This window comes from Myodes glareolus, chromosome X (assembly GCF_982192425.1).
Source record: "Myodes glareolus chromosome X, mMyoGla1.1, whole genome shotgun sequence".
Taxonomy (NCBI): domain Eukaryota; kingdom Metazoa; phylum Chordata; class Mammalia; order Rodentia; family Cricetidae; genus Myodes; species Myodes glareolus.
The window spans coordinates 18181191-18469548 of NC_142053.1; the positions used below are offsets into that span (position 1 = coordinate 18181191).

General features: G+C 42.0%; 3 protein-coding genes across 11 annotated transcripts; 1 reads left to right on the forward strand and 2 right to left on the reverse strand.

Annotated features, from left to right (window-relative positions):
* The first annotated feature begins 2623 nt into the window (after positions 1 to 2623).
* Positions 2624 to 122639, forward strand: Arhgef6 (Rac/Cdc42 guanine nucleotide exchange factor 6). Of its 9 annotated transcripts, XM_048457515.3 has the most exons (22): positions 2630 to 2923; positions 4121 to 4204; positions 36054 to 36138; positions 38287 to 38417; positions 40812 to 41013; positions 52773 to 52843; positions 68956 to 69050; positions 73156 to 73251; positions 75122 to 75244; positions 97742 to 97880; positions 100961 to 101020; positions 103034 to 103180; positions 106772 to 106858; positions 107619 to 107697; positions 108654 to 108799; positions 109902 to 110027; positions 111578 to 111598; positions 112750 to 112843; positions 114121 to 114198; positions 116301 to 116400; positions 119090 to 119144; positions 120508 to 122639. In XM_048457515.3, the coding sequence occupies exons 1-22, from the start codon at positions 2759 to 2761 to the stop codon at positions 120646 to 120648; spliced, it is 2325 nt and encodes a 774-aa protein (XP_048313472.1). In that variant the 5' UTR covers positions 2630 to 2758; the 3' UTR covers positions 120649 to 122639. The 9 variants fall into 9 exon arrangements, with proteins under 9 accessions (XP_048313475.1, XP_048313476.1, XP_048313472.1 ...); XM_048457518.3 differs by lacking the exon at positions 109902 to 110027 and having other exon boundaries at positions 2624 to 2923; XM_048457516.3 differs by lacking the exon at positions 111578 to 111598 and having other exon boundaries at positions 2722 to 2923.
* Positions 122640 to 131246: 8607 nt separating this feature from the next.
* Positions 131247 to 157181, reverse strand: Cd40lg (CD40 ligand). The gene is made up of 6 exons (XM_048457677.3): positions 156982 to 157181; positions 144556 to 144870; positions 142440 to 142571; positions 137688 to 137742; positions 135778 to 135840; positions 131247 to 132493 (listed from the first exon to the last, which is right to left on the reverse strand). Exons 2-6 carry the CDS (start codon positions 144709 to 144711, stop codon positions 132117 to 132119), a joined length of 783 nt encoding a protein of 260 aa, XP_048313634.3. The 5' UTR covers positions 144712 to 144870; positions 156982 to 157181; the 3' UTR covers positions 131247 to 132116.
* A 96870-nt stretch (positions 157182 to 254051) lies between these two features.
* Positions 254052 to 273897, reverse strand: Vgll1 (vestigial like family member 1). The gene is made up of 5 exons (XM_048457685.3): positions 273745 to 273897; positions 269964 to 270182; positions 259389 to 259811; positions 257674 to 257724; positions 254052 to 255316 (listed from the first exon to the last, which is right to left on the reverse strand). Exons 2-5 carry the CDS (start codon positions 270175 to 270177, stop codon positions 255273 to 255275), a joined length of 732 nt encoding a protein of 243 aa, XP_048313642.2. The 5' UTR covers positions 270178 to 270182; positions 273745 to 273897; the 3' UTR covers positions 254052 to 255272.
* Positions 273898 to 288358: the final 14461 nt, after the last annotated feature.

Below are 288358 nucleotides of genomic sequence, written 5' to 3' on the forward strand. Positions count from 1 at the left end.
ATGAGTCGGGTTTTGCTCATCATCCTAAAATATAAATAATACCTCAATAATACTGCCAGCTTTTGTTTGCCCATGGAGTAAAATTCGTCTGAGCAATTGTGGTGCTGTCCAAGTGACATACAAACCTGTGTTTAAATGGGTCATGTTGAGGAAGTAGTAAACTTATCAACAAATGGCTTCTGTTTATTTCCATTACATAGATTTGGCCATGGGTCAAATCCAATTAAAATTTTGATGGACTATTTTGATGTTACTTATAAGTACAACAAGCTACAAACACAGAAGTAAAATCTTCATTATAGAACTATGAATAGACCCAACATCATCACTGAATCTCAAAATGTTGGTGATAAGAAGCTACAAAAAGCTAAGTGCCGAGGCAGGCAAGCATAGGGAATGACTGGGAAACACAAGACTCTACCTGGCTTGGGCTATTTGCACCTCCCTTTGCTAGCTGTGCATCTAGCAACATGTTGGCGACCCAGGACCCCTGCCTGCTTTAGGCCGCGGCAGCACATATTCCCACTTTAGCAACACTTTGATACCGCCTGACAATCAGATGCCCTTGAATGTCTTCCATCTTTTGGCTGCTCTCAATCTTGATAATGTGTTTCTTCTGAGCTGTACACTGTTGCTTCACTATGAATAATATTTGCTTGCTACTTTCACGATATCTGGGAGCTTTTATTTCAGTTCTTTGATTGAGAAAGCAAGCACCTGGAAACCCCTGGTCCAGAGTAATGACCACCAGTAGCACTACCATACTGTACAATTCCTCTGTGCGAGGTCCTTGAAGATACGCGCTAATATAAAGGGGCTGGAAGCCAATGGCCAGATGCCTGGGATGCGGAGAACAGGAAGGAAAGAAGCAGTTGGAAAGGCGTAGGCCCACTTTTGAGACTGACAGAAAAACTTCACCTATGTCGGCAGTTCTCAACCTCCCTAAGGCTGCGACCCTTTAATACACTTCCTCACGTTGTGGTGATCCCAACCATAAACTGATTTTCGTTGCTATTCCCTAACTGTAATTTTGTTACTCTTATGAATTGTAATGTAAATATCCGATAAACAATATATCTAAATTGACCCCTGTGAAAAGGTCATTTGACCCCCAGAAGGGTTGTGCCCCACAGACTGAGAACTACCGATCTAGACTGTGTGTGATTATAACCAAATAGCCTGAGAATGCTAAAATTATTAAATTGGCCTGGGGCTATAGCTTAGTTAGTGGAGTGCTTGTCTAGCACCCACAGACTCCTAGGATCAATCCCAAGCACCCCGTAAACTGGGTGGAGTGCCACATGCCTATTACCCCAGCACTTGGGAGATGAAGGAAGAAGGATCCAGAATTCCAAGCCAGCCTCAGCTACAGGGAGTTAGTTATCCCTATCGCTGTCACCATCAAAAAGCAGGAGGAGGGGCGACAAGAAAGGACTGTGAGGCTGAGCAGGAAACTGCTATGCTTAACTGGCTGCCTCCCATATGTAAGGGGAGATCCTGTTGATGAATGCCCCGAACTCTCTGACATAGAGCTACGCACTTAAATTTTGCCAGAAGTTTCTCTATAACATGACTATTTTCCCTGGTGCCAAAAATGTTGGAGAATAACGCGCCCCTCTTGGTCATACTACAGATAAATTTATGGTAAGGCAAAGTTGAATAGTTCTGGATTCATGACTGAGGCTTGCTTTCAAGTCACCGTTTTCAATGGAGAGCGTTTGTTGATGGAGAAAGTGGCTTTTTCAGTCTGTAGTGTAGACAGAGGACAAGCGCTCTTTTGTTCTCAAGTGCTCTGGCTCCAAGCATATTTCGCTGATTTTCTGTGACTGTGTCTGAGTCTGTGCTAAGGGTACTGCAGCTGGACTGTGGAGTGGAACCAGGTCCAGAAAAAGAATTGCTAAAGAATGCAAGTAAACAGGATGGCAGATGTTATCCTTAGCCTATTTCCCTAAACATAGCTTTTTTGGCTACAAAGTAAAATGCCATTCTTCCAGCTTCTGCTTATACGCAGCGATGGCTGACAGCAGGGACAATCTTCATTTGCTTGGCAAGTTGTCACCGTGTGACTTCACGTGTTTTGTAAGGAAGGAATGATCGTGACACACAAAATTTCTGTAAGATTGTCTGAGGATATCCGGCCATTTCTGGGAGGAATTTTCTCAACCCACCTAAGTCCTTGAGCTCTGTTTTACCAGCACTGCTCCCCACGAGGCTCAGAGCTGTCTGACCTAAGAGGCAGTTGGTATCTTCCGCCTGACAGAAGCCAGATTTTTCACTGGAGCTAGATTGTATTGACCGTATTTCCTAGTCTGCCCCATGCACGTCTCATTTCCAGGCTTCTCCGAAGTGCTGGCTCACTCTGGGTTCCACAAGCACTTGCTGACTTTTCTGCCTCCCCAGCATCCTCTTCACTTCCTTTCCTACAGCTTCTCGCCGTAGTGTGTGTTCCTCCCTTAAAAAAAAAAAAAAAAGCCTAAAGAATTTGTTTTGCAGGTTTTGAAAAAAAAAAAAAAACCAGCGATGTTATCCCAGGAGTCTGTCCATTCCTTATCATCCCTTCCCATATCTTTGAGTATGATCTCTGAGGTTTAGAAATCCCACGTTCCACTGTAGTTAAAGAAAAGTTGCCTTAAACCTTTGCCCTGCAAGCACCAGAAGGGAGCTCATAAAAAGGAAGACAGCAGCAGATGCAATCACGGATGTGGCTTAGTCCTCGCAGCTGCCCCGGAGAGCTGTTCAGAGAGTACGAGCCCCAGTCATGAATCCAGAAGAACGCGTTGTGACATGGCTTATATCTTTGGGAGTTTTAGAGTCTCCCAAAAAGACCATCTGTGATCCAGAGGAGTTCCTGAAGTCCTCGCTGAAAAATGGGGTGGTGTTGTGCAAACTCATCAACAGACTCCTGCCTGGTTCGGTGGAGAAGGTAAGGTCATTTTGCAGTGTCTTTGGGACTGCTTACTACCACGGAGCAGCAATAATATCATTCTTGAGATTTTTTTTCTACTGCCCGGTCATGGGAATCCCCTACTTCAATATCTTTCTAAAAGCCAGGCATTCTTTCTTACTGTCCCTGTGCTTTGAAAAGGTCAGAAAATGATATGTTATTCTTCAGGAGTTGGCCCCCAAATGTTACCCTACTAAAAACCTGTTACACCACCGGCAGTCCGGGATGGGCAGACACGCTTATCCTACACAAGTTCGCTGTGTTGTGGAGATGAATGTTAAACTTCCCTGTGCACTTCGGACATGCTTTGAACTTTAGGTACATGAGTCTGTGGAATAATGAAGTAATTGGGAGTAGATCTTTCTGGTGCTTGAGAGTTTGTCTAAAAATTGATGAAGACTTTGTTTCTTTACAACAAGAGCCATTGAAGAACTCTATTCACAGAAGTCAATGCTACATAAAACTCTCAAAACCCAGCAAGAACCCAAGGGTGTTGCATTGAATGCAGTGAGCATTCAAAGTGAAACTAAACTTTGCTCAAGAAAATTTCAAGATTTTTGAGGTTAAAAGCCCATGCTATGACAGTGGAGGACTTCTAAAGTAGGCACTTTTGTGGCCCTGGAGTTCTTAGGATTCCTTTTATCAAGGTCGTTGTGCAATGTGGCTGTAAGTACGGCTTCTTTTGCCTTTTGGAATCATTTCTATTTTTATTGAATGAGTGTTTACTTATAATTTCTTAAACTTGAGAAACGGGGATTAAGCTGGCGATAAGAGGCAGAGTGACATGATAAAATATAATATCAACAAATGATTATGGGGAGTAGAGGGAAGTAATCAGGGTGGCCTTCTTGAATGGAAGCAGGAAGTAAATTTAAATATATATATATATATTTAACACATGATAAATATATCTTGGTCTCTCCGTTTTGCTATCCTCACAACTGACTTGAAGGTATGAGGAAACCTGTTTGAGTAGAAACAGCTTGCAGACATTTGAAACAAAAACCAACCGTTTAGGCGTTTGCATCACTTCCTTCAGTGGCTAATTCTCTTCCTGGACGGAGAGCAGGGCTGTCCTGTGCCTTCAAAAGCCGACCCTATCTAGTTATCTACAAAGGATGATGATCGTTTGTCATGGCTTAGCAATCTCTAAGTAACACTTGACTCTTTCTCTAGTATTGTCTGGAGCCCCAAACTGAAGACGACTGTATCAACAACATCAATGACTTCCTGAAAGGATGTGCAACTCTTCAAGTGGAAGTAAGCTAACCTGCCTTGCCTTTCAATTTTCTGTTTTGTTAATAAAACATGCCTGTAAGAAATATGTGATTAATTTTCACTGCCAGTAGCCACAAAGATAAACAGAGCTAGCCCCTCAGAGAAACCGGAGTTGAGACGAGTGATCCCCAGGGGCGCATTGCTACTGTGTGTCTTTCAGAATCTGACTTTAAACAAAGCAAAAATCATTAACTGGGCTTGGTGGCACACACCTATAGTCTGCAACACTAAGGTGGTGAAGGCAGGAAGACCAGAAGTTCAAGGTCATCTTTGGCTATACATTTAAGTTTGGGGCCAGTCTGGGCTGCATGAAACTCTTTCTCAAAAACAGCAAAAAAAAAGAAAAGAAAGAAAGAAAGAACAAAAGCAAAAAGGAAAGAATAAAAAATGACAAAATGCAAAGATGATGACTTTTGAATGTAGCTTCTCTTCAGGTGAGCAAGCTTTTGTGGGTGTGCTTCCTTATTAATGGGGGGAAACGTGAGTCACTGGCTACAGCAGAGGGTCTCAGCAATGAAAAAAGAGAAAAAGAAATGGCCCAGTGCCAAATGAGCAACCCTGAAAGCATATTTACAAGCAATATTATACTGACTGAGCAGGTTATGTTTAGGAATATATATGTATCTGTGTATACATATATACATGTAGTAACAATTAATCGAAAAAGAGGCCATGAATTTAAAGGAGAGTGGAACAGAAGGATTTGGAGGGAGAAAAAGGAAGAGAGAAAGAGAGAGAGAGAGAGAGAGAGAGAGAGAGAGAGAGAGAGAGAGGGAGAGGGAGGGAGGGAGGGAGGGAGGGAGGGAGGGAGGAAGGAAGGAAGGAAGGAAGGAAGGAAGGATCTTGAGGAGAAAACAAAAAGAATGGTCTTTTTACTCCCATTAACACTTTAGAACAGAGGGAGGCCTTGGAAAACTACAAGAACCTGGCCTTCAAGTCAAAACCGTATTTAAACAGTGCAAGTGATGGAGCTGCAGAGCAGTGGTAGAGGCTTGCTTGCAATGCGCAAGGCCCTGGATTCAATAAAAAGCAATAGAAAAACCCCAAGCCACATTAAACTACATTGCATGAGGAACCCTAATGCGTGCACACACTGTATTACTTCTGTGTGTGCCAAGTTACCGTTTGTGTTCCATGCTGTTTCTGTGGGGCAGGGATGGGATTCTCCTCCTGCATGTGCGCAGGGAGTTGCGCCTTCATGCCCTCTCCTAAGGCTTTGACTGTGAAATAGGCGTAATACTAACTACCTCATGATGTTGTTTCGGGGTCAAGTGAGATATTGCTTAATTATGTAGATTTAAGAAAGCCAATGTCCTAAATGTGTGAGACAATTTGGGTATTATCTTTAGCTCAGGGCCAGGTCAACAGGTAAACAAGCTTTACCTGTGGGCAAGTGGTAGGGGTTTGTACATGTACCCTGGTGCTAGACTTCTTGGGTTTAAATCTCATTTTGTGCTCACCAGTGACATTATGACCTTGGAATCTGTTATTTTACTATGCTTCTGTGCCTTGCCCTCTCCACTGGTACAATAGGAACAACAGTGGCATCTGCCTGTCTATTGTTATTGGTATGAAATTTCAGTGAATTAATACATGTAAAACTCTGGGAAGAGATACTGGGGCATATTATCCTTCCAGTAGCTATTGATTAGCGTTGTTACTATTATTGTTATCTTTACTAGTCCTTGACTCAGTTCAACTTTGTTTCCTTCCTAGTTGGGTGTGGTGGCGCACACTTTTAATCCCAGCACTCAAGAGGCAGAGGTAGATAGATCTCTGTGAGCTCCAGGCCAGCCTGGTCTACAGAGATAAGTTCTAGGCCTGCCCGAGCTACAATGCGAGACCATCTCAAAACAAGTTATTTTTTTCTTGAAGCTAAGCCTAATCTAAAGATACATCTGTGTCATAATATCTTATTCCAATCTTATTTACATGGGTACTGGGGACCCAAACTTCTTCCAGTCTTCTCTACTTCCCAGAGACCCCTCAGCCATCTTGAGGTTCATGGTCCATGTGGATTTAGAGCACGTGGTAATCATTATAGGATGCTATCTACTGTGGAACAGACCATGACATTTCTTGTTTGATTTTTCAAATACAAACATGGTGAAGTTGTCAGTGATTTCTGCACTAAAGCTGCCAGAAGGTGTACTGTGCGCTTCTTTGCAGTTCTAAGAATACTGGGTGATCCAGAGACACCTCCTGTGCTCCACTGTTGGGGGCTTTCTGATAACTAAAGATTATTCCTTTAATCACGAATGCTTTAAAAACAGTCTTTTTTTAAAAAAAATCAGAAAATGTTAATTCCCTTTGGGTAGAAATTTTACTAAAAAGTGTATCACACTGACATGATATGAACATTGTGGTTATCCTATTCCTTCTGTAGTTTCATAGATGTGTATGTGTGTGTGTGTGTGTGTGTCTTTAGTGCATATTGTAATGTATGTACATTGTGTGGTGTACAAGTTAGAACAGCGGTCAAAGTTTGTGTCTTCTATTTCTTTCCAGTTTACCTAAACCATTTAGAAACAGTCTAGGTCTCTTATTGGGACAGTTGATTTTTAGAAAGTTCTCTCTCTCTCTTCTCTCTCTCTCTCTCTCTCTCTCTCTCTCTCTCTCTCTCTCTCTCTCTGAGATAAAATCTCTCATTGGACTGCAGCTTGCTGCTTTGGATAAACTGGCTGGTCAACAGGCCCCTCACCCACCCAGCACCGCATCAGGATGATGGCAGCTGCTTACATGCTCAGCTTTTACATGAGGGCTGGGGACCTGAACGTTGGTCCTCTTGTTTGTGTAGCAAGCACTCTACCCACTGAGCCATCTCCCTAGCCCTATATGTTAGAACCTTCCTTCAGATCCCCTGGAATTGGAGCTGCCACGTGCATGCTGGGAATTGAACCTGGGTCCTCTATTAGAGCAGCCGGGGCTCTTAACTGCTGAGCCATCTCTTCAGCCTGATTGCAGAAGATTTTAAAATTATTTTTTAAAGTTAGCATTCGATGTGACGGGCTTCATTGCAGAGAACTATTTTAAGGGTCGAGTGAAAGATGGGTCTACAGCTCTTAACGTATCATTGCGTCTAAACACTAGTCTTAGGGCCCACTGATACCTTGTGACTCAGTGCTCTTTGTACTCTTACGCACAAAACTGAGCCACGTTGAGTCACTCACAGAGCCCTCAGGGAAGGCACATACAATCACCCCAGAAGGAATGAGACTGAAAGCTGAGCTGGAAGGCAAGGAGCAGCCAAGTATGTGGCCAATCCAGTCCCCAAGCTTCCAGGCAGCTGAAAAACAGACCTGTACAAAAGTATTCACAAAGGTCGGGCGGGGGGGGGGGTGGGGAGAGACAGAGAAGGAGAGAGAGAGAGAGAGAGAGAGAGAGAGAGAGAGAGAGAGAGAGAGAGAGGGAGGGAGGGAGGGAGGGAGGGAGGGAGGGAGGGAGGGAGGGAAGGAGGGAGAGAGAGGAGAGAGGGAGAGAGAGATCTCCATCTCTGGCAATAGTGGGAGGCATAGAGCATGTCTGGCGGAGCTGAGTTAACTTTATAAAGCTCTAAATGTATGAAAAGCAAGAGGACAAGAAGAGGGCTTGACTGTTTCCCAGAGCGCACTATCATTTGCTACCATTTATCTGAAGAAAGGCTGCCAGTTTGAATCAGTCAGTTTGGAAGATTGTAACGCTGAGTCAGGGAGGTGGGGGCTGACTATTGGGGTCACAGGTGTGGGGACCACATTATAGGTTGGTGATCACTGGGCCTCTCCAGATGCCCTCCATCTTCTGTTGACTGTGGATCTAGGAGTTTAGGGACTCTAGTGGTTCATACAGCTAACAATGGAGAAATCCGGGAAACAAAAACTCCCTCCAACTTGCATGCTATCCTTTTAGACTTTTTAAAAAATTTTTTTGATGAAGTCAGATTTGTTTTTTAATTTTTGGGTGTGCATGTATGCGTGCATGTGTGTGTGCGTGTGTGTGTGTGTGTCAGCCACAGTGTGTGTGTGTGTGTGTGTGCGCGTGCACGCGTGCGTGCGTGTGGAGTTCAGAGATCATCTTTCAGCAATTATTTCTTCTGCCTCATTGAGGCAGGATCAGTGTCATTTCTGCTGTCGCGGTGTGTCCTCTGGGCTAGCTCACCTGAGAGCTTCCCAGCAGTTTTCTCTTCTTTGTTTCTCATCTCCCTGTGCTGAAATTACAGATGTGCACCGAGGCATCTGGCTTTTATTTTTTAATTAAAATGTATTTCTTGTGTATGGGTGGTTTCTCTGCATGTATGTCTATGCACCGTTTGCATGCCTAATGCTCATGGATATAGAAGAAAGTGTCAGATCCCTTGGAACTGTAGTTACGGAGGGTTATAAACCACCATGTGGGTGTAGGAATTTGAATCCAGGTCCTCTGCAAGACAGACCACTGCTCTTAACCACTGAGTCATTGGGTTCTGGACATCCAATTCAGATTATCATGCTTCCCCACCAAACATTTTCACCCACTAGCAATCTAGACAACTCTCATCTTTTGTTTTTTAACATTAACTTTTAGAGTCATCTGAGATAAACTTGTACACTCAAAGGTCATAAATAGTTGTGTTTTCCTCTAAGAATGTTATCACAAATGGAGGTTCTTTCCTTCTACTGTGTGAGTTTTAGGGATTGAACTCAGGCTTGGCAGCAAGGGACTTCACCCACGGAACCATTTCACTGGCCCGAAGTTGATTTTTCTGGATGTGGACATGCAGTTTTCTAATTACCTGTTATTGAAAGGACTACTTTTCTTCCCTTTAGCTGATTAATGTGGCTTTGTAATAGCTTTTGAAATCAAAAAGTATGAGTCCTCCAATTTGTTCTTAGTTTCAAAACAATTTCAGAATACTCCAAATGTTGAATGTGCGCATGAGTTTTACATCATCTCCTGCCTGTATTTTCTTTTCTATTTATTTATTCACTCTGTCTGTCTGTCTGTCTATTTATCTATCTATGTATCTATCCATTCATCTATCTACTTATTTATTTTTGAGGCAGACTTTCATTGTAAAGTCCCAGCTGGCCTGGAACTTGCTATTGTAGAGGAGGCTAGCCTTGAACTTGCAACAAATATTTCTTTCTGCCTCTGCCTCCTGACTGTTGGAATTACAGGTGTGTGCCACCATGTCTGTCTCTATTTCTTACAAATAGCCAGCTAAGGCCCTGACAGAGACTGTGTTGAACTTACAGATCACTTTGAGGAAATGTGTTCCTTTAGTAACCAAGTCTTTGAATCTGTGAACATGGTTATCTCTCCATGCACTTACATCTTCTTTCATTTCTATTTTGTTTTTATGGCTTTTAGCATATGTGACTTATACCACTTTGGTTCATTTTTTTTTTTGCCCCAAGTATTTCATACATTTTTTTAAATTCAAAATAAGGTCTCAAGCAACCTAGGCCAACCTTAAATTATGTAGTTATGTAGCTAAGGCTAACTCTGAACTCCTGAACCTTCTGCCACTTCCTCTAAGTATGGGGATACACTTTTAGATACTAATTTAGATACTGGAATTTATTTTAAAAAAAATTAGTTGTGCCATCATGGTGGTATGCACCTTTAATCCCACATTTAGAAGGCAGAGGGAGTTAGAGCCCTGTGAGTTTCAGATCAGTGACTGCTACATAGTGAGACCCTATCTGAAATCCAATTGTGTGTGTGTGTGTGTGTGTGTGTGTGTGTGTGTGCGCGCGCGCGCGTGCACTGACCTGCCTCTCTGTATGTATACCACATGCATATTGGTGTCTGCAGAGCCCCGAAAAGGACATTGGAACCCCTGGAACTAGAGTAGTTATATGTGGTTGTGAGCTACTTGATTTGGATGTTAGGAACTAAACCCAGGTCCTCTGCAAGAGCAGGAAGTGCTCCTAACTTCTGACTCATCTCTCCAGCACACACGCACGCACACACGCACGCGCACACACACACACATCACTTTTTGAGTTTCATTTCTTTTCTTCTCTGCTCTTTTTTGAGACGTGGTCTCACATAGCTCAGGCTGGCCTCAAACCCACAATAGTTGAGAATGAATGACCTTGAACACTGGTCTTTCTGTTCCCCCTCTGTGTACCCCCACACCCCGCTCAGAATTGTCTATTGTCTTCTTAATTGGCTTTGGAATATTTCTTGCTAGTGCATAGAAATACAATTAACTTTCAATGTTTTTTTTTTTAATCTTTCAACTTTTCACATTTTGTTTTCAAGTTCTAATAGTTTCTTGCTGGATTTCGTATGATTTCTGATATACAAGCTTATGTCTTCTATAAATGGTGATATTTGTGCTTCTTTCTTGTCTGTGCTACTTTATCAGGCTATAACCTCTAGTACGTATTGAGTAGAAGTGGTAGAAACAAGTGTCTTGTCTTGCTTTTTATCTTACAGAGGTGTTAGTCTTTCACCAGTAGGTACAATGTTAGCTGTGTATTCTTTTTTTTCAGCTGCGTTATTTCTTATAAATGAACTTTAGTATTGAGGAAATGTCCTTATAATACTAGTTTGTCAAGTTTTTTTTTATTATTATAAAAGATGATGATCCAGACTCTGGATCAGTTGGCCTAGGGAAGTGGTGGTAGGAGGCTCTGAGTTCAGGGTCATCCTCAGCTACATTTATATGCCTCCTATGTGTATGCTATGTTGCGAGCATATTTGTGTATGTGAGTCGAGATTTTCATATGGAGGTCAGAGGAAAACCTTGGATGATGTACCTTGCCTACCCCTTGTTATTTTGAGTCTCTTTAATGTTCAATGCTGCATACTGCAGGCCAACCTTACAAGGAGTTTCTGGGGATTCTTCTGCCTTCACTGCCCGTCTTGCCTTAGGAGCACTAAGATTACAGTCGTGTGCTGTTGTGTCTGACTTTACATAAGTTCTGGCTGTTTGAACCCAGTTCCTCATGCTTGTGTGGCATTTTACCAACTGAGGCACCATTCCTACCCCAGTTTCCTTTGTGCATTTTATGCTTCTGTGGAGCTGCTCATTAATTTAGGCTCTTTACAATAGTGATACATTACATTGATTGATACTCACATATTGAATCAATCTTTCATTCCTGTGATAAATCCCAGTGAGTTATGTTGTGTATGTACATAGAATTTTGTGTGCATTTGTGATTATTCTTGGAGAATCTTTCATCATAGAAATGAATTACTGTGTCAGATTTAATAGATAATGTCAAATTCTCCTACAAAAATGCTCTACCAACTTACATTTCTACCAAAAGCATTGGAAGTGTTTTCTTCCTCATGTCCCTGTCAACGGTGCACATTATTTATCTTAAAGTTTGCCAAAGTGATGGATGAAATAGTATTTCTTTTTTGCTATAATTTGTATCTCACAATCCCAAATGAATTTGGACATATTGCCACTCCTTTATCGTTCATTTCTATTGCTTCTTTGTAAACTAAATCCATCTTTTTTATTTTCTCAAAGGATGGACAAGGCAGAGAGGATGTTCAGTCAAGTCAAAACTATACAGAGCATATGAAAATGATCCTTATTTTTAGGTAAAGTCAGTAATGAAACCAGGAAGTCACTCAACAACGTGAACAGGGGCTGATCATTTTAGAGTGGCCTGATTGGTACTTTTCTGGCTGTACTGCTTGACAATGGCCATGTGAATACTGGTCTGTGGCACCTCTAGCCCGGGGACTTTTCCTTTATTCCCAGTTGATACTTTTCCTCCATCATCTTCTACCATGGTGCCCTGCCTAGGACATTTTCCCATCTCCATTTTGCAGAAATAGACATGTCCTCTGCTTCTGTACCCAACTTACTTTGTTTAAAAAAAAGAAAGAAAGAAAGAAAAAGAAAAAGAAAAAAAAAGCTTTGTTCATGAAGGGTTATTGAATGAATATGTGATTCAAATAGCCCCCCCTCTTTCCTTCTCTCTCTCTCTCCCCTTCTTTCCTTCCTTCCATCCTTCCAATATCAGCTGGTAGCAGTCTGGCTTTTCTCTGCCCCACTCCCTTGTTCCCTCCTGACTTCCTGAGTCACTCCATCTGCCTTGTCACCATAGCAGCATGGGTGCTGTCCCTAAAGTGAGGCTTGTGGGATGGCCCCTTCCCAGGGACTGTTCTGCAGGGAAGCAGTCCTAGAAGTAAGGTAGCTTTACCAACGCTCATGAGTTAAAAGGAAATCTGCCATGTTCTTGCTCTAGGAAAGTAGAAATAGGCCACACCCCTAACTAATGACGCAAAGAACTTCTTCAAGTCCTGGCAGGGTTACTTGTGTGAACTCAGACTTCCTCTCTCTAGGCCTCTCTCACTATGTAGCCCTAGTTGGCCTGGAACTTACTATGAAGACCAGGCTGGCCTTGAACTCACAGAGATCCAACTGACTCTGCCTCCTGAGAGCATTGGGATTAAAGGCATGCACCACCACACCCAGTGAGGAAGCCTGCTTAGAAATTAGAGAATGGGTCATGGTTTGGCCCTTTTCTGTCCGTTTCCACAGGGCAAAGCTTCCACTCAATTTGACTAGTAGGAAGACTAAAAAGGGGTTCGGCACCTTTTCTTCTTTACTAGTTGAGCCAATGTGGCAGTCCTAATAGAGTTCCACTGCTTCGGCTGACCTAATCTGTTACTGGCTATGCTACCTTTCTATACAAACTGAGCTCCAAGATGGACACTGTAGCGCTCATCTCAACTACTCCATAGGCTGAGGCAGGAGGATGTGAGTTCTGGTTCATTCTGGGTTAGAGATGAGGCCCCATCTCTAAACTTAGAAGGAGTTCAGGGGTAGACCACTTGCCTAGCATGTGTTTCTTTGAAAAGTCTGTCTTCAGATTTGGGGGTCTGCTCTGGGAAGAGATGGGTGTGAAGGAGCACTAAGTGCTTCTCTGCTTAAAGGAAAAGGTGGGAGGATGTCTCGGTGGGTCACCATGCAAATCACAAGTCCCAAGTTACATCCCTGGGATGAGGAAGGAAAGTCGTCCACTAACTACGAATGGCTAGTCCTTGACTCCAGCATTCCCAGCCGGGGGGTTTTGGCAATGACCCCAAGCCCCGGTAGCCCTGATCTTGGGAACTGGGTGGCAGCAGCATGCGCAGTGTAGCTGCAGCCCTCACACCGCGGCTTTTGCTCCTTCCCTGGCTACTGGGGTGTTGAGACTGCTGCCACCACAGCCACCACCACTGCTGCTGCTGTTGCTGCTGCTGCTCTGCCCTGCGCCGCTGTCACTTCCAGTTCCTACTTCTGCGATCCAGGTCCGGGTCATCGCTTCCCCGCTGCTGGCCCGGTCTCTCCAGGCTTCTCTCCCTCCCGGGTTCTGGCTCCAGGCAGCAGAACTGGGTCTGGAGAAACCCTGCGGCCAGGCTCCCACAGGCCACCCGCTCCCCTCCTGTGGCCACCCCACAGGGGCACGCCTCCCGCAGCCCGCGATCCGAGCTCTAGAGAGAGAACTTGAGGGCAAGAATCTGACTTCCCTCTTCATTAAAATAAATAAATAAATACATAAATACACAAAATCCTTTCCCTGGGAAGCTCGGAAGCTCGGCAAGGAGTTTGGAGACGGGCGCCCCCTCATCACGCGTCCAGGAGCAAAGTTGCAGGCGCCCCTCCCTGCCGGCCATACCAGCAGGCTCTCCAGTTTCGTCCTGGTGGCAGCCGTGCGGGGCAGGGTCCCAGCTCCATCTGGGGACTGCGCTTCCCGCAGCCTTGGCACAGGCTGGCGGCGCTCGGCGGCCCCGTGACTCGGAAGGGCGAGCCACTTCCAAGGAGGAGGTTGGAGGGAGCGAGCAGCAGGAGGACAAGCGAACCAAGCCAGGTGACTTGCCTGGGGGGCAAGGGGTCAGGGGGAGGGGAATGTTGAGGACTTGGTGCTGGGGGGCTGGGGTAGCCAGAGGAGGAGCCGCCCTTCCTCCAGGATTGACCGCCTAGGTCTGCAGCCCCAGCCGCCGCCGGTCTGTTCTCTGCCAGGGCCTCTCCTTGGTGCACCGAGCCCCTGGGTACCCAGAGCCGGGGCGGAAGCCAGGACACAGGGTAAGGACGCGCCAAACTTAGGGGTGTGTTGTCCAGCTTCGGCCGCAAGGTTTGTAGCAGTCCGGATTCTGTCTTCTCTCCTCCTTTGAACCAGAGCAAAGAGAGAACGGTACTGTTTTTTTGATATTAATTTGATGCTCTCCCTGGCTGGAGCAATCCATGCATTGGGGAATGTTTGACACAGGTCTGTCACAGAAGTGGTTTTCGGATGGACTCTGCCTGGTATTCCAAAGTAGCTGTAGTTGATTGCGAGTTTTCATTTTTCCAGTCATTGAAGGACCCAACAGGTATCCCAGCTATTTCATTTCTTAGTTCTAGAGTAGAGAGCTCTCAAGTTCATCTCTGTCTCAAATATCTGTCTTCTCAATACCTTACATTTTTAGTTTGGCTTTGTTATTGTTTTTGGATGTAGGAGTGACTCACATCATTTTTTCCTTCTTTTCTTAATGTGTAGTGGGAGTAAAAATATACTCGAAGAATATATTTTGCTATGAAACTACATTTTTCGGTAAAAGCTTCCCATGAACCAAAACAGCCATGTAGAACAGGATGAATCTCGGTGTTTAAGTTGTTAAGGTATTGATTTTAAAGGCAAGATTTTGAGGTATAGGCTGCTTTTCTTTCTTATATTTGCCTGGAAAAAAATCCCGTTTGTCCTTGAACTTCCTATCTTAATTTTGACATTGACCATGGTAAGAGGATCTCCGATGACATCATTTGCTCCAGCCACAGTTCAGTGTTCCACCACTGAGAGTACCTCTGTCCAAAAATGTAAGGCCCGGGCCTGCCCTTGGACTTCAGCAGATTTCTCTTAAGCAAAATATTATGCTACATGCCAGGCAATGCTGCAGTCCCTTCTTACATAAGCAAACTCCAGGCCCATGTGGCCCAGGGTATGCTTGGAGCTATTGAAACAAGAGAGGGGCTGTGTTCCATGTGACTTGCTGAAGGACGACTGAAGTTTTGAATACAATAAATGACCAGCTAATAATCTCACCTTGCATTTCTATGGTGCTTAACTTTCTTTCCCTTTTCTTTTTTCTTTTTTGGAATGCTTTCCAGTTATTCGAACTCCAACTCACCATATCCTTATAAAGGGCATTTGTAAACAGACATTGCTTTCGATTATCAAAGAAACAGAAAAGTTTGGCCAAGTCATGCGCTTCTAGCTGCAGACTCAAGAGGCTCACTCTGCTTCTGCTTCCTGTCCAGATTTTGCTGTTTGTTTTCGCTAAAAGGTGACACTTTGTACAAAAGTGTTTCATTTGGAACATTGTCTGGGTGGTCCATGGCCTCTGAACCAATTGTTCATTTGCTAGATCTCACTTTGGCCTCTTTTGCTTGCATAGTCCACTCTGTAATTAGGGGTGAGGGCAGGGTCTGGAATTTGTTTGTACCCCTCTGATCTTCCTCTTTTCTAGTCCTACTCTAGGATAGCAAGGGATGACTAGAGGGAGCAGGGATTGGAACCTAGAAATTTCCAATCCTCATTTGAAAGCATTCATAGAGGATTGTTTTGGTCTCTAGAAACTTCTTCAGGAGGCAAACTGAGAGGGCATGTGTTTGGTTTACTTACAGCAATGCATTTGTCCATCACTGTTGTCAGGGGGTTGTATGCAAAGGAAGAAAAGTAACTGAATGCCATTTCTCCTGCACCTTGGGCTGGCTGCTTCAAGTATATTATCTAATTTAATCCTCACAATAACCCTGAGAGGTAGGTGACATTGCACCCACTACACAGTGGTGGACACTGAGGTTTGGAGAAGAGCCATACATGTGCTTCATCCTGGCGATACAACACAGATACAGAATACTCAGCTAGACCTCGTTTCCTCTGTCACGAGCCATCAGGGAGCCGTTTTCAGATCCTTGGTTTTCAGACATGACCATACATTAGAAGCATCTGGGGGTACATTCAAAACCACAGTGATAGAATCTTATTGCCCAAAGCTTCTGACTTGATTGTCGTGCAACGAGGCCTTTGCATTGGTGTTTTTAAATGTTTAAGTCAGTTTGGTGAGAATTTTAAAAGCTTGAAAACATTCTAGTTGTTTGTGCTGATGAGTTTTCACAAACGACACCCCTATAATCTCCACTTGTCTTAGGGAACTTAGGCTTATTAGAACATTATCAATAGCTTCAAAACTCTTGTGTGCCTTTCCAGGCATGATCGCTCGCCAAGGAGCACCACCACTTGACTCCACAAGGAGAATAGATTGTGCTTTTTTTCTTGTTTGGTAATGAGTTTGAGTGGTAAAGTGTGTTGTTTTCATAAAATGTCTTCCACTAAGCATTATATTTGAACTAGTATGTTGTAGGTACTACTATTTAACTTTTTTTTTGTTAGTTTTTCAAGACAGGGTTTCTCCGTAGTTTGGGGGATCTGTCCTGGAACTAGCTCTTGTAGACCAGGCTGGTCTCGAACTCAGAGATCGGCCTGTCTCTGCCTCCTGAGTGTTGGGATTAAGGCATGTGCCGCCACCACCTAGCTATTTAACTATTGTTTATTGCTGAATAGTAGTAGTCCATTGTATAGATAGCCAAATTTTGTCTATCTTATTCACTCACTGATGGACATTTAAACAGTTTTCAGTTGGTGTGTGTGTTGCGTTGTTTCTGCAATGAACAATTTTTATAGGAATGTTCTTGTGGGTATCCCCTGAAGAACATTTCTTTTGAATTTATGTATAGTAATAGAGTTGCCCGGTCATAGGGTACGTATAGATTTTGTTATAAGAAGTTCCTCCAGAAAGGTGATTGAAGGGACCAAGCTTTTAGAAAATGTGTTTTAAAAACTATGCAAGCAGTTCTGGCATGCGTCTAGGGGTGAGAAGCTCTCCTCTAGTTTCTCCACATTTTACCTATCTAGCCACGTCAAAGCTTTGCTACCTGGCTGAGACCATAAAGAACGAAATATTAAACCAAGTGGAGTCTGTCGTTCCAGCACTTTGGAGGCTGGAGCACAAGGATTGTTGAGTTGGAGGGAAGCCTGGCTACACAGTGAGTTTCGGCCAAGCCTGGACTCCAGAGAGGAAGAGGCAGAGACAGGAGGAGAGGGAACTGCTGAGTTAGGTAATTTATACATATTTCCCCATCATCCCTTACACACTATTTTATACTTTCTACTTTGTTTATTATTGTTGTGATTATTAGCGTGTATGTACACGCACAACTGTCATTGCATATATATGGAGGTTAGAGGGAAATTGTCAGTACTCACTGTGGTTATGTTTTAATATATCTGTTGGCATGTCTTGAAAGTCCTTAAGTCAGAGACCAAAGATTCTTCATCCTTGTAACTGTAGTCCTTGGGATGGAGCAAGGTTCCTAGCAGATCCAAGTCCTTGGAATGTAGCAAGGTTCCTAGCAGATTCTAGTCCTTGGGATGGAGCAATGTTCATTACAGGTGCTCACTAAAATCCACTAACTAAATTATTGTCCCGTGGAATGGCTGAATAGTCAGGGGAGTCCTTGATTCCGAAGGAGGTAATCCATTTCTGCACTGAGACTTACACGCTTTGTTCCTAGGAGATTGCCTCAGTCTCCCACTCAGAGACAAATCACTTTTACTTAGCTAAGCATGTAAGCATTAAGGGTAACCTGGCTGCTCACCCCAAACGGATGAGAAGTGGTGGATGAGGTGAGGCAAGGGAAGGTATGTGGAAGCCCTTGGCAAACTGGGACACAGTGCCTGCATAGCCGTCTGGGGTAAAGGGAAAAAAGGGCCTGCTGCAGGTTAGAGATGATGGAGATGGCAAAAAATGTGTGTGCGTGTGTGTGCGTGTGTGTGTGTATACAAAGCACAGAAAAATGAAATCAATGGTACACCAGCAAAAGGGAGAAAAACTATATAAATCAGACCCCTAAACACCGAAGTTTTCAGTGGGAGGCCAGGCATACTCTATGTGGGACGTGGTGACTAGAATTTACTTCTTGCCCTGTCCTGGTCTGCATTTGTTTCCTGCTTCAGACATTCTTATTCATCCCACTGTCCCCTGTACGAGCAAGTTCGTGTGTGTGTGTGTGTGTGTGTGTGTGTGTGTGTGTGTGTGTGTGTGTGTAAATGGTATAGTAGCACAGTGATTAAGAGTGAAGAGCTTCAGCCTAGCTTTGCACTTAGTCTGACCTGAGTTGGCTACTTAATATGGATATGACAGTCTTTCATGTGGTAGTGGGTATACAGGATCTCTGATGAAGTATATGTTACCCTTGATGTTAGTGACAGACAGCAAGAAACGCAGTTGGCACCAAGTATAGACTCAATGAATGCTAGCTCCTTTTCTCTCTCCCTTCCTTTTTCCTTTCCTTTCCTCTCCTCTCCTCTTCTTTCTCTTCTTTTCTTTCTTTCAAGGGGGTCTCATGTATTGCCCTCAAAGACTCTACATAGCAGTGGATGACCTTGAACTCCCAATCTTCCTGCTGAGTGCTGGGATTATAGGTGCATGCCACCAGGCCTATTTTATGTGGTGCTGAGCATTGAGCCCAGGGCTTTGTGCATTCGAGGAAAGCACTCTACAAAATGAGCTTTACCCCCAGAACTGAAAGCTCATTTCTAATTGGAATTTTGATGTCTTCTAGTAGACTTATTCATAAGTCGTTCTGCATTATGAAAACAGCAGCTCCCTTGGTTATGTTGAAATAATCCTATTTGATAAGTGAGCTGGATGATCCCTTGAAATTGTAACATTTAAACAGATTAGATGTAGAGCGAGCATTAACTGTGGGCTCTCTCAGAGTTCTGTGCTTTTATATTAGCTATGCTGGAAAGTTAGACATGGATGAAATTTGAATGGGAAACAAAAACATCCAGCCATCTTACATCTTACCTCCATGTTCTATTTGGCAGAGACTGCCTGGTTTTGGAAAACCATCTTAAAGAGCAAAGCCAAAGGTGAAAACCTTGCATAGTTTGGAATACTTAACACAGGCCTTTTCCAGAAAGCAAAACAAAGTTGAATGTTTCTGGGCTTTATAGATGAATAGTGATGGCAGGCTTGGCTCTAGTTCCCATGATTCACTGCAAAGAGGAACCTATTCAGTATTGTCAGTGTCTTTCCTACTTGAAGGGTCTTTCCCCCTGCAATTGAAATTCTCATTGAGGACAATCACTGAAGTTTGGGGTAGGATGCAATGTGCTTAAAATAAGTTATAGAACATATTTGCTTTGGGAGATTAGAGGAAGACAGTTCATATTTCATTGACACTGTAGCTCATTGTAACCCATGGAACACAGATTGGAATACTTAACTGGAGTTTCAGACAATACACAGAGCATCGTCCAAGTTTTCAAAATGGCTTGCAGCAGCTCTCCCTCTTTCTCTGCCCTGGTCCTGCAGTTGTTCTGAGCGCATACCCAAGCTGTGAATCTATTAAGCCAGACTTTCGTCTGTCCTGGAAGTCACTATATCGAACAGTCTGGCTCTGAGCTCATGGAAATCCACCTGTCTCTGCCTCTGCCTCTCAAGTGCTTGGGTTAAAGGTCTGTGCCATCATACCTATCCAATTATTTTTTTGCTGATAGAACAATTTGCATATGGTTTCCTTTATAGCAAGGCAAGACTAGAAATGTACTTGAGGATCCAGTTGTAAAGAGGAAACTGGATTCTTTAGTTGTTAACCCCAGTAACTTCTGTAGTCACCATTTTGTGCTCTAAAAATAGAAACAGCTTGGATAGAGTCTTGTTAGAGCAGAGAACTCAGGAAAGCTGTCCATTGTTTTCTAGTCTGTACACCAACTAAGCAAATATAAGGAAAGAATAGTTTCAGTTTCTAGTGTTTGTCTCTATGAAAGGGGTTTAGTTCATGTGTGTTTCTACATGAACGTATTTATTGTGACATTAAAATACCACAAATGTAAAATGTGTAATACCCAACCTAGAGAAAGATGCTCACTTATTGTTTCAGTTAAGTTAAACAATTCAATGAATGATCTTTTGTTTTTGGTGGAGACTATAAAGCAATTCCCCCTTGCACACAGGAAGGAAGTAATAAACCTGTTGAATTGAGCACAGTTGGGGGATCAGAATCAATGGCCTCTATTTTTTTTAAAAAAAATAGAGTATGTAATTTCTAAAACGGGAGCCCATTGTTTCTGAGTTGAGTTGTATGAACCCGCTCTATGAAAAGGAATGCATTTTGTTAGTAAATTGTATCACTGCAATCTTCCCGACTGGAAATGTAAATTCTCTCATTTTAAATCTCACTCACTCTAATTTGCTTTTAATGCTGACTCTAATCCAGGCTGTTTCTGAGGGCAACTGAGTACAATGTGCCTCTTTATTTAAACCATGCAGCCTCGCTCTGCTATCCTCAACTCCAGTTCATTCTAACTTGGTCACGTGCATTGGTGAGGCGCTCCTTAAGATAAGTGGATGAATTTGTGCTGGGTTGGCCACACTGCATAAGGCACATGCCATCGTTGGTGATGCCACTGGATTTAGGAGAAGTCAAAAAATCATACTGCTGTGCTTGCTTTCTTGAGACACGGTTTCACTATGAAGCTCCTGCTGGATTAGAACTTCACATCTGACCCAGGGTAGCATTGTACTTGCAGTGGTCCTCCTGCTTTTCCTTCCCAAGGACAAGAATTACAAGTATGATGCTTCTTCTCTCGGGTGTTTATCCCCTGCAGACAGAGTGTTACCATGTAGTCATGGCTGGCCTCAATTTAGGATCCTCCTGCCTCTGACTCCCCAGTGCTAGGATTACTATTCATTACTCTCTATGTCTCTGTCTTTCTGTGTCTGTCTGTCTCTCTCTCCCTCTGTGTGTGTGTGTGTGTGTGTGTGTGTGTGTGTGTGTGTGTGTGTGTCTGGGAATGTGGGTGCAGGAGTACCCCTGGCACACATTTGGAGGTCAGAGGACAACTCTCAGGAGTCAGCTCTTTCCTTTCACCAGCTGGGTTGAGGGATTGAGCTCAGAAGTCAGCCTTGCACAGCCGCCGTTCCTGCTGTCCTAGGCTGTGCTTCTTGAATTGCAGATGAGAGAAGTCTGAAGCCACACACTGGCCCCTTGAGGCCCTTGCTTACCAGTATTTTAGAACAGGTAATTGTCCCACCCTGGCCAGAGCTGTGTGGTTTGGAGATTTGGAGATAAGGATCTTTCTGTGTGTTTTTATGACAGAGTTTTACATAGTCCAGGCTGGCCTCAAACTTTCTCTCACTACATAGCTGAAGATGACCTTAAACCCTCAGGATCTTCCTGCCCTCGCCTCACAAGTGCTGAGGTTACAGGCTGGCAGCACCGTGCTTGGCTTAGAGACGCGGGTCTCCGAAGATGGCCTTTGGAGTGTACTGACAACTCCCGAGAGTAACTAGTCACACATCATTTCTGTTTGGCTTCTGGCAGAAGATTTACCTTCCTAATTAAGTTCCGCTTAGACAAATAGAGTAAAATCCCAGTTTTATTCATTCTTAGGGACTTGAATATTATTACAGAGATCAGACATGTCAGTTGACGGATTGAATAGGACGAGAGGGAGAAGGAGGAATTAAATCAAGGTGAGACAGAGTGCGGCAGCTTGCAAAGTGGCAACTAAAAGCCTTATTAAGGACTGCTCCCGCCCTAGACACAACAAGAAGACATTCTTCTACGTCTTGGAAGTGTTGACTTTATTTTAAGAGGCAGCTTTAAGGTGTCAAGTTCCCACCATCTTTTATGAGGAGCTGTGTCTGTGAAGCAGGCCTAAATACTAAGAAAATTTTTTTCTTATAATTTGTGTATTCTTCAAAGCGAGATCTCTATAGTGAAGGGAGGTTATCTGCTCAATAACTGCAGAGACATTGGTGAAGGGAGGTTATCTGCTCAGTAACTGTAGAGACATACATGCAAATCCAAAGAACAATGCATTTGACTAACAAAATCAATCGAAAGCCTGCACACGCTCATAAGCCCAACAGTAAGGAGCTGAGGTAGGAGGGCCACAAGTTTGAGACCGCCTTGCACTGCATCCCGCTTTCCAGGTACACCTTAGCCATACAGCAAGACCCCATCTCAGAAATTAAATTCGAGAAAGCTGGAGAGATGGGTAAGATGGGTAAGCTCTTACTCAGTGGGTAAGAGCTCTGGCTGGTCTTCCAGAGGACCCAAGTTTAATTCCCAGCACTCATACGGCAGCTCCCAGCCAGGATGTAACTCCAGTCTAAGGGGATCCAATGCTTCTCCTGGACTCTATGGGCACAAGACATGCACATGACACACAGATATACATACAGCCAGAAACTCACACATATAAAATAAATTAATTAAAAATAAAATCGAACAACTTTTGATGAAATATACTGTAAATAAGCATTTTCTTTTAATTTATTATTTTTGAGATTAAAAAACAATTACAGCATCTTCCCCTTCATTTTCCCCCCTCCAATCCTTGCAAAGCATTAGCCTTGCTCTCTCTCAAGTTCAAGACCTCTTTCTTTACACTCCTAGTTATAAATCCCGCATCTAAGTCTGTGTAACATTATTTATATGTAGAATCATATACATATGATTTTTCATAAGACTATTTTTTCCCTTTTTCAGTATTCTTTATTGCCTACAGCTCTTTATCTAGGTTCTAGGCTCCATTTCTCTGTTTCTTGTTAGCATGCGTACTGGTGTCATCTTGTTCATGTTTTATTAAGGCATTCATGCTGGTGAGATTTTGTAGCTGTAGCTTCTCTGACACTTCTAAGAGACATTGTAACCTAATCTGTTTGCATTCTCAGAAGGCAGGGTGGTACCTGGGAATGCATTATATATATTTAAAATTTTACCTTCAAGGGAAGACAACAGAATGGAAAACTTGATGATACACACATAGAATCCCAGTACTAGGGATGTAATCAGGAGTTCAAAGCCAGCCTCAGATACATGGAACACTAAGCGAGAGAAAGAGAGAGAGAGAGAGAGAGAGAGAGAGAGAGAGAGAGAGAGAGAGAGAAAAGAAATGGAAGTTAGTGTATATGGGGTTGACATCTTTATTTCCTAATTTTTTATGTGTATGTATGTAGTATGCACCTGTGCATGTGGGTACACATATCTGAGGAGGCCAGAAGTCAATATTAGGTGTCTTCCTCAATTATTATTTTTAAATATTTATGTTTATGCATATGGACGTGTATCTGTGAGTGTATGCCATGTGTGTGTCGATGCTCAAGCAGGCAAGAAGGCATCAGAGTCCCTGGAGCTGAAGTTACCCTGGAGCTGATGTGGGTGCTAGGTGTTGAACTCGCGTCTGCTGGAAGAGCAGCAGCAAGTGCTTCTAACCACTGAGCCATCTCTGCAGGCTTCTACCTTTTTCTTCAGACATGAGCTCTCCCTGTACCTGGAACTCATCAATTCTGCTAGACTGTCTAGCCGGTACATCCCAAGGATGTGCCTGTCTCGTACTCTCCAGCTCTGTGGCAATAGAAATGTGCTGGGTTTTTATGCCAGCGCCAGGGATCCAGACTCAGAGCTTCAGGTAAGGAACCTCACCGCCTAAGCCATCTCACCAGTCCATTTACCAGATCTCACATAGTATCCCTTTACTTATCTTACAAGAAAGTAGTAAATTAGCGTATTTGCTATTGTTCTGTTGCTGTGATAAAACACCAAAACCCAGGCAACTTACAGGAGAAAGGGTTTATTTAGGCTCACGGGATAAGAATCTACCATACAGGGAGGCACGACAGCAGGCAGGTGCGGCAGCTGCTGTAGAAAGCTGAGAACGCACATTTTGAACCGCAAGCATGAAACAGAATTAGTAAGCTAGAAATGTTGCCAGTCTTTTCAACTCTGAAAGCTGATCTCCAGTAACATACCTCTTCCAACGAGGCCAGGCATCCTAAATATCCCCAAATAGTTCTATCAACTGGAGATCAAGTGTTCAGATGCCTGAAATCAATAGGGGGTCGTTTCTCCTTCAAACTTCTACAGTTAATTCTTGATATATATTAGGTGCTCAGATGGTATTTATTGACTAGATAGTAGCTTGATCTTAATTTTAATTAGTTTTAAAAATATTTTCTTCTAGATGTCTTGGATATCTAATACTAAGTGTATAGCGAGTGAAATTAGGAAAACAAAGCTAGGTCTCTAACGTATCATTGCTCAGTGTTTTTTATGCCGAGCTAAAGCATCTGTTTCAAAGTAGTCTTATTTTACTTTTGTTTAGTTTTGAGGTACAGACTCATTACATAGCCAAGATTGGCCCTCATCTTGTGTCAATTTTCCTGTCTCAGTTTTCTCCCTCAAGTATTTTTAATTAGAGAAAGAAAGAAAGTTGTGGGAGCTTACATCCTATGATGTCATATGGAAACACTTGGCTTCCCTACCTGCCCACTTCTTATTTCTTATCTTACCCCAAATCTCTTGGTTTCATTGGTGTTTCCTCTTTTTAAAACCAGATTTATTTATTTTTTACTGTGAACATATACATGTACACATGCATGTTTATTTTTTATTGTGTGCCCGTATATATGTATCCATGAGTGAGCGAGCATGCCCATTCACATGTGTGGAGGTGGAATGAGAGAACAACTCTGGAGAATGTGTTCTCTCTCCTCCCCATTCAGTGTCCAGACTGAACTCATATTGTCAGTCTCTCCAGCAGGCACCTTTGCTTCTGACCCATCCTGCTGGCCCCTTCACTGGCCTTTCAAAGTCAGACCGCTACATATGGCTACATATGCTCTGTTCCTACATGTGACCTCCAAAGTGACACAAAGTCTCCCAATCACACTCTTGTAATCAGTGAATTTATTTTACACAGTGACAGGAAATTTATGAGATCTGATTTATCAAGTTTTAATAGGAAAATAAAGTCTTTTGTCCTCTCTTCTTTCTTGGAAAGATGTGCCAAAAGGACAGGTATTTTTGATGTAAGAAATATCTTTGAATTTTATTTTATTCTAAAATATTTACTTCATGTGTATGTTTCCCCTACATGTATGTATGTGCAACATGTGTCTGTCATCCATGAAGGTGAGAAGTATCGAATTCTTTGGAACTGGAGGTATGGATGGTTGAAAGCCACAGTATGGGGGCTAGGAATTGGACCTGAGTCCTCTGCAAGAGCAACAAGTGTTCTTAAACCCATATGGAACCAGTTTTCTGTCCTCTGTTTGGATTTGAGATTAGGAAAGAGCCTGTCTGTGAATGAAAAGAATTTAGCAGGATGTGCCTAGGTGTCTAACTTAGTGGCTCCAGAGTCTAGAGGCCAAATACAATACAAGTTTAGGGAATTCCGCCGAATAATGATGAGTAGTGTTTGGACTAAACCTTGGAACTGAAACATGATGGAGACCTAGGGTTCAGGTCCTAAGTAACCTTTCATAAGGGAGAACAGAGTGGCTCGGTGAAGAAAGGAGAGCCCATGGGGCACACATTGATAGGATGAGGTAGTGAGAAATACTGGACTTGTTAGGGAGGCGCCAGCTTGAGAATAGTCTTGCATGCTACCACCTCAGAATGACAAACATGCTTTTTGTTTTCTTTGTTTTATTTTGCCTGTATGTAAAACACATATATTACACACACACACACACACACACACACACACACACACACACACACACACACGCTAAGAAAGTGTTGGATCAACTCAAACTGGAGTTAGGGACAGTTTGTAAGCTATCAGGAAAGTGTTAAGACCCGAACCCAGGTCCTGTGCGAGAGTGGCAGGTACTTTTAACTACTGAACCATCACCTTTTCAGCTCCTGATTTTTTTTTTTTAGAGACAGGGCCTCACTCTGTAGCTTATGTTGTCCTGGATGTCACTGTGTACCCCAGTAAAATGGATCTTGAGCCTGTGGTGATCTCCCTGCCTTTGTCTTCTGAGTTCTGGGATTATAAGCAGTATCTTCCATGCCTACCATATGAGCTTGATCTTTGAGACAGTTTTAGGTTGGCTTTTGTTGGGTGACTGTTCTTTGAGCTGTAGATGCTAACTGAAACACTATAACTAATGTTTCTGATATCTGAGTTCCTGAATGTCCACCTTCCAGTGTTTGGATTTTTCCAAGGTAAAAAAAAAATGTGTTTTTAATGAAATGTTGTAAAATTCATTAATTAATTAACAAAGTAATTAATTAAATAATGTCTGCTAGGCATTGCTACCTCTGAAAAGGATGTATTTTTTTTAATTACACAGCGACAGAAATATGAAGTGGCAGAAGAATTGCTAAATGTGATCTCTAAATAAAGAGGGACTGGAAATGTAGCTTAGTTGGTAGAGTGCTTACTTAGCATGCAGACAGCCCTGGATTTGGTTCACAATACTGTGTGAACCAGTGTAGTAATGCATACCTGTAATCTCAGCGTGTGTGAGATGAAGGAAGGAGGATCGGAAGTTCATGCCCATCCTTAGCTACACAGTGAGGTCCAGGCCAGCTGGGGCTACAGAAGACTTTGTCTATAAAAGATAGAAGACGATAGCTAATTTTGATGTAACCTCCTTCCCACCCAGATAAACTAGAGTTGGAAGGATTTGGGATGTGTAGTTTATAGTCTAAAAGTTGCAAGTTGCCTCTTTTTTATGGGGAGACATTTTGCCATATTTCATTAACCTCTGCCTATGAACTGAAGCTGGTTTTAGAGCATGGGTATGAATAAGTTAGTCCAGCTTGCATTTGCTGTCCTTTTACTGCTCTATAATACAATAATTAAAATATAGTCCATTTTAGCAAGGCAATGAAAGCCCACAGATCCTTCCTGCTTCCTTTCTCTGTAATACTTAGGTCATAGTGCTTCCGGTGGGATTTAATGGAGTTTCTATGACCTGGGACCATATTTCATACATGATTCAAAAGATCCACAACCAGGGAGTCTGACGTGCCTCTGGTCACTTCCCAGTTACAGGGATTAATTGCTTAGTTTTGCAGATGAGTATTAGCATTTCTTGTTTTAGATAGCTGTTTATTGCAAAGCTGGAAGGTGATTGATCTTGTTTTTGTTGTTTCTGCGTTTTTTGATTTTGTGGTGTTAGATATTGAGCCTTTGGACTTGTGTATGTTGTGCAAGCGCTTGAAACAGCGAGCTACACCCCTAGCCCTCTTTCTGAGTTTATTGGACTTTTGGCAGTGCTTTTCCTTTGGTTGTGATTATCTATTGACAAGAACATCTAAACACTCAGTATGCATTTAAATGTCTATTGAGATTCTACTGTGTGACAGGAACTCTTCTGGACATGGAAGGTATAAAAGTGGAAAAAATTGGGGCGGGAGGTGGAGGGAAAAAAAAAGGAAAAAAAGTGGAAAAAATTGCACTGGTGTCATGTGGCTTAGATTGTACAAGTTGTCTGTCTGCATGTAAGGCTCTCGGAGAGACCATCCTCTCAGTCAACCAGTGAGGGACTAGTCAACGTGGATTTCACACGGGTTGCCAGAGCAGTAGGTCAGTTGGAAAGACTGCACCACCCCATTGGAAAGCCGGGAGTGGTTTTCATACAGACACAAAAAGAGATGGAGATTCTGAACAGCTGGCTTGCTGGTAGATCACGGGGGGCTGTTTCTCAGCATGACACATGTTCCAGAAGAGGCATAAAGGTTGGTACATGGAGGACTTTGTGGAAACTGGCAGTAGCCCGCATCTATTTCTGTGTTCATGAACTTCGTCTCTCAGATTTGTGCAGACCTCATTTTATCCCCTGTACCTAAAATCTTAGGGGATTATTGCTTTGGCTATCTTTTAAGGCTCCAACCCAGTCATTTGAGGCCCCCACGAAAGCAGAGGCTCCAAGCCCAACTCCGTTATTCTCTAGATTGTTACAAGATTAAACACTGGACACTTTGGAGGATATTCTCACTCTTCATATGTTTACCATGGTCCTCGAACCACAGAGTTCTAAAATCTACAGTACCGAAAATGTCTAGGCCCTTTATTCATCCTTTGAAAAGAAGGGGGAAAAGTGTTGTGGATATTAGAAGTTTATTTGGAAGCACATGGCTAGTAACAGTGAAGAACTGGAATATATTACCGGGCGGTGGGGGGGGGGGGGTAAAGATGGCTCAATGGATAGATGTGCTTGTATCGAAACCCAATAACCTCCGCATGGTGTGAGGAAAGAACTAACTCCCGCAGAGTTTCCTCTGACCATCATATACCCTGAAATAAATAAAAAGTAAAATGTAAACAGAAATACATGGTTAAATAAAATATATTCGTAAAATACAAAAAGGGGCTGTTTTCCAAATTCTCACCTGTGAGTTATTGTTGTTAATGCAAACATTTCCCCATAGAAATAAGGCATTGCATGTTGGTTATGTTTCCTGGATGGCCCACAGAAGCTTGTTTAATACTTTATGCAGCTGAACTATAAAAACACACAGAGACTAAGAAGCAGGTGCGATGCTAAGTCTCCAGGAAAATGTGTTCTTTGTTTCGATTTAGAACACCCGGAAGTCAATCCTTTTTCTTAAGCAGGTGGTGGTAGGTGTTGGGGAGCCCACCTCAGGTTCTCACATAAAAACATTCCCGTGAGTGAGGCATTGCCCCCTTCCCTCCTGAAAACTGACAGGAGGAAGGGTAGTGGGGGAGCTACAAGAGTGATTAGCTTCCGCATGGCCTTCAGGTCCTTCCTCTTTCTCGTGGGTTTTCTTTGTTGCAGTGCCTTTGTAAAACCCCATGCCTTCCCACCCCAGATGCCTCGATCAGCTCTTGTCTCTTCTCTTTCCTAAACACTGAGCCCTCTTGTGAAGATTAGTCTCTAGTGTGGAGAGTGGGGGTTTTCCCTGAAGGCGGCACAGGAAAGAGTGTAGTCCAGGGCTGTGCTGCACTGATGCTGGCGAGGTCAACTTGGTGAATCGAGAGTGTGAACAGTGAGGAGTTAGGCTTGGGCCCTCGTTCTTTCCTAAAAGCAGTTTGGGGCTGAGCGTCCTGCCTCCGGATTCTATGAGGTTCAAGTCCTCTAGGAGCCTGTGTTAGCCATATGCAGTGACTGTACAGAGATCCACAGATGCTATGTAGGAGCCTGTGTTACTCATATAAAGTGTACAGAGATCCACAGAGACGAGAGAACATATATGGTTAAACAAAGTGCCTGTAGACACAATCACAAGCCAAATGCCACTGCGCAGTGGCAGAACCATAGAGAAATATGAGTTTGGTTTTTTTAAAAAAAACATCAACTTATAAACTCTATTATGGCAGTTCCCTGACTCCCTTGCTTTATATATTTAACACACATGCTAGGCAAGCAGTCTACCACTGACCGACATCCCATACCTTTTCACTGTTTACTTTGAGGCAGTAGCTTCTAAAGTTGCTTAGGCTGACCTGGAAGTAATTCTGTGACCCAAGCAGGCCTTGAGCTAGTGCTTTCTGTGCCCAAGGCTCCCAAGCATCTAGAATTTATAGGCCTGCTTCACGAGATCCCGTTCACTGTGCATATTTCTGTTCGAAGAGAATGCTCTTGCCATAATATAAGCGTGTGACTTCCTGTCCACTTAGTAATACATCTCAGCAAAAAACGAAGACTTTAGCATTTGAGTTTATGCAGAGGCCTTTGGTGATGTTGGCTAGTGTGAATCCATTGTCTATAGCCTTGAGAACTGAATCAGATTTGAGACCTCAGAGATCTAGTTAAGATGTTGACTTTGACATTCTCTATTCAGAACATGGATCAATAGGCTTGTCATTGGCCTATATTGGTCAAATTCGTCTCATTTTTCAGATGTAAAAGTCACAGGAAGGTGGTGTTGTTTTCCTAAGGTCCTTACCATGGTCTAGCAGTGCCAAAGTTGGTATTGGAGTCTAGGTCTCCAGACTCCCACACCTCTTTCCAACATACCTCATGTTGTTGCAAATATAGGCACAGGTAGGATCTTGTTTCCGAAATTGCTGAATCACTTTTAAGTTTGCTCCACATCAATAGAATCAGTTATTAGGCCGGGTACAAATGCCATTACTGTATTCTACTAGGTGGAATGCTAGCGGGGAATGAGACTAATTTCTGAGCTAAGAGCATTATTTGTTGCTGACTGCTTTTAGCAGGAGCTGGGTGGCATTCTCACGGGTTACAGAGCCAGAAGCAATGCCACCAGTGAAATATGACTAAGCAGCTCAGATTGGCTTTCTCGGTTGTACCATGTAATGACATTTCCTTCAGAGTTCAGGGGTTAGCAAAGGCAGTGTGTTCCGCCGTGAGAATTAGAGAATGTGATTCAAGATGAGCTCAGTTAATTTCAGATTCTGTTTCATAAGACCAAGATGAACAGGAAAGCACTGGGCTGGCCTGAAATATTTGGCATCCTTTCTTTAAACGGGCTAGAAATAGCAGCTGTGCTTCTTTGCGGTTCCATTGGACCACTTGTTTTGCAGTTGATTAGATTGAAACAACAACAACAACAACAACAACAACAACAAAAGAATGATGGAGCCAACTGTGATCAATGTAAACCTGAAAGTAACCTGAAATGGGAGTTGACTGGGTGCTATTGAAGCCACAGGAACGTTAAAGGCATTGTTGATTCTGAAATAGAATGAAGGGCGTGTGGATTCCTTTCTTAATTGGGATGGAGCTGACCTGCTTAACTCAGGTGCTTAATGCATGATAATGAGGAAATCAAGGGAGCCCAGGTGACTTAGTTTATTGCTGGAACCACAAACTGGGACCCCCTCCCCCATTTTACTGGTGCCTTACAAAGTGTGAACTGCTCTTCCCAACTTCTGGCAAATGCAACATGAGTTGTGTTGGAAAATGGAAAGGGAATTAGGCAAGGCCCCTTGGGAGACAGTCTAGGAGGGAGGAGATTTTCATTGCCGCAGTGAGCTGAATTAGTCATTTTTGGGACTCTTACGAACTGTCTGCAGATGTTCAGATGCTACTGGGACTGAAGTAGCAAGGGATTTCTTCCAGTGCCAACCCACGGATGGCTTTTCTGTGTTTTCCTATGTCTCAAGGAAGCCTCAAGGGTATGCGCATGGTTACAATGCCCGTCAGAGCAGCCAGTTGTAAATGTTTTTTATTTGAGGGAAGGTTTCATCTATTTCAGGCTGGTCTCAAGCTTGGTATGTTATTGAAGATGAACGTGGCCTTCTGATTCTCCTGCTTTGACTGCCTAACTATTGAGGTTACAGTAATACCTTAAACACTCCTGAGTCACGGGATGCTAGCAGTCAAATTCAGGACTTTGTTCATACAATCTAGGAAGGCATGTCTCCAAGCAAACTACACCCCCATTTTCTTATGTGTGTATTTTTATCGGTTTCATCACTTTTCTTGTCTGTGACTATACTCTTGATATTAGTTTATTCATTTAAGGAAGTAAGGAAACAATTGTTCACATACTGCAGGCTTGTTGGGGGAAACAAATACAATGAAAATTATTAAATCTTATTCTCTGGCAATATCAAAATGTCATAACCTTATAACAAGGGAAATGATTTCTCATATTCATTCATGGTTCTGGAGGGTAGGAAGCCCAAGATGAAGCTGCTAGTACAGCCAGTAGCTGGTGAATACATGATCACAGTGTCTCATATGGTGGAAATGGCAAAGCAGCTGTTTTGGGGTCCTTTTATTTATTTACTTTTAAACTTATTTTTATTTTCTGTGTGTTTTTGCCTGCATGTATGTCTTTGCACCATGTGTGTGCTTGATACCAGTGGAAGCTAGAAAGCATTATGTTCCCTGGATCTGGAGTTATAGGTGGTTGTGAGCTGCCCCGTGGGTGCTGGGAATTGAACTCTGGTCCTCTGGGAGAGCAGTCAGTGCTCTTAATCACTGAGCCACAGCTTAATGAGGTTACTAATCCCATTCATGAGGAATCTGTGCTTGATCGTGACCTAATAAGTTCCGAGTGTCCCCACTTCCAAACAGTACCACCTCAAAGGTTAAATTTCAGGGCATGAATTTGGGTGACATAAACACTCAAATCATCGCAATATGTATTTACTGTCCAAGCCTCATGGCAGGCAGATGGCAGGGCCCAACAAATCAGTAATCATATTTGTGTGATTAGTGAGGTGTAGAGTAGAGACATAGCTCAGTGAGTAGCCTAGCAGGCATGAAGCCCTGGGCTTCTTACCCAGCACTGTATTGAACTTGCGGTAGTGGTCAGTGCCCGTAAGCCCAGTGCTCTGGAGGTGGAAGCAGGAACATCAGAAGCTGAAAGGTAATCCTTGGCTATAGGGAGTTTGTGGTCTAGCCTAGACTCTATGAGACCTTGTAGAAAATGGGGAGAGGGTTAGTGAGGTAACAGAAAATGCAACAGGGAATTAGAGGAATGCCTTCTAAGGTGCCTCTTTGCCTTACATGTTGAAATTGAGAGTGACTTCAAAAGAATCTATTTGTAAAATCATAGAAATGGTAACTTCTGCACAATTTACACTGGCAGATCCCCAAGATTTCAGAATTCACAACTGGTGTTTAGAAGATGGAAAATAGGTTTTGATGTTATTGTGGATTTCCAGAACGGAAAAATGTTGGAAAACGTGTAACAACTAAATGTCTTGTCTCATTTCATCTGCTGATGTTGGAATGGAGTTTGGTTGGCTGCATGTGAATGTTCAGCGAAGCATCTCTAATGAGGCTTGGTGCCTGTCTTCTCCGTTGCTTACCCACAGTAGAGTTTCTGTTGTTTGTAAACTTGAGTGGCATTCGCCCAGTTGCTGGAGGGCTACCTTGGGATCCTCTAGCAAGAATCCAATTCTCTTTTCCATGTCTGAGTCACAGAAGTGGTAAAATAAATGGACGGTGGGAGTCTTACTGTTCATCTGGCCTTCACACATCTACATGAACTAAGTGGCTTCTTTCTGGACCAAAACAGGGATAAAGAAAGCTTAGCTGTTCAGAATCTTGACCATATACCAGACACTAAAGAGGCTAGCAGGTGTCTTACAGAGTACTACATGGGGATATTATCACAACTTTGTCATGAGTTGACTTGAACTTTGAAAAGTACTTACCTTTCCACAGGTCCCAGGGTTTGCAGATAGAAAGAGGGGTTAGTCTTCCATTTTGTGATATTAGGGAGAGATGGAATAGCACAATCCCGTAATACCAACACTTGGCGGGGGGAGGGGGCTGGAGAATTACTGCACACAGTGAGTTCCAGGCCAGCCAGACCTACGTAGCTCTGTCTCAAAAACAAATCAAAGAAAAAAACCCAACAAAGCAGTGGTGTTCTTCCTATTCCAGCAGCCTATATAGTACCACATTTCTCCTTGTTCTTCTTCTCTGACTTCACCTTAAGGGGCTCTCCGCCACCTTTTTCCAGGTGGGCTTTCCTCGGCAGTATGCTCTAAATGGCTGGCAATGAATGGAAGCGATGTGCTCTCTCCAAATAATGTTTCCTTCTCTATAGGAGATCCAGGCCAAGTTCACGGAAGAGAGATCTAGAGTAGAATTCAATTTGGAGAGGCTGAGGATGTAACTCAATTGGTCAAGTACTTGTCCAACATATGACGGGATGGTGGCACACATTGCTAACCCCAACCCCTGAGAGGTAGAAGCGCTAGGCTCAAAATTTCAAGGTCCTCATTGATGGCCAAGCATGTTCAAGGTCATTCTGTGCTGCATGCAGCCCTATCTTTAAAAAATAATCAGTTTAGAGCCTAGGGATGTATGGTGTAGTGAAGGCTGTCTGTCGGGGTATCTGGACAAATACTCTGAAGCAAGAATCTCTGTGCCTTGTTCTTCTTCTAATCCCCAAAGTTTTCTCAAAAGGGAACTGGGTGCAGCCCAGTAACTTCCTCATTTGAACAGAGACTTTAGTTGATGCCTGTTTTATTTCATGACCCTTTCATATGCTCTGAAACTCAGTCAAGTACCAGGCTATTTTAAGAATCCCAGTGTTGCCATTTGCAAGCAATCAACCTGGGTAAGGAACACAAGGCGGGTAATTTCATCCCAGGGTTTCCTCGCATGTCTCTATTCTCCTAGAATTTCCTTTTGTTTATCGATGGAGAGACTGTCCACTTTTTCTGTATCGGTCTAACAGACATACCCATATGCATACATATCAGCAGTCCCACTGGCAATTAGAGGCTGAAAACAAACAGCCTTAGTTGGACGTGGTGGGTCCCAAAGCAAAAGAAGACATAGGTGTAGGAAAGAGACTTGTGGGAGTGGACAATAGGAGTGTGGGAGGAAGAAGAGAGGGAGAGTGTGATCTCTGGCTGTGCGACATTGTAAAAGGAACACTGTTAACACAAAGGAAACAAGTGACCCTGCCTGGTGACCATTTTGGCATCGATATCATGAACCCTTTCCCACCGGGTCAGTCCTGGGGGAGATGGACTGAGTCTGCAGGTAGGGGTGCTGTTGCCACCGTCGATAGCATTTTGTTCACCTCGGTTTTGGCAAACAAAATAGAACTCCTGTCAGTTTATTCCTGGAAAAGCGCGCTTTAAACATTTGGAATGTAGTACCATTTAACTCTTCGCAAATATAATGGTACCCTTTTATTCAAAGTCTACTTCTTCTTATTTGTTTATTTGTTCTCTGTGTGTGTGAGTTTGCATGCATGCTCCTATGCCCATTCAGCAGAGGACAGTTTAAGAAGTTGACTTTTTACTTTCACATGTAAAAACTGGGGCTCTAACCGAGGTTGTCAGATCTACTATGTAGACTAGGTTGTCCTTGAACTTTTGGTGATCCTCCTGCTTCAACTTGCTGAGTTCTGGGATTACTACTGTGAGTCACCACGCCTGGTTTACATCTATGCTATTGGCTGACTACTTTGGCTTGTTCCTGTGCTTGAAGTTATTAGCCTCAATATATATGTCCGAGATTATAAGATGCCCCAACCCATCTTAATATAGGGAATGTATTTTAAAACCAACATTTTATACTGCATTTCAAACATTAGGGCTTGTGAAATGACTCAGTGGTTAAAGGCATTTGCCTGACAACCAGACCTAACTCACCGTGATGGACAAGGTAGGTGAGAACCGATTTATTCCCAAAAGTTGTCCTCTAACACACGCAAATAAACGAACACAAAAAGACATCAGTAGGTAATTGGCACTTTTAGGAGGAATAGTAACCTATCAGAATGGTGGCAAAAATAGGCAATGTGGATTTATATTTTTAGGCAGGTCTCATTCTAGCCCAGACTGACCTGGAGCTCACTCTGCAGCCCTGGCTGGCCTCAAATTCATGGCAGTCTTCCTGCCTCGGCCTGCCAAGTGTGGTAAGTACAGATTTGACCCATCATGCCCAGCCAAAGTGCCAGAAAGGACTGGAGCCATGGCTGCAAAAGTCACCCGAAGCCGGGAAGAGCTCAAAAGCTCAGGCAGATGGGGAGTCAGATCCTCTCGGTTCACAGATGAGAAGGGCAAGATCGATCAGAGAAGAAAACGGGAAGTGAGGGTGCAGAGCAAGAGGCAGGTCGGGACAGAAGTTCTGCAATGTGGCATTGGGATCCTGGGCAGTTTGGCAGCGTCAGGGAGGAAGGGGAGGAGAGAGAGGGACTTGTGATAGCGCCACTAGTGATGACAGGGAGCAAAAAGGAAAGCAGAAAGCTTCACCTCCTTATCTGTAGACTTCTGGGGCCATTGAAGAGGTGTTGGGCAGGGACTGGAACCTGTGCGCACGTGCTTCCTGTAAGTAGCTGAGGAGCGTCATGTGTTCAGGTCAGGAGCCTGGGGCTGTGTATGTGCTGTGGACTTCCTGGTGGGCACTTCCTCCCTGACTTGTCTTTCATATCCCAGTACTGTCTTGTTCTGACTCACTGATGGCTGCCACATGGCATTAGGCAGCTCAGCCACCGCGCTAGGTTCTCCAGACGGCAGGCAGGCAGAGGTTTGCATTTTGTCTTGGACATACTTTTCCCTCTTGAGAACTTGAGGAAGGGGCCTTTTGACAGTTTCACTTGTTGAGTTGATTGCTTACAGCATCTTACAGTTTCAAATTTCCTTTTTAATAGGTTTTTGAGCCCGATGACCTTTATTCAGGGACCAATTTCTCCAAGGTTCTGAGTACTCTTTTAGCTGTCAACAAAGCAACAGAAGGTAAGGCCTGCTGGTGATTTATGGTCCACGTTTCTAGATGCCAACTTTGGCCACAGTTGTTCATATGGTACAAATTTCTTCCCTTCCCCCAAATAAATCTAAACAAATGTAAAGTACTTCAATTTTTAATAACTTAAATGTTCTTATCACAGAATAACAAGGAAAATACATACCTATCAAGCCTACATATTGCATTCTTATATCCTTAATACAACAATAAGAATCAAAAAGGGACGTCATGCGAAGCTTTTGGATTGCCAATTAAGTATAACAAGACGGAAAACAAAAAGGGAAAGACCAGTTCCAGTTCCTCCTTTAAAAAAAATAAGGTTTACAAAATACAGCCATCACTTCTCTTTCTCCGCCAGAGATATTTTTCTTCTACTTTTCCATGGGTCGTGAAAAAGAGCTATTCAGTAGTTTTGCACTGTGAATGAAACCTCAGATTCCCCATGAATGAAAAGAGTAGCTTATTTACACATTTCTTATCCACTGTATTGGAGGTCATTAAGTATAAGCAGAATAAAGAGGAAGCTGATATAACTATACTAGAAACCCTTTTCTGTGACATCGTGTCTTAACTCTCTTGGTAGCAGCCATCAGGAGTTCAAAGGCTTTGAGCCCTCTCCATGGGTCTGGGCTGCCTCAACAGCTCCAAGTGATCTCATTCAATCTCTGAAACACCTTTGGAGGCCATGGTGATGGTGAAGTCCACATTATAGATGAGGAATGCCAGCCCACAGTTACCCAACTAGAAAACAGATGACTAATCCAGGATTCGAACCCACACATGACTGTCCGGAGCCCTTATGCCAAACGTGAATCCTGCCGCTGAATGGTTTAAGAGCCAAAAGACTGTGTGCCCAGCACTGCCAGGTGCCATAGAGGAAGTAGAAGATATGGCCCTGCCCTTGAGAAAATTACCATCTATTTATGGAGACTCAACTTATCCACGTGAAACAATTAGAGAACACAAGCAGACAATATAATCAAGTGCCAAGTAGGATGGAGCAACTAGGAAGCCATCGAGTAATTATAGTTTTACCCCCAAAGAGCTGTAGATAATAGCAAGATGGAGAAAAATACTTCTGCGAAGTTGTTCTTTTGCTATTTGGAAAAAAAATGTTTTTGAGCTATTGCGAGGCGTATAGCAGAGAGTACAGCTAATTCAAGTAGCTATATTTAACACACATGACAAGTATCCAGTTCTGGGAAGGGAGGGTGGTACAATTCTAACATTATGCCACACAAATTATACGTTCCTTTGCCAAACTCTTCTAGCAAGTTTTACAGTCTCTTCGCTTACCACAGATATTTATAAAAATACAAGGAGGTGAAAGTTAAAACCCACAGCCTCAAGGAAATGACTTGGATACTGAGCCTGTCGCCTAGGGAATGTTTGGGCTTTAGACTTTTGCAGTTTATATCTTTTAAAAATAAGTGGAGAGGAAAAGGAGCCTCATTTGAATTTGTCAAGAAGCCAGCCTCTCCCTTTAATACACACTCAGCATACTGAGAACACCCAGCTCAGCTCTGGCCCGATCGAATTTCACAAAGAATCAAGCAAGAGAAGGCTCCCGTGTTTGGTTTTACAAAGCGATTCTAGTATTAAGATCGCATCTGTCTCAAATTCCCTCTTCTCCCTCATTCTGATTCTGCACCCCACCTCGACACACCAGGGAGACTTTATGTTATGGGTGCCACGCATATTTTCACATGTAAGCAAAGAACCCCTAAGTTATGGGCCAGCAAACAAAGAGAGAAATTTGAAATATTTCAAAAGTAATAAGAGCCACAAACAGCTGTTTGGCACCCGATATAGGTCTGCCTTGGATAACAGGGCATACTGTGACAACTGGTTCAAGAGGGAAGAGTTGTAGGGAAATGGGTTAGGAGAAAATGTGGTTCTGTCGCTGTTTTTCATTATACTGGACAGCAGTGGCCAGTAAGGTTAAGAAGAAAAAAGTTGGCCGTTGAAAGGAAAAAAAAAAAGGGAGGGGGAGCCTGAAACACACAGCCTGTTCAGAATGATAGAAGTCCCAGGGGCTGCTCGGATGGCTTTGACAATGTCCTGGGAAGGAGCTTCTCATGTTGTCGGTGGTTTGCTGCCGTGAGTGGTTCTTTTACCATCTTTTCCTCTTTTCACAGATCAGCTATCAGAAAGACCATGTGGACGGTCCTCTTCTCTTAGTGCTACCGCTACCAACAGTGCCCCACCAAACCCACAGGCAACAGTTCCCAGCACCACTCCAGCGCAGCAAAGTCAGGCAAAGGCAGTGGTAAGTGAAGTCCCCACTCCCTGCCCCCTCTGCTTTAGAATCTGTCACATCAGATCAGCATCCCAGATGTCTTTTCATACGTGGTGAGGTCAATACTCTGTTTGCTGTGTCACTGGACAGACTAGGTATAGAGTGAAAGCCAGTTCAAACTGGAATGCTAGGCCAAAGCAGGTAGGTGGGGTCCCTGCGTCTGGAACTCAGGGTTGAAGCCCAGCTCTGCTGTTTATGAGAATTAAGCTAGTCACTTTACTGGGAATGCTTTGCAAATGTCTGTCGTCATGACTGCTCTTGATGGCACTTCGCTGTTCCTTTCCCTGCCTCATGACCTTATTAGAATATGTTATTACCTGGGACTCACAAGCAAACAATAAGTATCTGTTATTGTTCTGGTCTTGATTGCAATCTTTTTTCTTTGAATTCTTATTGAGCAAGATCCAAGCATAACTGGATCTGGTGGAACAAACCTGCATTCCCAGCACTCTGGAAGCTGAGGCAGGAGCATCACTACTAGTTTGAGGTTAACCTGGCCTACATAGTCCACTCAAGACCAGTGTCTCAAAAGAAGATCCACTTTTAATATCAGCCCATGACAATTCTCTATACTGGATCTCCTAATTGTCTTTGCATTTGGTCTTAGCCACTTTGATTTGGGAGGAAATGCGATTTTCTGTTCTTTCATTCTTGTCCGGCCTACTGTAGGCCACCACAACCTGTTACTTCCAGAGCATCTGAATAGGTGGTTCTTATCCTTCTGGAGATCGCACCTTCCTCCTTCTCCTTTTGACACAGGCTCTCATATAACCCAGCCTGGCATAGAACTTGCTACTCTTGGGAGGTAGAATGACCTTGAACTTCAGGTCCTCTTGCCTCCACTTCCCAAGTGCTAGGATTACCAGTGTGTGCAGTCATACTTGGCCTATACACTTCTGAGGATTGAACCAGGGCTTCCAAATAAGCATGCTACCCCTGGAGTTACAGCCCAGCTGCCCCAACAGATCCTTTAGAGAAGCTGGTGAATGCTATGGCACCATAGTCTTTGTCCCTCTTATATTGCATATAAAAGCTTGTGTGCACAGATTAATATGGGCAAGGAAAACTGCGTTGAACTTATCAGATTCTCATAAGGATCTGTAACTCTCAGAAGTTAAGCCCAGAACTTCTTATTTATGTAATTGTGGGTGTTTTGAGGCAGTCTCATGTAGCTCGGGCTCACCTTGAACTCGATGTGTAGCTGAGGATAACCTTGAACTCCTGATCTTCCTCCCTTCAAATCCTCAGGGCTAGGATCACAGATGTGTGCCTTCCCCTACCCAGCCTAACTGCGACAAGTGATCTTTACTTTTGACTTAAGGCCAGCCTAGTTGAGATTTGTTAACTGAGAGACAGGAGTGGTTTTTATAAGGGTAGTTTAGCAGCTAACGTTGGGACCAAATTTTACGTTGGCGAGAAGCAGGATGGAATAGTATATTAAGTTCGCTGTAGTAGCTGCTGCAACTAAGCAGCCACGTTTAGAAAACTGATGAAAGAAAAGGGAACCAAAAGCTGTGACTCCCTCGAAAATGTTCACTCTGACAAACGCAAGTTTTATTTTAAAATTTTGTATTATTATTATTATTATTATTATTATTATTGCTGTTATTGTTGTGTGTACATGTGCTGTCTGTATATAGTGCAGATACATGTGAGGTCAGGAAACAACATTTGGGAGTCAGTTCCTTTTTCCCTTCCACCAGGGGCTCCTGGGGTGAAACTCGGGTCATCATTCCCCAAGACCTTGCAGATGCTTGCATATCGATTTGAAGGGGTTATTAATCTGTCCTGAGACATACTCAGAGACTTCTAAATTCAAAACAGAGGCTAAGCTAGGCACGATATCACATAGCTGCAATCCCAGCACTTAGGAGGCTGAGAGGCAGGAGGATTGCTGTGAGTCCTGGCCAGGCTACTTAGCAAATTCCAGGCCAGCCTGAGCTAATGTGAGAGACTGTCCTGGGGAAAAAAAAGAACAAAATAAACAAACAAATAAAATAAATAAATGAGATGGGTCCGCGGTTTTACTTTTTTAAAAATGGAAAAAGATATGTTTTACGGGTATAGGTGTTTTGCCTGTATGTATGTCTGTGTGCCACTTACAAAAGTGCCCAAGAAGACCAGAAAAGCACAATGATTTCCCTGGAACTCGAGTAGTCACAGATGGTTGTGAACTGCCATGTGGGTGCTAGGACCTGAACCCAGTTCCTCTGTAAGAGTAGCCAGCATTCTTAACTGCTGAGGCATTTCCCTAGAGCCCTGGGGTTATGGCCTTGGTCACTCCACTTTGCTGACGTCTACATAATTTCTGCGCTGGCCTCAATTAGACGGGCACTTCATCTGGTGTGGCTTTTGTTTCTCTAGGAAATGACGGAAAATGGAAGTCACCAGTTGATAGTAAAGGCGAGATTCAACTTCAGGCAGACGAATGAAGACGAACTGTCAGTCTGTAAAGGCGACATCATTTATGTCACTCGAGTTGAAGAAGGAGGCTGGTGGGAAGGCACGTTAAATGGGAGAACAGGATGGTTCCCTAGTAATTATGTCCGAGAAATTAAACCCAGCGGTGAGTAAAGCTTTTGCCAAGTCTTATGTGCAACACTTGTTCCTTCTTGGTGTTCGTACTGAAAATGTTTTGGTTTAAATTGCTTAACAGGAACAGTTGATACATGTATGTGTGTACATCCAAAATAAGACTAGGACAGAACTGGGAATAGTTACAAATGTCGAAACAAAGTTGTATTTAGACTATGAGAAAACCAAATAAGCAAAGGAATTCAACGTTCAGACCACTGTTGTACTGTAACTACGTGCCTTTCTGTCTACCGATTCTAGCCCAGAGTGCACAGCGCAGAGCCCTTCCTGCTCCTCTGAGAATCACCATGGCAGACAGAATACAATAACAAGAGAAGTTGAGAGCTAACTTCCCTTTTTAGCTCTGCACCCTTTAAGCAGACCAAAGGCTTACTGCCTCGGAGATGTGTGAGCGAGATAACTGCTCGGGCGGAAAGCTGCCTGGCTGACCGCGTTAGGAACAAGATTGTCCTTAGCTTATTGTACACCAGGAATTGCTTTCCCCTTTTCTGAATAATGTACACACAATAGACTTTAATTGCTCTTTAGAAGTTTGTTTTAGAGGCTTTTTTGGGTAACTTGTTTGTCCTTCTTAAATAAGAAGGCAGATTCTTCTTGTGATACTTAGCAGAAATTAGCAGAGTATCATGGAGTACATCTGGACTCCTAACCCTGGGGAAGTGGAGGTGGGTGGATTAAGAGTTTAAGGTCATTTTACCTGTAAAAGGGGTTCTAGGCCAACGTGGGCTACATAATACCCTGTCTCAAATAAACCAAACAGCAACAACATTCCGTAGGACCCTTTGCAGTCAGTTTAGTAAAGGATGTGATAGTGCCGATAAAAGTGCTGTTAGTCCATCTTTTCATTTTTCAAAAATATTTGCCCAGGGGCTCTTTTCAATAGCTTGATCCTCCTTGTATTGTCTCTTCTTCATTTTTCCGTTAAGGCTTCCTAATTGATGGGGCCACTGGGTGGTTCAAAGAGTAGGGGTGCTTCCTGCCAAGCCTGCCATGAGTTCGATCTCCAGGGCACGTGGTAGAAGGAGAGAACCCACAACTCCCAAAGGTTTTTCTCTGACCCCTATATATGCACCACAGTTCATGCCCGCTAGAATAAGTGAATGAATGAATAAATAAATAAATAAATTTTAATTTAAGAAATGATAGTGGAGGGCCAGTGAGATGCGCACTGGGTGAAGGTGCCCGCTGTACAGCAAGGCACTGGTTGCCTGAGTCTGATTCCCTAGGACCTATGGAAGAGTGAAGGAGAGAACCAGCCCCACAAAGCAGTCCTTTGAGCTCGGTATGCATGCCATGGTCGGAGTGCCATCTCCCACACACACATCATGCTCACACGGACACATCGATTTTTACATTGACACATTTAATTAGTAAAAATATACACTCACTCTAATTAAAATAAAACATCTCAGAAGTATAGTATAGATCATGAAAGTTCCTTCTCCCTGCACAGCTGGCCCCAGATAATTATCACTTGGAAGGCTTTCCTTAAAAGTTCTTAAGATGAAATTCAGTTGTTCAACTTTCTGTGTTCTGGGATGGGGGAGGGGAGCTTCTCATTGAATGGAATGTATTTCCTAGAGGACTTATAAATATTTGTTTGTATGGACTTCTCATCAGTTTTTGTTACGTTAGGCATGAACCCCAGCTCCTAATACATGCTGGGCATGGACCCCAGCTCCTAATACATGCTAGGCATGGACCCCAGCTCTTATACATGCTGGGCATGGACCCCAGCTCCTAATACATGCTGGGCATGGACCCCAGCTCCTAATACATGCTGGGCATGAACCCCAGCTCCTAATACATGCTAGGCATGTTCCCCAGCTCCTAATACATGCTGGGCATGTTCCCCAGCTCCTAATGCATGCTGGGCATGGACCCCAGCTCTTATACATGCTGGGCAAGAGATTTATTTACCTCTGATCTAGAGTCCCAGTCCTCAGAATTTTTATTTGCTGGGAATTGAGACTTTTTTAAGCTCTGGAAGTATTTTCACAGGCCCTGCCTGGAATTTCCTTGGTTTTGATTATTTTTACAGCTGACCTTCACTCCCTGCCGTAGCTTTCCTTTGACATAATCCGGTTGTCAGGACCCCTAAACCATTTTCCAGATTTACACCGAATGTTCCCTGGTGCAGTGTCCTCATCTACAAAGCTAAAAGAAACGACTTTGGTTGCCTTGCCTAGAAATTCCAAGCATTGCTTAAAGGGTAGAGAAGTGGACAGCGTGACTCTCACTTTGACGTCTTATAGCAATGTGCTATGGACAACCCTAGGCCTTGCTCTCCCTTCTCTTTGGGTTTTTCTTGGGGTTCTCTGGTTTAAGACTCAGATTAGCAATCTCTGGTCTGATTTTAGCAGTTAGGGGATCCCAAGAAACAGCCTGCTGGTGAGAGTAGGTGTGGCTTCAGAGTCCAGGAAGTTTGTGAGGCCAGGAAGTTCTCGGATCTGATGTATGTGGAACAGCATCTCTCATGAGGTTCATTGTCACCACTTTCTCGTCAGCCCCTCTGCTGTTCTTGTCACTTCTGTAATCTAGCCTTAACTCGGTAATCAGGGCAGTTCATTAACAATGTAACCCAAATCATGGCCCCTCCCAGAAGTATAAAAGCCTAGGTCACCACAGTAGTACTGTCCCAACTTTGTCCCTAGGTGATCTCATTCCACTTTATGCACACTGGTCTCTTGGCCTACCTGGCTGTCCAGCCATTGGCAATGCTCTCCTCAGATTTCTGCACTGCTGCTGGCCTTGTGACCTCCAGGTCTGCTCTCTTGAGCACGTAGTAGCAGCGTCTTCCTGAGTCACCCAGGACAGAGGTGAATTCTTTTCCTGTTGCGTCCACCCATCTCTCTGTCCTGCTTCTCTCTTTGCTCTATTGCTTTCTTCCCCTAATATCCTATATTATTTCTTTACTCATTTACTGCCCATATTTTACCTTTAAAATGTAAATACTACAAAACCAGAGATCCTCCTCTGCTTTATTTATGCTTGTTAAATATTGGTAAAATGTCTGGGTGTGATGGCTCATGCCTATAATTTGGGGAGTGAGACAGGATACTTGCCCATGAGCTCAAGGCCAGCCTGGGCTACAGAGTGAGCCCTGTCTCAAAAAATCAAGACCAAAACAAAATAAAGACATTTATGGGTTAAATATGGTCAAAGTACATGATTTACTTGAAATAAATTGTGCGTTAACAGCCTAATACTATGTACAATGAATATAAACCAAAACACCACAGTTTCAGAAAAAGATCATATTGTAAAATGAATGAATATTGTGAGTTAGGTGATAAAATTACATTCATCTTGTTCACTGAGTACCTGCTATCCACTTGGGGTGTCCCTAACAATAGTGCCCAAAGACTCTGCCCATAGGACCTTCTTAGCTTTATGTGCTTAGCTTACAGTAACAGCATGTGGCAGAACAGGCAGTGCAGACAAAGGTCTAAACAATGGACTACTGGAGCAATGAAGAAACAATTTGGTTAGCAATATTCTAAGTTGAGGACAAGTCCTTGAACAGGGTTCTGAAGATTTGAAGGTGGTTCTGCCTGGTGAGAGGTTAGAGAGAGTGGGGTAGAGAACGCTTGTAGGGAGGTATAGAGTAGCAGGCAGGATGATTTTCCCTGGCCATGAAATACATGGAAAAGGCCAGGTCCTTGAGCTAGAGCTCTATGAAGATGGCTATAGCAATGTCAAGTTGCTTTTTATTTTTCACGGACATATTTAAACATGAATTTGTAAAGGCAATGCACACATGTGGTGGTTTGAAAGAAAATGATCCCCAAAGGGAGTGGCACTGATAGGAAGTGTAGCCTTGTCAAAACAGCTGTGGCCTTGTGGGAGGAAAGGTGTCGCTGTGGGGGGCAGTCTTTGAGGGCTCTTTTGCTCAAGCTTCACCAAGTGTGACAGTCTACTTCTTGTAGAAACCCTAAGGCAATAAGATAAATTTTATTATTACATTTTCATAGACTCCACTTCCCCTCTCCCAGCTCTCCTCTGCCTCTCTTGCTATTTCTTCTCCTCCTGTAAATAATCCCACTTCTTCTTTAATGTTTCTCTCTCTCTCTCTCTCTCTCTCTCTCTATATATATATATATATATATATATATATATATATGTGTGTGTGTGTGTGTGTGTGTGTGTGTGTGTCTACATATATGTAGATTCTATATGTAAAAAAGTATGCAATATTTTCTTTCTCCCCCATAACACCCTTGTTCTCATCTGTCCTGTCTTAGTCACCGTTCTATTGCTGTGAAGAGAAACTATGACCAAGGTAACTCTTCTTTTAAACGGTATTTAATTGGGGGCTTGCTTACACTTTCAGAGGTTTAGTCCATCGTCATCTTGGTGAGGAAGCATGGTGGTATGCAGGCAGGCTCTGAGAGCTACACCCTTATCTGCAGGTAGAGAGAAAGGGAGACTGGGCCTGGCATGAACTTTGGAAACCTCAAAGCCTACCCCCAGTGACACACTTCCTCTAACAAAGTCACACCTATTCCAACAAAGACACATTTTCTAGTCCTTCTAACCCTATCAAAGATTTTCACTCCCTGTTGACCAAGCATTCAATTTTGAGCCTATGGGCAGGCATTCTTATTCACACCACCATATTCTCTTAAGCCTTAGTAGTTGTTCCCTCTCCTTCCAGCTAGCTCTCTACTCTCACGTCCTACATATGCAATCTAGGTTCTGTGTAGTTGGACTTTCTTGGCCCACCAGCCCCCAAACTATGACACATACACTTGTTATTAATTATGGAAGTTTTGCCTTTAGCTTAGGCTTGTTCCCAGTTAGCTCTTATAACCTGCTTCTATTAATCTACATGTTACCATGTGACTTATTTTAAGCCTCTCTTCTGTTTTGTATGTCTGACTTCCTCCATGTCTCACTGGTATCTCTCATCTTCCCTCTTCCTGGAAGTCCCATCTATTCTATCCTGCTTAGCTATTGGCCATTCCACTCCTTAATAAACCAATCAGAAGATACCTTAGGCAGAGACACAGTTTTACAGTATACAAAAAGATAATCCCACAATAATTCTGTATATGACAAAACCTATAATATTTGTCTTTGTAAGCTTAGTTTATTTTGATTAACTTTATAATCTATCCATTTTCTTGAAAATAACTATTTTGTTATACTTTTTCTTTTAAAGCTAGTCACACATAGGTCTGGCTAGCCTTGAATCCACTATGTATGATGCGATGACCCAGAGATTCTGATATTTCTGCCTGCATCTCTTACGTACTGGGACTGCAGGCTTGTGTTGCCATACCTTCTTTATGTGATGCTGGGAATGGAACCCAGAACCTCATATATATTATGCAAGCACTCTACCAACTTATGTCCAAGCCCCAGTTGGATTCTCTTAAATGTGAGGTTGAAGCAGAGGATCATATGTGTTCTGGGAGATGGCTGCATTTCAGAGGAGTGGTGGGTCAGGATTCTGCCTTGTAACTGGCAATGGAGAGAGTGAGAGTGGAGAGACAGAAAAGTGCATGGATGTGGGAGATGTTGCTGAAACAGAACCAAAGAGCATGCGCATGAGGACAAGGGAAGAGACAAGGAATATCCAAATCTAGAGGTTCAACCTGATGATGAACTTCTTAAGGGAATGTGTTATCAATTATCTGGCTGCTCAATAAAGATTTGTTTCCCATGATTAGCTTATTAATTCTTGTCCAGGACACTGGTGGGACAGAAAAGCATAAGTCTGACTCTTAACTCATTGCTTCCAGATTAGTGGGAGAAGATATCATTGCAATATAGTACATTTAGTGATTTAGCTGACTACATGATGTAATGGATACTAGCGAGAAGAGAGGTACATAATATAAGCAGATGGGGCAAAGGGGGAAACTACTCATGTTTGTATATTCTTTTTATTGTTTCCCTTCTTTTCCCTTCCCTTCCCTTCCTTTCCTTTCCCTTCCCTTCCCTTCTCTTCTTTCTTTTCCCTTCCTTTTCTCTTCTCCCTTTCTTCCTCCTCTCTTCATCTCTCTTTTTTGTCTCCTCTCCTTTACCCTCTCCTCTCTATCCCTTCCTTTTACTCTCCCCTCTTTCTCCTCAAGTTCTCTACATAAAGTTGGAAGACCTTGAATTATTGATCCTCCTGTCTCCACATCGCATATACTGCAGTTGCAAGTGCACTTAAAATTTTAGGGACAACACCCTTGGAAGAGAGATTAAAGTAGTTCTTTCGGCACATTGAATAGTTTCTGTTACAGTGGTTGGTATAAAGAGAGTAAATCTGGCTCCTGAATCTCAGTGGTCTTCTGTCTTTGCAATCTCCTCTTCTTCCCATGGCCAATTCTCTTTTTGTTTTACTTCCATAGTGTTATCTAGCTAAGGAGGCCCTTCCCAGAGGCCAAATGAATAAGACCACCCAATCTCAGACATTCAGCTTCCAGAACTGTGAGATAAGGAAACCTACTTTTTACAGGCACTTAGCTATAAATATTTTGATATAGTAACAGATGATGGAGTAATAAAGTGCTGGACTCCATTTAGAGAAAAGATAGAAGAAAGGTATGTGTATGTGTGTGTGTGTGTGTTGGGTGTGCAAAGGTGTTAGTACTGACAATGGTGAAATGTCTGAGGATTATTGAATAGATAGAAAGGTAAATAGAAAAGCTGAAGATGAAACATGAGTGACAATATGACAGTGAATAATAACATTATGAATTACATTGCAGATCAGCAATATTCAGAGTCAGAGAATGTATTAAGGGTGAAGAGGTTATGGAATACTTAATGCAGGACGTCGTGTTTGAGCTACGTACTGAAAAGCAGGGAGCCAGCAGATGGGCATAGAAGGGAGAAAAGGATAAAGTAACTCCTAGTCATTGGTCAGAGGAAACCAGTGAACTTCTGTGGTCAGACAAGCAGAGTGAGCTTTGGACCAGTATCAAAGTTTAGCTTGGTGTAAATGAAGGAAGGCATTAAGTATTTTGTTAGGAAAGTTAAATAAGCAATAAAGTTTTGTTTATTTGAATTCTTTTCTACCTAAACTCTTGCTAGCTCTACCAAATTTACTTAGAATGTCACCAGAGAACATGTTGAATTCCTCATATTCAATGATTGTGAATGGCTGCCTATTTATAAATTTCTTTCTATGAATTCTTTGCTGATATGTAAGCTTAGAAAGCAAGACTAGTCTTCAGAGAGGGTGAAAATGACTTATAGATTGATTCAAAGATGAAATGTGTATTCCATAGACACATTTTAAACCCCAGTGCTGAACAATCTCTTTTATCTTTCTATGAAGTTGAATCAGGAATGGAACTGAAGAACTTGAGAAATCTCTAACTTTCCTCCAATTGGGCCAAAGGTATAGCCATATAGTCACTTGGACAGTCAGTGATTCTGGCAAATTCACACATCTAGCCTGGGAGGTGAGACATTCAACCTAATACTCAGAGTATTTTTGTAATGGCATGTAATGACAATGCAATCCCAGGGACATATAACCCTCCCCCCTGTAGAGGGTTGTGCCAGGGGAGTGCTATGCAGTTTCCATCTCTTGAGACTGTCATTCCCAAGAACACTTAGTGCTAGGGTAAATTTGTCTTCGGGGAGTGGCATATTAAGTTCTAGATTCCACTGTAGGTCTTGAGCAGATATTACTGTGCTCAGAGGCACAGAGGCAGTGCTTTCCCCTGCTCTTTGAGAGAAGTGCAGCACAAAGAACAACCCACAAAATATAATAGATAGGCAAGAAACTGAGTCTCTCTGTCTCTCTCTTACACACAGAGAGAGACAGAGACACAGAGAGGAGAAACAGCAAGCTTTCAGCACGTCCTTCAGGTTAAAGATGTAGTAGGTCTTTGTGAGCATGACAATAAAAACGTCTCACTGAGAGGACAGAACTTCAACATCAGTGACATCCAGAAGCCACAATGGGGTTGGAGAGATGGCTCATGGCTAGAATTAGTCACTGCTACTTCTGAGGACCTGGGTTCAATTTCCAGCACCCGCTTGGAGGCTCACAACTGTCTGTAAACTCTAGTTCCAGGGGCTCCAACACCATCCACTGGCCTTTGAAGGAACCAGACATGTATGTAGTTGGTGTACACATATGCAGGTAAAACACTCCTTCATATAAACTGAAAATAAATAAAAGATGTATGTGTAATCAGAGGTTTCTCTCCCACCCACCAGTTTCTGAATAACCACTCAGAGACTTAATATTATTTATAAATGCTTGGGCAATGGCTCAGGTTTATTACTAGCTAGATCTTACATTTAAATTTACTCATATTTTTAAATCTATACTTTGCCATGTTACCTCATTTTTTTATCTGTCTTGCTTCTTTAGTGGCTGGCTGGCTGGCATCTCCCGGACTCTCCGCTTCCTATATCTCTTCTTGGATTTCCTGCCTGGCTCCATCCTTCCTTGCCATTGGCCAAAGCACTTTGATTTATCAGTAAATGAAAGCAATACATATTCACAGCATGCAGAAAGACCATACCACAGCATTTCCCTGTTTCTGTCTAATCAAAAAGGAAGGTTTTTACTTTAACATAATAAAATTACATAAAACAAAACAGTTATCAAGCAAGAATCAGTAACAATATCCAGTATAATTGTATTTGGCAAAATTAAAGAAAATTGTCAAACTAAATCTTTCAGGCTTGGTGGCAAACAACAAACATCTTTATTCTCTGAGCCATTTCACTTGTCCTAAAAGCTAAGGTTTGTGTACAGATTCTTCATTCACCTTCTCCCAAGACAGTCATTGTGAGTTACACGTATAATCCTAACACTCAGGATGCTGAAGATGGAGGATGATCATGAATTTTCAGTCAACTGGACTGCTGGCAAAACTATCTTCAAAAGAAGCATGGAGTCAGGCAGTGGTGCTGTGAGCCTTTAATCGCAACACTTGGCAGGCAGAGGCAGGTGAATCTCTGTGAGTTCTGGGCTAGTCAGGTCTACAGAGTGAGTTCCAGGGCAGTTAGGGCTGCACAGAGAAACCATGTCTAAAAATAAAAGCAAAACCAAAAACACCCCCCCCCCCAAATCATTGTGGAAGAAAGAAGGGAAAAAGCAAAAGATAGAAATAAGGAAAGATACCTTCTCCTTTTCCATGCAAAAATTTCCATGACAGAAAATATTGAAACAAGCATGGTTTAAAACAAAGATTTTAAACCAATCCTATTTTCTCCAACTGACCCTGTTAAGGAGTCATTAAATTATTCGAGAAGATGATTAGGTGCATGGTTAATTGGATTTGTACTAAGGCAGATTAGGAAACTACTCTTCCTTATATATGAGACCCTGTCTCATAAATAAATAAAAATATTCCCTATTTTCTAGATTCTGGAGTAAAATCTTTTGTTTCATCCGTTTCATCCCCGTTACTGATAAGTTATTTCTTAAAAATTTAATTAAATCTCCCCCCCCCATGTGTGTGCAAACAAAGTAGAGGTGAAAGGACAACTTTGGGAATCGGGAGTCAACTCCCCTCTGCCACTGTGTGGGTCCAGGGCTCAAACTCAGTTTGTCAGCAAGGACCTTTACCTACTGAGTCATCTATGGCCCCTGATATTGGTAGTTTGTTCTCTCTGTCTCACTCTTCCTTTCTTATTAGAGCTTTGATTATTTTATTAATTTTTTGAAAAATATGTAAAACTGTTACTAACTTTTCTCTTTAACAATTTCATGCATTGTTGTCTCTCCCATCCTTACTTTTGCTTACATTTTCAAAGAACTAATTCTTTTTCCGTGGCATTCAGTCATCCCAGTTATCAAGAAATCTCTAAAGCATCTACTCCTTTCATGTCTGAGTCTCCTCCGTTCTCCTTTGCATAGTTAACATTGTGTTTCAATTCCACTATGCATTCCATAGCCCTTCCTGCCCTTGGCTATGTCTTAGAAGGCACTCCATCAGCGGAATGCACTTTTCTTGGTCTTGCTTCTGATTGGTGACAACATCTTGCTGGTGTCTTCCATCCACAGACCAACCAGACCTAACCTTGCTTAGTTTCTGAGATCAAAGGAGATAGAATATGTTCCATGTGTTGTGTCTGTAGACCTTGCTTTTATACTAAAAAGTGATCTTCATTTCTTCATTTTTTTGAGATAGTCTTGTTATGTAGCTCAGTTGACCTTCCACTTCCTAGGTATCCTTAGCGCTTCTAAAATTTATGATAATCCTCCTGCCTCATTCTGTTTAGGACTAGGATTGTAAGTTTGACCCACCACACTAGACTCAAAAATTTTATTTTTATCAAGATTAGTTTAGATAATAATTGAACAAAAAACTTAACTTGTACTCTTTACTGAAGTCCTGCGTCAGCTTCTGCCCAGTGCTATTGACCAAGCCCTTTAAGTAGTTTTGGCTCTGGGAATCCTATTGATTGGGGGCAGCGCCTACTTAGGAAGTTCTGCCTCAGCTTTGATCTTGGTTCTGCCAGTTTCCTCTCTGCATGACCTTAGGCGAAGGACATTACATTCCTGGTTTCATGTTCTCTCTCCTTTGTAAAATAAGATGATCTCCATTAACAGGGTGCTGTAAAGATAGATAAAATGTCTTTAATGCTACTTAGTCCCAAATAAATATTAGGAATATTTTTAATACAATAAAAATTAAAATCAATATTATATGGGAAATATTTATGAAACTGTATTGTAATAGAATTACAAGACTATAGGAAAAGATGTATGTGTACTCACACATACACATTCATAAAAGAATGAAAATACATAATAAATAATTATTACTCAGAATGATGCTTAACTTTGGATAATGGAAAATCACTGTAATTTATTTATGTTTTTATATTTTTAATTTTTAAGGTTGTTCTGTAAAAGAATCATAACTTGAAAAAATATTTTAAAAGAATATTAATGTGTGATGACATACTCTTACTTGGCCATGTGCAGTCCTCCAGGATTCAGAAAGGGTTTGAAGCAGTGTATAATATAGGAAAATAATCAACCCAAAGCAAAATGAAGAAAAGGAGACAATGCATGCTGGAGATACTCTGCAATGATACTGCTCAGCATTTAGCACACCTGTAATCTGCAGCACTTGGGTGAATGAAACAGGAGAATCAGGAGTTCAAGGCTTCCTTGGGATACATGGCAAAACTCTATCTCATAAATAGAAATATGAGTGCTTTTGTGTTTTATTTTAAATAGCATACTGTCCTAGGATAGCCTATGGTTGTGAGTTAATAGGTAAGATTAACTTTGTAGAGGAAAGGAAGCATTTTCTAATACAATATAGCAATATTAAAACAATAAAGAAAACAGAGAAGCATTTTAAACATATTTTCAGCAAGTTGAAGATTATGACTATTTTATTGTTGGCACAGTAGGCACCTCCAAGAAAGGAATGGTTGGTATTATGTTCTTTTCTGGTTGTATGATAATCTGCCGGTTACAAATACACCACAGTTTGCTTTGGTTTCACTTACCCTGTTTTGAATAAATTGAATGAAGACTCTGACTTCCATAGATAAAACCAAACTGAGAGTGATACTCTTGTCCTGGCTCTGCCATTAACTCTTTGGACTGTTCCTCCCTTGGGACTTGAGAAGTCTGAACAAGAAGGTTAAACTTTGACCTTCTGAAGTTTAGTGATGCTTCCACTTACTTAAAAAGGCACATTTCCTTGATCTTTCCACTTGGAATCTTTACAGTCTGTCCTGTGGTATCAAATGTCCACCGTGGCGTTGTGTGGTATTAACACTATCTCAATGTCTTTTCCACAGAGAGACCTCTGTCCCCTAAAGCTGTCAAAGGATTTGACGCTGCTCCACTTACCAAGAATTACTACACTGTGGTGAGTGTTCGGAGGGGAAAATTGCTTTAACTCAACTTGGAGATGTTTCACTTGTCAAACCACTGATAAGTTTGGGGTGACGCAAAAGGAATATGGGATAAATTGCTTTGTAAGCTTCCACGGCCGTTTGCTTTGCAATGCTACTCATATACTTGCAGAAGTCTTACAGGTGCCTGGAGGTTTCACAGCTACTGTATTGGTAAACCAAACAGCTGAGCAGTGCTTCCGGGCAAGGACTATGGACCGTGGTGGAAGAGAATATGGTTAATATGTAGGCACGATTCTGAAGTCCAATGTTATAGCCTAACCGTGTAGTTACAAGAAGGCACGTACCCAGGTTTCTAAGATGAAATGTGTTTTAAGTGACTGTGATCTGTGATTGTACTTGAGAGTCAATCAACCCACAACAGCTGCTGGAGTATTATTAATTCTAGCTTGTGACGAAAGCCTGAAAGGAAGACTGCTTTTTGACACAGATGGACGGATGAAACAGCTCTGACTTGAACACAGCTATGTCAAACTGTATTAGCTATAAATAGGGGATGTGTAATACTCAAAATAAGCTCCTGTTTGAAGAAAGAAATTGCATCACTCTCCTTAATCTATTCTCTGCTTTCCTTCATTTCCTTTCCAGACTTGGCCTAGTCACTAATGAAAAGGTCAAGTCGTCATTACCTCTAAGTTGCCTTGTCTGGTAGCCCTGTGATCTCTCCCACCCTCTACTGAAATACAGCTTCAGTTTTTACCCAGTGTTCTACGTGCATTTGTACTGCATGCTCATTTGATTTTGTGCATGAATATGGAGTTTTTAATCATCTCTATGCAGGTATCTGAGTATCATTGGCTTCCAGTGAAATACAAATGTTTCACACTGGTGATATAAACAGTAGGTGATATGAAAAATCAAGAAGGAACTTCATAGGTGCCCTGGGCAACAATTAGAAAAGAACTTTTTGTTAATGATTTCCTCTTGTTTCTAGTTATAAAGGCATGGTTCAGCAAGGCTAGTCTCCCAGCTCCCTTCAGGCCCCATCAGTTCTTTCAAATGACCGTCTATTGACTTCATTTTTAAGGAAAGGATGGAGGCAAATGGCAGTTGAAATTGTGTTGTGGCTTCTCTCTGTGGACCTGCAGCATCCCAGCATTCCGCTATGCCTTTCACTGTCTTCTGGCTGTAAAAGTTCAAAATGTTGACAGGATAGGTTGAGATAGCTCACTGGTACAGTGTTGTCTAGCGTGCACTGCATGGACTGCAGTTTGCATAATGTATTCACTATTGAAAGCCATATATATTGTGTCTAGCTTTACTTGTTACAAACAATTCTGCAGGCAGTACCTTAGTCATAGAATTTGATAAGAATCTGCATGGTAGATTCCTGGAATTTTTGGGCTCAAAAACTATATATGCTTTTAAATTTCTGATATATCAAATCTCAAATTTAGTAAAGAAAAGAGAAGGTCTTGGGTGTTGACCGAGTGTTCTGTCCAGACCAGTCCTTCAGCCGTTCAGTTCCAAAGAAACACGCCAAGGCCTACATTAATTCTAAACTAATTGGTCTATTAGCTCAGGCTTCTTATTAACTCATAACTTATATTAGCCCATAATTCTTGTCTGTGTTAGACATGTGGCTTGGTACCTTTTATCAGTGAGGCATTCTCACCTTGCTTCCTCTGTGTCTGGCTTCCTCTCTGACAACTGCAGACTGACTCTTTCCTCTTCCCAGAATTCTCCTGTTCTGGTCACCCCGCCTACACTTCCTGCCTGGCTACTGGCCATTTAGTGTTTTATTAAAACAATACAACTGACAAATCTTTACAAAGTACAAGACTATTGTCCCACAACACTTGGGCAACTCATACTGACCCGAAGGGAAAACATGTAGAGCTTTTGTGTTAGTATTACATAAATAATTTTTACTATTTATTTATTTTGTTTGTTTTTTAAATTGTATCTCCTGTGGCTCATGTTAGCCTTAAACTTGCTATATAGTCAAGGATAAACTTGAATGTCTACTCCTCCTGCCTCTGATTTGCATGTGTTAGTACAGTAAGCATGCCCAGTTTGTTTGTTTTTGGGATAGTCTCACCTTGTTGGCCAAGCTGGCCTGAAACTCAGCACATAGCCCAAACTGTACTTAGATGTATAATCTTCTAGCTTGTGCTTTCCAAGTGATAGGATTACAGGAGTATATTACTATGTCTGACTTATTATTGTTTTATTACTGAGTGCAGATAAATTGTATGTATTACAGTTATATATGGTTATAAAGAGATTCTTGTTGGTTAGTTATTTTTTCATCCAAACTAATTTGGAGTTGAGTATTTAGGAAAAAATTGTGGCAATGAATTCACAGTGTGTTATCTGATTATTCTTCTTATCTGTGGATATCTGAGACAAATAAAAAAATACTCCCATTCAGAAAACTAGAAAATCATTATTACACATGAAAAATGTCCCCATTTAATCTCTCATCAACTCTCCCCTCTCAGCACTGTTAATACAATTAATACATATTCTTTACTAGATGTAGTGTCTGAGTTATATTCTATTAAAAATAAATCATATAAATAACAATGAAACAATATAGAAAAAAGTATAAAGAAGAAAATAAATACCACTAATTTAAAATGATCACTACTAATACCTAACTTTTCTGAGGAATGTATATATGTATAGATACACATATTTCCATATATGTATATGGGTGCATATTTTAACATAAAAATAAGATCTATGTATTCTTCATTATTCCCCTTCATGGAAAGTTTTCTATATATGCATTCCAACTGTATTTATCTCTCACTCGAACTTGAAGTCGCTCATACAGCGAGTCCTCACTAATACAAACTCCCTTTACCTTGGTGCTGCATGTTACTCACATTTTCCAGAGAAATGGGAAGGAGAGAGGAGGAAGGAAAAGGTGAAAAGAGAGAGATACTCAAAACACAAGAGAAAGAGTAAGCAAAGGATCTTAGTTTTACTTTGTTTTAGTTTTGTTTTTCTGAGACAGGATATCACTCTGGATATCACCAGATATCACCCTGTCTGGCCTGAAACTTGATCAGGCTGGCCTCCTGAGTGCTGGGGTTACAGGCATGCAGAACTTCACCTGACTTTGTTCTCTAACAAGTGTTTGTTTATTGCCTTTCATTGCCCATTATAAGGTTATGTGGTAACTGAGGAGGGGATAAAACGTAAAGAACAGGAGCAGGGAAGGACTGGATACATCTTAACTGTCAGGCTCGATGTCTGTGGCTTTTGCTTTTGACACCCACGGTCCCATTGGGAGTATGGGACAAACACGGTAGCATCAGCTGAGAATGATGTAGAACTGGAAAGCATCAGAAGAGGGCAATTCAAAATGTGGCCAAGAACCTTTCGCAGCAAAAGCACCTGGGAAGTTTGTTCAAACTATTGGTATGGGGGGGGCACCCAAAGTGACTTGCTGCATAAATCTCTGCTCATGGATATGGGGCTGTAGTGTTTTAATCAACTCTTCTGACCTCTTCTTCATTTTTTCTACTTCAACACAAAGGTGGATTGGGTGAAACTAAAATTTGAGGCTCACTGAGCAAAGGTTAAAGGGAGGAGGCAGGGTTCAAGGCAGGCGATTGAAGAGAGTCAGAACTTAGCTCTACGCAAAGAGGCACTGAAAGGGAATGTAGGCGTGGCAACTGTATGAGGAAGCTTGCCCATGCAACAGGGGCATGCTTGCAACTAGTCAAGAGGGACCCACATTATGGTTCTTCCCCCACTTAACTGTCCCTCAGAAGATGAAACTCTTTATTTCCTGCAATTACTGCAAGTAGGCACACAACGTGAAATGCTATTGGCAAAATACATGGCAAAAGTGACTCAGGGCAGGGTCTTTAGGCTCACAGTTGGAGGATGCGGTCCATCATGGAGGCAGCTCACATCCCATCCAATCAGGAACCGGAGGGAGATGACTGGCGCTGCTCTGTCCTTCTGGAATCGTATCACCTGCATTCAGGGCACGTCTTTCCTCAGCTAAGCCTTTCTGGAAACATCACAGACATGCCCGGAAGAGTGACTCCCAGGTGTTTTTAAACTCAGTCAAATTAACAGCGATGATTAATAATTACGATGGTTAAATGACATGGTTTGCAGAACTGGCATGCACAAAGACAGGCGAGACAATGGCTGTAACATGGGAAACTAAAAACCCAGTGACAGCTCTTGTGACCCTTGCTGTGGCCTTCTGCTGGCTACCTCATTTTTCCTCACTGATCTCTCTACCCACTCCCGCCCTGAATTTTCCCATCCTTTTGGGAGTTTACCACCCCTTTCCAAATTTGTGTGTGTGTGTGTGTGTGTGTGTGCGCGCGTGTGCGTATGTACATGTTTGTGTGTGTTTATGATGTCTGTGTGGGCATATGTGGAGGTCAGAAGGTAATTTTGTGGAGCCGGTTCTCCCCTTCCACTTTCTTCTTTGAGAATGTCATGTGTGCATATACTATGTTGTGGTCTACCTCTCAGTCCCTTCTCTCCAATTCCTCCCTATCTGCCCTCCCAACTTTCGTGTGGTCTTTTATAAACACACCGACTTCACTTACTGCTGCTTAGATTCACATGGACGTAGGGTAATCTACTGGAGCAGGAGTAACCTCTCAGGACCAACAACCCTGAAAAAAAAAAACGGACTCTATTTCTTTCAACACCTGCCTCGAGTGCTGGAATTAAAGAGGCACCCCGCCATGCCCAGCCTCGCCACACTTCTTATTCCACAGGATAAGACTTGGCACAGGTCTGCATGCAGAATCTTCTCCATATTTCTCACTAGTTTTTTTTTTTACCCTCTTTCTTCCTGTCCTATGCCTCCACTAATCTATTCTGCCTGAGAGCTGGAGGTTGCGGAAGTGATGGGATTATGTGCAGCTGGTAAGTCTATGGTGTGGTGAATGAGGTTGCTGGTGTATTGGAAGTCAGTGACTTGGGAGTGTGAGATCAGTCAGTGCTCTTGAGGGTAGGTAGACAGTTTTACTGGCATAAAGTCAGATATGACGTGAATGCAGAAATATAATGTCCCTTTTGCTCTCAAAAGATACTTCCAGCATGCTGTCATTTTTTACAAACACCAGAATTATCACAGACTTCTACAATGTAGTTTTGCTTTGATTTAAGGTTTTCTGAGGTCACTATAGCCTTCCTTCATAGAGCATGCTTCAATTATCAGACATTGTTTAGATATTTAGCTTCTTAAAACAATTTCTTCCTACATTTGTTTTTGTTTTTGTTTTTAAGAGAAGGTCTTGCTGTGTCTCAAGCTAGCCCGAAATTCACCATATAGTCTAGGATGACAATGAACTTGTGACCCTCCCACTTCAGCCTCCCGGGTACAGCAATTGCAGGTACACGCCACCACACCTGGCAATCTCCTCATACTTACACAGCTCTTTCCTCTTGGTTCTAAAGCTGTATTCACCCCAAAGCCTTTCCAGCAAGTGTGGGGCATTTATTTCATGGGAAAATAATAGTCTAGAGTAGAGATACAAGGTTGCCACTTCTTTTTCCATGGCTTCATTCCGTGTGTTCTGTGCTGAAGTCGGGGAAAGGTTAGTTCAGCAAATGGAGGCTCAATGTCCTCATGGAGACGGATCCAGGGAGGCACAGGCAGTGTTTGAACACAACACAGCCTATCTTGGGAAGTTTGAAGGGATTTCATCCTAATCCAATTTACTGCTCTCAAACCGGTTGGTCTGCCAAGCCCCTTGCCTTCTGACTCACCACTGAGGCCTTCTGTTACAAAGCACATAGCCTTCTCTGTCTGCGTCCCTCCTTATCCTTTCTTATTAGGCACCCTGTGCCCCGAGAAAGAACCAGCCTCCATTCATCGGCTGCTCCCTGGAGCGGGAAGACAGCGAGAAAAGCCTGAGTGAGTTTGGGAAAGGCTCTCAAGCATCCCGGGTGAGCAGCACGCCCATTGAAACTGCTGCAAGGGCAGCTCTGTGTCGTGGAGCGCCCATCTCATGTGCTTTGGGAAGAGATACTGTGATGAGAAAATGTATTTTCCCTTTGGGGTGTGTGTGTGTGCACATGTGTGTTCATGTGTATCTGTGCTTGTATATGTGCAGGTGCACATGTATGTGTGTGCATGTGTGTGAATGCCAGGAATCAACCTGGGGTGTTGTTCCTTAGGAACCATGCACCTTGTGGTTTTGGTTTGTTTGTTTGTTTGTTTGTCTTGAGGTAGAGTCTCTTACTATGACCTAGTGATCAGCAGCCATGCTAGGCTAGCTGATCAGTGATCCACAGGGAAGCACCTGCCATTACCTCCCCAGGACTGGGTTACAAACAGGAACCGCCTTCTCTCACTTTGTGTGTAGATTCGGTGAACCAGACTCAGTTCCTCAGGCTTGCATGACAGCCATTTTACTGACTCAGTTCTTTTCCCAGCTTCGACAAAGCGTTTGTCACTTTGGTTTTGTGAGCTCAGCCTCCTGCCACCTCTAGAACTTGCAGTTGTATGAGTTTCCTTTCAGGGGCGCAGAGGAGTATGGCCGGCGGTGGGGCGGTGGTGTGGTGGACTCTTTCCTCCAGCAGGCTCCTCAGCTTTCTTTTTCTTTATTTGACCAGGCATTGGGATTCAGGCTATGTGACAGAGGCAGTCCTTGAAGGGAGGATAAGGCTGTGAGATGGTTCATTATCAGACATGTTCTTTGTGGGAAAAAATGCACAAAAAATGATGATTAGAAGTTTCATTCCTTCTTGAATTTGAGAGGGAACGCATGACGCCACAGTTTGAGTTTTTAGTTCCAAATACAGCTTCTATACACAACCAAATAAACACTTTCAAAAGAACTGCTCTTTTATTTTTGAAATTTTTTTTTATAAATTTTTTATTTTATGTGTATCAGTGTTTTGCCTGTATATATGTATATGCACCACATGTGTGCCTGCAAAGGCTAGAAGAGGGCATCACTCTAGAACTGAAGTTGCAGATAGTTGTGAGCTGCCTTATGAGTGCTGGGAACCAAACCCTGGTCCTCTGTGAGAGCAGCAAGTGCTATTAACCACGACGCAATTTCTCCCAGCCCTCGGGTATATGCTTTTAGTAAAGCAATATTCAGGAGTCTTGCCTCCTCCTCAATAGTTAATGAAATATAATACTCATAAATTCTAGGGCATGCATCTCCATTTGTGTGAATACGAAAGAAACACCAGGGCTGGGCATGAGTATAAATGGTTACCTGGGGAACTTTCGTGCGCACCAGCACAGCTGGGCAGAGAGAGATGATGGGAGACCTTGAGTTTCAAAAATCACACAACATTCCAGGAAGACTTGAACTCACAGGACTCAGAGCAGTTTTTATAAGAGAAGCCTGCGTTTTGACTATTTTAGGGTGTATGTGTGTGTGTGTGTGTGTGTGTGTGTGTGTGTGTGTGTGTGTGTGTTTCCACCTAGGATGTGTGGTGGATGGGCGCATACATGCCATTGTGTGCATGTGGAGGTAAGAGAACAACCTTGTGGAAGATGGAGTCTATTTGTTTTCTTTCCACCTTCACGTGAGTTCTAACTCTCTAGGATTATATGGCAAGTGCTTTCACTTGCTGAGCTGTTTTTTGGCCTTTTAAAACATGTGTTTGTTTTTATTTTGAGACACTGTCTAATGTAGCTGGAGTTCACCCCTGAATTTGGTATATAGCTGAAGCTGTTCTAGAACTCCTGATCCTCCTGCCAACACCCACTCCCCAATTTCTGGGATTAAAGGTGTACATCACGATGCCTCACTTTATTTTCAATTTTTTAAGCCTCTATTTTTACAAAATGGCTGTATTCATTTAGTAGTGTGCAAAGGTTCCCCTTTTTCCCTACATCAATGCCTTTAGCATTTTGTGGATATGGTTCTCAAGCGTGCCAGGCAAGTGTACTCTACCACTGACTTATATCTCCATACCAAACTTTTGTCTTTTCGGCATCAACCAAACTAACAGGTATGAGATGAAAGCCCTTTAATTTGTGTTTTCTTCATGATAGGTGGCACTGAGTATTATATACTTACTGGTGACTTATTGTTTTACTTTTAAAAACTGTATGTTCAGATTTCCTTTTTGCTCATTTTAAAAATATAGGGTGGGGTGGTGGTGGTGGCACACACCTTTAACACCAGCACTCAGGAGTCAGAGGCTCTCAGAGTTCAAGGCCAGCTTGGTCTACAGCAGAGTGAGTTCCAGGACAGCCAGAGCTGTTACACAAAGAAACTCTGTCTCAAAAAAACAAAATATTGATAAAAGTATAGGGTTGCCGACAGGGGTTTCTATTCTGCCCGGTTGCAGCCTTTAAGTTCCAAAGAATCACACAGAGGTCTACATTAATTATAAATTTATTGGCCCAATTAGCACAGACTTCTTATTAACTCTTATAACTTATATTAGCCCATAATTCTTGTCTGTGTTAGCCATGTGACATGGTACCTTCTTTGGCGAGGCAGTCACATATTGCTTGCTCTGTGTCTGGCTTCCTCTGTGTCTGGGTGAGTGACAACTGCAGACTGAAACCTCCCTCTTCCCAGAATTTCTGTTGTCCCGCCTATATTTCCTGCCTGGCTACTGGCCAATCCGCATTTATTTAAAATACAAGTGACAGAGTACAGACCATTGTCCCACAGCATAGGGTGGTTGTCTTGGTTTTGTTTTGGTTTTGGTTTGTTATTGAGTTCTTTACATTCCTTATATATTTTGGATATTAATTCCTAAGTAGGTAATAGTTTGAAACAATTTTCTTTCATTTTGTAGCTTGTGTCTTCATTCTGTTCATTGTTTCTTGTGTGTGTGTTGAATGTGTGTGTATATGCTCATGTGTACATGTATGTGTGTGCATGTGTGGAGACAAAAAGTCAGTATTGTGTGCTTTACTCTTTGGTTTTATTTATTATTTCTTGAGACAGGGTCTCACTATGTAGCTGGCCTGGGATTCAATACACAAAATTCACAGGATATGCCTCCTGGGTGCTGGAAATAAATGTGTGTGCTATCATGCCTGGCTTTCTACCTTACCACCTTATTTTTTTGGATAAAAATGAACCTGGAGATCAGCCTATTCAGTTAAACTGACTAGACGACAGGCTCTAGGGTCACCACTTCCTTATTCTTGCGTGCAAGCATTTTACCCACTAAAGCCATATCCCCACCTCTTATTTCTTTTGCTGTATTGGTCTAGTTTTGCATTTGTTTCTTGTGCTTTTACTGTCATATCCAAACGAAGTTATCACCTAGATCAATGCAATGGAGATTTTCCTCTGTTCTTTTCCAGTAGGTTTGTAGTTTTGAGATTTGCCTATAGGTATTTAATCCAGTTTGCTGATATTTGTGCATGGTGTGAAATAAAGGTCCATTTTGATTCTTCTGCATGTGTGTATCCCGTGTTTCTAACAGCATTTATTGAGGAAACTGTCCTTCCCCCATTGTGTGTTCTTTGTCACTAATGCATTGGCTGTAAAATGTATAAATGTGGATTAGGTTTTTTATTGCATTTTATTTACTTATTCTATGTGTGTATGTGTGTACACATACACATGAACCACACTGCACATGTGGAGGTCAGAGGACAACTTATAGGATTCAGTTCCTTTCTTCCACCATGTGGGTCCTGGAATCAAACACAGGTCATCAACTTTGGCAGCAAGCACCTTAACCAGCTGAGCCATCTTGCTGGTCCCCTTGTTACCGTTAACTATTTGTTGCCCTTGTTCTATTTTTCCTACATTTTCCTGTTTTATGTTGTTTTAATTATTTTATATGATCACATTTCTCTCTTTGACATATCAATTATATATATATATATACATATATGTGTGTTTTTTCTCATTTGTTTTATGAGATAGAGTTTGGGCTGGACTCATTATGTAGAACAAAGTGGCCTTGAACTCATGCCTCTACAACCAAAGTGCTGAATTACAGGTGTGTGCCACTCCACCTGGCTTCTGTTATATTAAAAAAATGTTTTTATAGTTGTCTTACAGTTTCCAATGTAAATTCACATCAAATCCAAGTTTATTTTCTTTTTCATAGTTGATTTATGAGAGTGTGTATGCAGTACATGTGCTTGTACAGGTATGCAAGCATGTACTCACATGTGCATGTACATGTGTGTGTGTGCATGAGTGTGTGTGTGTGTGTGTGTGCCAGAAGAGCTGTCATATGTTCTGTTCTATCGCTGGTTTTCTTATTCCCTTGAGACAGGGTTTCTTACTGAACCTGGAGCTAAGCTGGTGGCCAACAAGCCTCAGTGATCCTCCTGTCTCGGCCTCCACACAGTGTTGGCATTAGCAAGTGGCCATGCCTGGCTTTTTATGTGAGTGCCTGAATCTGACCAAGCCCTCATGCTTATGCAGTGAGTGCTCCTACCCGCTGAGTCACCTCTCAGTCTTCTCTCACTTGTCCTCTTCTTCCTCTTCTTCCTTTTGGTTGCTTTTTGTTTTGCTTTGCTTTTTTGTTGTTTTGGTTTTTGAGATAAAACGTGATGGTTAATTTTCATCATTAACACGATTGGATTTAGACTCACCTAGGAAACAGATTTCTGGGTATATCTCTGAGGATGTTTCTAAGAGGATTAACCAAGGAGAGGAGGCCCGCTCGGAAGGTTGATGATATGATGTCATGAGCTGGGGTCCAGAACTGGATACAGAGGGGGAAAAGGAAGCAACCAAAATACCAGCATTACCTGTTCACTGCTTCTTGGTCTGCTGAGATGTGAGGATGAAGTAGTCTCAGCTCTAACTTCCCGCTGCTAAGGAGTTACCTAGTGTCAATGATGGGCTCCATTCTCTCAAACTGTGAGCCAAAATAAGCCCTCTCTTGAACTGCTTCATGCCAGCTATCTGGTTACAGAAATGAGAAAAGTAAATACACAGGGCCTCATGTAGTCTAGGCTGGCCTTGAACTCATTGTGTAGTCAAGGATACTGTAGCATGAAGAATAAAAATCCAGAGACAGATATTGGGTTTCAACTCAAAAACCAGAAAAGCAAAGCAGCCAAGCCACTAGAGAAGTCTTGCCTCTACAAAGACTGGGACTGCAAAGTAAGCAGCCTAAATAGACTAAGCAGCCTACACAGACTAGGCAGACTAAGCAAACTAAGCAGCCAGAGCCTCTCTCTCCTCCCATTTTATATTCCCTCTAGTGCTGGGATTAAGAATTTCTAGGACCATCTCTTGAAAATCAGGCCCACAGCTGATAATTTTCTTCCTTTACTTTTGAATAACAGTTTTGCAGGCCACAGAATTCAGTGTTGGTGGGGTTCTTCTCAATGACTTCCAACATTCCCAATACCTGACCTTGATTTTGATGCTTGCACTGTCTCTTCAAACTCATTTTGCTGTTGTTTGTCTTTGCTTTGAGTGGTGCTGAGGTTGGAAGCCAAGGCCTTGAGTATGCTAGACAAACACTCTACCACCGCTATACCCCTAGCTCTTTTTGCTTATTCCTTTCTTTTTTTAATTTTTTATTTTTATTTATTTTTTATTATTACTTTTTTAATACTAGGAATCAAAATTTCCACTTCCTCCCCTCCTCCCACTTCCCTCCTGCTCCCCCACTTACTTTCCCCCCTCCCCATCCAGTCCTAAGAGAGGGCAGGGTACCCTGCCCTCTAGGAAGTCCAAGGCCCTCCCCCCTCCATCCAGGCTTAGGAAGGTGTGCATCCAAATAGACTAGGATCCCAAAAAGCCAGAACATGTCAAAGAGACAAATCCCAGTGCCATTATCATTCAGCCCCAATTGTCAACCACATTCAGAGGGTCCAGTTTGATCACGCGCTCATTCAGTCCCAGTCCAGCTGGCTTTAGTGAGCTTCCATTAGTTCAGGCACACTGTCTCAGTGGGTGAATCAACACCCCATGGTCCTGACTTCTTTGCTCATCTTCTCCTTCCTTCTGCTCTCCAACTGGACCTTGGGGGCTCAGTTCAATGCTCTGATGTGGGTCTCTGTCTCTATCTCCATCTGTTGCCAGACAAAGGTTCTATGGTGATATTCAAGATAGTCATCAGTCTGACTACGGGACAAGGCCAGTTCAGGCACCCTCTCCTCTACTGATCAGGGTCCTAGCTGGGGGCATCCCTGCGGACATCTGGGACCCCCCTCTAGGGTCAAGCCTCTTGTCAACCCCACAATGCCTCCCTTAATTAAGATATTTTCTTCCCTGCTCCCATATCTGTCCTTCCTCCATCTCAACCATCCCACTCCCCCAAGCTCTCCCCAACCCTCCCCTTCTCCCTTCTCTCTCCCCCTCTCCCCTTCTCCCACCCCACCCCCATGCTCCCAACTTTTGCCTGGCAATCTTGTCTGCTTCCAGTTTCCAGGAGGATCTATCATTTCTACAGTTTGTTACTAGCTTATTCCTTTAAATAAGCCTTTGCCGTTTCCAGCCGGAAGTCTGACAAGATGCACTGGGGAAAAGAGACTGGAGAGCAGGTGTTCAGTAACGTGGTGGAGAGGTGTGGAGAGAGGGGTGCGTTCTATTCTCCCATGATCGTGTTTTAGCCTTTGGATGAGCTTGAGGTCTTGGACTCTGCTCTTTATTAACACTGCTTCTCAGTGTCCATTCTTAGGTGAGACAAGATGGCTAGCGGGGTCTGGGGTTGGTCATTTCTCTTCTTCTACATGACTATTGACAGTTGGCTGGAATTTAGATGTTTTCTTTTCCGTGTCAGTTAGACTCTCACGTCAATTAGATTATGATCTGGTAAAATAGTTTCTCCCGAGGGCTGACATTGTTAGGAACTAAATGTCCCTCTGTTGTTTAGCTGCCAGAATATGCTGGTATCATAATGGCTGCTTTCCTTTTTTTCCTGCCTGAAAAATGAGGGTATTTCCTCTATTTTTACTGGGACAAAATTCACAAAAGTTTAAGTGTGTTTTCACGGCACGGAGCCCCTTGAGTGCTCAACTTTGATTCCTCCATTGTAAGTGCCCAATAGTTTGTCAGTTCCAGCTAAGGTTTGCTACTCTAGTCTTGCTTCCTGTGGGGCTTTGCTCCTGTAGGTTGTAATTCTCAGGATCTGATCGTCTATCCACTCTTTGGAATAGTTGTTGTCTATAATCTCATTCTTCATAGATTTACTTAGTTTATTTTTCATTTTATTCCACTAATTATTTTAGAAGGGAGTAAGGACCTCCAAGCCCCTTGAATGCTAAATGAAAAATTAGAAATCATCCCTCCTTTAAAAATATATTTATTCTTTGAGAATTTCCTTCAGGCATACAACAAATTTTGACTACATTCACCACTACCACGCTTCCTTCCAAACTTTGCATTTTTTTTAACTAATTCAGTCCAATTAACCTAGTAAGCACATGCGTTTTAAAGATGAAGTGTCTTTTTTAAATATAGGCATTTGCATCTATAATTAATTTCTTGAAGCATCACTTTAATTGAAACTAATAAGTTTTCACATTTTTTAAGAAAAGGTCTCACATATTCCAAATGGACCTTGAACTTCCTGTACAGAGGAGAATGATCCTCCTGCCTCTGCTGCCTGAGAATACTGGAATTATCAGTGTGAACCACCACACCCGTTTTGTACCGTGCCGGAGCTCCAGCCCAGGGCCCTGTGCCTACTAGGCAAGCACTCTGCCAACTGAGCTCCCAATCCAGACTTTGCAGGCTGAATTTGCTTTCCATTCATCTCAAAGCAGTTTCTAGCAAGTGACCTTTATTGTAACTAGATCTTTTTAAATAGGCAGCAGCAGCTCTGTTCCATCACTGGGCAAATTCCAGAGAGCATTGGTTCTTCCAGACCTCTGAATTTCCATTTGGAAAGAATGGTTTCTGAGTAATAGAGAAACTGAAAGCGGACAAAGTGGCTGTCAGCAGGGCCTATAGTTTAACCCTTTACTGCTCTCCTTTTTGGGGGCACAGAGTCTTGCCCAGGCTGGCCTTAAACACACTGAGTACACAAGCTGGCCTCAGACCATCTTTCTGCCTCCTGCTTCCTGGGAGTTGGGATAACAGGCATGTGCCTTTATGCTTAGCAAACCCTTAGCTTTGGAAACCATTGTGTGGCCTTCTAAGTCACTGACTCCCAACTAAGGTGGCATTGCCCTCCTGAGCACGTTTTTGATTGTCATAACTGAAACATGGGATGGAGCACAGCTGGCATCTAATGGGTAGAGGTCAGGGATGTTGCTTAACTTTCCACAAGTCATAGGACATTCCTCTCCCCACAGAGACTTCTGGTCTGAAATTCCAATAGGACTATGGTTGGGAGCGATACATTTAGCCTCTTAAATTGGCCAGAGTAATTGCCGCTTGCCCAGTACCTACTTATGTAACATCTCACCGCCGCTTCACAATGGCCTCTGTAATGTCACAATCTGAGATGAGGTAGGCTATGCCTTAAAACTGAGGCAACCTGTAAGCCAGTAGCACAGTTGGGACTGCCATCTCCCAGTTCAACAGACAGCCAGTGACTCCTTGGACCCCTGCTTCCTTCCGCCACTCCATTTTCCATCATGATTTGTCTTGTGAGTACTGTCTCTCTGTGGATCCTTGAGGACTGGCGCCAGGACCTCCTTGGATGCAGATATTCGGGTCTTTGATATAAAATGGTCCAGCATTTGCGCATGGCCTTTCTGCATCCTCTTCTACCCTTGAGATAATCTCTACTTATGCTGCCTGCCTGTGTATGTGTGCCATGCGAATAATTGTTATATCATTAAATATTACTTGGGATTCTGGAAACTGAACCTAAGACTCCACACATACCAGGGCAAGTGCTCTACCGCTGAGCTACACCTTCAGCTTTCGTTTTCCCATTTTTTTTTTTTTAACTTGAGAGTTGATCTGACTAAATTGCTCTGGCTGGCCTCAAACTTACTTCAGGCCCAAGGGTAGCTGGGATTAGAGTCTTGTGTTATAGTGTAGAAGTTAAAGAATAATGGCAGCGGGAAGTCCATATATATTCAATTCAGGTGACATTTTAAAGCCATTTTCAATCCGAAATTAGCTGAATCCCGTGGAAGCTGAAAACCTATAGAAAGCAGTTAATGTGGAAGCCACAGACACGCAGTGTCTGCTGTGGGTTTCTGCCATTTTGGTCGACGACTGTGCTTCTCCTAGCCGCATGTTTCTCTCTGTCTTGTAGGCTCTTTAAGGTCCCTATCTGTAAGCAGCATAGCCATTAGTATAGGAAAGATTTTTCAGTGAATTAGAAGATGTGAAAAACACATAGCAAAATATTAACTTGGTCATATCTAATTGATTGAAATGAGGTTTTATCTGCTTCCAGAACAGGCTGGGAAATGGGAGATGGCCTTGGAACTGGCGGGGAAAGAGAACTTGTAGAGTCATACACTAGTTGTGCCTATAGACTTTATGATTAGCACGGTGTAGTGGGTTTCACTGATAATGTGCTGTCAGCACTGCAGAGGCTGAAGCGTGTTGATTATGGTGAATTTGAGGTTATTCTGGGCTCCTTAGTGAGTTCCAAGACATTGTGGACTAGAGTGAGACTTTGTCTCAAACCAAGAACAAAAATGAATTTTGTGTTATTAATAACAGATAATTACTGAATTGTTCTCATTAAATTCTTCACACTACTGTCTCCTTTTCTATTTTAATTGTTCTTTGTTTTTACTGAAAGACCAGTTTTAACCCTGCTTAAGAATGTACTATATATTATTATTTTGTTCCATAAACATCTTATCAAAAACAGTACATAAATCAAATCCTTGATGTTTTGTGTCATAATTATCCTTGAATTCTCTTAGTCTTGAATTCCTATATTTTGTAATTTTATTATTCATATAATGGGAATAGTGAGCCTTTGTTAGTTAACCTACCCCTTTCTTTAATAAAATTATTTAAAGCATAAATAATTGTGACCAGTACCATGTAAGTGGTAAGGCTCCTCCAGTTGTGAATAATTTGCAATAATTGTGTTCATATAAGTTATATCATATAACTGGTTGCCAGATAATTATTAAAATATTTTCCCGTGTGAACTAAAGTCCATTTGTTTTTCATATTGGCACATTTAGCACCAGCCTAGGTAAACTGAGATGCTTTTTCTCTGGGAGTTTCAATAGAAAATCTAAATCTCTGACCTTGGATTTGCTCGACTGTTATGAGACCTTCTTCTTGTTTCTCTACAGGTGTTACAGAACATCTTGGATACAGAAAAAGAATATGCCAAAGAACTTCAGTCGCTTCTGGTTACTTACCTAAGACCCTTGCAGTCTAATAACAAGTAAGACTCTTTAAACCCTTAGTAAAACACAGCAAGATAATGTCAGCACTTGGAGACATTATTCCTATGCCACTGAATAATTGATTTTGCCCTTTAAAAGAATTCCCACAGATCACAGGCTGCCAAGGATATGGTCAGGGCAATGGCAGTTATGCAAAACATAGCTTTTGGAGAGCTTGGCTTGTTTTCTGTGGAAGGAATGAGCTGCTCTGAGATTCTGCCTATGATAATTTCGGTACTGGGTATTTTTTGTCTCTTTTCCACTTAATATTTTTTAAACTTTAAGACTTGGCACTAAATAATTATACATCCTTATAGGATGGAGTATGATATTTCTTTACACCTCTACAATGTATCATATCAGGTCAGGGTAATTGGCAGATCCAGCAGCTATTGTGAAATATACAATTACTTTTTGGTATCCCTAGAAACCCTACTGCGCTGTAGAACATTCAGAGGTCATACCTCACCCAGCTGTACCCTATACCCCTTAACTGTCCTTTCTGTATTTCACAATCTTCATTTTCATCTCACACTTTGGCAACTTCTCTTCTACTCTCTGTTTCTGTAAGATTTGCTTTGAAAATATTTTTAGTTAAAGAATTTCCACGCAAGTGCATATATTATATACTGAGCATAGTCTTAGCCTCCTTGCCCTACTCCTTCTTATTAGTCTTCTTTGTTCCCCTAAACACACACACACACACACACACACACACACACACACAAAATGTATCTATATAAAATAAATAAGAGGCAACACCTGATATTTACCTAAGACTGGCTTAGTTTATTTAATATGATTTTTCCCAATTACATCCATTTTCTTGCAAATGACATAACTTCATTCTTCTTTATAACTAAACCTTTTCTTGTACATACATAGCACATTTCCCCTGTGCATCCCTCTGGACTAGACACCTGGGTTGGTCCTGTTACTTAGCTGTCACAAACAGGGATGCAATATTAAACAGAGGATCTGCTCCCTAGTGCTGCAACATGCACCGATGTGCAGGTGTACGGGCTCTTCTTTTCAGTTTCCACATTTCCTGTGCATTTTAAAGTTATGGGTCCGGTCGTACCATACAGAAAATGGATTCCTTGGTACTATTATTCAGAAATCACATAAATTGGAAATTCTCATGCTAGCTCTGACTCTCAGTTGCCAAGCCAGACCTCTTTCCCATGCTCCCCAAGCGGAAAGAGAGTGGCATTTTGCAAATGTTTAGAAGAGCACAATTCCAGCCAGTGTTTCATTCAGGCGCATGGGAATGATAAAGAGATGGAGGCCATTCTGAACGCCAAATGTACAAAACTTACTAAACTGGAAATGATTTTCCAAAGTATGAGCTGAAGACGGAGTTTTCATGAAAGCAAAATATATGTTAATACTCCCTAACCAAAGAGACCATCAATTTGACCATTTATTGTTTATGCTTGTAGGTCTGACATATTTAACTAATAATGACTATCTCTCTTTGCTACTTTAGCTGTTTAAATTTCGCTAGCGATCGTAATCTGTAAGTGAAGTAGAAACTTTGGCTTACACACTTTGGCTTAAGAAAAGTTGAATTTGTGGCCATTTGTCTGAACTAACAACTCCAGACTTTAATATAGTTTACTATTTTCTCCCTTTTTTCCTTTCCCAAATTATGTTGTTTAAGCAAAACGTCATGTTGAATTTTGATGTGACTATTCTCATGGCACCGTGGGAAGCGTTCTTCATATGGAAGCGTTTTATATTCCCATGTTTGGTTTTTATTATGTGAAATGTGAAGTGCTATGTGAATCAGAGTTTATAGAGTGATATAGGAACACAGCTCACTGCCCTTTCTAGTTTCCTGGGAGAACTGACCGTCTCCACTGAGTAGATAAGAACCCGAAGTCTGGACAGGCTCACTGCTTTGCCTGTCACACAGCCAACAAGTGACCAGACTGGCTCTACCATGTCTCCTGCCATGCACTATCTGAAATGTGCCTTCTGTTTTCTTGCTGGAACCCACCAGAGAAGTCATCCTGAATGGAAGGGGGCGGGTCAGATTCCAAATGCAGAAGAAACAAACTGGCAACCCTGAACCAAGGAGAGAAGGGGTAGGATGGGGTCAGCCTTGCCCTCACCCTCAGCTTGATGCTGGAGTCGGAGTTTTTCCACCAGTTCCGACTGTCTTCTCACCCCACAATGATGTGAGCAAGCCAGACTGTTTACTGTCTGATGGCTAAGAGGCTAGATACATTCTCGGGCAGGTTGCAGAAAGTTCAGGGGCCCTGCTTGCGGGGGCTGTAACAGAGAAGCAGCCAGAGAAATTTGTTGGCTGCCAGAGTCTCCTCTGACGACAGGGGTGGGGGTTTCCAGTTCACAGTTCAAAAGGGCATACCAGCCCAAGGACTGGGAGCTTGTCCCCTTCTGAGGGTTACTGGGAATGTTTGCTGGGATCTCCCCTTTTGATTAGTCAGCAAAACTTCTTTGCAAATACTTCCCTAGGAATTAGCTACAATATTTCTATGCTTCTAAAATTTGTTTAGAGATCGTATCTCTCATGTAGCTTAGGGCTAGCTTCAGGGTGAACACCTGACCCTCTTAAATCTACCTCTCAAGTGCTGGGATTTCAGGTGGGCCTATCACATCTTTTTAGGATCGTATTTATTTTTTAATTTAATTTTTATATTCGTGAGGGTTTGTTGCAAGGAACTGCTTGCTTGTTCATCCCAGCCGACCAGAACCAAAATAAGCACACAGAAACTGTATTAATTAAATCACTGCTTGGCCCATTAACTCTAACCTCTTATTGGCTAATTCCTACATCTTAATTTAACCCATTTCTACTAATCTGTATATCACCACGAGGTTGTGGCCTCTCTCTCTGCCTTCCTTCTCCCAGCATTCAATCCAGTTTCTCCTCACCCCCTGCCTACCTAAGTTCTGCCCTATCAACAGGCCAAGGCAGTTTCTTTATTCATTGACCAATAAAACTAACACATAGACAGAAGGACCTCCCACACCAAGGGTTTCTTATGTGAGTACTGCATTTTCACCATTTCCACTCCTTCCTCTACCCCTTCCAATGCCTCCCTGTCTCTCTGAACCCACTCAGTATTGCTCATATGTACATGTGTTTAGGACTGATAAATCATTTCTTTAAAAGCTTTATTTTTTATTTTTAATTATGTGTGTGTCTGTGTGAGTGTATATCATGCTTGCACAGGTTCTGCAGGAAGCCAGAAGGGGGCATTAGAGTTAGAATGTTTGGTATAACCCTTTCTTTGCTATCCATTGCTCTTTGATGTTCGGTGGATTGCTTGCCACCTTTTCTATGCCTGTCTCCTTGCCTATACAATGACACTTGGCCGGTAAATGGCCATGGCGCTTAGCTCACAGAGCAACTAAAGCTCCCGTTTGGAAAGCACTTGCTTGACTGTTGAATGTCTTGTGAGGGTTGGCTCCTGTTCTTAGCATCACTTACTGTTTGGGAAGGGCAAAATGGATGGGAATATTCCTCATGTAGATGCTCTGCACAAAAGCATTCAGTTTGCCTCTGTTTGACTCTGTTCTATCCAACAGATAAGAATAATAAGATCCAGTTTTACTTTCTCCCATCTAGTTCCTTTCAGGAAAAATAGTTTTAGTTGTTACTTGAATATTTTCATTTTTGAGAAAGCGAATTTTGGTACCTTTTCCTCTCTGTGATTGTTGAACATAATGTTTTAGTCACTCTCCTACTTTCTCTAAAAGAGATAGACCACAGAGTTTTAATTTATTCCCAATCATATTGTACTTCTATGTTTGTACTTTAATATTTTAAGCACATATTGTTTTCCTCATGGCTTAACAACATACCTAAATGCCCCTGATGACCACCAACTTTCTTTATGATCATTATTGTTATCTTAGAAAAGATAAAGCAAGGAAGGAAGCTTAGCGAGGGTGCTAGCGGCCATAGAGTTGTCATAAGTTAAAAAAGCAGAAGACAAAACACAAGCCTTTTGGCTTTCATACTTGCCAGCTATCAGCAAGCTATCAGCCCACTGGGCTCCAACTAGATAGCTGACGCATCTGTCCATTCTGCTAACTGGAACATCATGTCCTTTTTTTTTTTTTTAAATTCAGCCTTAGTACTGTGGAGTTTACATGTTTATTGGGAAACTTTGAAGAAGTATGCGCCTTTCAACAGACGCTCTGCCAAGCCTTGGAAGAATGTTCAAAGTAAGTGAGACAGTGACTTTGCTCTTTCCTTCTACACTTAAAAATTAATCGTTTTTTGAGACAGTGTGTCACATAGATCAGACTGGCTTTGAACTCCCTATGTGGTAGAGGCTGACCTTGAACTTCTTCTGATGCTCCCACCTTCACCTCCTAAATATGGGGATTATAAGCTTAGGTTGGGCACAAGGGCACTTGATGTTTATATATTTGCTGCAATATCAACCCATTGTCCTAGAACAAAGTAAAAACATCAAGATGAACTACCATACAAGGACAGCGGTTATGTTTAATGTCAAAGCACCAGATGCGTGTGAAGGCTTCACATCTAGTAAACTGTGTCTGGCTTTAATTTTAAATTGCACCATTTCCTTTGTTTGTATGAGGGTTTGCCTTCATGGATGTATGTGTACTGGGTCAGAAGAGGGTGTTGGATCCCCTGGAGCTGGAGTTAGGGATGGTTATGTGCCACCATGTGTGCTGGTAACTGACCTCTGGTTGCCAAGAATACAAGAGCTGCAAGAATACTCAACCACTGAGACACCTCTCCAGTGCCAATGATAGCAGCTTTGATGCTGATAACACATTTTTATTTTATGTGTTGAAGATTACTTGGAAAAGTCATTTAAATCTTTCATGTCCTATCCCCCTTTCTGGCTGCTTGGATTGAGGCCTTGTGTGAACTACACCTCGACCCTTACTTTGCCCACCCCAACCCCATGTCTTCAGTCCCAGCAGGCACCGAAGTTCACTAGGTAGCCAAGGTGGGTCTGGAAGTTTGGGTCCTTCCACCTCTGCCTCTGGCATTGTAATATTTACCACCATGTCCAATCTGTTTCTTCGTAGAACTCCTGGTATTGTGTCTGTTGTAGGTTGACTTGAAACACATACAAAATTGGAAAAGGAAGAGTGTATGTCCTGTGTGAACCACAACATGATCTTTAAAAAGATTTTATTTTATATATGTGGGTGCTTTTCCTGCAATCTGTGTATGCTTGGGCACCTTGTGTATGAAGTACTCTCAGAAACCAGAGAGGGAGCTAGATCCCCCGAGACTACAGACAGTCGTGAGCCACCAATGTGGGAGGATGCTGAGAAGTGAACCCAGGTCCTTTGGAATGGAAACCAGTGATCCTCACCACTGAGCCATCTCTCCAACCCCAGTAGCATAGTTTTGGTGACGTTTTGATTGCTGAATTAGTAAACATTATATTACAAAGTTCACTGGAATGATCTTCTGACAAACATATTTCTGGGGTAAAATTGATTTTCCAGTATATCTTGGAAAAACTGATGGATTCCATCAGTCTATGGAAATTGGGGAATTACCTGTTTTCTGAACTTCATGAGGATAAAATTTGTCCAAGGGGTGTTACATTGTTAAATTCACTTCTGTCTATGCTTGAACTTGGTGTGAATTTGAATATTCGTAGTGTGTCCAGAGAAATTTGAATGTAACCACCCTAGAAACAAAGTGCCTTATCTACTAATTCCAAGTGAGAATCTTATCCTGTACATTAGATTAATTTTAAATTTTATTTATTTAATGTGTTTTGGTGTTTTGCCTGCATATATCTGTGTGCTACATGTACAATTTAAAGATGGCTGTGAGCCACCATGTAGGTGCTGGAAATTGAACCCGGGTCCTCTGGAAGGGCCATCTCTCCAGCCAAGTGGCTAGAATTCTAATCTGTAATCAAAAACTGCGTATTCTAGGGCTAAAGTGCTTCCAGTGTGCACAAAAATAAATAAATATATACATAACCCCTGTGGCAATACATCAAAAGATTTGCCTGCTTCTGAGCTCAATTGCAAGTATCTTTACTTTCTGTTTCCTAGTTTGTATTCTGTACTTCACATGTTTTACTTACAGGTTTCCAGAAAACCAGCACAAAGTAGGAGGCTGTCTGCTGAACCTCATGCCTCATTTTAAATCGATGTACCTGGCTTACTGTGCAAATCATCCTTCAGCGGTCAACGTGCTCACTCAGCACAGGTAATGTCCTGGCTTTCCCCCAGCACGGGTTCTGTCCTGCCTTTCCCCACACTCAGTTGTTCTGCAGAGAGCTTTACTCAGGAGGACTTCTTCTGGGAATTTGTGGTGTCCAGTTCAACTCTCGATTATCTCTGTTCTACAGGACAAGGCTGAATTTATTGTCCCATGGCTTGGTCATCCACTAATGCCACAAATAATTTTTTGAGCACCCACTGTAGACAAGCATAAGTGATAGTGATCGAGGGAGAGAGGGCCCCACCTCTTATGGGAGGGAAATGTAGTTATCAAGTGAAACACCGTAGACATATATTGCCAAGAGGTTTGTCAAAAGGATGCTGGAAACTTCACATTATAGTAAGTTAGGGGGTTAGGGTTAGGGCTACGGTAGAGGAAAAATCAGGGAAGACTTTGCTTAAGTAAAATTCCTTTTAACACTAATGGGTTAACCCTACATGTACCAAGTATTATTGTTTACATTGCGATCAACATATGTTGATTGCACATATTGTTGAGCTTCATTGTGACTTTTCCACATATGCGCATGTCTTGATTTGTTCATAGCCACTTTCTCGACTTCTCTTACTTCTTGCCCCCTGAGTCACAGATAGTCAGTTTACTCTATTAAGATTGATATTTGTTTTTTTTTTTAAATTTAGGATCAGATCAGTGCATAGTCCAGGCTAGCATCAAATTCCTGGCAATCCTCTTCACCCTCTCAAATACACACACTGTCTGGTTTATCTTTAATTCTAGTTCCTGAATATGAGAAAAAAGTGCAATTTTGTGTTTCTATATTAAACTTGCTTTGTTTAACATGTTGATCTTTGTTTCCATCTACTTCCTGTAAACAGCATTCACTTCTTTATTATTATAGATAGATATAAAGATATATAGGTATAAGTAGAAATATAGCTGTAAAGGTACACACACACACACACACACACACACACACACACACACACACACACCCCACATAGGCTGATTTCATTGCTTAGCTGTTGCAATTAAGAGCCTCAATAAACACGAGTGTGCATAGTTCTGTTACATGCTGCCTTCATTTCTTCAATTATGTACAAAGGGCTTATACAGCTGATAGTTTTGTTTTTAGTACTTTGAGGAACTTCTACTCTGTATAGTGGCTAGACTAAGGTATATTCCCATAAGCCATGCACAACGCAGTTTCTTTTCCCTGTATCTACCAACTTTGCTTGTTGCTTTCTTGATGAGAACCATCTGATTCAGAGTGAGATGGGAATCCAATAACACTTTTGATTTCTATCTCCCTGATGAATTGAATATTGAGTTCTCCCCCCCCCCCAAAATTTGCTATTTGTGCTTCTCCTTTTGGAAAGTGTTTAGTTGGATGATTTGTACATTTATTTATTGTGTTATTTCTTCTTTGGTTAAATTTAATGACTATTTTTTTGAAGAATTTTTTTTCTTAGAGTTAAAAAAATATCGGGGCCAGCAAGTTAGAAATCTTACCAGCTGCAGAGAGGAGGGAGTTGGAGAGAGGAGAGAGAGATCGCCATTTGAGCCAAGTCAGCGTGGAGGCCAGCCATATGGCAAACAAGCAGACACATGGCAGGCAGGGAACATGGGAGTGAGCATAACTTAAGTTCTGGTGAAAGTGTGCTCAGGACCTGGCCAGTATCAGAAAGGAAAAGACAAAAAGGAAAAAGCACAAGTTTCGGGCAACTCCACAGCAACTGCACTTCTGAATTTTGAGAAAACATTTCTTTGACATTCTGGAGAAGATTTCTCTTCCTTCTGTGGGCTGTCTCTTTGTTCAGTTCTTTCTTTTGCAGTGAGGAAGACTTTTTAAAAAGAATCACATCTCTGGAGCGGCATGTGCCGATTCTCTCTTGATTTCCTGGCATATGGAGTCCTCAGAAAGTGCTTGCCTGTATTATATATACTTCAGGGTTTCCTCCTAGCAGTTTCAAAGTTTTTCATCTTACGTTGAGATCTTTGATCAATTTTGAAATGTGTTTTTGTGCAGGGTGAGAGATGTGGAAGTAGTCCCATTTCTGACATGCTGTTACCCAGATTTCTCCAGACTTTGTGTGTCACCGATCCTTTATATTTTTTTCTACTCGCTATCTAATTCCTATTTCCTCCAAACCCTGCTATTTCTGAGGTGCTGTGTGACACAAGTCTCAAGAGCTCAGTGGGTAAGCAGCAGGCAGTGGTAAGGAACCTAACGCTTACTGTGAGCTGTGTGCCAACACTGCCTTTAAGAGTTTACCTCAATACAAGTGAATTAGAGTCATTTTGCCTTTATTTCACAGATTGGATACAGAACAGTCATGGGTTCTGGACACAGCTCAAGATGGAGAAGAATAGACTTTTGATGTGTCTTAGCCCCGAAGTCCCAAACCCAGGCTAGAAAATTAGTTGATATCAACCCTCAGAAGTATCAGATATTTTAATAATGGAAATAAGTATGAAAGTTCCTTTAAAAATTAAATTTAAAACTACAGTTTTAAATAAAAAAACAGCATTCCCCTTTTGAGTATGTATTCAAAGGAATCAAGGTCAGTATGCAATAAAGATACCTGCACATATATGCTTATCATGGTAATATTCACAAGAGCCAAGATGTGAAGTCAAGCCTGGTGCCCAGCCATCAGCAACTGCATGGGTAATCAAAATGTGGCATTTATACACAAAGGAATAGTTTTCAGCTACAAAGAAGAATAAAATCACAAGGTTCTAACTTCTTTTTTTAGTCCCTTCCTCAAAACTCCCAACTAAAACAAACAAACGATAAAAACAAAGTTACCATAGATATGAGATTGCATTGATAGCTCTTTGTTGGGCTGGGGAGTTGGCTGAGAGGGCAACAGTGCTTGCCACACAGGCCTAACCTAACCCTCTGAATTCGATCCATCAATCCCAATCCCACAGTGGAAGAGAAAACTGAATCCCAAAAGTTCTCCTCTGACCTTGTACCCACTTACACTCATGCAAACACACGAATCCCCCAGCCCCACATTATCATCATCATCATAAGTAAATTGAAGAGAAAAATGTATTTTAAAAAAGAGTGGCTATTAGCACAGACATTTTAACACAAGTGGTTCAATTGCCTAAAGGGAACGTTAGCTAATAATAACATTGAAAATGTACCAGGCATGCAGTTGTAAGAGGCCATGAGGAAGTTACTATTATTACCACATCTCAGGCTGAGTAATGTGTCCAAGAACTCATAACTGGCAAGTGGTAGAGTCAGAAGTCAGGTCAGTTAGGTTTCTAAAAATGTTTTAAACAAGATAGACATTTTAGCCACAAAGAATAACATAAATGCAGTCTTGAAGTATTTTAATAAAACATGCACCCAAAAACCTACCACCTAAGTCAAGTGACATAATGTTATTTTATTTTTGTGCCGCAGATTGAGATGTAATGCACAAATCATAGTATTCACTCATTTAATGCATTCACTGAAGCCACAGGTAGTAACAAACACCTGGATCTCAGCATCTGGGAGTTGAAGGCAAGATGATCACTAACTCAAGGTCATCCTGGGCTATGTAGAAAAATCAAGGCCTTTGTCTCAGGCTACATGAGACCTGATTTCAAAAAACAAATAATAAAATGTCAAAGATCATATCACAGTCTGTTGTGAGTCTTCCAATTCTTCTCATCCCAGTGTAAAGGATATAATGAATTGATCTTTCCTGTAGTTGCAGAATTGTCATAATAAATTTTGAAATATTTTTATATTCCTACACAAACATATTCTTTAACAGTCACCCCACTTATTCTAAAACCAATTAACTAAAGGTAACCATACTAAAAGACTTCAATCACTAGGCATTTGCCTATACTGGACTTGGTGTAGATAGACACATACAGTATGTGTCTTTTGTATCTGAATTATTTCACTTGGCATTTTTGTCTTTTCAGTTACATTTTTTTGTTTTTTTTTTTTTAAGACAGAATTTCTCTGTGTAGCCCTAGCTGTCCTGGAACTTGCTCGGTAGACCAGACTAGCCTTGAACTCACAGAGATCCACCTGCCTCTGCCTTCTGAGTCTGAGTGCTGGATCTAGAGGTGTGTGTCACCACTGCCCAGCTCAATTATATTTTTAAGTAGCAAACATAATGATGATATATCTTATATATATATATATATATATGATAAGAAGGATATTCCCTATGTATTCTGTGTGTGAGCATAACATACAGTATTTATCTTCCTCCACTACCTTCTTTTGTTTCCTTCTGTGCTATTTTTTAGACCCCTCTCTCTCCCTGCAATCAAATCTACCTTTGAGTCACATACATATTCGCATCTGTGTGCATGTGTGTGTGCATGCCTGTGCATATGTGTGTGTGTGTGTGTGTGTGTGTATTCTGCATATAAAATGAAATGTGACACTTTACTTTGCTGATTCATTTCAATTGTTAACTGGACACAATCTAGAATCACCTAATATTTATCTAGCTTAGGTTAATTTTTGGTAATTGTTTGGATTGTTAATTGAGGTTGGTCTCTCTAAGCACTGGTTTCTGAACAGTGTAAGTGAAGAGAAACGAGCTGAGAGCAAGAAAGTATCCATGCGCTTGTTCTTTCTGTGGAGGTCCTCTTTAAGTTCCTCCATGGAGGTTATGTTTAAGTTCCTGCCTTGACTTCCCTATAGTAATGGATAGTAACCTTGAATTATAAGCTAAATTAACCCTTTCTTCTCTAAATTTCTTATACTTGGGGTATTTTATTATAGCAACAACTATATAAATGAAATGAAACTAGGGATACTTTGATTTCTGAGTCTAGCTTATTTCACTAAACACATTTTTTTTAACTAAACTCAATTTTCTTCAGTTCAGTCTACTTTCACTATGGCTGAACAAAATTCCACTGTGTACATATACCATACACTGTGTACATATACCATACACTGTGTACATATACCATACACTGTGTACATATACCATACACTAGGTACATATACCATACACTGGGTACATATACCATACACTGGGTACATATACCATACACTGGGTACATATACCATACACTGTGTACATATACCATACACTGTGTACATATACCATATTTTCTTTATCCATTCATTTGTTAATGAACCTCTAGGCTGACTCTGTTTCCTGGCTGTTGTGAATAAGCATGGGTGTGCAAGGATCTCTGTGGTCTATCGATTTAGATGCTTTGGGCATCTACCCAAGAGTAGTAGAGCTGCCTCATACTCTGTTTTTAGTTTTGAGCACCACTGTTTCTTTTTCTGAGGAGCCTCCATACTGAGTCCCATAGTAGCGGCACTAGCTCATATTCCCACAAGCAGTATGTAAAGCTTTCTCCTTTTCTCTCATCCTAGCCAGCATTTTTTCAAATTAAATTTACTTATTTTTTAAGTTTTTATTAAGCATGTGTTGAATGTTAGGCATATTCCTTCATACTTACTAATCTTCCTTTTCTCACCCCTCTCTCCTGTTAGCTCCCTTTATTTCCCTAAATGGTTTCACCTCTGTTTTCATGTACATATATACAGTTTTATGAATCTATATAAAGTCTGAGAACCACAAATGAGAGGAAAAAATGATATTTGTCTTTCATAGAATGACTTGATTCACTTAAGATGGCTATCTCCAGTTGCATCCATTTTCCTGAAAACAACACTAGCATTTGCTGTTTGCTTTCTTAATGGAACTGGATAGAATCTCAGTGTAGTTTTAATTTTCATCCCCCTGATGTTGGCATGTTTAAAAAATTTCCACACACTATAAGATTATGAGCATATCATTGAAAAATATATTCACAGGGATCTGGAGAGACAGCACAGTGGTTAGGAGTGTGTACTGCTCTTTTGGGGGACCCGAGTTCTCTTTCCAGCATCCACATCAGAAGGTTCACAAATACCTGTGACTCCAACTCCAGGGAACTGAATGCCCTCTTCTGGTCTTACAGCCACTAGCATAGGCACATATGGACACATAAACATACATATAAATAAAAATAAAGATTTTAAATATTCTGTTATATAGATGCCACATACTGTTCTTGCACTCACCTGTGGATGGATCATGAAGAGTGCTGTGTTAAAAAATCAGATTTGTGTAGTCATGCTTGCATTTCTTGAACTCCTGGATTCTCCCGTCTTCATCTCCCCAGGTACTGGGGTTGTTGGTATGCAGCAGCAAGCTGCCTTGGATTTTATCTTGTTACTCTTTGTGGTGCTGGGACTTCACAGACACTGTAATACCAGTCAAACCACATCTTCAGCTCTCTCTGTTTAACCTTGCAAGAACTATCAGCATATTTTCCAAAGCTACTGCGTGAGTGCCACCAGCAGTAAAGGAGAGTTCCTTTTTCTACAACCTGATATATGCTGTGGTCAGTCTCTCTCTCTCTCTCTCTCTCTCTCTCTCTCTCTCTCTCTCTCTCTCTCTCTGTGTGTGTGTGTGTGTGTGTGTGTGTGTGTGTGTGAATATATATTTCATGAATATATGCACTTTTGCATGTGGGAGAATATGTTTATAGAGGCCCAAATTTGTTATCAGGATTCTTTTTATTGCTTGCTCTTTTGCTTTATATACAGAGGCAAAATTTCTCAGTCAAACCCAGAGTTCCACAGCCTGGCTAGTTCCCTTAGCCAATTTGGTCTGGAGATCACTTATCTCTACCTTCAGAGATTGGAATTACAGGAAGGCCACCACATCCACCCAGCATTTACATGGGTTCAGGAGAACTGAACTTTGGTCATTTTGCTTATGCAACAAGTGCTTTAATTACTATGCCATCTTCCTAACTCAGTCTCTCTCTTTTTATTATAGCCACATTAATTGGATGTAAAGTAATTTTCATTGTGATATAGATTTCATTTTCTTATTTTATCTCTTTATGAACTTTATTTTAGCTGATAAACACATAAAAGTTATACATGTTTTCAGGGTACCATGTGATGTTTTGATACATGCATACACTGTCTAATATCTAAATAATATTAAACACATCTATGTGTTCAGACATTTAGCATTTTTTTATGGTGAAAATTGGGAAATCATTTCCTCTATCTTTCTTAGATGTGCTATATATTATTGTTACTATAGTTACTTTCTATGTACACTAGAGCAGCTTGCCTTTCTCTAGGTGTAACTTAATACCTTTGGGTCAAGCTTCCCCCACCCCCACTCCATCACTCTCTACAGTCATATGCAATCATTATTCTTCTGCCAACTTCCATGAGGCCAGCTTTCTCAAATTCCATGTACAAATAAGATCATGACATTGCCTTTTCTCTGCTCCTGGTTTATTTTATTTAGCATAATTATCTCCTATTTATTAACATTTATTTTTTATTATTCATTTATTAACAACATAGTTAATCTATGTTGTCACAAATTATGGTATTTTTGACAACCTGAATAATGTTTTGTACACATGTACCACATTGTCTTTTGTTGACAGAGGTTTCTGTCCCACCCAGTCCCACAACTGTTCACTCCCAAAGAAATGCACAGACATCTACATTAATTATACACTGGTTTGGCCTATTATCTCAGGCTTTCTTATTAACTTTTACATCTTAAATTAGCCTATAATTGTTTTCTGTGTTAGACACATGGCTTGGTACCTTTTATCAGTGAGTCAGTCTCATCTTGCTTCCTCTGCATCTGACTGGTGACTGCAGACTGAGTCTTTCCTCTTCCCAGAATTCTCCTGTTCTCATCGCCCTGCCTATACTTCCTGCCTGGCTACTGGCCAATCAGCATTTTATTAAACTAGTACAAATGACAAATCTTTACAGCATACAAGACTATTGTCCCACAGCAGTCTTTATCTATTAATTGATTAATGGACACTTAGGTTGATTCCATTGATGGCCTGGATAGTGTTGTAGTAAACATGGGAATCAGATGTTTCTACAACATACTGATCTCATTCCCCTTGGAAAGATACCCAATACTGTGTTTGTTAGATCATATAGTAGTTTTTATTTTTAATTTTTGGGGAACCTCCATGTTGCATATGACTATACATTTTGCATAATAACTGGGCTAATTTACATTCCATCAATAGTATACATGGGCTTCTGTTTTTCTGCATCCTTACAATCACTTTGCATTTATTTATTTATTTTGCCTTTTGGAAATAGGCATTCTTACTAGATTGAACCTTACTGTGGTTTTGATTTCCCTTTCCCTGATGACTGATGATGTTTAGTATATTTTTTATACTTGTTTGCCTTTTGTGTGATTTTTTTGATAAATGTATATTTCAATTTTTAAATCAAGTAATATTTTGCTACTGACTTTTTGAACTTTTTTATTCTAGATATTAATCTTTTGTCAGATATATATTTTGGAAATATTTTCTCCATTCTATGGATTACTCCCTATTCATATTGCTCAATCTTTTATTTTGTGGAATATTTGATATATGCCTAGTTCTCCTTTTGCTACTTTTAAAGTTTGCATTTATTTATTTCATGCATGGGTACATGGGTAGTACAACATGTGTGAAGGTGAGAGGACTCTCCTTGTACCATCAAACTCAGGTTACTAGGATTGGTCACAAGTGTCACTACTAGCTGAGCGGTCTCACCTGCCCCTACTTCTTTTTACTATTTGTGTACTTTATCCCACCCCTCTGTGTTTTTCTAGTAGACTCACAGCTTCAGTGTTACATTTAAGTTTGGGATCAATTGTGAGTTGATCTTTGTAACTAAGAGTCTAGTTTCATTCTACTGCATGTGAATGCTCAGCTCTCCCAGCATCATTTATTAAGACTGGCTTTTTACTGTGGTGTGTTCTTAGTACTCTTGTCAAAAGCAAGTTCTCTGTAGATACATAGTTTTGCTCTAGGCTCTCTATATTTTTCCATTGGTCTATGTGTTTGGGTTTGTATTAATGGCCAATCTACATTGTTTACGCATGACAACATTGTAGTATGTTTTGTAATCAAATAGTATAATGTCACATGTTTTTTTTTCTCAAGACTGCTGTGGCTTTTCCTTTTTGTTGCTGTTCTATCCAGATTTTAGATTATTTTTCTAATTCTATAAAGAATATCACTGGGATTCTGATAAGATTGTAATGTATCTGAATTTCTTTGCATAGTTTGTGTACTTTACTTATTTACTTATTAGTAAGTAATTAATAATAGCTAAATAAATAATTAGAGTAGTTATTATTATTATTGTGTATGTATGTTATGTAAATATAAGTAAAGGAACACCTATACCATTCTGCACATGTGGCAGTTAGAGGGCAACTTTTGGAAGTTGGTTCTCTCTTTCTACCCTGGGGTCTTAGGATCAAACTCAGGCTGTCAAGTCTGAACAGCAAAAACCTTTATCCACTGAGACATCTCATCAGCCCTATGCATTTTAATAATAAATAATGACTTCCTGTTCCTTGTGTTGTCTTCATTTTCTTTCAACAGTGTTTCATGATAGGTATCTTTCACCTATGAATTTATTCCTAGATAATTCATTTATCAATAACAGCTATCGTTGAGATTACTTTCTTGGTTTTTATTTCAGATAATTCAGCATTGGTTCCCAGCAATGCTATTTTATTTTCTGTCTTGCAACTTCACTAAATTTGTTTATTAGTTCTAGTATTTTTTGTTGGAGTCTTGAGGTTTTTTGTGCCCTATCATGCCATTTGCAAACACTGACAATCTGCTTCCCTCTTTTCTAGTTTGGATGAGCTTCTTTTCTGTGTTCTTCCTGATTACTTTGGCTAGGACTTCTTGTACTAACGTTGAATAAAAGTGGTGTAAGCGAGCATCTTTGTTTTGTTTCAGAACTTAGAGAAATAAGAATCCAGCCAGTGTTTCCCTAGTCAGTATAATGTTAGTTGTTTGGTTAGACATATAGCCTTTTTATGTTGAGCTACTTTGCATCTATAGCTAATTTGTTCCAGTAGTTGTATTATGACTGCAAGTTGAATCTATTCAATGCTTTCTTCTGCCTTTAATGAGGCAATCACATGGTTTTTGCCCTTCATTGTACTGATGGGCTATACTATGTTTATTAATTGGTGAATACTGAGCCCTACCTGTACCCCTAGGACAAATTTCACTTAATCATGGTGAATAATCTTTTGAATGTGCTGTTGGGTCAAGTTTCTAGGATTCTGTTGAGGGTTTTTACATCTTTGTTATTCATGGATACTGGTGTAGTTTTATAAGAGTGATGCTGGCCTTGTAAAATCTACTTTGAATAATTTCCACCTCATTTATGTTTTGGAATAATTTAGAAAGGGCCGACATTTTTTCTCCTTGCAAAAGCAGAATTTATTAGTGAAACCAGTTGGTCCTACGTTTTTCTTGGATGGAAGATTTATGTCTAATTCAATGTCATTACTTTATTGGTCTGTTCAGTTGTTCTATTTCTTCATGTTTTAGTCTTGATAAGGTATATGCTTGAAAACTTGCCCCTTTCTTCTGTATAGCTTGATACTGTATAATAATAATTTTCAAAGACCTTTGTGTATTTCTATGATGTCAGCTGTCTCAACAAAGAAATGAAAATTGTTTTTTAGAGTGTTTTTTCTCTGTATCAGAATTTTTGGCATGCTGTGTCTCCATTTTTATTTGTTTCAAAAAAGTTTTCAATATCTTCTTTTAGTCTTTCCTTGATCACAAATAAGTTGTCTAATTGACATGTATTTGTGTAGTTTCCAAAGTTTTGCTTGTTGCAGACTTTTAGTTTTAATGAATAGTGTTTAGTTTGTTTGGTAGCCTGCTGTTTGATGAATCTCAGAGAATATTCTGTATGCTGCTGAGGAGAACATATTCTGCAGCTGTTGCCTGGGATGTTTTGTACATGTCTATGATGTCCATTTGGTCTAGCATGCAATTTAATTCCAATGTTCTTTTGTTGCATATGTCTACTGCTCCTATAGGAGGGGCACAAAAGTCTCCAGCTGCTATTGTGCTGGAGTTTTTCTCTTCAGGTTTCCTGATATTTGCTTTACATATTTACTTGCATATGTTTTATATATTGAGGACTTGGAATTGTTTTACTTAATTGATCCCTTTGTCATTATTTTGTGTCTTCTTACTGATTCAGATTTAAAGTCTACATTACATTATATGTAATGGAGGTGTGAATATTCCTGTTTTCTTCTGGACTCAATTTGTATGGAACATCTTTGTGGCAGAATTGGACTCTATACTTAAGGCTGATTTCAGACTCACAACAACCTTCCCAGTTTCTTTTACTAAGTGTTGGGATTATAGATACAAGCCACAACATCTAGCCACCTTCACTTTTAAGTTTATGTCATGGAGTTTCTTCTACATAACATAGCTGGGTCTTCCTTTTGGTAATCCATTCCATTCTATTTGCATGCAGGTAATTGTCAATAGTAGGGTTGTACTGCAGTCCTTTGTAACTTGTTTTCAAGTTCAATTGTAGTTTCCTCTTGCCTTGCTGTTTTATACTCTTCCTTTGTGGTTAAGTAACTTACTCTATTGGTATGTTTTGATTCCTTTCTTAGTTTTTGTTTGTCTACTATAGAGAATTTTTGTGGTTACATTGAATGTTACAAAAACCTATTTTGAGGAGAACATATTTTGAAATGATAACAATCAACATGATCATAAACATGAAAATAGAAACACCAAAGAATCAGAAAATATACTGACAAAAGGTGCATATGTGTATTTCATTCTTCCACACAATTTGAATTTTAATGCCTTATTTTATAGTTTTTCTATTGCCTATCTAGCAATAAATTAATGTATTAATTCTCAAATTTTGTTTTTTCATCTATGTGGTAGAGAAATGGGTGTGTTATCTAGCATGATTTTGATATTACAGCATTTTGAATTTATATAGTTATTTTTTCTCATTTTTGGTACTGAAGACTGAATCTAGAACCTCAAGCATGATTCACAAACATTGTACTACTAACCTATATTCCCAGACCTCTTTTTTGCTTTTTATTTTGAGAGAGTATCTCACTAAATTGTTCAAACTGGCTCACTCTGAAGCCAATACAGGTTCCAAATTTTGTGATCCTTTTGCACAATTGGTTTGGGCCACAATTAAGATTTTTATTTATTTATGTATTTATTTTTGTTTGGTGTGTGCATTTTTATCCTTTTTATGTGTCACTTAAAATAAACTTAACAAATAATTATAAAATACCATCCAAGCAACAACTAAGTGACATGGGAAGGAGGAGCTGGGAATTATATGGCCATTGTTGTTCTGTAGCAGTTCTCCATAGGGCTGCTAGCTGTCTCCAGTAGTCATTTCATTCAGGCTTAGTACTACTTTCTGATGTCAGTTCTCAATGGCGCTCTGGGCTCTGTCCTTGCTCTTTTAATTTTACTCTTTGAATCACTTTTCCTGTGAAACTTAGTCTATGTTTGCCAGTGAGTCATTTTTTGCAGTCTGATTTCTGCCATAATTGTTTGGAAGTACAGCATCTTCATTTTGTGAGAGCTTTGGTTCACTTAGTCTGAGTCGCAAGTGCTTAGACCAGCAAAGACTTCTTAAAAATTTTGTGGATTGTATGTCTTAATGGAAATTTATTCCATAAAATTAAAAACTCTAACCAAAACTTTTTTTTATACCAAGCCCTTTTCTATTTGTGGATCCCTGCCAAACTGTTAAATAACATGTTAATAATAACCAAGGGGGGGGGGAGAGTTCTTTTCTTCATTAGTGTAGCCATTGGCAAGTTGCTCATACTCCAGTAAATGACCTCTACCCATGCAAGTGATTCTCAACAAACCCAGTGCATCACACATAGAAGGTAGGAAGGCAGGAGGAAAACTAGCTGGGGAAGAAGGCAGGGATCAGTGGAAGCATGAAGAGAGTAAGAAAAGGTAAAGCGGTTGGATATGATCACTAAATATTATATGCATGTAGAAAATTGTCAAAAAATAATAAACACAATTCTGTATGCATACATACATTGGTCCATATGCTAGTTTTATTAATTCTTTAAGGACTTCATATAAGCATACAGTGTATTTTGGTCACATTCACTCTCCGTTCCTTTTTTCATTAACTACTCCCAGATCTGCCTTTCACCCCCACCACAACTTCATATTCTCCTTTTTAAAAACAAATGGCCCAACTGGGATGCCCACATTCTTCACTTCCACTGCAGTACCGTCAACCCACCACGGGCCATGCTCTTCCCCAGAGCTATCAGCCGTACATAAGCTGTACATAAGGACAGAGGCATACTACTTGTCTTACAGCCAACTCTTGATTGTTTTGTGTGTGTGTGTGTGTGTGTGTGTGTGTTTGTTTGTTTGTTTTTGCACTGAAGCCATTTTCTAATTTAAGACTCTTTTAATTTGGGAGCTGAAGGGATGGCTCAGGATTCAAGAGTACTGGCTGCTCTTGTAGAGGACCGAGGCTTGTTTCCTAGCACCCACATAGTAACTCACAACCATCTGTAACTCCAGTCCCAGCGGAATCCCATACTTTCTTTGGCCTCCATGGGTACCAGTCATACATGCAATACACAGACATATCTGCAGGCAAGATACCCATACACATAAAATAAATAAATTTTTAAAATTGTAAATAGTCATTTAATTTCTAGAGAGACCAAGAATGTTCATTCCAGAGAGTCCTGCCTCCTTTAGAACACCTCAAAATTCTTCCAAAAAATGAGAGGAAAATTCTTTTTAGCACCTTTTTGTTTGAAGGTTATATAGTAATGAGAAACCAGTTGACAGCTTATGTGGTTTGCCTGAAAATCATTAGATCCATCAATTCATTCACCATTTTCTGTATTACCATAGGTGACAGTTTTGTCAAACCTTCTATCATTGTGTTAAATGGGCCCCCCTTTCTCTATCTTTCAAAAACACATCCAGAACCCAGTTTCCGCTAAATTCTTTTGGATAGTCTCCTTGAGGAGAAGGAATAATTTTAGAGGCTTCTGTGGCCACATGTTTTGGCACTTGAAATGGGATGACTCACAGGTTGGACTCAGCCGGGTCTGTGGACTGGGTCACATGGCTTGGGATTTTAATATTGTGACGGCTGTGTTGATGAGAGAGAGAATTATAGGAGGAGCTGAGTGGATGTGAGTTGAGGGACTTATCTGTGATCAAACAAAAATTAGCTCTGTTTAGCTATGTGCAGCAAGAAAGTTGTATCTGAGAAGAACTGTTGAGTACTTTAGTAAAAAGGAATTGGGAGGTATAATTGCATGTTTTCTTTTCCATAACAAAATACTGAATCTGGCCAACTTTATAAGGCTCATGGTTCTGGATGGCTCATGACCATGGCACTGAAATTTTCTTGGCTTTGGTGAGGAAGTCAGGGAGGTTCATAACACCACGGCAGGAGTATGGCAAGGAAAAATCGTGCCACCAGATAAGGAGTTAAGAGGCTGGAACACAACCTGTCCTTGTTCTCTCTCTCTCTCTCTCTCTCTCTCTCTCTCTCTCTCTCTCTCTGTGTGTGTGTGTGTGTGTGATGTGTATGCACACAAAGCTCAAAAGTCAGTGCTAAATCTGGAATTCAACCATTTGCTGAGATCGATATGGCTTCAGGGATTGACCTGATTCAGGTAACAAGGGAATGAAGAAAGGACAGACACATGTGCAGATAAACTGTGGTCAGGTGGTGTTGGAGGAAGGCCTGCTGGTTCATCTCAGCCACCCGGCTAGCTTAGCCCCGAAATAACCACACAGAAACTGTGTTAGTTAAATTACTGATTGACCCATTAGCTCTAACTTCTTATTGGCTAACTCTTACACATTAATTTAACCCACTTCTATTAATCTGTAGATCACCATGTGGCACTGGCTTACCAAGAATGATTCGGCATGTCTGTCTCTGGCGGCTCCATGGTGTCTCTCTGACTCCACCCTTCTTTCTCCCAGCATTCAGTTCTGTCTTGCCCACATACCTAAGTTCTGTCCTATCAACAGGCCAGGCAGTTTCTTTATTCATTAATGCTAATCACAGCACACAGAGGGGACTCCCACATCAAGGTGGACCTTCTGCCACCTGTGCCACTCTGATATAGTGGCACCAACTATGCAGCAACCCAGAACCTCAGCGTATTTATTAAGTAAAGCTCAGGGTAGTGGTGGAGGGGCATGTGGGGGTGGGGAGGAGTTTACTAGTCTCGGTAGAAGATCTTTGTAGGGAAGCAGTCTCTGATGCAGTCATCAGAAGGAGGAAGATGCAGTTGCTAGTTTGACACACATACTGATCAGTCATTCATAAACACTCACACTTGCACACACTACCAGCCTTCCCACTCAGACCATATACAAACTTTCCACTCCTCTGAGCTTCACCCCAGCAGAAGGCTTTGCCACTGCCCTGGTCTGAGGCTTTGGGGTACTTGACACAGTCATGCCCATGTCAAACAAAAGACATTCCCTTGCTTTTCTCAGCTCCCTACACCCACGGCTATACAGCTAGCCTAGCTGGCCAGCAGCTCCCAGTATCCTCTTGTCTCTGCCCTCTAAGCCCTGGGATGGCAGATGTCTGCAACTCATGGATGCTAGGGATCCAAATTCAGGTCCTTGGGCTTGACTGACTGAACCACCTCTCCAACACCCTTGCCTTATTTTTTTTTTGCTAATTTTCATCTCAATTTTTTAAACTTTAAACAGTATTTTATTCACTCTTTGATGATTTTGTACACATATACAAGTTATTTTTTGAGACAAGGTCTCATTGTGTAGCTGGCTTAGAATGTGCTATGTAGACCAGGGTGGCATTAAACTCACAGAGATCTGCCTGCCTCTGCCTCGCAAGTGCTGGCATTAAAGGTGTGCACAATAATGCCAAACTGTACAATGTATTTTGATCATCCCATACCCCATTCTTTCCTGTTCCTCTTTCATTCCCTCTGGAACACCTCTTAGCCCCACCTCCATGTCTTTTGTTTCTCATAACCCAGTGAGTTTAATTGGGGATCACGTGCATGCACAAGGATATAGAGCTCTTTACTGGACCATAACCAACACCCCAGTGGCTACTTCCTTGAAGAAATATAACTGTTTCTCCTCCAGAAGCCATTAACTGTTGGTAGCTTCTCAACTGGGGTGGAGTCTTATGAACTCCTCCCCCATGCTGGGGTACTGACTGACTCCATCCTGTGCAGGTCTTGTTCAGGCAACCACAAGTGCTGTTAACTCATGAACGCAATGGTCCTGTCATTCCACATTTTTTTTTAAAAAAAATCACATGAATTTCCATGGCGGGAGTGAATGGGAAGGCAGGGGACACATGTGCCACAGAGTGTATGGAGGTCAGAGGACAACTTGCTAGAGTCTCTCCTTCATGATATAGGTTCCAGGGCTCAAACTTGAACCATCAGGCCCATCAGGCCTTATGTCAAGTACCCTTACTCACCAAGCCATCTTACTAGCCCAGGTGTGTGTGTGTGTGTGTGTGTGTGTGTGTGTGTTGTTCTGAGATAAGGTTTCATGGAGCTCAGAATGACCTGGAAGTCTGGGAGTCACCATGTGGTAAGGAATACCCTTGAATTCCTGATCCTCTGCTTTGACGCTATTGGAGTGATGGGGTACCTCACTTTCACTAATGAGTTTTCTTTTTGTTTCCCTGTGCTCAGTACTTACTAAAGTTTTTTCTCAGCTTGAAGAATCTCCTTTAGCATTTCTTATAGGTTTAATGAAGATGTGTTTCTTATGCGGTTTTTATTTTTTATGTGCAGTTGACTTCATTTCAGTTAGGGGAGCAACAACATCAGAATGCGTACATTTATTCTGTCTTCCGTAGGTGATGGAGGTTACCGCTGCTCTTCACTTTTACATGGAAATATAAACTTATATCCAGATTTATTTGCTTTCAGCCTGAATATCCTTGCTTAATATTTCTCAGAAGATGGCTTTCCTAGAGAGGGAGTCGCTCAGTTTGTGTGTGAAAACACTTCAGTTTTCAATGGTAGTTTGGGTGGTTGTGGAAGTTTGGCTTGGCAATTTTCTTTCTTTCAGTATTTTGAGTCTGTCAGGGCACTGCCCTCTGGCCCCTGTGACTCTGCTGTAAAATCAGCTTTTAATATTATCCAGATTCCAAAGTCCATGGTGTGTTGTCTGTCTCTTGCTGCTTTTTGTCTTTTAAATCTTTTACTCTTTGGATGTTTACTCTTTGGGGGGCCTGCCATTCAACTCCCAAATAAATCACATGGAGGCTTACTCTTTCTTGTGAATTTCCAGTCTTAGCTTGGCTTGTTTCTAGCCAGCTTTTCTTACCTTAAATTTTCCCATCTACCTTTGGCCTCTGGGCTTTGATCTTTCCCTCTTTCTGTATGCTGGAGAGTGAGCAAGTACAATGAACATCTCCTGCCACCATCCTGAAAGTAGAACTTTCTTGGTTTCCTGACTATGTATGTATTTATGTATGCATTTGCATATGTTAAAGAGAAGGGGGAGGAGAAGGGAGAACACCTGCACAACATGAAATCCGGACAAGGATGTTGTAGCACTCAGAACTCAGTTACAGGCATTTTCTGGACACCCAGCTTGTTACCTGGATGCTGAGATCTGAACTATGGTACTCACGATTCCAATCTCAACCACCGAACTATCTCTTCAGTCCCACCATTCACCTTTTAAGTCTATATGTGCCTTTGCCTTATCTGGTCCTAATTTTTTTTTAACCACTTTTATCTTGTTCCAATTAGAAACTGCATTGCAGGACAGGATTCACCTAACATGTAAATATCAGTTGTCTTTCTTCATGATGAAATGAAACAGTGCACACAAAGTGCCCAGCACATAGCACGAAGGACCTGATACCATATCTGCTTTATACATCTACATTTCTTAATGAGGGAATCCTATAAGGAACGTTAGAAATCCCTTTAATCATTATGATTTCAAATGCTTGCATGATTATTTTAAAGATTCTCTATGACTTTAAGAACTGCAAGACCCTGTTGATTTGATTTTTATTAGTGATACTTTGTGGGATTTTCATGACACATCTTAAATTGATAGAAGACTCACTAGGGTCTTCGAGGCGCTAAATGTCTGTCTTCTGACTTATTTACATGTATGGGATGAGATTATATTTGTGCTTTGAATACAATCTCTGCAATTTTGCATGCATTTATTGATAACTCAACATGAGATACAAGGCATAGTTGAACGAAATTTACAGAAACTTCCGATTAAAGTCTTACTCTTATAAGGGCTTCTGAAATATGGACATTAATATATTTCTCTTTGCCTTGTCAAGTTGTCACGCTCAGGTGAACTTCTCCCTTTAGGTCTGTAGGTGGCAATATCTAACCAGAAATGCTCACATGCAATTGTTGACCACAAGAACGCATTCAGCCTTCAAATTGGATAATTACATACAGATGCCCTGTTTCAAATGTGGCGGAGTGTTGCCTGAGTTTGAATACATAATCAGACACTGGCTTTGCGAGGCCCCCATATTTACATATATTTGAACGGCTGCCTCTGTTTTCTGTGATCCACTGGGTGAGGTCTTCTGGGATTTCCCCTCTCTCTCCCCTGCTGACTTGCTAAGGTACCTTTCTGGCTCTTCTTGGGAATAACTGCTCCCTTACAGAAATACCCACTTCTTCCCCATACTTTTGTATATAGCACCTGTCCGTCCTCTCCACGAGGGAGAGGGTTAAAAGAGAGAGCCGAGAGAGGAAGTGTGTGCGCTCACACAGCTCTGGAGCGCATCTCCATTGTCGTTGCCGTGGCTACCACAGACACCCCGTGTACTTTTCTCCTCGTTAGTTTTCCATGCCCTCTCTTTACCATGTTGCTAGCAATGATGATGTTGAGAAAACCCCCAAAGAACTAGCCATTTGCTCTGTGGACACGGAAGACAGGAAACAACTCTAAACCTACGCCGTGTTTTCTTTGTGTCTTTGAGGAGTCAGGACTAACTAGCCAGCCGCACACAAAAAACGGTGGGGGCAAAATAGCAGACAATTTGGGTATGGTGGTGGTGTGTGTTCCTGTAATCCCAATATTTGGGAAGTAATGTTAGGGGAATCAGGAATTGAAGGCTAACATGGGCTATGAGAGACTCTATTTCTAAACAAACAGAAGCATAAAACTAGGGACTGGAAAATGGAGAAGGGAAAATAGCAAGCATTCAACCGAGAGTAAGCAGGGCCCCTGTGACTTCTTCATGCCAGGGTACCACAGTTCCAAAGAAAGTCTCTTGAGAATGGGGAGGAGGAATCATTGATGCAGCGCTATGTTAGTGTTGTGTTCAAAGTCTGTGTAGAGATTGCACAGAAAAGGTTTTTGACATTTCAATTGCATGTGTGTGTGCATGCGTGTATGTGTGCATGTCCGTGTGTGTGTGTGCGTGTGTGTGTATGTGTGTGTGTGTGTGTGCGATACACAACAGCCCAGGTATAGAGATCAGAAGACAGTTTTCAGAGTTAGCTCTTCTTTCTTCTGTGGGTTTTGGGGATTTAAGTATAATGATTATACATTTGTAAATTTTATTTATATATAATACATATAATATTGATGCGCATATTAAGTTTATTTGTCTAAGTAAAGTGTGTCTTTTAGAATTAATTTATCACGACAGGCGGTATTTCTATAAAATAATTTGGTTCATTTCATTAGTGACATTTTCTTTTCTCACCAATAATCTGATTTAGTCCAAGACAGTGTCTCATGTTATTTTGGGAAAAAGTTAAATTGCTTTATAATATTTACCAAGCCTAGGAATTAGAATGCTTCATGGAGAGTACTGGCACAGTGTCCATGAGCCTGTGCTATTAATTGCTGCAGTTCTCACTGCAATTAGAGCAGAATATGGAAGATTGGCAGTCATTTAGTCAGAGAAAGAAAACACAAAGCTTATTTACCAAACTGAAAAGAAATTAGGAAAGCTATTTTCTTCAGATTACATATCCACTCAAATGTACTTTCTTAATTATATTTTGTAAGTGATAACTTTTATCGCTTTAATCTCTTGGTTGAAAATTAAATATCAGTTGATTATCTATTAAGCTGCAAATCATGGGTATTAGGAAATTTGAAAGGTATGATTCTAGCCAGGTGTGTGTCTTGAAAAGGTGGTAATAATTCATCTTCTGGCTGAAGATGACCAAATCCCTTTCTGTAGAGAGGCGGGGTCGTGGTGTGGACAAACCCAAAGTTTGGCTTCAGACCTGCGTATTAAGTTCACCATAGCACTTACTAGCTGCTGGCCTTCCTGGGCCTCAGGTTTCTCAACTGTAAAATGGGAGAAACACCTATACCGAAGTCCTTAATATAAAATAGTAGCTTTACAAATCCTGTTAGCTTTATCTGAGCAGTTTTATTAGGTTTTTATTTTGCTTTGTTTTTGTTGCTGTTTGGTTTTTCGAGACAGGTGTAGCTTTGGTGCCTGTCTTGGAACTAGCTCTTGTAGACCAGGCTGGTCTTGAACTCACAAAGATCCGCCCTCCTCTGCTTCCTGCGTGCTGGGCTTAAAAGTGTGCGCCACCACTGCCCGGCTATCTGGTTTTTTTTGTTTGTTTGTTTGTTTGTTTGTTTTTTTGAAAGATTTCTTTTACTTTTAATCATGTGTATATGTGTGTTTCTATGTGTGGGATGTGCGCATGAAAGTGAAGGTGCCCATAAGGTCCAAGAGAGAGTGTCAAATCCCTCGAAGCTGAAATTATGGGCAGTTGAGCTGTCTGATATGGGTACTAGGGACAGAACTCTGGTCCTCTGCAAGAGCAGTGGTATACATCATTAATTGCCAAGTCTTTCTCCAGCTCCTGTTTTTATGTTTTACGGATGAGTTACTCAGGGCTCACGTTCTGTACAGTACTTTCCCTCAGCTGCCTGTAGAGCATGGCTGGATAACACTGATGATTTGATGGGATCGTTCAGTTGTGACCTAGCTGCCCCCAAGGCAGCCACTCCCAGACTCTTGCTCCTGACACACAAATGGTACTGCATGGCCAGGGCTGCTATTGTGGCTGCTGAAACTGCATCCTCACCTGCATTCAGAAACCTGAGGACAGAGAGTTCATTTTTAATAGAGAGTACCATTTCCAACCCCATTTGCACTCAATTGCTGATGGTGAGCTTATCTGAACACATTTCACAAGCTGTAGTAACACTGTAGTTGGGGACCACTATACAAATTATGTTCAAGAGAAAGAATTTGGCCACTTTTTAGTAGTGAATTCTTGTTTGGGGTGACAAGGAAGGTTGGCGAGGTCAGCAGCTGTCTCAAAAGTGAAGACTACGTTGTAGGCACTTGGACGTTCTGGAGTGGGAAAGCTTTGATGCTGAAGTACCCTCTTGCAGGATGGTGAGTGGGGCGAGACAGGAAGCCAGGGAAACACTCGACCTACTGAACTCTGCCAGGTGGGATGTGAGGTGTGATGAAGGCTTGGACTTAGGCGGTAGCAGTGGGAATGGACAGGAATAAAAACACCCAAGGAAATCTGGGTATGTACAGGTGACCAGGGGGGTTAAGTGGTCAAGGAAGAAAGCCAAAGTTTCTAAATAAATTCTCAGGAAGTAGACTCCTTCCTTCCTTCCTTCCTTCCTTCCTTCCTTCCTTCCTTCCTTCCTTCCTTCCTTTCTTTCTTTCTTTCTTTCCATTTTCTCCCCCCACCCATCTCTCACTCTTCCTTCCATCTTTCTCTCCCTCCCTCCCTCTCTCCCTCTTTCTTTCTTCTTTTTCTTTCTCTTTTCCTCCATCCCTATTCCTCTTCCCTTTTCTTCCTTTCATTTCATTCTTTTATGTAGAATCTCATTCTTTATCCCAGTCTGTCCTAGAAGTCACTATATAGCTCAGGATGACCTTGTAGCTCAGGTTGACGTCAATTCATGGAGATTCTCCTATGTCCTGAGTGCTAGGCCTACAAGGACCACCACACCTAGTTCACTATATTTTTAAGTGTCTATCAAATGACCTTGCAGTCCCAGACTTTGTTGATATAAAACAATCTAGAAAGGTACTGAAATACAGAGAAAGCAGCATCAGAGATATGCAAGTTTTTAGGGCTCGGCTCATGAAACATACTTTGATTCCCACCAATATGCTGTCTTCTGGGAGTGTTCAGGTAGACTGCAGAACTGTATTAAAGTCCTAGGCAAAATGACTATGTGGTTATTCACACCAACACCCTGCTGTCTGAATATAGCTTTTGGTTCAGTTGTCTGAAAGGGAGGGTTTACTGAATGGCTAATCCTGGCATCAGACCAGCAAACAAGTAGAATGTTTGAAGTGACCAAGAAAACAACCTCAGATTGACGTCATCTGATAGACTCTTCACCTTGTCACTTGGGTATAGCCTCCTTAAAGGTGGGGAATTTATATTTTGCTCATTGCTGTGACAGCATGCCAGGACAGAGCCTGCTCTCCAGTAGATGCTTAATCAGGGACCCCAAGTGTGGCCTACCACCATCCCCTCTGTGCTGGGCACAGAGCTAATGGCACTGGAGGGATGGATAATGATCGATTTCATTGTGCAAAATATACTAACACAGTATCAATGCTTGACATCAGATATCCAGCAGTATTGAAAGTATGCACCTTCTTTTTCTTTTTGAAAAAACAAACTCTAGTGATGATCTAGAACGATTCATGGAAAATCAAGGGGCAACCAGCCCAGGCGTCCTCATTTTAACAACAAGCCTCAGCAAGCCGTTCATGCGACTGGAGAAGTATGTTACTCTCTTGCAAGAGCTGGAGCGACATATGGAGGTAAGGGAAAAGAAGCTTCAGCAAGGTCCTCTGCCCACTGGTGTCCTGTGTGCTGCACAAAGCACATGCTCTGCCTCCAAACCAGCTTTGTTATGAATCCAGAAAACATCTTGGTTTCCAATGCTACTTGATCTGATCTTCCGTCTTCCCCAAAGATCTCCTCACTTTCCTCTTTATGCAACAAAAGATGCCCCCCCTTCTTTCCTACTGCACAGCTATCATTACTCCCCTCTTCACTCATCTCTTCCAGGTCTCAGCCCTGTTGCTTCCCTCAAGACTCTGCTCATTGCTTGACTTAAGTTTCTTTTTGTCATCTTGTCTGTAGAGCAGTGATTCCCAGCTCTCCTAACGCTGCACCCCTTTAATACAGTTCCTCCTGCTGTAGTCAGCTTCAACCACAAAATTAATGCATTGCTACTTCACAACTGTAATTTTGCTACTGTTGTGAATAGTAATATGAGTATGTGATATGCAGGCTCTCTGCCATGTGACCCTAAGGGAGTCTCAACCCACAGTTGAGAATTGCTGTTGTAGGTGATGGGCCAGAGGCAATCAGACCTACAAATCTCTATCATTCTGGTGTCTTAACTAGCATTACCATGATAGGAAAAAGCACACCAACATCAGAAAACATAAAGACAAACCAAAAAAATGAAATATAAAGAATATGTTTGTTGCAGATAGGAACACTGTAGACATTTGCTTTTCTGACTCTGGCATTCGTTATAAATGGGTCCAATCCTACTGCATTACTAGGCATCAGTATATCTACAGCAAAGTCCACTCATATTTTGTTCATGAACTTAAATGTTATTGGTAATGGATGTAGTGCAACTACAATCTTTTCTAAATATTAGGAATTGCAACGAGGTCTGATCATTGAAAATTAAACACCCAGATCCCTTTGTGATTTTTCAAAGCAGGCCCATTGCCTTGAGCTGTTCTTTACGTGCATGGGGCGTAGAGGCGTGGGTGGGAAAGACTGTGTTTACCCTAGTTGCTCTTCCTGTGTCTGGAGAAAGGGTTTGAGGTTTTAAAGGGGTTGGTTATCTTTAAAGAAAACGGTTCCATGCTGTGGTGCTTGTCAGCGTTGGTAAAGACCGAAAAGTGCCCTCTCTGAGCTAACAGCTCGTTCTTAGAGCATTTGAAGTGCCCAAAAGTTGGAGGGAGTTGGGAGATGGTGGGTAAAGGCTGCCAGAATGATATTTCAACTGGGGCTCTTGTTGACCTCGGGATGCCTTTCCGTACGCTAAGCCAGTTCACCAGGCCCTTTGAAGTTTGCCCTCCCTCCTTATCACAAAAATCCAGAAACTGTCGCTTCTCACTGCTGCCGTTGGAACACAGCTAAGCTGAGGAGGAACTTCCAGGCCTATGCGCTCCTCCTACCGCCTCCCTCACCAGCTTCTAGCCCTCCCAGTCTCCATTTGGTCACACTTGCTTTGACTTCCTTCCAAGTGCCACTGTCAGATGCTACGCTCCCTTCCTGGGAGTGTACCACTAGGCCAGTGCCATCCAGGTTTCTCATCACTTGTTAGGATAAGTTTTACCACGGAAGAATGCACACTGACTTTCCGTGAACAATCCTGCCTGTGGCAGGACTCAGGGCTCTAGTTCTGCTACCCTGTTTTCTACCCAAGAATGGATGAGCAGAGTTGGCCTTCTCATTTCTCCTGCTGAATTCAGGGGTAAGTGTATCCATCCCTTGGTGAGAATGCCTGGCATATCCATATTCCTCAACATTAGGTGCACTACAGGATTAGTGATGTCCCTTCAAGTAACTATATTAATTATTAAATATTATTTTTAAAACAGTTTTTAAATATAAATATGTTTTGATTGCATTCTTTTCTTCCCCCAAGTTCTCTCCTCTTTCCTCCCCATCCAACTTTAACTTCTTTTTCAAAAAACAACTCCCCAAGCCCCCCAAACCTAGAAAACAAAATACAGCAACATCCAAAAAGAACAAAACAAAATCACCAAACTAACCAAATAAAAGCACACAAACTGTGAAGTCCATTATTTCTTGGTCATGGAAATGAGAAATCTTACTTCAATAATGATACCTATTATGCTGTTACTAAATATATGATGCATTATAAACTATCTTAAAAGTCTATTGTGCTTGGCTAAACCCTGCTGCTCTACAATGTGTATGTATATATATATGTATGCATACATTAAAACATATTATTATCTACTACAAATATGCATATTTTTTCTTGTTAATTAAAAGGAAAAGATAATAGTAAACTCAAAGGTTATATGCAAAATAATCAGTTGTATAATATGATAAGTTAAGAATTAAAAAATATACCAGAATTTAGGATCTCAGTACTTCCAGCAATTAGGCAATTAAGAAATTTTGGGGGGCTTGAGAGATAGCTCAGCAGTTAAGAGTAAATCCTAGCTCAGATCCCAGCACCCAAGTCAGCCAGCTCACTACTGCCAGTCGCTCCAGTCAGCTCCAGAGGAATCCAAAGCCTCTGGCCTCCTCTACCACCTACACTCATGTGCGTATTCTCTCTCTCGTGCTCTCTCTCTCTCTCTCTCTCTCTCTCTCATACTCTACCTCATATACACACATAATTAAAAATAAAATAATCTTAAAATATAAGAATAAATAAAAATTCTTTTGGTTCATAGTTCCATGAATTTTAACACAGGTGTGGATTTATGTAATCAATCACCACCACAGTGGTGATATAAGACATTCCATCACACACACACACACACACACACACACGCACGCACGCACGCACACACACACACACGCACACACACATGCGCACATACACACTTCTGCCCTTTTGTCCTTTTGTGACCACATGCTCGTCCCACCTCATCCAGGGCAGCATCCAGCCTCCTCTAATTCTGTTTTTATTATTTATTTTTAATGATTTCTTTTATTTTTGAGATTATACTGAGTATATAATTTCATCATTTCCTCCTTCCCTCCTCCCTCCAATCCCTCCCACATCCCCCTTCTAGTTCTCCTTCACTCATGGCCTCTGTTTTCATCAACGCTGTTACATACATATGTGCATATACTGATACTGTTTTTAAATGTATTCCTTTGCTAGGACACTCACCCGGACCATCAAGACATTCTGAAAGCAATCATAGCATTCAAAGCTCTCATGGTATGTGACACTCCCAACTGTCGTTCTCCATTTTGTATACTTTGTTGCTGAAAGAATGGTTTGGGTGTAACAGTTCTTTCTTTCAGCAGAGGTCCTCAGGATGGAACCAATAAACTCTCAGGACAGTAGTTCTGTGATTGTTATATTTGGTTTTGGTCTCTGCAAATCATGCTTACCTATGAAAGGCTACGAGACTGAGGGTATAAAGCAATCACATTTGAAAGTCTTGGCCACATTAAGCATTGATGTGTAGGTGGGGGGTTTCCTTTTTTTTTTTGTCTTTACCCCCATTGCTCACCCTAGGTACGTATAACTTGTCATTCTCCGATTGGCAGCAATACTGGATTTCACTGTTTATGTCAAAATATGTGAATTCGTTCTTTGCATATGAAAAAGGAATCTTTCCTAAAAGAAAACACACAATGTACTAAAATGAAATTGCTTAATATAGATTGCTACCCGAGGTAGCTATCATCTTGCATCTTGAGAGTCAAGGTTAGCCTGTCTCCTTGAACCCACTGATGTAAAACCTTTGATGCCATTTCAGAAGGAAAAAAAAAAACCCTTTATTTTGAGCAATGTGTTAAATTTAGATATATTTGACATTTCTAAAGCCTTTTGTGGGATTTGGACCAATGTTTAGCTTTTGATCCTTGCTAGAAGGTGACTGCAGAGCCCTCCTCGGCACTTCACTTTTCTTGCTTCTGAAAGATAAATAACTGATGTGGCACTGCTTAAAGGGAGAGCTGAAGATCAGGCAAGGTCTTGTGATAAATTTGCACCTGTTGTCAGGCAAAAGTAGTAAAAAATACCTACAGGTTTACATGGCTCAGCGCAGTAGAACAGCTCACTCAAGCCCATGGGTAGCGTGGCACTATTGCAACCTGGATCTCTTTTATGCATTCTTCTGTGCATGAACACAGAAGGCCAGAGGGTCCAGTTCAAAGTCAGAGCCTCAGTGACATAGTGAGTTTGAGGCCAGCCTGGGTTGCACGAGACCCTGTCTGAACCAAGGGAACTAAAATACACTCCTCTAACAACAAAAGGCAAATGTGCTTCTCGTGTTTTAAAACTCGCTTTGATAGTGGTCATATATTTACTGCAAATACATATGCTTAAAAATCTGTATAATGTATTTATTTCTACAAGTTTTAGTTAAATGATGCAACAGATTTTTTCCCAAAAAGTATTATACATTCATGTGGACAAAATAGCATAATGAACCAGTTGCTTACACTTCAATTATTCATTTTGGAATGAGTACTGCTAAATTACTCTGAGATAGCTTTACTCTTCTGGAACAGGTTTTATATCTCTCTATATATTTCATGTCCCACATAGTATTGGCAGACTGTTTCTTGATTTGAATTTCCAATTTAGTCATCGCGAAATCCCCTTGGATCTGTTTTCCCCCCAATCCCTTTAGGACTAAAAATCAGCTTAGTATTTTGCAAGGCACTGTTGCTCCCTAAACAAAGTCAGGACAGTGCATGTGTTTCATGATAAACTCAGAATGCTGTGACATAAAAAGAATTCTTCTTGCCATTCTCTATTTTTAAAACTCAGAGAGTAATTCTCTATATTTTTCTTATCATCAAGTTGATACCTTGCTAGAGAGTGAGCATAGACCATATAAATGAAATTATGGAGTAATTACAGCCCAATTTGCCCATGGTAGCAAAGGGCTGGTTGTTGTCCTGACTCTACTTGATGGGACTCTGCTCCTTAACTCTCCAGACTCTTCTCGGGGAGAGAGCAATAAGCCTCTTCTTACCACTCGATCTTGATTCCTTGGCAAAATGGAAGCCCTCCCCTCTTCCCATAGCATTGAGGGGCTCAAAGCTAGGTAGTGTATTTGTTTCTCTGGCAGGAGCACAGATGGTCATAGAATTCAGGGCAAGCGATAAAGGGCTTCAGTGAGAAGCAAGGAGGCAAAAAACGTACCTTATTTTGAACTTGCTTTGGGCCTGAGAACGTTCATCTGTCTCACCCGAATCGCTTTTGCATCTGCAGGGGCAGTGCCAAGATCTGAGAAAGAGAAAACAACTGGAATTGCAGATCCTTTCGGAACCTATTCAGGCATGGGAAGGAGATGATATTAAGAGCCTGGGGAATGTGATCTTCATGTCGCAGGTGATGGTGCAGTACGGAACCTGTGAGGTAAGCCCTTGGCATCGCTTCTCTCATACTTTCCTGTCCTTTATTTGTTCTTCCGTCAAGGGCAACTGGGGTAGAGGCAGAGGGAATAGAAAATCTAGGGTAACTTCAAGACACATTTTGGTGGCAATATCAACCCAAAAGGGTGGCTTACGGGATGCAGAAGATGGCAGCTACTATTTAGACCTGCTAACTTTCACAAGACCCTTGGTATCTGTCTGCATGGAGATGTCCTGTGAGCAGCTTTTAATGCACTATGGGAATGTAGGTGAGAGGTCTGCATTCAGGACAGAGATTTAGACTCTCTGACAAATGTACCTTTCTGGAAAGTACATATCCAAAGAGAAGCACAGAGGTTGAAGATGGATGATTTCTTTTAGGAAGAGATCAGGGTAGGAGAGACATATCATGTCACCTGGTATGATTTATCAGATGTTAGCATTGTCTCCCCTCTCCACAAACACCTTCCTATACTCTCTGGTGTGCTTGTGGCAAAGATTCATTACTGCGGGTTGATAAGCAATCTCATTAAAAATGCAGAGACCCTAGGGAAGGTTAATGCAGTGAGAGTAACTATTAGTCATTCATATCTTTGGGATAAAATCCTTGGGTGAAAGGAGAAGGGAGCCTTGTGGGACTCCGTGGGGGACACAAATAGGAGACTAGAAAAGAACTGTGGATTGTCGTGCCACTGAAATCCCTGGAGGAGTACTTGAAAGTGGCCAGCAAGCTTAGTGTTCTGGAAGGTTCAGATGTCAAGGAGTGTGAGGAGAGAAAGAAGCCATCGGATTTTGCTAGAAGGCAGTTATTGATGAGTTTCAGAAAGCGGGAGGGGGAGTGCAGTTAGCGAGGAATCAATGGAGAGAAAATGAAGGCAGCGAGTAATTCGGCAATAAAACGTCAAGAAATGAGATATTATGAATGAAGAGCCACATGGGGTGAGCAGGGGCCGTAAGCCGGTGACGGACATACGTTAAAGGCAAAAGAGAGGGACCTAGTGAAACAGGAAAGGGTGCTGAAGAAGCGCAATGTCTGTGGAAGGGAAATGAGGCAAGAGAAAGATGGGAGAGTTGTTCTAACAGTTCTGAAGGTTTACTCTATCAAGTGGGAAGAAGATTGAGGAGATAGCCGTGAGAATAAGTGCGTCAAATGGGTTTTTTTTTTGTTGTTGTTGTTGTTGTTTTTCAAGACAGGATTTTCTTTGTGTAGCTTTGGCTACCCTAGAACTAGCTCTGCAGACCAGGCTGACCTCGAACTCACAGAGATCCACTTGTCTCTGCCTCAAGATGAACTTTTTGTACCTATTAATTTTGACTCTGTTAAGGGGATCAAAGCAGCCCTATGTGATAAGTTTACTTTAGTGCAATCAAAACCTGTAGTTGACAATAATGCATTATAATAATCTTAAAAGAGCTAGAAGAGAGAGTTTCTTTTCACTAATAAGCAGTTTATACATTGGTTTGTTTCTCATGTATGCACATGTGTGTATCAGGCAGAAGACACTGGTAGGGGTTGATTCTCTCCTTCTGCCACATGGGTCCTGGGAATTAATCTCAGGTCTTCAAACCATCCACCAGATTTGCTTTCAGATGAATCGTGAAAGCACCAGCCCACTGGTCCTAGAAAGGACTTCGAGTATGCTTATCAGGAAGAATTGACAAAATTTTAAGATAGAAGACACACTAATAACTTGTATTTGGTCATTGCATAATGTATACGTGAATTGCAATGCCACATTGTTTCTTGTAAGTGTGAGCAAATATGTTATGTGCCAATTCAAAAAAGAAAAAAAAACCATGAAATTGGGCTGAGGGTGAAGAGGACAGTGGATTTGGTATGAACAAGGCCCTGTGTTGTATTTCCAACATTATACACAAAGACCAAATAATCCACACCAGGTTTTAAAAATGTATTTACATCTTTGTCTTAGACGTCATACAGTAACTATCTCTGTCTGTGTGTATGTGTGTGTGAACTTGTCCCTGTATATGATTTTGGGAGGAGGCCAGAGGTTGATAATAAATGCCTTCTTCTATTACATTCCAATTTTCTTACTAAATTGGAGCTTACCGATTTTTGTCTAGACTGGATAGCCAATAGGCCCTTAGATCCCCTTGGCTGTGATCTTACAGCACTCGGTATTTTAGATGCTTGCTGCTATTCTGGCCAAATACCTGTTTGCTAGGAATCCTAACCTAGGCCCTCATGCTTGTGTGCCAGGTACTTTAGCCACTGAGCCCACAATTATCCTAGTATTAATGATTAGAAGTAATTTAATGACTGGGAATATTAGCAGACTATAAATCTGTTTTTATTTATTAAAAAATTGTTTATTTTACAACCTAATCTGTTTCCCCTCCCTCCTCCCCTTCAATTTCCTCTTCCCACCCTCCTTTATTCCCCTCCACTTCTCTGTTCAGAAAGGGGCAGGCCTCCCATGGGAGTCAACAAAGCCGCCTGGCATATCAAGTTGAGGCAGGACCAAGCCCCTCCCCACTGCATCAAGGTTTGGCGAGGCAACTCAGCATGGCGAATAGGTTTCCAAAGGCCAGCTCAAGTGCCAGGGACAGGTTCTGATCCCACTGCTAGGAGCCCCACAAACAGACCAAGCCACATAACTGTCACACACATGCAGAGCGCCTAGGTCGGTCCCATGCGGGCTACATTGTTGTTGGTCTGGAGTCCATGAGCTCCCACAATCTTGGGTCAGCTGTAACAGACCATAAATTTCTTATCTGCTGAAAGCAGCTTCACTTAGCTACTATTCAAAGTGAAGTTATTTTTTAGTTACGGGAACTTTGAGACAGAGTTACTTTGTGTCCGGAACTACAGTCACACTGTTCCAGAATCTGTGTGGGTTCTGACCCTCATACACTCGGGGAATAATGTACATACTTGTTTGGGACTTTAGAGTTTTATCTTTTTATCATTTTATAATTCACTGCTATTGCTCATGTTGATGATTATGTAAAGCCTGTATTTTTTATTTCAATAACTTTTTTTTCATTTATTTTACATACCAACCAGTTTCCCCTCCCTCCTCTTCTCCTGTTCCCTTCCCTCTTCCCATACACCCCTCCCATCCACTCTTTCTCCATCTCCATTCAGAGAGGCCAGGCCTCCCATGGGCTTGTGCAAGGCATGGCACATCTAGTTGATGCAGGACTGACTGAGCTACTTCCCTGACATGGAGGCGGGGTCAGGTAATCCAGCATGGGGAACAGGCTGCCAACAGCCAACTAAGTGCCAGGAACAGGTCCTGCTCTCACTGTGAGAAGCCTTCCTAAGAGAACACGCTTCACGACTGTCACACACATGCAGAGGGCCTAGACTGGTCCCATGCAAGCTCCCTAACTGTTGTCCAGAGTCCATGAGCTGCCAGGAGCTCAGGTCAGATGTCTCTGTGGGTTCCCCCAGCTTGACTCTCCTGGCTGGTCCACTCCCCCCTCCCTTTCTTCCTCTAGACTCTTGGAGCTCAGCGTAGCGCTTATCCGTGGATCTCTGGTAAGGCCTGTGTTTTTAAGCAGTGCTATCAGGAGGTCTTATCAAAAGCAGTTCAATGATTTCCCGTTCATGATTTTTATTCTACTTCAGGAAAAAGAGGAGCGATATTTTATGCTGTTTTCAAATGTCTTGATAATGTTGTCTGCAAGTCCTCGGATGAGTGGCTTTATCTATCAGGTGAGTAGCTCCGAATAAAAGAAATAAGCAGAGGCCAGATGCAAACAGGCTTCCCCTCAGGTGTGATATAGGCACCATGGCATTTGGAGCTGAAGCCAGCAAAGGGAAAATGTTCGAAACCTTCCATAAGGAACCTGCTTGTGACAACAGATATTCTTGAGATCAAAGACCTTTGTAGTCACGTAATCCTGTCCCGGCAATCTGCTGCTCTGCCTAGGAGCTAAGTTTCCAGCTGTGTAAATAGAAATCTAAATCTATGATTGGATAAATTAGGAACAACCATTTACAGACCCATATCATTACTGCTGAATGCCACAAAGCTGGGACTTGATCCTGTGATTGTCATATTGTAGCCATATTATATTATTTGGGTTTGTAAGAAGCCGGTCCTTAAATGCCTTAGGGGCTGAAACCTCCCTCAGGCTGTTCCCAAAATGTAGACCATTATGCTGTGATTCTCTGTTATATGTGGTCCTGGCCATTACTCCCTTTCATGAAATGTGGGCCTTTGCTTTTCAATTCATATGAAAATACGGTCGAAATCAAACTGTTTGAAATCGTGGGCTTAGGATTTAGGGTGTATTGGCCAAACACACCCTTGTCCCTTGCTTTCTTTTCTAATTGAAATCTACACTAGGACAGCATTATCTTTTGCCAGACTAGTGAAATATGTCTAGCCACGTGATTCCTGGGAAGATCAAAAGTATGAGAGAAATATGTACAGTCATAGAATTAACAAGAATGTTCTTTCTTCTGCTAGGGAAAAATACCAGTAGCAGGGATGGTGGTGAATAGATTAGATGAAATTGAAGGGAATGACTGCACATTTGAAATCACAGGTATGTCATTTTCTCCTTTTCATGTAGCGACTTCAAATCCTTTTTTGGAAGAAAGTGGAGTTTAAACAAATAAATGCTGTTATTTTCTCCCTAATCAGGTTTTACAGAAATATGACAAAGCCCTTTCCACTCCCCAGGACAACTAGAGTAGACTAACAAAACAATGAAGCTTCTTGGCATTTGATAGCCTCGGCTTTGCCATTACTTTCCATCTTTTCTTGTATCAAAGCTACTTGTGAGAGCTGGAGAATAGTAAAATGGACCGACCTTCTCCTTCTCTGTCATGTGGTCCATGGTGGCCAAGAAGCCAAAGGGGTGGACTTTTCTCACCAAACTTATCAGCCGGTAACCTGGCAAGGTGTGGTTGTGTTCTAAATAGCCACGAAACTTTCTCTACAAATTAAGCCCAATATTCAAATTCTCTCTGACATTTTAGGCTATTGTCCCCTTTGCCAGGCCTCTGTGATTTCCTTGTAATGGCTGTACTTGTACGTGGATGTCACAGTGGTGAAGACAGTGTTAATGTCCCTAGACCTTATCAAACCCTGTATTCATCACTCAGGAGCCTATAATTTGGTATTATTTTTTAACTGTTTTCAACTACATGCTGTTCTATCTTGGACACTGGACAAACCAGTACAATATTCTTAGAACAGGCTATGGACTAGATGGTCCGTCAGTGCACTTCTGGTTTCAGATTGCAAGTGTGTTTGTTGTGAGGTTATGTTATGTCTAAGATTCTGTAAAGTGGTAGAAATCAAGGACGGTTTTTTAGAAATAAAAATGAATAATCATTTGCCACATTATCACAATCCCTCTTCTCCAAATACTGACGTTTGAAAGGGTTATTTCATAGAAAGGAAGATTCCTGAAAGTAGATGCCCAACTGAAGTATGCTTGTGAGTAAGACACATCCTTGTGTTTTGTTTCTAAATGTTCACAATTGGGTGATACAGGTAACATGATAGAGAGAACTGTGGTCTATTGCAACAATAGCCAGGATTTCCAGGAATGGCTGGAGCAGCTGAACAGACTGACCAGAGGACCAGCCTCTTGCAGCTCCTTGTCTAAGACCTCATCCTCCTCCTGTAGCGCTCACTCTGTAAGTAGTTCCCCGGGACTCGAGAAGTACTGGGATTAGTGAAGTAGTGGGACTATTGAAGTATTAGGGTTATTCAAGTTTTGTCGGACGTTGCCTGCTAAAGACTTCTAAAACTCAGCAGCGAGCATGCCCTTTGACTTTGGGTGGTCTCTGTAGATTTTGAAGTACAGTTAAACCTCACTAATTCTGATTTCTTATTATTGTGAGGCCCATTGAAATTAAGAAAGTATTTCAGTTAAGTATGTGTGATTTTGATCAGCAGAAGTCTTAGGTACTCAGCTCACTGCTAGTCAAGCATCTCCCACCAGAGAACTTTCTAGGAGGTTTTAATGATAAACAGGATCTATTTGTTTCATAACTGTTATTCTCGCCTTAATCACGTGCCACGTAAAAGCAAGTAGTTCACCTCTCCGAATGCCTAAAATCTTCATGTAATCTCGCGCACACGTTCACATCTGCTCAGTAACCTGCATGGAAGGTAAACAGCATTGACATCTGAGTTCTCGGAAATCTAGAATCTGTGGAGTTGGAGTTAATGAGATTTTACTGTACTTGCTGGGTGAAATGGAAGCTTTCCTCTGTTGTCTGTTAACGCTCCACCTTGTAATGCCAATATTCCTATTCTGAGTGCTGTGTGTTGTGGTGGTGGAACATAGGCTTTGGCATCAAATCTGGGTTCAAATCTTGTCTTTGCCAACTTCTAGCCAGTCGCTTCGCTTCTCTGAGCCTGTTGTTGTTTACTCTGACGAAAGAGCCCACTTAAGAATCTAATTGAGTGCCAAACACATCACTGAAACTCGAATGGTTTCTGTTGTTCCACTTTCCTCCCTTATGGAGGAAACATTTCCGCCTTAAATGGAATTGCAGAAAAGAGAGGACAGGATCATGGGGACACCAAGTCTATTTTGCGCTGTTACTTAGAGAACCCATAATGTTGTTTAGAAACCGTTAAGTTTTCCGACTGAACAATTTTACTATTCCATCTTCCCCCTTTTGTGTCTGGCTTTGCTGATCCAATGGAGCTATTGCCATTCTCTCACTGTGTGGTACCAGGTCGGGTTCAGATGGCAGATTGCCAGCATCTCATGAGACATTTTCCCAGTCTTTTAGTTCTACTGGACAGCCCCGAGGACCCTTGGAGCCTCCTCAAATTATAAAACCGTGGAGTTTAAGTTGCCTACGACCTGCACCTCCACTTAGACCATCAGCAGCACTAGGTTATAAAGAGGTAATTTTGCTACATGTGATATAAAATGCTTCTGACAAGCTAATTTTAGAGCTTATTGCAAATAGTTCAGAGAGAATATGCTAGAATTTATGATAGAATATATTGATATATACATACATACATATGTATGTATATATATATATATATGTCTTGAATTGCTAGATTCAGTGATTGTTTCTTAATTTTCCATTTCCCTGTTCTCCATCTACAGACACTGATGGAACTGAGCAGTTCAAATGCACTGCCTGTTTCCCTAGTCTATTTCTTAAGTTCCTCTGTTGTCTCTCTACATAGTGACAGTAATTGTTTAGATTAGTTATCTATGTACACATATCTCAAACCAGAAACACTTCATTGAAAGCTGCTTTTCCAATCAAACACCCAGTTCTGCACTTCGTAGCATGTTGTTCAATGAAACCCAGTCAGTAAAATGTCATGAGACCAAGCCATGTGTCTCAACTAAGAAAGCAGTGTCTGGTGTAGTGAGAAGAAGAGAAGAATGTAATTAGAGGAATGTCTTTTTATAGAGAGGGTTCTCAGTTTCAGCCTCCCTCACAGGGCATCTGATACTTGCCTAGAGTGCTGCCAATATCTACCATGACCAGGGTGTCTGTCTGGTCCTTTTCTCTAGAAGGGCAGTCAAGGCGCGTTAGTCTCTAGCTCCCATAACTACACAAGTGTTACCTTTTCCACCAAGTTAGGTTCCCCCTTACTTATTTCTAATTATTTCTTACTTCAGAGAAGATGCTCATTTATTAATAACTGCTCCTAAGGTCTTGTTGTATGAAGAGTAGTTGCTGACAGTTACAATTCTCTGTCCCTTGCGTTTTGATCTTGGAGACTGTGCTCAGTTTGGAGTGTCTTTTGATTTGAACAACCATGCTTCTGCTCCAATTAGTTGTTGCCTCCATCTCTCAGAGCGAGAAAACAGAACAATATACAGACACTGGAGGGTTTTTTTTTAACCCTTTCAACTGGCTGATAGGAGGCATGACTTGAGCACTTTTTTTTTTTTTTAAAGTAACTCTTCAGAATTTGGGCAGGAAGTGGTTCCACAGGTTTGCTTTGAAACTGACCTGCAACCATTCGTCTCTCTTTGATCACTTAAACCAGGAGTGCCGCTTCATAGTAACCTATTCCCCTTTTTAATAATGCACATGTTGCAACTGTCAGTTACTAAATTCATACCAAGGTGAGCTCTGAAGGGTAAAGTTGGCTGAATCCTTCATGTAACTAATCCATTAAAACTAAGGCATGATCGCTGTGTTTCTGCTCGGGGAAGAGAGTTATTAATATATTCTTGCTATGTACTGTGCATTTCGGTGATTTTCCGGCATTTGTAATTCTGCACAGAACTGGATTCTTTGGACTTTTGCATGAGGATATTGCATCTGAAACTAATGTGGGAATTGTGGTGATGTTCTCTCCATGTAATTTATGATAACACTAACATTTCAAATGTTGTTTTAGAATTATTGATAAATGGATTTGGTCATTATAACCATCGACCTCTCACGCTCATCTTCTCTTTCTTTACATATTCATTTTAGAGGATGTCTTATATCTTAAAGGTAAGGGTAGAACAGTGACATCGTACTGTTGTTGTGCTGTAAACTTTGATGAATGAAGCTTTCCTTTATGCTTGTTTTGTTCCTTGCTATAATTGGTGGCTAAAATGTGAAGATGCAATTCTGACATGTAAGTACTTTCTTCAAAAGCAGGCTTGTGTTTGATACGTGCAAAATGTTACTTTATATACCATGCCTTTAAAATGCTTGTTCTTCTATGTTTTTAATGCTAGCTTTTCCTCCTTTTTTTTTTAAAGCACGTGTGGTTTCTCATGTTTGTCTCTTTTCAAGTCTAAGTGGACCACTGTGGCCAAGTGAAGGCAATTAAATTATTTGTTTCATATATTTTAAAGTACTAATTATTACTCCTGTATCAGATAGATATAGTCATACATACATAGATGATGGGCAACATGTAAAGTCAGGATAATACCTTGGGATTCGAAGTGTGAGACTGTAAGAGTCCAATCTGTTTACTTTCATATTAACATTGATCTGTTTTTTAATTACTAGTTCTGCATATGACAAAACCCGAACTCAGTGGTTTTCATCTCCACTGGGTACTAATTAAAAGTGTGGCTTTGGCTGTATATAACCCAGAGTTACTTGTCAGAAAACTCTTCATGAAATTCTCCTCTATGAGAGAATAAATAACATAGACTCTCCACCTTAATTTTCCCATCCGACTGACAGGAATTCTAGTTTTCTTTGTTGGACTGCTTTAAGAAAAACTAACTCAAATAATTTTAAACTCTTAGAACAGAGACTCATGTTCTGACAGTAGTTACATCTTCAAAGCATCCATGGGGAACAACAACCAAGTTAGGAATGCTGGTGCTCTTCTGGGGTTGAAATTCCATTACTCTTGCTGCAGATGGTACCCTAAAGGCACTGACCCTCCTGCACAATCTGCATCCTTCTTCATTCTTATTCTCATTCCTATGGCAACTGAGAGTGGAATGTGATTGCCTGTGCTTTGTTGAACCTTTTCAAGTTTCTTGAAGCCATTTTTAGTGTGTGTGATCTAAACTTCTGACACTTTCCTAATGGATGCTATCGCCATGAGAGATGCATTCGAACTCGTTTTATTGGCTCTATCTTCATTTCTATTTGGGAGAGAATGTTAATTCACAGAGAAACCGTTATCCTTACAGGAGTCGAGTAAGAGCCCCAAGACAATGAAGAAGTTTCTTCACAAAAGGAAGACAGAGAGAAAAGCCTCTGAGGAAGACTACGTGATTAGGAAAAGTATGTGTTCCGTACGTTTGCCAAGTTATTTATGCGCAAACAAACATGAGAATTTTTTAAAAAGCAGATAATTAGAGCAGTTTGTTCTTGGCATCAGCTGTTATAAAAATATGTGGAAAATTTGGTTACTTCTAAGACTTCTGAATAAGCTGTCCCCTGCTGCCCTTCCAGATGACTCTGACAGACATCACTCTATCACTTTCATGCTGCAGGACACTTCCCTCCACCTGATTTAGGCCCCCCAATGGGGCCCATTCGCTATGGACATATATTTGCCCTTTAAGTTTCTGCTGCCTGAGATATTTTCTGAGCAAATATACTAAATGGACTGGAGAACAGAAATCCTTGGCAGTCTGGTGTTCAAGGACGCTCTCAGTTGAACCAGGAGTCAGTCGGCTGACATCTGGAAAGCGTGCTTTATCTAGAGAGTTGATAAAGTCAGTCAAGTGATCTGCCCGTATTTGGCTCTAAAATTGTGAACAAAGAGTCAGTGAGGCAGCAGCATTGCATGTACCAGCTGCAAGTCTAGCCTGGATCAGTCTTTGCTGTGGCTAGGAGCATAGTTCAGTTCACAGAGTACTTGCCTTGCAAGCCCAGAGTGCCACATAAACCAGGCACAGGCAGTATATGCCTGTAAACCCAACTTGGGAGGTGAAGGTAGGAGCATCAGAAGTTCACGTTTATCCTCAGCCTGGGTTACATGAGACCCTGTCATAATATAATAATATAATGCATTATAAATAATATAATGTTATATTAAAATACATCTTTGCTGAACTCCAATTCCTGCAACCCCAGCCCTATCTACAACTAAACTTATTAGAGGAGCATTGCCATCTGAGCATTTAAAGACTGAGATGGGGGGTGGGAGAATTAATGATATACTGGCTGCTTGAGAAGATGAGCGGGGTTAATAGGGAAAAGCTCTTAAAGAAGGCAAGCCTTGGAATGTAGTCGCCAGGATGGCTTTGGTATACTGGATGAGCGCTGAAGCCAACCCCAAGCCCCAGTGCTGTAATTTTAGCCTTCAAGAGATGACTGATAGAGCTCCCAGTAATTTGGAGTTCTGAACTTCAGGAATAGCCCCTGTCCCTGAGTACTGACCCCCGAGCTCTCAGGGTTACGGGTGGTGTCACTCTTTTGTCCCGGGAGGCTTGAACAGATGCTTGCCTGCCTTTCAGAACCACTGCGAGTCCTTGGCAGTGATGGGCACAGCATCATTTTGAGTGTCCGGGGTCACATATCTGTGAGAAGTCATTACTGATTCAATTTGACAGGTACGGCTGCTCTGGAAGAGGACGCTCAGATTCTTAAGGTGATTGAAGCCTACTGCACCAGCGCCAGTTTTCAACAAGGTACTGGTTCCAGTGGAATTCCCCCACACTGCTTTCACTGATGAACGGGGTTTGTTCTTTGCTGCTCACTGTCTCTTAGGGGGCATAAAAGAGCCTCGGCACAGCTTGGTTGCAGGGTGTGGAAAAAGCATGTGACTCAGGGCAGAGCAGAGGCGCAGGGCTAATCTTCCAGATAAGCTGCTTTTAGCTACTGGGGCTTGCTTGACGCACTGGTGCTTTTCAGCCAGAGAGACAGAGAGATGTAAGAGGAAAAAAAAAACTGGAGGTGAGAGAAATGAAAAGGACTTTTAAAAAAGTCACTCTCTTTTGATCTCCCCAGATACCTTCGCCAGCACTAGTTAGGAATTAAAGGCACCAGAGAGTTCCTGTGTCTGCGATCTGATGCTAATCTCAGCTTATAGGCAGAATGGGAAAGGAAGTCAAAATACTATCTTTCATCAGCTATGTATTGAAGGGAAGGATGCTTCACCAGACGTGGGTTTCAAAGCTGCTCTGAAAATCTGGAAATGTAGTTGTACACCTGAGGCTCTTCCAGATGTCTGAAGTGTCTCGAGGAGCTGTTAGGCGAGTGCATTTCCCCACACAGTTTTCAGGTGATGCCCTGAGAGCTAGGTGATACCCTCTGGCGAGTCCTGTGTCTCTTCCAGTCCAAGTCCCATAGACTATAGATATTGTTTTCTATAATGATGTACGTATAGGACACCCTTTAGAAAGTTTCTCATATTTGCATCAGGACCAAATGTCCCAGAGTGCTGTATTTTTCACAGCTACTGACCAGCTGCCTACTTTTTATGAAGGGCTTTCTTAGGAGACTGCCTTGACACACTCTTTGAAGGAAGCACATCTCACCGGCTGTCACAAGAGGAGAGCATTTGATGTGGAAATCAATACATTTTACCACGAACGGGACAGTAATCTGGCTGTGGCTTCTGGCATGCTCGGTCCTAATAGCAAGTTTTGATGAGCTGGGAGATGAAAGAGGGAAGTTTTTGTTGTGGCAGCTAGGGTGAAGGCGGGGATGAGGCGACAACCGAAGAGCATCTCCCAAACAAAATCCAGCCCTACCTCACCTGTGGGCCACTTGTTTTCCTAGATGTAGAGTCCATCCAAGTACTTAGAGGTGAAAGCTCAGGCGTGTGATCTGACCTAAAGATACACAGTTTTGTTCCTCCTCCCTACCTCCCTTGTACTTGTGGGAGGTATCTAATGCCATGCTTGATGTTCAGATGTAGCCAACGTCAGCATCACTGTGGCCCTCCATTTCACCCCAGTCAAATGTCCTGTTTCCCTAGAACCGACTCATCTTGACTTTCCGTATTCATTCATTCATTCATTCATTCAGCCATTTGTCTCCTGCATACTAATTAAACACTTGCGAAGAGCTATTCACTGAACATGGAAACATCTCACCTCTGGGAAGACGGGTGTTATCAAATAGAAACAGGGAATGCATGCACCTCTGAAGGATGTTGTTCTATAACAGAACAGGCCAGTGACCCAGGCAGACCAAAGATCAAGTTCTTGAGCTCAGAGAGGCAGGCTCTAGGTTGAGCAGTGGAGCGGTTGAAACTACCTGTCCCATCTTCTGCTGCCCCAGGCTATAGAGAAAGTGTTGGCAGAGAGCACTGAAGAAACCTGAGTTTTGTTGCTGATATGATGATCTTCCAGCTCCGCTCTACCCATGGTCAAGAGTAGCTTACTGCCACTCTGCATTTCCCTAGAGGGCTTCCGAAGGAGCGAATGCTGCTTCGGAAGCCCTTTCAGTGTGTCGTAGCCCAGAGTAGCGCTACTCTTGGCCCAGTCTTTACTTCAGTAAAGACTCCCTCCCTGATCATGGGACGTGGTGTGCGACTCCTGGAGGAACGCAGAGATGGGGTGACCAGTGGTCACTTCTTTACACTGGGGAGGTCTTAGCACATCAGTCCCACTTCCTGGAGATCACGTGACATCATTTGGCCATTTAGAGTTCTCTCTGTCAGGAAAATTGAGGAGTGGCTTTTGAGTGCAGGGGTCTGAAGAAAGCCGCTGCAGTAGCAGCGGAAAGGACTACCACAGTCTGGGCTAACCACTCCCCACCCCCTCTTGTGCATCTTCACTTACAGGCACTCGGAAAGATTCTGTCCCACAAGTGCTACTGCCTGAGGAAGAGAAACTCATTATTGAGGAAACCAGAAGTAACGGGCAGACCATCATCGAAGAAAAGTGAGTAGAGAAAGTGACCCCTTTGTTGACATATCTGGGGGCCCTGCGAGTAGGTGTAGCAGGCTGTCTTAGTTGGGGCTCCTGTTGCTATGATCAAACCCCGTAGCCATGAACAGCGGCAGCAAGAACAGTGCTCAGTTCCGCTTACAAGCCTCGGGTCAAACTCCAGCACTGAGGAAAATCAGGACAGAAACTCAAACAGGGCAGGATCCTGGAGGGAGGAGCTGATGCAGAGCCCATGGAGGGGGCTGCTTACTGACTTGCTCCTCATAGCTTGCTCAGCCTGCTTCCTTATAGAACTCAGGACCACCAGCCCAGGGATGGCACCACCCACAATGGGCTAGGCCTTTCCACATCACTCACTAGTTTAAAAAAAATGCCCTACAGACTTGCCCACAGGCCAATTTGGTAGGGGGCGTTTCCTTAATTGAAGCTTCCTCTTCCAAAATGGCTATAGCTATGCCAAGTTGACATAAAACTCGCCAGCACAGAGATCCTTCTTCGAAGGGCACTTCCTTCTCTTTCCTCTTCCTTCTTCTTCCTACTCCCCCTTTCCTTCCCATCCCCGTCCTTCTCTTCCTCTCCCTCCACTAAAAGGGCCTTCTCTGCTGAGCATACAGTTGGGAGCCCCAAGAGGGGAGGAGCAAGGGCAAGAGAAACAGAAATGGACATCTAGGACCCTCCTGCTTCCCTGTGGAGTAAGCAGCTTCCCAATACTGGAGATCTTCACATGGTGTATCTGGAGGTACCCAGGAGGGCCTTAGCTGGCATCCTCCTCCCCACAGCATTGCTGCTGCTCACAGCTTTCCAGTCAGGGGCCACCTTTCTCACAGGTGATCTCTTGTAAAGCCCTAAAACAATCTGGTGAGGAAAACATCACTTTCAAAGATGAAAAAAATAAGGTTCTGGGGGACCTGTGCCTATGGCCTCCCTTTCACAATTGTGACTATGACTTACATGGGGGTGGGGTCAGCTTAAATACCTCCCAGCTCATTAAGAAGCAAGGAGTGGCCAAGAACTCACTCCTATATGCTTGAGTCATTTGTGAGGTCAGGGCTGAATTTGCATAGGCAGCACCTCTCCCAGTGCTTTCCATTGTGGATGTGCTTTCACGCCTGCTGTACAGCAAAGCGCCTGGGTTCAAGAGACCAGGCCAAAGTCCCAGTTCTGCACTCAGTTTGCTATGGATCGCCAGTGTCATCCTGGGCCAGTTCTTCCATCTCTCCAGATTTGTTTTCCTCATCTGTAAAATATTTTCTGAGCTGTCGAGTAATCAAATAAAGTAATTATAATGGTTGGCACTCAAAAATCAATGGCAGGTATACTAATTACTAATTGTTGTTATTAAGAACATTATTATTGATCCAGTAATCATAATAGCGTGGTGAAGGCTTCAAGGAAGGTAGTACTATCTCCATTTCACATGTAAAGAAAGCAATGGCTAAGACGAAATGAGAAGGAAACTGATTACACAAGGGCAGAGTAATAGTAAGAGGCAGGATCAAAACTAAAACTTAGGGCCTGGAGAGATGGCTCAGCAATTACGAGCACTGGTTGATCTTTAGGAGGACCCAGGTTAGTTCCCAAGGCCCATGCTGAGCAGCTCACAACTACTTGGAACTCCAGCTCCCGGGAACCTGGTTCCTTCTTCTGTCCTCCTTGAGGGTCTGCACTCACATACACATGAACACATACATCAACAATAAAGATTAAACGTAAAACACCCCCAACTAAAACCGAGATCTTTAAATTCCTTAACGAGAAATAGTTGGAGGCAAAAAAAAAAAAATCCCACAGCTATCCAGGAAATTTTATCATTTTAAAATTTTATTATTTTTAATATCCTGAGTCTCTGTCATGTGGGGTTAGCTAAACGGGAAGGATAATACCATAACATGGCTATTGCAGCGCGCCCAGGGTCATGTGATCCCTCTCATTATATAGTAAGTACTATTAGCTCCTACTGTAAAGCGACAGTCATCAAACCTTAGGATGGGAATCTTAAAAAGTTGAGCTCACGGGATCAAAGAGTGGAGCAGTGGTTTCCAGAGGTTCGGTGGGGGGAGAAAAAAAATAAGGTGATGTGGGTAAAAGAAACCTACAAAGTTCAATTATGTAAGACAATAAGTAGGTTTTAGTCTATCGAATGAATATGCAGCATAATGACTAAAGCTGATAATAATGCATTTTCTTCTTAACATTTACTAAGAACAGATGTGCAGTGCTCTCAAAAGACACAGCCACAAACAGTAGACACAACCACATCTGGTGAGGGCTGTGTTTGTACCTCCACTTGAGGCGATATTTCATAAACAAACTCACCAAAGGATCATGGTGTATACTCTAAATGTATACAGTTTTTATTTGTGAGTTATACCCTCAAATTGAAAAGAAGATACATTTTCTGGCTGTTGTCTGCTGTTTTCTGGCCCCTCAAGCTGGAGCTGAATGGGAAAGGAAATGGGTAGTGTAGAAACAGCGCTGTAGCGTGGTGTTGAAATGGGCATGTGTGATGAGAACTTTTATCCGATGAAGAGAAAGAATGTAGATGAGCCAGAGCAGGGATCGTCCCCATCAGCTAGAAACCCCACCGATACCCATAGCTGTACATATGCAGAGTTATGGCTTGCTCGTTTATCAGCACTTCGGTACCAGCCGTTCATTTCTGAATTTTCTCTGTGTGTTTTAGGAGCCTTGTTGATACTGTGTATGCCCTGAAGGATGAGGTCAAAGAACTGAAGCAGGTAATGCATTATTAAAGTTTTCTTCTCAGGTAGCAGAATCACTCTGGCTTCTTGGCCACCCGCAGGGAGCTGGTGTCAGGTAGAGTCCAGGAGCAAGGTACTAGGGAAGAACTTATATGATATAAGCCCAACTTATATCAGTTGGGCCTTATTTCTTTAATCACGTGACTTTGATATGTGCAGCAGACTTCCCCTATGTAGATACTACTTTCTCATCCCCGCACATCTTAAAAACATGTAACCAAGCCCAGGTGTGGGGGCACCTGCCTGTAATCCTAGCCAGTAAGTAGGAAGGTTGAGGCAGGAAGGTGGCAGATTTGCTAACCTGGGCTGTACAGCAAGATCTTGTCCTGGAAAAGTCAAGAAAGGAATGGAGCAATGAAGGAGAGGTGGGAAGAGGGAAAAGAGAACTAACTGTCTTAGGTGGTTCATGAATTTGCTGGTGATGGGGTCCTATGCGATGAGACTGACTGTACCTGTGACAAGGGGGAGGGTAAGGAAGAGGAGAGTCTAGAGCCTGGAGGAGCACCTGTGGAGTTCTGAGCAAATTCAGGATAGGGCACGGCGGCAAAGTCCTGAACTGAGGCGGGCCAGTGAGGCCGGGAGAAGTAAAGCAAATGGAAAGAGACATGGTAGAGCTGGAATTTACCGCACATGACAGCACAGTGCTGGAATGAGGAGAGGAGAGACATTAGAGAAACTTCGCCCCTGGGTGTCTGACTTTCTATGGTGGGAGTCCTTTCAGAGATTCAGAAGCACTAGAAAGGTTTGGGTTGATGGGGGGTTGATACTAAGTGCCCTTTAGAACATATTAAGTTTAAAGGGCTCATAATCTCCAGATCAACCTGCCATGCTGGCATTGTCCTGTGAGTTTGGTACTCAGAAGATGAAACTGGCACCAGAGATATTTGGGAAGCCCCTTAATACACACTCGCACTGATAGAGAAGTGACCCTAGGTGAGAAAGTGTGGAACCAGGGCAGATCCAGTCTTAGGGAACACTTGTATTTAAGTGAGTAGTGTAGGAGGGCGCTCACTCACAGGCAGAAAAATTAAGACACAGCTGGGTCTCCGAATATGTAGTCAGTGTGAAGGATGCCATGAGGAGGAGGAGGAGAAAGAGGAGGAGGAGGAAGAGGAAGAGGAGGAAGAGGAGAAGGAGGCAGAGGAGGAGGTGGTGGAGGAGGAAGCAGAGGAGGAGGAAGAGGAGGAGAAGGAAGCGAAGGAGGAGGCAGAGGAGGAGGAGGAAGCAGAGGAGGAGGAAGAGGAGGAGGAGAAAGAAGCAGAGAAGGAGGCAGAGGAAGAGGAGGAGCCGTGGGAAAGGCTGCCTTGGCTCAGGGATCAACAACTCCTTTCCCTTCTAGGAGAATAAGAGAATGAAGCAATGCCTGGAAGAAGAACTGAAGTCGAGGAAGGACCTAGAAAAACTGGTCCGGAAGCTGTTGAAGCAAACAGATGAGTGCATTCGAGCTGAAACCAGCAACAAGACCACAATTCTCCCATAACCATCACTGTGCAGCTGAGCACTCGTTGAAATGGCCAGCTGAATGATTTGACTGTGCCCTTCAGCTTGTGCTTTGTGTTAGTCTCTCTCTCTCTCTCTCTCTCTCTCTCTCTCTCTCTCTCTCTCTCTCTGCTTGAGTGTTTGTTACTTGGTTATCAGTTGATTGATATTTGTTTTAACAGGGGAAGCAATCTGGGGTGATGATAAAGTGGCCCCAATACTTTGCTATGCCCAACAGCCCTTTACTACCTAATTCGCTGAAGGCAAAGCTTCCCAGGCTACGTCTAGAGTAGGTGACAGTGAACGCCTTTGCCCAATGCTCCAGCTGTACTTTCCTGGATTGTCACATGGTTCCCTTCCATACTTTAACAATCATTGCCCTGCATTGTCTGTTAAGACCAAGAACCGTGTAGGGTCCTCATTCTCTTTACACTGGTGTACATTTCAATCAGTGGGGTTGGAACTCCAACTGTCCACACCAGTACTAAGTCCATCAGCAAACTGCTTCTGGCAATCCTCCTTTAGCAGCAGGGCAGAGAAGCTCTTCCTAGTGCACCATAGCTTGACAGCCCAGCCTTCCGCCTCTACGTAAGTTTTCTACCTCCCCGCCCCACTCCTGTGCTTTTAGGCAGCCATACCCAGTGGTGTGTAAACTAGTGTGGGCGCGCTTTGCTTACTTTGTGAGCTACAACAAGCAGTGGCTTTACCTTGACTATTCAAACTACAACCTTTTCACCTTTCTAAACAACCTGGGTGACAAGACGCCATGTACACACCTTCCATCCCGTCTTAGCGAGCCCCGGTTTCTGCAGTGAGAAATTAGAATCATCCTTGCCCTCTTTGGTGTAGGCCTTGAGTATGATGAGCCAGTTTGTATATCCTGAGTGAAAGGGCCCCTCCACTAGCTGGGCTGCTTGCTAGTGAAGCTGATTGTCTGAAACTAGTTTTCTCAAGTTGGATATAATGCCGAACCATTGGCTTTGTAAGTAGTCCAGAAATCTGAACTGTGAGAAAGCAGACTTAGAAGAAAGCCCCAGAAGAAGACTGTACACCTAAATTCAACACAAGTCAAAATGGTTCAAGGCGACAGGATGGAGCAGAGCAGAACTTGTCCACCTCCTCAGATAGCAGGGCAACTTGGCCAGATGGCAAAGTCACTTTATAGAGAGACTGAAAGCCAACAAAGTCTTCTATGTATGTTTGATGCATGCCTGTAAGTGCTGTTTCAAAAACCAAACTCGAGGCCTAAATTCTAGTTGAGGAGCCCTTTGCTTTCTGATATGGAGGCTCTCACAGTTTCCGTGATTTCATGGTACGGGGCTCTTGTCTGCTACTACATGAACAGCAGTCTAGCATCCACAGGAAATGGAGAATTCCTGAAGACCAACCTCAGACAATTGTACACACAGCCATCTTTGGCTTGAGTGAAGGTTGCTAAGAATGACTGGCCTGTTTCTAAACCCTGTGATTTCTATGAGACATCTTTCATGTAAAAATTTAAAATAAGAAACAATAGTAGCAACCTGGATGTTCCCATGTGTTTTGTCTGTGTTTACTCAATAGTTTGCAGTCCATGTACACATTTTAAACTTTAGTGATTACCAATAATTTAGCTGATTGCTTAGGACACTGAAAGATCTCTAAAAGGATGTGTACATATGCATGTTTGGGAACTTTGCCCTTCCGAGGAGAGGCTCTTGGTACTTGGGATAACAAAACTTTGTGCAGTGGGCTGCCCGCGCTTACACACTATAAAGGAAATGAAGCCATGTTAACCCGACAGCCGTGTCTCAGTAGTTGTGTTGTTTACAATACTGTATAAATGGGTTCCTGTTCCTCTGTAATTAAACTGCTGCCCTTAGAGGCCTTTCAGTTTCTTCTCTGTCATGTCCCTTCTTACAGGAGCTCAGATTTTCTAAACTTGTTTTTATTTTAAAGACTTTTAAAATGAACATTTTCAATAAACAAGAATAAACAGTGCTTTATAAATAAGACCATTAGTTTATTTTTTTTTCTACTGGTTGATGTTCAGGAAGGTAGTTTTAAAGTGTCATTTTTCATCTGACAAATACAAATTGTATATTGGTGGCAACAATGTAGGTTTTCAATCCATACATATATCATACTATCTATGGTCGGGGCCAATTTAATAGATCATTTATCACCTCACATATTACCATATCTGTAGTGAGAGCACTTAAAATACTTGCTGTTTAACTCTTTTGAAATATACAAATAGTATTAACTATAGTTACTGTATTATGCATGGATTAATTCTTCCTTTGTCTACTTTGATCAAAATAATGTCCTCTCGCTTTCCCCACCCAGACCTAGTCAGCTCCTATTTTACCCTCTATTGGTATGGGAGGGTTCTTCTGTCTATGTGTTGCTTTCAGTGGTTAATGAATAAAAAGCTGGCTTGGCCTGTGATAGGGCAGAGTAGAGCTAGGCAGGGAAAACTAAACTGAATGCTGGGAGAAAGAAGGCAAAGTCACAGAGATGCTATGGAGCTGCTAGAGGAGAAAGATGCAAGCCATCAGCTGGAACTTTGCCAGTAGGCCATGAGCCTCATGATAAAATATAAAATAATAGAAATGGGTTAATTTAAGATAAGAGTGAGCTAGAAATATGCATAAGCTAGTAGGCCAAGCAGTGTTGTAAATAATACAGTTTCTGTGTGATTATTTTGGGTCTGGAAAGCCGGGAATAAACAAGCAGCCTCCTTAGAACACTCTACTTCTGTGAGTTCCTGTTTTTATATTCCATATATGAAGACTGAGATGCACAGTGTTCATCTTTATAAATAAGCCTGACTTATTTCATCTAGCACAATTCCCTCCAGGTTCATAATGCTGTTACAAATTTTTTTCTTCTTTTTGAGGGCAAAGTGGTATTCCATTGTCTGTATATCTACCACATTTTTATCTATTTATCTATTCATAGATTCTTACCTTATTTTTTCTTTCTATCTATCCTATCTATCTATCTATCTATCTATCTATCTATCTATCTATCTACCTTGAGTCAAGGTCTCATTGTGTAGCCATGGCTAGCCTGAAACTTATGGTATATACTAGGCTGTCCTCGAACTCAGAGAGATCTGTTTGTCTCTGGCTCTGAGTGTTGGGATTAAAGGGCATGTAGAACAAATAATAAAAACCCAGAGACAGATATTGGGGTTCAACCTGGAAATCAGGAAAGGAAAGCCTCCAAGCCACTAGAGAGCTCTTACCTCTATGAAATCTTCAGACTGAAAGAGAGCGAGTTCCTGTCTCATCCCACTTTATATTCCTCTCTAGTTCTGGGATTAAAGGTGTGCACCCCCACTGCCCAGTCTCTATGGCTAACTCGTGTTGCTGCTGGGATTAAAGGTGTGTGCAGCCACTGCCTGGCCTGTATGATTGACTAGTGTGACTGCTTTATGCTAACCTTTAGACAAGCTTTACTTATTAAAGTACAGATGAACTATCACTACAAGGGTGCACAGCATCATGACCAGTTGTAGGTTAGTCTAGATCTTGACTCAGTGAACAGTACTGCATTGGATATGGGAATGCAGATAGGTCTTCAACATAGTGATTGCCTTTCTTTCAGAAACGGTGAGGAGTAGGTTGAGGTTGGAAATTTTAACTAGTCCATTCGCATCAGCCTTCCCTCAACCTCCCCTTTCCACTTAAGGTTCTATTTTACAGTGTGATCAACCGTGTAAAGTAGTGAGCAAATGTCACCTACTGGTGACATAGAACTTCCCTTAACTTCTCTATCTTTCATCTTCTGGCCTCAGCTTACAAACCACTTGAAGTGCATCTCACAATTTTCCTTCCAACATTAAGAAAGATACGGTCATTTTCCTATCCATGTACTCATCCTCTTTGTGTTTGACACCAGTTTGTCAATCTGTGATATTTTCACCTGTGATCTCTGGTGTCAGCAGTCAGGATGAGAAGTATTCGAGCGGGGGGCTGGGGAGGTAACTCAGTCAATGCCAGGAAAAGCAGGCGACTCTGAGCTAGATCACCAGAGTACATGTAAAAGTGGTGATGTGGTGGCATTCACCTATAATCCCAGAACTGAAATGGCAAAGAGAGGTAGCTTCTTGGGGCTCACTGGCCAGCCAGCCTAGCCTGCTCGCTGAGTTACAGGCTAGTGAGAGACTACCTCACTAAGGTGGGGACTGGAGAGATGGCTAAGCGAGTAAAGGTGCCTGCCATGAAAGCTTAGTGGCCTGAGTTCAATCCCCAGAACACACATAAAGGTGGAAGAAGAGAACCAACTCCACAAATTGTCCCCTAACGTCTCCATACATGTGATACTGCGTGTGCATGCCCTACCTTCATAAATGTGAAGAAAAAACATAATTTATGTGCTAGAAATGCTGAAGCATGAACGGGCAGTCTATATACAGTGGTTCTGTTAAACTTGCCCATATGGCCTAACTTGAGGACGACTGACCAGGTCTTTTCCTCAAAAGGGCACCAGATCTCATTACAGATGGCTGTGAGTCACCATGTGGTTGCTGGGAATTTGGAAGAGCAGGCAGTGCTCTTAACCACTGAGTCATCTCTCCAGCTCATCATAAATGTACACACACATGATAATAAAGTTTTAAAAACTCCAAAAGGTAGATGAGTCCTGTGCAATGGTACCTGACGTTGGTCTATGCCCTATATGCACGGAGGGAGGGAGGAGAGGAGAAAGATGACCTGGATACTGCTTGCTACTCCACACCGTCTATTCCTATTCCCACGTTTCCCCCGAAGACATTAGAGCAGACATATATTTTTCCAAAGCCTCACAGCAAGGGTTCTGGGTATGATGAAGGTGCACATACATTTCCAGTTAGGCTAAGAATGTGGGGTGCATAATTTAGACCAAGTCTGTCTTCTGTTGGTCTGCAGAAAGTTCCCAATACACTGTGCTGTCTCCAGTCCACCCTGCAGTGTCTCTGCTCAATCTTTGTGGGTGACTCTGTCGCAGTAACAGTGCCAGGCTGTAGTCATAGCAGCAACTTCCTAACATTTGGGTCACAACTGCCATGAATGACTTTGAAGCCATTAGTTCACCAGAAACACACTTCTGTGCGCCCACATTTTGGTAGACAGCAAATGAACTTTCTGCTCGAGCTCCCTGACTGGGTTTTCCTTGCTTTGAATAATTACATTTAACTTTGTGCCTCCCACACACTGAGAACTCTATTAAATGGTTCACGTATTTCAGCTCATGCAAACCTCAAATGACTGTATCAGGTCTTTCTTGCTGTTGTCTCCATCTTACAGATGAATAAAGGTACAGAGGTGTGGAATGGTGAGGTAGTACATGGCGGAGGGGATTTGAGTCTATAGTCTGGTCTGCCTTTTGGACGTGTGCTCTGTATACCACATTCCTCTTCTGCCCTTGATTCCTGTCTCAACACTGCTTGTATATGAGCTGTCAAGCCCTGTGCAGGCCTCAGTGTGCTCGTTTTGTTGGTTGTTTTGAGACAGGGTCTTGTGTATACCAAGCTGGCCTCAAATGTACTATGTGGCTCAGGATGACCCTGAATTTCTAATTCTCTTTCCTCTCTACCTCTGATTTCTTGGATTAAAGGCATGTGTTCCCATGCCAAGTTTTCTGGGGTACTGGGTATTGAACATAGGGCCTCATGCACGATATGCCAGAATGAGCCACAACTCCTGTTAAACAGTGAACTCTCAATTGTCAAATCCAGAGAAGTGATTTTCTCTTCTTTCTTTCTTTCTTTCTTTCTTTCTTTCTTTCTTTCTTTCTTTCTTTCTTTCTTTTTTTTTGTAAAATAAAAAACCCAGACCAAACCCCCCCAAGAGTCTGGGTTAGTACTCCAAAGGCTTTGTGGGGATTTGCCAATTTTTTTAATTTTATTGATTTTTATTGAGCTCTACATTTTTCTCTGCTCCCCTCCCTGCCTCTCCCCTCCCCTTTAACCCTCCCCCAAGGTCCCCATGCTCCCAATTTACTCAGGAGATCTTGTCTTTTTTTATTTCTCATGTAGATTAGATCATGTATTTCTCTCTTAGGGTCCTCATTGTTGTCTAGGTTCTCTGGGATTGTGGTTTGTAGACTGGTTTTCTTTGATTTATGTTTAAAAACCACTTATGAGTATGTGTGATAATTGTCTTTCTGGATCTGGGTTACCTCACTCAAAATGATGTTTTCTAGCTCTATCCATTTGCCTATAATTGTTCTTTTCTGCTGTGTAGTACTCCATTGTGTGAGAGAACTGCTTTTCAATACCCAAAAGAGACAATTTTTTTTTAAAAGATGATTTCTCAGTATGTGCCTCAAACTGTATAACTCAAGTGTCTCCTGAAGCTGGGCTTGAACTTGTTACTGTTCAGTCTCAGCTGCCCTAATGCTAGAGTTACGTATCCGCAGACGTGCACTGCCTCACATGGCCCCTTGTGCTCTCTCTCCTGCCCTTCCTCTCCCCCTTTCCCCCACCTCTCCCTCCCTCCTAGAACTCTATCATTCTCCCACTATTGTTTTTCCTTTTGTGTATTTTTTGTTTGCTTTCACTTCACTTCACATTCAGAGCCTTCTTTGTCCCACTTCGTGGACAAGGCTTCTCGGTATGGCAGAGCTGCCAAGTAAGATCCTTGACTGAAGATGCTTCAACTGCTGAATGCAGATCGCTGTTCTGGGCTTCACCATGGGCTTCGTTTGATGATCAGCCTGGGAGAGCAGAGTCTGCTGGGACTTACTGTTGACCCTCTTGTTCCATCATCATCAACCCTAAAAACACAATATTCTCACCCTCCCCACTTTCCAAATATGGATACTGTGAGATTAAAGGATTTGTTCACAGTTATAAAGTCGATAGATTATGGAGCCTGGATTAAAATTCTGACAAGTTCTACAGTTAACCACCATATCACAAGTCATACTTAGTTCCAGGTGCCTTCCCACTTTAAAGGCCTAAGGAGGAATAGCTCCCAACATAGTGGTCCTGTGGCAATAGTTGAATACACTGCAAAATATGTTCCCACTGGAAGCCCAAGAGTGTTGTAGAATAGTAGCTTAGCTATGTAACGATGTGCTACATCTGTTTGTGCTGTGGAATATTACTTTAACTGTGCAAAGGTGTGCTACTCTTGTTTACACCGTATTTGTGTGACAATGTAAGGATGTGTGTTTATGTAAAGAGGTGTGGCATTTGTTTCACCTTCCCTGCCCAAGGCACCTGATTGGGCTTAATGCCAACAGCTGGGCTGAGAAGGAAGGCTAGGCATGGCTGGCCGGCAGAGAGAGGATACATAGAAGACAAAGCTAGCTTTGAGAGGAGAGAAGACCAAGAGGAGGAGGAGGGCCATGCCCAGGGCAAGAAGCTGGGCAGGTGCCAGCCAGTCACACGCAGAGAAGCAGGGAAAGTAAGATATGCAGAAGTAAGAAAGGTAATAAGCCCCGAGGCAAAAGGTCGATAAAGAGAAACAGGGTAAGTGAAAAAAAGCTATCCAGAAATGAGCCTAATCTAGGGCGAGCGTTTATAACTAACAAGCCTCTGTGGCATGATTTGGGAGCTGGTTGGTGGCCTAAAAGAAAAAAGCCGAGCCCACAGCTGCTTCCCTTCAAGTGGGGTGCCCTGTGCTGAAAGCCTGTCACAGCACAATTTGCATTTTGTGGTTACTTGCTTCCTATCTAATAGCAAAGGCAGCAATATTTTATACTTTGTTCATTTTCTGTTTATTTAGAAAACTGATTACTTCAATTATTCCTGCTCCCCCATTCCATGGAATATAGAAGTGATATGTTTATAAAGCACCATGGGCTAGGGCTGTGGCTCAGCTGGTAGACTGCTTGCCTAGCGTGCTTGAAGTCTCGGCTTTAACCCCTAGTACTGAACAAACCAGGAATGGTGATACAGGCACCTGGGAGGTGGAGGCAGGGGGGACCATTGGTCAAATCAGGGTTCTGGTTTGCTGAACAGGGTAGAGGAAGATGGCATTCAGTGGAATGGCCAACACTGGAAGAGCAGTCCATCACACAGATGAAAGGAACAGGGGTTCCATCTGTGTGCACTGGGTCTAAAAGTCTGAGCCCACTGCTGAGATGCAGGGCAATTACTGAAGCTATTACCTGAGTATACAGGCTGGCTCCTGCCATTCCAGCAGGATAAGAATTGGAAGCACAAAGATCTTTATAGACTTGAACCCAGCAAGGAATATATAGTGAGGTCTAGGCCAGCCTGGGCTACAGACTGAGATCCTGTCTCCAAAAGCATAGCCAAAGCAAACAAAGCCCCAAACAACCGCATCCCAAAAGTATTTCAGCAGTCATTTGAAGGTGGTTGTTAAAGCCATGACTCTAGCAGAGAGATCCTATGGCATAGAGGATAGGGGGAAGGACTGCACTTAGGCTTTCAGAAAAGCAAGAGAACCTTAAGGTGAGAGGCTGAGGGCCTTTGGCTACTGGGGTGAAAGACTGAACGAAAAGGTCCAGAATGGAGCTGTGGGAAGCGGCATCTAGAGGGCAGTAGAGATTCTAGGAAAACAGGAGGCAGCCTAGAAAAATGTGCTGGTTTTTATTGTTTTTTTTTTTAAACGATTTTTCATTTATTTTATGTACCGACTGCAGTTTCCCCTCCCTCCTCTCTTCCTATTCCTTCCCCCACCTTCCTTCTACCCCTCTCCCCATCCACTCCTCCTCTGTCTCCATTCAGAAAGGGATAGGCCTCCCATGGACTTGAACAAAAAATGCACTGTTTTACATCAGCGATATTACTTCTGGTTACAAACATTTAACTATTTAATTAATCTAAAGAAAGAGTTTGAATGTGCAGCCCTGACTAGCATGGATCTCACTATGTAAACCAGCTTGGCCTTGAATTTGCTATCCTCCTTCCTCTCCCCCAAACCATGCTGGTATCTCGGGTGTACACTGCAATCCCACCCTGCTTTATTGAAAAATGTTCCTTACTATAAGTAGAACTAGTTTGGAAGCTAATGGCTCCCAAGGAAAAAGAAGGTAGATTAAAACACAGGGGGAATGTTTCAATTCAGAGAGCATGCATCTATAAAGATTATTTTAAAAAATCTGCCTGCATGTTCTGGTCTTGTTTGTACAGACAGTTCTAGGAGATCCTGTTTACAAAGTGAGCATCCCTGAAACCATATACACATAAATAACAAAAATGAACTCAGTGGGTTATAGTTATGTACTTGTGCATCCTTATAAATTCAAATATATGTAACACTAAAAATCAAAGAAAAAGAGACTATCATCAATTTGAGAGTGGAGGGACATGGTAGGAGTTGGAGGGAGGGGACTTGGGCAGCACTATAGGTAAGAAAGGGAAGGGAAAATGTGATGTAATTATACTTTAATTAAAATGTATAAAGGTAAAATAAAAATAAATCTATACAGGCGACAAACTCTACTAAATCAGTGATGTCTCTTGCCCACACAATTCCTACTATCTAACTCAGACAAAACACATAAGGAAGATTATTCCCCAACATTGGTATTCAACTACAGTAAGGAAGAGAGAATTATGATATATGTTTTGTTACTCTCCATTTTGACTGAGCCAGTTCCTTCCTTAAAGTAGGCTTAAGAGTCTGGCCTTCCTAAAAAAGGCCTACCATGTAAGAGCATCATGGCCACCATTACTAGGTTGCCATGGCTGCCATCTCATTTCCTTCAAGCCTCTTATGCAGAGGTTTGTCAGCTGAGGCTTTTTCTGCAGTGTTTTACATGGACGCCAGGGCCTCACACTCGCCAGAAAAGCACTCTGCAGCTGAGTCACCCTGACCCCCATCAGAAGTGAATATAGTAGATGTTTGCTCTGGGAGGGCACAAATGCATGGTGCACATAATTTCTGGTTAGTTCCTAAACCCACAAACATCACTCTTGCTCATACCAAAGGCCTCTTGTTGCAGGTTGTGTGCAGACACACAAGTTTGTCAGGCATGGTTTCAGCATTACGCTGGGTTTTCATAATGCAAGAGCTCCAGTCAAGATGTTGCTGTGCCATTCACACTATTGAAGAGCAGGGACACGAGGAAATACACTTCCTCCTTCCCTTTTTCATCTCTACAGTAGTATTTTTTTTATGAATGCATTTCTGTTAAGCAAAACATTCTACCAGTTCAATTGAATTTCTTATATCCTCATTTCTTACAGCACCATAGGAGGTGGCAAGAAATGATTTCGTTGACTTCTGCGGGAAGGTTCTAGGGCCAAGAATCACCCTAGTGCTGCTCCAGCTCCATTTCCTCTTGCTTAGAGTCAAGCCACCTAAAGAGTTGTTAAAAAGCTTTGATACTGCTTCTCATTTGAGGCTCTCTCTCCAGTCTCTCTTAGCTGTGATCAATTTTTAAAATGTCAGTCTCTTGCAACCTTCGCAGGGCAAGTTGGAAGTAGAGGTCCAGACTGCTCTCACCGACTAGGCTTCCATGTCATCTATCAAAGGCTATGGCAGACTTCCAGAGAATGTGCTGTCACTAAGACAGCTTGCTGCGTGCTCAGCCTGAGAACCAAGTTTACGGTAATGGCAAAAAAGAAAAAAAAGAGAGAAAAAGTTGGCAAAACTCCCTTCACTACTCAACCTGAGTTGGCTCAGAGCTATAAGTACCAAACAACAGCAATAACATGGTAGAGGCTCTTTATTATTCAAAAATAAATAATGACATAATCATTAGGTTCACTACAGAAACAATGGAGACTGCAGGGAGCTACAACAGATTCCTTTAAATACAGTCATCCCACGAGGAGGAATAGGCAGGCCAGGAGCTGCTGTCTACACCGCCCTGACAGTGCTAGAGACAGGGACAGGGTAGAGAATAAGAGAACCAGTCAGTAAGAGCATGGCTCTATGAGGTGTGTGTGTGTGTGTGTGTGTGTGTGTGTGTGTGTGTCTGTGTGTGTGTGTGTGCGCATGTGTGAGTGTGGAGAGAAAGAGAGAGAGAGATGTAAAGACTGAGTGTTGGGTATTGGGGGGAAGGTAGAGGCAGACTTTCTCAGTTCTCCCTGGGAGACTTTAGAAACTGACCTCTTGGGGCCACAGGGGACCCCAAGCCAACCATAACAGATCGTGAGCTAAGACTCACAGCAGCCCTTCTGCATCTTTCCTGGCAAGCCAAGTACACTGTCCACTGAAAGACATGCTCCTGAAGCCACACAGCCGAGCTTGCTCAGTTATCTGTTCTTTCATCTGACCTCTGCCATCTGTGCTTCACGGCTTGGCCTTTTCTTAGGGCTCTCTGACTGCATGCATCAGTAGAGTTGCTGGTTCAGGTTACAAGCTCTTAGAGAGCAGGGCCCGTTAGGATTTTTGCCTGCCCTGTAATTCTCTTATCTCAGCTCTATGTGCTTTGGGGTACATAATAAATAGTTCTCTGTGAGGAGGGTCCAAGGGTTATAAATAGGCAGTTCAACAGGGGGCGGGTCCTAACTGATTTGCTGTGTGGGGAAGACTGCCAGCATCAGCCCTGCTGCAGCCTAGGACAGCACACTGTTCAGATTTTGAGCAAGCCGAAAGATGTGAAGCCGACTCCGTGCATCACTTGGCTTGCATCAGTCACGTTGACAAACAAAGAAGAATCTTCTTGCAATTCAAACACTCCTCCCAAGTGAACAGACTGTTGGCCGCAGGGCTTGGAGGAACTGTGCGTGTTTGCCGCCCTGAGTAAGATTCTCTCAGATCCGCTGGTGGACTTCAGACAGAGGGTGACTAAAAATGGGTCTTTACTCAAAGGCTGCTGATTAGAACAGAAGGTGACTTGGGTGTATACATAATAGAGTCCTTGTCTTTTAATGGTCAGCTGTTTCCCACCTTCGAGAGTTACCAAGTTGTTTTTCATGGTATAATATCCTTTCTTGGCCCACTGTAGAACTGTAACAAAGAGAAGGAAATCCCTGGTGAGCAGAAGCATAGCATGGCATATATTCTAACAGGAAATACACTTGCAGGCTGTAGGCTGACTTTATGTGGGAACTAAATCTCAAGGCCTCTTGGGGCCATCAGAGGCATGATGAACATAGATACCAATTTTACATGGGCTTCAGAGTTATTGTCAGCTTTCAGCCTGGCTTTTCTCCAAACTTGGACAAGTCACTTGATCACCCCAAGCCTGAGTCCCTCGGCAACAGAACAAGGGCAAAATGAAAGTATATTTCAGAGACTTGGAAAACTTAAAGTAGCAGATGACAGCAAGGTTTCTCTCTTTAGAGCTTTTTGAGCCAAGTTGCCCTTGAATTTAAGATAGCCAGGCTGGGGATGTGCACCTAGAATCCCCACACGGAGGCAGGGAATCTCAAGGTCAAGGGCAATGTTATCTTTGGCCACTTTGAGACTCACCTGAGTTAATTAAGTGAGACCTTATCTCAAAACAACAACACAAAGGGGACTGAAAAGGTGGACTCTAAGATCAATGGGACATGCTGGCATTCACCCTACCGAAAACGTGAGTGCCAGGCTCAAGGAACGCCCCTGCTTCAGGGGAACAGAAGAAGAGTGCTGAGAGAGGGTACCCTCTTCTGGTCTTTGTATACCCCTACTGCTCCCACTTATGTGTACATTCATACAGATACATATGGAAACATGAATGCATGGTTTAAAATGAAGTGCAAATGATTTCAGAATTATGCATAGCATATAAATCTTACTCATGTGAGTGTGAATATTTAGCTTATCATGAATTCTACAAAAAGTTGTCTATCTACCTAGTTTAGCAACAACTCAGAGACAAGACCCCATTTCTTCCTCCTACCTTACGCTCTTGCAAACCTGACATGCCTCCCACGATCAAGTCTAAATTAAGCAAGGAAGTATGAAAATAAACCATGTGCTCATTTAACTGGGTTTTGATCTCTCATTGTAGTAGGTGCCACCAACTTGAAAGTACCCATATTCTTGTGGCTACGGCAGAGTCCCCACCAACAATGTGCCATTTTCTCTGCTGAGATGTTGAGTGGGTTCAAAGCCATGTGTATACCCAATTTCAAATCTCAGCTTCTACAGAAAGCTCAGTTTGATGGGGGTAAGGGGTGGGAGGTGGGGAGAAGTAAAAGTATTGGTATATTTGCTTTCTTGAGATTTTCCAAATATTTTATTTGATGGTCTTACATAAACTAGGGCATAAGATACTTTTTTTTCAGACTTCTCTTTTTGCATAAGAAGTCATCTCACCATGCCTGATATTTCTGGATACTCCAAATTCTCCATAGAGGGTGTTTGTTTATGATGTTTTCACATTTGGGCAATTTGATTCTGTTTAATAAATTAGGTCTCCCCTTAACATTTTTTTTTCTTTTCTGAGACAGGGTCTCACTACAAATCCCTTGCTGGCCTGCAACTTGTTTTGTAGGCCAGGCAAGCCTAAAACTCATGGAGATCTACCTGCCTCTGTCTCCTGAGTTTCCTCCCCTTTGGGGGCACAGGATTTCATGTATGCCAGGTTGGCCTAGAATTTGCTTTGTAGGCTAGGATGTTCTTAAACATCTAATCTTTGTGCTTCCATCCCTAGCGCTGAGATTACAGATGTGTGCCACTAGGCTCTGCTTTTTCACTTTGGTAGTTCCTTACTTCATTTTAGTTCTTGCTAGGGCATGTTGGTCAAGTTTGTAGCATCGTGTCCAGGAAAGATAGAGAAACGCGGAGCTGCGGTGTACTGGACTATATCTTTCCTACTTCGTCCTATGCAGATCTACTGTGGTATAGACTTGTGAGATGTTTCACAAGCAGTACCCATTCTAGGCCTTTCGAAGAAGTCAAAATTCCACTAAATATATCTAAGTACCAAAGGATTTAGGTACCGCTTGACCAAGACCAGTAGGAAGTGATTCTAAGAGGTTTCTCTGTTGCTGTAATTTAATGCAAAAGTGAATAGATCATGTGAATGGCTTCCCTGCCACAGAAATAATTGTGGTGTTTTCCCATAAGCTTGTTTTTAGAGAATGTTCTATGACAAAAATTAATAAATACTATAGGAACAACTAGCCTCCATGAAGGACTTTTTGTCTCTCTGGATAGCTCAGTGAAGTAAACTAAGTACTGGCATCTTATTCTGGAATAGCATAGCTTGACAGTATAACTCTTCTCCCACGTTAGTTGATAGATATTCAAAGCTACCCTGCGGAGTATGTAAGAAAGAAAACTGCCTCAGAATGAATGGGTTGTGTCTAAAGTCAGTTTTAAGTGGTTCGTGGCTCTCGAACCTAGTGTTCCTGAACTCCCTAACCAGAATGAACCACAATATAATGCATGTGCTTCTGTGGTATACCCAGTGAGGAAACCAAGTCACCTCAGAGACAAGATTGTGTCTTCCTTTGTGCGTCTGTCTTTGTCTCTTACACAAACACACACACAAGTACAAATGCACACACATGACTTAGAACGCCATTGTAGAGCAGCTGTTCATGCCTTTGTATACGTGGGGAATTTTATGCTAGCATACATGCTTCCATTCATCTACAGATGTGATCCACTCTATAGCATCGGCTATCACAAGGTAGAGATTTGGGGAAAGAAAAGGGCCTAGAATGATGTTAGGAGATATATGGAAATAAAATAGGGGCTAGGATGAGGCTAGGATATGTATGGAAATAAAGGCATTCGGTGTTGTAAAGATCACGGCATGCCATCTGTTGTTCCTTCATTGGAAAATCTAACATCTTGGCGCCTATTGATCGTTACAAAATGATTTTGCCTTTAATTTCCCTAAGGTCGGCCCCACTGAGGCTGGGGTTAATCATATAGGGACTGACAGATGACACAAAAAGACCTCCTGGGACCCATTTATACACAGTAAGGAGGGCTTAGGAAGAGAGATGTCCCCAGTAAGGAGGTCACTACCTGCCATCTCTTTTTATGCTTGCAAAATAATGGTTCCCCCACCCAGTCATTTGTCATTTAGAATCAGCCACTGAGCAAAAACATAATGAGAACATCGGGACTCTTTCCCACCTCCCTTTGTCACTCTAAGTCCCATCTGTGCATCTGAGCTGACTTTGATGACAAAGGACAGCGTGTGAGAGTTATATGGTTAGGTTTGTAAATTGGTCCCTGGAGGAGGAGAAGTGCCTAATGATTAGGCTGCATAGCTTTGGGGTACCCCCCCACACACACACATATGCACACATACTAGGTGGCTTTCACTCAGATGCTATAGAACTTACCAGATGTTGTTTTACTGTTGGCCTCACTGACAACATGTACTGCAATTTGAGGGTCCTCATCACCTGAAATGAAACCAAAAGCGTACTGTTAGGCTCAGGAAACCAACAACTGCTCATGGAACTAATGGGTCCAGTTCTACAACAGCGGAATAGTGACTGAGGTTACCTTAAAGGAAGGAAAATTGGCCCAGCAATCCTTTCCATTGAAGGAAGGGGTGGCTTCTAATACCTTAAAGACTGTATTGGCTGTTTCCATTGATCTCTTTTCCTGATAGTCAATACTCAGTTCTGCTTAACTCAGAAGGACACAGGCTACTATATTTGCTTTCATTAAGTCTGCCTTGAATTGTGCTTTTAAGAACACCTGCCATACACTGGAGTGGTAGTGGGCACCAGTGCTGTGCCCGGGCACTGAGTTAGTTGATTGTCATGTCTGATTTTGTCCAATGACTTTCACACTATGACCTTGAGTTCTGTTGTCTTGCAAGAGCCTTGCTTCCCAAATAAAAGTACTCATTTCCTAAGTATAGAAACTGTGGGGGCTTTCTTTCCAGTTATGAGCCTGATTCTGAGAATTTTGTAAGTATATTATTGAGGATGTTTTGATGAAAAAACCATGCATAACCTGACAGACCAATTTTGTCAAATTTATGATTTTTCTAAAGAGAAGCATCCACAGGGGCTTTTCCTTAAAATCTCACTGTAATTAGCAGATAGCACAGCACCACGGAACATGTCTTGCATTCACTGTGAGGAGGAAAGCTTCAGGAGAATCAGATGAGCCTTTGGCAACAGACCAGTGCTTGAGATAGTTTCTGAGCACCCTCTTCACCTAAGACACCTAAGTGTCTATACCTTTATATGTATGCATTTCCTCATGTGCATTAAATCTGTGTAGCTACAGCATTGTGTTCAATAACTTAGTAATATATTGGTTTCTGCAGCAGCACCCCCTTTCCCTTTTGCTGCTGCTCAACTCACTCCACACATCACTGGTTTGGGGTACTATATTCTAAAGGGAATTGGAGAGAGCTGTATTCAGAAAAGGACATGACTGGGAGAGGAAAGAACCTGGAAGGAATCATGGAGGGACAGTGGAAAGTACTGGGCCTATTCAGCCTAGATAGAAAAAGTTCACTGGGAACTCAGGGTCGTGGTTGCTGCCTTCAGTAACCAGGCAGCCATCATATAGGGAAGTAATTGTTCTGTGCATAATATGGCCTCAAAGAACAGAAATGCATCCAATAAGTAGACGTTCAAGGAACAAAATTTGAAGCAAGATGTTTTGGGGTAAATATTGACTTTAATATAATTCTTAGAGCTGTTGAATGATAGAGCAGGTTGTCTCACTAAGTATAAGGTATTCTATCCCTAGCCATGACCGAGGAGATGTCATCTGTTTAGTGCTGCTTCTAAGGGGATTCATATTCTCAGAGGTATACTGGACCATTAAGGTCCCTTCATGACCCCTAGATATCTAGGACACACTCACTTCAAGAACAGGCAAAGACGAGAATGTAGCATTGTATTCATTGATCCAAGAGACCCACTGGGTACTGTCCTCCCACAAAATAGTTATCATTGAATGGTGAATACCATTTTTTTTTAACCAAATGATGGCTTTCTTGACATCTGGTCCTCTGAAGGTGGAGCCAGATTGTGCGATTGCTTGGATAAGGGTATTGGAGGTGGGGTTCCTTCCTATTTGATATTATCAATACTACAGGAACGTATCCTCATCAATGTGGACATGAAAAGCCTTTCTGTATCACTAAGGCCTGAGAAGGTACCAATCCGACAAACATCTTTTATTTTATTTCCAGGGCTAAGTATTCCCTATTTCATGTGGTCAACCTAAAGCTTCTTTGTACCCTTTAAACATTTATAGAAATTGGTAAATAACGACATACCTTTTTGCATTTCATAGCTGGTTTCTTTTCTCTCTTCTGTGTTTAAACTTACATCCTAAAAGGAGAATCATTGCAAAAGATTAGTTGGCAGAAGCTCTGCTTTAGCGGTTTTCAAGGTCTCATTCATTTGGCAACTGTCAGTAGTGTGTTGCCTGTGCCGGGAGAGGATTATACTATAGACGAAGATGCTGTCGTTAATTCCATCATAGCAATTGAGAGTCCCTGTCTCTGACAGATGAGCTGACAGCCCACAAAACTCAGGGGAGACCCTGGAAGCAAAATCCAGGCCTTATTATCTCCATTACAGTGCTTTCCCCGGACCAGAGGTTGTGATTCTGACCCTTTCTATGACCCTGGCCTCCCTGCCTTTGATGGATATTGATAAATAATGCTGAAGGGGGCAATAATTCAACACTGGGAACTGGCATACAGAAGATTATCAAACACAATGCAGGGTGTGGGTCTGTTCTAATAAGATTGCTTTGAAACCTCACAGGAATAGATTTGAATATGATCATGGGAGAGAAATCCAGAGTTTTACTTTAAAATGTGCTTTTTGTGGTCACTGTCCTGTATGGCCTGTACTTATTTAGAGTAATCAACATTCAGCAAATATAGGCCATCTTCTTCTAATGCTGGTGATGGTCTTCAAAACACGTAGTTTCTTGTTTTCCTTTTAAGATTTGTATTTAGTTTTTGACAATTCCATGCATGTTGTTTTGTGTTTTTAAGACAGGTTCTTATGCAGCCTAAGCTGATCTCCGACTTGTTACAAAGCAGATAGTGATCTTGAATTCCCGATCCTCTTGCTCCTACCTCCCAGATGCTGATTTTAGCCATGCACCACAATGACTAGCCAAATGCAACACTTAAAGATGTCGTCTACTTATGAGGCGAGAGAATGCTAGTCACGCTTAAGGAAGCTAACACAGACTTCCTCCTATGTAGATTGAGAGATAATAAAGGCTATCGCCGCCATTTTAAGGAGCCCGAATGAAAGGCCTGGCAAGAATGAGGTTACCTAAAGGGTCTGAGAATTAAATGAAGTACAGGACACAGGACCGCATTCCCAGACCTGACTCAGTCTGTTTCATCACTGGATTCTGAACAACAGGGGAAAGAAAACAGTAGTGTTTCCACACCTGAGAGTCCTGTGCTCCTTGACATTCCTGGAACCTAATGTCTGCAGGGCCCTTCCTCCGCTTTCCTCACTCCAAGAAGGCATTTTTGTTGTTAGTCTTGACTAACATAGCAATCCGCCCAACTCGGTTGCCAGATCTGAGGGCGTAAGGCATGGAGACCCAAAGGGGAATCTGAGCCTTAAAACGTTCACATGGGCTCCACAGATGTTCACATGGGCTCCACAGACCAACTTTCCATTTGAGCTGCTGTGGGGCACCACGGCAGTGCGGCAACAGGAAAATGTTTGTGAGCTAACAAGTAAACAAATGACTGTTTGGTGTCTTTTCAACCACTGGTGTGTGATGATGGAAGTTAAGATACTACTTTGGGCTAGATGGTTGCAGTGATCTTGGGGCCTGGCCCAGATGAAATCATGAAGTCAGCAAAGTTTGTCTTTTATGCACCCGGTTTTGCCTTTTTGTGAACTCTCCCCAGGCCACGCTCCTCGGAGCTTTTTTTTTTTTTCTTCACTCTTCACCTAAACTGATAGACTTTTAAAAGTTAAATTTCAGAGAAATCGTGGATTAATGATTTCTCTTTCAGTGGAAACCTATGTGGCAGGTATGGATATAGTGCCCTTTATGGAAATGATTTGATGCCGTCAAAGACACCTCGGGCACTGGTAGACAGATAACCACAAGACTGAACCCTCTAGACAGGGAGTGAAGAAGATTTTAACGTGCAATTATGTTGTTCAAAGTGCTGCTTCTACTTGGCCTACCATGAGCCCCGACTCCCATCTCTGTGATATTTGTCTCTGGAGTTAATGAGCTTTTAGTCATGAGAGGTATTTAAATAAAAATTGGGTGACCACTTTTTTAGAGATAGTGGAGAGAAGACTGGAATTCTAAGAACTAAGAATTGCATCTGGTTAGTTCTAGGATCATATCAGACCCTGCGACTTCAAGGTTACTCTGAGCCAGCCAGATCATGTTCCCAAATCTACTAATATTAGCTGAGGAAACACAGATCTAATCTGGATTTAGTCTATAGTTGATGTGCTGGCCTAAGTGGTTCCAAATACTGTTTCGGAGTCCGATCTCTAGGGCAACGGTGATCTAAACGGGGACCAAACTAGAAGAAGGTTAACCGACTGGGAAGGCTTTGCGTCTCAGCTTCTCTATACCCTAGGCTAAGATGGCTTTGCCTGGGGCTCCAAAGCTACTGTAGTAGATGCAAGGGGCATCCCTGACAGGCAGAGCACGTTACTAGGGCCTTGGCTGATGTGCCTAAAACCATTCTACTTTCTTTTCCATACAGACAGGACTGACTCTTCCTTACTCCTATCCTGGGTAGATGATTCTGGAAACTTTCCACATCAGACCTAAATGAAGGCAAAGGGAATTGGCAGGTCACCTGTGAAACCTCTCTGCAAGAAAGAAAAATGGGGGGAAAAACCAAGCCACTTTCACTGCCATTCAAGGAAATTGAAGATTGTTCACATAGTGATGGAAGACCAGAGCTGGTAGTGTTCTTACAGAGTCCCATCCCCCTTATGTAATACAAGAGTAACTGGGGCTCAGAGAGATGAAATCATTTACCCAAGGCTGTTCAGCAAAACATAATCATTACTCTATTTGTGATTATCAACCATCATCTTTAACATAGCTTTATGCACGATAAAATTAGAAATACCTCACAATACTTTATATTACACCCACACCTCTATAAGCCCTGCAGAAGCCTAAGATGTTTTCTGAATTTACCAGTCTTGCAAATAAAGTGTTAGAAGTTTTATCTAAATCATAGATTCTGCAATACAGGTGTTAATACAAGGTGTATTATAACCTTGTATAATAAAAAGTTAACTTGAAAAGCAATTAGGCGTTGTAGAGAATGAAGACAATAAAACCTGGATTAAACTGGACATAGTGGTACATGCAGGAGAATCAAGAGTGCAAATGTTCAGCTACATAGCAAGTTCAAAGCCAGCCTAGGCTATACAAAACTGTCTCCAAAATCTAAATAAATAAATTCTAGTTTAGTATAAAGAACTTAAAAGACAGTGACAGATTTGCACTGTATTCTGATCCCAGTAAGTGGCCCAGGAATAAACGTTTAGAATCTTCTTCACTGGGTTAAATTACATCTTGCTAACAGCACAGGAATATATGTATTAAATTCATAAGTAAAATCTAAAGAGGACAATGAGGTGGCTCAGCGGCAAAGACCAGCTGCCAAGCATGAGAATCCGAGTTCGATCCGCAGGACCCATGTAGTGAAAGGAGAGGATCAAGTTTTGCAAGTTGTCCTCTGACTTCCACGTGTGTCACAAATTTACAAATGAAGTAAGCTCTTACTCTCTTTGCTCCATTATTTGATTATACATGATCTTTATATAAGAATGAATTTCTGGAACCGGGCGGTGGTGGCCCACGCCTTTAATCCCAGTACTCAGGAGGCAGAGGTAGGCGTATCTCCATGGAGTTTGAGGCCAGCCTGGTCTACAAAAACTAGTTCCAGGACAGCTAGGGCTGTTACACAGAGAAAGCCTATCTCGAAAACTCTAAAACAACAACAAAAAGAATGGATTTCTGTTGGTTTGTTCAGATGACCGCCCAGTGGACACAGAGCTGCCCTCAACAGAAAGTGAGTGCTGTTTCTTAGAGCAGCTCCTAAACTACCAATGGATAACCAAAGGTATTAGAATCAGCACTCTGAAGGGAAGTGGCAGGAGAGCTTTTGATGTTCTGTTTCAGGGGGAAAAAAAGAACACCTTAAGCTTACTTATGTTTGTAGTGAACAAATAAATGGAAAAAATTCTGGAAACTCATGTTTTAGATACACAGTTACTAGTAAGCTGGATGACAGTTGGGTTGTTTAGAAAGCCTCGAACCTTTAGATTAAAATGAACGAGCGCTGTTACACAGGCTCTACTGTGAGTGGGCACTGAGAATGGGCGTCCACTTCTTCCCATGCAACAGAAGGGAAGAGCACGCTCTCATGGCATCGCTGGATAAGCACTGAAGACCGGACAGAAAGTATCTTTCCTTATGGCCTGCCAAGTTATGACTTTCACTACGAACCAGAGATCAGACCCTGGTTTCATGATGGGAAGATATCAAAGGATGAATGATTAAATACAGAAATACAAAACTCTAACTGTATGCGCTGCATAGCTACTGTGTGGTAGTCACATGTGTGTACTGATGAGCCATGTGTCGCTGTGCATGCGGGGATGCATTTTCTCCAGAGAAACCCTTTTCTATTGCAGTGGTGTGAACATGTCCAACTTTTTGCTTCATTTTACCCTAAGGCGTTGTCTTTATTTTGTGCTTTTTGTATATGTGCAATTCCACACCCAGCTATGTGTGTATGCACACATGTATTTATGAGCACGTGCGCTCAAATACAGCACATTTTGAGAATGTCTCACTCTGTAGAAGCAAACTGGCCTAGAACGCGTGGCAGTCTGCCATCCTACTTTGTCCTCTAGGGCACTGCCATTGAAGGTGTGACCACCACCCCTGGTTACAGTTTGAAACATTTCTAGTGTCAGAATTCAGTTCATGGAGCTGGGAAACGTACTGAAACTTCTCAGTGGAGTCCTCCAGGAACTAAGCGCCTTACCTTGATGAGGTCTTCATATCTCCTTTTTACCTCCTTGCAGTTCAGCAAGGATAAGGATCCTTCTCCTTTGATGCATTTCTGTAGCTGTTTTATGAATACAAAATCTTCATGAAAGCTTACGTCCTCTTCTACCTGTTGTGAAATAGCAGGCTTGTGAGATATGTCATCGTGAAGAAGAATATGGCTAATGATGTCTGCCTCCACATTCACTTCACAGCACTGAAGAGAGGATGGCTTGGGGAGCATAAATGGGGAATATTACAAGTTATTATGTTGAATTATTGCTGTTTGATGCTTGCCATTTAGCAACCTAAAAAAGCCAGTGATCCAGATGTCATGTTATCTACGTCTCTGCATAGAAATCATGGCCACTCTAGCGACCTTTCATCACAAAGTGTCTATGTTTTTAATGTACCACAGCAGCAATATCCTATAATTGTCATATTTCCCATCAGCCATAATGCAGTTTGCTGCTGAGCTAGTTCGCCTACTTCACGGCAGTGTTCACAACATGGGACTTTCTAAATAAGTTCATCTGGAACGTGGATTTATAATTACATCTCTCATTTCCCTAATACTTATCGGAAGCATTTGTATGTTTAAAGAAATTGTCTCTCAGTCCCAAAGTGAATGAGATATTTACTTTTCCAATATTGGAGTAATTAAATGTATGCTATTAACTTGTGTAGTCAACTAATTCCATACCATGCTTTTGTCTTTAAGTGTAGATAATTCACTTTCAAAACAAGAACTGATACAGTCATGGGAGAACATGCCTGCAATCCCTGCACTTGCTAGGCTGAGGCAGGAGTGTTCCTGTGAGTTAAAGGTCAGTCTTGTCTAACTATGGTCAGTTCCAGACTATTCTGGGCTACATTATGAGACTCTGTCTCAGAAAGGAAAAACAAATCCAAAATCAACCAAACAAATTCGCCAATGGCTTTGCCTGTAATTAAGGGTTCACTTAAATGTTATAGCACATTTGAGTCTATATGGGTTGTAATTTCCCCATTCCCCTTTAGGCTTATATCCAGGCATTTGACAGAGCTCACAAAAGAAATAAACAATCAGACCCAGAACCTGTCTCTTTGCCCAGCAGTAAAATCCAGTTTGAGTAGGCAAGCAGATTGCCTCCGCTCTCAATACCCATCACTGCCTCTCCTTATATTGATAGGAACTCCATGACCTTCATTTAGGCCCTCATTTCAAGAAAGGCTAGCCGATGGTCTCAGACAAAAAATATCCAGGCATCCAGGTGTTGCCTAGCCATTGCCCTCACTTCCAGACTTTAGGGACAGCTAAAGATTTTTAACTCGAGATTTTTCTCCTAGTCTTGTGACTGTCATTTTGTGACACCAACCCGCATGCCCCTTACTGGAAGTGAACCAATACATGGATATAAGGTGAGCCCTGAAGTTACCTTTTTCTACACAGTCTACTCTCCCCCGGCCCTCCCTCTTTTTTCCCTGTGTACCCAATCATTTAAGTGTGGAAGACACCCCAGCGGACAACAGAGCAGCTTACAATGTCAGCTGACACTGAGGAATTGTACAGACAGCACCATTCTGATTTTTTTTTAAAAAAAATCTGTACATGGAGGTGATTGTACATATCTGTACTAATCCAAAACACAATGGAATTTCAGACCAAATCAATGTTCTTTTTGTCTGGGTCAAATTTTTAACGAAAAATGTTGTCTTCATGGGGGAAAAAAGAGTTCACTTTATAAAGCAAATTACAGACAATCACTCTAAGTGCTGCTGGCCTAGCACTTATTATGTGACAGGTCCTATTCTAAGTGATCTGCAGGGCTAGACTCATTTCATCTGTGGCAGGGGTGCCATTTTCATCTCTATTTTCTTGGTGGAGAAAGAGCAATAGAAATATAAAGTGACATGCCCAGAATCTCAGAGCTGTTAAGAGCCAAGCTAAGATTTGAAGCCAGGCTGTCTGACTTCAGCAGATCCCTTAGTCAGAGGCAAAACTCTGAGACCCCACTGTCCAGGCAACAAAACTATTAATCCACTTAGAGTTTCTACTGTCCTCCACCATTTGGGTAGAATCGAAATCAACCAGTGCCCCATATCAGTTAATAAAGGCTTGTAGGTCCCCTTACCTTATCCAGTCTTCGATGAAGGTACACAGCATAAAGCGCCGAGCCAATCATCTGGGTGATGAGAAAGGCTGTAAAAATATACAGAAGAATTTTCATGCTGCCGGGCAGTCCGGGAGCCACGGATCGGGGAGAAGGTTGACTGTATGTTTCTATCATGCTGGCTTAAAGTCGAAATGGTGTCTTCTGACCAAGAAGGTGACAGAGGCAGCATGAGAAGACTGTCAAAGTGGCCGCCTTACTCAGGATTAGTTAAGAGCGCACAATCGTCGCAGCCCACACTTCCTGGAAAATGTGCTTCGTAGTCTTCTGTCCCAGCTACCAAAAAAAAAAGTTACGTAAAGGTTTTTTCTTTTCTTTTCTTTCCTTTTTTTTTTTTAAAAAAATTGCACCCATATCATTCACTTCCAGGCTTTCCCTTTTGTTAGTAAAGAAGAAACAACTTTCGTCTTCCATACATTCATTCTTGCCTTGAAATGTCACAGACTTCTTAAGAGACAATGGCAGTATTTTCCTATCACTGTCTAAAGTTTGGGGCTCACCAGTTTCAAGGAAAGTGACAAATGAGTCCACTAGTAATAAATCATTTCAATTTCAGTCTTACTAATATATCAGGAACATGGTATAAGGGGAAAGGAACAGATGTTAGAAAAATATGGATTGATTTCATGCTCCGTGTTTCAAGACCTTGTTTATCTAATCTCTAAGCTCAATGACACCTTGCTTGCTTTGCTAATCAAAAACTGTATGCCATAAAGCAAAAGAGGGCTCCCTGTTTGTTGAATAAGTTGTAACTGGAAAGATAATTCGAGGAAAAGAATCCCTTTTCTGAAAGGCAAAGCTACCTACAGTGTTTGAGGAACGAAGTGAGAATGGGGAGCCTGATTTGGCCACACTGCCTGTCTTCGTGGTCTCGGTTGTGCTGCTGTGTGTCTAAGGATAAGAAAATGAACTTCAACCAAGAAATCTGGCTTCTAGTCCTTGCTGTACCAATAAATTCTTAAGACCCCCCCCAATCACTTTGCCCCTGTAGAGCTCAGTATCCCTGACACAAAGGGCAGTCACCTGCCTTCCTTAGACCATACATTTTGGCAAAGACAGGAATGAAAGAGACTTTTGAGGCACCTTAAACAATATATAGTTATCCCTACTGTTTTTATTTGGTTGGTTTTGGCTTTTTCAAGACAGGGTTTCTCTGTATAATAGCTCCAGCTGTCCTGGAGCTTGGTTTGTAGACCAGGCTGGCCTCGAACTCAGAGATTCCCCTGCATCTGCTTCCCGAGTGATGAAATTAAAGGTGTGCCACCACCTGGCTCTGTTATCCCTATTTTTAATGATTTTGTTAGCCTAAGAAATGAGTTTTCAAAATGATTGGTATCTCTTTTTATAATGAAAAAAAAAAAAACCAAAACCATGGCCATGCGATCTCAGGTTGTGACCCTATCACAGGATTACATGTGTATGAATGGCTTGTGTGATGTCATATCAGACAGCATTCAAACTAGACTCAGCTGTGGAAACCCCTCTCTCACATCCCAACCTCACGTAGAAACTATGATAAAATTGCCTTGGTGATTCCTACAAAATTATTTTAAAAGACAAATAGGAAATAGTCACACTGCTCTGCGAGGCACGCTGTCTGTGTAGTTAGCACCTGCTGGCTCCCCCTCCCACGCCTCTGCATCCTGTCCTGGGCCCAGACCTGAGCAGGCTTTTCACTACATCTGCTAAGGAGGTGGCTTCAAAGCAAATGAGAAACTTTGATCAGTCAAGTCGGAGGCTTTGGTTCTTAGACAAGTGATCATACTTGGGCTCTCAAGACTGTGTCCCAGGTCAACTTCACACAGTTATAGAGTGTTCAGTTTACAAAAGCCCTGGGAAGATCAGTTTGATCCAGCCACGCTCCAGGGAAAGATTGCTGCAGGAATCTCAAAAAGGCAGTCAGGGTTTGTGTGATCAACTTCAAGAAAGAGTTGTTCAGCCTTCCTGCTCCCCCTTCTTCATCTCCAGCCTCCTGAAGCCTGACTCTTGCACACACTTTAACTTCTATTAGCTCAGTCACAGTTTTGACTGGATGCTTTTCAGCATTCATTTTAAGTTCCTTCTCTGTTATTCTCCGAACTATTTTTCTACCGTTCTCCTTCCGAATAGTCTCCACCCTTGAATTCTATACCACCATGACCCCGTAGTCCACCTTATTTCCCAGATTTTCCAAGTGTAATTGGCTAATACAAACTCTATAGATTTCAGGTATACATGATGCTATAAGCATTGTCAAATGATTGGTCTAGTTTGTAACCAGTCGTTTTACAGGCTACCGTGGACATTCTTGCTCACACTCCCAGTTTGAGGCTTTTCCCTGTGTTTACCAAATATAACTGTATTCCACTCTTGGGGATTTGTATGGCTCAGCTAATACTATATAATGCTCTTGCTCAAGTCATAGGCCATTCATGTATCTAAAGGATTGCTTCCTCTTAGAATCCTTTTCTACTCTTCATTTCATCTATTTTTGTTCTCCTTACACACCTTTAATCCAAGCACTTGGGAGGCAGAGGCAGGTGGATCTCTGTGAGTTTGAGGCCAGCCTGGACCACAGAGTGAGTTCCAGGACAGCCAGGGTTACACAGAGAGACCCCGTTTAGACCTAGATTTTTCTTTTTTGTTTTCTGTCTTTTCCTTCCATCTGCTTTCCTCTTCTTTGGAGAGGGAGTCTAATCTGGAAATGGTCCTTTTATATCACGGTCACTGGCCTCACCTAGCTGTAGAGGTTCGTGACCTGAGAGTCCTTTGTGAGTCCATCTTATCTTAGTCTAGATGGCTGTTCAGCTCCAGTGGCCTTCTTTCTCCCTAAAGCCTCTGGCTATTATTACCTTTCCTCATGCCTCTTGTCAACAACTGAACCCAGGCCTCCACTTCCTCCTTTTCTTGGTTTACTAAACTGTAGCACCCCAAATTGTCCCCTGGCTCCCTCTCCTGCCCCAATCATCCACCTTCCACACTGATAGAGTAAATATGGTAACTTAAAAGTGACCATATTAGCCAATCTGATTGGATATAGACTCAGTTCCAGACTCGGGGAAGTACGATGACATGCGTTGGCAAGTTTGAATAGCTCTAGCAAGCCAGACTTGTGTTTCAATTCATTCAATGAGTCTCTCTCTCTCTCTCTCTCTCGCTCTCTCTCTCTCTCTCTCTCTCTCCTTTTCTTCTTTTCTTTCCCCATTTTCCTTTCTTTTTTCTTCCCTCCTTCCTTCTCTACTCTAGCCCGCAGGGCCTCTTTTTTTTGCTGCGCAAATGCTTCACACTGAGCTGCACTACCGAAACCTACCCCTTTTCCTGTTCTTTTCAGAATCTTCTTCTGCACAATGCAGCAATGGTTAGCTCTCCAGTTTCCAAGCTTCAGCTCTTTGATGCTGACGTCTGATTCTGAGGCAGAAGTCCTTCCTGTTGGAACTTTCTATGCTTACTTCTCTCTAATACTGCAAGGGCTAACCATTGTGGTAGGCCCCACAGAAACAGCTTCAGCTAAGCCTGGGATGGTGAAGCTTTGCTGCAATGCAATAGCACCCAGGAGCCTGTGGCAACAGGATAGTGAGTGTGATAGCATCCTGGTCCACTTAGACCCTTTCTAAATGACAAACAAAATGATAATAGCTAAAACAAAAATAAAACCTTCAACTTCCTACATCTGGAAGTGACTCTCAAGCTTTCTTCCCAGGAAATATGTGCATGTATGACATAGGTACAGAAGGCAGGAAATATGTGCATGTATGACATAGGTACAGAAGGCAGGAAATATGTGCATGTATGACACATGTACAGAAGGCAGGAAATATGTGCATGTATGACATAGGTACAGAAAGCAGAAAATATGTGCATGTATGACATATGTACAGAAAGCAGGAAATATGTGCATGTATGACACATGTACAGAAGGCAGGAAATATGTGCATGTATGACATATGTACAGAAAGCAGGAAATATGTGCATGTATGACATATGTACAGAAGGCAGGAAATATGTGCATGTATGACACATGTACAGAAGGCAGGAAATATGTGCATGTATGACATATGTACAGAAGGCAGGAAATATGTGCATGTATGACATAGATACAGAAGGCAGGAAAGAACCTGGAGTTCTTTCTTCTCTTTTTTCTTTTTTTTAATTGATTTTTGTTGAGCTTGACATTTTTCTCTGCTCCCCTCCCTTCCTCTCCCCTCCCCTTCAACCCTCTCCCAAGGTCCCCATGCTCCTAATTTACTCAGGAGATCTTGTCTTTTCCTACTACCCATGTAGATTAGATCTATGTATATCTCTCTTAGGGTCCTTATTGTTGTCTAAGAAGCTGAAGTTCTAATTGAATGCTGGTAACTGTTGTTTCAGTTTATAAAACGAGTTAAGTCAATGATGTGAATTGTCTCATTTTCCAGTTGTTCTGATACAGATTTTTCCTTCATCTTTTGTGCTACCCCTTTCCTTGCGAGGTAGTAAGTGTTCTGTAATCAGCAACTATAAAGGGGAAAATTCTTTCTGTAGATTCTACTTCAGCAGCTTGTTTTGGGTGTGAGTACACTTGTGGTTGTGATTTTAAATTGATAATCTAGAATACAGTCATAATTTCTGCAAGGAAATTTATTTCCAGTGTATATGAAAGAGTTTAACTATATCTGTATTTTGTTTGCTCTATGAAGGGCATCACAGAGACTGTTTTTTTCCTAAATATGCCTGGAAGATTATCCATTAGAGGATACATTTTTGATTTTCAGCAGAAGAAATGAGCAAATCCCTGCCCACGTTTCTTTCCTCGTCTTTCACAACCCATTTATGCGCATCCCCACTTATCATGCATATTGAGCTATTTTTGTTTTCTTTACCGTGCTGTGCTTGTTTATACTATTCCTGTGTACAGGCTGCTTCCCTTGTCCCTCACCATTAATTTGAAGTGAAATACCCCTCCCACAAAGTATTCTCATCTGTGTTTAAACTATCATAATATTTGTCACCTCACATCATAATTGATTTATCTGACATCTTGGCCATTAGCTGCTAATGCATGCTTTTGTAATTTCAGAGTATTTGACATTTGAAAAACCGTGGGGAATTAGTAAATACAACTAAACTGTTTTTTAAATGGGATTGAAAGGGAAACTGTAAAACATTTTTAGCTGGAAGAATAGTGCTGGAATCGGCTCGGGCTGGAGAGATGGCTCAGCAATTAAGAGCATTGGCTGCTCTTGAAGTGGACCTGGGTTTGATCCTCAGCACCATGGTGGCTAGCAAGCATCTGTAACTCCAGCTTCAAGGAATCCAATTCCCTTTTCTGATCTTCTTTGACAGCAAGCATACATGTAGTATACATACATGCAGGCAAAAACCAAAACACTCAAAAACACTTTTTAAAAGGAAGAATAGGAAGAAAGGGCTGAGGAGGAAGAAGAGGAGGAATAAGAGGAGGACTGGCTAGCTCTGCTAGTGATGCAAGTCAGAATATATTTGTTTTGAAACTTATTTCACTCCTTTAATAATCTCTCTTTCCTCTGGAGTCAGTTCCACTTGCTTGTTTTGTCCCTCCCTTCTTTTTCACATTGTCAGCTTTCTTGAAATGGCTAGTGATCTTTAGCTGTCTATCTATAGCCTTTGTTTTAAAGCCAGGCTTCATTATGTAGCCATGGCAGGCCTGAATCCATGTAGACCTGCCTCATGAGTGCTGGGACTTGTAGTACCGCTATGCCCTGTTAGTATTCTGGTGAAAACCGGTGTTGGTTCTTATGGGTAGGTGGCAAGGTTTTTTTTTTTCATAATTGTGTTGATTTGTTTCCCCTACAAATGACCCTCTGCAATCGGAGGGCTAGCTGAGGCTTCTGTTTAAGTGTGTGAGACCTGTCAATAAACAGTCTTCCCTTGAGTTTGTGTGAGTAGAGAGACAGGAAAACCAGGGGTTTGCTCCAACTGATAAGGAAAGGAGGGGTTTATTTCCCCTGGAGGTTGAGTTTGGATACGAGTAGTTTTGACTCATTGATGCTGTTTTCTTCCCATCTTCAGAATTCCACCTAGGCCCCCCTTTCAGACAACTTTAGCCCAAGGGAAAATACTAAAAGCTGCTGCTAACAAAAATGTCCCTAGGGGACATACAGTTATGTTCTAGAGGGTAACCAAGAGCAGTGGCAATAGCCTGTCATACCATGGGCGGGGCAGTCTGTGGGACCTCATTGACCAACAAGTCCAAAGTGGGTAACTCATTTTTGTCATGGGGAAATTTTTTAGTTCTGTGGTTTCTAGTAGAAGGGAAATTATTGTTTCCTTATACAGCAACCCCATTTTAAAACACTCTCTCTCTCTCTCTCTCTCTCTCTCTCTCTCTCTGTGTGTGTGTGTGTGTGTGTGTGTGGTGTGTGTGTGTGTGTGTGTGTGTGTTTATTGTAAGAAGTTTCTACAGTAGTGACTTTTGACAGGATTTTTCAGAAAGTCTTAGTTTTAGTGATCCCCATACTCCCTCCTCTATTCCCGCTTCCCGTCCTCCACACCATCTAACCCTTCCTGTTCTAGTATTCTTCTTCCCCTCTTTATGTCTTTCTATTCTACATTTCCTCCCTCCTGCAAAGTCTCTTATTCATTCCCTGACCCTTGTGAGTACTCTGAGTGAAACACACAATCCAACAATTCAAAACTCATATCCACAAATGAGAAAACATAGGAATTTGTCTTTCTGGATTAACATGCCTGGGATAATTGCTTCTGGTTACAGCCATTAACCTGTGAATTTCAAACTTTCATTATTATTAACATCTGAATAACATTTCATTGCAAAATGTACCACATTTTCTTTATCCACACATCAGCTGATGTTTCAACTGCTTCCATTTCCGGGCTATTGCGAGCATGAGTGAGCAAGTGTCACTAGAGTAAGACATAGAAACCTTTGGGAATATCTCTGAGCATGGTATAGCCAGATTACATGGTAGATCTATTTCTAGTTTCTTGGCGAACCTCTACACTGATTTCCATGGTGGCTACAACACCTTGCTCTCTTACCAGCAATGAATAGGTATTCTCCTTTTCCCACATCAATGCCAACACTTGCTGTTGGCATGTCCAAGGACTGTGCAAGCGCAAGCCAGATCAAATCCCAGCATGGAGAGGGATGTGGGTACAAAGTTCCACCCCTAGCTGAAGAACTACAGGAAACTGATAGCCACAGGGAAACGGACAGTTTTCTTTAATAGTGTGACTCATGGTAAGTCAACTACCCTTCAATGGAAGGTCACTCATTTAAGACAATATGAACAAAACAAATTGGATTTGGTGAGTAAAATGAGGCCACAATGCTGGTCGGGGAGTGAAGAAAGGTAGATCTAGGAGGAGATGGGAGTGGAGGGACAAATATGATTAAAATGAACTTTGTGAAATTCTCAAAGAACTAAGTCAAAACCATAAAACAAAATTCTAGACATTATGTTTGTGGATTATGGCAATACAATATTCTGAATGCCTTTCTCATGTGAGGTCTTATCACAGGACTTAGTTACTGCCAGACTGGGTTCATAAAGTAAGACCACTCTTCATGTTCGTTCTCTCTCTCTCTCTCTCTCTCTCTCTCTCTCTCTCTCTCTCTTTCTCTCTCTCCCTCTCCTACTTAGCCTTCTCCCCACCATGACTTAAGCAGTACAGGGCCTTTCTATCATCTGGATCTTTTTTTTAAAAAAAAAAAAGAACTGTTTTAATTGGAACACAAAGTAAAAGGTTTCTTTATGGCATTTCTTACATATTTTGTGTTGATTGATCATTCTTCCTCACTCTGTTCCCCATATCCCTCATTGGGTGTTTTATCATGCCAATGACAGGAGCCCCCACTCTACTTTATATTCTGTGTAATCCAAATGTCCCTCAAAGGCTGTTTTCTTAAGGCTTCCTCTCCAGTGGATAGTGCTGTTAAAATGCCACAAAAACTTGAAGTGGTAGGCCTCCTTGGAGGAAGTAATGTACTGGAGGATGCTTTGGAAAATTGTTATTGTGTCTTCAGGTCCTTGCTATACCTCCTTTTGCCCCCCATCATGAGTAATCTTTGCTGAACCACATGAAACCGGACACGATGCTTTCCTTCATCAGAGGTCTGTAGCAATACAGCCAATCAACCGTGAACTGAAACCTCCGAAACCATGAGCCCAAATAAACTTTTCTTTCTTTAAGGTGTTTGCCTCAGTTGCTTTTTCAAAGCAACAGAAAGTTGAGGAGCACAAGTCCTTACCTTCCGTGGCTATTTAATCTTGGATTTCTCAACATTCAAAACTAAGAGCCAAAATGTCCCTCTCCCCTTTTCTGAGAAATTACTCAGTTTCAAATATTCTGCTGTAGCATCAGACAAAACTGTTGGAAGCATGCACTGGGAAGGCTAAAACTGTCCCCTTTATATGAGTGGTGGACCATAATGTATTTATCTGCTATTCTATTGATGAGCCTTTATAGATATATGTACATATATATACACACACATATTTATGAGTGTGTGTATTTTTAAATGAAAAAGGCATTTAATTAAAAAATATTTTTACTCACTTCATAAGGATTGTCACATGCACCAAACAAACATAAGAAGGCCAAATTTCAGAGGCCCCTTGACAGAAAGTGTATTATCTTTACTTTTACGTCTTTTGTTATAATAGTATGTTTGTGCCATAACAAATGCCCTGTACTTAAGTACTCATTTAAATATTTTTCAGTTATTTTTCATAGGGCCCAGCAGGCCAAAATTCATATGTATCATAACAATGGGCAATCAATCTGTAACCTCAAAACCACACCACACTCAAAGTAATTACTTTCCATCAGTTAGATCAAGTCATATCAATTCGTCATATGATCAAGTCATAATAATTCGTGTTATATATGCACTTTATTCAAAGCCCTATCACATTTTAAGCCCCCAATGTAAAGTTCCTTATGGCCTTAAGAATTTGGGTTGTGCCATGTAAGATTCTCCATGTGACTCCAAAGCACAAAGCTACAACTGTGTGATCTCTGGTTGTTTCCATCCAAGATGCTGTATTTTCTGACTATGTCAGCAAGAAGCAATTTCTCAAGTCATTCCCTTGAATCTGTTCAATTGGTTAAATCAATGTCAACTGAGTGCACACCATGGGCTAAGTGACGAGCTCAACCTGGGGATACAAAAACAAGATGAACTTGAAAATAGAACTATATGTGAGCATAAAACTAATGGTACTGTGACAGACACAAACCCCGGCAATGTCAACTACAGAAGCCACACGAAAGTTAAGCATAAGAACCTACTTAGAAGGTTGGAACTGAAGGACTATTAGGGAAGGCTTCCTTGGAGGAAGGACACCTGGCATAAGTTTGCAACCTGACTTTGCAGCATTCCTTGACAACTCTCAGAGCTGAATGTTCATCTGTTTCCCTTGGCTTTTATGACCTGGAACATGTCCTTGTTTCCAGTCTTAAGAGTATTCTAGTTGCTTCTATTTACTCTGACATTCCAACGGCCCAGAAGGAGGAGTGTAGGAAAGGACTGGGGATACCCCCTCCAGCATAGTCAAAGGAAGTTGGGAATGCGAGCACTTAGAGTGTTGGGGTGGCTTTAGTTTCCACTCATTTTCCTTAACGGGACCAGAATCCTCAATATCCATATCCACCACCAATACACATATCCATACCCTTCATTCAAGGTCTCCAAGGTGAGCTTTCATTCATTTTGGGGGTAGGCTTAGACAGGGACTCACTATGCAGTCCAGGCTGGCCTCTATCTTACGATCACTTTGCCTCATCCTGAGTGCTGAGATTATAGTCATAGGACATGACACCCAGTAAGAATAACTTTCTTCTTGGTAAATTAAAGAAATAGCATTCATTTATTTATTTATTTGTGTGTGTGTGTGTGTGTGTGTGTGTGTGTGTGTGTGTGTGTGTGTACATGCCCGACCAGAGTATGAATGTCAAGGACAGTTTTTAGGAATTGGTCTGTCCTACCATGTAGATTCTGGTGGATAGCACTGAGGTCTTCAGGCTTGGTAGCAAGTACCTTTACCTTCTGAGCTGACTTGCTTGTCAGATCTCTCCAGTATGTACATTTTTTTTGTAAGAAAACAGGCTATATGTACTGGTATGCGTAGACATGAAACAATGGCTACTACTGAGAAGTAAAGTAGAAGCATGAAGGGGAACAAATTTTACTTTTTATTCTATATTCACTATGATCGTTCAATTATTGTAATAGCAAGCAATTTTACCTTCATGACAAGTCATTTCTGACAACCTATACATCAAAGTGAACCTTCTTGTACAGAAAAGGACACAAATAATAAACCAAATGAATTTTCATAAAGTAGACACCCTCATTGTAGTCATTATTCGGATTTTAGTCCTATTACTATTTCAGAAGCATTTTGCCTTGGATCCTTCCAGCCACTTTCATGTCTCGCAGTGACAACTGCCTTTATGTCTTCTACAACCAAAGACTACTGTCGGCAGACAGGGTTTTACCAGCTTCTTATCCCACTAGCATTTGGTATCATTTACATTATTTATCTTAGTCACTCTTATAGGTCTGTACTTTTATCTCATTTCAGTTCTCGTTTGTAGTTTCTATTTTGTGGCTTCATGGGGTTTTTTTATGTATTTTGTTTAAATTTTTAAAAACTGATTTATAATTTTTATTTTAAAAAATATGTGTGTGTGTGTTTACATGTAGATATGTGCATATGTGGGTGCAATACTACCCAAAGAGACCAGAGAGAGATTCGGAGTTATAGGTGGCTGGGAGCCACCCAACATAGATACTGGAATGCGGTCTTTTGGAAGAGCAATAAAGCTCTTAACTGCTGAGCCATCTCCCCAGCCCTGTCTTAGTACCAAATGAGAAGATTACCCAAGGCCTATATTGTGTGCAAAGTATAGTGTATCAGTGTTCTCTCCCTGCCTTGTTTGGAAATCCTGAAAACAGCATTAGTGAGACACGGTGTCCTTAGGACAGTCAGTCGATGGCTTAAAGCTGAAGGAGAATGTGCCTTCTCTCCCTCTGTCTTTTTGAGGGGGAACTTCCATAGGTGTGTATTAAAGGTAAAAGTCTATCTTCTAAACAACTGCAACACACACTTCTCCCCTTAAATACAAGAAGAATATCTTCCTCCAAGGGAAACTTGGAAGACATTTCTAGCCATAACAGAGCTTTTAGAAGTCATCATACCTTCTATAGGGTTATAGTATCTACTGCCAGTGTATCTAGTAGAAAGACACTGCCCTCATGACATTTTCTTAATGATTCCAAAAGATTCTCCCATTGATATTACCCACGGAAGGACCATCCAGGGAACCTAGCGATAATGGATAGGCTGTCATTGAATCATTGCTGAGCCTTCGGCAAGTACTGGGCTCTCTGATAGGTCTGTAGATCCAAAGTGAAGGAAGAAAGAACTGCTAGCTCTGGAGACAGGAAAAGCAATGGAGAAATTAACCACGGTGCACTGGGTAAGCACACATTAGACAGCTACCGATGAGGGTATGTGTGCTCAGGAACATGAAAGAAGGGATGGGGGAGAAGGCAGAGGGTCAGGCAAGGTTCCCTAGAAGAATTAACACCAGAGCTTCTGGGAAGTTTTCGGGGCTAGGGAGGAATGCAGTGGGAGTATGGCGCATGGGAATGGGTAACATTTGGAAGGACCCAGAGGCTGGAGGTCAGGAAATCTATGTCCACTTGGTCCAGTATTCTTGGGACCAAAGCATTACTCTGGGATCTTCACAGCAAGAACATGGATAATGGGCTGCTTTTACTTTTACTTTTATTTTATTTTTTAGTAATCTTTTTGTTCCATGGTTAAGTGTGTCAGGGACTGAGTACCCTCCAGAGGGGGGTACATTATTGGTACCTATTTTCTTGACAGGTAAGCCCGACATGAACATTTCAGACTTGCCTGGGTGTTTTAGTCTGCCTTTAAAGTTTTAAACCCCCACTGGATCAGGATCAGGCTGCCTGTTGCATCTTCCTCTGGGACTCAAAAATGCCCCTAGGCTATAACTTCCGTATCCAGACATCCTCCCATATAGCTTTTCTCTGCCCACCCTCAGATTCCACTACCTTAAGCTACCTTCTTGATTTAACTTGTGAGAGAGAACCCCTTTCCTGCTCTCTCTTCTCCTCTCTCAGTTTCTGCTACCATGCATGAGGTTGCCCTCTTCAGCTCTGCTTTCTCTCCTGATCCTTTCCTGACAACTTCTGGTGGGGGCAATGCTTCTGTAATGTGTTCTCTGCTCCCAACTCAGCCTCAAGTTGTCCTTGTCCTAGAGGGCCATCTTCCAGTGAGATCCTGACTTAGGAGACCTCTAGGTCTGCCACCAGTGTCCCTTATGACCATCCTTATGGTTTTCTTTATAAATGGGGAAACTGAGGTTCAGAGAAAGGGAATGACTTACCAAGTCAGGCAGCAAAGGAGTCACATGGCTGAGAGGAGCCTGAGCCTCTTGGCTTTCCAGCCTCATGTTGTTTTTCAGAAAGCAGACTGCCTGTCTCAAGGCTCAGGGCTTCAGTGTGCGGCAGCAGCTCCCACCCACTGCTTGCACTGTGCCCATCTCTCAGCACTTCCTGCATGAGCTACTTCATTACTACCGACCAGAGCTGGTCCATCCGTGTTTCTGACTCAGCAGTCTAAGCAAAGGACATCTAGTCATGTCTTCAGATGATTAAGGAAACATTGGGGACAGGAAACATTTTTTTTTTCTAGTTAGGTAGGAGGTGGTGGTGGTGCAAAAGGAGGTGGAGACAATCAACTGAATAGTAAGATTATAATGGCAAGTGATCTCTCAACATAAGATATACCAGGGTGGGGAACGTTATATTAAAAGATGTAAGAATATCCATTGGATGTATTATGTCAACGAAGTATGTTTACTAACTAGCTTAGAGGTGTTCATGATAGTGAAAATACCATGGCAAAAATAAGGTGTTTTTATAAATCCTCTTTTGTAAAAATATGGGAAGTAGCTATGAGTAGTAGTTAGAATGTATCAGAGTTTTCCTTCTATTTCCATCTTTGCATCCGCGCCAATTTTTGTCCACAAGTCAATGGTTGGAAAGTGTTACTTAACAGGAGCTTGCAGAGATGTAGCGCGACAGGTGTTCCTTTGTGAATGAATGGAGGTGAGAATTTCTCTCTCTCTGCTGCATTGTCCCACAGTCCACGATGCCCTATGGGTTAAGTGGCAGCTTTTGAAGGTTCCCACCGGAGTACATTCACATCCAACCTAATGGCCCTGGTTCTGAATATCAAACTATCTTCTGACTGAGGAGAGCAGGAATTTCCAGTGATCCTTACAGTTGCTAGGTCGCTAATGCCTGCCTAGCTAACTCTTGAGGTGGGGTAACGAACCCCACGGAAGCACGGCTCAAAAAGTAGTGGGGGTGACACTTTCATGGGGTTGAAGACGGTCCTCTGACATTCAAATCCACGCAGGACCTGTTTATGTCATCTTATTGGGAAGTAGTCTTGGCAAATGTTGCTAGTTTAAATTGAGATGATGTCGTACTAGGGGCGGATGGGCTGTAATTCAGTGGCTGTTATCCTGATTACAGAGGCAGATCTGCACTTGCTCTTAGCTAAAAGGCCAATAAGCAATAGAGAGGACAAGTTAGACATGGGTGCACGTGCATCCGTGCACATGCATACACACACACACAATCACAATAGCCAGGGATATTCAGGAAACCAGAAAGAAGAGGCTAGGAAGGGCCCTCCCCTACAGTCTTCAGAAACAGGGTAACCTTGCTGACACCCTGGGTTTAGACTTTTGGTTCCCTAGGCTACATAACACTTCTGTCGTTTTAGGGACCCTAGTTAATGGTAACTTGTTCTGCGAAGCCTTGAAAACAGACAAAATACTTCTATAGAACAAACTGGCCCGTCTTCTGAAAAAAAAATGCTCCTGGAATGGCAGGGGGGAAGATGCTTAATGGGGGCCCACTCTCAAGCAGAAGCACCATGTGTATCCTTCGATGATTCTGTACCCCAGGGTGTGCCTGAGCAGCGCAACAAGTGGAAAAGGCCCGCAAGACTCCATAGTGATAAATTTAAAGTGTCGTTGTCCTTTTGCTTTAACTCAAATTGCTACAATTTCCCCCGATGAGTATATATTATCTGCACAAAATTATCTATCTGTAAAACATGTCTGTAGCTGTATCCACTTAACCCATCTATGTTTTCATCAACGACACCTATTCCTGTGAACTTAGAGAGCACTTCCAAGTGAGACCGTCCTAGAGCAACTTCACTTGTAGATGAGGCTAGCAACTACTTTATAGACGGTGAGTGTGGGCAATCAAATTGTCCCTTTATGTAATATGTGGTACTCCTCAAAGAGCTCACCTCTGTACGCACTGATCTGTTTAAGCTGAAAGCTCTCTGGTAGATAAGGAATCTGGGTCCTAGCAGCTGTTAAGCAATGTTTCCAAGATCTCATAGGTCTTAATGCTTGCTCCAGAACTAGCTTCTAGAACAGCATATCAGATATCCTGCATATCAGATATATACATTATGATTCATAACAATAGCAAAACTACAGTTATCAAGTAGCAATGGAATAGTTTTATGGCTGGGGGGGTCACCACAGCACAAGGAACTCTATGTATTAGAGGGTTGTAGCATTAGGAAGGTTGAGAATCACTGGTCTAGAATGTAAGCTCTGGAAAAGCAGGACTTTCGTCTGTCTTGTTCATAGATTTGTCTTCCTTGCTTAGAGTAGTTCCCAGAATGTAGTAAGATCAGTACCTTTTCCTTTGAGTAAATCTATAATTGCATTGCAATGAAAGCAGGCTTCTCCTGGGTTGGTTTAAATCAGGCTCCGGCATTCTGTCTGCTAAAGATGAGCAGGGCTGCTGAGGGGAGCTTTCCCATTTCCATCCTTCCTTCCAGTCCGTGACCTTTGCCCCAGACAAGAGATAGTTCAGTTCATTCTTCCGGCTCATATAACCTTCAGGGAGGCTTCTGTGTCGGCAATGCATGATGGAAGAAAGCACTGGAAAGGTTCCAGGAGGATTTACACTCGGAAGAGCCCTAGGGGCTGCCTGGGCAGGAGAGGCAATCCTTTGTAAATCCTCCTGGGAAACGACCCAGTGGAAAAAAATGTCCAGGAAGCTTATAGCTCCGCCCGCTCCTCTGGAAGGGGTGGAGTGTGGCTGCTGTCTGCTCTGACTCCACCAGAGGGTGGAGCCCGGGAAAATCCTCAAGCGGACCTATAGGAGACTTTTGTGGACAGCAGGGAATTCTGGGGACCCCTTAGCATTTCACAGTCGCCTTCTTCTGTGCTTTTCTACATGTGGCACAGAGAGGAGAAGTTTAAGGCGGAAAAGGGGCCAAGCGATTTTAAGAAAGATGCCTTTCAAAAACACCGTTGTCTTAATTAGGGATGATTTGTCAGCGATAGCCAAAGATTTTTGGGAGCTCACACATTTCTGAATCCAGGTAAGGTCGTACACATTTTGAAAAAGGACATCTTCTAGAACCTTCGAGATGCTCTGAGATGAGAGGAGTCTCCAAAGTGTTTTCCTGCTTCGCCAGCATTGCTTATTTTTGCTACCGGACTTCTAAGCTCACTGTGCCAGTTAATATTTGTCACCGAAATTAAAGTTCTACCACACATCTCATGTTAGGAACTGGGGATCCTGAAGGACTTTTATGAGAGAAAAAGAAAGGAGAGCCTTTCTCTCCAGAGCAAGGAAGGGGCCTAACAAAGATCTGGGCCTAGATTCCTGGGGCCAGCGTCTGCATTCTTCTGAGATACTTAACTATATAAGCTGAGGTAAAGAAATATTTTTGTAGAGGTCTCTTTCCTGCTTTTAGAGTACTGTATGAAAGGGGCAGTTTCTTTTTTTCTTTCTGTTTGTTTGTTTTTGAATTGAGACAAGGTCTCATTCTGTAGCCCAGTATGGCTGTGTACACCAGGCTAGCCCTGAACTTGTGATTTTTCTTCCCATGCCCACACTGCCGGGATTACAGCCACATACCATCACATATGGCAAGGAATGAGCTCTGAAAAATGAGGAACATACTGGGGAGGGGGAGACGAAAGGAATTAATTCTGTTGAAGATATGTTCCCTAGGAATTTGGTGCTCTGCCACATAACCACTGTGTATGAAATATGAGTCCCAGCCAGAGGTAGTGGTATATACCAGAAATCCCAATACTCTGGAAGCTGAGGCAGGAGGGCAGCAAATTCAAGGTCGTTCCGAGGTACACAGAGAATTTGACTCAGTAGAATAAAACACAAAGAAACCCAAAGTGCCAACATAGACTGTCACTAATGTGCCTCTACCTAAGAACTACTGCACATTGTCACTTAGCGTTTGGGGCTCCTGTTATCAGGTCCTTCACGTCTTCCTCCTCCTTCCCTTTTTGGAGATAGCAGCTTACAATGCAGTCCAAGCAAGCCTGGGTTTCACAGGAATTCCCCCACAGCCTCCAAAGAGCTGGGATTACAAGCGCAGGCCGCTAACTTCTTAAGCAAAACACCTGTCTCAAAATCTGCTCTCAAATATCTATGTTCGTTCAGCTTGGGAGCCGTAAGAATTTTTCCAGTGCTGTGAAACTTGGACATGTCCCTCACAGAGCTGGGGAACAACGGTACTGACTGCATCTTCAGAGCCAGCTCCTCTGAAACCGGAAATGTGAACAAAGCTGACTTAGTGCTAAGACTTTCTCTTACTCCTGCATTCGTTAGCTGTGATGTGAGAAACCACAGTAGAGGCTTTGTAAAGAGGAGCATTTGTGGCTTTTGCACAAGTTATTCCTAAACGAAGGCTGGGGACAGCGTATGCCACTTTTCAAAGTCGCATCTGGATTGGTGTTTCACTGAAATGGAGACCTTTGAGCAAGACCGGAAAGACGAAATCTATGTTTCATGACCTTGGCAGGAAAGAGTTGCACGGTGGAACATTCTAGAGCGGCAGGCTCAAACCATGGCCCGGAAGAACAGTAGGCCTTTTGGGGTAGGAGGGGGCCAGACAGGGAAAATTTAATGCCCAATAAGGTTTCTGATAGTTTTCCACTCTCCCCCCTCCCTACCTGCTCACCCACTTCTGCAGACCTCAGATACCACCTTTAGCCTAGTGTGAGGGCTCGGATCGAACAGCCAGGGAAGGAGAAGGCAGAGGAAAGAAAGAATTTAAAAGATGCCAATTTGAGGAAGCCCAAAGCTTTTTGAACTATAAAGTTACCTGCAAACACACTGACTCTATATTAAGTGCCAGCTGTCCTGATAGTGCCCCTAGACGAGCCAGGCATGGACACATGGTCCTGGAAGAAGTCCATGCTGATTCAGAATCTATCCAGACTGAGGGAAGGAAGAAATGAGAACTTTGCTACAGACAAGACACATGGCTCTTTGACAGACTAACTTGACCCCTTTATGAGAAGCTGCCTTACAACCAAGAACCCCCTGACTGTCCCTCTTTCCACCTTCCCTCACATGCACAGAAAGGGGGTTTCCCTGAAATTTTCTTACTCCTCAAAGAAGGCTTCCAGTGGAAGGGAGCACAGTTGCCTTCTAGTCTCCTCTCTGAAATTCCATGTACCAGAACAGGTTGAAATCAGTGCAGAAATGCCTAGAGAAAGTCACCATGTCTAGACAGACTTTATGTTGGCTCCTTTGATTGAAATCATTTCCAAAGAGGATTATTTTCAAACTATAGTGTGCGCACTGGACACACCCACTGCCTTTAAAAGCCGCCCATTGTCTGTCATCCCATTTCCTTCTCTTCCTATGAAGGCATTTGAGCCTCAACTGCCCAACCTGCTCCTGTTGGGCCCTTTTGAGTTTGAGATTTTGTGTGATTCCTGAAGAAGTGTGCGGACAAATGCATCTGTCCACCCATTTTTCTGTGTTGGTCAGTGGCATCAGTCTGCTACAGCAAACCTTCAGCAATGTGTGTGTGTGGGGGGGGGGTGACCCTTGCTGACTGCGGCTGTCACTACTGAATAAGTGACCGAGAGGAGCAAAGAATGAAGTTAGCCATTTACGGAAAAGAAGACGTCAGTGAAAGTACTCATATGAAGCCAGTTAAGCCAATCCAAGAAAGAGAACTATGTGTTTTCCTCATTTGCGGTTCCTGGGTCTTATATAGCTGAATAGAATTTTATATGGTACACAGCATTGTGTACATATGATATGAAAGCAGAAGTAGGGGACAAAACGGCCCATCACAAGGGATGAGGAATTAAAAAAAAAAGGAGTGTAGGAGGATTCAGGGGAAACTATACTCTATATGCAACATGTGCATCTATGTAAGCTTGAAAATATTTTAGCAAAAGAGAAAAGAAGCTGTAGATGGAGGTGATTGCAAAAGCTCTTTGCTGTATTTCTTGAGCTATTTTAGGCTCCGTGGACTACATTAGGAATGTTCTTATGTAGCCAGGTCTCCTAAACAGGATCAGGCTTAAGAAATTTCATGAATAAGTTATTTTCTTTTTGGCCACAAAGAAGCGATATACAGAAATTCTCGGTTGTGTCTGTTTAATTTCCTTGTAAAATGACCTAGCTTTTAAAGAATAAACTCTAATGAACAAGCAAATAAGTTGTCATACCAGGAGCATACCTCTGTGCAAAATAAAAACCTCACATAAAATATCTCCTACAGAATGCTATCGTTTGCATAAAGCATGCCAAAATAGCTGGGTTTGCTGGTGCATGTTGGTTTTTCTAAACTCATTTATTCTTTCATACATACAAAGACATAGACGTGGACATAGACATATGGCATTCTTGATCGAAGTCAGCTTCATTATCATTTCTTAGCCCATCCCATAAATTCTTTCATACTCTCAAGGAACAGGGAGTATTGATATTTTTCTAAATGTCCCAGAACAAACAAAAATAAGAAACCATCCTAGTTTTCATTTCTCTGTGTCCGTCTGTTTTCTTTTTTCTCTTTTTCATTCTTTTTTTTCCTTTCTTTTCCCTTCCCTTCTCCCTCCTCCCCCACAGCCAGGATAACATATCAAAAATCTAACAACCTAACAAAGGACAGAAAAATGAAGATTCCAATCTATCTCACATATAAATAAATATTGAAAGTCATCACGAAAATATTAATGTTTTGAATCTGGCAGTACAGAAGGCTCCTACACTTGCAGAGAGACAAAACCATGCGCATCAAGCCAGAATGGTTTAATATTTAAAAATCTATTAATCTAATTCATTTAACTAACAGAGTATTCCTGATTTCAATGGATTGGCTTTGAGTTTCTCTCTATTCAGTTTGGACTGGGACTGAACGAGCACGTGATCCAACCAGATTCTCTGAATGTGGCTGGATTCTCTGAATGTGGCTGGCACAGGGTCTTTCTGAAAAGCCATTGACAATGACACTGGGATTTGTTTCATCTGCATATACTGGATTTTTGGGATCCAGTCTGTTTGGATGCTCACCTTCCTGGACCTAGAGGGAGGGGGGAGGAACTTGAACTTCCACAGGGCAGGAAACCCTGACTGCTCTTAGGGATGGAGAGGGAGGAGGAGAGGGAGTGGGGAGAGTGGGAGGGTGTTGGGAGGAGGGGCGGAAATGGAAACTTTTATAAATTAATAAGCCTTAAAAAATGTATTAAAATAAAAAAAAACCCAACAGAGTAAAAAAGGGGTGTTATTGTGATTGAGTGGTGACAAAGCCAAAAACATTCAGCACCCATTCCTGATGATGGGCTTGGAACATGTGCAAGACCACTGCTCATCATTTCTAAACCCTATTAATTAGCAACGTTAATATTACCATGTTTACATTTCTGAACATCTCACTGTTTGCCCCCTTATTTCATGCATATTGTTCTTTCCCCTTTTATCTGTTTGAGACAGGGCCTCATATAGCTCATACTGGCTTCAAACTCATTGTGCAGCCAAAGATAACCTTGGATTTCTGACCCTCCTGCCTCTGCCTCCCAAGTGCTTGAGTTACAGGTATACACCACCATAGTGTTCTGGAGGATGGGCCGAGGGCCTCATGCATGCTGAGCAGACAGTCTACTAACTGAGCTACAACATGTCTAGTCTCTTTATTCATATTTTCAATAGGAGTAACAAATTGTACTTCTCAGTGTTGTAAGGTTTGCTGGCTGGTTGATTTTTTTTATTTGTTTGTTTTTCTTTTTCATCAGTGTGACACAAACTAAGGTCATCTGGGAAGAAAGAACCTCAACTGAGAAAATAGGCAAGTATGTAGATCATTTTTTAAATTAGTGATTTCTGTGAGTGGATCCAGTGCACTGAAGGTGATGCCGCACTTAGGTAGGTTGTCCTGGGCAGAAGAAAACAGGCTGAGAAAGTCATGAGGAGCAAGCCAGTAAGCGACATCTCTGCTTCAGTTCCTGCCTCCGGTTCCTGACTTGAGTAATGTCCTGACTTCCCTCAGTGATGGACTGTGACCTGGGAGTTATAAGGCAAAGTAAACCCCTTCCTCCCCTATGTTGCTTTGAGTCAGTATTTAATCACAGCAATAAAAATAAAGTTATGTAGATTCAATAATAATATACCCACAACATTCAGCTCTCCGTCCACCTTATTTTCTCGCCCATGTAACATAAATTAATATTGCTGAGCACACTAAGACGGGTGATACACTACAGTTTCATTGAGTCCCTATTTGCTTTCCATTTCGCCAGTGGCTATAGAGTAATTGAACTGCTGCTCTGGCTTGTTTATTCATATATGGTCTTATCAACGAAGTAACACTCTTTCTAATGACTAAGACATTGGCTTCCCTCCATGCTAACTCCTGGATCCCCTTAAAGTGTGATTACACTAATAGACTTCATTGGCTGTAGTAACTTAACGGTAATTAGTTTCTTTGGCTGTAGTAACTTGATGGTTCCTGTGCCGATTTTCACACTAGAATCACTTCAGAAGTTTCCTCAGATTTTCTTAATGGGCACAATAGAATTGTAAACTCATGTAGTAGTAGTTTGACTCCTGTTAGAAACCTTGTACTAGCTGTTGCCGTTTAAATAGCATACCATAACTCTTGTTGACAGTCTTCATCGTTAGGTCCTGAGAGGGTAGAACTTTCATCTCACTATGGTATTTGGAGGCAGGGCATTGAGAGGTAATTAAAGTACAGTGAGGCCATAAGTGCAGAGGCCCAGTTTAACAGAACTGTGGTAGTATAAGAAACAGAGACTCCTCATGGGTTTTCTGTTCACCTATATGATGCCCTTATGCTCCTTGGGAGACAGTAGAGTCCAGCAAGAAGGCTCTTTCCAGGAGTTATTCCATAGTTACTGTGAGGCCTAACCAAGGCTCTGAGGACAGCATTGGAAGACATTATGAATCATGGAGTCAGCTATTATTTCTTCCAGTGCCCCCACTGTGGGCCTCCCTGCCACCATGCTTTCTCCTTTAGAATTTGTCTGTTTTTATCTTACCATTACCTTTAGTGATTGCATTTGACCCAACCACGTTGACTGTCTTTTTGAATAATTTAAAGCTATTTGCAGCCTTAATTACATCTCCAACACTTATTCATAAGAGTGTTATCCTATTACTAATTACTTCCCATAGACAGTCAACTACATGTAGTTATAGGAGGCATGGATGTAGATGTGCGTGTGCAGGAATTTTATGGGTCATCGTAAAACTGTATTCATCATAATGGCTTTGTGAATAATCTCTTACTCCCTCGATAGATCATAAACTTTCCAAGGGCAGAGCCATGCCTGCTTTGTATAATGAGTAAACAAAGAAATGGATGAAAATAAGAGATTGTGTATGCATATATCCATCTATATTGTATGCAATTCTAGGTAAACGAAATAACATGATTCCCTATGTTTTTTCAAACATCCTTGGTGATATTTATTCTTCTTCTTCCTTCTCTCTCTCTCTCTTCCACATTTAAAGATTCCCAGTTTTTTCATTTCCCCTCCATAGTACTTGTGTCTGCCATTACTCACTTTAGGAATACACCCAAGAACTCTCAACAATAGTGTTGCCTGACAAAGTCAATATGATGTCAACGCCAGTTGTCATGCCAATATAGACAAGGGAAATTTCACTTGGTCCCACCCTCAATGAAGAACTGCAGATAGTCGGTGACTACCGACAGAGGGAGAATCAGCTTCCTCCAGGGAAAACTCCCACGTAGATGGTACAGTCCTAATCAGTCAGTGCTGTATGTGTGCACATATGAGCGAACCTAAATAGACTCAGCAGGTTATATATGCATGTGTGTGTGCAGGCACACACACAAATTTATATGCACATATATTTTGGGGGAGGACCTGGGAAGAGTTGGAGATGGAGGGGTGAGAGTGATGGAGATTCAGTGCTCATGCATGAGTGTCTTAAAAACGATTATTTTACTATTATTTTTAAAGAGAGAGAATAAGAACAAAATCTCTTTGCATATGTCTGTTTTGATCCACAGAAAGCTTAACATTATGCTAAAAACATTCCCAAGAATCCATAAAGTTTACGTTTTTGGGTGAGCATCCAGACTTATAGCCTGCTGTGGTGCTTGTCACATTACCAGGGGCAATTGAGGGGTTGCCTGGCACCTCTGTTGACTTGGGCATTCTTACCACAGGGTCTCCACACACCCATCTCCAGCTCCTTGCAAACACTCAGAACCCAACACCTGGGCACCATGTGATCTCGACTGTTTATGAAAAGATCAAGGGCATCCTGGGTGAGGTGAGTGGCGGGGGGTGAAGAAATGGTATCTAACGCCAAATGTAAGGACTTAAAAAGATGAATATAATACCTCATCACAAAGGCGTTGTTGCTAGTTTTTGAGTTTTTTGGCTTTGATGTATGAAATACCACAGTTACTATATATTCTTTAACAAATATCACTCTGTTGTTTGACCATTCATTAATCCCATTTCCCTTCTAGTGACCAAGTCCCTGTTCTGAGACAGGACTCAGAATGGATTCAGTCCATATTTTTGTGGCACCTCTATTGACATATAATTCTCATAAGATTCATCAATTTAAAGTAGAGAGTTCAATAATCCTTGGTGTGTGCACAACTGTGCAGCCATGGTTAGCCCCTAATTCCAGAACATTTTCACCCCTCCCCAAAGAAACCTTATCTTCTTTTATCAAACTCATCTCATTTCCTCCCCATCCCCCATTCAGTTTGGATTACAGTAAGATCACTGTCCCCAAATTTTCCCAGCCTAATGCCACATCTCTAGGGGAGGAGATCTAAACACCAGTGTGAAGACCCGTGTGCATTCTTGGCCAGCTGTTTGATGGTACAAACCCCTCTTTCTACGTCTCCATTTGTTAGACATAAAATGAAGGCTTTAGAATCACCAGAAAAGACTTCATTCTTTTTTATTCCTCCCACAAACCTTTCTGTAAACAGGGTATAAGTTTAAATCAACAATTCAGCAGTGTGTGTATGTGTGTGTGTGCGTGTGTGTGTGTGTGTGTGTGTGTGTGTGTGTGTGTGTGTGTGAGAGAGAGAGAGAGAGAGAGAGGGAGAAAAGGAGGGAGAGAGAGAGTGAGCATGCCTGTGCATGCGTGTGGAGGCCAGAAGTTGATGTTGGGTGCAATTCATAATCTATTTTCAAGTACAGAGCTTGCTAGATTAGTTGTCCAGCAAGCTCCACAGATCTGCCTGACTCTCTCCACCCCTTCCTCACCTGCCTATTCCTCAGCATGGGGTTATAGATGCACGCCACCATGTGATACTTTTATGTGAGGGTCTAGGATCCGAACTCAGGTCCTTAGGCTTGCACATCAAGCACTTTACCTACTTAGTCATCTCTCAAGTTCTCAGCTCCCACCCCAGCCCAGCATTCTTATCACTCCCATTATGCCTTGTTCACCACATCTGCAATGGCTCCCACCCCTTAAGAACCAACCTCAGCTACACCTCCTCCAGGAAGCCCCATATGGCTCCCTATTTTATGTAAACTCTTCTGGAAATTCAGTGCCCTGTCTACCACACAACATGAGCCTTCCTTTTTTATAGGAAATCTGTGGTCTTTACGCCTGATCTCAGAGCCACACCCTGCAATGCTATTCTCTTTTTATATCCAATGCCTCATCTTTACTGTTTTTGTACTCTTTCCTGTTTGATCTCTGGCGAAATAGCACAGCACTTTCCAGCGTGGATTGGAGGTGTTGCGGAGACAGCGTGGAATTCACCTGGTTCTAGCACTTGCATTATTCCCAGACCAAGCTTATGACCTAAGACGCTTTACCTCATTGCAGCACCAAGCAGCAACTTGTACACTGGGAAGAGTCAAGTTATTTAGTCAGGCTCGAATGTAACACACAAAGAATTCCCATGTGAGTCTGATCCCTGTGTTTGTACTTTAGCCTTCACTCTGAATGATCTTCCTGCAGTAGGAAGTTACAGAGCTGTAATGAGTCTAGATTTCTCCTGTAATAGATGAGTGTTGGGCCCAAGAGAGAACTCCACCCTATAATCTTATCACACTCTATATCACAAAGAACACCCCAAAAGCTCCAAACTCTTGATTGCTCCAACTTTGGGTGATATGTCAAGATACTGATAGGTGAGAGCAAATTTGAAAGAAAGTGAGGCTGCCTCCCCGAGTCTCAGTGCAGAAACATTTACCTCAAAGAGGCCAAATTTTAGAACTAATTTTCAGTTAGCCAGAGATTTTTTTTTCTCACAAATTGTTCTTAAAGTTATCCAATTATTTTCAAAAAGAGCTTTACATTTGAGCACGCTTCACCAGCCCGTGCTTGATGGAGCTCTGCTTTTCTGATGTGAAAAATGATAAACGTTCATTGTGGGAAGCTTTAAAATGAAGAGAGATCTAGAGAAGGAAGCAAACGCACCACAACCCAGAGATAAACACTGATAACATTTTGGAGTATTTCCTCCAGCTTGCACGCTCCCGCCCTTTCAATAAAGAAGTAAATATATTCATCATGAATCATTGAAATCAAAGTCAGAATAGAACTGTGTAGCCCCCTTATCCTGTCTAATGTTAATATTTTAGATTGACATGCAAAATAATGGGTTTTACTGCAGCATCTTTATATGTACATGTCAATATACATTCCTTCTGTATCCTTGAACCTGGTTTATCTTTGAAGGGCCCTCTATTTACTTCTGAATTTATCCCTATCATGACCTGATTTTTGAAAATAACTAAGTCAATTTTAACAGGAGTTTTTCAGAAATACTTTCTAGAATCCTCAAATAGAAAGCCTAATAAATAAAAGAAAATGGCTCCAAAAGCCCAAAGCAGCAGAGAGCTATGCAAAATTGTTCTGATAACCAAGTATTCTCTTGCATTCATGTGGCACTTAATTATGTAGTATCAGGCACTGGACTTAATTGTCTCTTATATCCATATATAGTTTATGAATTGTAAAATCAGCAAGAGGTAGTAAGCTCCTCTAGTGCTTGGTACATGTATTTCTCATTTTCAACGCCTACTACATTTGAGAGATTCTTTTTTTTTTTTTGTCAATGACCTGAGATCCTCTTCTCCCCCTGCCCCATAAAAACATCTCAGTGAATCTGCCAATGCATTTGGTGGCCTCTGGGAAGCAGAAGATATCAGAGGAGAAGATTTCAGTTGTGAATGGCATTCATTGCCCAGGAAATGCGTGCATCATCACGTACCTAACACATTCTTTGCCCCGTCTCCCCTGAGCTGAAGGTTTTGTTCCTTCTCTTTGGTGCTCAGCTCTCTGAGAAGTCTCACCCAAAAATGGTTGCACTGGATTCTTCACCGAAAGGAAGAGAAGGAATGAGACTGACAGCTCTTGTTGTGGGGGTGACTCAGAGTTTCTCTGGTCACAGTCACTAAGAGGCCAGGGCCCAGGAAAGCCCTTCTCCTAGGCAACCATTTTAAGATGAAAAATTGCTCATTGCACTGAGAATCTCAATTTCATGGAAGATTGGGTTAAGCTAGAGGAAAAATCAACTCATGCTTTCAACTTTAATTTTGCTATAAATGCTCATAGAAAACCCTCTTTTACATAAAATTGTGACGAGACTAGAAAGAAAATAATGCTATTGCCAAAAAGAAGAGAAAGGGACTATAATAACTCAGAACAATTTGAAACACAGCTATTGTCTCATTTCCTTTTCTGCTTCATATAAGCTTTTGATGGTTATAATTACAGACTTATATAAAGTTTGTACCCTGCTTTATTCATGTGGATTTTCCTAGTAAGAATCTTATTATGAATGAAAAATAATGTTCCATATTTTAAATTTTTAATTTATTATTATTTTGGGTGTATGTGTGTGTACATGTGTAAGTGTATGTGTGTGATTTTTGTGTGTATGTGTACATGTGTATGCAAGCATGCACACACCATAGCACAAATATGGAGGTCAGGAGACAACTTTTGGGGGTCAATTTCTTCTTCCCTCCATGGACTATGAGGGTTTAAACACAAGTTACCAAGATAGTGTGGCAAGCACTTCTATCCACTGAACATCTCCCTGGACCAAGTAATGTTTCTTTTTTAATGATATTGCATCACTTGTGATATTTTTCCTCTTCTTTGCATTAGGTACAGAGTTAGGACATTTAAGACATGGTTGCTCTCTCAAAGAAGATTCATTACTTCTGAAAAGAAAAGAGCCAATTCTTGTGGATGATTTCAGAGCTGCACCCTGCAATGCTATTCTCTTTCTATACCCAATGCCTCATCTTTACTGTTTCTGTATTTTTTCCTGTTTGAGCACTGGCAAAATAGCACAGTACTCCCCAACGTGGATTGGAGTTGGTGAGGAGACAGCGTGGAACTCATGTGGTTCTAGCACTTGCATTATTTCCAGACCAGGCTTATGACCTAAGACATTTTACCTCATTGCAGCATTAAGCAGTGATTCGTAAACTGGGAAGAGTCAAGTTATTTAGTCAAACTCGAATGTAACACAAACAAAACTCCCATGTGTGTCTGATCTCTGTGTTTGTGCCTTTAGCCTTCACTCTGAATGATCTTTCTACAGTAGGAAGTTACAGAGCTGTAATGAGCCCAGATTTCTCCTGTAATAGATGAGTGTGGGGCTCAAGATAGAGCTCCACAGCGAGTGCTCTAATCCTTCAGTTAGGTTTGAATCCATGAGTGACATCAAGTTGAGGTCTATCTGAACAGTTCTGAAGCAATGGAGTACGTATGGGTGCAATGAGTGAGCCTCCAGTGATTTGAGTCTATCACCTTCGAACTCAAATATTTGTATTGGAACCTATGAACTACTCCTAACTAAAGTGCTATCTCAGTGTCCTTGATGTGTGGAGCCCTCTCTCGCACCCCTTTAATCTAGATGGTTGCTTTACTGGAGAGTGTGCTCTGGTGGGTTAACACCTCACCCCCATGATAACCAAGTGAGAAGATTCTAGCTTCTTGGAGGGCACCAAATATTAAGGTGAGAAACAATCTTCCAACATGAGAAATCCTCACCTAGTGGACCGGGAATAGGATCTCAGAATGGGATACAACTCATAGAAACCAAAAAAATAAATCATTAAGATGGTTGGAAACCTAGAATTCCCATTGGTTAGGTTGCATAAGAATCACCCCTCCAAATCATTTGAATCATGAGCCTCTTTTACTTCTCAGAGTCCTCTTTAGTATCCCAAACTCTAGGAGAAAAATGTATCCTTATACAAGAAAATATTTAGATCTAGTGAAGTTCATGAAAGAAACCAGCACCAATATATTCTCAAGTGCAAAGATCCATTTGAGCATCATTTGAGCTTTAGGTCTGCTAATTTCTGCCCTGACTTCCAAGCAGGGTATCAACTCTTAAATCAACACTTCCCTTTAGAGGTTTTGTTTGTTTCAAAATGTTTTACATGTATATATGTGTGGTGTATGTGTTTATGGTATATGTGCATGCATGCATATGTATGTGTGTGTTCAGATGTTTGAGAGTGCACGTGTGTGCTATTAGCTCTCTTCCTTATCCATTGAGTCCAGGTCTCTCAATTGAACTCAAAGCATGCTAATTAGGTAGTCTAGCTAGCCAGCTTGATCGGGGGATCTCCTGCTTCTGTCTCCTGAGTCCCGTGGGTCACCACATCTACCCAGTGTTTTTTGTGTATTCCAAAGATCCAAACTCTGATCTTTAGGCTTGCAAGGTCCCATAAGGGATACTAAAGATGACCATAGAAGAAAAGTGGTTCATGATGCAAGTAAGTTGGAATGGTGATTCTTGACATCAGTAAGTCATTTCCAAGCCCCACAAAATGGCTTTTTTTTCTTGACTTTTCTAACTAACACTGCAGTATGTTTTTATACTGAGTACAAGAATACTTGTACATGAATGTATTGTTGACTTTGTTCAATAGTGTCTTTGATTTGTTGAAATAAGCACTTTACACTGAGGTTGCAACTGAGATACTAGAAGATGGGCACTGGCATATCCTCCGAAAATCAAAATGAATACTTTGACCTGTAAAAGGATTGTACAAAACATGGTAGAGAATAGACCAGGGCTGTTTCCTAGCATTTGTGAGAGGGAATTTTGCATACCCTCATAGTCGCCTGTCCTGTAAGAATGGTTGCTGGGCATTTCCCTACAAAATGATGCAAATTGCAAAAAGGACACGTTCCCATTTTCTTGCCCTACCTTGCATCCTCAGTAAGCTACCTCAGTACCTTTGTCCACACAGCCATCAGACTTCCTCTAATTGCTCTGACTCAAATGGAGACTAAGTTTGTGGTTGGAAATGTGACATTACCAAGAAAGTTCAGTTAGTACAAGGACTATTCTCAGACTCCTGTTCGCAAACCCAAGGAAATAACTTTAGGCCATATACTGATATGCAAAGCTATTATGCGATTCTTGTTAGGACTTGAGACTCAAAAGCTTACCCCCGCCCCCCGCCACACACACACTTTGTCAAAGGAAGCAGTTCAAGGAAATTTTTAGTGAGGCTACCTACTGATCATTTCTGTTCAGGAAGGACAAACAAATTCTGGAAAATCAAAAGCCAGGAAACATTAAGAATTTTTTAAGCTAGCAGTTTCAAAATTATTCCCCGCCTAACCTTTGTTTTTTTTTTTTATTTTCTCTTTGCTCTGGATCATCTTTTTGCTGGAAGTAGAAATACGGCTTTGTGTAACTAGAAGTCACTGAGGACCTCACCAACCACACCAGGAATCAAACTAGAAGCTAAGAGTGGCAAGAAGTCAGGCGTGCAAGTGATATTATGTGTAGACAGATGATGAGAATATGGCTAATGGGACAGCAGACCATATATTCGTGTGGGTTCTAGAATCAGTTCTTTTTTATCTTTATCTGAACCAATGGCCAAGCCCTGTTTTGTCAAATGGGGCCAGAGCCGGAGGTCTCATACTGAATCAGCTATGCTAGTAGGATGGGGCGTCCCACAATATATATATGACCCTCTCTTCTTTGTTACCGACAAACTAACTGAACTGCAACACAGACTTTCCCAGATCAGAGTGCAAAGATGTGAGGATAAATGGTCACTACTGTTGGCTACACTAGTTAGCCATTTCACATCTGGCGACAAGGCCCCCAGGACCCTGAAATTGAGGGATCCAGCTGGAGGACTTTTTCTAGGACTCTTAGTTCCTTGACCTACACAGGACATTAAACATTTGAGTACGTAATCAAAATGAATGTTAACTGACCATATGCATTTATTAGTCTGTTAACCACAAACTTAAGGCTCAAACAAATAGAAATGTATTGTCCCAGGACTGTAAGAGCCTAGAAATCAAAGCTTAAGATGCCTTTTAGCGATTCTGGTGATGGATCTGTCCCTTGCCTCTGTCTTAGGTTCTGCAAGTTTGTTGGCAGTCTTCGGTGCTTCTTGTTTATTGACATGCAATCACAATTTCCAGCCATCATGTTAACAAGGCATTTTATATGTTTGTGTTTCTGTCAATTCCCCCACTTTTATCAAAATAATAGACATATTGGATTAAGGGCCCATCCTATCTCAATACAATCTCCTCTTAACTGTGTAGCGACCCTATTCCCAAAAACTCATATGCTGAAGCATTGGGAGTTAGGAATTTAACACCTGCAGTTTTGGAAGACACAATTCAACCCACCACACATGATCTTTATTTCTGTAGTGAATGGGGATGAGTACTTGAAGGTAGAAGACAGTGGAGGTAGAGGCAGAAGACTAGGAACACTTAAGCGTAGCACTGCCCTAGTGAAGAGAGAAAAGTGTGTAAGCGAATTCAGATGCTAGGGAGAAAAACCCATGGATTCCACAGTAAAATCAAGGGCCATATATCTTTATTTGGACTATATATAACATTTCATAAGAATAGATAGAGGTGCGAAAATCATTTACAGGCATGAATTAGTATTACATTTTACTTATAAATATGCTCTTCTGAACCAAGAACAGACAATTACGATTTTTTTCTTCTCTGGAACTTTCTAATATAAACTTTCCCAAAGTTCTTAACTCTGAAGGGAAAATAGCAATAGATTACCTTAGAGAGAATAAAAAGGTATTCATCATTCAACCCTTTCCCACTGAGAACAGAAAGCAGAGGCATTACAGGCTTCTTATTCAGGTGCCCCTTAAGTGAAATGTAGTTTGCTGTGGCTTACTTGAAAAAAAATGGAGGCCATAGCTACAAGGTAGTCTGCTGCAAAGAGGAAAGACCGTGGAGGGGAATGGAAAAAGCCAAAAGTAGTGGTGACATTTTCTTGAATGGGTTCGACATTTCACTAACAGAGATTAGGAAGCTATTTTAAGTCAGGGGTGATTTGGTTTCCAACTGTGAGCTTTGGTTGCTAATCAGAACCTCAATGACCACAGGCTAACAATCTGAGGAATACCTCTTTGCAAGGTAGGCTGCACCTTCAGGGACACTGTAAAGACCCTGATGCCTTGAAGATAAGCAGAGGGAAGAAGTGGGAGGGTCCACATAAGAGGCTCTGGTGCCTGCTGTGGTGCAGACTGGCAGGGCTTCCGAGTACTTTGGGGGAATTAGAGAGTGAGTGCTGAGTCACTTACCCAGACTTTCTAGAAGGCAAGGGTGGGCAATTCTGGGTTTTGGTGGTCACAGAATGTGGCTTCTGGTGGGCCACAGTGTAACTTCTCTGGAGCGCAAAACAGAACAGAAAGAGGGAGAAGAAATGCTATACCGAGGTTTTAATCTGGAAGGTTCGCCTTCAACATGCTGCTTTTACGTAGTCTTGTTGATGACCCATCCGTGACACAGGCTTCTGAGACAGGATCATTCCTTACTCAAGGCAGCATAAAGCCTTATGTAGGGTTTACTGCATGCCGAGTTCCCTCGTAAGGACTGTGCAAGCATCTTACTCATTCTATACTCTAGATGAAGAAATGGAGCTGCCCATTTGTGAGACAGCTTGCCCGAGTTTATACTGGGAGCAGGATGCAGAGCTGTGATTAGAGCTCCAGCATGATGCACGCGTACTGTCACCGTCACTGACTACTTCCTGGTCAGGACACATGAAGGAAGGACAGCAGAGGAGAGCAAAGCCACTGCCTGGAGCCAACGGGGAATTACTTTTCTAGAGAAGCTCATTTCCAGAGGCTAGCCTGTACATATGAGATCGTCAGAAAAGCGGCTATTGTTGAATAGAAATCCTTCTGCAATGGCACTTCACAACAGAAAATGCCAAGAGTGTGGTCACATTTTCTTAAAGATTCCATGACTTTTGTACATGCATCACTCGTGGACTCACCCAACCCAAATTTCTTGCAAATGCATACTGTTAAGATTCTTACTGACACCCACGAGTCTAGCTAAATAGACTTTGCATTCTGTGTAGCATAGCTGCAACCCAGGGTCCTCTGAAGGCTGTAGCTCCCCAGGTGGCCTGGCTGCCCCTGGAACCACAGATTCAGACAGACTTAGGTACGTTCTGTCATGATCAAGCTGCTTCGTGGGCATGAAGAAGTCAGTGAACTTTAGTTTCCTCATATAGAGACAGGGGTTTTAAGATATCTGCGCCCTCAGGGGTAATGGAGACCTCGTAAGAAAATGCGGGGAAAGCACAATGCTTGCCACCCTGGGAGTGTCGTTATCGTAAACAATCAGGATATTCCTTTTCTACAGGGAACCCACCCCTCTCAGGGATGAGCTTGGCTCCTTTGCAATGGCATGAGCAAGTAAACGCCGCTCTTGTGCAAAGTAGGTGCTGAATGAGGGACGGCCGACTACAGTATATAGTAAGGCATGTTGTTGATTCATTTCGCGCCTCCCTGGTTGTGCCTCACTTTCTCCACCTGCACACGGGTCTAATAATACTTGCCACCTACATATCTTGCTGCTGTAGCGAGGCTTCTGATAGGCAAAGGCAAGGGGAGCAGGGGCTCATTAGAAGATGTACATCTAACAAAGTGGAAACCTTTGAACTTTCAGAGCTCTGGGGTTGTCGCGCTATCTTCATCTTTTAAACTCCATTTCGGCACTTCAATTGCATGAGCAGTGAATTGCTCTCTTCTGTTCTCAAGCCAGGGTGTTCAAATGCAGGCGTGGACTCTGACCTCTCTGTGTCTCGTGGTCCAACTTAACTCTCACGGAAAGGCCACTGAGTGACTGAGACCCAGCAACTCATCATCCGTGTCATTTCAGCAGCTTCATCCTATTTTGCCGACAGGGAGAACGCAGGGTAGCTCTGCACCAGGAGTGAGGTCTAGACTGTCAAAGGCAACTGGCAGGAGATGGTTGCTTTATTTTCAGGAGAACTTGCTTCAAAGTATCTCTTCATTCATTCCGCATAGACTCAGTGAGCACCTATTATGTGCCAGACACTGTTCTAGTAAACAAACCAAAGTCTCTGGCCTTGCACACATTATACCTTAGAGAACGGAGAACTGGTGATCACATGGGATACATTCAAGAGAAGCTTGAAGTAATGATAAAGGTCCTGCAGGAAATGAAATGGGGTAATCGATTTAAAAACTGGCCAGAATCCAAAGCTGGTTTAATTGAGACAATTAAGAAAGGTCTCTTTTAAAATAACTTATCTCTTCCTGGGACTTGGGGGCTAGAGGCTACGTCTAGAAATGTCTGAACCTATCTGAGATTCCCTTTAAATTTAAAATCTGAGTGAAAGGGGATCACTCTCACACTGTTTGGGCTCGAGTGTGGATTCTCTGTCAAATCCTCTTTATCTCATCCAAAACAAAGAAACACAAAGTGGGTCAAAGGTCTTAGTGGGCAGATGGCCATGCGACATAGAGGTAGATCTGGCCATCTCCCAGTCATCCTTTCCACCTTCTCCTCCAGGTGCTTTACCCTCGCAGGGACAATCTTGAGATGACGCCTGACTAGAAATGGGTTTCCAAAGCCATCGATCTTGCAATCACAGTTGCCATACCTGCATTCTTCCTTCCTATCAACAAACACTGGAAAAGCTCTGATTCATGGCCTCGTAGCTCTTCCACACTGTGCGCGCCTCTTGTTCTGACTCAGAGTGGAAGAGCTCGGAGCCTTTGGTTGGCAGGGCTTAGTAATGCGGAAGGAAACGGTTACTAGGAAATGAAGAGGTACACGCATCAAAGTGATCAGCAACCAAAGGACGGTGACTTGGTTCTTTCTTACATGGTGGAATAGAAAAGAGTAGGTGTGTGACAGACCGGGACCCAGATGACCCCCGCACTACTCAAAGGGACAAGGCCAACTTCCTATGAAGCTGCCTAGGAAGTAGGCGGGGACGGTCCCGGTCGGGCCTCCATGTTGTTTATTTGTGCGTTCCTGAAATAAGCAATCTCAATCTTTAATTTCCATGTGGAAACATGCCCCACTCTCTCCTGCCCTCAAAATGTGGGTGTGTAGATGAACAAGAGCATAAAATCACTCAACAACTGGGTTTGTAGATAGTACTCAGAGACCTGCGCTGGGAAATTTTACTCACAGAAGGCCTCGTCTTATCTACCTTCCCTTTGTTTTGTCACTAAGCTATGAGCACAGTCAAGGTCAGCTGAACATTCTGGAAACATTTAGAATCCAACAACAATAATATATAGCACTTTGCATGTGCTTTAACTCTGTTTCAGTCACTTTCTAAGAACACATTCATTCTTTAAGGTAACTATCAGATTATTATTATTATTCCCATTTTTAAAATAGAAAAGTGAGGCCCAAGAACATTTGTGTTACTTGTCTTACTCTGAAAGGTGAGGACAGGATATGGACAGACATTTTTCCAAGCCTGTACACACACGTGTGTGTACACACACATACACATGTACACGCACATGCACACACACACTATTTTAAATTAATTCTTTGAGAATTGTGTAATGTAGACATTATATTTTAATCATGCTCAACCTTACCCTTTCCTCCACATACTCCTGGATCCCCATGTGCTTCCATCCCCCTCCCAAATTAAGGTCCACTTTTTAAGAATAACCTATTTAGTCTATTTAGTGCCTTTCCTGTAACCACTGGAGTTGGGTCAACCCACCTGGAGCCAAACACTTAAAGAAAACCAAGACTCCTTTTCCCAGAAGCCATCAGCTGGCAATAGCTCATCAGGAGTTGGAATTTATGAGCTCCCCCCCCTCCATGTTAGAATGTTGACTGGCTTGGTCTTGTGCTGGCAACCACAGCTGTCATGCCCTTGTAAGTGCAAAGGTCCTGTGGTACCCAGGAGGCACTATTTTGTAGTTTCTCTTACCCTTCCAGCCCCATTTTCTGTGATGTTTCTAGGCTTGAAGGGGGAAGGGTGTGACATAGATGACCCATTCATGGCTGTCACTTGTTCCCTGCCCTTTGACTGGTTGTGAGTCTATTAACTATCAGCATCCACCACATAACGATGCTTCTCTGATGACGATCGAGAGCTGCATTAATCTCCATGTCTAGAGTCCAGGCCTGTCTCTTAATCATCACACTAGCCTGCTGTTCCCAGGACTTATGGCAGGGACTACAGAAGCTCCTAGTGCTTCCGTCTGCTCATGCAAGTTTGTTTAAACTCCGCCTCTGCCCCTCACTTCATGTACGATTTAATGTACTATTTATCGTCCTCCCAACCACTTCCAGAAAAGATGGGAGGCGGTGACTTATAATTCACTAAACACCTACCGGCTACCTTATAATTATTTGTTACAAACCCACGCATTTCCCCCAAGTGTTTTTTTCATACCTTCTCTTTCCTCAGAGAATCAGGACTGTGAACATCTAAAGCCCAAATGAGCACCAAAGTATTTTCTGGAAAGTATGAGTCGGGTAGGCACAATGCCCAGAGATAGCCCTGACACGCACCTTTGATTTTATTTTTAGAAACTTGGAGCCAAAGCAAAAATAAGACTAAATAGTTAAGTCAAGAAACCAGAGTTTGGTTATTACATACAACAAGCCCTCCTGCCTGAGGCTCACGGGAGAGAGGTTCACTGACTGGCTTAGCTGTACCTGCTAGCCACACAGAGTGGTGTGCTTCCAATAACAGTCATGGGCTTGTTGGGAGGAGAGTGGATGATGACTATCTACATACTTTGTGTTTCGTCCCAGAGGCTCCTGATTGGAGAGAAAAGGGTCTGAACGTTTCTGAGCAGTGATCCATCCACGTTCCTGGAGGAACAGGTCCAACTGGGAACGGAAGCTTACAGCTAACATTTGTAGCGTAATGGAATGGAAAAAAAAAAAAAAAACCCGGGAAGAGCCTATAATCCATGACCCTAGAAAAGCTAAGTAACAAGGTGAACCCTAAGAAACATATATAAAGATCCACCTGGAAAGGGGAAATAGACAAGATCACCTGACAAAATTGGGAAGGGGGAAAGAAGAGAGGACAGAAGGGGAGGAGGGGAGAAGGGGAGGGGCGAGGAGAACTTGAAGGAACAGGATAGTCAAGATGGAGGAAGGAAAGAGATAAGAGCAAGGAAAGAGATATCTTGATTGAGCAAGACATTAATGGGCTAGCAAGAAACCTGGCTCTAGAGAAATGTCCAGGAATCCACAAGGATGACCCCAGCTAAGACTCTAAGCAATAGACGAGAGGGTGCCCAAACTGGCCTGGCCCTGTAGTCAGACTAATGAATATCTTAAATATCACGATAGAACCTTCATCCAGCAACTGATGGAAGCAGATGCAGAGGTCTGCATCGGAGCACTGGACTGAGCTCCCAAGGTCCAGTTGAAGAGTGGGAGGAGTGAGAATATGAGCAAAGAGGTCAAGACCATGAAGGGTTCATCCCTTGAAACACTTTACCTCAGCTAATGGGAGCTCACCAACTCCAGTCGGACTGGGAAGGAACTAGCATAGGACCAAACTAGTCCCTCTGAATGTGGGTGACAGTTGTGTGGCTGGGGCAGACTGAAGGATCACTGGCAGTGTCACTGGGATTTCTCTCGACTGTTTGTACTGGCAATGAGCCTTAGCCTCTCTGAGGAGTAGATGGGGGTGGGGTGGGGGGGAAGTTGGAGGGGATGAGAGGAGGGGAGGGAGTAGAAACTGGGATTGAAATGTAAAACGAAAAAAAGATTGTTTGTTTGTTTGCTTGTTTTGTTTAAAAAAAGAAAAAAAACAATCCCAGGAAGCTAGTTGCTAAACTTGTGTTTCAACCATAATTTGCATGTAATCTTCATGTTGTCAGCCAGTAGAACTGTGATTATCAGCCTGAGGGTCGAGACCCCTTTGGGGTCAAACAAACCTTTCCCAGGGGTCACATACCTGATACCTTGCATATCAGATATTTACATTGTGATTCGTAACAGTAGCAAATTTACAGTTATGAAGTAGCAATAAGTGTAATGTTATGGTTGGGGGTCGGCACAGCACGAGGAACTGTGTTAAAGGGTCACCGCATCAGGAAGGCTGAGAACCGCTGCAGCAGAGAAAGTCACTACCAGTGCAGCTTCAACTCTGTTTCATGCTTGTCCATGGAACTTTCTGTCACTTGGGTCATCTGGCAGTGTTTTCTCTCCCTTTACGGCACCCCTTCTCTGTTAAAACTCTCAAAACTCATTTCTATGACAGTAATGTGTCAGAAGGATTTCTTTTTAGATTTGGGGCTCATGGACTCCAGACCGGCCTCTAACCCTATGTAGGTGAGGATGATTTCGAACTTCAGATCCTCCTGCCTCCGTATCTGAGTGCTGTGATTACAGATGTGTACCACCATAACTGGTTTTAATTTGGTCAGTGCCAGAGATGGAACTCAGGCTTCATTCATTCTAGGCGAGTGCTCCGCCAAGTGAGCTGCATTCCCAGCCTTCATCAAAAATGAAGCACTCAAGATTGTCTTGGTTTCTAGAGAGGGACACATGGAAGGAAACATCTCACATTTTGAGACAAGTGGATTTGCCTAATGTCTAGAGACCCACTCCCAAAATCTCTTGCCTGCTTTAACCAGGGCTCACTTCATCACTTTCCAATTTATTAATTTTTTTTCCTTTGCTTGAGTAAATGGTGTTTTTTACAAACCCAACCTAGGCTTGCAATGTGCAGACCTAGAGGGCTTCTTTCCTGAGTTTAGGTGAGGCAGTGTCTCCTGCTCCTAATGAGCGACAGTAGCATTTTCCAGCACGGTGACAGTCACTCACTGACCAGCTCGTGCTCCTGTGTACCTGCTAGAGCACACGGAAGTCTGCAGTGCCTGTGAGGACCTATGGCTGCTGTGTTAGCACCACCAGGCTGGACGTCAGACTGCATCTTTGGCTGAGCATCCCAGGCAGGTGAATGGATAAAAGATGGAAACATTTTTTTTTCTTTTCTGAGCATGTTGCGGTGTTCAAAGATCTTTATAAGGACTGACTCTTCTTTTCATTGCAGCAGCTCTCGGAGGCAGGGCTGACCAGGATCATCCCCATATCATGAGCAACTGACAATGAGAAGGAATCGAGGAACTCACCCAGTATTCTGAGGCTTCAAGTAGCATAGCCAGGACTCAAATAATGGTAGTGAGAAGTCCCTGCCTGTGCATTTTCTCACTAACCATCCTGTCTCTCAAGATGCCCTAAATGCATGGAGATGGAGCTGGGATTAACTGTAGGTATTCTTTAGTCATTCCTTGGATTCTCTAGGTTCAGTACCTTAATTAGACATCATTGATTTAGAAAAAACTTGTGGGGTGGTCTTGTGAAATTGTATGGTCACACAGTTCTTCGAGTCATAGACTTTATTAGAGGATGGAGTGTGGATGTGGATGTCTGTATATGGGACAGGGAGAGAACCCAGAGAGCTGAACTTTCCTGTGCCTTGGTTTCTTTAAAAGTCAAATGAGAGGATCTTATCTAATGCATAGGCATGTAGGTGAGTTAGTTAAAGTAGCCTGGGGCTGGGTAGATGGTTCAATTGGTAAAGTGTTTATCATTCAAGGAGGAGAACTTCAGTTTGGGTCCCCAGTAACTGAGAATCCAGGTGAAGTGGCATGCCTGTAATTCCAGCACTGAGAGGTAGAAACAGGAGGACGATGGGGATTAGCTAGACATCCAGAATAGCTGAACCAATGAGCTCCAAGTTCAATTGAAGATTCTCTAACAAAAAATAAGAAGGCTGAAGAAATACTTCCATGGGTAAGAGCATTTTCAATGCAAGCATGAGGATCTGAGTTCAAATCCCGTGCACTCACATAAGAAAAAGCAAAGCTACGAGTGGTAATGTGTTCCTTACCACTTCCATAAACATACCCATGTGCATAACCACACACAAATGATTGCACTTAGCGCGTACTGTTTTAAAATTATATGCACATGTGGAGTGGGAGAGTCTATGTACACATGAGTTTAGGTACTCTCAGTGGCCAGAAGAGGGTGTTGGATCCTCCAGAGCTAGAGTTGTGAGCAGCTTACATGGGTACTGGGAACTCAGGTCCTCTGTGAATGCAGAACGTGCTTTTAGTTCTCAAGGCCAAGGTCTCACTGTGTAGCTCCGACTGTCCTGGAACTCACTCCGTAGACCAGGCTGACCTCAAACTCACAGAGATCCACCTGCCTCTGCCTCCCAAGTGCTGGGATTAAAGGTGTGTGCCACTACCATGTGGCATATTCTGACATTTTTCAAACGATAAAATGTGACAAGCTTAGGTAAAAAGGAGGACCCTAAGAGGGACACGCACGAAGGGCCTCAAGAAGGGGAAATAGTTAAGATCACCTGGGTGAGCTGGGAGGGGACCAGAAGAGAGGGAATGAGGATGGGAGCATGAGGGATCAAGATGACCGAGATGGGGGAGAGCGAGAGAACAATGAAAGCGGTATCTTGATAGAGGGAGCCATTTTGAAGGTAAGGAGAAAACTGGCCCTAAGGAAATTTCCAAGAATCCACAAGGATGGCCCCATCTAAGACTCCTAGCAATAGTGGAGAGGATGCCTGACCTGGCCTTCCCCTGTAATCAGATTGATGACTACCTTATCATCATAGAACCTTCACCCGGCAACTGATAGAAGCAGATGCAGAGATCCACAGCTAAGCACTGGGTTCAGCTCGTGGAGTCCCGTTGAAGAGAGGAAGAAGGGATCATATGAGCAAGGGGGTCAAGGTTATGCTGGAGAAAACTATGACGACAGCTGACCAGAGCTAGTGGGAGTTCATGGACTCCGGACTGACATCTGGGGAGCCTGTATGAGACAGAACTAGACCCTCTGAATGTTGCATGGCTTGATCTGTTTGTGGGGCCCCTGACAGTGGGACCAGGACTTATTCGGGGTGCATGACCTAGCCTTTTGGAATTTATTCCCTATGGGGAGATACCTTGCTCAGTGTTGATGCAGGGGGAGGGGCCTGGTTCTGCCTCAACTTGGTATGCCAACCTTTGTTGATGCTCCAAAGGAGGCCTTGTGCCCTCTAAGGAGTGGATGGGGAATGGGATGGGTAGAGATGGGGAGCAGGAGAAGGAGAAGGATGGTGAACTGTGGCTGGTATGTAAAATGAAAAAATGAAGAAATGTGACAAGCTTACTTTCTGAAAGAGGTTGAATAAGATATTGACCTAATTCATTGACCTATGATCTGTATTATGCATGTTTGTCTTATGATTTTATAATTCATGATGTGACCTCAGATTTCCTACATCTGCCAATCCAAGGATTTTTCTTTCTAAAATATCAAGGAAAGAAGTTTTGCTCCATCACACTCCTCAGATAGACGTGCATTGTGCAGCCGTGTCTCTGGCCACTGTTCATCTCTGTGCGCCTCTCTACATGGATCCAGAATCCTCTAGAATAAGGATGGTTCACTCCAGCCCCATTTCTAAACAGTAAAGAGAAATGGCCACAGTATACATTATTCATAAGTTTTGGAGTAATCTATTCTCAGACTTTGTCAATATGTAAATTCTGCGATTTCTATCCTTCTTTTTGCTATGCATGCCCTTGTGAAACAGAAGTTACATAGCACCGGGCCAAAAAACAAATCAAGGAATAAATGATACTAAACTTGGAATGGGTGTCATGGGACTTTATTTCTAATATTGACTATCATGGGGAAGTTTTACAAAGCGCACTAACATGTTCTCATTGTTAACTTCCAAAACTCATAGCACCGAAGAAATGCAAGCAAAAGCCCTGCACACAGAGATAATGCCATGCAAGCGGGAAACACTGCAGGAATTTTTTTTGAAGTCTGACTTTCCTAGAGGTTGCTTTTATATTACTCAGCTCTTAATGTTTAGGACTTTTATTTTTAGGTTTTTTTAAATTAAAAATACTTTAATTGACATAATCATCATACATATTAGCGGGTAAAGTGTGTGTGTGTGTGTGTGTGTGTGTGTGTGTAATGATACATTGGGGTGTTTAATATCTTTATTTTCCTAATAGTTTGACATTTCTTTGTGTTTTGGCTCCCCAAACTCTTCCCCTCTACATATTTTCTAAATGATTTGTTTGTGTGTGTGTGTGTGTGTGTGTGTGTGTGTGTGTGTGTGTGTGTGTGCACCATGTGCATGTAGCACCCACATAGGCCAGAAAATAGCATTGGATCTTCTGGGGCTGGACTTATAGGCAATTGGAAGTCACATAATGTGGGTCCTGGGATCAGAAATCAGGTCCTCTGCAGGAGAAGAATGCACTCTTTGCCCTTTAGCTAGCTCTCTAATCCCTGACCTCTAGCTATTGGTAAAATGTAAATTGTGTTGTAACCTCTTGTCATGCCACTGTGTTTGAGTCACTAGACCATCCATCCTCCTCATGCCCAGCTGCATTTTAGGAATCACTGGGCTCTATCCCTCTCTACCCAATTTCTCCTCTTCCTGGACCCAGTGGTCATTCTTTTGCTCTCTGCTTCTAGAAAGTTAACTTTTAAAGCTTCCAACAATAAGTAAAAAAGAGGCTGTGAATTTGATGGCAAGATAGAAGGGTCTCTGGGAGAGTTTGGAGGAAGTAAAGGGAAGGAGGAAATGTAATAATATTATAATCTCAAAAACACGCATGGAAAGGCATAAATATACAAAAATATACATAGCATTTGTTTTTCTGTGTCGGGCTTATTTCATCTTAAAATATCCTTTGACTCCATCTGCACTGTCACATATAGCAAGATGTCCTTCTTTTCTAAGACTGAGAAATATTTCATTGTGCATATGTCCCATGTTTTCTTTATCTGTTCTTGCATTGATGGCCACCTCCATAGATTTCACATCATGGCCATGATGAATAGCTCAGCTCTCAATGGGAAAGCCCTGTGTTTCTGTTAAAAGTTTTCAGTTTTCCTTTTTTGATTTGATACAGTATCATACTCTGTGGCCCATGCTGGCTTCTAACTCACATCAATTTTCCCACCTCAGCGTCCCGAATCCCAGGATTATAGCCATGAGACACCATGTCTGGCTTTGTGTTAGAGAAAATCAGGTGCTGTTGTACATACGTATAAGCTTAACATGCAGAAAGCTCAATTAGGGGGATCATGAGCTCAAGTCAGTCTGTCCACAAAGCAAAAACTTCTCAAAAATACAAAGCGAAAAGTTTTTAAAAATATTTTTTAACCATTGAATACTTTCAAAATTACAATATATTGCTAGCACATCAACAGAAGCCCACAGAGGCCCGTTCAAGTAATAAAGCCGAAGGCATTTTTTGCAATTAGCTCTGTTACCAAAATGACTAAAATATGCTTCACATGCTGACTTAGTCTGTATTACAGAATTTTCTTTTTTTCAAGGACATTATATCAAGTTTTGGAAATGTGGCTCTGCATTCATTTCTTTGAGATACTATTCTATCTTGAAATTCTGAGGATTTGACTGTGATGTGGAAAGTCACCTATTGGTTAGCAAAAGAAGTTGATCCATGGTCTATTTTCCAGAATAATAAATTACGTTATCCTTGACATCCTGTGCCCATACCTTATGATTGAACCTTAGTTTAATACTTCCTGTAGGCAAAAACACTTTCTGGGTTAAGTTCTAACAAGTCCTGGGCCATCTAATACCAATATGCACACAAGTATCCACTTATATTTTCATCCTTAAAACTATGGGGAAGAACCATGAGCCCTGGCGTAGTATTTCAGTAGCTTGACCATCTTCTGCTGGACTTTGTGCCTCTGTGAAGTTCATGACTCATCCAATGAGGAGGCAGAGTACACTGCAATCCAAAGGAGGTAAAATTTTTCTTTCACTTGAGTAACTTTTACTACTTCAAACAAAAAGCCAGTTGCTAATTTCTATGCCATCTCTTTCAAAAAATCTAAGGACAGGAATCTTAGCGTAGCTACAGATGTGGGCAACCATCTCCCTTGTTAATTTTAGAACATGTTCATGAAACCATAGACATATCACCTTGCTTTAAACCTTGCACTTTTAATAAACCACTAATCTTATGTCTCTATAGATTTCTCTAACCTTGATTTTTCATGTGGAAAAATAATGTAGATGGTGTGTCTGGCTGTTTTACTTTCTAACATAATGCTCCAAGGCCCACCCATGCTACAATATGTATCAACATTTCATTCTTTTTTATGAGTAAATGGTATTCCATTGTATGGACATACCACATATAATTTCAATAAAGGGGATTGATTAGAGTCTATGGGGGATAGTGATCAGGAAATAAGTTAGGTCTTGGTGGGTGGTGATTGAATTTAGGACTCACCTGTGAATTCTGGAAGTCTTGAAGATAGGTTACAGAAATATCATGTAGGGCTACTGTGACTTTATAGGTAAGAAAGAGAGGCTTTTGGTATGACGTTTTTGTTGTTTTCTGTGGTAGTTTCATAATATATTAAATGTACTTAAATCCACCTCCTCCCAGAACTTCCTCCACATCCTCCTCCCAACTTCTTTTCCCTTGAAAACTATTGAGTACAATTAGTACTATCCATACACTCATGGGTATTGGGCCATCCACTGAAGCTTGACCAACCTACCTGGGGACACCCCCCCAAAAAAACCTCCCTATCCCTCCCCCAGGATCCATCAACTGCCAGCAGCTCCCTAGCTAGGGGTGGAGCCAATTGAGCCCCTCCCCTATTTGTGCTGGATATCAACTGGCTTAAGCTTGCCCCTGTCTTGTGCAGGCGACCACTGTTAATGTAGGTTCTTGTGTACAAGGATCGTGTCATGTCCAGAAGACCCTATTATGGGGTAGTCCTCTTCAGCCTCTAGCCCATACAATTTTTCTGTCCCCTTCTCTAGGATGTTTCCTGAGCCTTGGCAGGGAGGAGCTGTGACACAGTTGTCCCCTTTAGAGCTGAACATTCTAGTCACTTGTTATCTGTACTTGACCTGTTATGTCTCTAATTCACCACTGTCTGCTGCAAAAGGAAGCTTCCCTAGTGAGGGGAAAGGGTGTTTACCAGACCAGTTCCCAGGCTTAGTCTACTAGAGATGGTGATCATTTGCCTGCCTTTTGCCCTTGAGCCTCTAAATATCTCCAAGATGCCAACTCTTCAGTTATTTCTGATGGTTGCAGAATCGGCAGGCATTGTATGCAATTGTGCCCCCTTTCTTAAATAGATTATTGCCCTATGTAGAATTCTTGGAGCCTGATTTTAAAATAAATGGTGATCTTGAATGGTTAGATTCATCTTCTGACGAATGTATGATATTGGAAAATCTCAGAGTCTGAATCCCCAGATTCACCAGATATGACCAAACTGCTATAAGGCACACTTGATTTGTGGCAGGTGTATGAGAGACCATATAAATAAAGGCAAAAGTTCTGAGGCATCTAGTGAGTAGAAAAGGCAAAATAGAGTAAATATCAGAAAGAAGATGAGATGTGGGGTAAGATCTGGGCATCTGGAAGACGAGCCGGGAATGGTAACCATCTCTTCTGGATACTACCTTAGAAATGCCATGGGACTCTGTCTCTATCTCCATCCATCGCTGGATGAAGGTTCTATGGTGATATGCAAGATAGTCATCAGTGTGGCTATGGAAGAAGACCAGTTCAGGTGCCCTCTCCTCTTCTGCCCAAGGACCTAGCTGGGGACATTCCCTTGGACACCTGGGAAGCCCTCTAGAGCCAAGTCTCCTGCCAATCCTAAAATTGCTCTCTTAATTAAGATATCCTCTTCCCTGCTCCCATATCCACCTTTCCTCCATCTCAACCATCCCACTCCCTCAAGCTCTCCCCAATCCTCCCATTCTCCCTTCTCTCTACCCATCTCCTCTTCCCCCTACCCCACCCCCATGCTCCCAACTTTTGCCCGGTGATCTTGTCTACTTCCAATTTCTAGGAGGATAAATATATGTTTTTCTTTGGGTTCCGTTGGAGCACTGGACTGAGCTCCCAAGATCCAAATGATGAGCAGAAGGAGGGAGAAGATGAGCAAGGAAGTCAGGACCACGAGGGGTTCGTCCACTCACTGAGACAGTGGGACTGATCTAATGGGAGCTCACCAAGGCCAGCCGAACTGGGACTGAACGAACATGAGATCAAATCAGACTCTTTGAATGTAGCTGACAATGGGAGCTGACTGAGAAGCCAATGATAAATGGCACTGGGTTTTGATTCTACTGCATGTACTGGCTATGTGGGAACCTAGTCTATTTGGATGCTCACCTTCCTAAACCTGAATGGAGTGGGGAGGACCTTGGACTTCCCACAGGGCAGGGTACCCTGACTTCTCTTAGGACTGGAGAGGGAGGGGTAAGGGGGAGAGGGAGAGGGAGAGAAAAATGGAAGGAGGGGAGGAAGGTGGAAATTTTAATAAATTAAAAATAATGCCATGGGACCATCATCTCCTTACAGTTATCCGTGTCTCCCTGATGCCTCGACACACTTTATCAAACCAGTTTTGATGGATTTCTGTTGTTTGCATCCCAAGAGACCCTGAGAGAGGAAAGTGCATAATGGACACCAACTTGAGTGTCTGCCGTGGAATGGAGGAGGCAACCTGGGGTAGCAGATGTGTGGTCAGATATTAAGCATTGTCTTTTCAGCACTAGGGTAATCTTTCAGCATGGGATGGTGGAAGATGATTGTGCCTTGTATCTAGCAGATACAAGAGGGACAAAGTCTACAGAGGGACCAAGTCTTTATCTGAGCTTACTGCCCTGGGACAGGGCACACATACAAGGCACGGATGGGGTGGCAAGAAAGAGAATCTTTAACTAAAATCTCAATCTTCAGAAGGATATGCAGTAAAGTCTGAAGCCAGAGGGATGGAAGGGATGGTGAGGCTTGATCGTCCATGGGTTCTCCCCAGCCACTTAGAGCTACATCTTTGGAAAGCATCACTGGAGAGGAACAGTCATGAACATGTCTTGCATGACACCAGATGCAATGCAGTTACAATAGGGCATCATATCATGAGAATCTAGTTCTATATTTTTCTTCTTCAGATATGTATCTATAGAGATTCATACACTGGAGTCATGAAAATAGCAAGGCATCAAACACATTACTCCCAAACTTCTCAGAGAATGCCTGGAAAATGGTTAGTGTCCCATTGTAAAGTGCCCCTGGCAGACCACTGACACTGGGAAATGTGAATATATGACACTGTTATCCCCAAATTGGCACTCTCTTGAGCAAGCAGTGTGATATAACCACTGTAATCTAGCCTCTGGGTGGGATCCTACCTGGGGGATCTACACATGACATCCTTCAGGATGTGGTGCAGATATTATGAGTGTGTACCTTTGCCTAAACTTACATATGAAATCAATACAAATTTTTTTGGAATCAGCTACACTTCAATAATGCTATCAAAAACTTTATTGAATTATAATTTTTGGTTTGGTTTGGATAATGAGACAGAATCTTACTAGATAGCCCATGTTAAACTTAAATTTACTTATTTAATACTTCATCCTCCTACTTCCCGCATCCCCAGTTTGGAGATTACAGTTGTACACCTTTCTTTTTCTTGTATCTCACCAGTTCTATGTGCTCACTATGGAGAAACTTAAAGTGTGTGTCTGTGTGTGTGTGTGTGCTACACACACACCACAGTACCTTAAAAACCCCATAGCAACTCTATACCCAGAGATCCATAGATAGCCACTAGTCACATGGCCCTGTTAATTGGAGTCTTTTCTATTTAATGAATTCATCTCAGTCTTCCTGGTCTTCTTTCCATGCCAGCCTAGCATGCCTGTGGGCTCTTGTACATCAACCTGGCAGAGAGAAGCAGACATTGAAACAGTCCTGCCACCTGCTGCCCAACATGCTTTACTAAGCACTTTTTTGTCTTTCGTTTTAAAATGCTTCTGTTGGTCTTCTTTTATAATTAAAAAACTAATGTGTCTTGCTATAACAGCAGGAACGACGAACCAAGCATTGTGGTGTATGCTTGTAATTCTAGCACTTGGAAGGTAGAGACCTAAAGGGTCAGTCTCAGCTCCAAAGAGAGCTTGGGGCCAACTTCAGTTACATGAGATTCAGTCTCAGTAAAACAAAAACAGCAACAAAACATGAAAGAAAATGAAAAGGGCATGGGCAGAATAGATGGCTAAAACATGAGAACCTGAGTTCAGTCCTTGGCATAACAACAGAACAAAATCAGAGGTGCTGGCATACATGCCTGATGTCCAGTTGCCAGGGAAGCAGAGACAGCTGCCTGAGGTTAACAGGCATGCTGGCCAGTCAATGTTACTTGGTGAGCCAATAGGAGGCCCTGTCTCAAAGGACACAGACAGAATTTTTGAGGATGACACATGCATCTGTCCTCTGCTTTTCATGTATCTGTTCATTGGCACCCATATGCATGCAAACATGTATGCACATGTGCACACATGCATAGAGTTTTTTATTGATTTTATTGAGCTCTACATTTTTCTTTACCTCCCTCCCTTCTCCTCTCCTTCTACCCTCTTCCATGGTCCCCATGCTCCCAATTTACTCAGGTGATCTTGTCTTTTTCTACTTCCCATGTAGGTTAGATCCATGTATGTCTCTCTTAGGGTCCTCATTGTTGTCTAAGTTCTCTGGAATTGTGATTTGATTTGTAGGCTGGTTTTCTTTGCTTTATGTCTAAAAGCCACTTATGAGTGAATACATATGATGTTTGTCTCTCTGGATCAGGTTACCTCACTCAATATGATGTTTTCTAGCTCCAACCATGTGCCTGCAAGTTCCAAGGTGCCATTATTTTCTTCTGCTGTGTTTGTATTGTCCATTGTATAAATGTACCACATTTTCCTTATCCATTCTTCAGTCAAGGGGCATTTAGGTTGTTTCCAGGTTCTGGCTATGGCAAACAAAGCTGCTATGAACATTCTTGAGCACAAGTTCTTGTGGCACGATTGAGCATCCTTTGGGTATATAACAAAAAGTGGTATTACTGAGTCTTGAGGAAGATTGTTTCCTACTTTTCTGAGAAATCACCACACTGACATCCAAAGGGGTTGTACCAGCTTGCATTCCCACCAGCAATGCAGAAGTGTTCCCTTTTCCCCACATCCTTTCCAGTGTAAGTTGTCATCAGTGTTTTTGATCTTGGCCATTCTTACGGGTGTAAGATGGAATCTTAGAGTTTTGATTTGCATTTCTCTGATGCCTGGGGATATTGAGAATTTCCTTACATGTCTTTCTACCATTTTAGATTCCTCTGTTGAGAGTTCTCTGTTTAGGTCTGTACCCTATTATTTTATTGGATTATTTGTTCTTTTGATGACCAATTTCTTGAGTTCTTTGTATATTTTGGAGATCAGATCTCTGTCCAATGTGGGATTGATAAAGCTATTTTCCCATTCTGTAAGCTGCTGTTTTGTCTTATTAATTGCGTCCTTTGCTTTATAGAAGCTTTTCAGTTTCAGGAGGCCCCATTTATTAATTGTTTCTCTCAGTGTCTGTGCTACTGGAGTTCTATTTAGGAAGTGGTCTCCTGTGCCAATGCGTTCAAGTGTACTTCCAACTTTCTCTTCTATGAGGTTCATTGTGGTTGAGCTTATATTGAGGTCTTTAATCCATTTGGACTTGAGTTTTGTGCATGTTAAAATATATGGATCTATTTCATTCTTCTACATGTTGATATCCAGTTATGCCAGCACCATTTGTTGAATATGTTTTCTTTCTTCCATTTTATGATTTTTGCTTTTTTATTCTTTCTCAAACCAGGTGTTCATAGGTGAATTGATTAATATCTGGGTCTTCAGTTTGGTTCCATTGATCCTCCTGTCTGTTTTTTTTTTATGCCCATGCCAGGCTGTTTTCAGTACTGTAGCTCTGTAGTAGAGTTTGAAGTCAGGGATTGTGATGCCTCCAGAAGTTACTTTATTGTACAGGATTGTTTTGGCTACCCTGGGTTTTTTTGCTTTTCCATATGAATACTGTTCTTTTGAGGTCTGTAAATAATTTTGCTGGAATGTTGATGGGTATTGCATTGAATCTTTAGATTGCTTTCGGTAAAATTGCCATTTTTACTCTGTTAATTCTGCCTACCCAAGAGCATGGGCGATTGTTTCATTTTCTGGTGTCTTCTTCAATTTCTTTCATCAAAGATTTAAAGTTCTTGTCATACAGGTCTTCCAGTTGTTTGGTTAGAGTTACTAAGAGATCTTTTATGCTATTTGTGGCTATTGTGAATGGTGATGTTTCTCTGATTTCTTTCTCAGCCCTCCATCATCTGTGTGCAGGAGGGCTACTGATTTTTTAAAGTTAATCTTGTATTTTGCTACATTACTGAAAGTGTTTATGAGCTGTAAAAGTTCCTTGGTAGAATTTTAGGGGTTGCTTATGTAAATTATCATATCATCAGCAAACAGTGAAATTTTGACTTCTTCTTTCCCAATCTGATTCCCCTTAATGTCCTTTTGGTGTTTTATTGCTATATCTAGGACCTCAAGAACTATATTGAGTAGATATGGAGAGAGTGGACAACCTTGCCTTGTTCCTGATTTCAGTTGGATCACTGGGAGTTTCTCTCCATTTAATTTGATGTTGGCTGTTGTTTTGCTGTATATTGCCTTTATTATGTTTAGATATGTTCCTTATATCCCTGCTCTCTTCAAGACTTTTATCATGAAGGGATGTTGTATTTTGTTAAAGGCTTTTTCAGCATCTAATGAGACGATCGTGTGGTTTTTATTTTTCAGTTTCTTTATATGGTGGATTACATTGACAGATTTTCATATGTTGAACCATCCCTGCATCTCTGGGATGAAGCCTATTTGATCATGGTAGATGATTTTTCTGATGTGTTCTTGGATTCAGTTTGCCAATACTTTATTGAGTATTACTTGCATCAATGTCAATGAATAAGATTGGTCTGTAATTCTCTTTCTTAGTAGTGTCTTTGTGTGGTTTAGATATGAGGGGAATTGTAGCCTCATAGAAAGAGTTTGCAGTGTTCCTTCTGTTTCTATTGTGTGGACCAATTTGAGGAGTACTGGTATTAGTTCTTCTTTGAAAGTCTTGTAGAATTCTGAGTTGAAACTATCTGGCTTTGGGCTTTTTTTTTTGGTTGGGAGACTTTTGATGACTGTTTCTAGTTCTTTAGTAGTTATAGGTCTATTTAATGTGCTTATCTGGTCTTGATTTAATTTTCATAAATGATATTTATTCAGAAAGTTGTCCAATTCCTTTAAGTTTTCCAATTTTGTGGAGTACAGAGTTTTGAAATATGACCTGATGATCCTCTGAATTTCCTCTGTGTCTGTTGTTATGCCCCCTTTTCATTTCTGATTTTGCTAATTTGGATATTCTCTCTCTGCCTTTTGGTTAGTTTGAATAAAGGTTTGTCTATTTTGTTGATTTTCTCAAATAACCAACTCTTTGTCTTGTGGAGTCTTTGTATTGTTTTCTTTGTTTCTATTTTGTTGATTTCAGCTCTCAATTTGATCATTTTCTGAAAGCCTGCTCTGGTGGAGGTCACTGATTCATGCCTTCTACCTCAGAGGTCGCTGATTCACATCTGGTCAGGCAGAGGTCTCTGGTTCAGGCCTGCTCACTCAGCTGTGGCTTCCTTGTACCTGCTCCTGTGGAGATTGTTGCCTCAGGCCTGCTCCAGAGGGGTTCACTGGCTCAAGCCTGCTTCTGTGGAAGTCGCTGTTTTGGGCCTGTTCCAGCTGAGGGAGCTGGCTCAGGCCTTTTTCTATAGATAACCCTGGCTTGAGCCTACTCCCTAGGGGGTCCCTGACTTGCTTCTGGAGAGGTCTCTGGCTCATGCCTGGACCCGCAGAGGTCTCTGGCTCCAGCCTACTCCCTCAGCGGTAGCTCCCTTGTACCTGCTCGCATGGAACTTTTAAATAAAAGTAATAGAACAGCCAATGAATTCAAACATCAAGCTCCTTTTCCTGAAATCCCAATCTCCCATTGTACCCTCTGTGACAAGTTTAGGGTATATGCATATAGATCTACTTGTTTTCATAAGTACAGAGGATTCCCTTCTTCTTTCATTTCAAAATATTTGCTGAAGGGGGGTAAATGAGCGACTGGGACTACAGCTATTAAGGAAATACCATTCCTTCCCTTTTCAAGTTTACATCATAGTGTAAGGAAATAGGGTCCTTAAGAAATGATGACCATCAGGGAACGACAAAGAATGAAATCCTGCCATAGAAAAGTTTTTCCAAAAATACTGTCCTTAAAGGGTCAGGGGTAGGGTGTGGTGGAGAGTAGTCAATTTAGAAGAGAAAAAAAAAAAAACAGACACGCGACAGCTAACTGCAATGCATGTGTTGAAGTGCCATAATTAAACACATTATTTTGTATGCTAAAAATGATTTTTTAAAAGTATCATGAGATATATTGACAAATGTGGACTTCTGCTATTAACTTACTATATCAATGTTAAATTTCTTGGGAGTGATAATGACTTTATGCATTGTTGTTAAGAAACAAAGAATGAGGGAGTGAGTGATGCTCAGATTTTTGCAACTTACTCAGGAACGCCAAAATTTACTGCGAGGGAGAGGAGGGCATACAGAGAGGGAGAGAGAGAGAGAGAGAGAGAGAGAGAGAGAGAGAGAGAGAGAGAGAGAGAGAGCACTGAAATTAAAGACAAATGTTACCACGCCCGGAAAAATGGTACAAATTTTAAGCACAATGTAAATAAAAATAAGTAACTGGTTTTGTTGCATCACCTGCATCAAGTTTATCTGGGGTACTTCTTTAAAATACAGATTTCTAGACCACATATTTGTTCACTTTTTCCTACCTTCATACGATTACAAGCATGTACTTGAAATGTCATTTGGGGTATTTTTACAGGGTCTCAAGATATAACTTAGGGTAATTTTTTAAACAATAACAATTAGAAGTTTATTCTATAAAGGAAACCATATTGTTTATAGCATGCTGACAATTGATTTTTAAAGATTTTTTTAAAGACAATCTTTTCTTATTTTACACCGCTATCCCCATTCCCACTCCTTGCCCTCCTCTCACCTCACTCTCCCCCCACCCCACCCCCATCCACTCCCCAGAAAGGGTAAGGCTTCCCATGGGAAGTCAAAAAAGTCTGACACTTCACTTCAAAGCAAGACCAAGGCCCTCCCCCCTATATCTAGGCTGAACAAGGTATCCCTCCAAAGAGAATGTGCCCCAAGACTCCAGTTCAAGCAGCAGGGAAAAATCCTGGTCCCATTGCCAGTGGCCCTCCAGACTGCCCCAGCCACACAACTGTCCCCCATATTCAGTGGGCTTAATGTGGTCCTATGCAGGTTCCCCGTTATCAGTCCAGGGTCAGTGAGCTCCCACTATCTCAGGTCAGCTGTTTCTGTGGGTTATCACCATCATAGTCTTGGCCCCTTTGCTAGTATTATCGCTCCTCCCTCTCTTGGACTGGACTGCTGCAGCTCGGCCCTGTGTTTCGCTGTAGATTTCTGTATCTGTTTCCATCAATTGCTGGTTGAAGGTTTTATGATGGCAGTGAGATTACAGGGGAAGGCCAGTTCAGGCATCCTCTCTACTGCTGTTTAGAGTTTTAGCTGGGATCATCCTTGTTGAGTCCTGGTAATTTCCCTAGTGCCAGGTCTCTAGCTATCCCTTTAATGGCTCCCTCAATCAAGAAATGTTTCTTTTCTCTCCCTCACTGTCCTTCCCCCTTCTTGAGTGTCTCCTTTCCTCATGTTATCCTCCTCCCTTCCCTTCTCCCCTCCCCCTCATTTTCCACCCTCCCTTCTCCCCCTGCTAACTCATGTCCAATTTTCTCAGATCTTGTTTGTTTTCCCTTCCCAGGAGAATCCATGTGCATCTCCCTTAGGGTTCTCCTTGTTACCCAGATTCTCTGGAATTGTGAGCTATAGGTTCATTATCCTTTGCTTTACATCTAATACCCACTTATGAGTGAGTACCTACTGTGTTTGTCTTTCTGGGTCTGGGTTACCTCACTCAGATTGATTTTTTTCTAGTTCCAACTATTTGCCTGCAAATTTTAAGATATCATTGTTTTTACCATTGAGTAATACTCCATTGTGTAAATGTACCACATTTTCTTTATCCATTCTTCAGATACCTAGGGTACCTAGCTTGTTTCCATGTTTTGGTTATTATGACTAATGCTGCTATGAACACAGTTGAGGATGTCCTTGTGGTATGACTGTGTATCCTTTGGATATATGCCCAAGAGGGGAATTGCTGGATTTTGAGGTAGATTGATTCCCAATTTTCTGAGACACCACCATACTTATTTCCAGAGTGGTTGTGCAAGTTTGCACTCCCACCAGCAATGCAGGAGTATTCCCCTCACTGCACATACTCTCCAGCATAAGCTATCATTGATGTTTTTGATCATAGCCATTCTGACTGGTATCTCAGAATCATTTTGATTTGCATTTGATGATGAAGGATGCTGAACAGTTTCTTAAGTATCTTTCAGCCATTTGCAATTTTTTCTGTTGAGAATCCTCTGTTTAGATGTGTACCCCATTTTTATTGGATTATTTGTTCTTTTGATGACCAATTTCTTGAGTTCTTTGTATATTTTGGAGATAATTCCTACGTCAGATGTGGGGTAAAGATCTTTTCCCATTCTGTAGGCTGCTGTTTGTCTTAGTGACTGTGTCCTTTTTCTTACAGAAGTTTCTTTGTGTCAGGAGGTTCCATTTATTAATTGTAGCTCTCAATGTCTGTACTACTGGTGTTATGTTTAGGAAGTGGTCTCCTGTGCCAGTACGTTCAAGGCTACTTCCCATTTTCTCTTCAGTGAGGTTCAGTGCGGCTGGATTTAATTTTTTTATTTATTAAAAATTTCCACCTCCTCCCATTTCCCTCCCACTCTCCCCACTCCCCCTCCCTCTCCAGTCCTAAGAGCAGCCAGGGTGCCCTGCCCTGTGGGAAGTCCAAGGCCCTCCCCACTCCATCCAGGTCTAGGAAGGTGAGCATCCAAACAGACTAGACTCCCAAAAAGCCAGTACATGCAGTAGAATCAAAACCCGGTGCCATTATCATTGGTTTCTCAGTCAGCCCCCATTGTCAGCCACATTCAGAGAGTCCGGTCTGATCACATGCTCTTTCAGTCCCAATCCAACTGGCCTTGGTGAGCTCCCATTAAATCAGTCCCACTGTCTCAGTGGGTGGACACACCCATCGCAGTCCTGACTTCCTTGATCATGTTCCCCCTCCTTCTGCTCTTCATTTGGACCTTGGGAGCTCAGTCCAGTGCACCAATGTGGGTCTCTGTCTCTATCTCCATCCATCGCCAGATGAAGGTTCTATGGTGATATGCAAGATAGTCAGCAGTGTGCCTATGGGAGAAGGCCAGTTCAGGCACCCTCTTCTCTGCTGCCCACGGACCTAGCTCGGGACATCCCCTTGAACACCTGGGAACCCCTCTAGAGCCAAGTCTCTTGCCAACCCTAAAATGGTTCCCTTAATTAAGATATCTTCTTTCCTGCTCCCATATCCACCCTTCCTCAATCTCAACCATCCCATTCCCCCAAACTCTCCCCAATCCTCCCCTTCTCCCTTCTCTCTCCCCATCTCCTCTTACCCCCACCCTACCCCCACCCCTGTGTTCCCAACTTTTGCCTGGTAATTTTGTCTACTTCCAATATCCAGGAGGATAGCTACATGTTTTTCTTTGGGTTCACCTTATTATTTAGTCTCTCTAGGATCACAAATTATAGGCTCAATGTCCTTTATTTATGGCTAGAATCCACTTATGAGTGAGTACATACCATATTCATCTTTTTGGGTCTGGGTTATATCATTCAGTAAAGTCTTTGCTATTTCTATCCATTTGCATGCAAAATTCAAGATGTCATTGTGTTTTACCACTAAGTAAAACTCTAAAGTGCATATGTGCCACACCTTCTTTATCCATTCTTCTATTGAAGGGCACCTAGACTGTTTCCAGGTTCTGGCTATTACAAATAGTACTGCTATGAACATAGTTAAACAAACGCTTTTGTAGCATGATTGGGCATCTCTTGGGTATATTCCCAAGCGTGGAATTGCTGGGTTCTGAGGTAGATTGACTCCCAGTTTCCTGAGAAACCGGTGTGGCTGGATTTATATTGAGATCTTTGATTCATTTGGACTTAAGTTTTGTGCATGGTAACAGATATGGATCTACTTTCATTCTTCTATGTGTTGATATCCACTTATGCCAGCACCATTTGTTAAATATGCTTTCTTTTTTCCATTTGATATTTTTTGCTATTTTGTTAAAAATCAGGTGTTCATAGGTGAGTGCATTAATATTGGGTTCTTCAATTTGATTCCATTGGTTTACCTGTCTGTTTTTACACCAATACCAACCTGTTTTCATTACTGTAGCTCTATAATAGAGCTTGATGTCAGGGATGGTGATGCCTCTGGCAGTTCCTTTATTGTAAAGGATTGTTTTGGCTATCCTGGGCTTTTTGTTTTTTCATATGAAGTTGAATATTGTTTTTTGAGATCTGTGAAGAATTATGCTGGGATTTTGATGGACATTGCATTGGATCTGTGATTGCTTTTGGTAGGATTGTCATTTTTACTATGTTGATCCATGCCAAGAGCATAGGAGATCTTTCCATTTTCTGATATCTTCCTCAATTTCTTTCTTCGAAGACTTAAAGTTCTTGTCATACAGGTCTTTCAGTTTGTTGGTTGGTGTTACTCTAAGATATTTTATGTTATTGTTATTTGTGGCAATTGTAAATGGTGCTGTTTCATTTATCTCTTTCTCAGCCCCTTTATCATTTGTATATAGGAGAGCTAATGATTTTTTTAGTTGATCTTGTATCCTACCACATTACTGAAGGGGTTAGCAAAAAACATAGCACTAGAGAAATTCCCAGGAATCCTTAAGGATGACCCCAGCTAAGACTCCTAGCAATAGTGGAGAAGGTGCCTAAACTGGCCTTCCCCTGTAGTCAAATTGATGACTACCTTAATTGTCATCATAGAACTTTCATCCAGTAACTGATAGAAAAAGATACAGAGACACACAATGAGGCACTGGGCCAAGCTGCTGAAGACCAGTGCAAGGGAGGGAGGAGCGATAATATGAGCAAAAGAGTCAAGACTATGATGGTGATACCCACAGAAACAGCTGACCTGAGCTAGTGTGATCTCACTGACTCTGGACTGATAGTGGATGAACCTACATAGGACCAAACTAGGCCCACTAATTGTGGAGGACAGAGGACAGTTATGTGGCTGGGACAGTCAGTGGGCACACTGGCAGTGAAACCAGAATTTATTTCTAGTGCTTGAACTGGCATCTTGAAGCACATTCTCTTTGGAGGGATACCTTGCTCAGCCTAGATATGTGGGGCTGGGAGCGGGGAGGCTTGGTCCTGCTTCAAAGTGAAGTGTCAGACTTTGTTGACCCCCACCATACCACCCATCCACTGCCTTACCCTTTCTGAGCAGTGGATGGGTGGTATGATGGGGGAAGGGTGGGGTGGGAGGAGGATAGGGAGTGGGAACAGGGATAGCTATTTAAAATGAGAAAAGATTGTATAAAAAATAAAAGACAAAAATAAGATAACGCAAAAAAGAAAGATGGAAATAGAAAATACTTTACTGAGTGAGATAACCCAGACAAATAAAGATGAATATGGTATGAACTCACTCATTAGTGAATTCTAGCCATAAACAAAGGATATTGAGCCTATAGTTCATGATCCTAGAGAACCTAATTAATAAGGTGAACCTAAAGAAAAGCATATATTTATCCTCCTGGATATTTGAAGTAGTAGACAAGATCACTGGGCAAAAGTTCAGAGCACGGGGGTGGGGATGGAGTGGGGGAAAGGGGAGATCTGGAAGGAGAAGGGAGAAGGGGAGGATTCGGGAGAGCTTGGGGGAGTGGGATGGTTGAGATGGAGGAAGGGTGGATATGGGAGCAGGGAAGAAGATATCTTAATTAAGGGAGTCATTTTAGGGTTGGCAAGAGACTTGGCTCTAGAGGGGTTCCCAGGTGTCTAAGGGGATGTCTCCAGCTAGGTCCATGGGCAGCAGAGAAGAGGGTGCCTGAACTGGCCTTCTCCCATAGGCACACTGATGAATATCTTGCATATCCCCATAGAACCTTCATCTGGTGATGGATGGAGATTGAGACAGAGACCCACATTCGAGCACTGGACTTAACTCCCAAGGTCCAAATGAGAAGCAGAAGGAAGGAGAACATGAGCAAGGAAGTCAGGACTGCGATGGGTGTGTCCACCCACTGAGACAGTGGGACTGATCTAATGGGAGCTCACCAAGGCCAGCTGGACAGGGACTGAACAAGCATGTGATCAAACCAGACTCTCTGAATGTGGATGATAATGAGGGCTGACTGAGAAGCCAATGACAATGGCACTGGGTTTTGATTCTACTGCATGTACTGGCTTTTTGGGAGTTTAGTCTGTTTGGATGCTCACCTTCCTAGATGGAGTGGGGAGGGCCTTGGACTTCCCACAGGGCAGGGTACCCTGGCTTCTCTAGGACTGGAGAGGGAGGGAGAAGTGGGAAGGAAATGGGAGGAGAGGAGGAGGTGGAAATTTTTAATAAATAAATAATTTTTTTAAAAAAAGACAGGAAAAAGAAAAGTAAACCAGAAATATGGCACATACTTACTTCTCTCAAATAAGAATTTTGTTTTGAGGTATGTTGTTTTCTAATTTTTTGAGAAATTGTCATACTGATTTCCAAAGGGACTGTACCAGCTTGCACTCCTATCAGCAATGGAAGAGTATTCCCTTTACCCCACATCCTCTCCAGCATAAGCTGTCAAGACCCAGAAAAACCACTTTTGGGTGTATACACAAAGGATGCTCAATCATACTAAAAGGACATGTGCTCAACTATGTTCATAGCAGCATTATTTGTCCTAGCCATAACCTGGAAACAACCTAAATGTCCCTTGCCAAAGAATGGATAAAGATGTGGTACATTTACACAATGGAGTACTACACGGTGGGAAAAAATAATGACATCTTGAAATTTGCAGGCAAATGGATGAATGCAAAAAAACCCCCATCATATTGAGTGAGGTAACCTAAACCCAGAAAAACAAATATCATATGTACTCACTCATTAGTAGCTTTTAGACATAAAACAAAGAAAGCCAGCCTACAATTCACAATCCCAGAGAACCTAGACAACAATGAGGACTCTAAGAGAGACATACATGGATCTAATCCACATAGGATGTAGAAAAGGTCAAGATCTTCTAAGTAAATTAGGAGCATGGAGATCATGGGAGAAGGTAGAAGGGGAAGGGAGAGAAAGGGAGGGGAGCAGAGAATTTTGTTTTTACTTGAAGAAACAGTGAATGAGAGTATAGGCATCATATCAAACACCTGCTTCGTATGGTTCTATGACTATTCTCAAACTTAATTTAGGAACGTTGTGCTTATAGGGCCCCAGAACACAATTGTGTTTGGAAATGGAGTATTTAGAGATAAAATCAGTTAAATTGAGATTAAACTCATATTGGGTTGGAGTACATGGGATTGGTTAAATTCAATCAAATGACAGCTTTATAAGATTTGTGTTAGTGTGCATGTGTGTGTGTGTGTGTGTGTGTGTGTGTGTGTGTTTGTGTGTAAGGTAACCACACACACATGTTCTCTGTCAGTGCCTTCAAATAAATCAACTTTACTGATTCCTAGATTTGAAATTTCAAATCTCTAAATCCATAAGTCAATCAATCTCAACTATTTCAAGTGATGCAGTTTGTGGTAATTTACAAAGACAAACTGCATTGAAGCTAAAGCATGAGACGAAACCTTCTGGTTGGATATTAACGCCGGAGGAATAAGGCACTTCAACACTATCTTGATGCCATTCTTGCATTTATTCTGTTAACCATTTCATGAAACTTCTATATTCTATGATACCTCTATACTAAAACTTTCATGCCCCATTAAGGACCTTCATTAAGCCATTTTCTTTTGGAATCTGCTGATACTAATAGTGTTGCCAATTGTAAGGAAACTCTGCTTTCTAGGCATTCAAGTGGAGGATGATAGCGACATGGTGTCTTGATCATAACATCTACACAAGACAAACAAGTAGAGCAATGTCAAGAAACCCAACATTTTCCTGGTGTATGTCAGAATAAAAGGATAGTTCTGCGTAGCTAGAACTTCACTGTCCTTTTCTAGTCATTTCTTTGGGATTGACCCAGCCCTAGCACGATTTACAATGTGCCTCTTCCAAAAGTAAAGCACAACTGCAGGCTTCTAGGGAAGAGCTACTCAATTGCTATTGCATTTGTCTTTTCCTTTATTACATTTTAGAAAAGGCATATGAGAACTAGCACCCAAACCTGCCTCAAAAAAGTGATGAAGACCAAACATAAAAAAGGGAATTGCATTTAGGAGATGAACACCAGAGCAATGCTGCCAGGGTTTGTTGGCTAGTGGGTGTTTTAGTTTGTGTTTCTATTGATGTGAGGAAACATCATGACCATGGCAACTCTTATAAAGGAGAAATATTCAATTGGAGTGGCTTACATTATCAGACGTTTAGTCCATGGTGTGACATGGTGACATTCAGGCAGACATGGTGCTGGACCTACATCTTGACTTGCAAGCAACAGGAAGTGGTCTGCCTCACTGGGTGTGGCTTGAGTATATATAAGACTTCAAAGCCCACCTCCTCAGTGACATACTTCCTCCAACAAGACCACATCTTCTATTAGTGCCACTCCCTTTGGGAGCCATTTCCTTTGAACACGCCACAGTGGGTATTGTCAAATGATGGAAAAAGTGCAAAAGCATTCAAACCTTGAGACTCTTTAGCTAAGTTGCTAGCGACTCTAGCTGTAATATCATGTATGGGTTGTATATACTTATAGTAACTTTTTTGAGGTTAAAGCACTTCCATCTTGAAGGAAAATGCTTTAAGATATAGGATTTCCTAAGAGGAGGTGAAACACTCCATCTTTCAGGGAGTAAAATGTAAACAATTCAGTATAGCTTCAATAAGTTCCCCAAACCAATCAGATTCACCAGGACCCTAAAGAGAGTATCAATAAAGACTGCTGAGCATCACTCTCTGGCAAGTCAAACTGCAAAGAAATCCGGTTGCCTGGGAGAAGCATGAACCAGCTGAACTACTTAGAAGAAACGAAGACCAGCAGAGCTCCCCAGAAGAGGCTCAGACCAAGGGAGGCACCTGAAAAAGACAATCTCCAATCCACTGAGCTGCCTGCAGGCCATACAGTGTGCTCCAGGTTCCCATCTTTGGGAGCTGCTACCCATGCTAGGATGGGCTTTGATGCTGCTGCTGCCTTTGAGACGTCTCTGCTACTGTCAGTAACCCCTCTCCCATATTCCTGAAAGTTACCCCAATAATACTCATGGGTTCACTGAGTTGAGCTTTGGTAATATATGTTCTTTGATCTAGTGTTGGTTCCTTACATGGAGCAAGTAGGCATTTGTCCACATCTCTACAGGAATAGTGCCTCACATCAGTATAAGGGGAGGAACAAGTTACTGAAAAGGGCCAACAATAAAGTATCTTCTTTTAGACTAAGCACATACTTTAAAAATAGTCTTTTTGTTCTCCTCATTTTTATTTTAAACATGAAGATGACACTATTCTAAAAGAGCTTTCTGAAATCTATAAAGACATTTTACAAGACATATTTTGACACTTCAGATTGAGGATGTATAATGAATCTCCATCTAATCGATTTCATGAGAGCTACAAAGTTTGTGAAATCAAGATGTCTGCTTTTAAATGTAGTGAGAAATATAGTAGTCGAAAATAGCACCATTGACTTATACAGCAGCACTGAAGAATCTAAAAAGTTCTGGTCATAGCATCAAACCTATCCAAGCACAAAATCCAGCTGTGTGAAATGAGCATATTACTTAAACTTCCTCAACCTCCTCTTAAAATAAATCTCCCACTGATTCCAATTAGTGCTACCCATGGGTTCAAGCAATCCACTAGAGCATGGGCAATCAATCTTCCAGTGGCCACACCCCTAAAGAAAACTGACGCTCCTTCCCCCAGTAGCCTATGACTGCCAATAGCTCTTTGGCTAGGGATTGGGCATGAGCCAGAGTGAAGACTGACTTGATCTTGTACAAATGACCGCAGCTGCTGTGAGTTCATGACTACAGCATCTAAGCCATATCTAGACGACACCATTTCCCAGCACTCCTTCCCATATTCCAGTTCTTTCACTCTTTGTTAATCCCCACTTTCCAAATATTTATTGAGCTGCGCACAGATGATGATGGTATTGATATAGGTGTCTCATACTGAGTTGAATACTCACAGCCGCTTATTCTCTTAACTTTGGCCAGTTAAGATTCACTAGCCATTGCAAAAAGAAGCCTCGCGCTGAAGTTAATAGCAGCCCACATCTATGGGTATAATCACGAATATTTAGAAGGCTGTTTGACAATACGACTATTTGACAAAACAATAGTAAGCTCTCATTAGGCCCTAAGTCATTGCTGATTTCACAGTAAGTGCTGACATCAGTACCTGTAGCATAGAAAGGACATAATTAGTTTCTGAGAATGTAAACTTAATGAAGACAAAACCAAGGCCAGAGTGGAAGCAATTAGTTCAAATAATTTGACTACCTGTGCCTTTCCTGTCCATGGCTATGTGGAGATCAAGTTAAGATGGAGTGTTTTAGACTGATTGTCAATAGTATTGATTGGCTTCACAAGATAATTACTCTCTTTGCCTCATGTTTCTTGAGCAAACTAACTGGAATTGCATTTTCATAGAAGGGTCAGTTGCTCAAGATTTTACTTCCTGACTGAGAAACTATTTAAGGGAAAGGAAGAAAAGTTTGAGGTAACCAAATCACCGATCGGCAGTAAAGATGGTCTGTGCCTTTGGGAAAACAATGTTTGGAAAAAAACAATATTTCATATAAATACAGATTGTTGTCTTAGTTTCTTTATCTATTGTTGATTTTTAAAAAAGAACCCAAGAGAAACAACCTAAGGAGGAAAGAAGTTTCTTTTGGCTTACAGTCCCAGAGGGATATAGTCCATCCTGGTGGAGAAAGTACGGCAGTAGGCAGAGAAGATATGGTAGTAGGCAGGGAAGATATGGTGTCAGGAGCAAAAGACTGACGAGACTAACTTGTCACATTCCATTCAGACCCAAGAAGCTGAGCATGAACAGGCCATAAAACTTCAAGGCCTAACCCCAATGACCCACTTCTGTCAGTGAAGGTCCACCTCCTAAAGGTTCCACCGCCTTTCCAAACAGTGCCACCAGCTGTGAATAAGTTGCTGAAACAAGTGAGCCTTTGTGGGACATTTTGCAGTCAAACTCTAACAGTTGTGTGTGGAAAAAAAAATAGAACTACTAAGGCTTTGAGTTACATCTTGAAAACATTCAATTTCTGGTTTCATAGTACTTCATTTTTAGGAGGTTATGAAATATTTTGACAAGAATTCAGATTTTACATTTCCTTAGGGGTAAGAGGCTGATGGTAAAATGTTGGCTCCAAAATAACAAATGAGAACTCTTGCTACAGCACGGATCCTTCAACCATTCTTTCAGGTTTTAAGTCACCGAACTATTACAAGATGTGCTATGACAACTTCATAAAGCACACACATACACACACTGAGATGAAATTTTACCACAATAAAAATGTGGTAGGAAAATTTCTGATGCTTATAGGTTTGAGAGCAATTCCCTTAAAATAATCAAACAGAAAAATCACTTCTGGATGTATTATCCTACAAAAGTTGATGATTATTTTCATTGTACCTTATTTCTTTTTGTGAGTATCGTTAGACAAGGCCACTTCATAGGTCCATACTAATTCAGATCAAGTGGAATAACCATGCTTGGGGTGGGGAAGGCAGTAGAAAGATTGCCAGGGAAGGCTCTGTACTTATTTATCCCCCACCATCTGTAATATAAGCTCTAAAGGATGATAACCAATCTTATCTAGGAAAGGTGGCACATGTACAAAGACTATTTAGTTTTTATTATTAAATTTATTTTAAATTGAAATATTTGTAAGGCATGGTGTTTAATTCTATGCATATGTACAATGTGTAATGCTCGAATCCGGGTAATTAGCAGTCTTTTCTCCTCAAATATTTTCATTTCTATATGTCAAAAGGTCTCAAAGTATTTCCCCTAGTTATTTTGATATGTGTAATTAATTTATTTAGATTACAATTGCCCTATTGTGCTATAGAGGATTAGAACTACTTCCTTTAACTATAGGTTGGTACTCAATAACTATCCTCTTGGTAACTCCTTCCTCTTGGCATCTAGTGACCTCTATTGTGTAAGTTGTACCAATAACGGGCTGGATGAAAAGGAAATTAAAAGGTAATCCTATTTACAATACCTGCAAAAGCTGCCTAGGAATAAAGTTAATAAAAGAGGTGAAATATATCTGCATTGAAAATTATAAAACACTGATGAAAGAATCATAACCCATATTGGAAAAGTATCCCATGCTTATGAATCGGCATATTGTTTAAATGTCCATATTACTCCAAGTGATATGCAGATTCAAGAAGTACTGATTAAAATACCATTAACAACCTTTTGGTAACTAAAATAAGAATCACCCTTCCTTAAGCCCCATCAGCCATTATGGTTTCTTCTGTAGTCATAAACTTGACTGTAAAACTAGTTTTAAAGTATATTAATGGTACAAAAATTAACTTGACGTTAATTTTAAAGTAAATGATTTGAATCATTATAACATTTTACCTTTCGTTTTCTTTAACTGAGAAATATATTAGCAGTTAGCTTTCAGTGATAAAAAATATTAGTTGGGTCCAATCTCAAGGTTCTTGGACTTAATGATTTAATTGGAAACCTTTTTCTACGTATTTAGAAAGTGGCTTTTCTCTGAAAGTTCCTCCTACCAATGGACTACCTAGCACGTTGGAAAGTGGAGAAATCACCCATCCTTTTTGTGAAAACCAATAAATAGCTGGAATTGGTGGTACATTCACAATCTCAGCACGAGGGCTATAGAAGCAAGAGGACCAGGGATTCTAGGCTGGACTGTACTACATAGTGAGCTCAAGACTAGCCAGGGTCCCATAACAACCTGCTTCAAAAACAGAACAAAACAAAACAGCTCAAACAAATGCTCAAACAATAAAAAGGCTTTCTTAACTGCAATGAAAATCTCTAAGTGCTTTTTAGTATCGAGGTTCTGGGTGCTGTTTTCAGACACTAGGAGGAGGTAAATAAGGAGTGGCTAAGTACCTCCTATCTGTGAATATGTAAACAAGTCATGGAAAAGGTGAGGACAGCTGGAATAAAATATTAAAAGAAGTGGCAGAATTTTCTCTCATATCATCTCTCTCCTACCTCCCCCCAGTCACTCCCTCCACCCCTTCTCTCCTTCCTCCCCCAGTCTCTCCTTCCATCCCCTCTCTCCTTCCTCCCCCAGTCTCTCCTTCCATCCCCTCTCTCCTTCCTCCCCCAGTCTCTCCTTCCATCCCCTCTCTCCTTCCTCCCCCCAGTCACTCCCTCCATCCCCTCCCTCCTTCCTCCCCCAGTCTCTCCCTCCATCCCCTCTCTCCTCCCCCCCCTCCACTCTGTCTTGTCATGGCTTCCTTCTCTTGAATATCTTCCATATCACAGAATTCCTAGCAGCTGGCCAGTTCTCTACCGTTGTCACTAAGAATTGTTTCAACATAGAACTTTCTATTTCTTTCTAATACAAAATATTAAAGACTCCTAGAAGAGCTTTGATTGATTTAGCTTGGATCAGATGCTCAATCATGGTATCCAAGGAAACAGAGATCTATAAAAACATAGCAATCACTCTTTAAAGACCTGCTTGGAGCAGGGGAAAGATCATTTCCCAGGAGAGTGTTTCTCTCAGTAGACATTAGATGAAAGCCACGGCAATAGGGTTTCATCATCTTTGATGGAAGACAGCCTATCACAGACCCCAGCAACAACAAAAAGAGTCTGGACAAAGCAAATATTTTTATATTGACTCCAAAGGATCAAGAAAGTGAATATACTTTACCAGGCTCTTTTCTTTAATGCAGATATACTTGTGGTTTGACAAGAAACATCTACTTTCTGTAAGATTATTCAAGGACTAAGCAACAAAAAAACTCATCCCGTTTTAATTATTCATACCAATACTTGATACTTACATGCTATGCGGTATTTTCATCAAAGGAGCTCAGAGTATACAATCAGCAAGTATTAGTCAGTTTTCAGAGGGAAGGTCAGAGGTGCTGAGAAGACAAAGCTAGGCTCTGTGAGTCTGCCTGGGATGGTAAACTTCTGGAAAGTACCTTTTCTAGCCCTAACCTAGTCAAAATGGGGTTCAAGCATAGAACATCCCCCAGCCCAGATGCCTAAATCAAGTAAGAAGCAAAGAGAAAGATTAGGTTGCTATGGGATCAGAGATGCTTGGATTTGGAAGAAGACTTGGAGACTGGAAGCAGCTGAGCCTCCTTCCAATCTGTATCTTTGTAGATTATCAGCCATCATATGTGACTGTGTACTGTTTAGAGACTGGTCACCACTCAGCTTACTAAGAAATGTTGTTGTTGTTGGAATCAGAAGATTATTCTTGAACAGTTTTGAAACAGGGTCCCAGTATATACCTCATTTCTCCAGTCTCCCTCTCCCAAGAGCGAATGAAAAAGCCTGTTTTAGAAGTAGATGGCCAGTGTTCCTGAGGTAGTCCCCTGGTCACCACATGCACGCATAAACACACATGTGTACACATCACTCAAATGCATTCATATTCATAAATATGATCATTTTTAATAAAGAGAAATTTAGGTGTAAAGAGCACATATACAAGGAGTATCTCCTACCCTAAGAGAAACAGACATAGATCCACTGGGAAGGGGAAATAGGCAAGAACTCCTGAGAAAATTGGGCACGTAGGGGTGGGGAGAAAATAGAAGGTGGAAAGGGAGGAGGAGGGAAGATGGGGGAGAAAAACTTGAGGGAACAGAATGGTCGAGATGGGGGAAGGACAGAGACAGAGAACAAGGAAAGAAATATCTTGATTGAGGGAGCCATTGTGGAGCTAGCAAGAAACCTGGCACTAGAGAAATTCCCAGGAATTCACAAGTATGACCCCAGCTAAGACCCTAAGCAATAGTGGAGAGGGTGCCCAAACTGGCCTTGACCTGTAGTCAGATTGGTGACTATCTTAAATATCATCATAGAGCGTATATCCAGCAACTGGTGGAAGCAGAGGCAGAGATCCACAGCAGAGCACTCGACTGAGCTTCCAAAGTAAAGTTGAAGAGTGGGAGGAGTGAGAATATGAGCAAAGAAGTCAAGACCATGATGGGGACACCCACTGAAACAGTTTACCTGAGCCTACCAACTCCAGCCTGACAGTGAGGGAGCCAGCACAGGACCAAACTAGACCCTCTGAATGTGGGTGACAGTTGTATGGCTGGCGCAGACTGTGGGACCACTGGCAGTGAGACCAGGATTTATCCCTACTGCTTGTTCTGGCTTTTGAAACCCATTCTCTCTGGAGGGATACCTTGCTCAGCCTAGATGTAGTAGGGAGGACCTTGGACCTTCCCCAAAGCAATATGCCTTATCCTCTCTGAGGAGTGGATGGGGATGGGATGGGGTGAAGGTGGCGGGAGTGGGAGGAGGGAGAAACTGGGAACTGGATTTAGCATGTAAAATGAGAAGGGATATGAGAAAGCCATTTTGGAGTTGGCAAGAGGCTTGACTCTGGAGGGGTTCCCAGGAGTCCACGGGGATGCCCCCAGCTAGGACCCTGGGCAGTGGAGGAGAGGGTGCCTGAACTGGCCTTGTCCCGTAGTCAGACTGATGACTATCATGAATATCACCATAGAACCTTCGACCGGTGATGGATGGAGATAGAGACAGAGACTCACATCGGAGCACTGGAGCACTGGACTGAGCTCCCAAGGTCCAGTTGAAGAGCAGAAGGAGGGAGAAGATGAGCAAGGAAGTCAAGACTGCGAGGGGTGCGTCCACCCACTGAGACAGTGTGAATGATCTAATGGGAGCTCACCAAAGCAAGCTGGACTGAGACTGAACGAACATGGGATCAAACTGGACTCTCTGAATGTGGCTGACAATTGGGGTGACTGAGAAGCCATCTATAATGGCACTGGGACTTGTTTCTACTGCATGTACTGGCTTTTTGGGATCCTAATCTGTTTGAATGCACACCTTCCTAAGCCTGGATGGAGAGGGGAGGGCCTTAGACTTCCCAAAGGGCAGGGAACTTTGCCCTCTCTCAGGATTGGAGTTGTGGGGGGAGAGGGTGTGTGGAGGAGTAGGAGGGAAGTGGGAGGAGGGGAGGAAATGGGAATTTGGATTGGTATTATTTATAAAGTAATAAAAAATAAATTAAAAAAGAGTATCTCCTGTAAACACGAAGGTATGGATCAACGTTATGTATCTACAAAGCAACAAACCCCCAGAGACTGCCAGGAAACTTAAGTGAGGAGAAATTGATGGAATTGATTTACCACTGGCACTTCGAACATGAAACGGTTGGACTTCTGGACTCCAGAGCTGTGAGGCAATATATTATTGTTATTTTAATCATCCAATCTGTGGTGCGTGGTTATGGCAGGCATAGTCAATAACTACAAGCAATGAAGAAAGAAATTAAATTTGTCCACGTGGCATTTACACTTCAGAGAAAGAGGAGGTGCTTGAACAAGCATAAAAAATATATGGCCCATGCCTGTAAAAACAAAACCTCAACGGTTTATAGAAATACTGGAGGTGACCTAATTTAATATCTAAGTAATCCACAAAAGACATCTCTAAAAGATGAGTAGAAGTAAGGCGTACCTCAGGGGTGAGGGGCTAGGAGATGGGCTGGGAGGGGAGAGGCTGTCCACATGCAAAGGCTCAGAAGGGGAAAAGAGCATGATGCATCTCAGGAACAGAGAGAAGTCTACTATGACTGAGCGTGATGTGTCAGGAGCAGAAAGGTCAGCGATGGAGATTCAGACTTGCTGTCACATTTTGGAGAGTCCTAGCAAATTAAAGACTTTGAACTCTGCTGCAAGAGCAACTGGTGTAGTCAATCCTTTTCTTGTTGCTGGGACAAAATGCTTGTCAAAAACAGCATCAGGAAAGAAGGGTTTATTAAACGGCTCATAAACAATCCGAGGGTATAGGGATCATGGTGAGAAAGTCATGGGAGTGTGAGGCCGTGAGTGATATTTCATATACAGTCAGGAAGCAGAGAGAGATGAATGCTGGTGCTTAGTTCACTTTCTCCTTTCTTCCCTTTATATTCAGCCCAGAACTCTACCCCATGGGATGGTATCACCCACCTGGCAGCTCTGCCCCTCTCAGTTAAATTACTCTGGGAACACCTTTAGAGATTCCACAAGGGAGTGCCTACAAATGATTCTAAAGCCAGTCAAGTTGACAATGAAATTTAATTATGAAGACAATCAAGGTGATATTCATTCATATTTTTTAAAGACAACTGTGGTGGAGAGTAAAGAATGGATTTGGAAATAGGAAAAGGAGATACAGAGAGACAAATTTAGGAGATTTTCATGATAGTCTATTAAGAAATAATAATGGCTTACGCCAAAGTAGTCATAATAGAGGTGGAAATAAGTGAATTTAGCCGGTAGGTTTGAGTTACAACCTATAGGACTTACTAGGATGAGAGCAAGATAAGAATGAAGATGATTTTTAGTGGCAGGGGTTGAACAACTGGATGGTACATGGTGAAATGATCAAGACTGGAGCAGGATTGGAGAAAGTCCTCTTTGGGATGTGGGCATGGAAGCTCATAAACATTAAAATTTAAACAATGGAGGAAGGAAGAGCATTGAGAAATTGACCTGACTGGTTGTGATGAATTATTCATTTTCTAAAGATTACTAAAATGGCAAAATAAAAGGAGGATTAGAAGTAGGAATTTTGAAATCATTAGCCAAGTTCAGGAAGCAGTTCCACTACTATAATTAAAAATATTTGTTTTACTGGGCAGTGGTGGTGTATTCCTTTAATTCCAGCACTCAGAAGGCAGGGGCAGGTGGTTCTCTGTGAGTTCAAGTCCAGACTGATCTACAGAGCAAGTTCTAGAACAGGCTCCAAAGCTACACAGAGAAACACCATTTCAAAAAATATAATAATGATGATGATGATGATAATAATGATAATAATGGCTTCTAAACAAGGTGTGATGGTACATGTTTATAATATCAGTATTTGGGAGCTGGAGACAGAATGATGGGGTGTTCGAGGTCAGTCACAACTACATAGTGACTTCAAGGCCAACCTGGATACATAAGACAAAAGTAATGGCTTGTGGAGGACATAGTGACACATTTCCAGTATTTGGAGAGTGAAGGCATTAGGATTATGAGTTTGAAGCCAACCGGTGCTACATAGTGAGTTGAGGCCAGCTTGAGCTTGATTCAAAAAAACAAACGACAGCCAAAGGAAGCACCATCAAAACTGACTTCTGAAATAGGGCAGTGTCAGCATGAGTGGAGAGGCAGAGGTCATGCTTAAAAGGTCTTAAAGAAGGAAGACTGGTGTAGCTCAGTGACAGTTGGTAAGGGAGATACGCGAAAAAGAAGTGCAGGATGACTCCTGTATTTGTTTTGTAACTGAACAGATAGAATCTATTGAACACAAAATTCAGAAAGAGAAGCAGATTTCATCATGCGGAGATGATACATTCTGTTTTGGGATAGGTATGAAATTAGCAGGGCCACCAAGTGGAGCAACCCTCTTTAGGATCATCAGTTTCTCCTTTCCCATCTCACTGCGGCCATCAATACACAACTCTAAGGAATCTTTCATTGAAACATACTCGCCTTGATCTCATATACTCCCCCAGCTACTGCCTCTCAAAGCAGAATTTACATAAACTGTTGTGCACTTTCTTCATTTCTTCATGGCTCACTCACTGTTTTTTAATGAATGGCTTTTGCAGATATAATTCATGCATTGTGCAATTCATTTATTTAAAACATACAACCCAACGAATTGTTCACTTGAGTTTTCTTGCCCATTTCTCCTCTTTCATTCCACTTTTAAATGATGAAGTGCTCTAGACTTTGGCTTAAGTCCTCTTTCAGTTACCTAGTCTAAGTTAATTAACTAAGATTTCTCTTAATCTCTGTAAACCTTATCTATGGAAATTACTGTCTTCAAATTTGATATACTCACTCCAGACTTTTTCTATGAGCTCCACATTTATATGTCTTATGAATAAATTTTGTTTTATATTTTTATTATTCTTTTTATATTAACATGTAAACTACAGTCCAGGACACAACAGCAGAAGCTGTTACACAAAGAACCCTCGTCTCAAAGAAAAAAAGATTACCCTCTAAAAGTCTGTCTTAGTTAGGGTTTCTATTGCTGTCACAAAACACCACAAACAAAGCAACTTAAAAAGAGTTTCACTGAGTGTATGGTTCCAAAGGGTTAGAGTCTACGATGTTTGAGAGAAAACATGTCAGCAGGAGGCTGGAGCAGCAGGTCAGAGCTCACATTTCAGTCAACAAACAGGCAACAGAAAGGACTAAATAGAAATAGCATGTGTGTTTTGAAGCTTCAAAACCCACTCCTAGTGACATACTCTCTCCAGCAAGGGCACATCTTCTAAATGTGCCCAAATATCCACCAACTGGAGAGCAAGTATTCAAATGCCCAAGACTTATAGGGAACATCTCAGTCAAACCACTACAAAATCTTAGAGTTAAGCATATCTACTTAAATATTTCAGAGGAGCTAGCATCATACTGTGATATTGGTAGATTTTCTGGAAAAAACCGTTTTAAAGGCAAATCCTGCAAGAAAAATCTATAAGTAAAGAATTATATATTTATGACATTTGATAATGGATAATTTGCATCATAGACCAACTCTAAGTAGAAAATATTTTTAAATGTTACCATTAATCACTAGACGGATACCTTCTTAACAAAATACTAGATAATATAGCACTAGAATAATAATTTACACGTTTTTGGAAAATTTGGATTTAATAGAAATCTCTATATCAGCTTGGAAACCTTTAATAAATTTCCTCCAGGAGTTGCTAAATTCTTCAAGAATGATATAAATCGAGAGCAGATACCTATAGGATATTTACTTCCAAAAGTTAAGTAAACTAACTTTCTGGTTGGACTCTACTTGTCTCAGAAGACATAGGTGACTAAATACAAACCTAAATGCCAGGTGTGGGATACTCCGTTGAAATCATTAGTCAGGTAGGCCCCAGTTCTCCCGCAAACAGCACAAACTATTGTCATTGTTCTTGTTTGTCCACCATAGCTTGATGGTGAGAGGTTGCTAAAAACACAATACACGTTGGTTGCAAGATGCAAAGAAATCAAGCTGGAACTGATATAGAAATTTCCCACCTAATGGCTAACTTTCATAGAGCCTAAAGATGCTATGCAGATTGCCAGACAAGAAAAGTCATCAATTAATTTCACATACAGTGGGACCTGAATGCTTCAGTACCAACCTGAATGCAAAGTTTAGTGACTGAAGCAATAGTAGCATAACTGTTATGGGGATAACCAATTACTTTCTGATTAAATTTTAGGCTTGCTGGACAGAAGGGAATTCATATCTTGTAATGAAAACTTGGTCAAATATTGAGATTAACCACAGTGGTAGACTTAACTTACCAGGATTTAAAAAGAAGGTGCCATAATAAAAGTGTCTCAATAATCTATTACAATTTTTAAGTTTAAAAATAACTGTTTTTAAAGATAAATGAAGCATCCATATATTAAGAGTACAGAAGAAATATATCCATTAATCAGAATAATAATATCAAATTCTCCCATAGGGCAGTGACATTGGCTTTGTACAAACAGTACCAGGTGTCAACAAAGTCTGACACTTCACTTTGTGGCAAGACCAAGGCCGTCCTCCCTATATCTAGGCTGAACAAAGTATCCCTTCAAAGATAACGTTCTCCTAGACTCCAGTTCAAGCAGCAGGGATAAATCCTGGTCCCATTGCCAGTGGCCTCACTGACTGCACAAGCTTTACAACTGTCCCACATTCAGTGGGCCTACTTTGGTCCTATGCTGGCTCCCCCGCTATCAGTCCATAGTCAGTGAACTCCCACTAGCTCAGGTCAGCTGTTTCTGTGAGTATCCCCATCATGGTCTTGAACCCTTTGCTCATACTATCACTCCTCCCTCTTTTGGAATGGTCTCCAGGAGCTCAGCCCTGTGTTTCACTGTAGATCTCTGTATCTGCTTCTATCAGTTGCTGGTTGAAGATTCTATGATGACAAGGGAGTCATCTGTAAGACTCAGCCATGATAAGCTCAATAGAGGCCTGCATCTCAGTAATTTACCCTGGTTCCAAGAAAGATCACAAACTGAGACCACACAAGAAAAGACCATCCAAAGGAAATTCCTAGCATTGCTACCATTGTAGATAGGATCATCTGCTAACACACACCCATCGCTTTTCACCAGGACAGTGCCAGACAAATGTCAGACAATACGGGGTCCTGAACCTTAGAAATTCCTCACCCCCACCATTGCTACTTTCAAAACCCCAACCCCAGCTGAGCTCGGGGCTCTCCCACCACTCCAATACAATGGACACATGGAGAGTCCGAGTTAGCAAACTTGTATAAGAATAAAGGCTCTTTGCTTTTACATATAGGACTCAGTCTCCAAGTTGGTTTTGGGGGGACTCCATGATCTAGGCATAACACATCAATTTGATTACAAGGGAAGGCCAGTTTAGGCATCCTCTCCACTGTGGCTTAGAGTTTTAGCTGGGGTTATCCTTGTGGGTTACCAGGAATTTCTCTACTGCCAGGTTTCTCGCTAGCCCTTTAATGGCTCCCTCAACCCAGACATCTCTTTTCTTTCTCTCCCTCAGTGTCCTTCCTCCTTCTTGAGCATCCCATTCCCTCATATTCTCCTTCACCTTCCTCTTGTCCTCTCCCTTCCACCCTCCCTTCCCCCATTCCCTCCTGACTTTCTCAGGAGGACTTGTGTATTTCCTCTTTCCAGGGGAAGTCCATGTATGTCTCTCTTAGGGTTGTCCTTGTTACCTAACTTCTCTGGGATCGTGGACTATAGGCTAGTTATTCTTTGCTTTGCATCTAATATCCACTTATGAATGAGTATATGCCATGCTTGTCTATCTGGGCCTGGGTTACTCACTCAGGATTTTGTATGCATTCATTTGCATGCAAATTTCAAGATGTCTCCCCATGGGGAAGCCTTACCCTTTCTGAGGGTGGAGAGGGAGGAGGGGAGTGAGTGGAAACAGGGATCACTATCTAAAATGAGAAAAGATTGTATTAAAAAGAAATCTTATTTTTTAAAAAAAAGTACCAGGCAATCATTGCATCTTGTAGAGGGGACTTTAAATCCAGTCTGAAAGTAATTGGCTAACACAACACTTATGCCACTGTTACACCAGTGGGCATGAATTGCTAAGCCAGTTATTGCTGTAACTTCAGGATTATTCAGAGATGAGTAACACTGTTATTTATTATTTACTTTTCTTCCCCAGTAACATGCATAGAACTTTCTAACGCAAAAATTCTAGCCAGTAGGGATGAAATGTCTGAATTAGTACCAACTTAGACCCTCTGCATCCTATGAATAAAGTATGTAGTGCTTTCATCAATAAAGCCATGCCATAAAGTTCTGTACGGTAGCCAAGAACGGTGGAAAGATCCTGTAATGTTTCAGGAAGGTATATGGGACTCCATTGACTAATAACTCAAAAACAGATAAGTCATACCTATGCTGGGATTTTTGTTTGATAGCCTGTGGTGTCTTAGAGATGCATTGTCCTTATTTTGTAAGATAACTTTATTCAAATTCCTCTTTATAACCATTAATTAGTGCAATCCACATTGGGGCAGCTTAAGTGACAACACAGAAACTCACAACTGGCCGACTGCAGAGAACAAAAGGCTGTGGAGTGCTTCACACTAAATGGGGCATCTATATCACACATCTCCTCCTAAGGTTCAAAGGTTATTGTGGAAGAGGGTGCAGGAAGATTGTAGAATCCGGTGGTAGTGGACCTCTGCAGTAAACAGTATTTGCTAGCCAATCTTGATACTGTATGCTATTATGTTCTTTTTCAATTGTTTGATTGTTGAGAAAGGAGCAACAGCTGCTAAAAGACTTCTGTTTATAAATGCTGCTAAACTAACCCAAGATAGGCATTTTGAAAATACCTTGGCTTCAAAATTGAAGTCAAAAGGTATGTTACTTTGGATAAGAGATTTTCCTTTTGTTTCCACAGAAAATGAGAGGCTCTGGATTTATTCAGAGTTAAGAAAAATCATCTTTGATCAAGGGAGACCTCCTGAGAAATTTCCAGTAGGAACAGATAGCCTAGATGTCTGAATTCTACATCCAGAACAGATTCAAGACTTGCCTGAGATGATCGAGACTCACAGGATACTCCAGTCATGACTTGATTATAACTCTAAGTTTTCTTTAGGTCCCCATAAGACTATCAGCGCCCCCAACCAGAAGGAAGTAGCCTGAAATACTACACCCACATTCCCAACAAATGGACTATGGGTATTTCCCTTTGTTTAAAAAAAAAAGAGGGAAATGGTGTGGGAGAATTGTCTGTATTCTGCCAATCATATTTTAATAAAACGCTGATTGGCCAGGCAGGCAGTATAGGCAGGTCAACCAGACAGGAAGTAGAGGTGGGGCAATGAGAATAGAATAAGGCTACGGAGGAGGAAGGTCCCTTCAGCATTGCTGCACAGACCACTGAAGAGGCAACATGTAAGCTGACAGCTCAAAAAGGTACCAAGCCATATGGCTAACATAGATAATAATAATGGATTAATATAAGTTACAAGGACTAATAAGAAGCCTGACCTAACGGGCCAATCAGTTTATAATCTGTTTATAATCAATCTGTGTGATTGATTTTCTCTGGGACTTGCCGGTTGTGGGGTACCGGGCGGGAACAGATACCCCAACAAGCCGGCCCTCGTATTACAGAGAGCCTTTGCACACATGGACTCAGCATCTACAACTGCGTGGATAAAGCCTGCACAAGTTCAAAGCAGAAAAAAAGTCTCAGCATGCAGCAGCTCCTGAAGTCCTACCTCTAGTTGAGAAGCTATTGGTAAACGTGGGGTGGTATTCTATTTTCTTCAGGCATGCAGCCCCTGAGAAGACCCATGTTTCACTAGATGATCCTACACCCATGCATATATCTGCAGTACTAAGCAGAGTCAGTGGGTTTTGAAAAGCGAATAGGAAGCTGTTGAAAATGGTGGATGGGGATAAAGAGTGCTGGCATTCTTTTCGCCTTGTTCTTTGACTCTGGATCCAATGTGACCGGCTATCTCCAGCTTGCGTCACCACGGCGAAGCTACGTTCATTGCTATGTCTTCTGTCCCTGATGGACTGAATCCCGGAAACTGCGCAAACCAATCCTTCCTCCCATAAGTTGCTTTTCTCGGGTACTTTGTCACAGCAACAAAAGTAGCTAATACAATCTGCCAATCACAATTTCCTTATCCATCAAAAGTATCCCAGAAGAAGGACAATTAATAATACTTGTCACTAGCAAGCCAACCCCGATTAGACTGAAAACAAAACTGATTTTTAAAAAAAGTAAACATGGACCTTCAGAAAGTAAAAAAAGAATAGAATAGAAAAAAGCATATGTATATATATATATATATATATATATAAATTTATATAGTAGACTATCACTTTGTGAGTTTCCATAATTACATACTGTAGTTGCACAATGATTATAATGTACTCATGAAAATTCTAAATATGTGAACGATAAAGTGACCAAAAAGAAATTAAGAATCATCCTTCAGTCAAAGTGATAAAATGTCATACATTCTGTGATGATTTATGTGTATGTGTTAATACCTACAACACCCTAGGATACATGGGCCCTGCTTCAAATAATCAATAAAGAAGAGCAGAGGGAAGGTGATACTAAAAGAACATAAATTACCATTGAAAATGGCGAGCCAATAGAAAGGCATAAAACAAAAAACTAGCCCTGAGAATTATTGAGACAATTAGTAAACCTCTAGCAAACATTACAAAAGTAAAAAGAAAGAAGACACAAATTATTAGCATCAGCAATGAAATAAAGATGGTACAGCAGATCCTGTAGGCATTAAAACAATAATAAAGGCACATTCCAAAAATTATGTTAATAATTTTGCATGTAAAATTATGTACACACATGTTCAAAACATCTTCAGTTTCAACAGCCCCAAATGGGGAAATATTTGTGGTTTTCAGAGGGTGGATGGTTAAACAGAGTTACAGCCATACCCCGGGCTAATACTCAACAAACACAAAGAAATGAACTACTGACATTTGCTGCAGTGGCGTCTATCTCAAGGGAATTAAGTCTAGAAGAAATAGGCAATCTCAAGAAGATGTATTTTATTTGAGTGTATTGACATAAGATTCTCAGAATGTCAAACCTATAGATGACAGGGAGTGGAATGGTGGTTGCCATGGAGAGGGAGAGAGGCTGGGTGTTACTTTAAGAGGGACACAACACAAGAGAGTTTTGTACTGGCAGTGCAGCTGACCTTGACTTTGGAAGTGGTCAGTGACAGAAATTTCCTTATGTGAGAAGACTGCGCAGAGTTAGCCATAGACATTTCATCTGTGTGCACATTCAGTATTGACGGATTGGAATAGCCTCAATTTCTCACATGTGAAGTGGGTTTGTATCACACCTACTAGGGTGAGCTAATAAGAGAAAACAAATCCTTAGCAGTCTACCTCCTGGCACGCACTAATTCTGCTTAATGTAAGTGTTAACAGTTGTTAGTTTTAAGGGTATCATTTCCTCACCCACTTCTAATGGTAACCAACATCCAGAGCACTGAAGGTGACATTCATAAATGCAAGTAATGTTGGTCCTTTCCATTTGCACCATTTCAAAACCTCTTGAGAGAATCCTCAAGTGTCAAATGTATCTTTCCTTATTTGGGGTCCCCACTGTGGTTTTGACTGACTTCCGTGCCGATGCTTGGGTTCAGCCACAGGTAGAGTTCAAAGTGAAATGTAAAGGGGGGAGGGCTGGGTTCTGCAACTACAACAGCAGGAGGTTTGCAAAATGGAAAGTGCTGAGTTTTGCACAAATCTTTGGTCAGTTTGCTTTCTGAGGCCAGGCAACTGCTCACTGACGCTGGAGCCCTAAACTCAGAGGAGAGAAGTGGGCGTGGAAAGGAAAGAGGCACCTTCCTGTATCCTGCAGCTACCCCATGAGCGAAGGGGAGCTGGAAGTAAGATAGCCAAGAGCCAGCTCCTCTCAGGCTGCTGTGTCTACGGGTTGCAGGAAGTCACCTTCAAGGACTTTCTCCCTTCTCCAGGAAAACCTTCTCAATGCTATCAGAACAAGGCCCCTGCAAATCTTTTCCTGACTAAGTACTCTCCCACCATTAACTATCTCCTTTTGTGTGAAATCTTTGCAGGTAGTCACAACAGGTTTGTATTCATGATTGCAGCAGCCAAGTCATATCCCAGAAGACATCACTTGATAGTATTACCCCCATCTGTGGCTCTTACACTCTTTCCACCCCCTCTTACATTATGCCCCTGGACCTCAGAGTGGATGAAATCGATGTTCTACTTAGGCTGAGCACACAGCAGTCCGTTACTCTCAGCACTTTGATGAGTTAGGCATCTGTGCTCTGACTGTAACTCATGCTAAAGGAGGCTTCTCTGGTTAAGGCTGAAGAGTTGTGTCAGACTATGTATTACTTATAATGCAATTTAGCATGTTCATTTAGCAAAATATAGGTAGTGGATCCTCCCATAGAGACTGTGACCTCCTTGGCCATAGAGTTTTGACCAGGTTCACAGTACCAGCCATTAGTTTCCTCTCATGGAGCAGTCCTCAGACCCAATCAGGAAGCAGAAAGCAATTAGTTGCCTCCAAAACAGTCATGCCACTATTGCACTCACAGTTCTATCTTGGCTGACAACTTGACATTGTAAGACCAGTGGCCCAAAACTGAATTAGATCACCCATGGCTTTTCTCCCCCAGTAGCTTTCATAGAACCTTCTGACATTATGAGTGCTAGTGAACAGGGAAGATGCTTCCAAAGCAGTTACAGCTTGATTTCTCTGTTCCCTGTATCCAGCGTGTATGCTTTCTTCAGTAAAGGGTCTTGCAAGCTAGTTCTGGTGGGCAATCAGTCTCAGTTTTGCCCACAAGAATTTGCTTGCAAATGGGTTAATTCTGTAACATTACATACATAATTCTGTATGTGAAGGCCTGGATTTCTGCCTTGGGAACTTGGGAAGACTGACTGCTGTGTCTTCTCAGGCTGGGGGTGAGACAAAAATGGCATACTGCTCCTTCTTCCCTTGCCTCCATTCTAGTTTCATTTTTAGGTTGCTAATCTGACCTTTACGTTGTTTCTTTTTTCCAAAAAGGTGTTAAATGCAAAGAGAAAGTAGGTATTTTCCCCAACTGTTATTACCAAAGTGATACCACTTCGTTTCATAGATTCTTGGCACATGGGACTTATGAGCTGTTGAAGGTCCCTCTTCTTCACCCGTACACCAGAATCCTTATTTCAGGGCCAACTTATCTTGGAAAAGTCAGCTGGTAATTTTATTTTTGTGAGAAGAGAACAATGTGCTCTTTGCCTTCTCTGTTAAACCCAATGGTTTAGCAAATGCCAGACTTTTGAACAGATGACTTATTTAGACCCTAAATGAAGTCTTTGTCCCATTTTGTACAGAATCAAATAAATAAAATCAATATCGTTCAAGGATTACATAAGCTCACAAAATGAAGCCCATTTTGACAATACCATTTTATTTATTTACTTGCTTACTGATTTATTTTTAGCCCTATAGCCCAGGCTGTCCTAGAACTCACTACATATTTCCAGTTTATTTCAAACTCTTGGCAATCTTGTTTCCACTTCCTAAGTACTGAATTACAGGCATGAGCCACCACATGGACAAAAATAACTTTGAAAATACCAATTACTCTTTTATGCTAACTCTGTGGGTGATATGCTTTAATATGTAAGAAGATACTGCTTTTCCACCTGTTTCCAAGAAGGATTCTTATTTCATCCTCCTCTTCTCCTCACCCCCTCTCTCTGACAAGGCTTCATATATTTTGACATATTCCAAACAGGTTTTAATCTCACTATATAGTTGAGGATGACTTCTGATCCCCCTGCTTCCACATCCCAAGTTCTGGAATCAGAGTTGTGTGCCGCCAGACCTGGATTATATGCTGCTGGAGATTGAGCGAAAGGTTTTGTGTACACTAGACAAACACTGTAAAAAACTAATCTATACCCTACTCCTCCAGTTAGTTCCTTCTAAACCAGACTAAGATGCCACATCACCTCCTCTGTTTCCATCAGCACCATGCACACTTCTCTCCTGGATCCCTACAGCAGTCCCAGGAGGCTCCTTGGAGGACTTGACCCTGTACTTCCTTCTATTTATCACCGCCTTGGTGCTCCTGAATTAGAAGTTTTAATGGCATAGCTGGGCTTTTTCAATCACTTGCAACCTGCGTCCTATGTAAGCTTAGGCGTTAGGTTTGTGTGTGTGTGTGTGTGTGTGTGTGTGTGTGTGTGTATGTGTGTGTGTGTACGAACACGTGTGCATGATAATGTGGAGACAAGAGGTTGACAAGAGTCTCTTCATTTTATTTTTTGAAATGATTTCTCTCACTAAACTTGGAATTCACCAATTCAGTCATACAGGCTGGCGACTGAGCTTTAGGGATATGCCTGTCTCCGTCCCCACAGCGCTCGGCCCTGTCCCAGCACTGGGAGACATGTCTATCTGGACTTGGTTCTTATTTGGGTGCTGGGGATCTGAACAGAGGTTTGCATACTTTCAAGGTAAGCACTTTACTCACTGAGCTGTCTCCCCGGTGCCATGTACAGCTTTTATAATACTCTTCCATGGTCATCTACCATGCCTGAAATCCTGCAGCCATATAGCCTGTTAGATTGACTGTAGCCAGGTATTTGCTAGTCTGTCTCCAGTGGTGTGCTATTATATGATCTATATGTAAAGTAAATTCATAGTTTGTAAGAATCATCAATTTTCATAGCCCCAACACAGCTAATTTCAGTTTTCCCACATGAGGTAACACAACACACAAGTTGGAAAGAAATTCCCAAGAAGTCTATCACAAGCCCATGTCCAAATTCCATAATCCTGCTTCAATAGATATGGGTGACCTCGAAAGCATGCAGAGTGATAAAATGCAGTGAAAGTAAGTAGGCATTGAGTGTGGTTTGAGTATTTATGACCTCTGTTTTGAGTATATTTTGTTGAATTATAAATTTTTGTAGCCATCCCTCCGTATCTAGGTGGATCTAGTCCCAGCTGTTCTGTTGAATGTCAAAATATGAAGATGCTCAAATTCCTTATATAAAACGGTTTCACATTTGTGTGTAAAATATGCAGATCATCCTATATACTTTAATTCTCTAAATGTTAGGAAAGTACTATTTGTGGTAATATTTTAAAGACTACCTGAAGATCAGAGTGCAGAGCTAAGTCACTAGTTAGCTCTAGAGACCAAGCAACAGTGACACATACCTTTAATCCCAGCTCTTGGGAGACAGAGACGGGTGGATCTCTGTGAGTTCAAGGCCACCCTGGGCTACACTAGATCAATCCAGTTTCAAAGAGAAACAAATCAAGTGGAGGTGGCTCACACCTTTAATCCCAGCACTAGGGAGGTAGAAACGGAAAGTGGGAGGTTGGAGAGATAGAGATAGAGAGAGAGAGAGAGAAAGAGAGAGAGAGAGAGAGAGAGAGAGAGAAGGCAGGAAGAAACAGGAGTTCAGGATTCAGTCTGAGGTTTCCTAGAGATGGCATTCAGTCTGAGGTCTTGTCAAGACAGGATACCCCAGTTGATCTGAGGATTTCATAGAGGTAAGACCTAGTGGCTGGCTGCTCTGCTTCTCTGATCTTTCAGCTTTTACCCCTGATAACTGACTCTGAGTTTTTATTATTAAAACCAATTAGAAATCACTGCAACTATTGACCTATAACCCTAGGCCTCAGATTGCTTGTAACATCTAACACAATGTAAATGCTTTGTGGGTAGCTGTTATACTGCATTTTTTAGGGAATAATGGGAAGTAAAATGCATGTAGATGTTCAAAACAAGTACCTTTTGGACACATTTTTAATTCACACCTTTTGCATTTGTAGATATAGAACCCACAAGTATAGAGCTGGTTATATAACTCATTGTTTTTAATAGTGTATTTTACAACTGATCTGTAAGATTTCTGGTCATCTATGAAGCTCTCACAAGTCAGGAGGAGCTCACTTCAGCACCTTTTGTCTCCCTGACTGCACTGGGAACTTGAGAACCAAGGCTGGATCGTCTTGTTTCTCCCTGCATTTCCAGCAGATGAGACATAGCCCTTCTTTTGTCTTTACTCTGAACGGGGAGAGCTTTGCATGCTGTTTAACTACAAAACCACTAGCAAATCGTCTAGAGGAAACTGTATTAGCTTCACCTAAGAACAAGGTCAGATCATCATTTTATATTTATAGCACTTTGCTACCAACTTCCTCCATGTTGAGCCACGCCCCTCTGAGGAACTTAATGGGGCTCTGCAAATGTGATCTTTTCATTGAGGAGCTATTACCAGATTTCTCTCTGAAAAAAAAAATAGACACGATATTACAGATCTGATTACTTATCTATATATTTATTTCTCAAAGTGTTGAGGATAGAACCCAGAGCTTTGTGCATGCTAGGCAAGCATTCTCCACTGAATTATACCCTCTTTTGGACATTTTTTTAAAAAGATAGAATCTTACTAAGGTCTCTTTAACTCACTACTCAGCCTAGTCAGGCCTTGAACTTGAATTCTCCTACCTCTACCCCCTGAGTAGTTGAGATTACAGGTCTATACCAGCAGGCCTGGGCACACCTACTATTGAAGCCACCTAATGTCATAGAGCAGTAGAAAACTCTTTCCCATGCTTCAGAAACTGACCATTAGAATGCCCTCAATACCAGCCCAAAGGGGATTTAAACACCTTCCACCGCGGTGTTTTGTGTAATGAGGTTGGCAGCTCTGAAGCAGCAGGCCAGCCATCAGTAGGAGACAACCAGGAAGAGTCACAGTATATTTGAGGCCAAATCCAAAGGGCGATAAGCATGCCTGCCAGTTACTCATAGGACCCTCTAGAAGTGAACTTTCAGTAACCATAGCAATAGATAACATGCAATGAGTGCTCCATACTTCTGTGCCCAGCAGAGTATAAAGCTATCCTTAGAGTGTAATGAAGCCTCCTAGAAAGTCTTCAACTTCATTGAAATCAGCAGTTTTCTGGGGCCATTGCCAACCTAGAAAGACCACACAGTTGTGGGGATCAAAAAAGTTTTACTTTATAAAGAATTCAAAATAATTGCTAAGACTCTCTAAGAAATCACAATCGATGCAAAAATCTCTCTTTAGCGACCCCTTTTATTTCAAGAGTGTGTCATTTAAACTGGCAGCAGCTGTGGCTTTCTCGTGAGTGTGTCCAGGTCACCTTGAATCACTCCCCTGAGAAGTGTGGCAGGAAGAGATCCCACAGGCTCAGCTTTTCCCTTTTCTGGCGTCCGTTTAGAGAACCGAAATACGTTGGCTTTTCAGTGCAGTGGGTGACTCGACACACAGTCCCCTACAGTCTTCAATAGCTTGACATTTCAAATCATTTGAATAAATCAAAGTAACAGAGGCACCTTAAGCTGCTGAGTTGGGGAGATTCTTATAGACAGTGAAAAAGACATTTTCATTTGGTTGCTGATGAGCAAGACGAGGAAAGTTGGTAAAGGAAGTGGGACGCTCTGTGGCAAGCCTTTACAGAGAGAGGGTTCCAGTGGTATCTCTGTCCCAGGCAGTAAAGACCTGGTGCAGAAATGTTCCGAACTATCCAGAGTTCATCCTTTAAAATCCTAGCATGAGGGTCTGGGATGTAGCTCAGTTGATAGAGCACTTGCCTACCATGTGCGAGACTAGAACCTGGGTTCCACTCCCAGTACTGTGTAAATGTGCTGTGGAGACACATGCAAATAATTGTAGCACTTGGTGAAAGGAAGCGAGAGGATCAGAAGTTCAAGGGCATCCATGGCTATATAGTAAGTTCAAAACTAGCCCGAGTTACATGGAGACCTTGTCTCAAACACACGGGGGACTAGAGAGATGGCTAGTTTGCTGTCTTGAAGAAGACTGGGTTCTATTTCTAGCACCCACATTGAGTAGTTCACGACTGCCTCTAACTCCAATTCCAGGTGATCTGGCACCCTCTCCTGGCTTCTGCAGGCCATTACACATGCTGTCTACATATATACACTCAGGCCTAAACATACACATAAAAGAAAAACACAAATCCATAAAAACAGAGCAAAAAGAAATCCAACAAAGTGATAAGGCAACAAAATAAATCCCACCTGATACATAGAATTTACCTTTTCCATGAAAACAAAACAAAAAAAGCTTTGATCCAGTAATTTCTAACGTATAGTGCAAATTCTTAGTATCAGGTAAAGAAGGGCAGCCAGGGCCTGCAACATAACTCAAATGAGTAATGGCACTGGTCCCCAAACCTGAAAAACCTAAGTTTGATACCCATAGATCCATGGGGTAGAAGGAGAGAAGCAACCCAGGTAAGATGTCCTCTGACTTACACATGACTCACATGTGTGCTATGGCATGCATACCCCACATAAGTAAATGTTATAAAAATAACATTCAAAAATGTTTTGTTTTGTTTTTAATTACAGAGAGCAGGGGTTATGTCCACATGAGTACAGATGCCCTTGGAGGCCAGAAGGGGGCATCTGATACCCTGGAGCTGGAGTTACAGAGTAGTTCTGAGCCACCCAATGTGCTGATAATAAAACTCAGGTCATCTACAAGAGGAGTGTGTGCTTCATATCTCCAGCACCCCCTACCCTCTATGTTTAAAGAGTCATATCCAGTTTTTTTAAGTGTAACTTAAACCTAGGTCCCCAATACCTATTGACTGCAGTCTTTTCCTACAAAAGACCATTGTTTAAAAACATAAGCTCAGACAGTCTTCTACTTGTATGCAGGAACATCCTAAATCTTCTTAGAAACTACTATGCTCAAAACAGAGGGGGAAAAGAAGCAAGCAAAGAAACAAAACCACACAAAGAGCCGGGTGGTGATGGCACACAACTTTAATCCCAGCACTTGGGAGACAGAGGCAGGTGGATCTCTGTGAGTTTGAGGCCATCCTGGTCTACAAGAGCTAGTTCCAGGACAGACATCAAAGTCACACAGAAAATACCCTGTCTCAAAAAATAAAACAAAAACAGAAACAAAACAAAACACGTAAACAATTTGCTTCGAAAGTTGAAAAATGCAGTCTTTGAGTCCAGTTCAGGACGGAAGATAATTTCATGCGAGTCAACTAGTAGTTATAAATAGGTGATGGGGGCATTATGAAGATCTAACACAGAGGGGGTTAGGGCAGGGCTACTTCATAGTTGAGTCACTGTAACTGTCAAGTGGGCGTTGTAAGATTCACCAGCAAACCCCAGCAACTTGCTCTGGAGGACGTGTGTCTTTGTCTTTTGCCTTTCAGTTTAGACACAGAAAGAAGAAGCCAAAAAGACTGAAGGAATGATCTAAATAGGGAAAGCTGAAACTAAGGACTTCTAAGCTCCCCTTGCACGTGCACATAGAGTGATGACAGTTAACTCTGAAAGCTTAAGAAGAAAATACAGCTACATGGCCAGCTCTTGGACACAGTATCGTCCTGAAAGGAGACCCCTTAGTTCTTGAGTTACTAATGCCCCCTTAAGATGAACTCATGGCATTGGCAATGGCAACTCTATAACCAGGCCAGGGCAAATGTGTTGTTGCCTCTAGTAACTAAAGAGAAGCAGTAACCTCAATCTCACCAGCACCTTAGAATCGCTAAGACATCCACCTCCCATCTCTTTTGCCATGGGGACGCTGGGATTAAACATGTATATTGCTATGTCTGTCTTCATGCGGGTTCTGAGGATTTGGATTCAGATCCTCATATTTTCATGGCAAGCACCTTACCCACTAGACCATCTCTCCAGGCTCACCTTGGAGATTTAAAAACCCTTGACATCTGAACACTTTAATCAAATAAAATCAAAATCTCTGGTGTGTGTGTGTGTGTGTGTGCATGTGTGTGTGTGCATGTGTGTGTGTGTGTGTTGGGGCGGGAAAATAACATACAGGAATTAGGAGTTTTGTACTTGATTGATTGATTGATTTAACTTCTAGGTATCACTATTTCAACCCACTCTTAGATTATTTAAATGTGTGCCAAACGTCAAGAGCCATAAACTAAGAAATAATGACACATAGATGAAATTATAAAGGACTCTGACATGTATATAGACACATGCTATTTCAGATGGTGCTTTCTCTAGTGGCTGGCGTGCAATATAAGTAATCAGCACTTCCATGGTCCATTAAATCCTAGAAAACATATTACCATAGACTAGTTCATAGACAGCCTTTGTTTTTTTTCCATGTGGCATCCTATGAGAAAAGGGGCAATGAGTGCTCTAGTAAACTTTTGCAAAAACACTAATCCTGTTCCTGGGATTCTATTTTGATGACCTAATCATCTTCCAATGACCTCACACACATCTTAGCATGTTATCAGAAGACTCAACTTCAACACATAAAGTTTGGAAAAGACTATAGCAGTGTTGGTAGGTCATGTTAGCACTGAAACACATATAGTTAGAACACTTCACCAAGGAGTCAAGTCTGTGCTCTGAAATTTGCCAGGAAGGAGCCCTTTGATGTCCTTTGCAGAGAGATGGGATCCTGAATTCCCATGACTTGGAACTTGGCGCCATTAGGTGATCAAGCTGGGGTTCAGATATTGAAGTCATTCAGGTAGCAGACTCCTCAGACCACACTGTAAATCTGGAATTTAAAACTGAGGTAAGATGAAAAGACATTCAGCCTGGAGACCACGGTGAATGGATGGAATAGAGGCATTGGGTCATGAGAGGGAGAATTCATCTGTCAGCTCCACACTAGAATCATTGGCCAACTGCAAATTGTGTCTCCTTCCTTTGGCAGGAATTTTGAATTTTAGGAGGATCTGCTAAGTCATCTACTTCATATTACATATATTACAACTAGCTGTTATAGTCAAAAGTCTCTTTCTCTAGTTAAGGTCAAAGTCTGGTAGAACGTTACGATTCTCTTGACTGGGGAATTGTGTGCTGGTGTGGTTGGCTGGGTATTTACGTTATTGCCATTCTACAGTTGAAGACCTCCGGTCTGACTATTAGAATAGCACACGATAAAATACTGTGTTAGAACTCTTGGAGGCTGTTAATTCACCTAGCAGCTCTTCATATAGCACATGACAAATTAAGTGATGGTGGTTTAAAAAAATGAAAATTTTTCTGGACAGTGGTGGCACATGTCTTTAATCCCAGCACTTGAGAGACAGAGACAGGCAGATCTCTATGAGTTCGAGGCCAACCTGGTCTATGGAGCTAGTTCTGGAACAGCCATGGCTGCTACACAGAGAAACCCTGTCTCAAAAATTAGAAGAAAAAGAAGAAGGAGGAGGAGGAGGAAGAGGAGGAGGAGGAGGAGGAGGAGGAGGAGGAGGAGGAGGAGGAGAAGAAAAAGAAGAAGAAGAAGAAGAAGAAGAAGAAGAAGAAGAAGAAGAAGAAGAAGAAGAAGAAGAAGAAGAAGAAGAAGAAGAAGAAGAAGAAGAAGAATCAGTTCAACAAATTGGAGGATTTTCTCAATTTTTTTTTGGAGGGTGCAAGCACTTCCAAAAGAGCCGAATGAGGGCACAGGACAAAAACATGTTAAACAAAGAGTTCCTAGAGTTGCTGAATCTTCAAGAAAGAAAAAAAACTTTCTAGGTTCTAAACCTTGACGGGACTTCCAAGGCAGATTGGGAAGAATCAGATGTTTCAACAACTGTTCCAACAGGAAACAGGACCAATGTGGCAGGGGCACCAATTGAGAGACAGGGAGAGGTCCAAACTGCACATGAAGAAGAATACAAGGGCCACATGTGTGCCATGCTAGAGAGCTAAATGTCACCCTATTGGCAACATGGAAGTACGGGGCCTGAGCTTCTGGTTTTAACTACTTGTTAGAATCACTATCAGGAGCCAGGAACCTCCACCAGAGCTACGTGTTAGAATCCCTATCAGGAGTCAGTGACCTCCACTCGAGCCGGCCTGAACCAGTGACTTCTGCCAGAACAGGCCCTAGGCAGTGACCTCCACAGGAGCAAGCACAAGGGAGTAGCTGCCAAGGGAGCAAGCCTGAGTCAGAGACCTCTGCAGGACCAGGCCCAATACAGGGATAGCTACAGAAATAGGCCTGAACCAGTGACCTCAGCCAGAGCAGGCTCAAGGCAGTGGCCTCCACAGGATGAGACTTGAACCAAGGACCTCCATCAGAGCAGGCCTGAGGCAGCAACCTCCACAGGAGCAGGCTTGAGCCAGTGACCTCTGCTGGAGATAGCCTGAGGTAAAGACCTCCACAGAAGCAGATACAAGGGAGTTACCACTGAGGAAATAGGCCCAGGCCAGAGACCTCTACAGGACCGGATGTGAATCAGAAGCCTCCAAGGGAGCAGGCCAGTGACCTCCATTGGAGCAGTCCTGAACCAATGACCCCCACTGGAGCAGGCCTGAGTCAGCAACCTCTGTCAGGGCAGGCCCAAGACAGTGACCTCAGAGAGAGCAGCCCAAAGTAAGTAATCTCTGTGGGAGCAGGACCAAATGACCCCTGGGATTACAGAGCGGCCTCCAGGAGCACTGAGTGACCTCTGGGAACACTGAGTGACCTCCGCAGTAACTGGAACCATAGCCCTGACTGCACCATGAGAAATAACCATCTGAACCTTGGATTCACTGGCACCAACTACACCAATCAGAAAAAAAAAAAAAAAAAGATTGGTAGACAAGGTAAGAACACACTTAACACCACAAAGAGCAACACAACACACACACACACACACACACACACACACACACACACAAACCTAGTAGCCCAACAGCAGCAAAACGTGAATACCCAAATATAGATGAAGCAGAAGAAAATTACCTAAAAAAATAACATTAGGAGAATGTTTGAGGCTCTTAAAAGGAAACGAAAAATTCTCTCAAGGGACTGGAAGAAAAGACAAACAAAAAATTGGAAGAAAACAACAAACTCCTTAAAGAAAACGAAGTAAAAGCAATCAAACAGATGAAAAACACAATTCAAGACTTGAAAACCAAAATAGAGAGAATAAAGAAAACACAAACTGAGGGAATTATAGAAATGGAAATTATGAGAAAATGATCAGATATGTGGATCTTTTACTTATTAATGCTAAGAGTGTGTTTGATTCCTTTTGTATGAAAAGCCTGCACCCTGCTCGGGAGCATGTCTCTTTCTCTTACGTGTCTCTCCCTGTCTCTTCATGCCTGAGCTGAAACCTATGCTAAAACCCCCTCTTTTTTACAAAACGTTTTTCTTTTTAAAATTAACACTTTTTGTTACGTTTATTTGTGTGGAGTCAGAGGTGCTAGTAATGTTGAAGGAGATCCGAAGACAATTGTGAGAGATGACTTTCTTCTTCCACCGGGGCCCTGGGGATCAAGCACAGGTCAGGCTTAGTGCTAGGTGCTCTTACCTGCCGAGCCATCTCGCCAACCCTCAAATCTTTTTTTTTAAATAAATACCAACTCTACTTCACACCAAGTCCTCCTGAAAACACCAACTCTACTTCACACCAACTCCTCCTGAAAACACCAATTCTACTTCACACCAACTCCTGAAATTTTTTTATGTGCCTTAAGCGTACCACCTTCATTTCAGTCTCCTCGCTGAGAAAACAAATCAGGCAGCAGGTGGCAGCATAGAGCGTCTCTTGCTGCAAACGTTCTTCCTTGGTGAGGCTGAAGTGGAGCTGAGTTGTCTTTTACTGATGCTTAGCTGCGTGACCATATTCTTTCAGTCTTCATGCTACATTCATTTCTTAGTTGTTATTGTTGTTTTTTGACCAGAGAGCCACCTAATTTTTAATGTGCACCTAAAGGTAGGAATTATCTATAGAGGGATCCCTAGCTTATTTCTAGGTCAAACTGAATAAACATGCTATCTCTGGGGTTATTAAAGATCAGAGTCTGGGCCCTGGCAACCCTAGAAAACTAGGCTCCATCATTCATCTTGAACAAGCCAATTAAACAAACAAGTAATAATAAAAAGTGAGGGGGGCGAGGAGATTTATTCAATGTAGTCACGTTGGGAAAAGGGACAAAGAGATCTGTTGACCTCCCCCATCCCGAGTCCCTGCCTAGCTTCTTCAAGGGTCCTAACATGAAATATAGGTTTAAGCAGGGGGTTCAGAGGTATTGCACAGCTAGGCCACCCAGGCCAAGGTGTGGTCCTGTCTCTCTTTGCCTTCGCTCCAGTCTTTCCTGTAAGGTGATGTGGCAAGCTGTCGGGAATGTGAAAAATCTCTCCCAGGGAGGCAAACTCCCCTTCTGACTGGCAACAAGCTTCATTCCAACTTTTCTGCCAGTGCATGATGTGCGAGGAAGTTACAAATCCTTGGGATACCTTGGGTCTGTTTCTAGAACACTGGAGTAACCATTGAAACCGTCTGTAGGGACATCACTGTAAGAACATATCCACCAGTATCCTAAGTCACTCTCTTGACTCCAAAGGACATACCCGAGACCTTGTTAAGGTGAAATGATTCTGGTGTGTTCCATGGAAAGGCAAACCTCATTAAACAGGACATGCTAGATCCAAAAGAGAAATGGCTGCTTCTCCACCCAAGTCTGCTCCAGCCCCTCTTCTCTCAGTCCCGGAATTTTCCTATCAACACACCATGCTTTGACTTCTGTGAGCTCCTGCCTCATGAGGAGCCCTGCCAACCTTTCTCCCTCACACTATTTCATCACTTTGCTTTAACAGCCTCCAGCTTTCTCCCGCAGAGACCGATTCCTATCTGTATTTCTGGAGCCTCACAAAATGATGGTTCAAGGGAGGTGCCTCTAAAACTTTCCATGTCCAAAATAGATGAATTTTATCTTCGGGGGCTCTCCTTTCACGAGAGGTTAAAAACCCAGCTGTTATGCATACACAATAATGTTTTTTCCAATGATTGTACTATGAGGCACAGTATGATTTGTGGACTCAGAAAGCCCACCCAGGAAAGCCTACAAGCAGCACAGGCCAACCTAGTGATATCTTAATCTCTCTCTCTCTCTCTCTCTCTCTCTCTCTCTCTCTCTCTCTCTCTCTCTCTCTCTCTTCTCTCTTCACCCGGGAACACAGGAGAGATAAATTGTTAGCCTGATTGTCAATTAAAGAGTAGAGAGATTTGGTGCGAAGTCTCATGACAAAGCAAGTTTTCACATATGAAGCTAACTGCCTTTCCCCCGACTAACAATTAAGACAAGGAAAGCTGCCGCCTAACATCTGATCATCCGGCTTTGCCTTACAGTTTCACTTCCCCTTAAGGCTTATCCCTGGTGTGTCCACTAAGAGTCATCCCTTTGGAAGTTCAGATTTGCGACTAAGGAGTCTATGGTTTTATGGGGAAAAGTAAGCAGATCAATAATCTATTGTTATTGGCTGTGATAAATCTAGATGAACTCTGAGAAATCTCTGGCGTTCTGGGCTTTTTAATGCACAAGTTTTTGTAGATCGTATCTATATTCACGCTGCATTTGCTTTGTCTTTGCACTTCATCCAATTGGCCTGTAAGCAAGTGCCCAGGTAAATTGAAATCGTCAACTTAACCCAAATTCATTTGAGGTCATCCTGTAACTGGAGTCTGGAGGCAAAAGCACCAGCTCTGACGGCCACGGCATGCTAGACTCAGCCTTCAACCCATGCTATTAACTCAAGAGATTTAACTGATGTGCATTGGGAAAGAGAACAGACAAGGGTTCAGTGGACTCCCCCAAGTTACAATTTACGGCACTAATGGGAACTTCCGACTTAAAAAGAGGAAAAATTAGGGCAGGAGATGAGTTATGTGCAATTAAACAATTCTGGTCAAGCTGTGGTCCGGCCAATCAATGTCTCAAGTGTTGGTCCTGAAAAAATGGTCCCCATTAAAGGTAGTTACGATTCTCATAACCTGACGGGACCAATCTGGTTCGTTCAAGATGAATATCTCTGTTTTAGCTGTACCCTCAGCCATCGCAGCTGCCCTCATCTGGGAGGGAGGTTTGTCCTGTTCTTGTGATCTAAGATGGCTGAAGATGTGGGACAAAAAAAAAATGCTTTGTGTCTTCAGGCTTGACGGGGGAAAGAAATGGGTTAGGTGTCACTGCGTTTTTAGATGACATTCCTTAGTGCTTACCATGCAGCGTCAAAAAGGAGTCTTATCCTGAGTAAATGGGGACAGAATGAACACACGGATGCAGGAGGTTCATCCAAATGTTTGGTTAGCACAAGCGAGGGGGTCAATCCTTGGCAAAAACAAATCTAAGTGCTTGTTACAATAGGACTTACATCTTTAACAAATTAGCTGATCTAAAATTGGTGATAAGGGGAAAGTAGAGAAAGCATGTATTTGGGCTGTATTTATAGCTATTAGATGTAGATACTATGTCCATGTTTTCTCTTTCAGATATGATCTCCTGGGCGCTCATTAAAATATAATTATTTATTTGATCTTGAACAATATTTTTCTATATTCAAGACATTTATAAAGAAAAACAAGGCAGGAAAGAGCCATCAAGTATGAGAAAGAGACAGAAAACCTTAACTGATGTAGAAATTATGTATCAAGACTAAGTCTCATGTTGCACAAACTGGCTTAAAACTCACTGCGTAGTTGAACATGAACTTGAGCTCCTGACCTCTCTGCTTCCTGATCTCAAATACCAGGACTGTAGGCAGGCACCCCTATGAAAGTTAAAGAGAAAACAAAATATTTTTTGGATTTAAAAAGATTTTATATAGTAGAAGATTTTTTGTTCTCAAGGATTACTCCAAAATGGAAAAAGACAAGGACAAAACCAGGTTAAAGTATGTCATGAAGGCTTTTGGAAGGTGAAAATTATTTTAAACTTTCAATCTCAGGGCTGGAGGGTTGAATCAGCAGTTAAGACACTTGTTGCTCTTGCAGAGCATAGAGGTTCAGTTCCCAAACCCACAGGGTAGCTCACAACGACCTGGCCTATAACTCTAGGGATCTGACATCTTTTTCTGATCTTCAAGAGCTACTGTGCATATCTATACACTCAAGAACACATGCACACTGGGCGGTGATGGTGCACACCTTTAATCCCAGAACTTGGGAAGAACTTCCCAGAACTTTCCAGAACAGGAAGGAGGATCTCCATGAGTCTGAGGCCAGCCTAGTCTACAGAGTGAGTTCCAGGACAACTAGGACTGTTACACAGAGAAACTCTGTCTCAAAAAAATCAAAAAAAGAACACACACACATAAATACTGAAGTGTGTATGTGTTTATGATTTAGTGACTATAATTAAAGTTTTTTTTTTAATTCCTAAAATCAAGAAGGATGTGGTGGCACACAACTTCAGTGCCAGTACTCAGGAGACATAGCCAGGCAGATCTCTGAGTTCAAGTCCAGACTAGTTCACATAGTGACTTTCAGACCAGTCAGAGATATACATTGAGGCTCTGTCTCAAAAAAAAATATTAAGATAAAAATCTTAATAACACTTATTTCATGAGCCTTCATCAGATATTAGGAGGAAGCTACAAAAAAGGGGGTGACAAGCTGAGTGTGGTAGCGCATGTCTTTAATCTCAACACTTGAGAGGCAGAGGCAAATGGATCTTCATGAGTTCAAGGCCAGACAGGTCTACCTAGTGAGTTTGAGGCCAGCCCAGACAACATAATAAGACCTATCTCAAAAAAAGAAGAGACAGTAGAGTACCAGATGGCCAGTATTTCAACTTAGCTTTGGGGGTTGAAAATAACCAGAGTAAAATATAAATGACCAGAAAGGCCCAAGCGAAGTGGTTACAGTCCAACACTTGGCTGTGGATCCCTGCAACTGCTTCCATCAGTTATGGGTGTAGGCTCTACGATAACAGGGTAGTCACCAATCTGACGACAGGGGAAGGTCAGTTCAGGCACCCTCTCCACTATTGCTAGGAGTCTTATCTGGGGTCATCCTTGTGGATTCCTGGGAATTTCCCTGGCCACAAGTTTCTCCCTAACCCCATAATGGCGCCCTCTATCAAGATATCTCTTTCACTATGCTCCTCCTCCGTCCTGCCCCCAACTCAACCATCCTAATCCCTCATGTTCCCATCTCCCATCCTCTCCCCTCTACCCCCTCCACCCCCACTTACTCAGAATAGCTCATCTATTTCCCCCTTCCAGGGAGATCCATGCATCCCTCTTAGGTAGGGTTCTTCTTGTTACCTAGCTTCGCTGGGGCTGAGGATTGTAGCCTGGTTATCTTTTGCAATCAAAGCATGTCTTGACTTCTCTGTTTCTCTCTCTCTCTCTCTCTCTCTCTCTCTCTCTCTCTCTCTCTCTCTCTAGATAGGGTCTTATTATGCAGCTCTGGATGGCCCGCAACTCACAATATAGACGAAGCTGGCACTGGGCTCACAAAGGTCTCCATGTACCACCACACCTGGCCTTGTCTTGACTTCTTTGTGATTGACATACAGTAAAGATTTCTTTTTCACTTTTATTATTTCTTTTTATCTTCTTCAGCCTGTAAGTCGGTTTGATGCCTCTCAAGCCACAGCCTAATCTCATTTACTAAAGAAAAGTCCTTTCAATAAAAGTTTGTATACCCAAACACTTGTATCTAATTTTTAAACCCTTTGAAAACATAATTTCAAAAGTCACCAAGATAATATACAGTATTACTAAGACATTTAGATGTGACTGACTCCTAAAAAGCCAGTGCCCATTCTAAGTCGTCCTTAACTAACGTTCTTCTTCCTGCTCTTGTTGCTCGTGCTTATATCTGTGTTAAAAACCATTTCTTAATAAACTTCAATTTTGCTTAAATACACAAATAATAGTACAACTCAGTGGTGGTAACAGAGGAAGTTGCAATAGCAGAAGTCCCAGCACCAACACTTTGTGCTATTTTCTTTTCTTACTAAAAATTTATTTCATACAATCTGTTTTGGTCAGGCTTTCCCTTCCCCTAACTCCTCCCAGACCCACTCACTTCTGTATCTACATAAGTTTATGTCTCTCTCTCTCTCTCTCTCTCTCTCTCTCTCTCTCTCTCTCTCTCTGGATATATATATATATATATATATATATATATATATATATATATATATATATATGTATCCCCCTTCTCTGTCTCCCTCAGAAACAAACTAAAACAAAAAAGAAAGAAACAAAACCCTCACAAAAATAAAATTTGAAAAAAAAAACAGACGAAAGACTAATAAGAGGAAAAGAACGCCAAAACAAACTAAGCAAACCCAAGGTCCACAAAAATACCCTTGACCTTGTTTTGTGTCAGCCAACCACTCCTGAGTATGGTGGCCTGCTCTGGAGTGTGGTTGCTACCCCCAGTGACACTCTGTGGGGGAAAACTCATTTTCCAGTTGTTCGAAGGTATCAGTTGTAGATAGCTTCTTCTTAGGAGTGGGAAGCTGAGTCCATTCTGCTTCTCAATGCTGGGCACCCTTCCGACTTGAGCCTGAGCAAAGCTGGTGTGTCTTGCCACAGTCTCTGTGACTTCATGTGTGCCGGTCCTATTGTGTATGGAAGCCACTGTTTCCTTAGAGTTATCCACCAGCGCTGTCGCTTACAATTTTTCCACCGCCTCTTCTGCATAGATCCCTGAGCCTTGAGGGAAAGGGTTTGAAGAAGCCTGAGTCCTTCAGCGGCTTTGAGTTACTCTCTTGACAACTACAGAAAAGACTTATGACCAGTAGAGAGCAGCAGAGACCCCTCAAGCATGTTCCTGTGCCCGTGCCAGCTAGAACACAGCGCCACATTTCCCTCTCAAGGACTAACCTGTTTCTGAAGGGATGGAAATCATGTTTCCCTAACGCCTGAGCAATTCTCAAATTTAGGAATGAAACTAGGGCAACGAACATGTTTGATTCACCGAGAGCGTCCCCAAGGGTCACCGAGCAGGGACACCTGAGAAGCCAAAATTTGTCTGAGAAAGACAATGTAGAAGGGGACTTCCTGTATCCAGGCCTAGATTCATCCAAACAGAAGGATAACTAAATTCTGAAAGAATTCCTAGCTTCACACTACTAAGGGATGGTAATTCCAGCTTTAAAAAGTAAAACTAAACAATAAGCCAGTGTTTGCAAACGACCCCTAAGGAAGGCTGCCCAGCTACATGCTATTTTGCTGTTCTACATCTAAAGAGCTAAATGAAAGCTTCATGTTCGTGGGTCAGGAACCATTAAAGTGGCTGAATGCATGGCCATAATTTTAGCTTCCAATGGGAAGTAGGTCCCAGCATGCTGGTAAAATGGTCTCTGCTTATACTAACTGATGGGCCAATACTATTTTTTCCATTTGACACCAAAACGCAGCTGGAACTCACAACCTTTCAAGAGAAGGCCAAAGCTTTTATGTTTTTTTGCTATATCCTTTGACTCTCACAGGATTCAATGGATGACTCTTAATTATGCCACTGCAGTTTAAGAATGGGGGTTAAGAGTCTGGGCTTTGGCTTTTGGCGGAACCAGACTTGAATCCCGGCTTTACTGCTTGTTGGCTGCATGGGCTGGACCACTTACCCAGCCACTCTAATTTCCCATTTTCCTGTCTGCAGAGCAGCACACTGATGCTTGCTTTAAAGGGCTATTGTTGGGATTCAATGAGATGATGCATCCGAAGCACTCCTCCCGGAGCCTGATCCTCACAGAGTGCTCTGCAAATCCGAGCTTTCATTGCGAGAACATCGGAAACATTGTAGCTGCACAACCATGAGTTCACCTTGAGAGTGGCTAATGGGAACAATAAAACCCTCAACACAAGCCGCCCTCCCCCGGAAAGAAACGAGGCTCAAAGATAAAGTAATTGTCCAAAGTCAGTCAAAAATGTAGTGAGATGTGCCTTATGACGTCACCTCTTTCAAGGTCAAGGCCCTCTACTAACCACAAGCAAACTAAACCCCACCTGTCTTTTTTTGTTTTGAAGCAGCAAGCATCTGCTGCCTTCATCTTTAGGCCTAGCTTGGACACCTGGTACGCGGGGTTGATCGTTCTGTGTCCACAGCGACAGCCCTAATGGAGGCTAGTTCCCAGGAAGCTGAGCTACTTGCCTCCAGTCGCTCATCGAGTTGAGCAAGAAGACCGGAAAGAAGGCTGCATCTGGTATTCCTTCACCTCAGTGTCAAACTTCTGGAACTTAAGAGCAGAATGAGTCATTTATGCAGAAAGTCACTGATAAACACGGCGTTGGGGACGTGTCAGAGCTGAGGAGAAACCCACGTCACAATCTGATAAGGAAGACAGACCAAGGAACAGTCAACTGGGATGGAGGGTTATGTCCGCACGGGGATCTAGGTCAGGGGATTAAAGCGGAAGCCTGAAGGCTGTGAGAGCTTAGAGGAAGGCAAAAAAATCTAGCCTTGATGGCAGGGGTGGGTGAGAGTTCTAGAAGAATCTGTAAAGATTACTTATTTTCTTTGTTGATCAAGCATATTAGCAATTGGTCAGTAGCAAGAGTCTATCTTTATTCATTTATGTATTGAAGGAAATGTCTGAACTAAGTTGCTGTGCTAGGTGTGATAAAAAAAACCAGAGCTTAGCAAGTGGATGAACGGTCCCCAGAAGTTTATTCAGAACTTCCAACTGCCTTTACTTAGGGAACAGGTAGCAATAAGGCAAAACGATTGATTTATTGAATTTCTGTCTGGTGAAAACACCATTGAATGCCTTTGTTATTTCTGTAACACACGCTGCTTTGGTTTGGAGCCGCACACTGTTCCTGAGTTTTCACAGCTCCCTACATGTTATTTACTAGGGAATTCGCTAATGGAACCTTGAAGGCTGACTGTTCTTCAGCTTCCCACGGTGAAATCAAACTCAATGCCATCGGTATCAATATAATAGTAGTGACATTTCCTCAACCCACCACAGTGTGGAGCACTTAAGGCATGATAAATTACTGTTCCAGAGCTTGGAGACACTGTGAGACCTGTGCTTCTGGAGAAATTACGAGAATGCCTTCCTACCTGTGATGTGCTTCTTATTCATCGTAGAATGTTCCATCGTCACACCCTGTGGGCACAGTTCCCCATGTTCTTTCATCGATTAGGACAGGAATTGAGCCTTCTCTTTCTACAGTCTTTCTTATGTATGTCTTTCTCGCCTGTTATTTCCTGAAACTTCTTTCCTGGAACTTTCAACCCTGCATTTCCTCCTGTGTCTTTGCACCAATAATAGAAACCCCAGTTGCCAAATCTTCAAGATCAGCTTCTTGTTCCCCCATGAACTCTGACTACTTCCTGGTAGGTCTTTGTGACTGTGAGTCTGAATTTCCACTCCAGGTGGAGACTGACGCTCCTTGCTTGGTGATTATTTACAAAGCACTCAGAGGAAACACTCCAAGCCTTCTAGAAATTTAGGGGTTTGATAATGAATTTAGTAGACCATAAGGATTTGCTCCACCTCCTTGGAAGAAGTCTGCAAAGCTTTTGCATATTTGAAGGTGTGTTTTCTGTCAATCACTCACTGCCACAAAATACCCACTTTCAGTTGTTTTATTCAAGTCATGGTCAGCTGACTTTCTTGCTTTGGGACCTGCAGTGAGACAGAATGGCGTAAGTTGGAGGAGAGCATCCTCATTTCATGACAGGAGAGGATTGATTCTCAGTATCTCCTTTAAGGACATATCTCAAGAAATTCAACTTCCTCCTGTTGGCCGACTTCCTATAGGTTGTACCACCTCCCAGCAGAAGTACAACAGGCTGACAAACAGTCCTTCAGCATATATAGGTCTTGGTAGTGGATGGGGTAAGACAGTCAAGATGTACTGTAGCAGGAGGCGTCAAGAAACACCTTACCCAGGATGACTGCACTAAATCTCAGCTTGCAGTTCTGGGCCGAGGGAGAGATCGCGATTTGACTTCTCCCAGCTGTCTTGAATTTTGTCAGCAATTCCGTCTCCCCTGACTGAGGTAGTCTCTATTTTGTTCTCTTCAGCTGGATGAGAGTAGAAAGAATGTTGGCTTGTAATTAGTCCAGCCAAGGGTAGAGGTGGGATGCCGCTTCTTCTAGCTTTGTGACCTTATACTCACAAACTTAACACATACACACACACACACACACACACACACACACAGAGAGAGAGAGAGAGAGAGAGAGAGAGAGAACCATCATCCTATCTCTAGTAAAATGAAAACAGCAATCATACTTCCTTGATAAAATGGTTGTGAACATTAATGAGCTAGTCAGTATAAAGTGATCCCAGGAGGTTGACTGTCCTAATGTACTAGAGAATGAAGGGATTCCTCAGATACTAGACTTTCAGTGCTAAGATCAGAGAAGTCCAGGGCAAGTCAAGGAAGTCGGTCAACCTTAACAAGCGTAAGATATTTTACTCATTATTTTTACTCTAATAGCCAACATTTCCAGCTAAGGAAGCCTTCCATATATACTTCTGATCTTCGAACCTTTGCCTGACCCAGGTGACGTGGTCCACGTACCTGAAAATGAGAGACTCGGGCCTTCAAATTATAGTGTACCGTATGTGCTTAAACCATTGCTGTGATTTTTATTACATACTTCCTCCTAATAATGATGGGTTCAATTGCAAGAATATACAGTGCCCTTAAGAGACAACCAATATTTACTAAGTACCTATTCTGTGAGAGACTGCATGCTTGGCATCAAAGAAAAAGTAATATATTGGGGGAAATTAAATAATAAGATTATAAGTTGGGGAAATATATTTTGAGTGCTAGTTTATTGAACCCAAGGCCTCACATATGCTGATAAGCAAGTACTGTATCATTTAGCTACATTTCCAGTCCTTTGAAAAATATCTATGAAATTTAGCACACATACAAGAAAGTGCATTGTGCCAAGTGCCTGACTGAATGAATTGTCAGAAAGGGAAGACAGGAGTCACCAGTATCCAAATGGGATGCAGACATTACTTGTATCCCTTAGGAGCCCCTCACCTAAGCCCTGTTTAAGTGTCCACACCCAACCTGGCCAAAGGAAACCCCAATTTTGTATTATTGTGTTGACGTACCCTGTGCTCTCTTTTGTTTACTTTCTGGTTTTTTTTCCTGTTTGACTTTTATTGCTTTTATTGTAGATGATTAGGACTATGAATTCCCCCCCTAGCCATGGCTATAATTGTATTCAATAGAGTCTATTGTATAGTATTTTATTGTAATTATTTTTCAGGAAACCTGTAATTTCAGACTTTCCCCCTTATTGTCAAAAGTTGTGTAGTAGAAAGCTGTTGCTGTTGTAAGATCTATAGGAGAAAGGGCCTGCTTCCAGGGTTTGTTGTTTAGCTTTAAATTCTGATTTCATTCCATTTAGAACCTTGACATTTAAGTTTTCAGATACATTTTGTGTGTTCTTTAATTCTGTTTTCTTGGAACATTTTCTTGGAACTCTAAAACATTATTTTTCCAGAAATGACAATATACTCTCAAAATATCAAACTCTTTCCACCTCAAATGCAGATTTTCTATTTTAATTTCAATAATTCTAGATGTCACTGTGTGGTTAAGCCACTTATAATGGATATATCACCACTATGGCTCGGTTCAGGGACACAAAAATTGCCAAATCACTGGCAAAGCTTGAAATCATGCCTTTTCTGTAATTACTGAGCTGGAAGTAAATTAACAGAAGAAGAAAATAGAATGCTACTCTGATCCAGCTGTTAGTCCATCATGTTTCATTCTCCAATTTCACACATTTTCGAAATACTTCAAATTAAACGTGTGGCCACAGCTTTGACAACATGAAACAACCATTGCTAGAAATCTAGATGTTTGTACCACATTGTGATGTGTCCAAATATTGCTGTCATGTCATGAGTGTGATGGAATCTCACCGTTCCTTGAGATTATCATTAAGGGCATAGATCATGTGGCTTGTCTCACATGTCCGTGCAAGAAAATGGTCTCCTTCCCATTCCCTGCTTTTACTGTGAGCTCTCTGGTTAGATTCTTTACCCTGACACGAGGATGGAGAGTTCAGGACTCAAATCTGAAGAGTCTAGGTCTGCATGGGCTTTAAATGTTAAGGCAAGCAATGAGCTCTACTGATGAGAATGAAGACAACGTGTTCACCACTTGTGCCTCCTTTCTTTCTTTCCTTCCTTCCTCCCTCCCTCCATCCATCCCTCCCTCCCTCGCTTCTTTCTTTCTTTCTTTCTTTCTTTCTTTCTTTCTTTCTTTCTTTCTCTCTTTCTCTCTTTCTCTCTTTCTGTCATGGACATTGCTCAAAAGCTTTGTGATCTCTGTACTAAGATTGATTTAAAATGTCAAAACATATTTAATGCAACAGATGAGTTTGAAGAGACAACTCAAAGGTTAAGAGCATGGGCTGCTATTCCAGAGGACCCAGGTTCAATTCCCAGTACCCACATGGCTTCTCACAACCATCTTTAATCTCAACATCTTCTGGTCTCTTCAGGCACTAAACACTTGTGGTGTGCAGTCATATTTGCAGGCAAAGTCCCCATACACATGACATAAAGAATTAAAAGTTTTTAAAACACAACAGAAAAAAACTACCTTCTTAATCATATTGAGATTGAGAGTTTATTAAAATGTTAAGTATATTGCCAATGTTATGCAATGTGTCTCCAAAACATTTTCATCTTGCAAAATTGAAATTCCAGGCCTATTGAACACTTCATTAATTTTTCCACCTTCCTAGAGGTTGTATTTTAGAACCACCAAGAGACATTCCTCTAGGGTCAGTGTTTACACAAAACCACTAATCAGCGCAATATGAATTGCTTCCTTCCTTCCTACTACTCTCAACAACATAAAAGTAACTCTGATATAGATATATTCTTAGTTTTTGTTAGCTAGAGCTCAAAGCTTCTCTGTTCACATTTGCAACTACTGTTATGCACAAGGACCCAGAAAAGAAAATATGGGGGAATCAACTGCTGTCACTGGCAAAAAATAAAAGGTAAACATTTTTAAATGACAAGATTGTACCAAGAGAATTCTAGGACTTCAGAGAGCCTGAAGCACATAGAACAGCATGTGACAGGATGTGGATGGTCCCCCTCTGGAGTAGCAAGGCAGTGGACACACCGAGAGCCCTAAAATACACACACACACACACACACACACACACACACACACACACACACACACACACTTCCCTGTTGTCAAACCATGAATAAGAGGAATAGGAAATAGACAAACTATTTTGATAACTTACTTTTGTGAAATAATGGTATATTTTAGATATCTTTCCATATCTGTATAAAAATCTACCTGGGTAAGTTTTACATTGCAATGAGAATTTTGCGGGTGGGGCTGAGCAGACACAAGGGTACATATACCGCGTGCCACGCTGACGCTGCTCATGCCGCTAGGATGAATGAAGAGGTGTTGGAAAGAGGGAGGACCCTGGGTGGTCTTTTTCGTTTTTTTAATTGATTTGGGGGGGGTATTTCTTTTGTGGGGTGATGCTGCAGGGGTGAGGGGAGGTTATGGAGGAACTGAGAGGTGAGTGAGATTGGGGTGTATGATGTCAAATTCCAAAAGAATCAATAGTTTTCAACTGTATAAATGTTTATGATTTACTTTGCCTGGTTGTTTTTGATAGAAATTCTGGTCACTTCTGAATTTTTTGCTATTACTAGCACTGCTATGATAAACGATTATAGCTATTTTAATTGTGCATATAGACATTTTACCATGAGTTTAATATGCACATGCGCATTACATGTGTATATTACTTAATATTAATTTTCATGAGTAAATATAGACCTACAGCATCACCTTAATGATTATTCATTATTTATTACATAGAACTAATTTGTTTAACCAGTGCCCAACTGTTGCGCATTTGTGTTGTGTTTCGTTTTTTTCTCTATAATAAATAATGAAGTTGAACACTTGTCTACTTAAATCTTTGTGCATTGGTCAAATTTATTTTTTTCTTATTCTTAAGAATGGACTCTTCTTCCACCAGGGCCATATTGATCTGGGTGGCCTGTGCTGCCAGCAAAGTCATGGTGACAGCCAAACCTGAGCTGCTACCAAGAGCCATGTCTGGGTCCACAGTCCTGTGGCACTTGGGGTTTGTGGTATGTCCCTAGCCTGTGTTGTCACAGGGGGTCATAGAAAACGTGTGTTGAAATCCAAGGGCCTTGCTGAGCCGGCCTCACCCCTTACTGGCCCTAAAATAGCAGTCACCCCTACCCCTGCACCCAGGGAGATGGCCCCACCCCTCACCATGAGTGTGGGAGAGCACTCCATGGCATGAACCTAGGAGAGCTGGCTCTCGCCCTCGTCCCAGTGATCTGGACCGACCAGCTCAGCTTCCACCTAGAGCCACAGCTTGGACTTTGAATTGGCTCACCCTAACATCTACCCCATCCATGACCTGCTGGAGTGCATGAAGGGACTGGTCCTGTGGAGCAATAGCCAGCTGCAGGATCTCCTTGACTAGGGGCAGCAGCTGATACCTGAGAGGAGTTTTGGCGAAGGGTAAGTGATGATGGTGTGTCAGAGGCCTTAAAGCAGACCAATGACTCAATGCAATGAACATTTTGCCAGTGGGGCTGATTGGACCAAAGGGTGTATATACTGCATGACGCACCGCAGCACCCAATGCCACTAGAATGAATAGAGAGGTATTGAAAAGACTGAGGGTCGAGGTGGCTCTTTTGTTTTATATTTAATTGATTTGGGAGGGTGTTTCTTTTGGGGGGAGATGCTGTAGGGATGAAAGGAGAATACTGAGGAACTGGGGGTGAATGGGATTGGTTGCATAATATGAAATTCCCAAAGAATCAATAAAGAATTGCATTTTAAAAAAAGAATAGACATGTCCTTTAAAGGAAGTAGCAAACTATTCATTTTTTCTCCATATTTGCTGAACAAATATTCTCAGATATGATAATTTGGGGAGAAACATTTGGACCACATGGGTAGGTGGTTTCCTAACTATGTGCCTGGTATTGTGGGCAGACTAATAGTCCCAACTGTATTGGTGTCCTAAGGCCTCAAACAAGTAAATGTCACACTATCACAGAACAAAACAGCTACAGAACAGATGGACTTAAGGTTGCTATCAGGTAACCTAAGAAAGGCTATCTGGAGTCCAGTATAATCATAAGAATCCTTAAAACTGGAAAAGGAAGGCAAAGGAGAATCAGAGGAGATGTGATTAAGGAAGAATAGTCAAAGAGATGGAAGCTAGTGTTCAAGAGACAGGGAATGTACAAAGCCTCTAAAAAGCGGAAAAGACAAGGAGAAATCTGACTTTCCCTGGGAGCCTCCAGAAGGAACCAGCCTTCTAGACCCTCCAGACACCCTGATCTTAGCTCAGTTAGGACATCTTATCTCCAGAAGTCTATAATACATTTGAATTGTTTGAAGCAACCTAGTTAGTGGTAAATAATTACTATGGTAATAGAAAACTGATACACCTAGATATTATGAGGCTGAGACATTGGGTGAGGGTGGTTCTTACCCCTAGAGACCCTGATTGAGAGTAGTCTAGAGAAGAGCTAAGGGGAGTATACAGATTCAGCAAGCCCCTGGTGGTACCTCTGTTTCCAGGTTTGGGTGGGCCTAGGTGTGAATGACATGAATTTGTGAAAGAACTATCTCCTGTTTTGTACACAGTCACTTGCTAGCTTGAAAGATGATCTGAGAAGGTGGTTGAAAATATGGCTGAGAGTTCATTTGGGGTACTACTTTGACATCATTCTTCTTTTTCTTTTTTTTTAAAATTTTTATGGTTTATTTAACTTTGTTTTATGTGCATTGATGTGAAGGTGTCAGATCCCCTGCAACTGGATCTTCAGACAGTTGTGAGCTGCCATGTGGGTGCTGGGAATTGAACCCGGGTCCTCTGGAAGAGTAGTCAGTGCTCTTAACCACTGAACCATCTCTCCAGCCCCTTTGACATCATTCTTAACTCTATTTCCCGAGTGACAGTGTTGCTCAACCTCAGCAATTTTAGCCTCACCTTTGTTTCCAGCTTGAGTAGCATCACCTCCAACACAGTGGGCATCTGTTCAACGAGCCTTGGGTGTTCTATCTGTGTGTTATCTCTCCAAGTATTTGTGTTTGCTGGAGGCTCCAGAATACGGGGCTGTGAGAGGTTTGTGAGGGTTTCGTAGGTGACAGCTGCAGGGGGAAAGCAGATGAAGAAGTAGGATTGAACAGAGACGTTGACCACGATTCAGGTCTGACAAAATCTCAGCCAGCTCACAGGAATTTTGGAATAAATGTCGCCCATTGGAGAAACTCCAATCACGTAGAAGGAGAAGTGGTCCTGCAGTTGTTGGCAAGGTTGAAGAGGATCTTAGGGTTCTAGTAGATGGATGACTTCAACATCTGCAACTAAATGAAAAATGTTGCTTTTAATTTTTTTAAATGTACCTACTTTTTTTTTTAAGATGGCATCTCATTTAGCCTAGACTGTCCTGGAATTAATTCACTATGTAGCACAGGAGGGCAACAAAATTATGGTGATCCTCCTGAGTCAGCTATTAGAACCACAGGCCCCTCATCCTTTTGGGACAGGATCTCACTCTAGTCTTGTGTAGCCTGGAACTCACTAGGTAGACCAGGCTGGCCTTGAACTCAGAGATTCACATGGCTCTGCCCTCTGAGTGTTGGCAATAACAGCTGTGAGTGCCACCACCCAGTCCACATATTTCCATTTTGAAGGTTGATCCTGGCTGTATCTCTCTCTATCTATCTGCTCTGTTCTTCGGTCACCTAGACCATGACACTTTCTTTGAGGTCTAGTAAACAATTGCTGATAGATCTTATAACTGCCATGTTTATTCAAAAGACAGGCTCTCATAGCTGGAAATGACCTTAGAGATCAACTTATTTTACACATGGGGGAACTAAGAGTGCTGAGGTAGGGAAGGGGATTGTTGGATAAAAATGAACAATTCAACATGGCTATAAAGAGGTGACCAAAATCCAGGCGACCTAACTCTTAGGAAAAAACTTGCAGTGCCTTAAGAAAACCTTTCATTTTTATTTTGTTTTGAACAAAGTTGGAGATTATTAAGAATAAGCATTAAAGTTGGGTTTCATACCTCCTAATGTATTTTCACCACTTGGGAAGTAGAGACAAGAGAATCAAAAGTTCAAGACCATCCGTGGCTACATAGTACTTTGATTCTCTTGGGCTGCAGGAGATCTTATCTCAAAAAAGAAAAGATTAAGTTGTTTGGATTTCTTGGTTGGTTGGCTTGTTTGTGAACTTTTGTTGTTATTATTGTTGTTTGTTTTTTGTAGTTCTGGCTGGCCTGGAACTCACTATGTAGACAAGGCTGGTCTCAAACTCATAGAGATCCACCTTCCTCTCCCTCTTGATTGCTGGGATTAAAAGTATGTTCCACTACACCTGGAAAGACTAAGTTTTAATATAAATTTAAGCAAAAAAAGGGGATTGAGGGGGGATGTAGAATGGAAGGAGGGAAGGAGAGACCCACAAAGAGAATGACTTAAGAATCAATTGTACATACCCAAGAGTGGGTTTTGATTTTTTCAGAGAATCACCAGGGCTTCCCATTTTGAAAACTAATGGTGCTGATCAGTGGTGGCGCACACCTTTAATCCCAGCACTCAAGAGGCAGAGGCAGGCAGCTCTCTGAATCTGAGGCTAACCTGGTCTACAGTGTGAGTTCCAGGACCAACAGCAGCTTCACAGAGAAAGCCTGTCTCAAAAACAAAAGAAGAGGGGGGGGGGAAATAAAGATTTAATGAAATGTCACATGCAAACCAATTAAAATGAAGAAAAAGTAACCAAATTTATTTTTAAGAAAAAATTTTATTTTGATCATTCTTCTCTCATACATTACATCCCAACCAGTTTTGTCTCCCTCCACTCCTCCAGTTGCCCCCCCACCTCTCTTCTGCCCCATATCCACTCCTCCTCTGTTTCCCTTCAGCCAAGAGCAGGCCTTCCAGGGATATCTACTGAACATGAAATATTAAGTTACAATAAGACTGGGCACAAACCCTCATATCAAGGCTGGATGAGGCAACCCAGCAGGAAAAAAAAGGGTTCCAAGAACAGGCAAAAGAGTCAGAGACAGCCCCCACTCTCACTGTTAGGAGTCCCACAAGAAGACCAAGTTACTCATTCATAACATACATGCAGAGCAGTGCTGTGCAGTCTCCCTGATTGTCCATTCAGTCTCTGTTAGCCCCTATGAGCCCTGCTTAGTTGATTCTGTAGGTTTTCTTGTGGCATCCTTACCCCTCTGGTTCCTACGATTCTTCCTCCACTCTTTCCCCAGTGTTCCCTGAGCTCCTAATGTTTGGCTGTGTATCTCTGCATCTGTTCCCATCAGTTGCTGGATGAAGGCTCTCTGATGATGATTATGCCAGGCTCTGGTCTATGAGTATAGTAGAGTATCAAGAACCATTTCATTGACTTCTGCTTTCCAGTTGTGTTTGGTTCTATCCTCACTCTCTGTGATGCCCAACCTCTGGTTCCTGACCATCCAGGCAGTGTCAGGCAAGGGCTCCCTCTCCTGGAATGGGCCTCAAGTTAGACCAGAGTCATTCGTTGGCCACTCCTACAAGTTCTGTGCCACCATTTCCCTAGCACATATTGCAGGCAGGACAGATTGTAGATGGAAGGTTTTGTGACTGGGTTGATGTCCCAGTCCTACTACTGGAAGTCTTGCCTGGCTACGGAAGACAGTTGGTTCAGACTCCGTACCCCACATTACTAAGAGTGTTAATTGTGGTCACCCTCATAGATTCTAAGGAATTTCCACTGAGAAGATTCTTGAGATTTTATTTGTACATTATGTACGAAGAAATAATGCTCATGAAAATGCCATTTCTGTGTTTATTTCTAAAATCACCACTGGTCTATTTTTTTTACAAAAAACATCATAGTAACATGCTATTTCAATATATTACCATTAAACTGGGATTGGATAAAATGCTTGCCATCGAAGCATGAAGACATGAGAGTTCAGATCTCCAGTATCCATGCAAAAGTCAGGCAATGATAGCACAGGCTCACCCGAATACTGGGAGGGATCAGGCAGAGACAAACATCAGACTATCTAATTATTTCAATCACTTACGTTAACTGCGGACATTTTGTTAGAAAAAGGCCATCCTTTATGGTCTGCATGGGAGAAAAGCCTGTTTATTGTAATTAGCCCTTGTGCAGGACTGATTTCACCTTTCTATTGATTTCACCTTTCACTATTCACTCACGACACTGCTCTCGAGAATGAAAACAATGTTTAAACGGAAGTAAACTTCCGTTGCATCTGCAAATGACATTCCCACTTGGAACGTTTCTTTTTAGACTTACTTATTTTTATTTTATGTGAATAGATGTTTTACTTGCATGCTGTGTCTGCACCATGTGCATGCAGTGCCCACGGAGGCCAGAAGGTATCAGATCCCACCCCTAGAACGGGTGCTGAGAATCAAACCTGGTACCTTTAAAAGATCAATCAATGCTCTTAATTGCTGAGTCATCTCCCTTGTCCCTCACTTGAAACATTTTATTTATTTTCTTGACAGGTTTCGTGCATGTGTATAATGAATTTTATTTTTGCCCGCCATTGGCCTCTTCCATCCCCCACTGCTTCCAGTGAAACCCTTCTTCCCAAGCAATCTCCTCCTACTTCCGTGTCTTTTGTGTGTATTTGAACCACTGAATTTCATTAAGATTGTATATCAGCATTTCATCTTGGATGGAGTAGGAGGCTCATATGGACTTCTACTTGGAAGTTTTAAGATGGTCTTTATTCAGGTGAATCAATGAAATCAAACTGAAGACCCAGATGAAAATCCACACATCTATGGACACCTGATTTTTAATAAAGAAGCTAGAAATACGCAATGGAAAAAGAACAAAACTAACAAATTGTGATGGTCTAACTGGATGCCAGCATGCAGAAGAATGCAAATAGATCCATACCTATCACCACACACAAACCTCAAGTCCAAGTGGATAAAAGACCTCAACATAAATTCAGATATACTGAACATGATAGAGGAGAATGTGAGGAATATAGCCTTGAATACATTGGGGCAAGAGACAACTTTCTGAACAGAATACCAGTAGCACAAGCAATAAAATCAACACTTAATAAATGGAATCTCATGAAACTGAAAAGTTTCTGTAAGGCAAAGGATACTGTGAAGAGGATAAAACAGCAGCCTACAAAATGGGAAAAGATTTTTACCAACCCTACATCTGACAGAAAGCTAATATCCAAACTATATAAAGAACTCAAGAAATTAGACATTAACAAACCAAATAATCCAACTAAATATGGGTTACAGATCTAAACAGAGAATCTCAATAGAGGATTCTTAAATGGCTGAGAAACAAAGAAATATTCAACATTTTTTGTCATCGGGAAACTGCAAATCAAAAGTACATTGAAATTTCACCTTATACCTGTCAGAATGGCTAAGATCAAAAACATAAGTGAAAGCTCGTGTGGGCAAGGGTGTGGAGCAAGGGGAAGACTCCTCCATTGCTGTTGGGAGTCCAAAGTTGTACAGCCACTATGATTATTGATATTGTGGTTCCTCAGAAAATTGAGAATGAATCTACCTCAAGACCAGTAATACCACTCCTGGGCATATACCCAAAAGGTGCTTCATAATGCCTCAGGGACACTTGCTCATCTATGTGGGAGTAGGGGGTATCTCTGACTTTTTTTTTTTTACCTGTTCTTGAACCCTTTTCCTCCTACTAGGTTGCCACATCCAGCCTGAATAAGAGAGTTTGTGCCTAGTCTTATTGTAACTTGTTATGCCGTGTTCTGTTGATATCCCTGGGAGACCTGCTCTTTGCTGAAGGGAAATGAAAGATGAGTGTGTCTGGGGGAGAGGGGAGGCGCAGGGAGGACTGGGGAGGCGCAGGGAGGACTGGGAAGAGTGGAGAGGGGGAAACTTCAGTCAGGATGTAATGTATGAGAGAAGAATAAAAGAAGAAAGGTAGGCTCTGTTACCTTTCGTTTTGTTTTTGCTATAGTAGAGATAGGCATCATTCAAACATGTGAGAATTTCCGGCCCTCTTGAAGCACTTTCGGTTCTTTTAGCTTGTAAAGGTCAGAAAGGGGTATGTGTTGCAGAGTAAGGGCCAAGGTAGATGATGAGTCAGAGCCCACCAGGCTGCTGTTAAACGTCCCCAACTGTAGAGAGATGTGAATTTGGTTTCGGAACTCCAACACTACAGGACTTCCCACAGCATCAAGACTGCTCAATCTGCTGGGAAGCTGCCGTTTCTGCCCAACCCACGACCACACACACACTCCACTAACACACCACCCGATAACCAACCAGTGTTTATGTGAGGCTATACACACACAGTACAAAGGGCCCAGCTACACCTCCTATGTATGTAAAGAATGGTAAAGATTTTGTAGGCAGGGGTAGGGTGGAACATTTTAAAATTGCAAAAGTAAAATGATAAAAGGCTCTTTGGAAGTCATGTGGGCAGCTGAAAACAGGACAGACCTGGACGTCTACATCAGAGGTTGAATAGCAGCTGATCTGGACAAGAATTTGCCTATGTGTGTCAGAGGAGCATGGAGTCTCCCAGTCAAAGTTCTTTTGTCCCCTCTTAATTGAAGTAGGGAAATTGGCAGCCATTTGTATCTTTATTCCAGGGTAAGTTTCAGGGTTTTGTAGCTGAATGATAATGCTAACCTCAAGATTGTCTGGAAGTTTAAATGAGATAGTGGATGGCAAAAGTCAACCCAAGACCAAAAGAAAATACATAGAATACAAGCTAGTGGCATCTAAAACAGCATAATTTTATTATTCTTCACCCTCTGGGTTGTTGCAGAAGAGCAAGTATGTCATGGGTAGGGAACACTGATGGCAGGGGCTTCCGGGGTCATCACGTGGCAAGTAGCCAGGTCACACAAATAAGATCCATCTACCAGACTGGGGCGATAAAGTAAACCTCACCTTGTCCCTCCAACTTAACAAAAGCAACTGTGGGCATCTGCATGGATGACCCTAACATTTCAGTACTTAAAAGAAAGTCACTCTCACCCAGATATTGCTAACCCTGAGCTTCGAGATGGGCGTACATGGTTTGTATAGGCTAGTTAGGCTCCTTAAAGATGCTGCAAGGACCCCAAAAGTCCAATTTTGCACCTATTGGGTGCTAGATGTCATGATCCTCATCTTCAGAGCAAGGCATTGCAGAAACTCATGGAAGTGCAACCAAGAAAAGGCTTGAATCTTCTAGAATAAGTTCTGCTCCAGCAGCAGGGCCCATGCTGGAATGGGGACTTGGTTCAATCTCCATCTCAGATTTCTCCACAACGCCCCTGAAAATCAGCTATCTGGAACTGAAGAACTAAATTTTCTAAGCAAAATATTTTAATGAGGAGGTCCAAATGGAGGTTTTTCAGCTTCTCCCTAAAGTCTGGAGTCCAGACGTTGAAGAAGGAGGAAGTCAGCAGCCTCAACCAGTTCCCTGATGGGGAGGGGAGCCTTTTGCTTATCATTTTTATTTGGCTTTTCTCTGAGGCTGGAGTGAGGTTGGCTGCAGTCTGGTTTAACCTGGAACTTTTTTGAGTTGTTTTGATCTCTTGATTTAGTCAGAAAAGCCAAACAGCCTCATAAAATCCCATGAGCTCAGGTCTGGTTTAAGGACACTGCTTGCAAAGCTGAGAGCTCATAGCTTCTAAGGGAGAGAACAGAGGACACAGTGAGGCGGAACAACGGTCAGCAGGTGGATCTCTGTGCATTCCACCCCACAACAGCTCTTTGGGACATTTTATGGGCTGAGGATTTGCTTATGTTTGAAAACCCCTGCCATCGGGCACAGTTGCTAAGGAAAAGGAGAGCAAAACTGAAAAAGGGCAGCAACTTGTGCCTGATGGGATATTTCTTAGTAGCGGGGACAGAGAGCGACAGGTAAATTCTTTAGGGCTTCTGGATCCACAGTAGAAAAGCATGATCATGCTGAGCAAAAAGGAATTCTGTTCTTCCCACCGAGGCTAATAAAAGTAGAGATCTCTTCTTCTCTCTGGAGACTGACTTCCTGGAAAACAGGGTAAACGTCATGATGAAGAAGCTAGTTTTAGAATCAACTGAGCCATCAGGCATGGTGGCATGCGCCTTTAATCCCAGCACTCAGGAGGCAGAGGCAGGAGGATCTCTGTGAGTTTGAGGCCAGCCTGAGCTACAAAGCAAGTTCCGGGACAGCAAGAACTATTACATATAGAAACCCTGTCTCTGAAAAAATGAAAAAAACAAAACAAAATAAAAAAGAATAAAACAAGCCCAGGGGTGAGTTCAAGGTCACCAATGCCTAGCTATGGGACCTTGAGCCACTTCCTTAGCCTATTTGAACTCTACATTCCTCATGTTGAATGGATGTATTAATAATGAGTACTTTCTATGATTCTAGTATAAGACCATACACTGGACGATAATGTCAGTTTATTTCTTATCACATCTTCTTCATGGTTATTTTCCTTGATTAAGTACAATGTGTGAAACCTCAGAAAACAAACACAAAACAACCCCCCTAATGCTTACTTAGAGCCATATTGTCTGTGGCCTTGATTTTAACTGTATCAGTATTCCTTTCTCATCATTAAATCTAAATGATGCACTTCATGAACCACGCTACACTATATATCATTTGCAAAAGTCTTTAAGATAAGAGAAATAATTCCACCAATTATCATACTTTTTATTTAATTTTAAACAATTTAATTTTGACCTTTGCTTAATCTTCAAACCTTGTTGCAAATTGTATCCTTTGATCAATGCAAATTAAAATACCTTAAAATCAAATATGTATATTTGTCCTTACACCAATCCAAATCATTTATTTCCCCTTAGCTCTATTTAATACACTTGCTAGCTTCGCTTCTGAAGTTCTTTTCTGGATGTGGTTTAGGATCCTGCTTTACTGGTACTGAAGTCCCTAAGGCAGAGAAAGTAGTAATGACTGCAGCCTGGAGTATGTCTCCCTGCTGCTTTGGTCACCACAGAACTATATAATGTTTGAGCTCAGGGACTATGCTGGTGGTTCTTATTTTTGTTCTTTGAGTAAGTTTGGGGAAAATAAATGCTTTCTAAGAAGTCCTGTGCGCTTTGCTTTTGGTTCTGTATTATATTAGAGATAAACCCCAGGGCCTGCTAAGAAAACACTCTTGGCCAGCACCTGTACTTCTGAGACACTTTATACTGTTTCATTGGCTAACTATGTGTCTTAGTTAGGGTTTCTATTGTTGTGAAGAGAGACCATGACCATGATAACTCCTATAAAAGAAAACATTCAATTGTGGTGGCTCAGTTACAGTTTCAGAGGTTCAGTCCATTATCGTTATGGTGGGATATGACAGCATGCAGGCGAACTGGTGCTAGCTACATCTTAATCAGAAGGCAACAGGAAGTAGACTGTCTCCATGGGAGTAGCTTGATCACAGGAGACCTCAAAGCCCACTCCCACAGTGATATACTTCCTCCAACAATACCACTCCTACTCTAACAAAGCCACACCCACTAATAGTAACACTCCTTTGGGGGCTATTTTCTTTCAAACAACCACAGTATAGCTAAATATAATTATAAGCATTCACTTACATTATTTCATTAAGTTCCCACAGAACCCCTATATGGTATGCCACTATATCTATCTATCTATCTATCTATCTATCTATCTATCTATCTATCTATCTATCTATCTGGGGGGTTTGAGATAAGGCTTCTTTTGGTAGCTTTAGAGCCTGTCCTGGAACTTGCACTGTGGAGCAGGCTGGCCTCGAACTTGCAGAGATCTGCCTGCCTCTGTGCCACCACCACTTGGTCACTAATTTTATAATAGTCTTATAAATGAAGCACCTAAGGCATAGGGAGGTTTGCAAACTATGAGCAAGTTCCTGAGACTAGTAAGTACCAAAGCTGGAATTGGAACATTGAACTTAGTTAGGTTGCATCAAATCTCTCTTTCCTTTCTATCCAAACTGTTCTGTTTGAAGCTTCTAATTTTGAATTTAGTGTAAAGCCCAGGTTCCTGCCCTTGGGCCTCAGACACACTTTCCCTGACCACAGATTTAGTGCTGGGGTGGCTGAACATCCGAGACAGCTAATCTTCATGGTTTCATTCGTCTTAGTGAGTCACCTTGACAGATTTGGGCTCAGATGAAAGAATTCAGTAGAGTTGCTTCTCTGGCAAAATGAGAGCCTGTTCAAGAAAGTTAGCAAAATACAAAGTGCATATTCGGACTCTGAAACTGAGATGAAACCAATAAAAATACTAATAGCGGAACCAAGGCTCTCAGAAGCTGCCGGAGACTCTAGTTGCTATAGTACACACTCTTCACGCTTGTTTTCAGGGCACAAAGCTACACTGTTAAAGTCCAAACCCAGTGAAAGTTTACTTACTTTCATTGCCAAGACTGGGGCTGGCAGATTCATGGCCATAGATTTTCTTATCTAGAAAAGAAGAAGAAGACATGAATGTAGCACCCCAGAGATCCCAGATTGCCTGTACTTCAGTTTATGGACACAAAACGTGATTTCTCTTATCAGATGTTGAAAATAGAAGATTCTTCTGCTCGTGAAACATCCTTTAACAACTTCTCCCCATCTCCCAGGCAGAGCTAATGAAGGAGCTCTAACGTAGTGTGAATTCTGGACTATCAGACACCAGTGAATGCAAACAACGTCAGCATTGGTAGGGGAATGTGAAGACTTAGATGATAAATATTTCTGCGAATGTGTGAAGCAGTCTTGGCAATAGACAATGCCTACATCCTTCTTTGGCCCTGATGTGCCTTGCTTATAGTAGATGCTCACTAAAGGTTTGCTGAATCAGATTGGAACTTTATAGAGCTGTTATGTTTGGGAAATGCTGATTTGAGCCATCTGCTTTCTAAGCAACTGTTGAAGCAGAGTTCCGCGGTGCGTATGCATAGATATACATATAAACATAGTTGTTCTCGTTTTCATTCTAAATCCAGTAAAAGAAGACAGAAATATACATTTTCAGAACTTTCCTAAGCATACAATTTGCATGATTTCTTTTCTCTATATATAGCTAATTAAACTAGGGAAATAGTGGGGTCCTATTTTAATGGGAAATTTGTTTTTAACATGGGACATAGTGTCACACTTTGTGGGCTATGCTGAATCGGCCCTTTGTGGACTGTATGCTTATTCACAGCAAGGACAACATCCAGTGGTTTCCTTCGGGTGTGAAACCACAGATATGTATGGATTAGAAAGTTGTGGAAGAAAATAATTCATCCAGGGTACAGGATGCTAGAGGATGCAGCCTTGGCTTCATGAAAGAGTATGGTATCTCTTATATCTATCAAGCATTTTACAAGAAAGGCAAATCTCCTGGCAGAGTGCATCACTATTTTGGTGAAAGTATAATGCACGTAATTCTCCCCCATTCATTTTCTTCAAAAAAAAAAAAAAAGACAACAATAGCAACAAAGGGATTCCTGTTCTCTGGTGAGTCTTTTACATCTAGATTCAGTCTGGTTTTTGTACAGAGGGAGAAGATGGGATCAGGGCGCAGAAACCTAAAGGAAAATAAGCAGGAGCCTGGGGTGCAGGAGGGAGTCACAGGCAGCCAGACACTGTTGTATCTGCAGTCAGCTATGGGGCGGCCTCCCCAGCTGCTTTGAATTTTAATGTGTGGAGCAGATGGTTGGTATAGATTGCCCTTGTTTTTGCCCAGGAGTCTGGCATCATTGCAAGTTGTCAACCTGTTTGGAGAACAGAGTTAAGAGCCTGTAGGTACGTCATAGAGCTCTGTTTTGCAAATAGATTATTCAGTGGAGTGGAGGTAAATATGAGACTCTATGATTTTAGGCATAAGCCCATCGTTTTTTCCAGGACAAAGCCAAGGCAACAGACTGGGGAGATTATTTCAGGCGAAGCCTGCCTGTCTGACTGTCTCCTTTAGCCCATAAACTGTGTATGTCAATGTGGCCTAGTGAAAACATATGGAAGTTTTAAGTAAAATCACGCCTCTTGGTGGCAGCCTCATCTATGTCCAGAGGGGCAGTATTTGTCTTAGTCCCTCATGCCCTCCAACTCACTGCCAACCACAATGAGCTTGCAAGTATCTGTTAGCATTTCCTTACAGTGCTCTGATTTTGGAGGCAGGTTCCCGTGCAGGCCCGAGCTTCCAGCTGTCTTGGCCGGGTTGCAGTTCTCCCTGGCGGCAGGTTCCAGAGGACGATTTAGGTATCTATCCTGCTGGAGAAAATGTAGAAAGGACCCGCGTCTCCTGTCAGGGTAGACCTCGGGAGCCGGATGCCTGTCGGGGAACATACGAAAGTAGGTAGGCTCTAGGAAGTCTGGCCTCGCTAGGGAGGGAAAATGCCACATCGGTTGAGGATGTGCAGAGGGGGTCTTGGGAACAGACAGCGGACTCTGGGCTAGAGCCTTAGGACCACATTCATTCAAGCTGCTGCTGCTGCTGGCGCCATTTGCAAGCGATGCTTCCGGCCGTGGCTTTGCCCAGGAAGATGTGAGACGCCACTGATTCGGGGGCATGCTGCTATCTGGAAAAGATTCAGACATTATGTTAAGTATTTTCGCCAAATGTCCAAAATAGAAGTAATTTACTATACATGGTATACATAAATATATATATAATGTATTTTTATTATTTGTCGTGAGAGAGGTGTGTTTATAAGTGCAGGAGGCCAGACAATGACTTTCAGGAGTCAGTTCTTTCCTTCACTGATGGGCTCAAAAGATTGAGCTGAAGGCATCATACTTTCTTGGCAAGAGGTTTTACCCACTGAGCAATCTCTCTAGCCCCATAGTATATTTTTGACTTAAAGTAAGCAGAAAATGTTTTTTAAAAAAACCACATTAACCACAGTGTCCATAAGTAGCTACTGCCACCTCTAGATTTGTTTATATTATTTTTCAGACTGGTTTTGCTTCATTAAAATATCATGAATATCATTGAGCATAGTGGCACATGCTTATAATTTCATGCTCCGGAGACTGAGGCAGGAGGATTGGCTTGAGTTCAAGGCCAGCCTGGGCTATACAATGAATCTAAGAGCACTCTGGGCTTCAGCAGATGCAGTTTCGAGAAACAAACAAAACAAACATCCTCCCACAGCAATGAATGGAGGCAAACACGAGCCTTTTTCAAGTTACTAATTTTAATGTCATCACTTCCTTCCACAAGATTTATGCACAAGCTTAAGCCCAGAAACATTAAGGTAAAAACATTAAACATTTGTTTCTCTCTCTTTTTTTTTGACTAAATCCAGAATGATTGCAGAAAGATACAATATGATTTAGAAAAAGGTAAAGTGGAAGGGCTTCCCATTTCAGAGGGAGACACAGAAGGCACAACAGTTTTGTTCTGTCTGTTCTGTTTCGTTTTTCATCAGGACCATTTTCTTTTGCTTAAGGAAAAAGTTGGATTTTAGTTCTTTTTACTAAAGAAGTCTTTTTATGGTATTAACTTATTTGAAAGATTACCTTATTGCTAATACAAACACTACTTTTTAAATGGCTGTAAACTGTTCTGCCATAAGTCAGAGATAGACTAACAAAGGTTCCATTGTGGGCAGCACAGTCAGTTGTTTCCATTTTTTCAATTGTGTTACCGACATCTCAGTGAACAACTTTGAACATTGCTTCCTTACGAAGTCTTCTGTAATGAAGTGCTTGTTCTGCTTCTGCTATTGGTTAGCTCTGTTGTATAGCTGGTACTTTAAATATGGCAGATGGGAGGACTCCACAGAACTGTATAAAGAAATTAGTTCTTACCTGTCTTGGTCTGTCACACAATTATAGGAACTGAAAGCAATCTTAGGCATGAAAATGGCAAGAAACTGGGCCATGGTAGCTAAGCATAATGGGCTGGTAGGAAACTAAGCAAGAAGAGTGAATGCTGGACCCTTTTCAAGGTCATGTGGACTGACTAATAGGGATGGAATCTCCTTGGGTTCCTATTCTAATTGCACCTAGGATAGTAGCCGACTCCGAGATCTCAAATGTCTACCATAGCTCAGACCATGAATGGATGTTTTCCCATTCTCAGCATCCACTCAGGCGAGAGCGGGGAAGGCAGTTCTGCCAGGTGAGGCTTAAATCCTGGAGCCTCTCATCTACCTAAGATAATGGAGGAGTGGGCAGGGAGGGGAGCGTGGCTGGGGTGGCAAAAACAAGTCTGTCTGAGACACTGCTTCCCTTTCTCTCCATGGGCACCTCTTTCAGCTCTCCTCAACATTTAGTTTGAATGGATTTTGTATAAAATGAAAAAATCATCTTAGAGGCCAATGTAGTGCTGCTGGAGGATCTCTACCCATCATGGTAGCTTTGCCTGTTATATGGATGGCAAATGTAAAAGAAGCCAGATCACATATGACACAGGCATTCTGCTCAGCATCTCACATCCCTCCCATCAAGCAATGGTCATAGTAGGCTCCTCTAATAAAACAAAAGACAGGAAAATACATTGCAATATATTCACAGGGGTAAATACTACTTTTGAAAGTTGGTATTTCTAGCTACTAGAACTCAGGGCACTGTGTGCCCTGGAACAGAATGATTAAGCTGATTTCGTATAATCAGCGTCTATGCTTCATATTTAATGGGAGTACTGCATGTCCTAAGCACAAATTAGAAGCAAAGCCTGGCCCCTGACAACAGGGCAGTTTCCGTCTGGACGGCTTTACAGATCTCATACATATGCCTCGGGTGCTCGCTGAATGTCTGGGATGCGGAAAGCAGGGCCACAGAAGGTTTTCAACGCTTCTCTTAACTGTCTCTGTTCTAGTTAAGGGGAGTTAGGCAGTACCATTGTCCAAAGGCCCAGGTAGTCACTGGGGGCACCACAGTACAGCTTACATGGAAGAATGTGGAAGTGCACGTGGGATTTCAATCTTGAAGGCATAGCACCCCAATATTGTGAGTGGTCTGAGGGACCTACTTTTCTAGATCTGGTTTGGATGCTTGTGGCCCATTGAGTGGAGACCCTTCATTGGGTGGGCATTCTCAGGGTTCTTGGGCAAATATGCCTGTAGCAACGCCCATCTTCTCTGTGGGCATAGGGTGATACCTTAAACCATACCTTGGACTTTCTCAAGGTTGCTGCTGCAGTGACTGTCTTCCCCAAGTGCCTCCTCTTAATTTCTTCTGAAAACATGTGCAAGAGACCCCAAGTGGTGCCTTTTATACTTTCTCAAATACAAGATGACATGAATGGGCAGAGAGCATTTGAAGGTTTGGATTCAGAGCCACTTGAGGTAGATAGGAATTTTTACTTCAGTGAGAATATAGTTGACTTCCACTCCATATACTCCAACCCTAAGCATCGAGACCCACCTCTTAGTTCCACCCATGACTCTAGAATTCCTGAGACTGGTCTGTCTGAAGATCAGGAATGTCCAGAAAGTCAGAAAATTCTGCTCTCTCCTCCTCACTATTTAAGCTAAAGTGGTTGCTACTCCTCCCTCCTCACAAGAACACTCATTAGATACCACCATTCCCACCCATGCACACTTTGGAAATCCCAGAACCTTCAAGAAGGCCTTTGTTGTACTATAAAGTTTACACCCAAATCAGGGAATGATCCCACCTCCAGGCTTGGATGGGAGCCCAGACCTTCTATTCTGGACTACTTTCTAGACACACAAACGCTAACATTATCCTCTTAGAAATATGAATCTCCAGGCTAGAGAATATTCTGTTACTTTCTGTACTAACCTGCTTGTTTCCTTCACAGCAGTAGTTAAGTAATTTTATCATTCACTCTCTCTTTCACTCACTAGTGCTCTTTCCCATTACCCAGTATGAATGGAGTCAGCTCATTTCTCCTCTCCACCATCACATCCCTGGGAATTCTCACCATGCCTGGCACAAAGCAGGTGCTGTGTGCATATTCCAATAAATGTACACACATATATTCAAACACAAACATTAGATCATATGAATACACATACCCCCACATATATATATATAATTGCAAATATGTATGTATGCTCACAAATGTGTGCATGCATACACACACACACACACACACTACTCAGAACTCTTAATTGAACCTTTTTGTTTTAAGGTGATCCGGTAACTTGTCACTTTGCAACATTATAAAGGCATATATATATATATATATATATATATATATATATATATATATATACATATATGTGTGTATACACACACATATATATAGAAAGATAGATGATAGATAGATTAGATAGATAGATAGATAGATAGATAGATAGATAGATAGATAGATAGTCAGATAGACAGATAGACAGACAGATATACACAAACACATTCACAATCTCTACAATTAGTAAAACTCTTGGCTGAGTATTTCACTGTATTTGCTTTTACAAGATGCTGAGACTGGGTTTATTTAGCTAATAGTTTCGGAGGAAGATAGATTATTCAAACACAAGTGCTAGTGAAGACAGCCTAGTGAATGGCCTCATTACAGAAGTGTGTACAAGATTGTTTACATGGGGAGATAGGAAGCCAGGTAACACCTCAGCGGGCAAGTTCACTCTTGTATAATAGCTCACTGTCTCGGTAACTGAGAACTAACATGGAGTCTCAGGAGAACTATTTTATAACCCACTCTTTTTATTTTTATTTTTTAAACAATCTTATTTTACATGCCAATCCCAGTTCTCTCTCCCCCTTCCGTCCTCCCCCTGCTCCAAACTTCTCTCCACTCCACCCACCATTCACTTCTCAGAGAGGCTGAGGTCTCCCATGGGGAGTCAACAAAGTCTTTCACATCACTTGAGGCAGGACCAAGCCCTCCCCCATGTATCTAGGCTGAGCAAGGTATCCCTCCAAAGGGAATGGGTTCCAAAGAGCCCGTTTATGCATTAGGGATAAATACTGGTTCCCCTGCTAGTGGCCCCACCAACTGCCCATACCACTCAACTGTCACCCACATTCAGAGGGCCTAGCTTGGTCTTAGGCTGGTTCTGCATTTGTCAGTCCAGGGTCAGTGAGCTCCCACTAGCTCAGGTCAGCTGTTTCTGTGTCCTATATCCGGTTTGATCTATTCGATCCCTCATGTTCCTCTCCCCACTCCCCTTCTCCTACTTCCATCCATCCCTCTCTCCCACGCTGCCAATTAAAAAGATCTCACAGTTTCTCACGTCAGCACACTGAAGCTTTGTTGGGGACACAGTCAATGTGTAACCAAACTATAGCCTTGGTCATTCTATCAACAACAGTTTATCTTAAGGATATAATGAAAGATAAAAGCAAAATTTTAGCTTCAAGGATGCTTAAAGTTATGTTAATAATATACTGAAAGGTTAGTAATAATCTAGATGTTATAAAATTAGTAAAAGTGGTATATCTAAAACATGATACTCTCAAGTTATAAAACAGTGTCATACAATATGTAACAATGGCACAAAGATGTATCATTCTACTTATTGTCAAATTGAAAAATAGATTATAACCTATTATATGCAAATTGGCTTTGTGTAAAAATTGAGGTGTGTGCATTTGTGATTTCAAAATTTTCAAAAAATTAATATACTATTTTGAATGTTAAAAAATTCTGTTTCTTTGCTGAGCCGTGGTGATGCATACCAAGCACTCAGGAGGCAGAGGCTGGCAGATCTCTGTGAGTTCAAGGCCAGCTTCTTCTACAGAGTGAGTTCCAGGACAGGCTCCAAAGCTACACAGAGAAATCGTGTCTCAAAAAAAAATCTGTTTTTTTTTTAGATAGTTTAACTATTCTTTCAAGACTGACTCTGAACTGGTCTCAAACAATCCTCCTGCCTCAGTTTCCTGAGGGACTACAGGCAAGCCTCACTACCTCCAACTAAGCGATTTTCAAATCCAAAACCAAGAAATGACTTGACTGGTAAATAAGCAAACTATGAGCCACAGCTGTGAAGATAAATATATAACTGGATGATAGTCTTCCTCCTGACTCTCTCATCTGCTCCCCATCTCTCTTCCCTCCCTTTCCTTTTCCCCCTCTTTCTTTGTTCCTCTTTCTCTGCCTTTAATACTAGTGCGTAATAACCCCACGTGGCACTCTGTTTGAAACACACACAAACAAACACACAAACACACACACAAACACACACACAAACACACACAAGCACACACACCTTGCCCCAGGAAAGTCCAATTTTTGGCCAGCACAGTCTGTGCATGTTGACTTGCTCTTTGTCCACGTGGCTGGTGACACGTCTCTCCATATTTTATTCACGCAAGGACAAAATACATGTTCTTTGAACTAACTAATGACAAAATCACATGATAATTGAAGAATCATCTTAGAAATACAGTCCTATTTTGGGACACCAATGAGTCCTGCTCAGGCCTAGCCTCTCTTTGATGGTCAGTTCCCCCAAGGTACCTAGTCTCTCTTTTCTAGGTATAGAGGTTCCTTTTTCTGGCAGTTTGGATGTAGAATGTAGGTTTGTATTGCATCTTCAGACTGAGTGACCAATAGCACTACACTTACCACAAAGGGAGTCCTGCCTTTGTGGTAAGATTCTGGACAGGTGACCAGACTATGCACCTCTGTTTCCTCACCAGAAATATGGGCACAGCAATCAATAGGGCTGGTGTGAAGATACAGTAAGATAAGCCATATGACAGATTCTAGCAAAAGGTCTTCATATAATAGTCATGAGATAGATAGATAGATAGATAGATAGATAGATAGATAGATAGATAGATATAGATATATATACATAAACACATACACACATGTAAACGGAGGCCACTTGTTCATTTCCCGACTGCTCACACCTGAATAATCACACAGAAACTATATTAATTACAACATTGTTTGGCAAATGACTCAAGCATACTTCTAGCTATCTCTTACATCTTGAATTAACCCATTTCTATTAATCTATATATCAGCATAAGGCTGTGGCTTACTGGTAAGGATTCTGGGCATCTTTCTCCTTCGGCAGCTACATGGCATCTCTCTGACTCTGCCTATTCTCTCTATATATCTCTTCCAGCCTGGCTATATTCTGCCCTGCTATAGGCCAAAGCAGCTTCTTTATTAACCAATTGTAATAAAACATATTCATAGCATACAGAGGGAAATCCCATATAATACACATATACACATATTAACATATACACATATGTACATATATGTGTATATGTGTGCCCTCACAGTTACTGCCACCACCCTTAAAGGTAAGCACCATAGATTTGATTTGTTAGTATTTTATTAATATTATTATTTTAAGCAAACTCCCCCCACATATCCTACACTGGCCTCAAACTCACAGTCATCCTACTTTAGTCTCCCAAGTGCTGGGATTACAGGTATGTGCACAACACTCAGCTAGCTTTGCTCATCTTTACATTGTCTAAACTGGGGTCGATTTTGAGGAATGGAGTAAATGAAGTTATTCCTTGTGGTATCTGGCTCCTCACAGAGGCTAGGAACACATGGGTCCTTTTTCTTGCTGGAAAGGAAGGCACTGTGCTGACAGCACTCGAGGAACCACAAGCAGGTAGCAGGACTATAACACACATAACTATTCTTCATGGATGAGAAGCATGGTGTTTCTTTCCCATCCCACTAATGGCGGCAGATAGGAAGCCTTTGAGGATGACTCCAGAGGACCTGCGCTGGCTCAAGTCAGCACCACTAACTTTCTCTTAGTAGCCTTTGAGCATGTTCTCAGGTCTAAGAATGTACTTGGGACTGGGACTAGGAGGAAGGGGACAGGAAAATCAGGTTAGGACAAGACCCCTGAGCACCAGGACCATACCCTGCCTCAAGAAATAACAACTATTGAAGCTTTCCCAGATACTGACTCTGAAGTCCCCAGTGTCCTCTAAAAGAGGAGATAACTCCAAGATCTCTTCAGCTATTTTCTTTCCCAAAGCACACCCATTGTACATTATACACATATAATTAAAAGAAATAAATAACTCGAACTTAGTGGAAGAAGCCAGGAAACTTGGTGGCATTTCCATATAGGTCTCTGTGTTTGGACCTGGCATATCTGGCTTGACAGAGTGCCTTTAGAATGTGGGCAAATCCTCTATGGGTGCCTGTGAATGGGGCCTGTTCTCTGCCTGGCTGCATGGTGCCTGGGGTTGGCCCAAAGGGTTTAAGAGAATGCTAAGCAGCAGTCAGTAATGAAAGGCCACTTCATCAATTCTCACCATGTCTGAGGCTGCCTGTGTGTCATATAACACCACCAATGAGAACCTCCACCAGCCTAGACTTCTTTCATGGGGCCCTTCCTTGAGGTAGCCAAACTTAGGAGAAACCTGACTCCCAGCTATGATAAGAGAGACCTGGAGGGAGACAGTCTTCTCTTCAGTTTTTCGGTCAGCTAATAAAATACTTGCCTAGTCCCGAACCAAATGAGACAACATGTAAGGGGTCTGTGAGACTGTCAAGAGGAAAATGCAATATCCTTGAAGCTAATTGAAGAAGACAGTCCTCGTCTCTTTTTGGCCCATGGAAGCTGGTTTGCTAAAGAAACAAGGCCATGCCCAAGGTCTCCTGGTAGGCAGCAGCTCCCTAGACTCATATACAGTGAGGTTATAAGTCCCAGAAAACACTAGAACAGTCACCCAGCAAAGCACCGCACAATGTAAAAGCTCATGGAAGGGGCTTGATGCTCTCTGATCCTAATGGTTTGAATGTAGGCCATCGTAGCCATAATAATCATTCAAAACAACCCCCACAAACACAGCGCTTGCTACTTGTCACTTGGTATCTATTATTTCACTGACTTCTTGAAAACATCCTTTTGTACTTTGATAACGGTCCATTTTAGCATCACGGAAGCAGGTACAGGCAGGTAAAGTGACATGCCCTGTGATCACACTCACAGGGAGGAGTAGAGCTGCCTGGCACCAGGCTGACTGGATCTAAGGCTCTGTGTCACAAAGTAGCCCTTCTCTGTGGTGACTTTATCTGCGGACTCAATGTGATTTGTCTTCTCTGAAGCTCCCATTGGATCTTAACCTCTCTTGTAAGAGGTACCAAGTGTAGTTAGTCTACTGTGATTACGGGGCGGGGGGGTCCCTGTGATTACAGGGAGATAATTAGGAATTCAATCATGTCATCTGAATCAGTACTGCATGACTGATTAAACTACAGGTGGCTTTATGACAAGGAAAGAAGTCAGTAATATACATATTGTCCTGGTTCCTCGTTGTGTGACACACTGCATCACACTGCCTTGTGTCAATAATAGCGGAAATGGGCCCTTGACCTTGGGTCAGAACTCTACGCCAAAACAAGTATTTTTCTTTTCCTTTTTTGAGACAAGGTCTCATGTACCTAGGCTGGCCTTGAACTCCCTATATAGCAGAGTATGACTTTGAACTCCTGATCTTCCTGTCTCCACCTTCCACATGCTAAGATTGTAAGGATGTGCTACTCCACCTGGTTTTTGTGGTGCTGAAGCTCAAATCCAGGGCTCCAGGCATGCTAGAAACGTACTCTACCAATTGAGCCCCACCCCCAGCACAAATCCCTTTGCTTTGTTACATGCCCAGTCTGTGTCATTATGCTGCGCTCCAAATCTCAGTTCCAGTCACCCAAGCAGTGTTTACTGAGTGGCTTCCATGAATCGGGTGTCGTGAGGAGTGGTTGGAAAACAGCACTCACCAGATTTAGTATCCTTTACCATATCTCTTCCACATCGTTCTGACCCACAAGATTCTCTGAGAAAATCACATCGCTTACCTAGAAAATTAACTAAAGACGCAGATTCTGCAAAGGTCAGCACATCAGATACACACTGATGCCTTGTGTGCTCCAGAAGGAAAAAGGCAGGGTGACGGAGTCTGCAAATAGATGTCTTTGCTTATGGTCAGGGGCTTCACATGCCTGCTTTGCATAAATCGCCTCGCTTAGAGGCCATCCGTCTGCCTGTGAAACAAGGCATCCACAGTACGTGGGCCTGGCCACAGAAACAGTGAGCTCCTAACATCAGCAAGGCCTCAGCCCGCATGAACATGGTGAGAAGATAAAAGGAGCCACATTGCCTAACCCCATCAGGCACAGGAGCCACAATGTCTAGAGTCCCTTGCAGAAGTCCAGGAATCATTATTTTAAAACCAACAGATTATGAAACTGATATTCCACATACAAAAAACAATGCATCGCCCAGGTCAAGATTATTTTTGTACAAATGCAATTATAAATTGCAGTTTAAAGGGACCCATGAAGGCAAAAGTGCCTAAGGTCTATGAAAGGCATGGCGTGAGCCCTGATCCATGGCTTCCCCCAAACAAGAATTTAATCGCACATTGTGACATGGCTCTCTTGAGCAATAGACTCCCCTGACTCTGGGACAGGTGGGAGAGAGATGTGGCAAGACTCCTCACAGGGCCTCCCTCCGGCTTTACCCTTGCTTGCCAGACCATCCACTATTGGCTGGCAGGACTCTGGGTTGTCCTTTATCTTATCGTGGATCCTTTGGTGTTCTTGCCCTCAGGCCGGCAGTAATAATGATAGCCCTGGAAGCTGCTCCAAGAGGACAGTGGCAGAGCTCTCAACATCGTGCAGATTAGGAAACTCAGCACTAATGCAATCATGGAAACAGTGATGTAGGTGAGCTCATTTGACTAAGCATTGTCCATTTTACCCTAAATCTCTCCATGATGTTTCTTAGCCACACAGAAAGCCGAGATCACGGAGTACCTCAAAGAGCTGGTCTTTTGGTGAAAGCCTCCTCCCTCCTAACACTCACCATTCCTGAGGATCACGTTTTCACCATGTCTGGAGGAACTCCATCCCTGTGGCCTCTTGAACTTGCTCAGAGCTCTGGAGAAATGCTCGTCCACCACACTGCTGATGTCCCCTTGGAAGTAGGTGAGAAGGACGCACTGGGCATTCCATTGGGTCTTCACTGGTTTTTGCCTGCTTTTGACCATCCGGACACGAGTCTTCTTTGTTTCTTCCATGGTGACTGGAAGATAACACAGGAGATAACTGTGAACCGAATGAAAACTCTCACTGGCCCTATTTTGCTGAGTGGCTCAGCTCAAGTTTGGGTGAATGGTATTCTTTTCTTTCTTTTGCAAATTGGCACTTGTAAGTTTCCGAGGGACATTTTCATATGGATACACAATGTACTTTGACTATGTTGTCCCATTCTTAAGCATATACAGTTTGCTCCTACAAGTACAGGCCCTCATTGGACCCTACAAGGAACCACAGGGTTCTTGAAAAACAGCAAGCCCAATATAATGAGGGTTCAGGAAACAGCATCCCAAAGTTTGGCCAAGCACCGATAGTGGCCTTCTCTGACAAAAGGGGATTATCAAGCAGCCAGACTAGGCAAGCACCAGGAGAGAGAATGTGGCACAGCATTGAGGCCAAGTAACAGAGTGATTTGTCTTCTACAGAAGTACGCTCCTCCCAGATGCATGAGCCAAGGTCAGTTACCACAGTCTAGAGAGAACCAGCTTCTAGACTGCCCAGGGTGTCCAGAATCACCTCAAGCAGAGTCCCTTCGAGAACTTGACCAAGATTTCCAGTCTGTGTGTGCAAGAGAGTAAATTGCACCAAATCTCCCATGAGACCGTCTTGCACAGAACCCTGTCCATCTTCGAAACTAGCAATTACACTAGCACCAGCCTGAAGGTCTTCACACACACACATATTCGGAACCAAAAAGAGTCCCTGGGACTGCTTCTTTACCTTGAAACTCAACCACACTTGCTGTGTACTCTGGCTAGAGATCTATTTAATCTATCCAACCTTGTGAATTTAACACAGATGTCGAGGGTTTAATAGATTGCCTCTCTGTCTGGTCTGTGAGAGCCTATATGTCATGGAGACGTTCTCCCAAATCTCTTGATGTCTGAGCATGTTTTGGAACTCAGTGAACAGTAGCTGAGTGCTATTCCACGTCCTGGAAGTACAATGCAAGGAAAACATAGACGATTAGGAGGCAGATGGCCTGAGGTTTTCCTCAGTGAACAACCTGGAGGAGGAGGAGGATAGCAAATCCCTGTAGGGTTCGTATTATTCTTAGAAGAATTCGAATAGTGTGAATTCTTCAGCTAGTCTTAGATGGTTCTTTTACAGTTAGACTGTGCTGGGGACATTAGGAAGGAATTTGGCAACAAGCAGGGGATCTTTCTAACTTGTTTTCTTCTGTTTTGCTTTTCAAGACAGGGTTTCTCTGTAGTTTTTGCCTATCCTAGAACTCACTCTGTAGACCAAACTGGCCTCAAATGGGGAACCTTTCTAAACGGCTCTCCTTTGGGATCATTCTGCTCCAGCCATACACACACAAATGCTTCTACATACGCATCAATAACAGTTGTGTTTACAATATCCCCCCAAAGGGAACTGACTAAATAAGTATATTACCAGGAAAATGCCTTTTCTGCGATATACTCATGCCATGAACTATTTATTACTTAGCAAAAAAAAGTAGAGCAAGCTACCACTACACACAACACAGATAAATCTTATTATATTGAGTGAAAAGACCAAATCGAAAATACCACATCTATGGTTTCACATATATGAAAGAAACACAGACAACCTGTCAGAACAGTGGATGCTTGTGGCATAGATACTGAAGAGGAAGGGGTAAGAAGAAACCCTCACCTCTATTGCCAATGTCCCATATCTTTTTCTCCAGTGCACGAAGGTGTCTAGCAAGGTCTCTCTATGCAGCCCAGGCTGATCTCAGATGTATACTTCTCTGGTTTCAGACTCCCGAGAATTGGATTATAGGCCCTGAAACACCATGTGCTTGGCCATGTCTCACCTCTGTCTTTGATGCGTGCGGCAGTTTCTATATTTGTCAAAACTCATCATACGTATAGTTCAATAAAAACAATTTAAAAAAATCATAATATTGTACACTGGAGATCTATTTTACAGCAGGAGAATTATTCCTCGATAAAACTACCATGCATTTTCAGATACTTGGAGTTGTCAATACAAAAAAAGGGGGGGGTTAGGATGATAAAGAAGTGAGTACGTGGAGACAGTAGCATTTTAAAGCTACAGCCTATATAAACACCTGTTTGTGTTGGAAGCTATCCTATATCTCCGCCAGTGTCTTGATCTTCGAAGCAGATATTATCACTCCCATTTTAAAATAAGCAAAGTAGATGTTAGAGAGGGTGAAATAAAGTTAGATCGCGGCAAAGCTGGTATTCAGATTCAGGTCTCTTGGGCTCTAGCCTGGATCTACTTCTAACTATTCTACCTGATGAATGGAAAAGTCTCTCTCCCTCTTCTAGCCTTGGTGTCTCCATCTATTAAATGTGGGGATGGGACAGACCTCTAGTCCTAAAAGGACTGTGAGCCAGGACACTAAGGCAACCATATGTCTTCCCTAATGAGATGCAAGCAAAGCCCCCAGAATTCTCCTTCGGGGCTTTCCTTAAAGGCTCCAGCTGCCTGATGCTGCAGGTGCCGCTTACCTCTGCAGGACAGTCCTTTCAGGCTCTCCCTCGCCAGCAGCCACCCTGCTTGTCTCAGGCTTGACACAGCTTGCAATCTCTTAGCTAATTTGCCCTGAAGCCACACAGAAAGAACTAGCCAGATTCTTGGGATAGCATGGCCACGGCAACATTTCTGGTCTCACTGGGTATAGACTAAGAAAGCACATGGCAAACGACTGTACCAGAGAAAAGCCAGCCATCATCCCAGCTCACTTGGAGAGCTCACACTATAGGCTAGTAGAGCCCTTGAATCGACCACAAATTCTACCACTGCCCCTCTTTCCTCTGCACACACAGGAGTGCATACTCAGCAAGTCTAACTTCTCTGGATCCAGCCTGCAAGGAATTCTCTGGGCTATACTTAACTCCATTCAAAACAGCAATTGATGAATATTTAAATCCAGAGAGTTAATCTGGGTGCTATGATATATCCATGTGGTTCCAGCATGCTGAGAAAATCAGAACCAGAGGACCACTTGAGCTTAAGAGTTTAAGACAAACCTGGGCAACACAGTGAACCCCAGCTTTAAAAAATGAGTAAATTGATTCTAAAGGGATATACATTCTGATAATTGTAATTTAGTTTAATCCTATGAAGAACTAAATTGCACGACATCCCTGTGAAAAACTCGAGAGTCTCATCTTCCAATGAGAGAGGGATGGTCTGACCCGGGTGAAAAAGATACTGTAAAGCCGACTCTAAGAAGACATCAGGAACAAAAATAAAGACCCTGAGTGTTCCAAGCGGACCTTGAAATATTATCCAAACTACTGTAGAACATCTTAGAAGAAGGAATCCAGAGCCAGAAGTCCAGCCTCCAGTCTGTCACATGGACACTCTAAAGACACGTTCACCACATTCCTGCAAAATGCATCAAGTACCACTAAGCTGGGGAGCAGAGTCAGTGATGGTGGTTGCCACAATGACCAACTTGAGTGAAATCTGCTCCCCCAAAAGCCGGATTCAATCTCACTTAGCACAGTATGTCACGACATCCAACTCACTCCCATGTGAATTTCCATCCACCTTCCCACTCGCAAGTTCCCAGCTTCTCTTACCTTAATTCTCTGCTACTATCCGAGACAGCACAATCCTCCCGTTTTGGAGTAGCTCAACAACTGTGGAAGCAGCAGCTGGAGATGAGTACCCTCCCCTTGAAATGCTCTACCCCTCTCTCTGGGGCTGTGGAAGGCGTTCCCTTCTAGCTATCTATTAAGAATGCAGAAAATGCACTCCAGCGAGTCAACCTGGTTGGGCACCTGCAGGAATGAGGAAAAGAGATAGCTATTTTTTATTTGTTCGTTTTTTTTTCATTAAAAAGCATGTTGTGGTATTGTCTCCTCAACTGAAAGCCAATTGTTTGCACATAACCACTTTGCGCAGAATCAGGTACATCTAAGACATTGTTGTGGGGATTCCATAAAATTGATGTCACAGCAAATTTCAGGAACTGGGAGTCCACATAGCTTATCTCTAGTTTTTTCCTCTCTCCTTGAAAAACAAGGGGGGTGGGGTCAGGCCAAAACCTGGTCTTGTCACAGCCTTCCTTGGGTTGCAGAGGGAGGGACAGAGTTTTCTGATCCTGCAGTAGATAGAGCAGGGGCTCCTGTCTTTATTTAATTAAGTCAGCAAGCAGCACCTTTTTGGCCTCTGGATCTGTTCTTTGATCCTGTGTTAATCAGTTTTCTGTGAGTGTGGCAAAATACCTCAGTTCTTAGTCTGTGAGCCACCACCCCTTTCTCAGGAGTTATCCTTCGGCTATCCTGAATATCAGCAATTTGCATAACGATTCATAACAGTAGCAGAATTACAGTTATGAGGTAGCAATGAAAATAATTTTATGGCTGGGGGGTCCCCACAACATGAGAACTGTGTTAGAGGGTCACAGCTGAGAAAATGAGGTGAAAGAGATGGCTCAGCTTTTAAGAGCACTGGCTACTCTTCCGGAAAACCTGGGTTCAATTCCTAGCATGCACGTGGCAGCTCACAATTGTCTGTATCTTCGGTTGCAGGGGGTCTGAAACTCTCACACAGACATACATGCAGGCAAAACACCAAAGAACATAAAGTAAATAATTTTTTTTTAAAAAAAGAAGAAGGCTGAGAAGCACTGACTTAAAGGAGTGACTTATTTTGACTGCGCAGCTTCTGAGGTTACAGTCTGACAGAGCAAAACATCATGGGTACGGAACATATGTCAAAGGAACCATCACACCCTGTAGTGACCAAGAAGTAAATAGAAAGAAAGTAATAGGTTTCAATATTCTTTTCACGGGCACACTTCCAATGATCGAACCTCTTTCTACTAGGTCCCATCTCCTAAAGGTTCCACTATCTGCCATTATGTTTTATGCATATATATATAAATCTTTATATATACACATTTTATATATGTATATAAAATACATATCACATACACACATATATGTTATATATCATTATATATACATATCTACAATATGCATTGTAGATATAATTGTATTTTTGTGTTTATAATGATATCTGTAGATATCATCAGGTGTGATAGGTACTGTGAAGACAAAATCAGTAAGGAAGGAGAATTAGAAATGCTGGAATAGGGTGCTCGTTCATATACACGAGTGAAAAAAGAAATGCCAAAGAATGTGACCTGTCAGCAGAACCCTGAGGGGAGAGAAGCATGTGGACCACTGTTTTCCTGATCCCTGGTGGAAGACTGTTTACAAGAGGGAAGCTCATATTCTGTCTGCTCACAGTACAGTGAGGAGACAGTGTAGCTGGGAAGAAGGGGGAGAGGGAAGTCTTAGGAGGTCGCAACCCCTCACCAGCCACACCAAGGCAGGTGTGCGTCAGAAAGAAGTCAATCCCCAGGGGCTTTTTTTTTTCTTGTTGTTGCTGATGATGTTTGGTCTTTGGGTTTTTGAGACTGTTTCCCTATAGCTTCAGAGCCTGTCCTGGAACTCGCTATAAAGACCAGGCTGGCCGCAAACTCACAGAGATTCACCTGCCTCTGCCTCCCAAGTTCTGGGATTAAAGGCATGTGCCACCGCTGCCCAGGGGATTTAAAGAAACACATCAAAAATTCTAAAGGCTCTGTCTTCCAAATGTTTTCCAGGTGATGCTTTCTCACCATCACCAGGCCAGCATCATTTCTGCCCAACACCATCGCCACAGCCTCTTAAGTAGATTCCTGCACGTCACAACAGTGACGATTATTTCAGAACATGCACAGAACCCAAGAATCCTGCTCCTACCCTTTTGCCTTCTAACCCATCCTCCCAAGACAACCATGATATTATTTTAGAACATACAGAATCCCTGTGTAAAATCTACCAAATTTCTCTTACAACAGCGTAGCCTACAAGGGCTTCCATGAGCCAGCATCTGTCGTGATCTCTGTTTCCATCTTTTTGAATTCTTATTAGTTTTAGGTTAGAATACAAAGTAACAGATTTTATTATCACATGCTCATACATAATCCATAATGACATCATTATGTTTTGTTGCCATTTGCCTCCCTCTCTTACTGTCTTTCCTCATACCTGGTGCCACCTTCTGGAAGGTTCCTTTCCTTCCCGAGATAGTAACTCACTCTGCTTTCATATCACATATATTCCATTGTCTTCTCTATTTTTCACTTTCCTTAAGATCAGTTCCTTCCCTCTAATGATTCTCTTTCTAGTTTTGTGATGTGTGTGTGTGTGTGTGTGTGTGTGTGTGCGCGCGCGCGCGCGCACACGCTCATGTGCCTGCACACCATGGAAGAATATATATTTATGCACACACAACACAGGAAAAAAAACACATATTTGTGTACACATACATATATATGATTTTAGATCTAGGTTCTGAATATAAGAGAACACATGCAGTTTTGTCTTTATGAATCTAGTTTATTTCATCTAACATACTTATCTTCAGTTTCATTCATTTTTTGCAAAGGCTCTTATTTTTTATTCTATTCACAATTTTATTTTTCTTTATGGTCATGTAAAATTTTATTGTATATGCACACCATATTTTCTTTATCCAGTCATCCATTGATGAATACATAAGCTATATCTTGGCTATCATCATGATAGATGTGCAATCGTCTCTGTGATATATTGACTTAGGGTCCTTTAGGTATATATACATAAGTGGTATAGCTAGGTCATGTGGTAATTCTATCTTGATATTTTCTGAAAAGCTTCCATATTTTATTGCCACCTCTTACTATTCTCCCTCTGTACTCCAGCATACCGACCTCCTGGATATTTTGAACAGGTTAGAGACATGCTCGCCTTTACTCTTGCTATTGTGATAATGCTCACACTCCAGGCAATCCCCAAGCCTTGCTCCCTCACTTCATTCAAACCACGGCTCAGTTGCTTCTCTCTAACTCTCCCACACAGAGCAAGAGTCTTTTTAATTCTCTGTTCTGTTCATCCACATTTTATTTTAATGTGGCACTTTCTTTGACCACATTGCGTATTTGTTTAGAGTTTCTCGGGTCTTATAAAATAATGCCTGATACATGGTGGAGACTCAGTAAATAATTATTGAGTGGGTTTATGAGATAAGAAGAGAGAGATGAGCTATTAACATGCTTACTTAAGTAACTGCAAAGGTGATGAATCAATGGCCTGTATTAAGAAAACTCGTGGTAAGGAGTCCATATTTAATCGGTAAAAAGGAGACTCTTCCAGTAGATGTAACTAACATTGGAGCATAAGAGTGATGGCGAGGGTCCAGAACACTGAAAACCAGATGACAAGCAGAAAGGAGAGAGAAGTGCTCTAAGCTGAAGAAACGGTTTGTGCAAAACTCCTAAGGTGGAAGAGGCCTTTCAGATCTGAGTAGCAAGACAAAAGGGGTATATATTTAAGATATATAGAGATTTATTATATGTATATTTTGTTAATATATGTATATGTCTTAAGGAAATAGAGGCCATAAATTTGAAAGGGAGCAAGGGCAAAGGGACGGGAGTCCCTTTGTTCTGATAGCCGGCCTGCAGCAAGCTAAGACTGCAGGCAGGGAGACTTCTGACCAGCGAGGGGCTCTGATCCTGTGGAGGGGTAAGTGTGTTGTTCCTGACCACTACACAAGTCCGGTTAGGGAACACACAATATTCCCGCCATCCTTATCTCCCTGGCTACTCCAAAGGGACAGCGTCCCCCAGCTAAACCCTCTCTCCTGCTACGCCATCCCAGCTTTCTGCCTAGAACCTCTACCCTTCCCCTCTCCCTTTTTCGGGGCTTAAATTCCTCCATCTCAGCCGGGGTGGGTGCCGCGGGCCGGGACAGGTGGTGAGTGCAAAGGGAAGGGAGTCCCTTTGTTCTGATAGCTGGCCTGCAGCAAGCTAAGACTGCAGGCAGGGAGACTTCTGACCAGCGAGGGGCTCTGATCCTGTACCAGAAGATACAATGGAGGGATAAGTGTGCTGTTCCTGACCGCCACACAAGTCCGGTTAGGGAACACACAATATTCCCGCCATCCTTATCTCCCTGGCTACTCCAAAGGGGCATCTTCCCCCAGCTAAACGCTCTCTCCCACTACGCCATCCCAGCTTTCTGCCTGGAACCTCTACCCTTCCCCTCTCCCTTTTTCGGGCCTTAAATTCCTCCATCTCAGCCAGGGTGGGCACCACGGGCTGGACAGGTGGTGAGTACAAAGGAACGGAAGTCCCTTTGTTCTAATAGCCTGCCTGCAGCAAGCTAAGGCTGCAGGCAAAGTGATTCCTGGATAGCAAGGGGCACTAATCCAGTAGAAGAAGATCCAGCGGAGGGAAGAGCCATTGGAGAGCATCTGAAGGAAGAGATGGGCAGACGCCAAGGCAAGAATTCCTCCAACAATCTGAAAACCAACATGAAAACACCAGATCCCAGCGATCTTACGACAGAAGGACTTGAACACCCTATTCCGGAAGAAGTGGAAAACAGTGTCATTATGAAAGCAATAGAGTCTCTTAAACAGGGTATGAATAACTCACTTAAAGAAATAGAAGACAAATATAACAAAAAGATGGAAGAAATGAGTAAAGAAATGGAAGACAAATATAACAAAAAGTTTGAAGAAATGAGTAAATTCGTAAATGATACCCTGGGAAACCAAGAAAAAACAATCAAACAGGTAATGGAATCAGTTCAAGAATTGAAAACTGAAATGGAGGCAGTGAAGAAAACACAAACCGAGGGCCGGCTGGATATGGAAAATCTAGGTAAACAAACAGAGACTTCAGGAACAAGCATAACCAATAGAATACAAGAGATAGAAGAACGAATCTCAGATTATGAAGACACCATAGAGAAAATAAACGCCCTGACCAAAGAAAACAGCAAATCCAACAAATTCTCATCACAAAACATTCAGGAAATATGGGACATAATAAAAAAACCAAATCTAAGAATAATAGGAGTAGAAGAAGGAGAAGAATTGCAGATCAAAGGTCCAGAAAATATATTCAACAAAATTATAGAAGAAAACTTTCCCATCCTAAAGAGTGGTATTTCTATGAAGGTGCAAGAAGCATACAGAACACCGAATAGACTGGATCAGAAAAAAACATCCCCTTGCCATATAATAATCAAAACACAAAGCATTCAGATTAAAGAGAGGATATTAAGAGTTGCAAAGGAAAAAGGTCAAGTAACCTATAAAGGTAAACCTATCAGACTTACATCAGACTTCTCTATGGAAACCATGAAAGCCAGAAGGTCCTGGATAGAGGTACTGCAGAAACTAAGGGACCATGGATGCAAGCCCAGACTACTATACCCAGCCAAGCTTTCGTTCACTATCAACGGAGAAAACAAAATATTCCAGGATAAAAACAAATTTAAACAATACGTAACTACTAATCCAGCCTTACAGAGAATATTAGAAGGAAAATTACATCCCAAGGAATCCAACATTGCCAACACTGCCTACAATAACTCAGACATCTAGCGACCCTTCACTAGCACAACTCAAAGAAGGAAAACACATACACTCTACTTCCCAAAAAAAATGACCGGAGTCAACAACCACTGGTCATTAATATCTCTTAATACCAATGGACTCAATTCACCTATAAAGAGGCACAGACTTAGAGATTGGATACGAAAACAGGATCCAACATTCTGCTGTTTACAAGAAACACACCTCAACCACAAAGACAGACACCTACTCAGAGTAAAGGGTTGGGAAAAGTTTTTCCAAGCAAATGGACCTAAGAAACAAGCGGGTGTGGCCATTCTAATATCTAACAAAATCGACTTCAAACTAAAATCAATCAGAAGAGATGGAGATGGACATTTCATACTCATAACAGGAACAACTCATCAGGAAGAAGTCTCAATCCTGAATATCTATGCCCCTAATATAAAGGCACCCACATATGTAAAAGAAACTCTTCTAGAACTCAAGGCAGTCATCAAACCACACACGCTAATAGTAGGAGACTTCAACACTCCTCTCTCACCAATGGACAGGTCAATCAGACAGAAACCAAACAGAGAATTAAGAGACTTATTGGAGGTATTGAATCAAATGGACTTAACAGACATCTATAGAACACTCCACCCAAATAGGAAAGAATATACCTTTTTCTCTGCAGTTCATGGAACCTTCTCGAAGATTGACCACATACTCGGTAACAAAGCAAACTTCCACAGATACAAAAAAATATTAGTAACCACCTGTGTCTTGTCAGATCACCATGGATTAAAATTAGAATTCAACAACAATGCTACCCCCAGGAAGTCAACAAACTCATGGAAGTTGAACAGTCAACTACTAAATCACCCCTGGGTCAAAGACGAAATTAAGAAAGAAATTAAAGTCTTCCTTGAATTTAATGAAAACAAAGACACAACATACTCAAACCTATGGGACACTATGAAAGCAGTGCTAAGAGGAAAGTTCATAGCAATAGGTGCCCAAATAAAGAAAACGGAGAAAGCACACATTGGAGACTTAACAGCACACTTGAAAGCTCTAGAAAAAAAAGAAGCTGATCCACCCAGGAGTAGTAGAAGACTGGAAATAATCAAACTGAGGGTTGAAATCAACAAAATAGAAACAGAGAAAACAATCCAAAGAATCAATGAATCAAAAAGCTGGTTCTTGGAGAAAATCAACAAGATTGACAAACCCCTATCCAAACTAATCAAACGGCAGAGAGAGAACATGCAAATTAATAGGATCAGAAATGAAAAGGGGGACATAACCACAGACACAGAGGAAATTCAGAGAATCATTAGATCTTACTACGAAAGTTTATATGCCACAAAGTTGGAAAATGTAAAAGAAATGGACATTTTTTTAGATAAGTACCATATACCAAAGTTGAACCAAGACCAGGTGAACAATCTAAATAGACCTGTTAGTCGTGAAGAATTAGAAGCTGTTATCAGAAATCTCCCTACCAAAAAAGCCCAGGACCAGATGGTTTCAATGCAGAATTCTACCAGAACTTCCAGGAAGAGCTAATATCTATACTCCTTAATGTATTCCATAATATAGAAACAGAAGAGTCATTGCCAAACTCCTTTTATGAAGCTACAGTTACCCTAATACCAAAACCACACAAAGACACAACCAAGAAAGAGAATTACAGGCCAATCTCACTCATGAACATCGATGCGAAAATTCTCAATAAAATCCTGGCAAACCGAATTCAGGAACACATTAGAAAAATTATCCATTATGATCAAGTAGGCTTTATCCCAGAGATGCAGGGCTGGTTCAACATACGCAAATCTATCAATGTAATCCATTATATAAATAAACTGAAAGAAAAAAACCATATGATCATTTCATTGGATGCTGAAAAAGCATTTGACAAAATTCAACACCCATTTATGATAAAGGTGTTGGAGAGACTGGGGATACAAGGATCATACCTAAATATAATAAAAGCAATATACAGCAAGCCGACAGCTAACATCAAATTGAATGGAGAGAAACTCAAAGCCTTTCCACTAAAATCAGGAACACGACAAGGCTGTCCACTCTCTCCATACCTCTTCAATATAGTGCTTGAAGTTCTAGCAATAGCAATAAGACAACATAAGGAGATCAAGGGGATTCGAATTGGAAAGGATGAAGTTAAACTTTCGTTATTTGCTGACGATATGATAGTGTACATAAGCGACCCCAAAAACTCTACCAAAGAACTCCTACAGCTGATAAACACCTTTAGTAATGTGGCAGGATACAAGATCAACTCCAAAAAATCAGTGGCCCTCCTATACACAAAGGATAAAGAAGCAGAGAGGGAAATCAGAGAAACATCACCTTTCACGATAGCCACAAATAGCATAAAATATCCTGGGGTTACTCTAACCAAGGATGTGAAAGACCTATTTGACAAGAACTTTAAGTCTTTGAAGAAAGAAACTGAGGAGGATACCAGAAAATGGAAAGACCTCCCCTGCTCTTGGATTGGGAGAATCAACATAGTAAAAATAGCAATTCTACTAAAAGCAATCTATAGATTCAATGCAATCCCCATTAAAATCCCATCAAACTTCTTCACAGACCTTGAGAGAACAATAATCAAGTTTATATGGCAAAACAAAAAACCCAGGATAGCCTAAACAATCTTATACAATAAAGGAACTTCAGGAGGCATTACCATCCCTGACTTCAAACTCTATTATAGAGCTACAGTATTGAAAACAGCTTGGTATTGGCATAAGAACAGAGAAGTCGACCTCTGGAATCGAATAGAAGACCCGGATATTAACCCACAAACCTATGAGCACCTAATTTTTGACAAGGGAGCTGAAGGTATACAATGGAAGAAGGAAAGCATCTTTAACAAATGGTGCTGGCATAACTGGATGTCAACCTGTAGAAGGATGAAAGTAGATCCATACCTATCACCATGCACAAAACTCAGGTCCAAATGGATTAAAGACATCAACATTAATCTGTCCACTTTGAACCTGATAGAAGAGAAAGTGGGAAGTAGTCTACAAGATATAGGCACAGGAGGCCTCTTCCTAAGTAGGACCCCAGTAGCACAGACAATAAGAGAAACAATGAATAAATGGGATCTACTGAAACTGAGAAGCTTCTGTAAAGCAAAGGACACTGTCAGTAAGACAAAAAGGCTGCCTTCTGACTGGGAGAAGATCTTCACCAGCCCCTCATCAGACAAAGGTCTGATCTCCAAAATATACAAAGAACTCAAGAAACTAGACACTAAAACTCTAGTTAACCCAATTAAAAAATGGGGTACTGAACTGAACAGAGAATTCACAACAGATGAACTTCGAGTGGCCAGAAGACACTTCAGGTCATGCTCAACCTCCTTAGCGATCAGGGAAATGCAAATCAAAACCACTTTGAGATACCATCTTACACCTGTCAGAATAGCTAAAGTCAAAAACACCAACGATAGCCTATGCTGGAGAGGATGTGGGGTGAGGGGAACACTCATCCATTGTTGGTGGGAATGCAAACTTGTGCAGTCACTGTGGAAATCAGTTTGGCGGTTTCTCAGGAAACTGGGAGTCAACCTCCCTCAGGACCCAGCAATTCCATTCTTGGGAATATACCCTAGAGATTCCCTAACATACTACAAAAGCATTTGTTCAACTATGTTCATAGCAGCACTATTTGTAATAGCCAGAACCTGGAAACAGCCTAGGTGCCCCTTAATAGAAGAATGGTTAAAAAAGGTGTGGAACATATACACATTAGAGTTTTACTCAGCGGTAAAAAACAATGACATCTTGAATTTTGCATGCAAATGGATGGACATAGAAAACGCTTTACTGAGTGAGGTAACCCAGACCCAAAAAGAGGAATATGGTATGTATTCACTCATAAGTGGATTCTAGCCATAATTAAAGGTCTTTGAGCCTATTATTCGTGATCCTAGAGAAGCTAAATAAGAAGGTGAACCTGAAGAAAATCATGTAGTTATCCTCCTGGAGATTGGAAGTAGACAAGAGTGCCAGGCAACCTCGGGTGCATGGAGGGGTGGGGGGTTTGTTGGAAGGGGAGAGGGTTAGAGAGAAGGGAGTAGGATAGGAATGGGGGAAGCTCGGGGGATTGGGATGGGGGGGAGGAAGGATGGATATGGGAGCAGGGAAGTATATATCTCAACTAAGGGAGTCATTTTAGGGTTTACAAGAGACTTGATTATAAAGGGGATCCCAGGTCCAAGGAGAGATCCCCAGATTGTTCTCTGGACAGAGGAGAGGGTGCCTGAACAGGCCTTGGCCCATAACCATACTGATGAATATTTTACTTATCACCATAGATCCTTCATCTGGCGATGGATGGCGATACGGACGGAGACCCACATTGGAGCACCGGACTGAGCCCCCCAACGTCCAAATGAGGAGCAGAAGGACGAAGAAAATGAAGAAGGAAATGGGGACTGTGAGGGATGCTATCCCCCACTGATACAAGGGGACTGATCTAATGAGAGTTTACCAAGGCCAGTTGGTCTGCGACTGAACGAGGATGTGATCCAACCAGATTTTCTGAGTGTGGCCGGATTCTCTGAATGTGGCTGGCCCGGAGTCTTTCTGAAAAGCCATTGACAATGACACTGGGACTAGTTTCCTCTGCATATACTGGATTTTGGGGATCCAGTCTGCTTGGATACTCACCTTCCTGGACCTGGAGGGAGGGGGAGGAACTTGAACTTCCCACAGGGCAGGAAACCCTGACTGCCCTTAGGGACAAAGAGGGAGGAGGAGGGGGGGGGTGGGAGGGTGTTGGGAAGAGGGGTGTAAATGGAAACTTTTATAATTTAATAAAATTACTTTAAAAAAGAAAGGGAGCAAGGAGATACATGGAAGATTTTAGAGGGAGAAAAGGGAAGAGAAAAATAATATAATTATGTTTAATCCCCAAAATAAAATAAATAATCAAAAATAAAAAGGGATATAGCATATGCAATGAAAAAGAAGCCCTGGATTAGAAAGAGAGAAAAGGGAATGCATAGGAGGGTTCAGAGGGAGAAAAGGGAAAGTGAAAATGATATCATTTTATTAGTCTCAAAAAAGAGCCGAGAAGACAGGCAAGGCCCAAAATGAATAGAGTACTAAGTCCACATTGAAGAAGTTATATTTTACCTAAGAATACTAAGAGTTTTTTTTGATGGGTTGTAGAGAAATACTTGTTAAAGAGTGTGGGGTGCAATTGGCAGCATCATTGGATGTGTGACTTTTGAGACAGGGTCTCTCTATTGTGACCCTGAGAGGCCTGGAACTTGCTATGCAGGCCATTCAGACATCTGCCTCCTAAGTGCTGGGATTAAAGATGTGTGTTACCGCATCCAGACAATGTGCATTTTGAAAACATCAGTCCGGTCCAGGATAAGATGGTTTCACCGCAGAATTCTACCAGAATTTCAAAGTAGAGCTAATTTCAATACTTCCTGGTGTGGAAGAACTGTCTGTATTCTGTCAATCATATTTTAATAAACGCTGATTGGCCAGTCAGGCAGTATAGGCGGGAAAGCCAGACAGGAAGTAGAAGTGGAGCAAAGAGACTGGGAGTATTCTGGCAAGCAGGAAGCTCCCTCCACAGTTCTGCCCAGACCACCGGAGAGGAAAGATGTAAGCTGCCCCGCTGGAAAAGGTACTGAGCCACGTGCTAACGTAGATAAGGATAATGGGGTAACATAAGTTATAAGAGCTAATAAGTAGCCTGACCTAATGTGTCAATCAGCTTTATAACTTATAGAGATCTCTGTGTGATTGATTTTCTCTGGGACTTGCCGGTTGTGGGGTACCGGGCGGGAACAGATATCCCAACAAGCCGGCCTTCATCGCTACAACTTCCTTAACTGTTCCACACAGTAGAAGCAGAAGGAACATTACCAAACTCTTTTTATGAAGCTACAGTTACCCTGATACTCAAACCACACAGATGCAACAAAGAAAGATAATTACAGACCAATCTCCCTCAGGAGCATTGATGGAAAAATATTCAATAAAATACTGGCAAACCAAACCCAAGAACACATCAAAAAAATCATCCACCATGGCCAAGTAGTCTTCATCCCAGAGATGCAGGGATGGTTTAACATATGAAAATCTGTCAATATCACATGTGTAGAATGTGAAAAGGAACTAGCAGGGGAGAAGAGAGAGTATGAATTAGAACAAAATAGAACCGCGCATATGTACAAATATTCCCAAACTTTGTATGTCAACTTAGAAAATAATTGAAAAATGGACTTACTATCCTCTAGGGGCTCTGTGTTTCTCCTCAGTAATTGCAATGTGCAGATCGGCATCTGAAAAGTAAAAGCAAACAAAGGAAAACACCCAACACTGGGAATCAAAACAATGAACCAGGTTACAGGAACAATATACCAGAGCAACTAAATTCAGATTCAACATTTGAAGCAATTCTGGGGCTTTCTCGTGTAAAGCTCAGTTCAAATGGCGTTCTTTCAGCAGCAGCAACTGACACATTGCAACGCCCAGATCAAGTTCCTTTAAATCCTATAAGCAATATACCCCTCATTTCCACAAGTTTTTAAAAAATCAACACACCCATACAGAGTGGCCAATCACTCTAAATCAATCTTACAATGAAAGCCATCATCATGTTGATGTGTGATAATTAAAACTGGTACTTAAATTGTATCTTTTGCTATTTATTTGAAAAACAGGGTTGCTTCATGACTTTTTGTTATTTATATGAAGGAACTGAGCTTTCTCCCTCTCTCTCTCTCTCTCTCTCTCTCTCTCTCTCTCTCTCTCTCTCTCTGTGTGTGTGTGTGTGTGTGTGTGTGTGTGTGTGTGTGTGTGTGTGCTTGAGACAGGGTTTCAGTATGAGGTTTCAGTATTAGTCATAAACTTGCTATGTAGCTCAAGCCAGTCTCAAACTATGATCTTCTTGTTTCAGACTCTTGAGTATCAAAAATGCAAATATATAGTACCATGCCTGCCTTTGATTAAAAACAAAATAAAGTACACAAAAACTTTCCTTTCCTTTAAAAAAGAAAAGAAAAGAAAATCTGTCAATATAATGCTTGGTATAAACAAACTAAAAAAAAAAAACACCACATGGTCATCTCATTAGATGCTGAAAAAGCTTTCAACAAAATACAACATTCCTTCATAATAAAGGTCTTGGAGAGTTCAGGGATACAAGGAATGTATCTAAATATAATAAAGGCAATATACAGCAAGCTGACAGACAACATCAAATTAAATGAATATAAACTCAATGTGATTCCACTAAAATCAGGAGCAAGTCAAGGCTGTTCCACTCTCTCCATATCTATTCAATAAAGTACTTGAAGTTCTAGTTACAGCAATAAGATACCAAAAGGAGATCAAGGGGATACAAATTGAAAGGGACAAAGTCAAACTATGGTTATTTGCAGATGATATAATAGTATATAAAAGTGACCCCAAAAACTCTACCTGGGAACTCCTAGAGATGATAAACACCTTCAGTAATGTGACCTGATACAAGATTAACTAAAAGAAATCAATAGCCTTCCTATATACAAATGATAAATGGGCCAAAAAAGAAATCAGAGAAATATCACCATTTACAATAACCTCAAATATAAAATATCTTTGGGTAACTCTGATGTGTGATTCCCCCCTGTATGCTATGAATACCATTGGTATTCAAAGAAACTGGCTTGGTCTGATTGGGTAGAACTTAGGTAGGTAGGAAAAACTAAACTGAATGCTGGGAGAAAGGAGTCAGCGTTGAGAGAAGCCTTAGAGCTGCTGCTGGAGATAGACATGCCAGAACTTTATCCGGTAGGCCACGACCTCATGGTGATGCACAGATTAATGGAGATGGGTTAAATTAAGAAGTAAGAGTTAGCCAATAAGAAGATAAAGCTAATGGGCCAAGTAGTGATTTAAATAATATAGTTTCTGTGTAATTATTTCAGGTTTGAGCACCCGGGAACTAGCTAGCAACCTTTCCTCCAACATAACTCTAACCAAACAAGTAAAAGACCTGTATGACAATAACTTTAAATCCCTAAAAGAAAGAAATTGAAGAAGACACCAGTAAATAAAAAGATCTGCCATGATCTTGGATAGGTAGAATTAACATAGTAAAAATGACAATTTTACCAAAAACAATCTACAAATTCCCTGAAATTCTCATAAAACCCCAACACAATACTTCACAGACCTAGAAAAAACAATACTCCATAACGGAAAAACAAAACAAAATAGCTAAAATAATCCTGTACAATATAGGAACATTCAGAGGCATCACCATCCCTGACTTCAAACTATACTATAGAGCTATAGTAACAAAAACAGCTTGGTATTGGCATAAAAACAGACATGTGGACCAATGGATTGGATTCAAAGACCCTAAGATTAATCCACACACCTATGAACACCTGACTTTTCACAAAGAAGCCAAAATGGCACAATGAAAAACAAAAAACACCTTTAATAAATGATGCTGGCATAACTGGATATCAACATGTAGAAAATTGTAAATAGATCCATATCTATCACCATGTACAAAACTCAAGTCCAGATGAATCATAGACCTCAACATAAATTCAGTTACATTGAATCTCATAGAAGAGAAAATGTAAAGTAGCTTTGAATGCATTGGCACAGGAGACCACTTCCTAAATATAATACCGGTAGCACAGACACTGACAGCAACAATCAATAAAAGTGACTTTGTAAACTGAAAAGCTTCTGTAAGGCAAAGGACATAGTAAATAAAACAAAATGACAGCCTACAGAATGGGAA

Excerpts from the sequence above, each read along its gene's own strand:
- Arhgef6 (XM_048457515.3), top strand. The coding sequence starts at position 2,759 with ATGAATCCAGAAGAACGCGTTGTGACATGGCTTATATCTTTGGGAGTT. Across the intron at positions 2,924-4,120 it reads TGCCTGGTTCGGTGGAGAAG|TATTGTCTGGAGCCCCAAAC; the intron begins GTAAGGTCATTT and ends CTCTTTCTCTAG. Across the intron at positions 41,014-52,772 it reads CCGAGAAATTAAACCCAGCG|AGAGACCTCTGTCCCCTAAA; the intron begins GTGAGTAAAGCT and ends TCTTTTCCACAG.
- Cd40lg (XM_048457677.3), bottom strand. The coding sequence starts at position 144,711 with ATGATAGAAACATACAGTCAACCTTCTCCCCGATCCGTGGCTCCCGGA. Across the intron at positions 142,572-144,555 it reads TTCATCGAAGACTGGATAAG|GTAGAAGAGGACGTAAGCTT; the intron begins GTAAGGGGACCT and ends ATTTCACAACAG. Across the intron at positions 132,494-135,777 it reads CAACAGTAAAACAACATCTG|TTCTACAGTGGGCCAAGAAA; the intron begins GTAAGTTCTATA and ends TCTTTGTTACAG.
- Vgll1 (XM_048457685.3), bottom strand. The coding sequence starts at position 270,177 with ATGGAAGAAACAAAGAAGACTCGTGTCCGGATGGTCAAAAGCAGGCAA. Across the intron at positions 259,812-269,963 it reads AAACGTGATCCTCAGGAATG|ATAGCAGCATGCCCCCGAAT; the intron begins GTGAGTGTTAGG and ends AATCTTTTCCAG. Across the intron at positions 257,725-259,388 it reads GCCTCCAAAATCAGAGCACT|ATAAGAAAATCTATGGCCAT; the intron begins GTAAGGAAATGC and ends CTTCTTTTCTAG.